The sequence below is a fragment of the Taudactylus pleione genome, unplaced genomic scaffold (assembly GCF_031769625.1).
Source record: "Taudactylus pleione unplaced genomic scaffold, aTauple2 ptg000235l, whole genome shotgun sequence".
In the NCBI taxonomy this organism is placed as follows: Eukaryota; Metazoa; Chordata; class Amphibia; order Anura; family Myobatrachidae; genus Taudactylus; species Taudactylus pleione.
Window position 1 is genome coordinate 2,367,668 of NW_028284637.1, and position 288,358 is coordinate 2,656,025.

Sequence of the window (288,358 nt, forward strand, 5' to 3'; positions counted from 1 at the left end):
CATCTAATGAGTACCCACCCAACCCCTTCCATGGTTTCTCCATGTGTAGATTTGCTCCAACTGAGGCTTTATGGGGAGGGTATTCATGAATGCTTGGAGAGATATAAAATTGTGAAAGATAAAGTACCCAACCAATTGACTCCTAACTGTAATTTTTCAAACACAGCCTGTACAGTGACAGTTAGGAGCTGATTGGTTGTAACTTTATCTCTCATAATTTTCTCTATCTCCAAGCTTTTATGAATATATTCGTTGCAAAAGCATTTTTCACATGTAGCACCAGCTTTATATTTACACTGTGAATAAAACTTGGTTTCCCAGTTTGAGCTGGTCACACTACAATAACAAAAGAACACCTGCAACAACAAGAGACCACCAAGGTAAGGATTGCCATCGACCAATACGCGGGATGCCACAATCACAGAACTGCCTGTCAAACCACCGCCCCATTAAGACACCACACCCACACTGATAGCTCACAAGACTGTAGACCAAAGCTCCAGCAGGGAGGACGTGCTGGTCAGGACCCCCTGAAAGGGTCCACTTATTCTCCCACCAAAGCTAGTCCACTAACTTTACCTCGCCCCCTACCCACACCCTCACACGCTCCCATACCACCACCCCAAATCCACCTCCCAGACCATGCCGGAGCAGCACTGTGTCTACTCAATAAACGGTTTGGCCCCCTTATACCCAGTGTCCTGTCCTTATTTAATTTACCACAACACACATATCTAAACACCACATCACACACGCATAGGCAGAGCGCACCTGACCCTATACCTATTTACTTTGACGCACAGGATTTGGTACTCCTGTTTTTTAGGTGCAGCACTCCACATCCCCTCCCCATTATCCCCCCACTACCATACACCCCCCCACCCTCTCCCCCCCCCCCCACCATCCCTGGATTAGCGCAGTTCACATTCATATCCTCTCATGGTCACACTACAAGGCTATGCTATGTGTGGCTACATTCACCATCATCATCTGTGAAAATTGTTACTGGACTATAACTAGAAAATAATATGGATAAAGTGGGGTTTGGGAAATGTCTTTATTTCAATAAAGTCTATGTAAGCATAAGTGTTTGTTGAATGACACTCATAGGCAAGCTCTAACAAGCACTCTATTGCTGAACAAGCAGCAGCTCAGGGGTGGTGTGAAAAGTCTCAGTGGTTGCTGATGATGAATGGGGAAGACAGGATCAGATTACAACACGGGTTTCACGGTTATAATGTAGGCAACTTGTCTGGTGCTCTACACTTCCTGTTTTATTTATTGCACAGTTTTCCCATTCATTTCAATGGGGTGTCCAACACATATCCAGAATGATTACTTCTACATTACATTGTGTTAAAAAAAGAAAAAAAAAAGAAAAGGTTAATTGAGATGTAACTTTAGGAACTCTCTGTGACACATTTGTTTAAATAAAGCTCCATGGCGCGTTGCATGAATGTCAGTATGAAGTGCTGGTTTTTAAATTAGCACTTACTTTACTCATAAATATCCATAATTAACCAAGCAATTTAAAAGATGTTTATAACAGAACCGAAATTCATGATGTCTCTATGAAGAACGCTGTCACAGTAAGTAGCTCCTAGTACAGTGGTTCCCAAACTGGGTGACATGGCACCCTGGGGTGCACGGGTGCCTTGGGTTGGTGGTCCAGTACATATAAATTTATTTTTAGTCAGTGTTATTGGCTGCTGCCAATCAAAAAAAGTGGAGCCCTGTCAACCGCCACGTGACTGAACCTAAGGGTGACATATAAGCACAATTTACATCATTTAAGTTTTGCTGAATTTCTCAATAAGAAACTTTTGCCCCAGGAGTGCCGTGGAAAAAATGCTGATACTCCTAGAGCAGGGGTCAGGGAACTTTTTTACCTTTTACCCCCAAAATATATTTAGATACGCCGACGTTACCCCCTTGATTTGAAAGGAAGGAAATCCTATAGTAGTGCCCCCATAGTTATGCCCCTGTAGCAGTGCCCCCATAGTTATGTCCCTGTAGCAGTGCCCTTATAGTTATGCCCCTGTAGCAGGGCCCCCATATAATGTCCCTGTAGCAGTGCCCTTATAGTTATGCCCCTGTACAGTGCCCCCGCAGTTATGCCCCTGTAGCAGTGCCCCTGTAGCAGTGCCCCCATAGTTATGCCCCTGTAGAAGTGCCCCCATAGTTATGCCCCTGTAGCAGTGCCCCCATAGTTATGCCCCTGTTGCAGTGCCCCCATAGTTATGCCCCTGTAGTGCCGCTTGTACGGAAAAAAACCCCCACCTTAATCCCCGCTCCTGCATTTGCCGCCATCCTGTCCGCCCGGCTGCTCCTCGGAACTATGGGAAAGACGTCATGACAACTCTCCCATAGTGCGCATGGAGAGAGCCGGAAGCTGCAGTTCAGAAGAGAACTCCAGCCTCCGGCTAGCGTGGTGCTGCAGGGAAGGAGCCGGGTGACCGCTGGTAATAACATCTCAGCGGGCGTCCGGGTTAGATCCTCCCTGCGGCGCCGGGATGGAGGTCACTGGCGCTGGGTGCAGCGGCGTACCCGGTTCACGTGCACTTCCAGCCCTGCATCCATTGCCCCCAGGAATTTCAGTTTTACCCCATGTGGGGTAATTTACCCCTATTCCCCGACCACTGCTCTAGAGCGCCGTGATTCTAAAAAGTTTGGGAACCACTGTCCTAGTACATTAGCAGCAATCACACAGGTGTTGTGACAAGTTTGCGAAATAGAGTAGCTAGGCTAAGCCAAACTCACACCAAATTCTGGTCACGAGTCTATCAGCAATATGATTTTATTATTGAATCACTAAGTCTAAAGTAGGCTGGAAGCACATAACATAAGGAAAACATTCTGCATTCGCTGGTGACTCAATACAACACATTTAGATAAACCGTGGATCTGCATAGAACGCGGACACCGTGTGGACGCCGTTCACGTGCATATTCGTTGCATTGCCCAACTCGTTAAAGCACTGTGTACAGCCCTAATATGTCTTTTAAAAGCAAACAAAATTGATAGATGAGCAAGAAAAAGTTATACGCTCCGGATATCACAGAGAGGACATCCCCAAGCAAAAGTGTCCTGAAACTTTGTGTGTGAATAAAGGAAGTGTCCAAGTTAAGGGAATCCATCTTTAACGAGCGGGAAGGATTGCAAGGAAGAGATTCAAACACAGGACTTCTTTGATTTAGAAGATGTGATTCTTACTGAATGCACAAGATTGTCATCTGGTAATAAATATACTGAATAGGTTTGCTAGAGGATGCAGTCAAGTTACCCGTCACTGAAAGCCCGACATCGGACTAAAGATAGGGGACAAAATCCCAACGCCTATCATTAGCCCCACGATGAAATCCCGACGCCCGGCATACCGAACAAAAGTAAGCTGGATATCTTAGGTTGTAGCCGTGGGGAAAAGGGGGGGGGAAGGGGTTAGGTATAGGAACCCCCGGGAGGACTTAGGGTTAGGCACAACCCTCAGGAGGGTTAGGCTAGGGAAAGGGGGGGTTAGGCACCACTAGGGAGAGATTAGGGTTAGGCACCTCCCCTTGAGGGTTAGGGTGCGGGAAGGTGGGTTAGGCACTGGGGGGGGAGGATAGGGTTAGGCACAACTAAGGGAGGATTATGGTAGTGAGAGGAGAGGGTTAGGGTACTTACCAGCCCCAGTCGGGATTTTGATCTGTCGTGCTTCCACTGTCGGTATTTGATCCGGCAGCTATTCCCCCCCTGGGATTACATACCGATTCCGTCTCCTAGTTACCAAATTCAAAAGCAATGCATTTTATTTAACTTTAATTCAAAGTAGAAAAAATAAAATGGTGAAATAAGTCTGACCGATCAATTATGCATGCAGATTGTTCCTATACAATTATTATTATCCTTTATTTATATGGTGCCACAAAGGGTCAGCAGCGCCTTACAAAGTACATAAACAAACAGTATGGACAAAACAAGAAATAAGTGACCTACGATACAGAACATTGCAGGACATGGACATCAGCAGTCAAAATACCCAAATAAGCAGGAGGGCAGCAGAACAAAAGGGTTAGGTTTCGCTGTAGGCAGTGGGGAGGAAATTATGGTATATGTGAGGGAAGAAAAAGCACCTAAGGCAGAGGTTCCCAAATTCGGTCCTCAAGGAACCCTAAAGGTCCACTTTTTAAAGATATCCATGATTGAGCACTGAAGTACTAAGTCACCTGTGCCAAAGCATGGTTATCCTTAAAACCTGGACCGTTAGGGGGCCTTGAGGGCAGACTCTGACCTAAGGCAAAAGGGCCCTGCTCGTTAGAGCTTACAGTCTTAAAGGGCCTCATGTACAACGTAGTCTATGTGTACCCAAGTACTGCATTATATTAAGTCACCAGTGATGTCTGTAGAGTGCCCCATGACCTATATACCCATCATCCTCCAATATTCAGAAGATTTTAATTTTTACCACAGCCGAAGGGAATAAGCTAACGGTGCCACTTTCTTTTTCGGGAATATTGCCGTAAATAAAAATTAATTAAAAGAAGCTATAGTTAACTATACAATATTAAAAAAAATGAACAATAGATTATTTTAAGCAATCAACATTTACTGTAATAATGGTATGTCAGCGTTCTTCTTTCTTACACCAGAATTAATATTGCCGTCAGCTGTGCGGGTGATGGTCTGCAGAAAATGCAGTGGTGAAACACCTGTTATAAACTTCAAAGAGCTACTCTCATGGCCAGGCCAGCGCTTTCTGCACAGCATGATAAATTGTGAGAGTTCCCTTTGAAGTTTGAAGCAGACAGAGCATTGTATTGTCAAAGGCAACTAGGAGTCCGTGCAGAATTCAAGGAGCTGACAGCAAACATTGTGAAGAAGAAATCTAACCTGTCATCTGAACGTTTTACATATTTGTTAAATAAGAAGAAAATAAAACCATTAATATAGTGTGAAACTATTGCTGTAAAGCTATAGTAGCTTTGTAAATAGCGACAGGTTGCATTCTAGACTCAGACGTCAGTAGGGGTCACCAGCCCCTTGTCCCCTTGTTATAAGACAAATCCCTTACTTCTACTGGATCTAAGATGAGGATAAACTTGGCGCGCGGTCATATTTAAAATTATATATTTACACTGAAATACTGTAATGTAGGATAGCCTACATAACAAACTAAAATTCACAGAGAAGGGCTCCCACCAATATGGATGTCAGGTTTGTGTTGATAATAGGGATAGACATCTCCTACATTTGACCTGATAAACTCTGGTAGAGACTACACACTTTGGCCCAAATTCAATTAGCCGTAGGTTAATGCAGATTTAGTTAGCAGCTTCTAAGTTGGTGAAAAGTAGGGAAAAATGTATATCTTAAAAGATAAAAATGTCAGGACACAGTGAAAAAAACCTCTGATACACCCTTCCCAATGAATAATCATGCACTTGGTGGTATTTAATTTGGTTAATAACAACATGCCATTTATTATATTGTACATATATTTTTGGGATGTTTTATAAATGGAAAATTAGTTTTTGAACTTTCTCTGACCAAACGCGTTTCGTCACAAGTGGACTTCAAGTGGAGTCCACTTGCGATGAAACACGTTTGGGCAGAGCTAATGGAGAAGTGGACGTGATGGTGTCAGTGTCCAGAACGAGGCTTGGAACGCAATAGGACGCCTGGGGCTCCGGTGGCTGCTGTGGACCGGGTTCTGTGTTCCCAAGCACTTGTTTTGGCATTCATTTCAAGTTTTTTTACTCCTTAAATAAAACTTTAGAATTTTAATGTACTACACTATGGTGCGCCTCCGTGTCTTCTTTTTTGAAAAACCAGATTCGGCCTTTGAGGAAAGGTGATGAAGAGGAGCAGCACTGGATTGCTGAATGTTTCTGGGCAGAATAGTTTTAACATACTGGACTGGTGCGCAAAAATAGGAATTAATATGTTTTTTATTCACTACAGGTTGTTCACAAACTTTGTTTAAGGTACAAAATTATTACAAATATTGTATAAAATTACCTTCAGGCTGTGTGTATAAGGTACATATGAAAAATTTATTTCATGTATGTACACAAACTTTCTTTGAGCCACAAAATTATTGAAAATATTGTATAGAATTACCTGCAGGCTGTGTGTATAAGGTGTATATAACACGTAAGTGTATTCTGTGTTTAGATTTGGGTCCCATTCCCAAGATCTCACATTATGGTATGGAAATATTCCAAAATATGGAATATTCCGATATCCAAAATACTCCTGGTCCCAAGCATTTTGGATATGGAAGATGGGAGAGGGAGAGATGTATACAGTATATATACAATTACAGATTAAAAAAAACCTCTTGATTATTTACATTTGCTGTACACCTGGAAAAATCTTGCAAACACAATACAATGTATATTAATAGCTGACTTTATTTGCAGTCTTATAAAATAGATTTAAACAAACAGAGCGGTTATATTCCATTTACAGTACATAGACTTTAAGTTTTACATACTTTTTAAATTTTTTACTACAGTACTTTGTGTTTCCTTTTTTGGCAGAAAACGTCAATGGACAAGAGTTGAACTATTGACCAGCAGTACTAGCAAATATTTGTCATATAAGATTGTGGATTTTCTTGTAATCCCATCTAAAATATACTGTAAATTTAAATATACTTGATATAAGGTTCCATTAAGCTTCTGATTTTTTTTTTTTTTACTTAAAACTATTGTGTATATTTCCTTATTTTTATTTCCTAATCAAATATATGTGCATACAATAAATATGTTTTCCATGACTCCCAAGTCAATTGATTTTTAGGTTGGCACTCCCCTTAATTGCAGGGGAATAAAGTATTCAAAGATACCAATAATGCAAAAGAACAGGCACTGCCCATTATAAATTAAATGGAGATTGGGTAAAAGAAATGAAATTCACCTTAAAAAAAATATCTTGCAATAGATTAAATGTTTCTTGTGCACAAATATCTACACAACAGCAATAGGTATGAAAGGAGGTCAACGAAAACACACTATTACTCAAAAAACAATTCTGGAATTTAAAGGGAAAATATAATTAGGTATATAGCATCCAAAATGTAAAACAGGCACTATTACTTTAGAAGCAAAAATAACAAATTATTCAGGGAAAAGGAGATGTACAGTTCACACTAAGTCCAATTACTACATATAGATTTATGTCTAATGTAAGTGTATTATTATAATGACGCCATCACAGTGGCACAATAGAAGACTACAGGTTACACAGCTGCATGCTGTTCAGCTTATACAGTGTTTATTGTGCAATGACAAGAGACTGTGGACAAGGGAGTTTCAGACGGTTGTTGAACACAGCAAAACATTTCCATGAGTGAGTTATCTGTGTGGAAGAAGCTGGAAAAAGCAGAAGAGTCTTGTTCAACTGAGGGAACTCTCCAGCCTGCACACACCACCTTCAATGGCTACAGACTGTCCGGCCACTGCACCAGGAGGAAGCCTAGAAATGTGTGTCTAAAAGAAGCAAAGGAAGAAACTAGTGTCATTAGTCATACAATAATACAAACTAGTCACTAGAGCAAAGAGAGACTTTCGTATTCTGCAGTGAAAGGAGAGTTTAATTCTTAGGGGTCTATTTACTAAGCAGTGATAAGAGACAGGGTGAAAAGTGATAAGAAAGTGATAAGGTGCCAGCCAATCAGCTCCCAACTGTCATCTCACAGGCTGTGTTTGAAAAATGACAGTTGGGAGCTGATTGGCTGGCATCTTGTCACTTTTCACTCTGTCTCCTATCACTGCTTAGTAAATAGAATCCCTTATTGTAATAACGGTACAGTTAATTTATCCTTGCCGGATAGTAGGTGGCGATGACTAACATCCAGTATAGGTTATCGTCCGTAAAATCTGATTTAAATAAGACGAAGCGTGAAAGTACCTTTTCTGGTGAAAACTGCTTTATGAATTAAACCCCAGTGTTCTCCCCAGGCTGTTTTTTGCGGGTGCACCACACAGCAAGAAACGCCTACCACCCGGCACTTTGGGAGCCTGCAAGTGGGGACAGTATCCGGGAGCTGTATCAAAAGGACCATATCCTACAGACTTTGTAGCTTTTTCATAATCAGACGACTGGGCCTCTAATAAGAAGAGGAGAATTAATATATAAAATGTTATTTCAAGTTTAAATGATTATAAAGTCAGGGTTTAAAACATTTAATTATTGCTATTATTAAGGCCCCCACCCGGCTACTTCTTGATGCCACCAGGCTGGAAAAGTTTTCTGGGGAGAACACTGAACCCCTTAGCAAAGTAAATCTGATTATATTGTGTATGCTTAAAACTGAAGTTTGTGGAACCACCCCAATAATACTCGTTACCAACAACATAATGGCTTCACTCAAGCTGGGTATACACTTAGCAATGTTTACCCAGCCAGACATAGCCGGCAAAGGGACCCAGCGGGGGAGCCGGCATCGGCAAGTGCATACACACTTGCCAATGCGGGCAGCGCCAGAGCAACGGCGGGGGCCATGCTGCATTTGGCAGCATGGCCCTCGCTAACGACATCAGGATGTCGCTGACGTGCGCAAATATCTACACATCGTCAGCGACATAGCGGGTGCACACTAGACAATGTGCCCAATATGACGTTTCAAACCGTCGGATCTGACGACATATTGTCTAGTGTGTACCCAGCATCACTGAACTTCCATATCACATAAAAAAGCGGATAAAAAAAGAAACAGTGTTCAATTGCCTTCTAGTATCTTGAACGGAGCTTGCAACATATTTATAAATAATGCAACGCTTTTGATCTCTACAAAAGGTGCACTAGTAACATCAACAAAGACTTGGGGCCCGATTCTGAGCAGCACGTAGCGCAAAGGCAATGCCGGACAGCCGATACGAACGATATGCGAATGAAAAGCTAATGTGACTATATACACACATACGGCCATATGCATGTGTCATCGCACCTCTCTAGTCTTCCGTTCCAGAGAGCAGCTGTCATCATTATCATCAGCAATACACCTACCCCAGGCTAGGCGCAGGAAATGGCTTTTGCGTTCACAAGGCGTAGGCAAGCCTTATGTCACTCTGAATAAATGCCCATTTCACACCACGACCCGCGGAACGGTTCTCTGGTGCGTGTTCACATTATTGCCACCCAGTTTCCACACAGAAGTTCCCATTTAGTGGGCGCAGAGAGGTAAGCTGAGACGCGTACAACTGAATCACACGTACGTTCATAAAGATTGAAATAGCGCCTGGGACACATGCACAGTATGAATAAGACCACCAGATGCGCCCGCATTTGGTCTTGCGTGCAATGCAGAATCAAGTCCTTGTATAGTAGGTACAGAATTCCTTTACTCAGGAAATAAGAATCTTACAGCACAGGCTGCTCTATTTCTATAAAGGGGTGCAAGGTTTTTAACCCCCCCCCCCCAAGAAATCAATGAATAAAGCAAATCCATTTCTGCTGTACCACTTTTAATAAATAACCCCTATTGGGTTTTAAATCAAAGCAAGCATTCACGGGTTCACCCTGGAGATTGCTACTGGCAACTACAGTTCAAAAGACACAGTTATAGGAGTGCGATTAAAAAATTTCAAGGAAGGTCAAAAACGTTTCTTTAGAAGTGGACAGAGAGGAGCAGCTGTTTCTGTCATCAGACTGGAGATTACAGGAATACACCAGGAATATGATAACTGTGTAGGCCAGATGTCAGCAGATGCAACTGTGAAATCGACAAGCTTTCTGAGCGTAGGGATTGAAACTCCAGTGGAAATATATGAGACATCTCTCTCTCTCTGTCACACAAAGACTGAAACATCTTAGCAGGGCAACATCTTAAGGTTAAGCAGGACGCTGCCTCATAAATCAGTAATGTCATTGCTACTGATGAATAGGCCACATTCTTATGCATGAGACCTTGTGCCTCATTAATGTCACAGTCTGCTAGGGAATCTATAGGCTGCATTCTCTTTCCTCGCTGTGTGTATGTAGGCGGTGGTTACAATTTAATGACCAGATCACAAAAGAAAAAAAAAAAGAAAACTTTTTTTTTTCTTTTCAAGATAGCCGAGTGACATTTTGCTTAAGGGTTTGGTACAAAAGATCAATAATGTTAAAGGTCAAGGGGTCGAAACCAGATGGTCGACATACAATAGCTCGACAGGTACGAAAGGTTCACTGACAAAAGATCGACTGGACAAAATGTCAACAAAAAAATGGTCAACTTTTTTTTGTGTGTATTTTAACTCTAATCCTAACCCTCCACCTGGTGCCCAAGCCTAACCCTCCCCTCCGGCAGCCTAAAGCCTCTCTCAAGTGCCTAACCCTATTGAAAAAACATAGAAAACGTGCCTTGACTATTTTTGTATCGACTATTTGAACCTGTCGACCTCCTGCACTTTTTGTACAGATTGACCTACTGCATGTTGACCCACTGACTGCTGACCTTTAAATTGTCGATCTTCTATCCATATACCCTTGCTTACATACTGTTCCATTATCGGGACTGTAGGGAGTGCCATCCTCTGCATTTGTTCTGCCTCTTATGTGTACATGTGGTCGAAATGTGTTCATCTCTGCAATGTCTATATGTGTGTGCCGCCATTTTTAGATCACTCGCAGCACAAATTCACACAAGATACGCTCCGCAAATGGGCGCTCCATCGAACTGTGCATCAGCCCCAATTTGCCCAGTGCACTGGACAGCTTTCATAGACAGCATCAAGAAAATGTTCACACTGAGAATGGGAGATTATGGCAATCCTTACATTTCTGCACTGTATGCAATGTACTTTAGAGTCATTCGAACAAAGAAGGTCTAATTCAAATCTGTGTTTTTACCCATCAGGGTATAATCAACAAACATCTAGTGCTCATGTGGCATCAAAGTGGTCTTAAGGCAGCAATAGAAACCAGTGCACATTGTTTTAGAAGATACTTTTTCACGTGCTCAAAATTATTACAGTACTGTTCAGCTTTAGGCCACAGATGAAAAATGTGGTTGTTAAGGATTTCCAAAGAAACCACACACGCCAAAGACACGGCTACGCTGTGACAGGGAACAAGGCTGCATTATTACAAGTCTGCATCACTAAGTGCTCTGTAGATGGGATTACTGGCTTTAATTGCATGTGGTATACCTCCATCCTCTTTACGTTTTATGAAAATGTATAAAATAATTATAAGGGTTGCAATTTAGATTAAAAAAAAAAAAAAAAGCTTAATATGTAAGATTACAGTTCTATAATACTTGTTTTGGTGTACTGCCAATCCCAAAAACGTATAATCAGAAATTGCACCACTGGGCCTCTCTGCCGTGATTCTCCACATCTGCATCTGTACTGTAATGTCATCCAATAACGGCAAACACAGATAACATTAAATATTAAGTAATCTAACTATATTTCAGCAATTATAATCAGCAATATAAATCAGTAATGTGTCCAGCACACTATCTGTTGACTTTTGTTATCTTTCCAAAGCAGCTATTTATTTAGCAGATCACCAACATACTCCGTAGCGCTCTATTATTTGGAACAGGGATAATAAAACAAGAGTGGGGATCAACAGACAGGCAACGCGTTTCGCAAGTTTACAATCAATAGGGAATTAAGCGTTTCACATATGAAGTTAAGTGACGCATAATGCAATATCAGAGAAGCCAAATAAAAAAATGGAACAGTGCTTATAGGGGTTATTTGATCTATTCTGGAGTTAGAGGTTTTTAATATAAAGGAAAGAGAAGTGTAAGGAGTTGGGTAAACATTCACAATATTGACATGAGACAGTCAACAATGCCGTAATGTTCACATTGGGATGTAGCTACGATCCTGGCACTAGGGTTGCTGAAGCTCAGAATACCGGCGCTGGAATCCCGACAGCATTCGGAATCCCAGTACCAGAATCCCAACCGCTGGCATTCCAATGGTAAGTATTAGGGTTAGGCACAAGGGGGAGGGTTAGGCTGCGAGGACAGGGGGGGAGGGTTACGGTGCGGGGACAGGGGGAGTTAGGGTTAGGCTGCAGGGGAGTGGAGTTAGGGTCAGGCTGCATGGAAAGGGGGGTCTGGCTGTGTGAAAGGTGGGTTAGGAGGACGGTTTAAGTATACTTACCCTCAGGCGTCGGGATTCTGACCACTAGCATCCAATACCCAACCCATTCACATTGACCATGTCGACACTGATGAAATGTTGACAATATGTTTCGGGTGTCCAGCAGTGACTAACCTTGTTTGGCGGGTCCAGTGGTGTCTTACGGATATGGCGGTCAGCTGGCGGTGAATTCTGGCCGATCCTGCAGAGGTTCTGCAGCCTTACTCTAACCCTCCCCTCCAGCCACCTAACCCTAGCTATCGGCATTCTGAGAATGTCGGCAAGTCACACATCAACATTGTGAACATGTTGACAGCCTGCAGATGTCAACATGTTCCATGTCAAAATCATAACTATTGACATTGTGAATTTTCGGGATAATAACTGCATCCCAAATGTACAGATGTGTCCACATACATCTAGACTCCTTGCGCATTAAAAAGCCCTTCTAGTCGCGCCATACCGTGTCGTGACTCAGAAGTGCAGATCGACTGCATCTGCATGCGAAATGTTACACTGTCACAACCAAAATATAGGCATGCAGCATATTATTTTATTCAGCAGAAGCTGCTTGTACGTTCTATTAACATTTTGCGAATAAGACGCATTTTAAAGGAAACACTTACACGAAAAGAAGCTCTGTGCTGCAGAGTGGCACAACGCTCAAGCGTTATATGTAGCGCACGGAGGATAGATGTATGAGGACACATCTGTAAGTGCGTGTAAACTGCATAGCGGGGTGCTAAAATAAACTAGTTAAGGAGATGTTTCAGGAATTTGGTAAGCCCAGAGGTTCCCAAATGTGGTGCTCAAGGCACCCCAACAGTTCAGGTTTTTGAGATTTCCATGGTTGAGCACAGGTGGGTAAATCAAATAAAAAAAATAAACTGTTGAGGTGCCTTGAGAACCCCATAATGTTAGGGACGCTGGTATAGAGGAGCCTTGACGTTGGCCCAGCGCTTATTCATATATTTGCAAATGTATGTAACCAATACCTCTGAATTTCTATTATTATGTAGGATTCAAGTATTTTTGTTGATTTTGCTGCAGTGTGCTGGAGGGAAAATCCCTTTTTTTTTCTGTAGTTAGATGTAAGTTTTGCAAATGTATATTTGGGACAGTGGGAGAATACATATATATTAAATGATAATACTTTTAGGGGAAATATAAAATTTAAACAACATATTAAGATCACCCAGAGTTATACAATTACAAGCCTTTTTCCTTGCTTGTTACAATATGCGACTAAAACGCGTTAACCCATAGATTCCGGGTATAAGTACCTGGAATCATGCGTTACAGCGATCGCGGTGGTTGCAATAAGGGCAGAAAGCACAACTTAACGCAGATTTCTGTTCGAGCTTCAGGAGGAGGTGAATAGAAAGCTGCCCGCAATGGAATAGCCCCAGGCACTGCATCATGGCTACATACGTGGAAAACATTAAAAAAGTTGATAACCGCTATCTACATTTCGATAATTGTCATGAAAAAGGAGTATTCACACTTTACCCAGTTTACTAGGATTAGAAAAAATGCTCCAATACAATTAAAAGTTTGCAAAAAGTAACTGCTCAAATTTAAATCGAAATACACAGATAAACTGATTAATGAAAATGAGATGTAAAATAAAAGCTTGGAATGTGGATCACTGAAAAAAAAAATTGTATACATAAACCCCCCAAAAATATTAATAATGAGAATTAACTTTATAACTTTATGAGCCCTTAACTAAAACATATACTGTAATAGTCGTAAAAAAAAAAACAAAAAAAAAACAAAAAAAGTTTTGAATAAGCATTGGGAGGTTCTTAAGGTTTTTTTTTTTTTTTTTTAGAAAAAAGAGGAACACAGTAGTCACCCAGTAATTTGACTATTTGTAAAAAAAAATTAAATGTTCCCTGTATACACTGTCAAATATGTTAGTACTGTAAAAGAAAAACAGGCTTCAAATCTTTTTAATTATGACAATTCTAAACAAACTGTCAGTCTATATTCGTAATACATGTTATTGAATTTAAAATGTACAAAAAAGCATGTAGGGAAAAACAAAAGCTTCAAATATTAGAGCACACTAGGAATATCAAACAGAAAATCTAAAAACAGTGGGCCTGATTCAGACCTGGTCGCTTAGCTGCGCTCGCGTGCTGCCAAAAGCTGCCGGGTATGCAAATCCCACGATCGCACTGTCTGGCTTAAGGATGCCCTCTATATCTTAGAGGGCGACGGCAGTGAGTGTACACAAGAGTATAAAGCCGGCCACCTTTCTCTCGTAGCACACGTCATCTCCAAGAAGTGTGTGATTAATCGGTAACATCGAGACCCATCAGAGTTGCACGCAGCACTTGAGGTAGTCCCTACCCCACCGCAAGCACTGCGATCAGTTCAGGCAAAAAAACAACCAAGTGACGTGTTCACTGATGCTACTTTGCTAATTATACACACCCATTAAACTCTGTTTTGACGCTCAGACACGCCTGCGTTCGCACATCCACTCCTCTGTTCACAAGCACCTTCCTCTGTCACCACCCTCAAACGGCGCTGTCACCCAAAGTAGCGTCCAGTCTGTGTACTATGAGCGCACGATTCCCAGCCGCAGTGACTGGTTCACGCAAGCGTACTGTGATGCATGCGCAGATGTGTGATAATTGCCCCTAGCGAACGAGTGCAGCTTAGCGACCGGGTCTGAATCAGGCCCAGTGTCCCAAGACACATTGCAAAATGTTAGAATTCTTCAATTAAAGTGATATAACCCATGATATTAGATGAGAGCAAAGGTGATAGACTAGGAAACTGGCCAGTAGAGAAACTTTTTGGATATATACTATAAATATGTGCATTTTATTTGGACTCCAAAAAAAATTGGACAATTACTGTACAGACATCAATGTTTTATTCATTGTCTGATTATGTTCTAATCCTTTATTAAGGAAAACCACTTTGTATGTACTATACTAAACTCTCCCTCTTTCTTCCATTTCAGATACCTGTGCCCCATGAAGAGGAGCTATTTAAGGAGAGCAGCAAATGTAAAATTTGGACTGATGCAGTTAATGGATGACTAAAGCAAACTTCTTGGATCAGACAAGTAGAAAAGCTATTTAATTTGCACAAGAGAGGATCTTTCATTTTCTATTTTTAAAAATATTTAGGGTTCAGTTCAGATCCAACTAAATGTACAAGTTGCGTCGCCCATAAGGGTTTCTTTTTGCCAAGTATTTGTAATTCTACATGGACAGAAGAGGAAACATCCCATTGGAATAAGTGTTTAGTAAAATGGGTAAACAAGGACTGTGTGGGGGAGTGATCATTGATGAAAAAAAAATGTTCTACGGTGTACGACTCCTGTCTATTATTTAAATTTTTTTCCAGATGAACTGTAGGTGCCAGCAAGCCCATGATGCCCGAACACGCTAGCACTTGTGGGCCACTACTTCACCTATAAAAACAATATTAATTCTAATATTAACCATTACCCCAGTTCCCACCAAAACCACCAGGGGTCCCTAGTGCTACTGGCACTAAGGATGGTTGGACCCAAGAGAGGGGCTCTCATGGCTGTTTTTTTTTGTCTTCACTCTCTTGGGGAATCCAGCCCTGGTGCTAACTGGTCTAGAACTAGTGGAATGATGGTGCCGGGACCCCCACACAACTGTCTATGGTTAAACTAGCCCTAGCTGGACAAGCCTAGTGCTGGTAATGGAAAAATTGCCAGGGCCCCACTTTTAATTTGTCCCCAGTTTTCCAGTACCAGCCTATGCACAAGTGCTGGTTAACCACAGAGGTGGGGGAACCCTATGCATATTCTTTTTTCTTTTAATTATTTATAAGAAAATTTAAACAGATGGAGCACGCCCAGCACATTGAGTCTGCTGCATTACCAGCTACCTAGCTGCCTTCTGGACCGTCTATTAGTAGCCGGTTATTCTGGTGCAATTTCTGCTAGTTTACAACTCGCAGGCTATTGCATCGGGCAACTTGTATGTATCAAATTACAAACATCCGGAGGACATGTGTGTCGCGCTAAAAATGGTGCTGTCAAGATTCTGGCAAGTTACGCTGTACTCACATTCTATTATAGCCATGTCCAAAAGTTTTGAGAATGACACAAGTATTGGTTTTCACAAAGTTTGCTGCTTCAGCGTTTTTAGACCTTTTTGTCAGATGTTACTATGGTATACTGAAGTAAAATTACAAGCATTTCATAAGTGTCAAAGGCTTTTATTGACAATTACATTAGGTATTTGCAGTGTTGACCCTTCAAACCTCTGCAATTCGCCCTGGCATGCTGTCAATCAAATTGTGGGCCACATACTGACTGATGGCCGCCCATTCTTGCCTAATCAATGCTTGGAGTTTGTCAGAATTTGTGGGTTTTTGATTTGTCCACCCGCCTCTTGAGGATTGACCACAAGTTCTCAATGGGATTAAGGTCTGGGGAGTTTCCTGGCCATGGACCCAAAATGTCATTGTTTTGTTCACCAAACCACTTAGTTATCATTTTTGCCTTATGCCAAGGTGCTCCATCATGCCGGAAAAGGCATTGTTCGACACCAAACAGTTCTTGGATGGTTGGGAGAAGTTGCTCTTGGAGGATGTTTTGGTGCCATCCTCTATTCATGGCTGTGTTCTTAGGCAAAATTGTGAGTGAGCCCACTCCCTTAGCTGAGAAGCACACATGAATGGTCTCAGGATGCTTTACTTTTAGTAACATCTGACAAAAAGGTCGAAAAACACTGAAGCAGCAAACTTTGTGAAAACCAATACTTGTGTCATTCTCAAAACTTTTGGCCATGGCTGTACATACAGTGACTACAATCTCCCCAAAACTTGCCTGAAAATCGGACCCTATTACATTCCCCCCCATATATAGTTGATCTGTGACTGATATGGAATAGTGAAATAAATTAATTAGATGCATTTATATTTTTTTGAAAGCAATTTAAAATGTATTTATAAAATCAGATACACCTAGATTTTCCTTCATCATACTGACATTATTACTACTGGTAAAGTTATAAAAAAAAGTACTTTGTACAATTGATGCAAACTGTTATCTTTTGTCTACTGGTTTTAATCTTTCCAGTAGCAAGAGTAAAATATCAGATAGTATATCTTGTAATGTATATACCTAGTAGGATAACCAAATGCAGAGAAGTCAGGAGAACAATTGAAATCGGTCTGTATAACCTTTGCACAGTGTTACTCGAATTTCAGCATTTACATAAATTATTATTATCTATTGGAAAGCCACACATTCAAGAATTGCAAAACTATTTTTGTGATCTATATGGTAAAATGTGCAGTGTCGGACTGAGCTAAGAAAAGCCCACAGGGGGAATACAATGGTAGGGCCCACCTGAAGGGTGGCAGCACAAAGCGGAAGAGTAGAAGCCAGCCACCAAAAGGAAAGAAGAATAAAAGGGGCCTGGGTACAATTTTAAAAAATGTGGGCCACCTCTTTGGCCCCCTACCATTCACTTTGAAATAAATGGGCCACCACTGCCATTACACACAGGAGGTTAAAATATTCCATCACAAATACAACAAACCTAAATGCATAAAATAACATTAAAAAGAAAAAAAATAGACAGGAGGGAGGAGAGATGGGGATGAGAAAGAGTGAGATTGGCAAAAGAGAGAAAAATGAGGACAAGAGAGAGCGATGAGGATTAGAGAGATGAGAAGAGAGAGCAACACATGAGGACAAGAGAGAGAAAGAGAAACATGAGAGCGATAGAAATGAAGACGAGAGCGAGAAAGAGAAATGAGGCTGAGAGTGAAATGAGGAGAGAGGTGGACGAGAGAGATGAGGAGGAGAGAGAGATGAGGAGAGAGAGAGAGATGAGGAGAGAGAGAGAGATGAGGAGAGACAGAAAAATGAGGAGGAAAGACAGAAAGAGATTAGGAGAGACAGAAAGAGAGATGAGGAGAGACAGAAAGGGATGAGGAGGAGAGACAGAGAGAGATGAGGAGAGAGAGAGAGAGAAAGAGATGAGGAGGAGAGACAGAAAGAGATGAGGAGAGACAGAAAGAGAGAGATGAGGAGGAGAGACAGAAAGAGAGAGATGAGGAGAGACAGAAAGAGAGAGATGAGGATAGAAATAGAGATGAGGAGGAGATAGAAAGAGATGAGGAGAGAGAAAGAGAGATGAGGAGGAGAGACAGAAAGAGAGAGATGAGGAGGAGAGACAGAAAGAGAGAGATGAGGAGGAGAGACAGAAAGAGAGAGATGAGGAGGAGAGACAGAAAGAGAGAGATGAGGAGGAGAGACAGAAAGAGAGATGAGGAGAGACAGAAAGAGAGAGATGAGGATGAGAGACAAAAAGAGATGAGAGACAGAAAGAGAGAGATGAGGACGAGAGACAGAAAGAGAGAGATGAGGACGAGAGACAGAAAGAGAGAAATGGGGACGAGAGACAGAAAGAGAGAAATGGGGACGAGAGACAGAAAGAGAGAAATGGGGACGAGACACAGAAAGAGAGACATGAGGACGAGAGACAAAGAGAGAAATGAGGACGAGAGACAGGGGGCAGGATGCACTAACATAGTGTGGTACATCCCGCCAGACATCGCATTCGTACTGCTCGCATATGCACTAACATATGCGATCAGTACCGCAAAGGACAGCTCTTCCGATAAGAGCTGTCCTTTGTGATCAATGATGCGCCCTGGACTTCTGGTACCCTCCGCATCGGAGCCCCGGTGCCCACCCAATAGTGCATATGGAAAATGCGGTAAAACCCAGGAAACAGAGTTTTTATTGTAATTTCATTTAGTGCATCCCGTCCCCTGAGAGATGAGGACGAGAGAGAGGAGTGAGGTCGAAAGAGAGAGGGGTGGCGACAAGAGAGAGGGGTGGCAACGAGAGAGAGGGGAGGTAATGAGAGAGAGAGGGGAGGTAATGAGAGAGAGAGGGGTGGCGACGAAAGAGAGATGGCGACGAGAGAGGGGTGGCGACAAGAGAGGGAAAGTAAAGAGGGAGAGAGGGATGGCGACAAAAGAGAGATGTCGACAAGAGAGAGAGAGAGGTCTATTCATGTAGCAGTAAAAAGCCCTTCATCAGTGATAACAGGGCTTTTTCACTGCTTTCTCCCTATTCATAGAAGGGATTACCGTGGAGAAATCTCAGATTTCCCCAGTGGTGCCCCTGATTAGTATACACATCGCTTCCCCATACACTAGTAGGGATAGAGCAATTCATAGAAGCACAGAGAGCTCAGCTTTCCGTTTCTCTTCTAAAATATTTTCTCAAACTTAGGAAGGCGGTGACAGCCTCCTGAGGGAAGAAGACCAGGAAGGCAGCTGTCTCCCCGCCCCCTTCCCTAACACTGGCCAATCAGCAGTGGCCAGGGAGAAAACTTCCCCTTCTCCCTGTGTGTTACCACGACTGTGGACATTCCCGGAGACTAGAGTATAATAGTGAAGTGACCTGGCATATGCTGGGTCACCTCACTTTGCTTAACTGGTCTCCCTGCTGCTTTCACTGATGGCTCGCTCTGCCCCAGCTCCACCGCCCTGCTGTTTTGTATATAGCTGAAGAGACACGGCATACGCCGGGTGCCTCCAGACTGCTGCCGCTACAGCCGACCACTCTGCCTCCACCCAGCCGCAGCACTGTTCTTTGTGTCGCTTAAAGAAGTGACCGGGCATATGGGTATACCGCCCGCTGCCTACGACTCCGTCAGCCTGCTCTTTCCCCCTTGTTCCTGTTCTGCAACTGTGCTGCCGACGCAAGTGCACTAGAGATCCTGGATTCTATATTGCGGTCTCCAAGGCCCGTAGCTGAAGACTGGTTCGCCGGTGCCCTGGATTTTGCATCGCTTCGCCGGAAAGGTAGTATATATGAATTGCTGCTAAACTCAGCTATATATCACATCGAACCAAATAGTAGCCATTCATACCGCAAAACCTACATGAATAGACCCCAGAAAAAGCTGGGGACAAGAAAGAGGAAAGGACGTGGGAGAGAGTCAGCCAGGTTAACTACTAGTACAGCTCACTCCAGTAGTCTCCCGCACTGTCCCTGAGGACAAGAGAGAGAGGTGAGGACAAGAGAGAGAGGTGAGGACAAGAGAGAGAAGTGAGGACAAGAGAGGTGAGGACAAGAGAGAGAGGTGAGGACAAGAGAGAGAGGTAAGGACAAGAGAGGTGATGACAAGAGAGAGAGGTGAGGACAAGAGAGAGAGGTGAGGACAAGTGAGGACAAGAGAGAGAGGTGAGGACAAGTGAGGACAAGAGAGAGAGGTGAGGACAAGTGAGGACAAGAGAGAGAGGTGAGGACAAGAGAGGACAAGAGAGAGAGGTGAGGACAAGAGAGAGAGAGGGAGAGTCAGTCAGGGCAACTACTATTACAGCTCACCCCAGTAGTGTCCAGCACTTTCCCTGAAAACAAGAGAAAGAGACAGAAGTGAGGACAAGCGAGAGAGGGTCTGATTCACTACGGATCGCAATACTGGGTACGCACGCAGTTCAACTGCGATAGCAAGCCAATCCACTGCGATCACAATGCAAACTCAGCAATACATAAGGACGCTCACTCTACCATACGCACAATAATACTTAGCAGAATAGCGAAACCATCGGTACAATCGAGTACCAAATCGAGTACCATCGCAGCCTCATGCACAGTTGCACAAGCCCTGATCTTACTCAGAAATTGCTAACAGCCACGTACGCTATGGGACCACACACTGCGTATGGCATTGCAGTGGTTAATTTATGCATGCCACTGAAACGGCACTGGCACGTCTGCATTTCCCCGCCCCCCCCCCGCCCCCCCCTGCGAACGGCACTTCCTGTCAGTCACTCTGCGATGGGTCTCCGTAACCTCTGCTAGTGACTAGTTTGCGCACTGCGATGTATACGCAGTACGCAACAATCGCCCGATTGTGAGCGTATTTGCAACTCCGATCCAAGCTGAATCAGGCCCAGAGAGAGGTGCGGACAAGAGAGAGAGAGATAGAGAAAGAAGGAGAAAAGAGAGGTGGGGACAAGAAAGAGGGAGTAAGTGGTGAAAGCAAGAGAGAGAGAGAGAGAAAGGCGATGACAAGAGAGAGGTGAGGACAAGAGAGAGGGAGAGGTGAGGACAAGAGAGAGGGAGAGGTGATGGCAGAGTCAGCCAGGGTAACTACTAGTACTAATCCCGCACTGCCCCTGTGCTGTTCCTTGTGGTACAGAATGACAATGAGCTGCAGGGGGTGGGATGGGGGATATGGTAACAGCCGCAGATACAGTATACTATAAACTCCTGTACTCACCCCTGCAGGGGTGCTGGCACACAGATTTCCATTCCCCAGCTGATAGTGGGCTCTTCCAGTCTGCTCCTGTCTCCCTGTAGTGGCAGTGCTGATGCTGCTGCTCTCTCAATTTAGAAATCTCCTGGGCTGGTCACTCAGTTCGAGCCCGCCCCCCCCTCTCTGTGCCAAGCACAGCAGCCAACGGAAATAGTCACAGAGGCAGAAGTGCACAGTGGCCCCTCCCCCCGACACTGAAGGCTCCGCTCCCTTCAACCGAGTGCTGCAGAGTTTGTGAGAGTCCCAGGGTTAAAAATAAAAACAACATATTACCATTGGGGGCCCCTGCCTTGCATCTTTGTGTGAAAAGTATAACCTTGTGGACACTGACAACGCTATAGGCTCCACCCTCCCGTGGTACGGGGAGGGGCTTAGAGTCCCTGGGGCCCACCGGGGAATGCCCCGACTGCCCGGCAGGCCAGTACGAGCCTCAAAATGTGGATGTGTTATGGGTTACATTGGAAAACGAAATTTGAGTTAATAATTGGAATGCTTGAACACAAGAGAAATTGGAAGAATGTTTTTTTTGGTTTTTTTTTAAGTTTAATGAGGAATTATGCTCAAATACATAATAAAGCTGTTCAACGTGCTGTTAGGTTTTAAGGACTAGGTAATTATTACTAAATAGAGAACTGTATAGGGTTCCTTATGGTCTGAATGAGAAATTACAGGTTTTTTTTTTATAGGTAACCATTTACAATTATTTATGTATTACTAGATTTTTATTATTTTATATGTGTTTTTATGGGTAATGTATTTATTGACATCAAAATATGTATATGGATTTTGTGATTATATTACATAACATTGTTTGTGTTGGAATCATGTTGAACTTTGTGAGAATACTAATAAATTTTATTGAATATTAATATGTATTTTATGAAGATGTGTTTTGTCTACAAATTATGTCATTGATTATGTTCAATAGATTAATTGACATAAAATTTTAACACAAATATGAGGTAACCATTTTATGATTCAACAAATTTCAACATTTTAATGTTATATTAGATGAAATCATAAAAAGTAAATGCCACTTGCATATATTACTAACATTGTCATGACAATATTCTCTTTTGATTATATGACACTTTACTTATACTATGTACAAATAGGTAATGCGTTTTGAAGTTGTGTCTATTCATAGCACATAGGATTGATTTTAATAGTAAAATATAATTCCAATACACTTATGCATGCAGGGAGGTTTCCGAGTACCCAGAAACCCCCCCGACCAACACAATATTTTTTTTCAGAGCCGGAGACAGCCTGGTCTCCGTCTCTCCACCATCTGTGGCCACCCATGATCGGAGCTGCCCGGCCTCTGCCTGTTCAGCTGTCAGCGCTTCTGCGCCAGGTGCTTTCATACCACCCGACGAGGAAACACTGGCAGCTAAACCAGCCGCGATCACACCCAGCTCTCCCAGTGGGAGCTGAGGGAGGATCATCACGGCCACCCAGCAGCAGCAGCCCGGCAATTAGGGTGTGTGTAAGTATGCTATGTGTATGTATGCTGTGTGTGTTTGTAAGTACAGTATGTTGTGTGTGTATGTACTGTATGTATGTATGTGTGCTGCGTGTGTCTCACACACACACAGGGGGCGTGACTGCGTAACTGCACCATTGTAGCCCTGCCCCCGCTACACAGTGACGAAATTACCGGCATTGTGAAGCGTGGGGCGGGGCCACAATGGCGCGATTCAGCATGGGGGGTAGACAGCTAACCTGGAGACTTGCTCACTTTTCCGGGCGGCTGGGAGGCTCTTGGCCGTTCCAGGAAAGTAGGTAGTATGAGGTGGACGTAGTGTTTATGTCGCACGCAAATGGACGTAATCAACACTGCGCACGAGTCCCGTTTGTCTCCTCACACAGGCGCAGCACAGATTTAGCCGTCGGTACTGGGAATTATAGTGGGCGTTCCTGGGAGGCGAGTGGATGGTAACAAGGGGGTGGCAAAACCGACACACAGAGACGCACAGTCACTCACACAGGAGGCCATACTCAGCCGTAGGGCTAGTGCAAGTTTAGATGGTGAGACTGATACTGCTACGACGGTGTACCTAAAGATGCACCGTCGGATGCAATCTCTTAAGTGGGCGTCTCAGTCCTTGCACCATCGGATGCATGCTGGTACACAGGGGGTGGAATTTGTAGCTTTATTAGCATAAAGACGAGACACGACTGCATCAAAAGATGCGATAGAGTCTGCCTTCATCTCTGAATCAGGCCCATTATCATCAGTTGACAAACCAATCCACTGATTTTAGGACCAAATACAGTAGAGATGAGACACAGACAGGCCTTTTCTATGTTTGGGTGTACATCGACTTCTGCGGTGTAAATATATGCATCTCTGTCTGTGCATGTCTGCCCAAATGAGTCCAGTACCAGATTTCTGTGGATCCTACACTTACAACCCCTTATACTTGGAGAGGCGGAACGGACAAGTATTAGTAAGAGTAGCAAGTCTCCAGGAGATGCAACCTAATGAGACTTGGAACCATCCCCAAACACTGATGCTGATGATGACACCTGCAACTTTTAAAGGGTTACATATAACCTTCATCTCAGAAGTAAATTAAAACAATACACAAAAACAAAGAATTACACATCTATCGATTAAAAGTTAAATACGTTTTACAAGCGCAATATGGTTTAGGCACTCAGCCATGGGCAGTGACTACTGCTTGAGTACTTTTTCCCGAATTTAATGCCTTAATTCACTAATAGTGTGCTAGGTACTTAGGATTAAAATAATTGCTATAAAGTAGAATCTAATTAGTACAGATGTGTCCTCACTCGTCTTTGCTGCGGTCTCGGCGAACAGCCCCTCCTGGTGCGCCAGGTCCCGTGAGACTTTGCTAGCGCCGGGCGTCTTTTTTCCCAAAAATGTATCTAAGTCGCAATGCGATACGACTAGGACGCACACAGATATACAAGTGTCACATATCAAAGTAATCGGCAGTGTCTAACTGGTGCATCCTAGTCGCATTGCTTTGCGACTTAGGTCCGTATTCAATTAGAAGTGAAAAGTCAAGACCTGCGAAAAAGTATCGCCGATTGTGATTTTTCGCCAGGTGGGAACTGATCTCCATATTCAATTCCAACCGCTTTTCGCGTACGCGGAAAGTCAATGCAATGTAATAGGCGAAGAAGATTCGCCTCTTAATAGGTGGTGAAAACAAGTGCAAAATCGCTATTTTGGGGTGCAAAGGTGGGGAAACCACTCTGCACCCTTGGGACAGCCCCCCAAAGGTTAACTGCATCACCGAAACCCTAAAAAAAAATGAGGAACACCCCAAACAAAAAAAGCACTTTGAAAATGGGGCGAAAAAGTGCAAAGTGCGGGTACAAACATAAAAAGTAGCTAAATAGACTTTTGGGGGGTCTGCAAGTATGGGTGAGGTGTCTTTTTTATTGCAGGTGCTTGCTGATGGTGCGTTTTTTACGTTTCTTATAACTTCACTTTAGCGTAGTGCTCGAAGTGAGCCGGTATACAACGGTATGGTATACCGGCACTTCAAGCACTGCCACTGAACATTTTTTTTTGGCAAATTCCATGAGCGGCTGAGCTGAGTGCAGATAGATTGGCCTCCGTCCGCTACCCTGACACTGTCTATGGGCCAGGCGGCAGCAGCATAGTTCCCTCCCTCCTCCCAGAGCAGCTAGGGGCCGGTCACCTCCTCCTCCCTGCCTTCACGCACCTGCAGCAGCCAGAGTGACTGGAGAGGCTCCGTGGTCCCTCTCTGACAGACAGTCCGACATGAGTGAAAGTGCAACAAGAATAGCTGGTGTAGCGGGCAGGCACTGGGGCACCTGTTGAGACAGTTTTCTTTTTTGCTTGCCCCAGTGACAGCACAGCCTGGTGTGCATGCTGATCTCCCCCTCCCTCCAAAGCTCTGCGAATTCCTCACACTGACTGGGGCTGGGTGGACACTTGAGACTTGGAGAAAAAAACTCCAGACATACGGTAGAGCTTCATGAATGAAAGGGGCGGGGCTTCACGGGTGGAAGGGGGCGGTGCTTCATGTAGGAAATGGGGCGGATTCTTGAACAGGAGGGGAGAGAATAAAAACTTCCTCACATAGAGTAAAGTTGAGCAGCACACTGACTGCAGTGCAGCAGTGCTGTGACTGTCCCGATGATTTGCTAAAGGTGCCTACACACATGGCGATATTTTACCCGATCTGGCCGATTCCGACACATCAGAACGACAGATAGTGTAAAAAATATGCCCAAATTGTGAGTCCCCACTCACGATGCGATGCGCATCCCCGCAGGTCGCACAACGCATCTTCAGATCTGCCCTGCTGTAGAGCAGATCTGACAATCTGAAGTCACGATGCACTGGATAGTTTAGGAGGCACGATAGATCGTGTGTCAAATTGGCAGCTTTGTCAGACCAAATCGTGCCCCCGACTGCCGGGGAGCTCCCGGGGAGAGTTCATGGGGAAATCGTACACATCGTGGGATTGTGAGCACATTGCTGTGTGTGTAGGCACCTTAAGCGTAAAATGGATGGTCGCTATTCTACTTGTCAACATTATGTTCATGTTGACATAACGACCAATGAGAAAAGGACATATAACGCAAGTGCGGAGGGCTAAGCTTTGAGTTGGCACCTTGACCCATGTAGTCAATTCATTATTGTTACAAGTGTATCAAATTGCGGCTGCTTATTAAGATTTGTCATTTTAATTTAAAATATAAAACACTTAAAAAATAACAAAAACACACAATCACACCACACTCACAAAGAAAAAACATACAGTATATTTAAAAGATAAACAGACAATAAGGAAAACACACCTCATATAGACAATATACAGAACAAGAAACAAGGGTGCTTAAAAAAAAACAAAAAACACTCACCATAATCAGCAATCACTTTATATCTTTTGCCTACTACCCGCCACTTAGCCCCAATGTTGAGCCAGCAATATGGTATCTGCTTAATGCTGCCGGCTAGCTGACTACCCGGATCTATTTTTTTTTTTGTTAAACTGGCCGACATTTTATTTTTGTATGGTGAACACATCATCGTAATCAAGCCCCTAAAGGGATTTATTTTATGCATAGGCAGAATTACACAGAGAGCAGGTAAGACTGCTGAAACTGAAAGTTACTAGTCACCTGCACTGTTTTGAAAAAGTTTTTCATTGAAAATTTTTGATCAAAATACAATTCATATACAGTGCGCCCTCATTATATTGCCATTTATAACATCCTCGCCTTGTAAGGCAGCCCCTGCTTAACACCAAATATAAGTCCAATCTGTGTTAAACAGAACACGTCGAAAAATACCATAATTATCAAACCACTTTGTTATAAAAATAAAAAAACAGCACACACAGGAGCAATGGGATTTCCACACAGGGGCCCATCTCATGTCTGAACACTTACAGCACAAGAGAAAAAGCCCTGCATACTTCAGCACCTTTGTGTATACAAATGCCTGCGGCTGGCTTTCCTAATGCTTTGATAGTGGATTTGATTTGCATTGCCCTAATAATCATATAATAGATAAAATAGGATTTTTCTCTAAGACATGAAATGGAATTAAATAAATGCAGAAAAGTGAAAACACAGACATTTTCCCTGATGAATAACATTAGTGCCACATAGACTAACCGCTGGAAAAAAAAACGAACTGGAGCTTTGTCTTATTTTGAAAAAACACAACAGTAAATCTGGTTAAATCAGATATAGAGGCCAACTATCTGCAATATTCTAAAGTGTGAAATTCATCGCCTACGGCATCTGTTCGTAATCCCTTTCCAGCATTAAAAAGATATGCAGCGCTTTGAATGCGGAGCAAGCATATAATATGGCCAAGATCAACTGCAATTTTTTTTACTAGTCTATGAACTAAAGTCCCCTATCGGGGGCGATGTAATAATAATAATAATGTACATAGCCAATGGCAATTGCCCGCTATCACATCGCAACATTACAGAGCAGAATAACAGTGAGGTATAGCATTGGAAATTGTATATATAGGTGTTTAAAGTGCTTTGGTTTGTTATCACTGAAAATGTTTAAGGCATATTTGATTAGGGCCGAAGCATTTTACTGTAATCAGCCTTCACCTCCTGCAGGTATATATGTATTACGCTGTTTTGAAGTGGGAAGGGATAAAACAACCTGTAGTCAATGAGATCACCAGGGTGCTCACAGTAGCAAGGTTCGGGTCCATATATGAACAAGAGCAAGTGGAGTGCGAGGAGACCTTGTGGTAGGGTCTCAGATCTGGCAAGCCCGAGTGGACTTCCTGCTCTAATAGAGGAGGAAGTCCACTACTGATATCACGAGTGATGTCAGTAGGGCCGCCGACAAACGACAGGCATCCATTTGTACAGCCACACCCCCCCCCCCGCCTACAAAACGGTGCGAGCTGTCAATCAACATCGACAGCCGCCCCGTTTTGATGTGAGCCCCGGAGCGAGTTATTTGTCACTCGCTACGGGGCTTGCGCTTGCGCACTGGGCCACCTTCGACCCGCTTGCGAGTGGGTCTGAATCAGGCCCTATATATTATACAAACAATTTTATGTTTTTTTTCTTTATTCATATGGCCGTGTTGGGAGTTCCGGTGACATGGATGAGGTGCATTTAAGGGCTTTGCCACGTGGGACAGTCTGAGGTGCATATTATTATTAGTAGTATTACTAGTGTATCAGGCACGGCAATGTTTGCTTCAGAAAAGCTTCTACCATTGCTGTTTATTACTGTGTGGGTAGATAACTGGTCCTAAGATGTTAACAAACAGCTTTGGTTCAATATGTTACAATGGCTCAGTATTATAGGTCTAATATGTTTTGGGCAATTGATGACACAACGGCATGTACCTTGCTGTCTGAGTCTTATGCCCGAGATTGAAATGTTAATAACACATTTACAGAAACTTGTTGTTTAGTACAGGTTGAGTCTCCGATATCCAAAATGCTTGGGACCAGGGGTATTTTGGATAACGGAATATTCCGTATTTTGGAATATTTGCATATCATAATGAAATATCTTGGGACTGGGACCCGAATATACATACAGAATGCATTTATGTGTTATATACACCTTATACGCACAGCCTGCAGGTAACTTTATACGATATTTTCAATAATTTTGTGGCTCAAACAAAGTTTGTGTACATACATGAAATTCATTTATGTTTCATATACACCTTATACACAGAGCCTGAAGGTAATTTTATACAATATTTTTAATAATTTGTGCCTTAGACAAAGTTTGTGTACATTGAACCATCAAAAATCAAAGGTTTTATTATCTAAATCATGCCAAAAAAATTCCGTATTTCAGAATATTCCGTATTTCGGAATATTTGGATATGGGAGACTCAACCTGTATAGAGCAGTTCTATTCAACATACTATTACATTATGGAAAAATTTACAGTTCCAATATTCTGTTGCTTGTATTAACGTTTAGTAATTTAATAAAGCAAAATATTGCTTTACAATACTGTTTATTCCAATTATTTCTCTCTGTTAGATATCACAGAAAACCATACATTCCAATAAGACCCAGAAACGGTGAGGTAGGACCCCACATTTTTAAAGTGATGGGTCCCTGGGACCAGGGGCGGATTGGAATGGAAAACCAGCCCGGGAAATTTCTGGAAGCAGCCCTAATGGGGTGTGGTCTGTTGAGGGGGCGGGCCTGTTAAGGGGCGTGGGATACTCCCTCTCCCCAGCAGCAAGCGTTTTTTTCAAAACTGAAACTGCAAATGTTTGTTTTCCTGAAATATGGTATATTTATGGGTTTCCCCATGTATGGTGCGTCAGTGGAGTAAACTGTACAAAAACTTTACCTGTAGCTGTTTTGATCTACATATATATATGTATATATTAGGGATGTGCAGGCTCGGATAGGTTCGAGTTTGCACGTGGAGTTCGGATTTTTCCCTCCAAAAAAACGGAACTCAGAAAGAGGCAAAACGTCATCTTACATGGACGAACATCATCATTCCTGGACAAAAGTCCAGGAATGATGATGTTCATCCATGCAAGATGACGTTTTGCCTCTTTCTGAGTTCCGTTTTTTTGGAGGGAAAAATCCGAACTCCACGTGCAAACTCGAACCTATCCGAGCCTGCACATCCCTAGTATATATATATATATATATATATATATATAAAACATAAAAGCAGGGTCTGGCACTCCCTGTAACACAGTAACTTGACCGGGTGCCCTCACAGAAAATATGGTAGTCTTACATGAGTGCGGCACTCCTGGTACAGACAGAGGCTTCAAAGCAGCGTGACAGTCAACGTTTCTTAGCATTTATTACAGCTTTTTCATCAGGGCTACTGAACATCTGGATGAAAAAGCTGTAATAAATGCTTTGAAACGTTGATTGTCACGCTGCTCTGAAGCCTCTGTCTGTACCAGGAGTGCCGCACTCATGTAAGACTATATATATATATATATATATATATATATATAATTAATCCAAAGAGAGGTCCGGCACTCTTAATAGCAGAAAACAACATGTCACATATATATATATATATAAATATATATATATATATATATATACACACACGCACAGAGAGAAGCAGAGAAACACACACATGCATATACACATACATACATACACACGCACACATATATTCATTCATATATATATATATATATACACATATATACGCATACTCATTCACACATTATATATATATATTTATATATATATATATATATATATACATATATATATTAGGGGTGAGCGGGTTCGGATTTCTGAAATCCAAAACCCCCGAGCCCCCCCGATCCGAGGCCGATCCGAGTCAGGCTCGACTTTTCCCGCCTGACTCGGATCTGAAATTGAGACAAAATGTCATCATCCCGCCTTCCGGGTCTCGCGGGTTTTGGATTCTATATAAGGTACCCGCGTCGGCGCCTCACTCGGCTGTGGACAGTGAAGAGGGAGGGTGGGAGTTAGGGCTGGCTGGGCTGTGTAGTGTAGTGTTGTGCTGTTGTTGTCCATAGGGGCTGTGTCCACTCCTCCAAAGTCCATTGGGGCTGGCTGTGTTGTGCTGCTGTTGTCCATAGGGGCTGTGTCCACTCCTCCAAAGTCCATAGGGGCTGGCTGTGTTGTGCTGTGCTGCTGTTGTCCATAGGGGCTGTGTCCACTCCTCCAAAGTCCATAGGGGCTGGCTGGACTGTGTTGTGCAGTCAGTTGTCCATAGGGGCTGTGTCCACTACAAAGTCCTGTGCAGTGTCCCAGTCCTAAAGGGGTGCTGTAGTGTTGTCCAGGGGGTGCTCTGTCCATCAGGGGTGCTCCCCCCAAGTGCAAAAAAATATAAATATTTTTTTTGTGTTTGTGAATTGTGTGCGCAGTAGCCGCACGTGCATCAACAAAGTAGCACCAAGCGTGCGCCTGTGTCATAGGTAAAGGGCCGGCTGGCTTGACCGTTAAAAGGTGCTGTAGCCCCCAAAGCGCACTCCAAAAAAAATAAAAAAATATATTTTTTTGTGTTTGTGAATTGTGTGCGCAGTAGCAGCACGTGCATCAACAAAGTAGTGCCAAGCGTGCGCCTGTGTCATAAGTAAAGGGTGCTGTAAGCCCCAAAGGGCACTCCAAACCAAATAAAAAAATATTTTCTGTGTTTGTGAATTGTGTGCACTGTGGCTGCACGTGCATCAACAAAGGAGCAGTGCCAAGCGTGCGCCTGTGTCCCATAAGTAAAGGGCCGGCTGGCTCATTTCTTAAAGGGTGGTGTAACCCACAAAGTGCACTAGTGTCCAACAGAAATAAAAAATTATTTTCTGTGTTTGTGTGCGCATTAGCCGCACATATATATCAATATAACATAAATGGAGGACCAAACTTTCTCCGATAAAAATAAAATAGGGAAAGATCAAGAAACACTTCCTCCTAGTGCTGTTGCTGCTGCTGGGAGTTGTTCATCATCCCAGAGAGGAAGTAGGAACACCACTACTTTTACTAAACAATTGACCCTCCAACAGTCCCTAGCGAGGAGGATGAAGTACGACAGCAGTCATCCTGAAGCAAAACGTATAACTGAGGCCTTGACTGCTATGTTGGTGTTAGACGTGCGTCCGGTATCCGCCATTAGTGCAGTGGGATTTAGACAATTGATGGAGGTAGTGTGTCCCCGGTTCCAAATCCTGTCTAGATTCCACCTGCATCCTCAAAGCAGCAGCGACAAGCGTGCGCCTGTCTGTTAAAGGGTGGTGTAACCCTCAAAGTGCGCTCCATAAACAATAAAAAAAAAATTCTTTTTTTTTCTGTCTTTGTGAATTGTGTGGGCTGTAGCCGCACCTGCATCCTCAAAGCAGCAGCGACAAGCGTGCGTCTGTCTGTTAAAGGGTGGTGTAACCCTCAAAGTGCGCTCCACGAACAATAAAAAATTCTTTTTTTTCTGTCTTTGTGAATTGTGTGGGCTGTAGCCGCACCTGCATCCTCAAAGCAGCAGCGACAAGCGTGCGTCTGTCTGTTAAAGGATTACATCGGTGACAGTATCCAAGTAGGCATGTCAGACAGTCCGTACATGTACTGGCAGGAAAAAGAGGCAATTTGGAGGCCCCTGTACAAACTGGCTCTATTTTACCTGAGTTGTCCCCCTCCAGTGTGTACTCCGAAAGAGTGTTTAGTGCAGCCGGGAACCTCGTCAGCAAAAGGCGTAGGAGGTTGCTTCCAGAAAATGTGGAGAAGATGATGTTCATAAAAATGAATTATCAACTCTTCCAGGGAGACCAGCCTCCAGAACGTACAGAGGGACCTGTGGTGGTGGATTCCAGCGGGGACGAGTTAATAGTCTGTGAGGATGATGATGTACACAACACTGAAGAGGGTGAGGAATCGGTGGATGAGGAGGATGAGGACGACATCTTGCCTCCGTAGAGCCAGTTTGTGCAGGGACAGATTGATTGCCAGCTTGTTTTGTGGGGGCCCAAACGAACCAATCATTTCAGCCAGTCGTGTGGCAGACCCTGGCGCAGAAATGATTGGTTTGTTAAAGTGTGCATGTCCTGTTTATACATAAAGGGTGGGTGGGAGGGCCCAAGGACAATTCCATCTTGCACCTCTTTTTTTTCTTTGCATTATATACTGTTTGGGGCCTAGTTTTTCAAACTGCCATCCTGTCTGCCACTGCAGTGTCACTCCTAGATGGGTCACGAGTTTGTGCCGCCCACTTGTGTCGCTTAGCATAGCCTTTTGGACATAAAAACATTATTGTGAGGTGTGAGGTGTTCAGAATAGACTGGAAATGAGTGGAAATTAAGGTTATTGAGGTTAATAATAGCATAGGAGCAGAAAAACCAACACATTCTGTGATTTTAGCTGTTTTTATTCTTTTTAAAAAAAAATACAGATCCAAAACACAAAACCCAGAACCCAAAACACGGAAGGGTGGTTTTGGCAAAACCAATCCAGATCCAAAACACGAAGAGCGATCCACTTCCATAACCAAAACACGAAAAGTGGCCAGTGCACACCCCTAATATATATATATATATAGATATATATATATATATATATATATATGCATAAGCACACACACACAAATATATATGTATATTATATGTAGCAAACTGGCGGCACTGAGAGACTTGTATAAAGATTAAAATACTGCCTTTATTATCCTACGTTTTGGGGGTCAGCCCGTCGTCAGGGAACGGCGACAGGCTGACCCCTGAACCGTAGGACAATAAAGGCAGTATTTTAATCTTTATACAAGTCTCTCAGTACCGCCAGTTTGCAAAATGTTATTGGGTTACCGACCCATGGAAGGCATGTGTGTGTATGTGTATGTTATATAGCTACCTGCCGAAGTGGGGCCTGAGTGACTCCAATCATTTTATGATATATATATATATATATATATATATACACATATATATGTATATATGTGCTATATATTTTATATGTATCATCATCATGTCATGGCTGTCACTGTCATGCACATTTTAGCTTACAATATAGGATAATCTTATATTGTAAGCTAAAATGTGCATGACAGTGGCAGCCATGACATGATGATGATAATACATATAAAATATATAGCACACAGAAATATAATTTACATATTACTTCCCCCCGACCCTGCAATATTTAACTGTAAGGTGGTCCAATTCATAAAGAGCAATCAGCAATACATACTTTGTAGTGCCGCAGTTTCTGAGCCAGCCGCGGCCACTCGAGTCTTGCAGGCTGCAGCTGCCCTTATCGGCTCCTACACTTGTGACCACTGGAGGCGGAGCCCTGAGCTGCCTGTCACTCATGAGCTCCGCAATGGCCGATGGGAGGAGCTCCCGTGGCCATTTTACATTCTTCTGATTCTTCTCCTGGATGAGGTTCTGCGCATGCGCACAGAAGCTCATTACCGTTGCCTGCTCCGATCGCTGCAGCGGCCCTCACAGAGCCGCCTGTCAGTGTTAAGCGGCCCAGCGGAGGGGAGAGGGGACCGGCCAAGCGGGAAATCTCCCGCTTGCCCGGCGGCCCAATCCGCCCCTGCCTGGGACCCACATTTTTTGTCTCAGCGCGATCACTAAATATAAAGTGACCAGATTGGTGCTGTCAAACAAAGCCGCTGTTAAAAGGAGGGTGTCACTGTCCAATAACTACCATAAACAACAAGAAAAGATGGAATAGCGCGAATATGGTTCAAGTAAGGTGCAATTTCAATAAATGGCAGAGGAGTTACTAACAATGATAAAAAAAAGAATATTTCACTATATAGTAATGATATTAATAGTAAATCGATGTAAATATGGCTTGGTTAAATAATGTATACTTTCAATACTACACAGACAATTAAATTACATGTCCAAGTTGAAGTAGCTTACTTAACGCGTTTCGTCGTACGGCTAGGTCATTTTGCTACAGACAACTGGACGGACTGTTTTATACCTATTTACTATTAATATCATTACTATATATATATATATATATATATATATATATATATCTTATTATTATTAGTAACTCATCTGTCATTTATTGAATTTGCACCTTACCTAAACCATATTAACACTGTTCAACTCTTTTCTTGTTGCTTTGGGAAAGTGCCCCACTTTATCCCAGTGCTTGTTTTGCCTTTATCGCCACATAACACGACTCATATACTAACGTCAATCTATTCATTTTTAAATGCCCTATAATTCACAAAGATATTTTATTCATATAGGTTAGCAGACCGCAATTAAGAGAAGATACAGTAATTCTTTACAAACCTTGGCTTTTCCATCCTGAGCAGACATATAACCAACACACATGCTCTCTGTAGTATGACTCCACAAGAACTCCACTATAAACGAAAAACAATAATAATGAGTACATGCAAGGGTCCAAAAAAAAACACAAATATAATACAAAATAACAATATAAAAACAGACAAAAAAGCATTTGAATATACATATGTATGTTCACTTATAGGGCGCCCAAACGTCATATGATGTGAGATGCCCGGAGCGACTAAAACGCTCTGAGGCGTAGTGTACTGTATTTTTCTTAAAATGTTGCTTAGTCACATAGCAGCTGCTCGGAGTGTACTAGAGGCCACATGAATTGGTTTTACACGGACCTTGGCGTGAGAAAAACTCGTGGCTGCTCTCATCTGAGCCCTTTTTACAAGGATTCATACACAGATGTACAAAGGTCATACACCACATTGATCAGTGTACTCTAGCAATGTAGTTATGTCGCTTCTATGGGTTTTCATTATGTGAATAAGAGGCGCATTTTGATCAAAAAAAGATGGTCGGTTCAGCCAGGTCACATGGGACCTGTTAGAATGAGAGGGGCTATTTGGCATGACAGAAGCAACAATAATAAAGGACACATCTGTAATGCAAATGTAGGTGAAAGTACTTTTTGTTATACCTAGCAGTGCTTGTTTGTCATCTGCGGAGTCCAACTTTGAGGAACACCTGCACGATCTTAGAACAATTACCCCACCAAGAATGCTGTCTTCATCAGCCAGGAAAGGTGAACCTGAAATGTATTAGTTTGGTTAAATGTTATACTAAAAAAGGAAAAATAAATGTAAGAAAGCAAGAAAACTACAATAAATAGTTTGGTACCCATAAACCACAGTCCACACTGAATTATTATAAAGAGTAAACACACTATTGGAGGGTCATCTGGTGAGTCCCAAGTCTAAGTGGTCCCTTTCAGATCATTACACAAATACAGTCAGGTGCATAAATATTGGCACTTTGACAGAATTTTCATATTTTGGCCTCTATTCACCACCACAATGGCTTTGAAATGAAACAAACAAGATGTGCTTTAACTGCAGACTTTCAGATTTAATTTGAGGGTAATTACATCCAAATCAGGTGAACGATGTAGGATTTACAACGGTTTCTATATGTGCCTCCCACTTTTTAAGGGGCCAAAAGTAGTGGGACAAACTAAACAATCCTAAATCAAACTTTCACTTTTTAATACTTTGTTGCAAATCCTTTGCAGGCAATTACAGCCTGAAGTCTGGAACGCATAGACATCACCAGACGCTGGGTTTCATCCCTGGTGATGCTCTGCCAGGCCTCTACTGCAAATGTCTTCAGTTCCTGTTTGTTCTTGGTTGCTATAGTCCATCTTTAAAAATCTACTAAGGAGGGTATACTTTCACAATCGTGTATCGATGTAAGGCAACAAAAAGTTTCAGTGATTGATTTTAAGTCTTATAAGTTACAAAAAGTCTCTGTAAGACTGATGGGTTCATTTGCCATTTCAGGTAAAGTATCCTATATCAAAACTTATTTAGCCACTGAGGGCCTGATTCAGCAAGGAACGCACGGATGCAGATGCACGCGGCACCTGCAAGAATATGCTAATGAATGCATACGCACGGCAATTGCAGCAGAATAAGCAGATGCCCAGCACTACATAATACCACCCACTTCCCTTTACTTGCCCTCTATACCTGGCAAGACAGCGGAAACATCGGGAACCATCGGACCCATATGCAAAATAGTGGTAGACCTGACTCTCCCGCAGACATAGCGAGACTTCCTGTGTGCAACTAGACCTCAGGCTGCCTCCGCCGCCACAAGGGCTTAATTATGCACGCCCCTGAAACGCCATCCAAACGCACAGGCATGCCTGCGTTTGCCCTGCCACTCCCCCGTCACCACCCACAAACGACACTTCCTGTCAATCACTTGTTCTTGGGGCTGCGGACTCCATGCGTACTCATACTCCATCGCACTGCCTGGTTCGCACACACGCACTGCCCGGTTCGCACATGCGCAGAGCAAAAACATCGACCGACTGCGTGCGTCTGCATCCGAGCGTTCCTTGCTGAATCAGGCCCTAAGTTGTAAGATATTTATTTTGCTAATTGTGACTGGGAGGTACTGATAATACAATAGATGAGAAATTTATATGATAATATAAATTACAATTAAATACCAAAAATTTAATAGCAAAAATTTTCTCTCTGACCCAAGCAAGCCAAATGTACAACACAGTGGTTAAGTCAGAAATAATTTTCAGAACCATTATTATGTGAATAACAAAATATGTACTATAAAATTACCAAACACTAAGCATACATACATAATATAAACACCTGTCTTGTCTAAAAAGAACAGGAATCGTTTGCAGTCTAGGTAAATTGATAAACTACAGTAAATAATCACTGCAATATAATATAGTGTCTTTACAAATGTAATGTATATCTTAGTAAAGGCTAAAAAGTTTGTCAGACATACTCTCTGTTGCAACTGCAAATAATATATGTGAAGAAGCAGATAATCCAATATTATTGTGTATCAGTGATGTGCGGTGGGGTCAATGGCTGGGAATGCACACATGGATATGGGTCTGAGTGTTGGGAGCCTGTGTCAACCTCTACTCACTGCAACTCTCCCCTCAGAACACTAAGCTTCAGTGCCCATTGAGTCTCCTACCTGAGTCACTGTGTCTTCTCTTGCTGCTGATGACTGCGTTCTGATCTCTAAACACTGCAGTGCACTTCCTGGTCACATGACACATCCAAGGTGCTCAAGGCACGCCCCCCCACCATACTCAGAGGCATGCCTCTATTAGCTCTCTTTCTGTGCAGCTTACTACCCGTGGTGTGGCCCCGCCCCCGGCTCTGCAAGCAGTGTCTGACTATACATAAATGAGGTTGAGCTATTGCTGCCTCATCTCTCACCTCCCTGCTGTCCCAGGGAGCTCCACAAAGCTGGTGAGTGTTAACTAGAAAAATTATTACAATAAATTATATATATTTTCTTTGCATTATTCTAATAATTTTTTTTATCAATTCTCAGGATGTGATTGTTGTGAATCAGTCTCACTAAGTATATATAGCCTGATTTTTCATACTCACAAAACTGAACAAGGCATAATTGCACATCTCTGTGAATCTGAAGTCAGTTGCTTCTTTACTTGCAGCAAAACAGTGTTTGCACTTAGCATAAAGCTCACTGTGGGTGTATCATGGACATGTAGACGAAACTGAGGACTATTCAGATGTAAGTGTACGTAAACATCTGCCAATTCTGGGATAGGGCTGTTTTATAAATCCACGCTGAAAATGACGACGGCTACTGTCACAAGCAGATGTTTAGGGGAGGTACAGCTGTGTTGATGCTGCAGACTCTGGATACGTGATGAAATCCGTGGCCATTTCCAAACCGCTCAGAATCAGGGCCTTAATGTCCAAATTGACCCTAGTGCCCTCTTGCAAACTTCCAGTGCAAACAACCAATTGAAATAAATAACCGACACTCAGGGCCTTAACTATCACAAGCTTTGGGCCAAATTCAATTCAGTGCGATGATGAATAGCAGTGGGAGGTAGCTCTCGCAGCTATTCAATACAAGACGCTATTTGCCTGGTCGGGAATTGGTTAAGTCAGAGAATGCCGGTTCTCGCGACTTAACCTGGGTGCTTAGGCTCGGCAACCGGCATTCCCTGACTAAAGTGCCAGGCGTGAGAATGTTAGCGCCCAGCTAAGCTGGCAAACAGCTGTGCGTCCAGCACTTTTGGCGGATTTCTCCTCGCATCCCTAGGGGGGTGCGAGTAGAAATCCTTTAGCCGCCCAAACAGCGAGGTGTATTCATCATCGCACTGAATTGAATTCGGCCCAATGTATTAAAACACAAGACCAACATTTAAAATGTCACGGCGTATATATAAACGCACACACACTTTTACAGTTCATTATTTATTTGTTATAAAGTTAATGTTAACTATAAAACAATAGTGATCACAGATGGTGATGAAATGTGAAGTGAAAAGTGACCGGGTATTACAAGAGGAGGGATGAATGATACTGTTACACAGAAGGGATCATATAACTAAATCACAAGGTTACTCGTTAGGGCAATTTCAGTCTAGAAAAGAAAGCAATGGCCAAGAGAAACCAGATTGCAGATGGTTTAAAAGGGCAAACTTTGGAATTAAAACAAAGAGCGCGAGCAAGAAAAACAGATGTTCAATTAGCGAGACGCAAATTCCAAAACAGCAGAAGTATATTATTGTTAAGAATTACTCGAGTAGAAGAAAGGACTAGAGAATAGCAGCAGGTTAAAATATATGAGGGAGCAACAAAGAAAAAAGAGCTGAAAAAAAAAAGATTTCATCTCAATGTAGTCTAAAGTTTAATTTTGGCCTTTGACGAACCACAGTCTTGCGATGGTAAATAGTTACCAAAAATGTCGGAGCTTTCAGAGTTTCCAACTCTGCAATCAATGCAGCATTGGCGGAGTTAGTTAAATTGTATTATTTTCATAACCTCCGCCAGCTGTGTATCAAGTAAAATGAAAAAAATAAATAAAGAGGAAAGTTTACAGAACAATAGAAAACTCTCTTTGCCAAAAATGAAAGAAGATGATTAGACTCGCAGCAATTTAGTAAACAAAATTCCCAGAAATACAGACTAGCGCATAGAACGTCCAGGGGCTCACAGTTCATGTGAAATAAGAGCAGAGGGGAAATGATGAATGGGACTGTTGCATGAAGTGGATAGTATTAATCCGTGCACAAAGACATTACTATTCTCAATGTGTTGAATTGTACAGCAGGTGATTACATTGACAAATATATTCAGGGCATTGTTCCTTGCAAAGCTGGTCGTAGCGTGAAACAAGATCAAAGAAGTTATGTTGTGAATTTAAGTCATGCTTGCAAAAAAAAAAAAAAGAGGTAAAATGTGACAGTGCCATTCCCCTCCTTCGCACAAAATGATGTACTTGCCAAGATAAGAAGAAAAAGAGGGCTGAAAATGAGCAGGGGAGCTGGAGGTCAGAGGATTGAGATGTAGAGAATGAACATCTCGGGAACAGCAAGGGGTGAGGGCAGAAGAAATTGGAGAGGAGCAAGGATTAGAACAGAACATTATACATCCCAAGATTTCAGCTATTAGAAGTCTTTCAAACACAGTTTAGCAAACAACAGCAGAGATGTAACAGTTGACCTGTCATTTGCCACATAAATTCACAATAGTGTTTAAAAAAAACAAAAAAAAACCTGATAATGGAGGATACAATTTGACTGTTAAAGCAACAATAAATGTTTTTTTGTTAAGCAATGTTTTTCCGTTTTGGACAAGCCTACATCTTTTTGTACTGCTGAACACTCACATAGGAAACAGGGCCACCCCAGCTCCTGAAACTGCATCACACAGCAGCTTGCAGAACCCGAAGACTAAATTTCTGTAGTCATCTTCAACTGAGCATAATAGAATATATTGAAGCGGACTGGACAATTGAAGTCATCCTGTGCTGTGAAATCTAATACAGAAGGAGCGATCACATGGGAGAAACATGCCAATTACTACATTGGGAAAATGGTTAGAAAGGATGGGGGGGGGGGGGGGGCTTTAAAGACTATGAGGTCAATCCAAATAAATGCATAGGGTGTGAGTTGCCGTTGCAACGGTGTTAAAACTCCGGCAACGGACCGGCACCTCACACCCTTCTCGGCCAGGTCTGAACCTAAATTCACGTAATTTTGCTTGGAGCCCTATTCGGCGAGCACTTTTAAGCAAAACCGGGTTGCCGTAAAGTGCGGCCATAGCGGCTAATTGGATTGAGCCCTATGGTCCTTATTTATCAACAAGTTTTATAATTCACAACGAGTGATAAAACTCGCTGTGTATGATAATGGTGCTCCAGCCAATCACCTCCCAACTGTCATTTTTCAAACAGATGACAGTTGGGAGTTGATTGGCTGGAGCACCATTATCATACACAACAAGTTTGAACACTCATTGTGAATGATAAAACTTGTTGATAAATAAGGCCCTATTTCATCTACAGTAATACAACCCTCTGCCAGCCTTCCACTGGGATTGTAGAAAGATGGTTGCTTCTATACCACAGCTCCTAAATTCCATGGACATTTTTTGTTGTTGTTTTGGGTGGAATCCTTCTATATTTACCCAAGTCAATAAATTGTGTTTGACATGGAGTTCCACAGAAATGTGTTATGGTCCTGCACACAAGTTAAATAAATGACTAAACAAAGCTGCAGTTTTGATTTCCCATTAAAGATTAAACACCTTCTGCTACAACATAACACACAAACACACACACACACAGTGGAATCTGTACAGGACAAGACAGGTGCACTCTAATGTATTACATGTGGTTACATCATTGAGGTCCTCCCCTCAGTGAGAAGACAAGCATTATTATATTTCAATACTGTTACAAAATTGTAACTTTAAAGAAAATAGAATGCTTTGAAATTATGCAAATATTCTATACATTATCCTTTGCACACAAATATCCTTTTTTTCTCTGATCAAACCATTTTGTTGCACTGCGCACTATATGAAGTTTACATTTCATAAGCATTTAATTTTCCCTATAATCAACACTATTAGAACAAGGGAAACTATTTCACTTTTAACCAAAGCCAAGTTTTAATCATAATATAGACAGGAAACCAAAATACATACAAACCATGCCATCAAAAGTTGTGTAACTCCAGAGAGACCAATGGCTTAAGGACACAGAGACAAGGCCAGCATGGGCCAGAGGCTAGACAGGCTATGTAATGAACGGGGCTTGTAAATGACATTTCTCAGAAGCATGCTTTCTTACAGAAATCACCTTCTTCGAAAAATCTAAAAATAAAACACAGTTCAGGGCCAAATGAAAATTTTTCATGTTTGTCCAAAACTTGGTGAAGTCTTATTATTACACAAACTCTGGGGCAGATGTTTGGATTAATTGGATTAATGTATGCTTCGTATGTAACGGCATGTATGGCTGCAGCATTTCTCAGTCAGCTCCCTCATCGATGGACCTCCCTACTCCACAGAGACTCTCAAACTTTAAAATCTTTTAATACTCCCTGAACATCCACATCTACAGTTGAACCTATCTGTGAACATCCACCAGGTCTACAGCGGAACATATCTGTGTACATCCACCAGGTCTACAGCGGAACCTATCTGTGAACATCCACCACGTCTACAGTGGAACCCATCTGTGCACATCCACCACGTCTACAGTGGAACCTATCTGTGCACATCCACCACGTCTACAGTGGAACCTATCGTGAAAATCCACCATGTCTTCAGTGGAACCTATCTGTGAACATCCACCAGGTCTACAGCGGAACATATCTGTGTACATCCACCAGGTCTACAGCGGAACATATCTGTGTACATCCACCAGGTCTACAGCGGAACCTATCTGTGAACATCCACCACGTCTACAGTGGAACCCATATGTGCACATGCACCACGTCTACAGTGGAACCTATCTGTGCACATCCACCACGTCTACAGTGGAACCTATCTGTGAAAATCCACCATGTCTTCAGTGGAACTTATCTGTGAACATCCATGTCTTGAAACATCTGCAGCAAATGAAGCGCTGGTTCAGGATAATTGCATTGCTCGTTGCGTGCGCAAGTTTTTAGCGCGAATGGCAAATATGTAGTTGGACACATCTGTATACCTGTATGTGGGGATAGCAGTGTGTGTGTGTGTATATAAGTGGATCAGTGTGAATTTGTTATGTAAGGCGATCGGAATGTACTGTATGTGCGTGCATGGGAATGCATGCTTGCGTATATGGAACAAAATACATTCTTAATACATACTGCAACCCTAAAACAGAATATTGACTCTCAAAATATAATATAACAGTTGCTGTTGCCATTATACATACACTGTAAACACACCTGCTAGTCTGATAAACACACCGGACTAACAAACCACCAACAATTCTATGCTACTTCTTCATGAAACATCTGCAGCAAAAGAAGCGGTCTACATTTTCTCATGACACAGGGAAAACCTGTGTGTAGATCACTTATTTCTACATACAGATTGCATGTAATCACCCACCACAAATCTGAAGATAATTGCCCATACACAAATCATTACCGGCATTAATAAGTTATCTTTAGGTGACAAACTGGTCCATTAATACTCTCCAAGAAATACAGAATTATATACAAAAACGTCATTATATTGTAGCAACTGCTTACTGTAGCTTCCATGTCTTATTACATCCCCTCTCACAGTCCACACATAACCTCACATATTGTCTTTCTTTCACATACTCCTGACATTTTGCCGACATTCCTGTGTGACTGGATCATGCAGCCCACCAAGAAACTCTGCATTCTGGCCGGACCAAATTGCAATATATAGCACCTATCCTTGTGTATCAATGCCTATTTCCCTATAGATTGTAAGCTTGCAAGCAGGGCCCTCTTACCTCTATGTCTGTCTGTTATTACCCTGTTTTGTTCGATCAATGTTTCCAATTGTAAAGCGCAACGGAATATGCTGCGCTATATAAGAAACTGTTAATAAATAAATAATAAATACTGTAAGTTTACAAATGCATTTTTAAAAAAAAAAAACAATAGTGGCAATTGCTGTGTCACTTTTACTAGTTTTCTTCTATTGTTCTGTAGTCTTAATTATATGTTTTATATACTCTTAAAGATTCCTAATACTTTAGTAATTCAATGACTTTAGCTGGTCGCACATATGTCAGCATGGGGTCATAACCACAGAAAAACAGCTTTCCTCTACTTTTAGGATCTACCTCCCAGCTCCACATTTCAAGTGTTATATCAAAGTATTGCGGATTCAAGGGTTCTTAAACTTTTTTTGGCCAGGACCCCAATGATCCCTGTGAATAATTTCAGTACCACTAAGGAATACTAATGCACTACAGTGCATCCGGAAAGTATTCACAGCGCTTCACATTTTCCACATTTTGTTATGTTACAGCCTTATTCCAAATTGGAATAAATTCAGTTTTGTCCTCAAAATTCTACACACAATACCCCATAATGACATGGTGTAAAAAGTTTTTTGAAATTTTTGCAAATTTAATTAAAAAACCCCCAAAACATAAGGTGCATACACACACAACGATTTTTTTGAACGATTAACGAAATCATTTATCATTCAATCATTGAAAAAATTGTGCGCGTTCACGTTTGTAGTTCAGTCAGACTGACCAACTCAACGATTTTCAGTAAGGGAATATGCAAAAATCGTTTGTAGTTCAAAAAAATCGTTCATTACATTTAGTAAATGAACGAATTTAGTAAACAATTTTCATTCATTTTTCCCTTGAAAAAATTAACGAAAATAGTTTACTAAAATCATTCATTTACTAAATCGTGTGTGTATGCAGCTTAAGAAATCACATGTACATAAGTATTCACAACCTTTGCTCAATACTTTGTTGATGCACCTTTGGCAGCTATTACAGCCTCAAGTCTTTTTGAATATGATGCCACAAGCTTGGGCAGTTTCACCCATTCCTCATTGCAGCACCTCTCAAGCTCCATCAGGTTGGATGGGAAGAGTCGGTGCACAGCCAATTTCAGATCTCTCCAGAGATGTTCAATTGGATTCAAGTCTGGGCCACTCAAGGACATTCACAGAGTTGTCCTGAAACCAATCCTTTGATATCTTGGCTGTGTGCTTAGGGTCGTTGTCCTGCTGAAAGATAAACCGTCGCCCCAGACTGAGGTCAAGAGGGCTCTGGAGCAGGTTTTCATCCAGGATGTCTCTGTATGTTGCTGCATTCTTTTCCTCAATCCTGAATAGTCACCCAGTTCCTGCCGCTGAAAAACATCCCTACAGCATGATGCTGCCACCATCATGCTTCACTGTAGGGATGGTATTGGCCTGGTTACGAGCGGTGCCTGATTTCCTCTAAACATAACACCTGACATTCACGCCAGAGAGTTCAATCTTTGTCTCATCAGAACAGAGAATTTTGTTTCTCATGATCTGAGAGTCCTTCAGGTGCATTTTGGCAAACTCCAGGCAGGCTGCCATGTGCTTTTTACTAAGGAGTGGCTTCCGTCTGGCCACTCTACCATACAGGCCTGATTGGTGGATTGCTGCAGAGATGGTTGTCCTTCTGGAAGGTTCTCCTCTCTCCACAGAGGAATGCTGTAGCTCTGACAGAGTGACCATCAGGTTCTTGGTAACCTCCCTGACTAGAGCCCTTCTCCCACGATCACTCAGTTTAGACGCCCGTCCAACTCTATGAAGAGTGCTGGTGGTTCCGAACTTCTTCCATTTACGGATGATGGAGGCCACTGTGCTCATTGGGACGTACAAAACAGCAGATATTTTTCTCTACCCTTCCCCAGATTTGTGCCTCGAGACAATCCTGTCTCGGAGATCTACAGACAATTCCTTGGACTTCATGCTTGGTTTGTGCTCTGACATGCACTGTCAAGTGTGGGACCTTATATAGGACAGGTGTATGCCTTTCAAAATCATGTCCAATCAACTGAATTTACCACAGGTGGACTCCAATTAAGCTGTAGGAACATCTCAAGGATGATCAGTGGAAAAATGAGCTAAAAAAGAAACCGGTGTTTATAGCTATAAAGCCAACAGATATATACAAAAAATACACAAAAAAAATATGACACCAATAACTTTCCGTTATGTCAGTGGTTCCAAAACACAATCCAAGAATTAAGGATATACATGTTTGTGTACAGATGGTTTAATCAAAATGCACGAGGTACTAATTTAAGTCACCTGTGCACAAACATAGATATCCTTAAAATCTGGACTGTTAGTGTTCCTTGAGGATAGCACTTGAGAACCTCTGCAACATACTATTGAAGTGAAATTATAAATCTTCATTAGTGTTGATCTGGGGCATTAATAACATTTTAAATTCCGGATGAAGCTAAATCAATTTAAACTAACGCCACTGGATGTATAATACATGGCAATCATGACGGGTTTGTAGCCCCTATAGGTGCGGTGGTGTTGTCATCCAGTGTCATGAGGAATTACATGTGCACATTTCTTTATGGTTTTCATTAAACATCTATTCTTTTTGCAGGCTATGGTTTCATTCCCGTCCCTGCTGACCCTTGAGATGTGTATTAGACTGCTTCCCCCCCCTTCCTCTCGAGAAGCAAACACCGACCGCTTCTTCTATCATACTATATTCATATTATATTTTGAACAAATATACCCTGGACACTTGGAAATGTCTTCATACATAAAATCTAAACATGCACATATACTATAGTATAAAATATATTTTAGCCTCCAAACATAAAGATTGTTGTAGAAAAAAAAAATAAAAAACATATGACCTAACAATGCAGTCCAGAATCTTGCGGTGAGAAGATTTATCAACATTTTATAAACAATATTTTATCTGCTCATTATCTGTCCAAGTTTTTCTGAATGCATTCAAAAGACAAATATTTATGGCAACTCTGTAATCCATAAACGTTGGCTACGTATTAAAAGAACCCATCAGTAACACATCCCCATTTGTAATATTTTGAATTTTGGATAATGCTTGTGTATACACAACCTCTTTTTATTTGCCGTTATTTCAATGTTCGATTAACCACTCAACAGATCGCCGTCCAGGGCATTAACATTTAACAAATGTGTTTTCACAAATCTAATTATGCCACGTTTTTTTATTTTTAGTACTGAAACACTGGTTGGCTGTACATTGATTAAAAAAAACAACTACATCTGACATTGGTTTGTCCATCACCTGCAGATTAGAAAGTTCCAAGTGCCTAAGCCAGCCATTGCCTTTTTGGAAGAATTCCCAAACCTTTTATAGAGCTTGAGAGATGCGCTCGAAATAGGATGGAAGGAATGGACTGAAATAGCCAAAATCAGTCGCCTCCAAGTACACAACAAGATGGTATTTTGTGGGAGAATTTGATATTGCCCAGCCTATTCCTCATTGCTCTGGAGTAAAACCAAAAGTGATTTTTAACTAGATCTTCTTGTGTGCTTCTAAATTAATAACAAGTGCTGTACATCCCACTGCACGGCGAGGAAGACTCTCCAAGTGCTTTATAGTTTGTGCAAAGAAAATAGAAATAATAGGGCGCTGTCAGGAGTGGTTTGACCAAGCAGCTGCTCAAAAGGAGATAGCAAGTCTCCTAGATAGAACAATAAAAAACAACAATTAAAGCAGCGCTCCAATTAAAATTCTCAATATATATTTAATAAAACAAAATTCCATTAAAATGTATTAGACTCTCAAACAATATAAATACATGGATGAAAAGCACAAACAATATTTAATAACAGTCATGCATGTCAAAAATAAAAGCTCTTGAAATAGAAAAGATCACCTGTAAAAGGCACAATGAATTATGCACCAAGCAGAGTTCAATGATGATTGCGGTTTCTGTATAAGAGTTTTAGTAACATTACCAGCTCGTTGTGGTCTCCAGTGTGGATTTGTAAATGGTGTTGGTCTGATAGCTATCAAGGACCCGTTTGACCAGAGTATGTTCTGTAGTGCTGGGGCCAGTGGTTTAAAAACTTGAGTCCCACATGGATATGAGAATCTCTCCACCAATGACTGTGGGTGTAGTTCCCAATAGATACTCCTTGGTTAGCTGATTAAGCTCTCTAGGTCCCAGACTGGTAAAAAGAGGATTCTAAAACAAGGACCAATGACCGTCTCCACACTCTAGCAGTGCCAACCACAATGGTAAAAACTCCACAATACTGCAAAAGGTAAGGTGCTAGTGCCTGAGTCAGGGTTTGTAACTGTAAATTTCCTATACCGGTTTAATTTCCTATATAACTATTTTAGCCAAATTCAAAATTAAAAGTTAGGTTGAGCGCAGTAACCACTTTGCTAGGTCAGTGGCGTAACTATAAATTTTGCTCCCCCATGCCAAAAATGTTTCAGGCGCCCCCCCCACCAAAGATCAAACACACCCGAAGACGACAGTGACGTGCCTTACACATTATGACACACTAAGTAATGCAACTTATAACACAATGTGCCACACCGGAATGCCCCTTACAGCACATTATGCCACACAGCAATGCCCATTACACATGCCACACAATAATGCCACGTATAACACATAATGACATACAGTAATGCCCTTATAGCAAATTTATGCCACGCTGTAATGCCCCTATTTCACATTATGCCACACTGTAATGCCACATACAACACATTATGCCACACAGTAATGCCACATACAACACATTATGCCACACAGTAATGCCACATATAACACATTATGCCACACAGTAATGCCCCTTACACATTATCCCACAGTAATGCCCCTAATAGCAAATTGTGCACACAATAATGCCAAATACACATTATGTCAAACAGTAATGCCCATTACATCCCACCCTGACAGATCTACTTCACCAACCCTCCGCTCTGCTCCTGCCAGTCTGTCACCTCAGCTCAAGACAGGTTGCACAGTTTTTATGTCCGTGTAGAACCAGATTATTGGGAACATAGTTTATAACCTGTAAACTGTGTGTATCAAGTTAGTGCCCCTTATACAGTGCCCCCTGTAGTTGTGCCCCAAAATGCAATGCCCCCTATACTAGTGCCCCTCATGCATTGCCCCCTGTAATAGTGCCCCTTATGCAATGCTCCCTGTAGTAGTGCCCATTATGCAGGGCCCCCTTTAGTAGTGCCCCATATGCAATGCCCCCTGTAGTAGTGCCCCTTATGCAATGCCCCCTGTAGTAGTGCCCATTATGCAGGGCCCCCTGTAATTGTGCCCATTAAAGTAGTGCCCCCTGTAATGTGCCCATATGCAGTGCCCCCTGTAGTTGTGCCCCTTCAAGTAGTGCCCCCTGTAGTTGTGCCCCTTCTAATAGTGCCCCCTGTAGTTGTGCCCCTTTTAGTAGTGTCCCCTGTAGTTGTGCCCCTCCTAATAGTGCCCCCTGTAGATGAGCCCCTTTTAGTGGTTCCCTCTGTAGTTGTGCCCCTTTTAGTAGTGCCCTCTGTAGTTGTGCCCCTTTTAGTAGTGGCCCCTGTAGTTGTGCCCCTCCTAGTAGTGCCCCCTGTAGTTCTGCCCCTTTTAGTAGTGCCCTCTGTAGTTGTGCCCCTTTTAGTAGTGTCTGCTGTAGTTGAGCCCCTCAAGTGATGCCCCCTGTAGTTGTGGCCTCCCCAAACCTCACCCCGTACTTACCTGACTCCGCGCGCTGTCATCCGGGCTGTCTTTCCTGCTGCCACGCTGACTGGATCTAAATAGATCCAGCAGACGCGGCTGCGCAGGTTCCCCAGGTCGCGGGTGACGTCATGACGTCAACCGCGCACTGCATTACTGGGAACGCTGGCCTCTGAAGTGATCGGAGGCTTCCTTAGCCTCCAAGCCACCGCGGGGGCTGCGGGGGCAGTAGTTACGCCACTGTGCTAGGTATATTTCCTTATGCAAACAGAGGGTTGTCACCACATACTAAAAATTTAATCTGGGAATCAAAACTAGAAAAATAACATGGCATATTGGATAATGCTCTCCCTTCTATTAAATTATAAGGATATTATAAGTCACCAAAGAGTTCTGGGTATATATCAAAAGGTGAGAATGTAAAGTATGGAGAGTATTATATCTTATAATGTCCAAGCTTGTACAGTGAATTCCAAAGTGATATCAGAATTTAATCTTTCCAGTATACCGAATTTAATCTTTACAGTGGGGAGTTTGACTGGGGCGGTACACCTGTCAAACCGTAACGCAGGTGTCCTAAGGCGAACTCAGGGAGGCCAGAAACCTCCCGTGGAGCAGAAGGGATTTTTTTCCCTTCTGCTCCACGGGAGGTTTCTGTCCTCCCAGAGCTACATTTACAAGAGCTTATAAATAACATATCATCTGTGTAATGTACCCCTTTTATCTTCAATATTTTAAGTTGTAAAAAGTTCCTGAAATGTGTTCATAACCACATATATAATTATATCTCTCTTTCACTATATAAAAGCAAAAACAAGGGGATTACTCACCAGAGTTCAAATGTAGCTATTTATTCAAAAGTAGAATGTCATATACAGCAATATATAATATGTACATATATACTGTACATACACACACACACGCACATAGAGATATGTACACATCAGGTTTTCTTACAGAGAGAGAGAGAGGGATAAAAGAGAGAAGAAATAAATTATATGGCTTGTGTGCAATCAGAACTGGCATGTTTCAGGCTACTCCTCAGTTCTCATTATCCTGTTCAGTAGCAATAGATCAGTTGTTCTCAAACTCAGTCCTAAGGGACTCCACAAAGGTCACGTTTTCCAGGTCACCCAGCAGGGGCACAGGTGTACTGATTACTCACTGACACATTTTAAAAGATTCACAGGTGGAGATAATTATTTCACTTGTGATTCTCTGAGGAGACCTGGAAAACATGCACTGTTGGGGGTCCTGAGGACCGAGTTTCAGAACCTGTGCTCTAGATCATCTGTCAACTGCATTTAACAAAATGTCCCTTAATAATCCAACTGATTCCAGTTGGACTATCGTCAGGCAACTGGGTAGTTTTAAGGAAACACAAGCTGAGGTATCTGACCAATGGCCCAATAATGCTGCCAACATGATAGCAAGTAGCCAGTTGTAAATATAAAGGTCCTTTAACGTTTCCTTTCTAAATTCCTGGGACACAGCCAGTCAGGTATTGTGGAAAACCCTATGTTACCCTGATACACACTGTCAATGGGATGCACTAGTCTGTGCACGATGGTAATGCCGATACTGACGTTTGCGGGAATCTATGATCTGCAAACTGTATTTGTTCTAGGGAATAGGACTGCCACCTAGCAACAGCAGGTGGGTATAGGCAGCAAGCCTCCCGATGGTCCACTGCCGGCAGGGAAAGTTAAACTTTTGAATCACTTACCTGCTGACCACACAGCAAAGCTGAGCAAGCTCAACTGCTTTGCTGATCAGTTTCTTGGAAGCTTACTGGGGGCAATCGTGATCCCTTAACAAATAAAGAGATAGAAGGATAAAACTGTTGTATTAGCACTATCCAATATACCAGACTGGATAATGGAAAATAAGAGGTATCCAAAGATTGCAGAAATTAAAATGTATTGACGAAGAGGACATGGTCGCCGTAATGCATTATATACATACTGTTAATAAAAGAAACTGGGAAGATGCGGTAAAAACATAGAAGGAATAACTCAGAGTCTTGAATGTAAAGAAACTGAGAAGTGTAACAGCAGAAATGTGTAACCAAACTTCATTCTGTATCATGGTAGGACTTTGAAGAATGGATATGAGATACGAGTCGATTTTGGAGAGCCTAAAGCAGGGGCGGGCAATAAGCATCCGTCCAGCTGCTCTGGGACTACACATTCCAGCATGCCCTGTCTCAGATTTTCTATCAGGGTGCGCTGGGATGTGTAGTTCAACAACAACTGGAGGGCCATATATTGTCCACCACTCGTCTAAAGGAAAGTTCCATAGCAAAGACAATCAACAACAATAGCAACAGGGTGGGTAGGAATGGGAGCTGTTGCTAGGTGGCAATTCTATTCCCTAGAACAAATAAAGTTTGCAGATCACAGATTCCTGCAAACTACAGTTTGTTCGTGGGGAGGCTTGCCCCCCTAGCAACAACAGATTAGAATTACACCATCCAATGGAGGAAGATCAGAATGGTGTAACTCTAAGGGGTCTATTTACTAAGCAGTGGAGACAGAATGAAAAGTGATAAGAAAGTGATAAGGTGCCAGCCAATCAGCTCCCAACTGTCATCTCACAGGCTGTGTTTGAAAAATGACAGTTGGGAGCTGATTGGCTGGCACCTTATCACTTTTCACTCTGTCTCCTAACACTGCTTAGTAAATAGACACCTAACACTTTTATAATATATTCTGACCTCTACCTGCAAATACACCACACATAAGAGACATATTCCCCCCTCTTTCGCATGAGATACGCTATTTCATTACAATACATAGGAAGCGGGTACAGTTAGTTTGTAATCACCACTATTTCTTTCTTCACAAATTTCTATATCTGTCTGATTTTATTGCTGGTTTTTAATACACCTATGACATTAAAAGCTATGTTTTAATACTCTGCGTTTAGTAAATATTCACCACATATGACAATTTTTTTCCCCTTTTGTATTTTTGTGTATTTACAATTCTGAATAGTAGCACCCCCGCCGCCTACGTGATAATTCAAGAAGAAGCACTGTGACATAAATGTTCAATAAATGGGGGTACAATATTGATTTATATACCTCTTCTATACTTAACCTCTGAAACTGGTAAAACTTTTTTTTTGGAATCATCTCTGCTGACGTTCGTACTTCACAATGGAATTATCAACTATAGAAATATTTATGTGGCCATTAAGAATCAAGTGAAACCCTTAAACCAGGGGTCTTCAAACTTGGCCCTCCAGATGCTGTGGAACTACACATCCCAGCATGCACTGCACATAGTTTTAGCATGCTGTTATATCAAAAAGGTGGCAGTGCATGCTGGGATGTGTAGTTCCACAGCAGCTGGAGGGCCAAGTTTGAAGACCCCTGCCTTAAACCATGAGTCGGCTATATCAATTAAAGTGAGTTGTACCCCGCGATCTGCAAAAGCTACAGTCAATATGGAGGCGAGCTTCTGAGAATTAGAAAGCAAGCTTACTAAAGCATCTAAGGCAGCTAGGTATGACAAGAACTGAGCAATATCCCAAGTTTTGGAATATCTAGGACGAAATGGTCTAGACAGAATGTTCCTTAGCAAGGTAGGTAAATTCTATAATCTGTGAAGCCTGGATTCATGAGATTGAGTGCTAAGACGTAGTATGATGTGTTGGTGGCTGAAGCCATTTCCAATTAAAATTTGCGGGTCTAGTTGGAGAATAGAGGTCTTGTTAGAACCAGAGATGTAAGAACACCAAGAAATAAACTCCTTAATCATTGCAGTGAACCCAGCCTTCAGCCTTGATCTCAACAAAGAGCCAAGAGCTGTAGATATAGCTAGGGGTAAGTCCGTCAGCAGCCTAGCAACGCTGCCATCCACATGAAGAAGATTCTATAGAACGTCTGGGGTGCCTATGAAGCAATCTGTGAGATACACCAGTGGAACTTTAGGACCTATTTTAAGGTGTGTAATGAGGGGAAACCATAAGTTTGGACGGCCAGAGTGATTAGAGGAACCTGATCTATCCTGATTTTGTGCAATACTCTTAGGGGAAATGCATAAGGAAAGGGAATGCCCATCCATGAGAAAGTCAGTGTGTCCATCTTCCAAGCACCCACCATCCAGACTGAAAACAAATAGAGGAGACTGGAGGTTCAGCGGAGAAGCAAAGAGATCCTGCACTGGGACACCAAGAGCTAAGACCATTTTCTAAAAGCCGCTTTTAAAGACACTCTGGGCCTGATTCAGCTGCAGATGCACTAGCTATCGTAGCTGCTAACATGGTAGCAGCTGCGATAGCACTAATATGGTAATGCATCAGGAAGCTTCATGCCTCCTTCCATGCATTACTGATCTGAGTTTTAGAATGTACCATAGGATCATCAGTGATCCCATCGGCCGACAAAGTGACCCGTGGGGGTCAAGCAAGCCGGATGCCTCAGATGCTAAAAAGAGGCCAGGAAATCTCCGTCAGCTCCATCACTCCTCCACAATAGCGACGACACGCCTTTGTTTTGGGAAACGGAGGCTGTTGCCTCCCCCTCCTCGCCCCGAAACGGCAGCACACTGTCAATCACTGCCAGTCTGTTGGCGAACTGTGAGCGAAATCGCAGATCTGTACTGCACATGCGCACTACGGGTCTGGTGCATGTGCAGATTCCCGGACATTGGGAATTTGAACACTTCCCTGCGTACTCTGCTGAATCAGGCTCTCTGTTCAAAGTTAGACTCCATTTGGACAGCAAATCATTTTTCTCTCCAGGGGCATGGATGGCTGAAAGAAAAATGTCCCCCTGCATGGCCCAATGTCATATTTCTAATGCCTACTTGCACTGTGAAAAGGCGTGGATGCCACCCATCCTGTTTTTATAGGACACTGTCATGGTATTGTCCAGACAGAGAAGAACTAGAGCACTGTGAATTGATGGGGGAACCAAGGACTGAAGAACCAGTTCCGCTGCCTTCAGTTCTAAGAGGTTGATGTGCAGGAGGAATTCTGCCGGAGACCATTCTCCCCTGATTGTGGTGTCTTGAGAAACAGATTCATAACCCCGAAGGGAAGTGTCTAACATAATGGAGAGGAATGGGGGAGGTAGAATGTCTTGCTGACGAAGGCGAGATATGGCAACCTTCATTACTCTGGTAAAGGAATATGGGGCATTCACTTAGCCAAACACCACCACCGTCCAATGATACAACTGCTCTCTTCACCTACACCCTTTTAGAAAAAAGTTCAGAGCCTTTACATTTAACACTGGACAAACAGAGCACTCCTGTTTTAAGATCAGGAAACTATGGCTTGTCCAGCCCTTTTTTGGCAGGGTCTGCGAATTCTATTTTGCTTCTGATGAGGAAAACAGATTAAAACCAGATTTAGGCACAAACGGAATAGTTTACAACAATCATGCGTTTGAGGTAATCTGGGTCCATTTGTGAAAAGCAATGTGACAAGAGTTATATGGGGAGGAGTACTCACTTGCAAGCCTTCCTCTGCCTGGACTGGATGAAGAGGCGGAGGGATTTGTCCCGTGTTCTGCGGTCTTGCACGCGAAGCCACCTCTTTGAGTTCTGCTGTTGCTGCGGAAGTTTTGGGACGCCAAACCCTCCCCCCACCGGCTCGACATGCCTGGAGAAAGAGCTTCTTCCTGACATTGACTTTTTAGGTTTGAGGTCTGCAAAGGACTTTCTAGCTTTATAACGGGAACGACCTCATTAATAAACTAAGGGCCAAATAAATTTTCATCTGAAATATTTGGAATATCAATAGCTTTAGGGGCAAGACATGAGAGACCGGCCCTAAAGAAACCCTGCCTAAGTTAGTAATGTAGTTAAAAGGCTGCCCTATAATAAGGGTTGCTCTATTGACTGCCTTGAGCAAAGGAAATTTAGAAGCTACCAGGGACTCAATGGATGAGATGGACTCGTCTTCTCTTTCAGCCTCGTCCAGGACAGATAATAAAGGACCAGATGCGTCTGCAATTTTATAGTGGATCTTATGTAAGGTCTTATCAATAGTGTCAGGAGTGACCTTATCTCACAGTAAGGCATTCAGTGAAGCATCTATATCTGGAAACCTGCATAGCTGTGGAGAACGAAAAGAAAGCTGAGTGATTTAAACACCTCAGACTATTCTGACAAGGCCCAGCATGTGGGGTACAGCTGAGCTGGCGGTCTTTACCTGCTAGGGCTACTCTAGCCATGAGAATATCGCTCCATTGTCTCCTTTTGGAAGCTGAACAGACTACCTTTGCAGATTTCCAGTCTACTACCTGTGGACGTCTGGTCAGGAGAAGTCTACCTCATGTTGGATGGACGTTGTAATATATGCTTGGAGGTCCCTTTATAATGGGAACAGGCCTCTAAAAATGGCAGTTACTAGCTCAAGAGTTCTGCCTTCAACGGGCAGGAAAGTTTGGTCTGCTTCAGGCCATAAAAGTCTGTTTGCTTCAGCCAATACCAAAACAAATTGGTGGTCTGCCTGAACAGGCTTCCCTGTGAGAGACAGCATGACTGTGATGGGATTTTTGCCATCAAAATTTAGCGTCAAATTTAATTTCACCAGAAGAATTCTCAAAACTTGACCTCCCTAGCTGAGACACTGTGTCAAAATTATCCGAGTCATGTTCCACCTCATAATCTGAGGTTAAATAAAAAAAATTCTGCCTTTGAGCTGCAGAAATTTAGAGGATTTTTAATAATTAACTCCTCTGAGGAAGAAAGAGAGGATACCCGGGTTTTTTAGGGTCCATTGTCACCCCAGCAGGAGAGGCACACAGAGAGTCAGTCACAGCAACTGACACAGCGCCCTTCACCTCCTGTGCTGAAGATAAATCTGATCAGCAAAGCAGTTTGGCGCGAGTGTGACTGCCATATACACTCACGCACATGCGCAGCTACGCTGTTTTGTGGACAGGGAAGGGATTAAAAATTTTCACTTTGCCTGCCGGTAGTGGTTCATTGGGAGGCTTTCTGCATATAGCCACCTGCTGTTGCTAGGTGGCAAAAATCCTGAAGAACAAAATAATGTTTCTGAAGACAGCCTAGGATTAATATTAGTGTTTGTAGTCACAGGAGCTTATATATCTGCTCCCAGTGCATGGTTGTGTAAATTGTGAATGCAGATTAAATGACATAAAGCTAGAGGTTTACTGATCACTTATAGGAACACAGGCCCTGATTCAGAGCCGGACGCTCTGACAAGAGTGCTCGCTCTGAATCAGGGCCGGTCTTTTTATTTTTTAGAACGGCCTCCTGGCCGCTCGCATAGCTGTGGGTGACCACCCACAGCTATAGCGAGCGGCCAGGAAGATGGTCGCGATGGTCAAGACCATCGCGACCATCGGGCTTGCAACGAGACCCTTGTGGTAGGGTCTCGTTGCTGCAAGCCCCAGAGAGCTTTCGGCTCTCCCACTGACATCACTTGTGATGTCAGTGGGGCCGGCCCCAGATGGTAGGCGTTCTCATGGGAACGCATCCGTCTGGGCAGCCACCCCCCCAGCCCGCCCACCAAAGGGGGTGTGCTGTCACTCAACATCGACAGCACGCCCCCTTTGGTGCGAGACCTGGAACGTCAGCTTGCCCGTCGCCATCCGGGTCTCGCGCATGTGCACGACGGAGCCGGCTCTGTCGTGCGCATGCGCTCTGGGCCAACGACCCGGGTGCGAGCGCTCAGCGCTTGCGACCGGGTCTGAGTCAGGTCCACTGTCTATAGTCAGTGGAGGAGACCCTAATTTTTATAAGTTGTGTTTGGTCTGTCCAGTGGTCCATAATATGCCACGCGTCACACACCACAAGTGGATGACCACAGGTGGCCCATCAGTACACATGCTTGTGTTGTTCAGGACCGATTATAGCCAGAAAATAACTTTCCCTCAGATGAGAAGCATGCTGACAACAGCAGGTACCAAATATTACATCTAATTTAAAGAAAAGGAATGTACACCATATGCCTCATCTATTATTGTGTCAGCATAATGTGAGTAAAACTGTAACATATTTATGGTGGTATTTCATACTGAAAATATTCAGAAATCCATGTGCTCTTTTTCTACACAACTGCACAAGACGTGGAACCCGTACAAAAGCCATGATGCCGGTTTAATTAACTGTCTAAATACACTTATGTAAATCTTAGTTTGGATTGTAAATAGTGGGGTCTGCTCACTGTCAGTGAGAACTGTCCAATTCAATTTTGATTTCTTTCGCAAACTAAGTACATTTGTTTTATCCGGCTTATTCTTCAGGGGGGGAACTAGGGTAACTGGAAACCACTTCACCAGTCAAGATTTATGCATGACACATCAAATGCTTGTTTTGCTATTTTTGTATAGATAAAATTACCCTTTATGCACAGGACACTATCCAGATCTAAGCTATAAACAAATTTCTTAGCGAGCCGGAAGAATTTCTTTTTATCTGGCAGGCATATGTGAAAAAAAATAAATAAATAAAAAAAAAATTTAAATTAGCTCTTCGGTAATATTCACAAACCCTTCACTTCATAAGTCACATTTATTTATTTGCTTGATAGAAAGACTGGGTAAAGTCTTTGGGCTTACAAACGCACCTACTATGAAATTCTGCTTTAATAAAACCTCTGTGATATAGTTTACATAATGAAACCATTGTAAAACACAGCACATGGGGGTTTTTTTGTGTGTATATTAGAAGCAGTTCAAAGAAATATGTAAAAAGTGAATGTACATAAAATAATGTTCTCTATCACTATTGTTACAACTTTCAAAATAATTTACAATATGTGAAAAGGTGGTCCGTGGTTGTTGAGGGGGTTACAGCTTGGGTCTCCACCTTGGAACTCCTGCTGGTGTTACCTGTACTAAAGTGTCAGCCAGCTCAATACTGGAATGTCCAATCAGAAACCAGATGTCATTTGCCACTACATCCAAAGCACTGGTGCAAATCTCTAGCAAAAGGTTTCCAGTGCGTAAATGAGGTCCCAGTACTATTACTGGAGGTGACAGCTGGGGCAGGACTATGCAGGAGAGGGTTGATGTGGTTTTCCCAAAGTTGCAAATCAATCTTAATTTTTAAGCAAGTAGTGTTTTATTATATGATGTGTGATTACCTTGTGTCAATCATATTAGATAAGCAGGTGTGCAGCACCAAACCATTGATGCCCGTATTCAATTTGCTTCGCACCCACGATACTTTTCCGCCTGCCGGACTTTTCGCCTACATCGTGTGTTTTGCATGCAGAAAAGTATTGGGCGTGCTCCCGCTATTCGCCGTAATCAATTAGAAAGGATGCGAAAACGCGTCCCAGCGAAACTCAAACAGGCAAAAAGTGTTGTCAGAGATGGGAAAATCAACCTAACACAAAAGATACACTAACATTGGGGATCAGTATAGATGTCCCCGATTAGCCCCCCGAAGACTTTCAATTGCCTCTACATAGCGTCTTTGCACAAGTGGTGAAGAATGGCATTAAGCAGGTTTTTTTGGAGAAAATAAGTTGTCCTGTCAAATTTGGGGTACTTGAAAATGGTTACAAGCATGGTTTAAAATCGCTAAAGTGAAGTTTTAAGTGACGTTAAAAACGCACCTTCAGCATGCACGTAGTTATACTTTGGGGGGCTGTCCCAAGGGTGCAGAGTGGTTTCCGCACCTTTGCACCCCAAAACCGCAATTCTGCGCTTTTTTCCGCCTATTCCTAGGCAAAACTTTTTCGCCTATTACATTGCATTGACTTTCCACGTGCGCGAAAAGTCTTTGCAATTGAATACGGCGACACTTTTCCGCCTGGCGAAATGACGTCATCGGCGATACTTTTTCGCAGATTCCAACTTTTCGCCGCCAATCGAATCTGAACTAAGCAGTGCATGTACCACTAAAGCATACATTTCATATGTTCATAGATGTTTTTAAGAAGGAAATCTTACCAATAAATTTGTTTTGCATAGACTCTAACAAAGCTTGATGTGCATCTTCTGCCTGCAATGCAAGAGAGCATTCCCTGGCCAGTATGGTCCTCACAAGGTGCTCTCCACAGCCTACAAATACAGAAAGACAGAAAGAGACAAATAAAACACACGTATTGCTGGTTGTGGTTTCCTGTATTGTGTGTACACATATCATTTGATTTGCTTTTGCACTTCATACAATGACACATGAGCAAACCAGCCATGACAATACATTCTCCCCACAAATATGTGCTTATTTATAGACCATACACACGGAATACTGCTGGGCTGGCACTTTATCAGCTGGAAGCTCCGTACGCAGTTTTTCCAGGACAAATTGATAACTGAGCACTATACTAAAGCAGTGACAAATACATAGATTTGTTTTTTTCAATATTTTTGGGAAAATTTCTATTTGAGTCACTTTTTTGTTTTCTAATTGCCCTGCAATGCGTCTACCAAGCAGAATGCCTTGGTGTGTACTGTTCCATAAGGAATAATGTGTCCTACAGTATAAATAATACCAAGACACAGCAAAGCCTTATTAGAATGAAACAGCCATAAAAGAGTGCAAACTAATTAGATACTTTTTGACAGTTATTAAAAAAATCATCATCAGTGTGCCCCAAAACCCCAAATATAAAACCCCCAAAAAGTGAGTATCCTTCAACTTTTGAGTCCTAATATACAAAGGTGATATATGCCGATATAAGTAAAAACACCACAAAACATCTCTCTGTTGGGGCAGAAAAACATTGAAGGCGCAAATGGCACGCAATGCACATACCTTTTAATGATAATCACAATCCCTATTCAGGATATGTGGTCATCACAAACCATTTGCGGACATGCTATATTAATAAAGTAAGTACACATTAGAACTGCAGCTATCTGTATTCCAAGTGTAAAACAGTCAAAGATCTCACAGAAAGTAACTAACGTCTCATACTATAGTTTTCCACTAGGTTTTTTCTTTAGGAAACATGGAAACAATTAAGGTAAGAGCTGCCAAATACAGGAGCTGAATGGAAAGATAGAATCTGCAGTTTTATTACACACAATACAAGTGATGGTATACTTGAACAAAATGCATATCATCTAAATATGGGACACATCACTGAGCGCTACCTAAAGCTCAAAACAAAGCTCATCATCTTCCCTCCAGGCAGAGTCGCCAGCTCCTCTCATATCTCCCTCACCGTCAATCACGGGCTCCCAAATTGGTTGCCCTGGTGTCCACCCTGCCCTCCACATTATTCTTTACATGCAGCCTCTCCCAGTCCAGTGCTATCAAATCTCTTATCCAATCTCTCATCCTCCTCTTACCTGGTATCACTCTCGCTAATCTATCTACACTGGAATCCATTTTGAATGCTTCTCAACAACGTGATGCAGTCAATATGTCGACAACACAATATCGACAGTTATGACGTCGACATGAAAATGGCGACAGGCAACGTGTCGGCATTCTCAGAAGGTTGACATGAGAATCGTTGACATTGTCAGTATGTTGGTATTAGGGTAATGCTGTGGGTGGGTAAGTTAAGGTTAGACACTAGAGGGAGGGTCAGTAATTAACCCATCCTGAATCCCGTCTGTGCTTAGCAGGTGTAGCCAGACCAGCATTGAATTTCTCACCCACGGGGAGATGTACACTGGGTACACACTGAGACGATGTCGGCATAATATGTCGTTTCCAGCCAAATTGGAACGACATATCGGCCGCATCGCTCAAAGTGTACTGCCAATAGGCACGCTCCCGCAGCCGCTGACGACATCGTCCGGTCGGCCATGCTGCACGTCCGACATATCGCAAGGGGCCCCGTTGCAGGTAATGAAGGACGGAACGAGGTATTGTTCCGTCATTCATTACCTGCATTCACATCGTTCTGATGTGTACCCGTGATCCGATATGTCGGCCCATCGGTCCAACATATCGGCTGGGTACACATCTTTGAGTGTGTACCCAGCTTAAGCCTTGAAAAGTGATAAAGTACCAACCAATCAGCTCAGTACTGTCACTTTACAGGCTGTGTTTGGAAAATGACAGTTAGGAGCTGATTGGTTGGTAATTTATCACTCTCCACTTTATCACTTTTCAAGGCTTAGCACATCTCGCCCTCAATTATTTGTTCTAAGTCTGTGATAAGCCAGACAAACACAAACGTTTTCTTGTTCCCTCTAACCATTGTTGGTAGGGGCAAAAGATTATCGTATTGCGGGAGTGTAGTGAATGATCAGATATTTAACAGTCGCGGGGGAGAAAAGAAGCAAAAACAAAGCTGATAAAATGGCTTCAGCTATTCATCACTGCTCGATGATCATTAACATGTTATGTTTAATAAATCTGATTATGCAAAGATCAGTGTATGCACATGATATATATACCTGAATATTATGATCACTGCAAGTATTGCCATTATGGATATACTGTCTCGTTAAGGAAAACCATTATTTAGATTGGTTATTTACAAAAAAGAGCTGTTTCTATTGTACCATTTATAGGTTTTAGAATGACTTGTAAATAATGAAGTCATACACGTATTCCATCACACAGGGAACGCCAAGAGTGTCCACACCCCCTCCTCCCAAAAAACGTATTGTATACGTTCCAGGCGAATTAAACATCTGTCATTTGGTGTCCAAATGGCTAAGACTACTGAAAGAATCATTTTACTAATATCCATATCCTTCAAAAAAGTAGTAATTCTACATGAACAACGACATTATTAATATCACAAATGGACAAACATATACCAGATGTTACAGCCACAGAGATTACTGATGGGTAGTATAAAAAAAATATTCAAAGACGGCAAAAAGGTATTGGGTAGTGATTGTTCCCATTGGGGAGGTTGGTTTATTGACGCAAACCCAGCAAAAAAAAAAAAAGAACCCAACTTTTCAATGGCGTTCCCCCAAAGCGCTGTGTTCTCTTCTGTACTTGCGTAAACATATCCTTCAGGTGAATGAATGAAATCGCTAACCAATGCCTGTGAGTTGCCCTTGAACTATTTTTTTGTTAATTAATTCTCTGGGATGTTTTTTGGGGGAAGAACCTGTTCTTGGCTAGCATTAGGCACACAGAGTTAGCAGTGGGTATGTTGTGTTTTTTTAAATGGCTTTTCTACCTGTTGGGAAGTGTCAGAACAGTGGCTCAGAAAAAAATAAATAAATCACCAATGTGACGCTGCCGCTCTATAGAGTACTGAAGAGACAGCTGCCTGCCGCTCTCACATTTTTAGAACTCTCACACTTATTGAAGCGTCAATGGCAAAATCTGACTCCAGCAGCTGCTTTGTCAAATTCTCTAGATAAGTCATGTGCAACACAGTAGTTTAAATGCCTGAATACATTTTCACTTTAAATTTGTGGTATTAAAAATTGTATAAATATCATCAAAAGAAGAAAATAAAAGCCAGGACTACAGCTCATTATCGCCAGATGTATCACTGGTTTTATCGATTTAGAAGGATAAGTACCACACTTTGATTCAGGTGTCATAATATCCGGGTTTACTCATTTATTTATAAGTCACAAACTATGTAATTATGATGAGCCTTAGAGACGGTCAATAGGCATAATATTCACATTGTCTGTATGCACATTGATAATGAATGAGACCTTATTGGTGGCTAAATTTACTGCCCTTTTCCCTTCTGCTACCTATGCAGGGATATTGGGGTCTACAGGAGGGACCGCTGAGATTTGGTATTTCTGCTGTTTGGCTGGCTGTGCTCATATTAAATAAAGGACAGATATTACTGTACATCACGTAGGGTCTGCTTCACCTAAATGTGGATTGCCACAAACCTGTGCTATGCTGCTTTCCATATTTACATAATTATTTTCATTCTCAATTGTCCACGTCTGCAAGTGATTTTGGTGTTGTTGATTGATTTATATATTTATTACTAAAACATTTTTTTAGATACAGTACAACCATATGTCAAATAATTTTTTAGATATAATTTTTTTCCATTTCGAAACAAGTTTTTCTGCACCCCTGGTGCTTTTTTTCTTCTTTGTGTGTTGATCTAGGATAGGAATCATCTTTTTAGGGCGCAGCATTTTAAACACTATTAGTATTTATTTTATGTGCCAGCTACTGGTTCTTCAGAGCTTTAGATCTTATTCTATCTGACCAACTGTGATGGGTTCTTCATGACTGATTATATTAAATATAATTAAAAAAATTAAAAGAAAACTCCAAACTTTCCTATTTAGATAAGTCACGTCTGAAGTACTGTACTCAAATCTGGAAATCAAGGTTGGATATTAAAGCAGAGAGAATAATACTTCAAATACAGGCTACAAAGATGTAGCACAAATGGACAAGATCTGTCTTTTTGGTGTTAGGTAAGAAATACCCCTTTTCCACTGCCGCAATAACCAGGGTTATTGCCGGGTCAACCCGGATCGCGGCTCAGTGGAAAAGGGTCCATGAAAAATAACCCGGGTCCAGTGACACAGGAATTCAACTCTGGTAGCTAGATAGCTACCAGAGAGTCGAAATCCCATGTCACTGAGTCCAACCCGAGTAATGAGGCAGAGTAAATAGTGCGACCCAAATCACGATGACCCGTGTCATCCCTCAAATTACCTGATCGGCTGTCTTCAGTATCGCTTGGCGATGACATCTCCAAGCGTCCACTTTAATGGTGGAAGACCAGGGTCCGATGTGAAGGCTGGACCAGGGAATAACCCAGGGCCAGCCGCCAGTGTAAAACCCAGTTACGACCCATGCTCAATGTCTCGGGTCGGACCTGGGTTTTTGGTGGAAAAGGGGTATATATATTTACAAACACAAGTGTCCCAAACACAAACTCAACATTGCGTTCCAGTCTCCATACTAACCCTGTTGCTGTATAACTGTCTCAATATTGAAAAAACCTAAGTGGAGCTTATAAAAATAGTTTGTACTAAAATTCCTCTGTGCTTCCTAAAGACAATTACACAATTAAATTAATTATTCAGAGGGCCGAACTAAGCCAGTAATATAAAGCTGTTTCTGAAAGTAGGAGGAACGGGAGCAATTACTGGTTTCCTTTAAAAATATATTTATCTATATATATATTTTTTTTTAATCTATGTACTTACATTTTTTGTTCCATAAAAAATACAAGTATATGATTGTAAAAAGTATTTCTTTCTTTCTTTCTTTTTTTGCCTATTTGACTCCCGGGAGTTTTAAGATTTCATGCATATAAAACTTCTAACAGTTGGAAAAGAAGTGTGGGTCTGAAAATGTATAATGTATTACTTATGCCTGAAAAACCACAAATCACCAGGTATGAGGGGCAACAAAAAAGGGTTTGATTCTTACTACAATGTAATTTAAATCATTAAACCAGACAGTCTGATCTGTAACTATTGCTCTAAGTCAATGACCTGTTTACTTAAAGCTCCTCTACATGCGGCCTCCCATTCTTGTAATGTCAGAAACAGTTAAAGCCACATTACAAGAATTTAAAGCATAACATTCCAACCACCAGTACTGTATATTAGTGGAGCCCAGCAGAACCACAACAAAAGATTCAAAAAGCAGCATGCTATGGGGTGTAGCCCATTTATTCATTTGGAAGCAGACAATGGAATGGAATTGCCAACACAATGCATGGTGACCAGCCAAACACTGGGACATAAAGCCCTACCATAGACATGGATAACCTTCACAACTGATGGGCCTAAACTGGCCGAAGAGAATATAACTTACAGTGTAGGGCCTACTAGCAGCATGTCAGGGAGAAATTATTGTAGCTCTCCCTCTTTTGAAGGACTCTGCTTTTAACTCAGGAAATTAGAAACAGGAGTGCCAGAGGGCATACACATCCAAGGCTGTACACTGGAACACACACGTTTTCAATTACCGAACATGAAAGGAACTTCTGATGAACGAAAAAAAAAAAAAAATGAAATCCAGTCTTCTTTCTGGGAGCCATATGCCGAGGCGCTTGGAAACCTGACATCAGCTCCAAGCTGGTTCTTTCTTACTCCTGAGTCAGGTTATGCTACAGAAGTTGGCCCCACATCCCTACGCAGTTTTCACTACTGATCGAGGGCTTAAGATATTACAGAAGAATCCAGCTTAGTCAGCAACTTTGAGCTAAGGCAATGGTGGTTAGGGAATCTTGCAATATTGGGCCTGAAAATATAGACTAGGCCAAACTGCATCAGATTTGCTTTGTTCAATCTATTCTCAGAACGGAAATTGTAGGCAGCAAACCGGTTTTAATTTTGTTTCAGTACACACAGAATTGGCAGTCGTTTTTTTTGTGTTTTTTTTTTTTAATTGGATGAAACCTCATTGCTGCCTGGATAATCTTAAACCGCGTACACACTAGACGATAAATTGAACGATAATGTTATCGTTCATCGCATTCATTATTTTCCAGTGTGTATGCAAGTTATAATTAACGATGCGCGCTCCCACGGATCATTAACGGTGTCTTTCATCGCCCGTGCTTGCAGGGCTGGGATACTGTCAGGTTCTGCAAGGTCGGGGATGAGGGAGGGTGCCAACATTGAACGATATCGTTCAGTGTGTATGCTCAAAGTCGTTAATGACATTGAGGACAGAAGCGCAGGGGAAACACTTAAAAATATCGCTCATGGAGCATATCGTTAAGTGTGTATGAGCCTTTACAGTAAGTTGTGTTACAGCAGTGTTTCCCAAACTGGGTGCAGTGGCACTCCGGGGTGCCACAGGGCAGTTGCAGGGGTGCCACGGGCTGGTGGTCCACTTCCAAATCAAGCGTTTTATAGTCAATGTAATTGGCAGTCTCCAGCACTACCTTTGCTGATCATAAAATATGTGAAAAAACAATAGCGCAACCCTGTCCACCACCACATAACGGAACCTATGACAGGTAAATTAACTTAATATAATTATTTTTGCTAATTATCTCAGTAAGAAACTTTTGACTTAGATGTTCCCTGAAAAAAAAATGCTGAGACTCTAGGGTGCCATGACTGTAGAAAGTTTGGGAACCACTGTATTACAGTATTCTTCTCATTTGGGCAACGTTCCACAGCACACTTCCAGTAAATTCAGGCTCTTGGAGGTTATGCAAATTAAACTCAAATTCCACAATATAAATAGGAATAAATGTAGTTTGTTTTGTTCATCTAACTTGAGATGTAGTTTGTTTTGTTAATTTAACTTGAGTCATAAGCTTGAGTTTGCAGTGATCCTTAAATGTGTTACAATCTATCAATTTAGTGTTGTTGATTGCATTTGAAACACTTCACCAAACATACAATCTTCCCTGATATCTGAAGTTCATTGAGTAAAGTTTGTTCCTCGATGACAATATATATATATATATATATATATATATATATATATATATACACACAGTGCCTTGCAAAAGTATTACACCTCCCTCCCCTTTGCATTCTTCATGTTTTATTGCCTCACAACCTGGAATTAAAATGGATTGTTTGAAGGTGTGCATCATTTCATTTACAGAACATGCCTACAACTGTGATGTTGTGTTTTTTTTATATTGTGAATCAAACAACATTTAGGACAACATAACAGAAAAGTTCAGTGTGCATAACTATTCACCCCCCCCTAAAGTCAGTACTTTGTCGAGCCACCTTTTGCGGTAGTTACAGCTGCAAGTCGCTTTGGATAAGTCTCTATGAGCTTGCCACATCTTGCCCCTGGGATTTTTGAACATTCCTCAAGGCAAAACTGCTCCAGCTCCTTCATGTTGGATGGTTTCCACTTGTGAACAGCAATCTTCAAGTCTGACGACAGATTCTCAATTGGATTGAGATCTGGGCTTTGACTAGGCCATTCCAACACATTTAAATGTTTCTCCTTAAACCACTCGAGTGTTTCTTTAGCAGTATGCTTCGAGTCATTGTCCTGCTGGAAGGTGAACCTCCATCCCAGTCTCAAATCACAGGCGGACTGAAACAGGTTTTGCTCAAGAATATCCCTGTATTTAGCACCATCCATCTTCCCCTTGACTCAAATCAGTTTCCCAGTCCCTGCTGCTGAAAAACATCCCCACCGCATGATGCTGCCACCACCATGTTTCACTGTGGGGATGGTGTGCTTGGGGTGATGGGATGTGTTGGGTTTGCGCCAGACATAGCGTTTTCCTTGGTGGCCAAAAAAGTTAAATTTTAGTCTCATCTGACCAGAGCACCTTCCTCTATACATTTGGGGAGTCGCCCACATGCCTTTTGGCAAACTCAAATCGTGTCTTCTTATTTTTATCACTAAGTAATGGCTTTTTTCTGGCCACTCACCCATAAAGCCCAGCTCTATGGAGTGTATGGCTTATTGTGGTCACATGCACAGATACACCAGTATCTACTGTGGAACTCTGCAGCTCCTTCAGGGTTACCTTTGGTCTCTGTGCTATCCCTCTGATTAATGCCCTCCTTGCCCGGTCCGTCAGTTTTGGTGAGCGGCCCTCTCAGGTTTGTTGTGGTACCATATTCTTTCCATTTGATGATGATGGATTTGATGGTACTCCATCATTAAAGATTTGGATATTTTTTTTATAACCCAACCCAGAATTGTACTTCTCAACAATTTTGTCCCTGACTTGTTTGGAGAGCTCCTTGGTCTTCATGGTGTGATGCCTCTTGCTTAGTAGTGTTGCAGCCTCTGGGGCCTTTCAGAAAAGGTGTGTTTATACTGACAGATCATGTGACACTTAGATTTCACTCAGGTGGACTTCATTTCACTAATTATGTGACTTCTGAAGGTAATTGGTGGCAACAGAACTTTTGAGCGGCTTCATAGCAAAGGGGGTGATTACATATGCACATGCCAATTTTACTTATAAAGATTCCTTTTTATATATATATTTTTCTCATTTCACTTCACCAAATTAGACTATGTTGTTCAGATCCACCACATAATATTCAGACGAAAAAAATAAATAAATGTACAGGTTGTAATGTAACAAAAAAGGTAAAAAGCCAAGGGGGGTGAACACTTTTGCAAGGCTATATATATATATATATATATATATATATATAAACTATCAATGGTTTAAAGTCAGCACTTTATATGTGGGTTTAGCAAAGCCAGAGGACCAAGCACTTCTACCAACATGCCGCAATGAGGAACATTTCAGTGCATTATACAGCCAAGTAAATATGAAAAATTGTTACGCCAAAGTGTTATAATCTATACAACCTTATCTGACCTGAACTTAATGCAACGACTATTCTAATGGCCAAAATTCAATAAAGAAAGCATTCTGGCAATCTGTATACAATACACATATCAATCTAGTGATCAATATATAATACAGAGAGCATTATAGGAATATCTACACAGGACAGAGGGCCTGATTCACTCTGGATCGCTATTCTGCTCATACGCACGCAACGCAGTTGCTAATATCTGTGGTGATATTTAAATGTTTGCATTCGCATTGCGACCACTTCCCTTACTCGCATCCGTATACTTGGCCAACATAGAGACACAGTCGTGAACATCGAGGAACATTGGATAGTTAATGAAGCCCAGACCTTACTCAGGTATTACTTACTTCAGCACACGCTATGAGGGCTCAGGTATCGCAGTCACTACAATATACAGTACACAGAACAGCATAATAGACAACATACAGTACAAAGAACAGGAAAATAGACAATATACAGAACACTTATGCTACCATGAGGAGAACTGCTAAACAATTAAATCAGGTTGGGACTGCCTGGAGGAATATTTCAATGTCATGTAGTATATTTTAGGTATGGTGCATTACATTTATGAAAAAAATACAACCTGAAAATGCCAAGCTTGATAGACTCTAATCTAATAATAGACAGAAAGAAGTTTCAGGAGAAATGCTTGAAATACTCCATTTTCAACCAGTACTGACAAGATTCTTTGTAGACCACTTTTATTTCTCCAAATGAAGCTACGAAAAACGTAATGTCATGCACTTAAAATTAAATAATTGTGTAAAAACTAAAGCTGAGAAAGATCCTAAAATTAACCACATGTAGTAATAAATTAATTATGGCAGAGGGGACAACACTTTCCTAATGCTTCCAGGGATCCTCCCACTGTTCAAAAAACATATTATGGTAAGCTAATTGTCTTCTGACAAAATTAACCCTAATGTCCGTCACGGGCGGGCTGGACAGGGGGGCAGGTAATTGGTAATATACAGTCTTAGTATTGTTTAGGTTTTTGATGGTTGTTTCGGAACTTCTCACTAGTCCCATTTGGAATTAGCAGCTTATATATTATTCATAATTTTCTCATTCAATATATCAATTAAATAATTCATTATCCTTACATTTTTATTAGTGCCTAGGGATCTTCTGTGTGTTATGTTTTAGCTGCTGACCACTGCAATAATATGAGATATGGTAAGAACTTACCCTTGTTATCTCTATTTCTACGAAGTCCATTGGGTAACACAGGATACCTTGGGGTAACGGCGATGGCGGCAGACATCGAGCACCTCAGAGTTAATTTTTCAGCCTCCCAGGATGCACTGGGGTCCCTCTCCTATACCCCGGCCCCGAGCCAGGGCAAATCAGTTACGTAACAAGCCATAGGCCGGAGGAGGAGAAGAAAGAGAGAGAAGAAAGTCTGGAACACACAAGAATCACATTCTCACCAGAAGGAGACGGAAAAACCGGTGACCAGAACAAAGCCCATCTGCAGTACAGGTGCGACAGGGCGGGAGTCCTGTGGAACCCTATGGACTTCGTAGAAATAGAGAGAATAAGGGTAAGTTCTTACCATATCTCATATTTTCTACATCAGGGTCCATAGGGTATCCACAAGCTACCTTGGAGATGTTCTGAAGCAGCATCCTTTAAGGGTGGGGATGCTCCTGTGCTGAAAGGAGAATCCGCCGCCTGAAGGAAGCATCCTGAGAGGCGAAGGTATCAAATGCATAATACCTCACAAAGGTATGGACAGAAGACCACGTGGCTGCCTTGCAGAGCTTAACAGCAGAGGTACCACAACGAGCTGCCCACGAAGGACCCACAGAACGAGTAGAATGAGCTTCAACAGAGGATGGTACAGGAAGGCCCTCACGAATGTAAGCCTCAGGAATCGCCATGCGAATTCACCCTGCCAAAGTCTGCTCAGTGGCAGGCCAACCCTTCTTACGGAAACCATAGAAGACAAAGAGTCCGACTTCTGAAATGAATTGGTACGGTCATCGTAAATTCTTAGAGAACGTAACACATCCAAGGAGGCCTCACCAGCTAAGAGGTCTGGGGAATTAAAGGCCGGTACTATAATTTCCTCATTAATGTGGAAACTAGATACCACCTTAGGTAGGAAACCAGGGTGAGTGTGAAGCACTGCCCTATCCCTATAAAAAATCAGAAAGGGAGGGCGACATGAGAGAGCCCCCAAATCTGACACCCTTCTGGCCAAAGCAATGGCCAGAAGAAACACAGTCTGAGCTGTAAGCCATTTTAAATCCACGGAGTCCAGTGGTTCAAACGCGATGCTAGGAGAGCCCTCAGGACCACAGCGAAATCCCAAGGAGTCACTGGTGGTACAAAGGGAGGCTAAATACGAAGTACACCTTGCATAAAGGTGCCGACGTCAGGAAGGGTAGCAATCCTACGCTGAAACCACACTGATAGGACAGAAACCTGCCCCTTCAGGGAAGCAAGGCAAAGACCGTGATCTAAGACAGTCTGTAGGAAAGCCAAAACCCTGGATATCCTAAACACCTGAGGATCATAGCCTCTAGGTCGACACCAAAGAAAGTTTGCCACACTCTGTGCTAAATTCTTGCAGAAGCAGGCTTCCGAGCTCTGAGCATGGTGTTAACTACAGAGCCGGAAAAAAACCCTGGTCCTTAAAAGGGCTGTCAACCACGCCATCAAAGACAGACGACCCAGGTCCGGGTAATGGCAAGGACCTTGAGACAATAGGTCCGGAAGTTGAGGCAACAGCATCGGAGTGACTATGGAGAGACTCCGAAGATCTGAGCACCAGTGACCGCTGGGCCACGCTGGAGCTATCAACAGAAGCGTGCCTCCTTCTTGCTTGAACTTCTGACGTACTCGAGGAAGAAGGGAGAACGGAGGGAAGAGGTACACAAACTGGAAGGTCCACCGGACCGACAGAGGGTCTACCAGACAGCTGGGAGATTGTCTTCCGCCCAAGCCAGAATGTGGGACACCTGTGTCAGGGCCGCCTGACTTCTGGTTCCTCCTTGGCGGTTTATGTAAGCCACTGTGGTGGCGTAGTCTGACTGGACCTGCACGGGTTTTCCGTGAAGAACTAGTCTAGCTTGCTGAAGAGGTCTGAATACCACTCGAAGTACCATAATGTCGATTGAAAGAGCAGATTCTACTGATGGGGGAAGTGTGGACCTGTCACAGCCCCCCAACCTCGGAGACTGGCGTCCATCATCAGGAGGACCTAGTCTGAGATCCAAAAGGGGCGTCACTTGTTGAGGTGGGACGTCTGTAGCCACCAGGCCAGAGACCTCTGGAGAAAGCACCATTGTCAGTGTCTTTATCCGATGGGGCAACCCATTCGAACTGGAGAAGATCAACTTCCGCAGAGGTCTGTAGTGAAAACTGGTCATACTCTACCATGGTGAACTTCGACACCATGGGCCCCAGTAACCTCATTGCCGACTGAAGGGACACTCGGCGACTCTGAAGACAAATATGAATCTTTGCCTGTAAAGCAGAGAACATTTCCTCTATCACAAAGATTCTTCGTTGTCTGTGAGGAACCACTTCCAGTTTATCAGCCAGCCGTGAGTATGCAACACAGATATTGTCCGTTGCAGATGGCCCTGAAGTACCCCCATAGACCCTGCTAATAGCAGAAGGTCGTCCAGATAGTGTAACAGGCGGACCCCCTGCCTCCGATGGGCTGCCATAACTGCTATGACCTTGGTAAACACCACAGGTGCTGTGGAAAGGTCAAAGGGCAGTACCTGAAACTGGAAATGTTGATTGACCACTGCGAACCTGAAGGACCGCTGGTGAGCTAAAGCAACTGGGACATGCAGGTAGGCATCCTGAATGTCCAAGGACACCATAAAATCCCCAGGCTCCATAGCCAATATGATGGAACGCAGGGTCTCCATTCTGAACCAAGGGTCCCTCAAAGACTTGTTGCGGGACTTGAGGTTAAGAATAGGCCGGTATGTCATTGGGTGTCATAACCAGAAAGGGGTCGGGTGTAAAACCCTGTTCCTCTTAGAGGCAACGAAACAGGCACTATAACCCCCGCTTGAAGCAAAGAGTGCCCTACTTTCTGGAATTCCAGGGCCTTGTCTTGAACTGACTGAAGGTCTGTGGTGAAAAACTGGCTGGGAGGCCTTCTGCAAAAGAAGAGGGCGTACCCGTGAGAGACCACTTCTCCTACCCAAGTGTCTGTAGTAGTCTGATACCAGCATTGTGTGAACTGAAGAAGTCGGCCTCCCATCCTGGGGTCCCCCAGGGGGAGGCCCATCCCGTTAGGACTGTTCTCTGGACTTACCCTGGGCCCAACAGGGCCAAAAGGACAAAGTCCCAGACCCTGAAGGAACTTGGGGCCTGATTCAGACCCGAATGCGAGCGCTGAGCGCTCGCAAGCGGTTCGATGTTGACCAAGTGCGCATGCGCACGTGGAAGTGGCTCCGTCGTGCGCATGCGCGAGACATGCATAGCGACGGGCAAGCCATCGCTATGGGTCTCGCTAAAATGGGGGCGTGTCGATGTTGAGTGACAGCACGCCCCCTTTGGTGGGCGTGCTGGGGGCGTTGCTGCCCAGATGGAGGCGTTCCCATGACATTCCAAATTATGTCATTGGGAGTGCTTTTGGCTCTGATAGAGCCAAAAGCACTCCAGGGCATGCGGCAGACGAGACCCTACCACAAGGGTCTCATTTCAAGCCCGATGGTCCTGATGGTCTTGACTATAGCGACCATCTTTTTGGCCACTCGCTGTAGCTGTGGGTGGTCACCCACAGCTATGCGAGCGGCCAGGAGGCCGCTCTAAAAAAAGAGAGGGAGGGCACTGATTCAGAGCGAGCGCTCTGTCAGAGCGTCCAGCTCTGAATCAGGCCCTTGGGCCGATGGCAGACACGCGGATTTAGCTGCTGCCAAAGTGCTCACAGTTTTTTCCCAGATCAGGTCCACAGAGGACCTCACCATTAAAGGGTAAGCATTCCAATCCTTTTTTGGAGTCTGCATCAGCTCTCCATGAGCGCCACCACAGGGAGCGGTGCGCCGCCACTGCTGCTGAGGAAATTCTAGAAGTGAGGAGACCTATAGCCAAGGCCGCTTCATTAACATATATGGATCCAAGGCATCTGCCCCTTGTTCCATTCTCTGGCTACCCAGCTTAGTCATAGCTGGTCTGGAAGCCCCCCCGTAAGGCAGTATATGGACTTCCAACAAAGTACCACTTTGCGAGACGTAGCATTCGAGAGAGAACATAGGCAAGGTTGCAGTACTCACTAGGCATGTAATGAACTACAGGAATGGATAACCTGCAGCTAACATTCCTGTGATATCAATGACGAAGTGAATTCTCCAGAATACACTTTACACATAAAAGTTTCACGCCCGCGAAACCTCGCATTTGCGAAAAGGTCTCGCTTTGGCGAAAAAGTATCGCTTTGGCGAATCCCAGACCGCCTACCTGGCATGGCGTACACGCGAAACTTCATGGCCGAAGCGAGTAGGCGAAAAGGCACAATATGTGGATTTCGCCTAAAGCGACCCATATTGCACCCATGTTGGCTTAAGGGAAATCCCTGCAACATTGACTGGAGGTAGTAGTCAGTCTCTGTACAAAGGTAGAGAGAGAGACACTACTGTGAAAACACTGCGTGAACTACCAGAGAGGGAGAATTAGCTGTTTCTCCCCACATACCTGCCTTGTAACTAACAGGTAGAGTGGAGCAGCAGGGTGTACGTCATACCTGCAGGCAGAACCGCATGGTAATAGCACACAGCATGCACTGGGTATAATGCGACCACATAGCATATACATACATATATAAACATTATAGTAGTAAAGCAAAATACTAGTCCTGTCAAGCCGCAGGAACTTACTGCATAAATATGGCAGAGTGCAATACCAATTCTCACAAATACATATACTATATAAATGTGAGAAACCCTCAGTGTTCACAACACCCTCCGCTAACAGTACTGAGCATGTGGTACGTTTTAGCTGAGGAGAATAATCACGTTCACTCTCCGACAGGATGAGCGTAAACGATGTGTATGTGACGCACCACACAGAAAAACACATTTCATTTTAACTGTGAGGCAATAAGCACCCTGCAGCATCGCACCGCAAGGGAGAGAAAAACAGGGATACTAAAATGGTTTAGCATATAGTCACATACAATGCAGAAATAAATCACCTGCACTACAAGCACTATGATCAACTACGCAGATACAGAGCCTGGTAGGAAACAGTGCTGCATACACTGACCTCAGCGGAGGAGAGGTATGCGGGGACCCTGGACCGTGATGCCCCCTATATCAAAATTCAGCAGCGTTCGCCACTTGTATAAAATGGCCGCCAAGGAGCTGACAGGAGACAGGTCCGGGGGAGAAACGCTGCCACAGCCCGCCAGACCGCTGTGGAAAGGCACTGTGCAGCGGGGGAAGCGCCGCCTGTGAGACAGGGAAAGCACACACCCCTGGCATGCTATTAACCCCTGGGACACTGGAGCATTTTCCATACTGCTGCAGCCCGCTGTCCCTGGTGGTCTAGTGGAAGCGGAGGATCAGTACCTTGCTCCACGCGCAGCCTGTCCCCAGGGAGCCCCCTGCCTAGGGACAAATAAGACTGTGAATCGGCGGTAACCCAACGCGGGTTCCCGCCGCTTACCTGAATCCCCGTGAATCCGGCCACAGTCTGGAATACCGGGGACCCCGCTAGCCGAGACCCTGGTACCCGCCAGCATCCCCGGATCAGTACCGGCGTTCTGGCTCGGGGGGTGAAGGAGCGGCAGCATAGACCTCTAATTAGCCTGTCCATGCTGCCCGCTCATATCATCGCAGCAAAAGCTGCTGGAAGAAACTTCATGGGCTGTCCAAGCCGGGCACCTACAAAACTGATTTGCCTTGGCTCAGGGCGGGGTATAGGAGAGGGACCCCAGTGCATCCAGGGAGGCTGAAAAATGAACTCTGAGGTGTTCGATGTCTGTCGCCATCGCCTATACCCCAAGGTATTCTGTGGATACCCTATGGACCCTGAAGTAGAAAAAAGGGTTTCATCTACTCTACTTCCACAATAGTCAAATCACATTTACAGACGTTACAATAGAAAGCTGACAAACACACACTTAACCATGCATCCAATACCAGAGACATTAGTGTTTAATAGAATTGAGCTTCGTAAAAAGGCTGCTGCTGCATGTAAACTGTAGACTCTTTGCAGTTCAGAATGTGGTGAGTTACTAAGAAGTACAAAGATAGGAACATAGTATTAAAGGTAGAGTTAGGCCCCCCTCTACCTACCGGTATGTAGTTATTATCCCGGTTGTCTGGGTGCCGGTGGTGGAATCCCGACACCAGTTAAATTCCCGCACCGGCATACCGGCCATCGCCATCCAGACAGTGAGAATTGGGGTTAGGGGGAGGGTTAGGTACTAGGAGGTGAGTTAAGTTTAGGCTGCGGGAGGGGAGAGTTAGGGTTAAGGGAAGGAGAGTATTACTTACCTCCTTCTGTCGGGATTCTAGCCCTGTCGGGATGTCGGCATCAGGATTCTGACTATCCCGAGTGCTGGCATTCCATAACCAAACCTCATCTACCCCCTCAGCATAAGCCTATATCATGGTTGTCTACTCCCCTGCAATGCCTGGGAAACTCCTGAATTTTGGGAAGTTTTACCAGTCGAGTGGAACATCCACCCTAGTCCTGGCACCTTACCTAGGGAAGTGGGTGAAAACAGGGCTCGATAACAGGATCTGCGGTGAATACCCACCACTATGGCTACACTTCTGCTCTGCAGAAATGGGGTGACCATGATTATTTAAATTGCATCTACATACCTCCGGGACTGGCCTCTGGATTTAGCCTCCGGGGGAAAGTAAAACACAAATACAAACACAACAATTCCTGTTTGATAATACTCATAAAACACTGAATGAGCATTTTAACACATACTATAAACAACTATAAAGTCTGCTGTTATAAAAAACTGCTCAAATTGGGGGAAATGTACTAAGCGTTGGAGAGATTTAAAGTATCAACCAATCAACTCCTGACACTTTACAGCCTCTGGTTGAAAAATGACATTTAGGAGCTGATTGGTTGGTACTTTATCTCTCTTGAAGGCTTAGAACATCCACCATAATATGTCTAAGTTTTAGGTATCCATTATTTAGGCGAACTTAACAAAGTAAACTTTAGCAACTCTATTCATACTTGAAATTATATCTGTCTCACAAGTTTTAAGTAATAATTTTAGGAGTGTTACATAGTTATATTTTTCAAATAGACACAAATAGACACAGCTCACAAACAGTGCGTCAGTGCTGCTCTTCAAATCCTGCTCAAGTGTTAAAGGTTTTCTTGAGTTTAACATACAGATTTCTTGCCATAGATGTTGATAATGCAAATAACATGATCATATAATATAACTAAAATACAAACAAACAGCCTAATGGGATCATTTATTGAAAAGCGGTGCATAGAAAGTGTTGTAACCCATAGCAAACAATAAGATCCAATAATGTTCCTAAATACTGTACAGTTTAAAGCAGCAATATCATTTTATTTACTTTGTATTTTTGTCTACAGGCTATAAGTATAAGATTGTTAATGACCCTTTCCTAGGTTTGTTTCTTCAGGTTGCCCCTAATGATAGCTCTGTACAGTTTGCATAATGCCATGTGATTACTATAGTAACCACAGTTACATGACATGATGTAGTGAACAGAGAGGCACTGCAAGGCCTTTTAATCTCCCCCCTATGCCATCACTTGACATGCCGAGAACCTTTGAGTTTGTGATTGTAATTGGCAGTTCTACTACTCTACATACCAGTGAGATTTTGAAAAGGAGATAATGATTTGTGGCGGGACAGCTAAGAAACATGATTTATCAGATACATGCTAAATATTTAGTTATCTAGCTATTTATAGGGAAAAAAGGTCAGATTGCAACTTCAACAAAATTAACGGAAATTGCAGAGTGATTTTTTATGGGCTATAGCAGCTTTGCTATAGTACCTCATTTTATAACTGTCCTCCGGCATGTCAGTTGCAAAACTGAGCACACCACTAAATTAAAAAGCAATTCATTCAAACATAATTCATCACTGGAATAATGCCGATTTCTCAGTAAAACACCCCAAAACAAGCTCAGGGGTACAATTTCAGGCCCTCCCCAAAAGAGTAAAACCCAAGAACCATAAGGTCCCTTAGTGGGCAAGTGTCTTCAGACTTCAGACCCCCCTTCTCCACAAGTCTTGAGGATCCATTTTTCTTGGGATGTACAGAAGCTTCCCAGTGCAGTAACAAAACATGAAGAGAAAAATAAAGAATGCAGTGGTGTACAGCCAAAGCCATCCCATAAGATATTATACTGTTTTTAAAAATAAAATACTTTAAAAAAAAAAAAAAAAAAAAAACCAGACTGGAAGCAATGATTGTTTCTTATAAAGTGAGCATACCTCACTGCAACTAATAAAAAAAATGTATTGATAGACTGCCAGCAACAGAGCAGAGGAAGCCGCTGAGGAAGGGGGCGCCTGTGGACCTCGCCGTAAAGGTAAGCAATGCTGAATACTTTTAGCATATTCAAAATATACTGCTGCCATTAAGGTACGTTTATAAATGGGGTCCTATACAGTATTTGTGTACTTTATACAGTTAAAATTTGTATTATTTAGCAATTTGTTTGTTTTGTATGACCAGACTTTCTCTACTCTCCTGGAATGTGGGGAGACTGCTGAATTTTCCAGGGCCGGTGCTAGACTTCTGGGCACCATAGTTTTTGTGTGTATGTGTGTGCGCGGGGGGGGGGGGGGGGCTTACTACTGGGGGCACTTCAGGGGGTATTACAGGAGCCTTATTACTGGGGGCGTCATATGGGGTCACTACAGCGCCGGTCGTAGCGGGTCTCTTTCCAAAGGGGGCGAGCTGTCGATGTTGATTGACAGCTCGCCCCGTTTGGAAGGCGGGCCGGGGGGGTGGCAGCCCAAACGGAGGCTTTCCCATGGGAACGCCTACCGTTTGGGGGAGGCCCCACTGACATTACTAGTGATGTCAGTGGAGAGCTTCCGGCTCTGACAGAGCCAGAAGCTCTCCGGGGCTTACGACAAGTGAGACCCTACCCTAGGGTGTCGTCATAAGCCCCGATGGTGTGGTGTAAACCCACAGCCTAACGACCGAAACAGAGGCGGGCGGTCAGGATGCAAGCGGCCGCCCAGTTTCTGAGCGCCTCTGAATGAGTGTGTGTGTGTGTGTGTATATTATATATATATATGGTGTTTTTTGGCCTGGTAAGTGTGGCCAGAATCCTCCACTTCTGCCCTCACTCGCGTCACTTCCAGGTACAGCTACTGAAGGGGTTTTATACTCTTCCTTCCAGTGCCTGCTGCCGTCTGTCCCTGTCGCCCGCTCCTCGGAACTATGGGAGTGACGTCATGACGTCACTCCCATAGTGCACTGCAGGACCCGGGAGTGAGCTCCGTTCTCCGGCTGCCGCTGGCGCCAGGAGGGAGAGAGGAGAGAAGGAACCGGGCGCCTGCTGGTAACACAATCTCAGCAGGAACCCGGCAAATGGAGGTGCAGGGGGTGCGATCGCTGGGCTGATGGGCCCCATAGCAACCAGGGCGGACTCAGAAGCGCCCTCTAGTGGTCGGCGCCCGTAGGTAGCTGCCTAAGCTTGCCAAATCTCGCTTCTCCGTGCTTGGCCTTGGGGGGGAATTATGCTTCATGGAAAACATCCCCATATGCACAAGGATGTGAGTCTCATCATATTGCAATGGTGGACTGGGACGGAGTATGCAAATCGCCTCATCATGGCCCTGCTGTGCGGTGATATGAAGAAGAGAGCAGCTCCATAATGCAGGCAAGTATTCTCTAAAATATGGCAGCATCCAGTAAGCAAGCACTTATTTGAGACAATGGTGAAATTCAGACATCCAAATGAAGGGACATCCGATCAGCTATACTGTATATAATACAAAATAAAAATCACGTTTGCGTATTTTGAAGATGGCTTTCCTCGGGGCTATTTTTCTGTAAAAATAGGTTTAGGAACTGTGGGTGGAGGTACTGGAGGTGAAGCTACCGAAAAAAGAATTATATATATAATATTTTAAAGGAACCCGCACTCACATCCTTAATGTAGTCAGTTGTATTGAGGTGCTCCACTAAGGAAATTGTTCCAGATCATATCCAGGGTATGGCCAGAATCAGCCAAATGAGGGCACAAAGGTAAGGTCCAAATTTTAGTATTTATTAGATCTGCTGTCCTGTATTGTGGTCTTGATATCTTATGGAAAAAAACATTTTGGCCCAGGACATTACATCATAGTTATTGAGAGGTTCAGGAACTGAGTTCCTGCTGAAAAATAGCACTGGCTTTACTTATCTATTCTTCTTGTTGATTATGAACACTTGTATTTGTACAATTACATGAAAGAGCAATTTATTGGTAAATGTGCAACTGATCATTTTTAATACAATTTATGGACAAAAATAATATTGCTTCACACGCACATTTGGTGCAACAGAGTTGACCTTTTGAGTTTAATTGTATGGCAGTTGTAAACCTGCTATAATATAATCGCACAATTACAATAAACACAACTTTAGTCATATTCAATACCAATGCATTGGTTAAAAAAATTAAAAAGGCCACCTAATCTGATTAAATTATTCATAGATTTTGTCACCTAAAGTTTATTGCATTGTATCTATTATTAGGCACATAGTACATACGCAACTACAATGTATAAATAGAACACTAAACAATTAAAACAACACACCACAGGACAATGCAAGTAAATAAAATTGTACATTTTAACACAAGCGTGTACAGTATGCAGCCTGATTATAACTCAAGACACCGTGCAAATCCTACCACATATGTAATGAAGCAGCATTAATTACAGAACAAAACAATGAAAGTGCTGTCGTTTTATGAATCAGAATTTACAGATTTAAACATTTCAAACAATAAACTAAAATGTAACTTCAAAGGGCAGATTATATGTTTAAATTTAAGCAATTTGCAGTTAAGAAGCTGATGTTACCCCCATAAAAATAAATTATTCCAGTAAGGACTTGCAAGTAGCACCTAAGAGTTTGGGAATATACTATGACAATATTTGTGTTTCGCTGAAACAACATGATCATTTATGAGCTATGGAGACAGACAGTCCCATTCCCAGATTTATTCACTTCGTGTTTATGCTTGGTCTACACCGCTTCATAAAATACACACTTCAACAGCTCCAGGGCTCGGACACAGGGAAATAAAGCAGTTTCGTTGTCGCAGAATAAAATAAGAATATTTTTTTTTAAGATTTTCATTCTAGATTGACTCATTTCATTCATTTAAAATAAAAAATAATATGTATTGGTAAAATAAGAGATATGGTAAGAACTTACTTTTGTTATCTCTATTTCTACGAAGTCCATAGGGTTCCACAGGATACCTTGGGGTATAGGTGATGACGTCAGGCATCAAACACCACATAGTTAATTTTCAGCTTCCCAGGATGCACTGGGGTCCCTCTCCTATACCCCGCCCCCGAGTCAAGGCAAATCAGTTTCGTAACATGCCATAGGCTGGAGGAGGAGAACAAAGAGAGAGAAGAAAGTCTGGAACACACAAGAATCACATTCTCACCAGAAGGAGACGGAAAAACCGGTGACCAGGTCAAAGTCCATCTGCAGTATAGGTGCGACAGGGCGGGAGTCCTGTGGAACCCTATGGACTTCGTAGAAATAGCGATAACAAAGGTAAGTTCTTACAATCTCTTATTTTCTACCTCAGGGTCCATAGGGTATCCACAGGATACCTTGGGGGTGTCCCAAAGCAGTATCCTTTAAGGGTGGGGACGCTCCTTTGCTGTAAGGAGAATCCGCTGCCCGAAGGAAGCATCCTGAGAGGCGAAGGTATCAAATCCACAATACCTCACAAAGGTATGGACAGAAGACCACGTGGCTGCCTTGCACAGCTGAACTGCAGATTCACCACGGCGAGCTGCCCATGAAGGACCCACAGGCCGAGTAGAGTGAGCTTTAAGAGAGGATGGTACAGACAGGCCCTCATGAATGTAAGCCTCAGAAATTGCCATGCCAATCCATCCTGCTAAAGTTTGCTTAGTGGAAGGCCAACCCGTCTTATAGAAACCATAGAGGACAAACAGAGAGTCCGATTTCCTAAATGAACTGGTACGGTCAACATAAATCCTTAAGGCCCGTACCACATCCAAGGAGGCCTCACCAGCAGATAGGTGTGGGGAATTGAAGGCCGGTACTATAATTCCTCATTGATGTGGAAACTAGATACCACCTTAGGTAGGAACCTAGGACGAGTGCGCAACACTGCCCTATCCCTATGAAAAATTAGAAATGGGGGGCGACATGAGAGAGCCCCCAAATCTGACACTCTTATGGCCGAAGCAATGACCAGAAGAAACACAGTCTAAGCTGTGAGCCATTTTAGATCCAATGAGCCCAATAGTTCAAATGGCGGTCCTTGGAGAGCCCTAAGGACCACAGCCAAGTCCCAAGGAGGCACAGGTGGAACAAAGGTAGGCTGTATGCGAAGTACGCCTTGCATAAAGGTGTTGACATCAGGAAGTGTAGCAATCCTAAGCTGAAATCACACTGAGAGGGCAGAAACCTGCACCTTCAGTGAAGCAAGGCGAAGACCGTGATCTAAGCCCACCTGTAGGAAAGCCAAAATCCTGGATATCCTAAAAACCTGAGGATCATATCCTCTAAGTCGACACCATTCAAAGAAAGTATGCCAAACTCGGTGGTAAATTCTTGCAGAAGATGGCTTCCGAGCTCTGAGCATGGTGGTAACAACAGAGCTGAAAAAACCCCTGGACCTCAAGAGGGCAGTCTCAACAGCCACACCGTCAAAGACAGACGGCCCAGGTCCGGTTGATGGCAAGGACCTTGAGACAACAGGTCCGGACATAGAGGCAACAGCACTGGAGTATCTATGGATAGGCTCCTGAGATCTGAGTACCAGTGCCGTCTGGGCCACGATGGAGCTATCAGCAGGAGCGTGCCGCCTTCTTGCTTAAATCTGCGAATCACTTGAGGAAGAAGGAAGAACGGAGGGAAGAGGTACGCAAACTGGAAGGTCCACCTGACCGACAGGGCATCTACTAGAAGCGCCTTTGCGTCTCTTGTTCTTGACCCGTACACAGGCAGCTTGTTGTTGTGTCGGGAGGCTATGGGATCTATCTCTGGAAGGCCCCACTTATTGAGATAGGCCCCACTTATTCACCAGTAGCTGTACCGCATGTCGCGGTCCGCTGTCCCTGGTGGTCTAGTGGAAGGCGCAGGATCAGTACCTGGCCCCACGCGCAGCCGGTCCCCAGGGCGCCCCCTGCCTGGGGATCCAAAGGACTGTGTTACCGACAGGTGCCCGCCGCGGGACCCCGCCGCTTACCTGCCCCCTTGAATCCGGCCACAGTCCTGGTAATCCAGGGTTACCGCTAGCTGTGACCCCAGATACCTACCAGCATCCCCGGATCAGTACCGGCGTTCTGGTCCGGGCGGGGTGTAGGAGCGACAGCATGATGTCAGTACTGTCTGTCCATGCTGTACAGCTCATCTTGTGCAGCCACAGCTACTCTTTGAAGAAACTTCAGGGGCCATATTACTGCCCCCCTCTGTGAACGTGATCCGACTCCCGGCTGGACACCCACGAAACTGATATGCGTTGGCTCGGGGGGCGGGGTATAGGAGAGGGATCCCGGTGCATCCTGGGAGGCTGAAAATTGCCTGACATCATCACCTATACCCTAAGTTATCCTGTGGATACCCTATGGACCCTGAAGTAGAAAATAGATTTAGCTAAGCTCTAGAACAGCCACCTCATTTGCTTAAATACATTGGAGGGAGCCATTTTGTAGACTCAATCAATATGGAGCCCATCAATTTAACAGGAACTAATGCCATCACTGAAGCAAAAAGTGGTGATTATTGCTTCAGTCCAAAAGTATTCCTTTGCTGTTAAATGCTGACTGAGGATTCTTTAGATGTTATCGGCTTTACATTTATTGCTTAAAAATATTAATCAAAAGCAAATTTTATATGTAACTCACAAGTATAGGCCTTTCTCCAGAGAAATCAGCTGTTTCATCGGAGTTAAGATTTCTCGCTATCTAATGGGTTACTGCCGGCAGTAGGTACACGGACCCGAAAAAACAGCCTCTGTATCACATTTCGTACAGTGAGGACGCAGTTGAATGGATCACGCAGACTCCTGATGTTCGGGAATCTGCGCATGTGTTGCACCCGTACTGCTCATGTGCGGTCTCCCATTCAGATCGGCAACAGACTGTCAGTGAATGGCAGTCTGCTGCCTTTTCTAGGTGGGGAGGGGGTGGCGACAGCCTTCGTTTCCCAAAACAGAGGGAAGACGAGGCCAGGATCTCCGTCAGCTGACAGAGATTTCCTGACCTTTTGTTGTGCATCTGCGGCAGCCGGCTTTGCTTGACCCAATAGGTCACTTAGGCTGGCGGAGGATCACGCAGATAATACAATGCTGCATTGAACAACACAACTCGGATCAGTAATGCACGCAGGAGGCGTGACCCCTCTTGCTGCTTTACCATATTAGAGCCATCGCAGCTGCTACCATGTTAACAGCTGCGATAGCTAGTGCGTCCTCTGTTGAATTAGGCCCAGTATTACATATTGGACAAGTGTCCTATGATAATAAAGCAATCCAAAAACGTGAATGTACAGTATAATTGTAATCAAAAAGCATACGCAGCGCCTGATAAAGAGGTGCACGCCATTGCAGCCGCGACCACGTCATTCGCCGCAGCACGACTGAATCTTTATGCTAATGACACGGTTGAAGGACTTCGTACAGAGACGCCCATCTGCTGCGCATTAAGACGCAACATCAGACACACCATCAAACCCTGCCCCAGCCCTATGGATGCATAAGACGCCTTCGCTGAACGCGATACACCCATGTCTGTCTAGCCACCACTCTGTTACCACCCTCAAGCGCCCATTGAAATTGCCTCTCTTTGTGTCCAAAGGGTCGCATGAGCAGTGCCGCTCAGACACATGCACAGACTGAAAGCATCTGCGGCTGGCATGCGGCACTGACACAGAGCCCACCTCTGAGTCAGCCCCACAATGTCAGTGACACACAATAAGCCTGATTCTTAGTCAGATGCTGCAGCGTTCCGTGTCTGCGTCATTTTGCCCGTATTGCTTCTGCAACTTTGTGCAAATACCGATACAAGCCCTGCCCTGGTGTACACCCATGTGCAAGGACTCAGGCACCCATTATGAGCCTCTTTAGAGGCTGAAATACAGCTTGGTATGCCTTCAGACACAACCATCAGTCGCAACATTGAAACCTGCACCAGCTCCATGCTAGGTGCAAATTGCCCCTCAGAGGGGTGAGGGGGTAATATATGTCGAGGGTCATAATGTTGTCATTCCTCATGTCAACATGAGAATGTCAATGTTGACCATGTAGAGTGTGATGAAATATCGTTAGAATGACAACAGGTCAAGGATTCAAGTCAGTGACTGGGTACGGGCAGAGAGCTCAATAAAATATGACAACATACAGTAGGTAACTTATAAGCTTCCTGCATAGACAAACCTGCTCCGAAACGGAAAGACGGGCAAAACCAAACACTTTTCACGGTTCGTTCTTCATTAATGGAAAAATTCTCCACAACGTAGAAATGATACGGAAGTTTTTTTTTGTTTGTTTTTTTAATTTAAAGTCATAATTCCTGAATATAAAATCAATGACATGCCACTGACTAGTACACAGAGTACTTAGCATATGGTCTCCAAGATCCAGCCATCACATGTTGGCAAACTTAGTAATCATGAACGGTTATTAAGCAGTAGGCAAATTCCTCATGGGACTTTTTCATTAACCTTCTTTTACATCTCTTAATTATATATCCCTTCTCTTTCAATTTGAAGCTAGAGGTTTAATTTAAAAGACAGTACCCACATCCTCTAAAGATCACTTCCACATTAAAAAGAAAAGAACTGTAACAGAGAGAAATCCAATTTAGTACCACAAACCAATATACTTATCCCTGAGCAAGCAGATGGTTAAGCCACACAATCATCGTTCTGGCTTTAACATTTCATTGCCGTTTTTACGTACTTGATAAATAGAACAAAATTGAAAAAAAAATAAAATAACAGTAAATAAATGATCTGACCTGGATCTGGGCTTTAAATGTCTCAGGTTACTGCACAATTTCTCTTTCAATTTAATCCAATCCTGTATTTTATTAACTGTATTTCTATTGGATTTTCAATATCAATGACATAAGCAAAGAGATAACGACAGAATAAAATTATATAAACAAGACTTTAATAATATAAGAAGCAAGACCAACTAACATACAGGATAAACAGTAAAGTATATTTGCCTACTCTCCTAGACTATCCGCCAGACTCCCAAATGTTGTGGAGCTCTCCCGGATTCTCGGGAGTGTAGACCATCCTCCCAGGTCTTCAGTTAAGTGATATATATTGTGGGGGGCGGTACAGGGCGACAGTGAGCCTTGTGCTGTTCCTGCCCCCTAAACCCATAACCCTTAGTTACAGCCCTGGGCAGTGCCCACTGGGGAGAAAAGCAGCTACATGTTGATCAGTTATGTAGTGCCACACCCCTCACCTATCCAGAGGGACGGATTAAAAAGTTGCCAAATGTACAATAAAGCACTGCAAATACAGCTGAAAAGGCTCAATGCAGATAGCAGCACAAAATATAACAGCAATTTCAGATATCTGATAATAGATGTATAGATGTGTCCGCATTCCCTGATGAGTTTTTGGTGCGAGTTACTTGGCACGACTTAAGAGGCTCCGCCTTGAGTAGCGTATTCTATACTTTAAGTACTTTTTCTGAAATTTTGCATCTTATTCGCATTATAGCCACATACAAAGTCGCTCACAGTGTATTATGCACCCTAGATTAGTACTTTGCCACGAAGGCAAAAAGTCGCAGATTAAGCATAACAATACATGGTGGAGGTATGGCACAGACGCTCGTATCAGAACTCTGTCTTTTGCCTGTTGTACCCAGATGAGCAACTCCGTTATACACTGAAGTATATGAAATGCCAGAACCGTCTGTCAGTGTACACATGCAGTGCACTTTTGTCGCATAAGCTGTACAACCAAGACGCATATTTTTGGAAGAAGTCTCTGGTGATCTTCTGGCAATCATTAGTTACTGATGATCACACGTACAGATGTGTCCTGTCCTCATACACCTAGCCTAAATACGCCATGTGGTGCCAGACGCCTAGCGCCTAGACTTTTCGCCTATATCACGTATTTTAGCTGCAGAAACTTATCGTGCGCGCCCCCGCTATTTACCGTATTCAATTCCACAACACGCGAAAACGCAACCCGGCGAAGGCAAAAAGTTCTGTCAGAATTGGGGGAAATCAGCCTAAAAAAAACCCTAAAATATGCACTAACTTTGGGGTACAATGTACATTCCCCCAAATAGCCCTAATGAAGCTATTTGGGGTACTTAAGGTGTGTAAGTAGTCCTGACAAATTTAGGGTGCTTGAAAATTAGTGCAAGCATGGTTTAAAGTCGCTAAAGTAAACTTTAAAAAAAACACAAAAAACGCACCTGAAGCAAGCACCTACAATCAAAAAAACACCTCACCCCTACTTGCAGACCCCCCTAAAGTCTATATCGCTAGTTTTTTAAGTTTGTACCCCCACTTTGCATTTTTTCGCCCCCTTTTTCTAAGTCATTTTTACTAGTGTTCCTCTATTTTTTTATTTTTTGTTTTTACGCAGTTATCCTTTGGGGGGCTGTCCCAAGGGTGCAGAGTGGTTTTCCAACATTTGCACCCGAAAATAGTGATTTTCCAACTTTTTTTCTCCACCTATTTATATAGGTGAATTTTTTTCGCTTATTACATTGCATTGCGTTTTCGCGTGTGCGAAAAGAGTTTGCAATTGAATACGGAGAAAAGTTTCCACCTGGCGAAAAGTCACAATTGGCGATACTTTTTCGCGGCTAATTGAATACGGGCCCAAGGTTGGTACTTTCAGCCATATTCAATTAGAGGCGAAGTTTTCCCCTGTCCGACTGTTCGCTTTATTCGCCTGTTTCAGAGGCGAATTTATTCCGTGCTCGTCCCCGCTTTTCTCCTATTTCAATTGCAAAACAGGCGAAAACGGAAATAGGCGAATGCGGAACAGGTGGAAAGTACTGAAAGAATTGGGGAAATCAGTCTGTACCCCAGAAAAAGATGCACTAACATAGGGAATCAATATAGATGTGTACTAATAGCCCTAATAAAACTATTTTGCGTACTTAAGTTGTGTAAATTACTTGCTATTAGCGTCTCTGTAAAAGTGGTGAAGAATGGCATAAAGCTGTAGTTTTTGGTGAAAATAAGTAGTCCTGTCAAATTTGGGGTGCTTGAAAATGGGTGCTAGCATGTTTTTATGTCTCTAAAGTGAACTTTTAAAAAACGTGAAAAATCCACCTGCTGCATGCACCTGCAATCCCAAAAACACCTGACCCATACTTGTGGACCCCCAAGAAGTCTTTTTCGCTACTTTTAATGTTTATCCCCCCACTTTTTAAATTTTCACCCCAAAAATGACATGTCTTTTTTGGGGTGTTCTTAGGTGTTAGTTTCTATTTTTTTGAGTATTTGTCCTTTTGGGGGCTGTCCCAAGGGGTCTGAGTTGTTTCCCCACGTTTGCACCCCAAAATAAAGATTTTGCATTTCTTTTCACCAGCTATTGATTGGAGAATCATTTTTGGAGAAATGTTTCCACTTAGGCGAAATTGTCCTGGAATTGAATTTGGCGAATTTTTTTTAGGCTAATTTTTCACAGAAAAACAGGCGAATATGGCTTTTCGCCTCTAATTGAATTCCCCTCTTAATCTCCGTCCACTTTATCTTTCTCCAAGGCTTAGCACATTGACCCCTGTGTAGCTACTAGTGTACTATATACTGTATTTAGTATTTGTATTTTTGTCAACAAGGAATTAGTATAAAGTAGCAGATTAAGATCACAATCAAAATATGGATCATGAATAGCAAATCGGTGAAATTTAACATGGAGAATTTAATCGATCCTCCGACGGATTGCAGAACATCGATGGCCGCTGGTCGGAAATACCAGCTGTCCGGTCACAGATTAGGCCCATTATCATTCGGTCATTTGACCCAACTACCGAAGAACCACATGTGTGGCCAAAGAGGATACAAAACAAGTCCTTTCTTTCATCGTGCAATGTCAGCAAATAAGTGTGTGACGAACTTTATCACCCACCACAAAGCCACATTTTCTCAAAGGAAGTAATAGAAATAAACAATAAAACAATATGAAAGGATAACAATCTTGGAAAGAGCCAAAGCAGCTGTCCCATTTGCAAATATATTATTCAGTGTAAAGTGACAAGGGTATAAATAGAAAGAGCATTGATACAAGAATAACACTGAGTGAAAAAAATGCCTATGTGGCACACACATGTTCTGGTTTACTCATTCAGCTGGAGAAGTAGCAGTAAGTTATCATGGAATGGAAGCAATAAATACCTGAAGTACTCACAGCTGTAGAATAAGGGTTGTGAATTCCAGTGTTCTCAGCCCAGCAGCCACATCCATACAGAGCAGCCTGTAAACAAGACACATTGAGCTGAGACATTATCAAGTGTAAATGGAGCTTTCCGTTGACACGTTTGTAACGATAGGTACTTTATGACAGAAAAGTATCACAAAATAGCAAACGCTACGAAGCATAATCTCATTGAGACCATAGTCAAGAAAAATTATCACTTTTTTCTTTATATATCTATAACTTCAGGTTGATAACCAAAGCATCTCGTAAGGGTCAAAAAATAGAGTTGAATTATATTACTGTGGTTATAAAAGGTTAATTGGCTTATGTAACATTTTACAATGGACAGACACCATCGGTTTAAAGAACAGCAGTTGCTCATACACAGTGCAGGCGGCCATTTTGAGGGCAGAGGGCAGGCGGCCATTTTGTAGGCTGAACCAACACCCATTAGGATGCAGCCTCAATTTATAATCACAGTATGTCTTAAATAAGCTAATGCATTTTAATTCACTTTCATAAATGTCCTAACATTTATTTATTAACATTTACTTCTATAGCGGGAGCATATGCTGTTGCGCTTTACTATTGGGGACAAAACAGGAGTAAAACAAGACTGGGCAATAATAGACAAACATTTCCATTGATTATTATTAGAATTAACAGTCAAAAACATCACTACATCAAAAAGCAATAGATGGAGTCCAAAAGTAATAAAGGAAGCCCTCATTATAGAATCAGTGTCCAATAGGGAAAAACTTCTATCTCAAGACACATAAAGAAATCAATCAGTATGCACACAGTGTAATAGGAAGTCACTCTTTCTGCCAGTATGTTATGTTAGCAACTTCAATCTGTTATTTGTTTCATGGCCACCCACCTTACACAACCCTCCTACAAATCGTGGAATGAAGTGTATTTCCAACCATGGGAATTTGGTATATATTGAATGACAAATAACATTACATTTGGAAGAATGTTCTCTTTCACAGGAAAATAAGATCACTTTCTGGAACAATGTAGGGCAAGAGAACACTGTTAAATGGAGAGTAACTACAGCTTAAGTACTAAATATAATATATATATATATATGCACACATCCATAGTATGACACGGACTGGTGGGCCAAGACAGTAGCAACCTCTAGATCTCCCACAGTACCCTAATAAATGTAATTGCAGTTTAAACCCACATAGAAGAACAATCTGAGCACAATATTAGAAACCGCTCAACATAGCGGGGAATTTTTTTAAATAGAAGTAATTAAAACCTTAGACTCAACATTTTAAAGTGAAATTCCTCCTCCAGAGTAAAAGTACTAGAGTTACTGAAGGGGAATCAAAGAGATTACTATCTAAAGCTAGGTACACACTACACGATATATATCGTCCCGACGCTGACCGGAATAATACATTATAAGGACCGTGCAGTGTGTACACCCGATTGGTCATTCACGAGGGTCGTTCATGGCATCGACCCATCTGATGTTCTGCACGGCAGATGGGTGGATGCAATGAACGGTGCGGTGCTGTTACATGTACCATTTAACAACACATCACTCCGTCATACACCAGATTGTGCAGTGTGTACAGCTCGCGCGATGCTACGATGTGTGGCTATTAAATATCGAGACTGTACTTGTAAAAAATAAACCATACTGTGTGAATTATAAGGGAGTGGGGGAACATAGTACTTGGATTATCTCAAAACGGTTTTGCAAATGTCACCCCTCTCGCACAGATAGTTTGCCGTCACACAGCTTTCAAAGAAGTTGTGTTTTCCTGTGTGTCGTAAAAATGCTTAGTCAAAAGTAGAGCAACGTGTTAATTTAAAATTGTAATTTAATTTGAACAAAACCCCCAATGAATCTTTCTGCAAGGCTTACGGGGCAGATTGTATGTGTATGCATGATTGGGGCAGATTGTGTGTGTATGTATGTGTGTTTGAGTAGCACTAAAGATTTAGTGATGGTCATGAGGATGTCGAAGTTGATGAACATCCTGGAAGGCCTTGCACATCAAAAACAAATGAAAATGTGGAGAGAAATTGAGAAAACTGTTAGAATTGACCATCGACTCAGCATCCGAATGACAGAAGAAATAGTAAACATCGACAATGAAACTGTTAGGCAAGTTCTGCATCAAGATCTTAACATGACAAAAGTTTGTGCTAAGCAAGCATAGAGATAAAGGGAAAACATTCCTAACAATTATTGTAAGGCGCCACAAGGGTCCTGTATCCCCGTACAAATGGGAAAGAACAAAGAACAAGTAGCATGTGGCAAGATTATAGAGAATATAAAATTAAGCATGTGGCTGAAATAAAGATTATTTCGTCATAAAATTAAATAAAAATAAACCAGTAAGATAATTATATTTTATTACAGTGAAAAGTAGAATCCTTTTATATTTTAACAACAAAAGTGTTTTGCTTTTTTTTTGTTTAAAAAAAGCACATTTTATTATTAGCCATGGGGAAGAGAAAATCATATCAAATTCAGGAGCTAATCCAGGAAAGATCGACTTTTACTCAACAGAAATCAGTACTAAATGTTACTGAGCTTTAATTACGTAAGACAAGTATATAGTATTTCCTCCCTGTTTATCCCATCTGTGTCACACCTGTTTGTCTGCGCCTCCCCTGTAGAATGTTAAGCGCTTACGAGCAGGGCCCTCTCCCCTCTTGTGCTTCTCCTTACCCCCCACCAGGGCACCTAACACTTAGTTGCATATCTAGGTGTTATGGTCACTAATGTAGGAATGTATACTATCCATGTCCTTGTCCTATTTTGTACTGTAAGTCACTTGTCAAATTATTTGTTTATGTACTTTGTAAGGCGCTGCGGAACACTTGTGGCGCCATATAAATAAAGGATAATAATAGTAAGTCATTTGTACTGATGCCCGTACCGATTCCTATTGTATTGAAGGTGGTTGACATAGCATTGATAATGTATAATTATTGTTAGCTATATCTTTTATGCTGCTTTATGCACCACAATGCTATGTCAACTACCTTCAAGTGGTCTTACATAATTAAAGATCAACAACTTGATAACTCAGATTTATAAACAGGGCAATTGCTATCATATATTCTAATATGATAGCGATGGGATGTAGTCGGCATCCTGATTGCACACAATGTCTGAAGTCAAAATCCCAGCGCCGGAATCCTGATGGCTGTGATCCCAATTGTAAGTATTAGGCTTAGGGGCTTAAGGGTTAGGCGGCGGAGGGGGGGGTTTAGTGTTAGGCTGCGGGAGGGGAGGGCTACGGGATACTTACCTGCAACTTGCAGAAAATTGGAGTCCCCTGATGGCAGGCTGCAAGCTTAAATGTTTTGATCAAAATATGAACTAAGTCCCAATGTGAGAGGGGTGGGCAGGGTCAGGCTGCAGGGGGAGATGGGGTGTTAGGGTTAAGCTATGGGAGGGGAGGATTAGGTTCAGGCTTCAGGGGTTTGGGGAAGGATACTTACCTGCAACTTGTAGAAAATTGGGGTCCCCTGACTGCGGGCTGCAAGCTTAATTGTTTTGATCAAAATATGAACTGTCCCCATGCTATATATATATATATATATATATATATATATATATATATATATATATATATATATATATATATATATATATATATATATATATAAACATGCACATGCATTATCAGTGGGTTCTTGACCTGAGCCATACAATGTTCTTCTGAAGGGTTTTCTAACAAACTGCATTTTATGAACATAACCCCATCTCCACTAGAGGGAGCCTCCTATGCACACAGAGAGAGACAAATACAGCAACAGCGCTGGCAGTTTCTCTGTGGGTTTTCTTGCAAGCATTATTTCAATTTAAATATGTATTTTATAATTGGAAATGTGTTTTTTTCCTTCACTTGCTACAAAACCATGGAGTTTTCTGTAACTTTTAGTTTAATAAGCAGCATGAACCCATGCTATCCTTATAAATAAGTCACTAAATCTAAAAAACAAGATGATTTACTCTGGAGAGAGATAAACCAATCAGTTTCTAACTTTCAAAGGCTGTGCTAGATAAAGGACAGATTTATTTTGCATTTATTTTTTATGTTGTATTTTGCAAATGTACAGTAGTTTTATTTCACAATTCTTTATAGGATCATTAAGCCTAAGTAGTTTCATTCTCCACTTAGCATGAGGGACAACTCCTTAAATCAGTAGCAAACATGGGGCATGGAGAGAGGATGATTTAGTAAAAGAAAAAACACAAGAAGTCCAGAACAGAGGGTACAATCCGTTCTTCCTCAGCATCTGAAAACTGGGATGTCAAACCACACCAAATCAGTTGCAAAGACCAATCCCTGGCTCCAAACCAGCCCGCAGTAACAAAAAAGGCCAGGTTACCCTGAATTAACACCTATACCCAATGAAGACTTTTTAGTGCTCTTCAGGGTTTCTTTCTGGAATCGGATGCACATTGTGTGGCTTCAATTATCTACAGTAGGTGGCGGAGGCCTGTCACTGCAGCACATACAGTCAGGTGCATAAATATTGGGACATTGACAGAATTTTCATATTTTGGCCTCTATTCACCACCACAATGGCATTGAAATGAAACAAACAAGATGTGCTTTAACTGCAGACTTTCAGATTTAATTTGAGGGTAATTACATCCAAATCAGGGGAACGGTGTAGGAATTACAACGGTTTCTATATGTGCCTCCCACTTTTTAAGGGGCCAAAAGTAATGGGACAAACTAAACAATCCTAAATGTAACTTTCACTTTTTAATACTTTGCAGGCAATTACAGCCTGAAGTCTGGAATGCATAGACATCACCAGACGCTGGGTTTCATCCCTGGTGATGCTCTGCCAGGTCTCTACTGCAATTGTCTTCAGTTCCTGTTTGTTCTTGGGGCATTTTCCCTTCAGTTTTGTCTTCATCAAGTGAAATGCATGCTCAATCGGATTCAGGTCAGGGGATTGACTTGGCCATTGCATAACATTCCACTTTTTAGCCTTAAAAAACTCTTTGGTTGCTTTTGCAGTATGCTTCTGGTCATTGTCCATCTGCACTGTGAAGCACCGTCCAATGAGTTCTGAAGCATTTGACTGAATATGAGCAAATAATATTGCCTGAAACACTTCAGAATTAATTCTGCTGCTTTTGTCAGCAGTCACATCATCAATAAATACAAGGGAACCAGTTCCATTGGCAGCCATACATGCCCACGCCATGACACTACCACCACCATGCTTCACTGATGAGGTGGTATGTTTTGGATCATGAGCAGTTCCTTTCCTTCTCCATACTCTTCTCTTCCCATCACTCTGGTACAAGTTGATCTTTATCTCATCTGTCCATAGGATGTTGTTCTAGAACTGTAATGGCTTTTTTAGATGTTGTTTGGCAAACTCTAATCTGGTCTTCCTGTTTTTGTGGCTCACCAATGGTTTACATCTTGTAGTGAACCCTCTATATTCACTCTTGTGAAGTCTTCTCTTGATCGTTGACTTTGGCACATATACACCTACCTCCTGGAGAGTGTTCTTGATTTGGCCAACTGTTGTGAAGGGGTTTTTCTTCACCAGGGAAATAATTCTTCTGTCATCCACCACAGTTGTTTTCCGTGGTCTTCTGGGTCTTTTGGTTTTGTTGAGCTCTCCGGTGCATTCTTTCTTTTTAAGAATGTTCCAAACAGTTGATTTGGCCACACCTAATGTTTTTGCTATCTCTCTGATGGGTTTGTTTTGATTTTTCAGCATAATGATGGCTTGCTTCACTGATAGTGACAGCTCTTTGGATCTCATATTGAGAGTCGACAGCAACTGATTCCAAATGCAAATGTCACACCTAGAATCAACTCCAGACCTTTTACCTGCTTAATTGATAATGAAAATATGAGATATGGTAAGAACTTACCCTTGTTATCTCTATTTCTACGAAGTCCATAGGGTTCCACAGGATACCTTGGGGTATAGGTGTGACGTCAGTCGCAGGGCACCAAAGAGTTAAGCTTTCAGCCTCCCAGGATGCAATAGGTCCCCCTCCTATACCCCGCCCCCGGGCCAAGGCACCTCAGTTAGTTACCAAGCCATAGGCCGGAGGAGGAGAAGGAAGAGAGAGAACAAAGATCTGGACACATACAAGAATCACATTCTCACCAGAGGGAGACGGAAAACCGGTGACCAGAGCAAAGCCCATCTGCAGCACAGGTGCGACAGGGCGGGAGTCCTGTGGAACCCTATGGACTTTGTAGAAATAGAGATAACAAGGGTAAGTTCTTACCATATCTCATATTTTCTACTTCAGGGTCCATAGGGTATCCACAGGATACCTTGGGGATGTCCCAAAGCAGTATCCTTTAAGGGTGGGGACGCTCCTGTGCAGAAAGGAGAATCCGCCGCCCGAAGGAAGCATCCTGAGAGGCGAAGGTGTCAAACTTGTAATACCTCACGAAGGTATGGACAGAAGACCACGTAGCAGCCTTGCAGATCTGAACTGCCGAGGCACCACGTCGAGCTGCCCACGAAGGACCCACAGACCTAGTGGAATGAGCCTTCAGAGAAGGAGGGACCGGTAGGCCTTCATGAAGATAAGCTTCAGAAATAGCCATACGGATCCAGGCTGCCAAAGTTTGCTTTGAAGCAGGCCAACCCTTTTTACAGAAGCCATAGAGGACAACAAAGCGTCCGACTTCCTAAACGAAGAAGTGCGGTCAACATAAGTCCTTAAGGCCCGCACAACATCCAAAGAGGCCTCACCCACGGAAAGACCCGGTGAGTTAAAGGCCGGAACAACTATTTCCTCGTTAACATGAAACTGGGAAACAACTTTGGGAAGAAACTCGGGCCAAGTGCGGAGCACTGCCCTGTTCCCATGAAAAACCAAGAAAGGGGGTCTACAAGAAAGAGCCCCTAACTCAGAAACACGTCTGGCCGAAGCAACGGCCAGAAGGAAAACAGTCTTAGCTGTTAGCCATTTAATATCCACTGAGCCCAGTGGTTCAAACGGCGTTCCTTGGAGAGCCCTCAGGACCACAGCCAAATCCCAAGGCGCCACAGGTGGAACAAAGGGCGGCTGAATACGGAGAACACCTTGCATAAAGGTGCGCACATCTGGGATTGTAGCAATCCTACGGTGAAACCAGACAGATAGGGCCGAAACCTGTACCTTCAAAGAAGCAAGGCGAAGCTCATGATCTAGTCCCGCTTGCAGGAAGGCGAGAATCCGAGACAGACGAAACTCCCGCGGTGCATAACCTCTCGGTCGACACCACTGGAAGAACGTATGCCACACGCGATGGTATATCCTCGCGGAAGACGGTTTCCGAGCTCGTAACATGGTACGCACCACAGAGCTGGAAAACCCCCGGGACCTCAGCATGGCCGTCTCAACAGCCACGCCGCCAAAGACAGCCGAGTCAGGTCCGGGTGAAGACAAGGACCCTGAGACAGAAGGTCCGGTCGTAGCGGCAACCGCAGAGGACTGTCCACGGACAGACCCTGAAGGTCTGAGAACCAGTGCCGTCTGGGCCACGCGGGAGCCAGGCGTCTCTGCGGCTGGTATCTTTTGCCAGGTTGTTTCCACGCCTCCTCTAAATGGTCCACCAACTGACCCGAAAGAGGAAAGACTGTGGCATCGCCCTTCACATCTTTGAAAAAGGCATACTTAGATTTAGCCGCTGGGGGAACTTCGTCCTCAATCACCAAGGCTGTGCGGACCGCCCGAATAAGTCCAGGAATATATACTTTGGACTTAGCATCAGCGTCCTTAGTATGGAGAGGTTCCTGATCGTAAGGATCCAGAATCTCCCCATCATCAGACGTCCCTTCGTCATCCTCATAAGGAGCGGACAGAGACGCCACCGGCCTTTTATGAGGCCGCATCACAGACTCCCCTTGCAACACATCCGACAAGTGCTGTACAGAACTCGTCAGGGAGTTAACCCACGCTGGCTCCTGAGAACCCGGGAGCGGGGTAATAGGGAGACTGTGGGGTACCACCGATTGTCGTGGGAACCCCTGCATGGGTGACGACACCACAGACTGCTAGGGCAAACCCATCGGAGTAAACGCCGGCTGCGGAGCTAACTGGCCCACTAAAGCTGTTAACGCCTGAGCGAAACAAGCCCAGGGCGGCTCCTGTACCGGTGCTGTAACCGTAATAGGCCGCGCCATGGACAAACACTGCCGGCAAAGGCCCTCCGCGCTACCCTCCCCCTCCGCTAACGGTACTTTGCACGTGGTACACTGTAGCCGGAGGGGAAAATCACTTTCAGACATGATGGCACCACGTATGTGACCTCTCTCACCAATTAAGTATTAAATAGGCGAGAGACCACCCTGCAGCACCGCACCGCAAGGGCTTTAGCAGAAAGAACAGGGACAGTAATTAAGCTGACAGTTTAGAGAAGAAAAGTTACAGGCAGCGCTAGCACAGTCACATACAATGCAGAGAAATAACAATTCCTGCACTAACAGCGCTGATCACTCAACTACACAGACACAGGGCCTGGTAGGACACTACGCTGCATACACAGACCTGAGCCACAGCGGAGGAGAGGTATGCGTGGGGACCCAGACCACGATGCTTCCTTCCAGACTTCCAGCAGCGTTCACCATGCGTTGCAGAGAAGATGGCCACCGAGGAGCAGAGAGAAGCTGGCCTGGGGGAGGAGCGCTGACACAGGACCAGTCAGCACAGTGCAGAGAGGGCTGTGTGCAGCGGGGGAGGCGCCGGCTGTGAGACAGGGAAGGCGCGCTCCCCTGGCATGCATTTAACCCCTGGGACGCCGCAGCGCTACCGCTCTGCTGCGGTCCGCTGTCCCAGGGGGTAGTGGAAGCGCAGGTTGGTCGCCTGGCTCCACGCTGCAGCCAATCCCCAGGGAGCCCCCTGCCTGGGGACTTAGGACCATGTGATCAGCGGGGACCCACCGCGGGACCCCGCTGCTTACCTCTGTCCCCCTTGAATCCGGCCATGGTCCGGAGCATCTGGGGTCACCGCTAGCTGTGACCCCAGACGCCCACCAGCATCCCCGGATCAGTACCGGCGTTCTGGTACCGGCGGGGTGTAGGGAAGACAGCATGGACGTCAGGACTGACTGTCCATGCTGTTCATCCAGATGTGCAGCCACAGCTGCATGAAGAAAAAGCTTCAGGGGCTCTTCTAGCCCCCACTCCAACAGGTGCACCCGACTCCGGCCGGGCACCAAACTAAACTGAGGTGCCTTGGCCCGGGGGCGGGGTATAGGAGGGGGACCTAGTGCATCCTGTGAGGCTGAAAGCTTAACTCTTTGGTGCCCTGCGACTGACGTCACACCTATACCCCAGGGTATCCTGTGGATACCCTATGTACCCTGAAGCAGAAATAGCGAGGGAATAGCGCACACCTGTCCATGAAATAGCTTTTGAGTTGATAGTCCCATTACTTTTGGCACCTTAAAAAGTGGGAGGCACATATAGAAACCCTCAAATTAAATCTGAAAGTCTGCAGTTAAAGCACATCTTGTTTGTTTCATTTCAAAGCCATTGTGGTGGTGAATAGAGGCCAAAATATGAAAATTCTGTCAAAGTGCCAATATTTATGCACCTGAATGTACCTTGTGTCATTTCTGATAAGTTTCCTCTGTCTAGCTTCATTAAAATATACAAAAATTGTTATCAACTATTTTTGGAGTAATCAGGAATTAGATCATACCTGACATTATAACTTACAGAAGTCGATTCAATTAGCCACGAGCGGCAGAATGTGCTGTAGTAACGGCATGTAAAAACCAACACTGGCATATCAATTCTACCCGATCTCAACCCTAAACTTGCAGATGTTTGCAAGCAGCCCTACGTGGCTATTGTGAGTGCCTCATATGCGCGTACTTACTGGTTGGGCGAGCCGCCTCATTGCTAATTAAATTGGCCTCATGAGCCTGTATTTAATTTTCCATGATGTTCATCTGCACACATTTTGGTAGAATACAGTACCCCAAAATGTTGGTGGCTACAGAGGGCGGACGTTTCACTTGCACTTTCCGGCCATCAGCGCTAAATGAATCAGATCATGAAATGGTTTTATCTACACAAACGGGGAAAATATATCAAAATAAATAAAAGGATTAACTATTTCGACTTGTGTATAACAGTTTTTCAAAAGTTTTAATTTAAGTAGATGTCATTTGTTTCTATATAGGGCAGCACAGACGGTGTAATGGTTAGCGTTACTGCCTCACAGCACTGAGGTCATGGGTTCAATTCCCACTATGGCCCTAACTGTGTGAAGTTTGTATACTCTTCCTGTGCTTGCGTGGGTTTCCTCCGGGTACTCCGGTTTCCTCCCACACTCCAAAAATATACTGGTAGGTTAATTGGCTCCCCACAAAATTGACCATAGTGTGTATGTTTGTAACCATGTTGTAGGGAATATAGATTGTAAGCTCCACTGGGGCAGGGACATGTGAATGGCCAAATATTCTCTGTAAAGCGCTGCGGAATGTGTGTGCGCTATATAAATAACTGGTAATAAATAAATTTGTTTCAGGAACATTATAATAAAAATAATGCTACTTTCAAGGTCTGCAAAATGGGAAGAGTAACTGTTCTCTATAGTATGGTGACAACATTTTGGCCAGGGGACGATTACCATTCTTGGGGGATATGTATCAAGCCTTGGAGAGAGTTTATAAAGTAACAACCAATCAGCGTCTACGGGGTAATTTTACTAAAGTGAGAGTTTTTAGAAGTGGAGATGTTTCCCATAGCAACCAATCACATTCTAGCTATTATCTTCCAGAAGGTGCTAGTTAAATGTTAAGTAGAATCTGATTGGTTGCTATGGGCAACATCTCCACTTCTAAAAACTCTCACTTTAGAAAATATACGCCTGTCAGTTTACAGACTGTGTTCGAAAAATTACAGGAGCTGATTGTACAGGTTGGTACTTTATCTCTCTCCAAGCTTTGATACATCTCCCCCCCCTTACGTCTTCAGTAGAGGTGACCAGCCTTCCTCATGCAACATTTTAATTGAGGTTGGAATCTATCCATGATATTTAATTAGCTTGATTAAAGGGGAGATGTATCAAACCTTGGAGAGAGATAACATGGAGAAGTTGACCAATGCAACCAATCAACACCTGTCATTTACCTAGCACAGTCTATGAAAGGACAATTAGAAGCTGGTAGGTTGTTATGGGCAACTACTCCATTTTATCTCTCTCAAAGGTTTGATACATCTCCCCATAAATTATCAACCTATATGTAATACAGGAAATAAACTACATAAGATGTGGCTGCAGCAGGGTTAAATTGATTTGTAAAAAAAAAAAATGGTCATAAACTGAACACTGAATGATCTCCAGGACTACCCCTATGAATATCCTAATAATGTAAAGCAGAGAAGAAGCTGTTTAAGGTTGATGTAGACACAACAACACAGCAGAGAAATGGTGAAGGAGTGAGCTCCACAAATCAGAAGTGTGCACAAGGAAGAGAGGTACGGAGTGAATCCTGGGGCCCTGAAGGGCAGCCGCTGCCTTCACACATACAGAAGGACAGATGCCAAGCACCCACGGTGTCTGCAAAAACCTAACAAGTGCGTACAGTACATGTGTTTCCAGCAGAGCCAAGAAACTGATGTTCCTCAGCACTGGATAAACTCCAACCCATGTACCCTGGTATAAAATGCTGTATAATTGATCTGCTTTTATAACTAGATAAAAATGAAAAATAATACAGTTATAAAATGTCTTTAACATCAAAATGTTAACCGAATCTATTAATATTGCAATCATGGTGATTGTTTGGGAAGCTGAGGACCACAAAAGCGGCGAGGGGGAAAGGGAGTTACTGACCAAAAGGCATTAAGATAATAATAACACTCACAGTCACCAGGTGGTAAAGCTGTACACTTGTGTTAAATCTGTAATGTTATTGTACAATATCATTTGTGGACTGTGTTAGGGCAGGGATTAAATATACCATATTTCATATTGTTCGTGTACATCAAAGGAAGGACATGGCAATTTTCTTTAAAAATGAGAAGCTGGATGCCCCCTCGAAAACCCAGTGTTTGTCCCTGTGATAGTTCTCGCTGTACTATATCTCACAACTTCCGCAGACCTTCTCTGGGCCCTTGTGTGGGCCACAAGTTACGGAGACTGGCCCTTTCAAGTAAACAGCAGAACCACAAGCTCCTATGATGTTCTTGAAGTAAAAAAATAATCCTTGCCCCCTGCCAGCCATAAAATATATGCATTTCAGTAGTCACAGACTTTTTGATTATCTAGGCCCTTATTTAATCGCCTGAGAATTTCAAGTTGGTTTTGCCTTCTAAATTATTGCTGCTTGAAAAATAATGGCTAACTCGATGGAAATTGCACTTGTGCCTGCAACTCGCAGTCGAATAAATAACAGTTCTTATCTGATGACTCTAGGGCAGGGATTCCCAAACACGGTCCTCAAGGCACACTAACAGTCCATGTTTTAAGGATAGCCTACTTGAGCACAGGTGACTTAATTAGTACCTCAGTTATTTTGATTTAACCACCTGTGCTGAAACATGGATATCACTAAAACCAGGACTGTTCGTGTGCCTTGAGGACCGAGGATGGGCATCGAATATAGGATCTAATGGTTCCTGCAGTGATAAAAAGTTGCTTAAGTATGAAATGCGGTTACATAGCTCACAAATGCCAAAGAAAAGTGGTTCTTTTAGTAAATCAATTAACTTCCGTTGAAAAAAATAATAATAATGGGCAATACAAAAACTTTTATACCTGGCCAACTCTTCCAGGATGTTTCATGGCTAATCCTCCACTAGAGACAGCAGCAGCCACATTCCCATCTTGGTCAACGACTATTGCTCCAACAGTATCCAGAGTTCCTGAGTCATTCTCCTGTGGAGTAATAACAGCAATTGCTTGAAAGAATATTAACAAGTCACTGAGGCAGCCCTTTAATGTAAACCGATTCTACTATAAATACTGGAAAGGAAATGTAAGCATTTCATTTCAGTTGAGAAGGTCACGAGACACACGTAATAGTTTTTGCATTGTTTATATTGGCATAAAATAAATAGAACACAGTTTATTAGATACACTCTGTATTATTGTAACCTCAAGAACCCTCGTGTTGTCACAGTTACTTAATACCATTTTTCTTTTACTTTTAACATAATGCAGTAAGGTCACGTTTCGTACGCCGCCAACAATATCACTGCAGCGCAAATGAATGATGACATTATTAGACACGATAAACACTCACAGAGAGACAACAGGATACAGAAACAGAGTATTAATAAACTGTAAACATATTAGCTACAACGCGCAATTTCAAAAGTTATTAAGTAACACGTCTCTTGGATGTTCTGTGCACCAAACTTGTCTATCATAGCAGTTTATACTACCCTTGAATAACTGAAATGCCCACTTAATGGAGAGGATTCCAAAAATGGTGTACAGGAAAGTTCCTAGCAACCCGATGTCATTTTTGGCATGTAGAATACAAAATTAAAGAACACATTGTATTAATTTTTTGGAGCTTCACCACCTTTAACCTTGGTATCAGATAATATAAATGTCTAGCCTAAGGGCTAAATTTACTAAAGGTAGTTTTTAATCGATTTAAAGCAATCAACATTAATGTTGCATTTTAGCGGTTAAATCGTACATTTACTAACACTTAAAACTCAAAAAATCATGTTAGTGAACGTGTGATTTTGCCCTGGAAACACAACACCGATGTTGATCAATTTAGATCGATTAAAACCGACCTTTAGTAAATTAACCCCTAAGTATTTATAATGAATTATGTATATGAACATGTTCTATGATACCTCTTGCATTCTCATGTTAATTGCTGCCATGTTGTAAAAGAAGTTTAGGGGGAGGAGCTCGGAAACAGGGCAGGAGAGGCAGTACATAGATGCTCAATGCTACATAAGTCCAAGCATTTGAGGTGGATTTAAAAAAGGTACTCCAGCAGGTTACTGCTAATTTAAAAGGACCATCTCTACATAGAGATCTTAACAGTTTGACTCATTATCAGTAGTATGTAGGCACTCAAACAGAAGAAAGATTTAAATGAACGGTACAAACTGGACACATGATATGAGCAATACAAACGAATGCATACAACGAGGAGTAAAGTACGTATGTCCATAACATATTAGTCCATAAAGACAAGTTGAGAAAATACAAAGATAAGGGGTAAACTAAAACATAGGGAAGGGTGTGGGAGTTATTGTATTGTGCTGCATTACTGCTGCATCACATCACCTGATAATACAAAAATAAAGATGTAATGAGAGAAAAAAACATAAGTAAAACAAACATTGAAGTTAAATCAGGCTTTGGTACAACTATCCGCAGCTAGTTGTATTAGCAGCACAAAACATAAATGTAAATCCTGGCCTGTCAAGCTATAACTAAACAAAATGATTCTCAGAGTGGAAGGACCTAATATCCCTCTCATAAAACAGAAATCTTTAGTACAGCACTTACATTCAGTAATCAGAGTGTCTCTCAAAAGGCCTCTGACCTCTTCCCCAGGCAGTGCGAGACTGACAACAGAGACTGACACAGCCTTTATCAGCATCTAACAGGTGGTTTGGCAATCAAGGATACTAATTGGCTTCTGTCTACCAGGCACTCCCAGTCTCAGAAAGTTTAAATAAAATCCAGTGTTTTACTGTGCAACGTTTCGGGGTCAGCCCCCCGTCATCAGGACACACACGTACCTATATGGCTCTAATTTTCAGAGAGTGCCGGTAATTTGTACCATATATATATTTCCCTTTGACAACTTTTCAGCGTTCTACATAGAAAATGTTTTAAGCTCAAATTTGTCTTTTAAAGCCTGAAAATGCAGTAAAGATCCTCTTGGATCAAAAATGGCCTCAACAGCCATCAGACCCTGTTACTTCCACGACAGGTACATGGTATTGTCCTGAAAGAAGGGTTTAAACAAAACATTTAGAGCTTGTTAGATTCCTGGTGAACTTATTTCGCTAGCCAGGAGGGATATTTATCTCTAAACATAATTCCAGAGATGATGTAAGGAACCTGGAGCAATGTGATAGGGGAAAATGGGGTCATCAGGGCCTCTCTCAATACAAAAGTATATAGATCGAGCAAGCAACCAATCCAAAATATATTGAAAGAAGACTGCATGGGAGAAGGCTAATTATGTCAGGGATTGCCAGACCAGCCTCTCGTTGCTGTAACTGTACTTTAGCCAAAGCGATACGGTTTTATTTGCCGTTTCCCCATAAAACCTTTACAAATAACTTATAACATCAGGAATTTTTAACTGTAGATGATTTTGGATTGTGCGTGATAATTTGGGGAAAATTATGCTTTTCAGCACAGCTGTCAGGCCCATAAGAAAGGAAAGAAATCTCCAACAGCTTCTCAAGTTTAGCTATCAGAGGCATAAAATTAGCAGTGTATAATTTACAAAGATCTGTGGGGATATAGATCACTAAGGGGTCTATGTACTAAGCAGTGATAAGTGACAGAGTGAAAAGTCATAAGTCTGTGATAAGGTGCCAGCCAATCAGCTTCCAACTGTCATCTCACAGGCTGTGTTTGAAAAATTACAGTTGTGAGCTGATTGGCTGGCACCTTATCACAGACTTATCAATCAGCTCCCAACTGTCATTTTTCAAACACAGCCTGTGAGATGACAGTTGGGAGCTGATTGGCTGGCACTTATCACAGACTTATCACTTTTCACTCTGTCACTTATCACTGCTTAGTACATAGGGCCTGATTCAGAGCCGGACGCAATTAGCGCTCGCTCGTTCAGAAAAAGGGGGTGGCTATTCAAATGAACCGTTCGCTCTTTGCGGTCTGTTGCCGCCTCCATGTCTGAACGAGCGAACAAAACATGCGGACGTTTATTTGAAAAATACGCCCCCTGGCCGCTCGCATCATACGTCATGTCCGCTATTTATTAGATTAATCGAGTACATCGAACAGCGTATGAACTGCTCGCTATTCTTGTGGTTGGTTTTTCCTACCACTATATTGCGAGCAGTTCTGACTATAAAACAACCAAGTGACGTGGTCAATGACGCTGCTGTATTAATTATGCACACCCATAAAACGCCCATTTTGACCTTTAAGCACGCCTGCGTTCTGATCTCCACTCCCCGTTTTCAAGCACCTTCCCCTGTTACCACCCACATACGCCTCATTCTGTCACTCAAAATAGCAGGCATTCGCTATATAGCGAACTAACGATTTTCGGCCACACTGACTGGTTCGCGCATGCGTATTAAAAACCGTACGCATGTGCAGATGGGCGAACATCGCTCAGAACGAGCATACTGCCGCTTACGAGCGGCTCTGAATCAGGCCCATAGACCCCTAAATATTTTAGGCGAAGCATATTTATTAGGAATTGGGAGAAGGTAGACGATATCGGAGCACTCAATCAAGACTGTGATAAGGGAAGCAGTTCGGATTTTTCTATATTCACTTTAAAACCAACAAAGGATTCAAAGGAAGATATAATGTTCCTTGCTACTAGGAACCAGGATTTGCTATAAATAGTAACATGTCGCCAGCGAATAAGGCTAAGTTTGAGTCAAATCCGCCAACTTGAATTTCATGGAATGAAGAAGATCTGTGGAATGTTATAGCCAAAAGTTCCAAAGTTATAGTAGAAAGCAGGGGGACCATAGGCATCACTGTCTAGTGCCCTTATTTTGAATAATAGAGATAAAGTCTGGAGATTTATTTAGAGTTTTTTCAAAAATGTACAAAAATTGGGCTTTTTGAGCAAATCAAAATATTGATTTTAAAAATTTTCCATTTTTATTGAAACATACCGCTTTTTTATAGATCATATGAAAGCCCATAAAAAGAGGTTTAAACTGAGACCCTGCCCATCTTTCCAGCTCAATTAGGTGAGATACAAGTGCAATTAAAAAAACTGTTAATAGCAAATTTTTCGGTTTTAAAAGGCATATAACTTTAAAACCAGTGAACATATCAACCTAAGATTTGGGGGTTTTCTTTACACCCATAGCAAGATTTATTATACCAAATTTAATTGAAATTAGAGAATGTAAGGCAGAATTTTTTTCAGAAATTGTGTTGCTTTGATGTAGAATGAAATACCGATGGAGATGTCGGCCATCAATACACTGACAGCGACATCCCGATGGTTCGATTTCCGACAGGGGAGCGGTGAGTAATGTGCTATTTTTACCCCCTAATCCTCCTTTTTGTGCCCTTATACTAACCCTCCCTACCCCGCACCCTAACCCTCCCGGTAAGTGCCTAAACCTAACCCTCCCCCCTTAGTGCAAATTCCTAACCCTCCCCCATTAGTACATAACCCTAACCTCTCCCCGATGGTGTCTGAACCTAACCCCCCCCTGTTTGGAGCCTAACCCTAACCTCCCACCTCCCGCAGCCTAACCCTAAGTCCACCTGGGTTGCATAAACCTAACCCCCCCCCCCCCCCCATGGCTGATACTTACCTTGCCCTGGTCTTCTTGAGATCGGGATGCCGGCTGCCGAAATTCCGACGTCGGCATCCCCAGTCATGTCAGGATTACAGTGTCGGCATCCCAATCATAGGGATATTAACTACAGCCCCATAAAAAGACCACAAGATTGGAGTGTACCATACAAAAAACATGGTCACACAGCCAACTCCTCCAGGATGTTCCATGGCTAAACTTCCACTGGGGGATCTGACTTCTCCCAGCTTCAAATCAATAAACGCCTTCTGTAGCTCCAACTCTGGAGACCACCGTACTACCATTCATACTTCTCACACTCACTGCTGTTTCAATGACATTAACTCCCTTTGTAATACGTCTGTCCTTTTCCAAATAGTTTTCATGTATCCACTTAAATTGCCTACTTTGTATGTCCTAAACTCCGCACTGCTGACCTCTGTGCATTTAACAAATCAACAACATTAATAACAATAGCAAAATCAATTTACTGCTTCCAAATTATACCACCGTTGTGTAATTATGGTTCTGCAGAACGGGATGTAGTTATGAGATCGGCGGCTCTCAATCCCGACAGTGTCATCCCGGCAAGGGATTTAACATAGGTGTCGAAATACTGATGCCTATGTTAATCCCGACGCCGGAACGCCAAATGATGCTAGACCAATCATCCTCCTGCCGGGTAAGTATGCACTTAGCCCTGGGATGGGGGGGTTAGGTTTAGGGGCCCCCGGGGGGACTTAGGTTTAGGCACCCCCTGGGGAAGGTTAGGGTTAGGCTAGGGAAAGGGGGGTTAGAGTTAGGCACTAGGGGGGAGGTTAAGGTTAGGCACTAGCCCCCCGGGAAACTTAAGTTTAGGGTACAAGGAGGGGGGTTAGGTTTAGGCACCCCTGGGGGGAGGTTAGGGTTAGGCACTAGGGGGGAGGTTAGGGTTAGGCACCCCTAAGGGAGGGTTAGGGCTAGAGGGGGGAGAGGGGAGGGTTAGTATACTTACGAGCACTCTCTCACTGTCGGGATTAGAACCGGCGGCTATGAAGCCGTCAGTATTTCAATCCCATTCCCTGCAGAACATAAGATTGCAATTGTACTGTGAAATAATATAAAAAAAAATAACCTGAAGTTCATTTGTCTTTATTTTGTGGCTTATTATGACAGATACGTTTATTTTTTCACACTTTTCTATATATTATTATTATTATTGGAGGTTCAAACTTCAGAAGTTATACTGGGACTAATGCAATTATGTTTCAGTGGTCCTGTGAGGTTTTATATACATCCCCCTGTGTTTGTGTAATATGACTGGCTCTACAGCCATGGCCAAAAGTTTTGAGAATGATACAAGTATTGGTTTTCACGAAGTTTGCTGCTTCAGTGTTTTTAGACCTTTTTGTCAGATGTTACTATGGTATACTGAAGTAAAATTACAAGCATTTCATAAGTGTCAAATGCTTTTATTGACAATTACATTAAGTTTATTCAAAGAGTCAATATTTTTGTGTTGACCCTTCTTAGTTATCACTTTTGCCTTATGGCAAGGTGCTCCATCATGCTGGAAAAGGCATTGTTCGTCACCAAACATCCTCCAAGAGCAACTTCTCCCAACCATCCAAGAACAGTTTGGTGACGAACAATACCTTTTCCAGCATGATGGAGCACCTTGCCATAAGTGGCTCGGGGAAAAAAACAATTACATTTTGGGTACATGGCCAGGAAACTCCCCAGACCTTAATCCCTTTGAGAATTTGTGGTCAATTCTCAAGAGGCGGGTGGACAAACAAAAACCCACATATTCTGACAAACTCCAAGTTGATTAACAGCATGCCAGGGCGAAATGCAGAGGTCTTGAAAAAGAAGGATCAACACTGCAAATATTGACTCTTTGCATAAACGTAATATTATTGTCAATAAAAGCCTCTGACACTTATGAAATGCTTGTAATTTTACTTCAGTATACCATAGTAACATCTGACAAAAAGTCTAAAAATACTGAAGAAGCAAAGCTTGTGAAAACCAATACTTGTGTAATTCTAAAAACTTTTGGCCATGGCTGTATGTAAATAAATTATAATGTTCGTTAGAAACAGGCTGTGCTGTGGTTTTGCCAAGGTCCAATGCCCATTACATCAGTGCAGAGAAAGGATGAAATGGAATTAGCTTTTAATAGACTGCATTTATTAATATCATGTAAATTAGTCACTGTGTGTGTTCCTTCGTCCTCTTCAAAACCTGACAGAAAGTTGTTGTTACACCTCAGACTAAAAATTAACTTTCAAGGATATTGGCAAACCATCTAACTAGCTGGCACATCATGTCCAAATAGCATAATGGTTTCATTTGGCTTTTTGTTACTAACATTATACTACAGATACAGATGTCCCTTGGACTCCATATATGAACAGGATTGATTTAGGACTTGTGTTCCATTAACATGAGAACCACATAACAATTTCCCTGCTTGTACTCCTGGAAACAACTTGTGCTACTATTGTTTACTATTATTATCTGGAAAAATAATGTATTTGAAGTACGCGTTACAAATCAAATTATACTATACAGTGACGTACCTGTCAGCCAAGTGTGCACTTACACATGCCTAAACCAGCTACAATGGTCTTTTACTGTGTGGAAACGGTGTAACAGCAGCAGCAGGGCTTCTCACTGAAGCCCTGCACAGAAAGGTGGCAAGGGGAAGAAATTGAGGAAGATTTGGAAGTATAAACAAAAAAATAGATTAAAATTTATCTGCACTGCAAATAAAAATCACATTCTAAAATTACACTTTAACAAATACAACGTTGACAAACGCTTACTCCTAGAATTATGTTTTAAACTGGACAAATACTGTACTGTCAGTTTGCAGTAAATGGTAATGGTAAATAATAACTATAATAGGAATAATAGTAATGTATTACCATCCCACATATTTTCCCTGATGCGAGCTCACACTGTGCAAGTCGACCCATGCATTCGGCTAACTCGCACAATACACTTCTGCACAATCTGCCATTCACACAGTACATCTCTCTCACAGCATGGCAGCCTGCTGCAGAGGAGTAAGAGCCTGGTCATATTTAAATTAAGTATTACAAATCTCAAGTTACTTTACCATTCAGCTCAGACATACAAAATATTTGCTACATATTAATATCAAATAGAGGCTTCACTTGCACTTTAAACAGGACGAGTATTAAAAAAAAAATAGGTTTTCAATTTGTACTAATAAAACAAATGTCAAAATGTAAAATAAAAAAATAACAAAAAAATAAATTAAACTTGACATCGAGAACTTTAAGGGATAGATTCCATTAGACTCGTCCCACAAGTCCGTGCAAGTAAATGCGACTATACGCAGAACTTACCAGAGCTCCAGACTCACTGATTTATGTTTGCAGCCCTGTGGGGCTCCTTACAAAAATCTGCGAGTCTGGGGCGAGATCGGGCCATGAATGGTGACAGATAAGGGTCCTACGACAGATGTTTCCACGTGGTTGCAACGCCAACTCATCAACCCATGCGGCTGATTGAATCGACCCCTAAGTGATTTCATCTTAACTGTGGCACCCGCTAGCAGCGTCTTACGGTGGTGCATTTCCATCTCAGCGCTTACTTACATGCACCGCCAAGACTGACACCAGCCCTATGGTAGGTGCAGTTTATCCTATGATCTCCTGTGTGAGAGGCTGTGCGTTATTGGAAGCAGCCGAGCACTGCGTCACACCTGAATCTGCTTAGCCACCCCCCTGCTGCCTCCCAGGAACTCCTGCTGAATTCCCCAGCCCGTCGTCCAAATCTGTTCTACGTCTGAGCGCTAACAATAGGAAATCCTGCGCTGTGCAACTGGAACGCATGCCTAGACTTAAAACAGCGGTCAACTGCGTGCAGCATCGACACTGCAGATGAGAATCAATCCCATTATTCAGTGTCAACCTGATATCCTATACAAGTCTACAAAGAGGTCAGTCTCACACTGTCAGCTGTGTTCTGTCCCTCGTAACAATGCATCATGGTCAAAGAGACCACGATGGACATATTTAGTTAATAGTACCTCTCTATAAACTCCTTGTAAATTATACTGCCGAGTAAATAACAGTCTTTGACATATATTAATGGGCAACCATGACTTCACTTGGTCTTTAAAGAGGACCTGTCATGTTTCACATTTTATGTAGTTCTTTCTGTAACATGTGCAACCTAAAAAGTACAGAATGCACCGATGCTCCCTCCGCCTGGGAGAGGAAGCATCAGGAAACATTTTATTTATGATCCACACACAGAACCTAGGCTCTATGTTAAATGTCCTTTAGCTGAAACATAAAAGGTTTGCTTGAAATTTTCATTAAAATTCCTTTTAAAGACTAATATGCTCAAATTGTGTATGTACAAAGACCCGGTGTAAGACTTTTCAGATAAAGTTCCTCCTAACTGTGGAAAAAAAGTGATGTCGACAGGAAAAGGCTTTGACATCACTAAGTTATTACAGTGATTATCAATTACCTACAGGTAGCCAGGAGCAAGTTCACTCCTGACATGCCCTACAGCCTGTTATTGGTATAGAGTGTTGCTGCTGGTAGTATTTACAGTAGATGGAGAAAAAGAAGACAGATGACATCTTTAAACGTTTAGTCAATGTGGCATGCAATCATTTCTCCTAGCAACTCAACCTCTGTGGTTGTAAACATTAAAGTGCATCCAGGATTTATATGGATTCGTAGCCTACTTTATTAGAAAGGTCTTTTAATAACACAAAAATATGGAAACTGTTTCTGGTAAAATGTGCTCGTGAAAAATACGAGATTTTTTTTTTTTTGTGTGGAGCAGAAATTGCTCTGAGAAGGTTACGGAAAGATCCCAGAATGAATGAATGTGCTTAATGATATAGCTTTATAACTACAATCATAATAAATACCAAGTAAATCTACAATGTACATTACATTATGAAATTTAAAAAAATAATTATACGGTCTCACAACCCTCACTTAGCCCTGTCCCACATAGAAATGGGGCACAGATTATTGTAGTTAACAGCTAAATGCTAAGTAAAGAATCAGGATATTTTAAGGGGGTATATTTATTATATTTATTTATGATAGCTAGAAGCTCTTGGTATATTTACTAAAGTGCAGGTTTTTTAGAATTGGAGATGTTGCCCATAGCATCCAATCACATTCTACTTAACATTTATCTAGCACCTTCTAGAAGATAGTAGCTAGAATCTGATTGGTTGCTATGGGCAACATCTCCACGTCTAGAAACCCACCCTTTAGTAAATATACCAAGAGCTTCTAACTATCATAATTTGGGGGGGCAATTCAATGTCTATTATTCCTGATTTGTTTTGGTCTATTCATATACTTTAAGTCAGTGTTTTTCGGTGTTACTGTACAACTAAACCAGAAAAAAAACAAAAACCTTTATATAATTTGGTGTCCATCTTATTTTGTATTTTAAAAATTGGAAAGGGAAGTGGTCAAAAAAGGATATGAATACCAGAGAAAAAAATTTCATGGTCGCAGGTAAAATATAGGGTATCGGAGGGCAGGGAGAGAGACCTAAGAGACATATCCTCAAGGAGAGTGTTCAAGTACAGACAATAGTGTGCCAGGGCACAGAACAAGGGTACGCATGCGAACTAGCAGTGGCGTCAGAGCTTTAGGGCTCACAATCTGTTTGGGGAAGCCTCAGAGTTTTCCAGGATCCTCAGGCCATGACACCATCGAGAATGGCAGTTATGATGGAACAGAAAGCAAATGCACTCACTGAGGAACAACTTCTGCCTTCTATGTTAGAGTGGAGCAGAAACAGTAGGAGCGGAACTTGCTAAGGTGCTGGTGGACCGCAAGGAAGGTTCAAGAATGCTGTAGGAAGACCCTGGCTGGCAATCAGATTACAGGTTTATGCATCTTTTACAAAAAAACCACACACAATGGAATTTTTTTTATGTTAAAACAGATAAACTAGAATACTTTCTTATGCCAAATCCTTTATTAATTTAGCTCTAAATAAAGATATTTTAGTTGGGAAAAATATAGAAAATATATATTTTTTTAATTATTTTTTTTTTTTTAAATATCAAAAAAAACTACAATCTCTACCCCTCACTGCAATTAACTGCTAATCTGCAGAATATCCTATTGACAGCTACTTATTCTGACTTTGTGATCAATGAGTCAAGTGGTGGTGGTCCCAGTTGGTTGCAGCAGGGGTATTTTTGCAGTATCATTTTAGTTTCAAGCGACTTTTTGACCACTTATAAGCACTGGATAACCAATACGGTTTATCTGTTGCATACTAAATCCAGCTAAAATGACTCCACTGTTTGTTTTTTTTACAGACACCCAAAAAGAAGCAGCTAGGCTCGGATAACAGCAGGGTGAACGGTGCCTGATTTTAAACAGAATGCCCCTCATATAAAAATGTGGTCAGCATACAGATTTTGTGACCTGTCTAAAATATGCAAAACGGTATCGAAACCAATCAGCAGAATAAATGTCCAAAGCACTTTCCCACCACTGAAAACAGTTTATCTTCCCGAGTCCAAGCTTACAATATTATAAATGTGCAGTATATGGGCACGGGTGCATCAGGAACCAAAAGTCCTTGCTTCATTTTCTGCCAAGGGTCCTATTAAGTAAGAAACCATGGATCCAACTGAAATTTCGGGAAGAGAACCATGATAATTATAATGTAAGCATTCAAAGTCATATCTATGGAATGTAGCCTACTTTCACTGTGTATTACAATCAGCGAAAACCTCTGCTACGTATTTACAGATGAGTACTTTCATTTTTCCTAAACAAACGCATGCCAGATTAGAGGAAAACAATATGATGTCAATGGAAAGGAAATATTTAATGCAGAAACAACAACACAGCTGCTTTCAGTAAGGATTACTCACTTGAATTAAGCCCCACATAGATCATTGACGATACTTTGTACACAAGTGACAGGGAGATAACGGACATGATAGCGATGCATACACAGGGCATTTTTTTAAATTAGGTACGATTTTTGGGGCTGGATTTAAAGATGCAAATTCTTTTCTTTAGGCAAGACTCGGCATGTTGGGATGGGAAATATTTACATACTTTACAACCTAAAGCACCGGGTTAGCATGTATAAGGGAAATAATCACACTTTTATATCCTGCCCCCAAAATATTAAGAAATTGCGCCTTATTAAATAAACCTTAGAGATTCAGCAAGGAACTGTATGAAAGCAATACATCCTGGGGAGATTTGTGGTGCAGGCACAAAAATAAGATGATACTTGTATTCACCTTTTTGCCAGATTTGTAGAAACGGGTCAAAATTAAAATCCAGGGCACAAACTAGCTCATTTCTGGTGTTAGTTTTTGAGACATTTAACATTGAGAATTCACAAAATGACACCTTGCCAAGTTGTCAGACAATAAAAATGACAATGTAATGGTTAGCATTACTACCTCACAGCACTGAGGTCTTGAGTTCGATTCCCACCATGGGCCTAACTGTGTTGAGTTTGTATACTTTCCCCAGGCATATTTGGGCTTCCTCTGGGTACTCCCGTTTCCTCCGACTATCCAAAAATTGACTGGTAGGTTAATTGGCTATTGACAAAAAATTATCCATAGTGTGTGTGTATGTACTTGTGGAAGGGAATATAGGGTCTGATTCAGAGCCGGACGCTATTTGCGCTCGCTCGTTCAGAAAAAGGGGGTGGCTATTTAAATTAACCGTTCGCTCTTCGCGGTCTGTTGACGCCTCTATGTCTGAACGAGCGAACAAAACATGCAGACTTTTTTTGTACAAAACGCCCCCTGGCCGCTCGCATCATACGCCATGTCCGCTATTTATTAGATTAATCGAGTACATCGAACAGCTTATGAACTGCTCGCTATTCTTGTGGTTGGTTTTTCCTACAGCAATCTTGCGAGCAGTTCTGGCTAAAAGACACCCAACTGACGTGGTCGATGACACTGCTTTATTAATTATGCACACCCATAAAACGCCCGTTTTGACCGTTAGGCACGCCTGCGTTCGGATCTCCACTCCCCGTTTTCAAGCACCTTCCCCTTTTACCACCCACAAACGCCTCATCCTGTCACTCAAAATAGCAGGCATTCGCTATATTGCGAGCACACGATTTCTGACCGCACTGACTGGTTCGCGCATGCGTACTAATACCCATACGCATGCGCAGATGTGCGAACATCGCTCGGAACGAACGAGCGGCCGCTTACGAGCGGCTCTGAATGAGACCCATAGATCGCAAGCTCCACTAGAGCTAGGACTGATGTGAATGGTCAAATATTCTCTATGTAGCTCTTGAACATGTGTGCACTATATAAATAAGTGGTAATAAATAAATATTTACATTTATATATTTTTCACTTTTTTCCGCATTATTTATCTTTTTTTGCTCCGTATTTTTTGTTTTAAGTGGGGAGAGTACGTTAAGTTGCCCCAAAGACTGATACAAATAGCCTCTATTTTTATTAATAATGGATCCCAATGGATATAATAGTAATTACAGAAGCAGTAAGAGAATTATCGGGTTCATGCCATTGATCTATTAAGTAATACCTTGAATGGCATAGCCATTGCATCTGTCCTAGGCAAGTACCTTGGCCTGGATATTGGGAGACCACACTTACTAATGATAGCAATGGTATGTCCATTCTAAACAGGAAAGCATTTCAGAGCCTTTGGCATTGTACAAATAACATTCACACTTCAACACAGTTTGTCCCAAAACAGAACACTAGTTTGCCCCATTGTTTTTTGGACTCTAGGCTATGCACTATTAAGAATCCCACTTATCTCATGATGTTTAGCAACAACTGTCTGCTCTGTGGCAGGGTTGGATAAGACATTCATAAATAAAGGACACAGGCACTATGAACACAATTTAAATGCCAGTAAATAATGTCAGGCCCACTTCATCAGGTGAAAATATGTAGCCATCTCTTACTAACTAATAAAAGATCAGAGGTGGTATTCAGTGTGCACGCATGGACGACACTAGTCGTTCACCACGTACGTCTAAGAGGAAGAAAAATCAATATTCAGGTAATTTCTTGGAAATGCCATAATATAAAATAGATCTGTAGTCAGATCTCTAGACATGGAAATTTAACTTAAAACAGAGTGCACCAGCTGTAGTAAATTGAAAGATCTTTATACAGCCATCGCCAAAAGTTTATGAGAATGACACAAGTATTGGTTGTCACAAAGTTTGCTGATTCGATGATTTTAGACCTTTTTGTCAGATGTTACTATGGCATACTGAAGTAAAATTACAAGCATTTCATAAGTGTCAAAGGCTTTTATTGACAATTACATTAAGTTTATGCAAAGAGTCAATATTTGCAGTGTTGATCCTTCTTTTTCAAGACCACTGCAATTCGCCCTGGCATGCTGTTAATCAACTTCTGGGCAACATACTGACTGATGGCTGCCCATTCTTGCCTAATCAATGCCTCAAACAATCTGAAAGGGGGATTTATCAAAGAAAATAACTTTACCCCGGTCCTCAGCAGTCCAATCCCTGTACCTTTTGCAGAATATCAGTCTGTCCCTGATGTTTTTCCTGCAGAGAAGTGGATTCTTTGCTGTCCTTCTTGACACCAGGCAACCCTCCAAAAGTCTTCGCCTCACTGTGCGTGAAGATCCACTCACACCTGCCTGCTGCCATTCCTGAGCAAGCTCTGCACTGGTGGTACCCCGATCCCGCAGCTGAATCAACTTGGGCGCCCTGAAGCCTTCTTCACAACTATTGAACCTCTCTCCTTGAAGTTCTTGATGATCCGATAAATGGTTGATTTAGGTGCAATCTTACAAACAGCAATATCCTTGCCTGTGAAGCCCATTTTGTGCAAAGCGATGATGACTTTCCTTGCAGGTAACCATGGTTAACAGAGGAAGAACAATTATTTCAAGCTCCACCCTCCTTTTAAAGCTTCCAGTCTGTTATTCTAACTCAATCAGCATGACAGAGTGATCTCCAGCCTTGTCCTCATCAACACTCACCTGTGTTAACGAGAGAATCACTGACATATTGTCAGCTGGTCCTTTTGTGGCAGAGCTGAAATGCAGTGGAGATGTTTTTGGGATGAAGTTCATTGTCATGGCAAAGAGTGACTTTGCAATTAATTGCAATTCATCTGATCACTCTTCATGACATTCTGGAGTATATGCAAATTGCCATCATAAAAACTGAAGCAGCAGACTTTGTGAAAACCAATACTTGTGTCATTCTCAAAACTTTTGGCCACGGCTGTATATTTAATGTGAATGTGTGAAGAAAATAATGCGCATACGTCCAAAATTAATGCAAGAACTTTTACAGCTGCTTGCACAAATATTTGATAAAATGTGTTGCTTTAACTAATAACGGAGATTAGAACAATTCACAACCCTTTGGAGGGCTAGAGAGTTGCCCTTGTTAATCCAATAATGAATGATACAGTAAACATTGTAAAATCATATAAACAATAAAAAAAAAATCTACATTTTGATAAATGAAAATCTAATGCCCAATATGATTAAAAGCTAAAAGGGTGAGCGCTTAAAAAAAATGCATCTAAAAGCCCTCATTTAAACCAGTAGAAGTTATTCTTTTGAACTTGGTAAATCCAGAAACTTTTGCTTTTAAAGAGCTTTTTTCTGTATGTCTCCAGCCACTCCCACCAAACATGCTCTATTGTCTAAGGAATGAAGGATCCAATTTATGTTTCATCATTAAATGCCTAGAGACCGTATGTGTCTGCATTTTATTTTAGATATTGTTAATATGCTCAAGAATTCTAATCTTAAATGGGTGTTTCATTTAAAAATTATATTGCACTGTACAATTACAATTTAATAAATTACTGATGTTGTTACATAATTCATTAAGTGTTTAATTTGGAATGTAGTGAACTGGTCTTACTACTGTTAGACAAATACAGACTTCCCACAAATGTGCTAATAACAATATTCTTTTGATAGTAATTTCTAGATTCGACATAGCTATTTAACGGTTGGTCACATGTATTTATCTCACTACAGTTGCTTTTAATTCAACAAAATTGTGAGCAATCTATAAATCTTTGTCCAGACTTTTGAAAAAGTAAATAGCTATTTGTATTTATGGATGTAATAAAATTATTGGATATTACTTTCTTATTATTTTGTTCTTAAACAAAATCTAAAATTATATCTAGTATGATCAATAAAATCATATATTCCATAACATTAACAAAATCTTCCTTAGTCCCTTTATACATGATTAAAATTTTTAATGTACCTCTTATATAGTACAATATTATCAATGTAAAACCTGTTATTATAAATAACATCTCTCATATACCAACAAAAATATGTGCAAAATAGGGCAAATTAGTGTAGCCCCATTTGCAAATAAAATGTAACTATGTTAATAAAACAAGATCACAAATAAAATTTTAACCCAAAGTAAGACGCAAATTTAAAAATGTCTCTACATGCTACAATAGCTATTTCAAGAACATAATAATATAAAGAGTGGCCCATCAGTAATTATTAAAAAAATCATGTAAATCCTTCTTAAATAACAGCAATGCAAAAACTAAATGAGAGCTCAAGAACACTTCCAGTATTTTACAATGTATAAATTATGGTCCATAACATAGAAGAATATGTCCAAATATTCAGGATTCAAAAATGGACATATTGGGCCACTCCCATTACAATTCATCCAATCACCTTCTCCTCAAATGGGTAGACCGCACCCCTCATCAACAGTAAACTGGCCCTATCCAACAAAACCAGGAGTGTTCTATAGTATGTTTAAAAAAGTGATGACAAGGTCATTCTGCAGTTGGTTCAGTTTTAACATAAAACGAATGAGAAAATCCTAATGTGGTGTTTTAAATACATCCATGTGGTTTTGTGTGGGGATGACACATCCAGTTAAGCTATTAACTTTTACAAGAACACTCCGCTTTCCTCAGTTATGTATCACTGGACCACAGACAGCAGACACATTTTCCTTATGATAAAAGTAGTGGCTTGTGACTCATGCCAATCAGTTCTTTGCAATTGCAGACACTGCTAATAGAATACATACTAACACAATTCTTACCTCCTGTAAATGGCCTTTTTGTCATCTAACAAATCTGACAGTTCCAACTATCTGACCATTTAAATTCTAGTACCCCAATATATTTCAACCTGCAGTCATAATAAATTCCTAAGAAATAAAGAAGCAAATGGGCCATGTTTAAAGTAATATTAACAACCCCCCTTAAATGCCCCTTATACCCCTTTCACACCGGAGCTAAAACCCAGGTTATTGCAGGGTTAACCCGGGTAGCTTCTTGGTGTAAAATGGGATAGGGTTGGATCGCCGGGTCGAGTGACCCGGCAATCCAACCCAGGTAACTAGCAGGGATTAACACAGGAGTAACCCGTGAAAACCTGCATTGTGAACGGCAATCTCCGGGTCACGATGACCTGGAGAGCGCCGCATGCCGGCTGATTGGTCCGGCTTCAGTGGCGCTTGGAGATGACGTCATCTCCAAGCGTTCACTTCAACGCCGGAAAAGCCGGGTCTATGCAGACCCGACTCCGGTGTGAACGGCGCTGACTCCGGAATATCCTTAGTTGGCGCCGGCTAAATTTCAGGTCTGATCAGGATTGGAACCCTGGGCCTGATTCAGACCCGATCGCAAGCGCACAACTCTCGCAAGCGGGTTGATGGTCCCCCACTGCGCATGCTGGCTCCAGTGTGCGCGAGACCCGGCCAGCGACGGGCGCTCCATCGCTACGGGTCTCACACCAAAACAGGGCGGCTGTCGATTATGATTGACAGCTCGCCCCATTTTGGAGGTGGGCAGGGGGGGGGGTGGCTACACAAACGGAGGCGTTGATGTCAGTGGTGAGCTTACGGCTCTATTTAGAGCCGGAAGCTCACTGGGGCTTGCGGGAATGAGACCCTACCACAAGGGTCTCGTCGCAAGCTGCGATGGTCGCGACCATCATCTGGCCACTCGCAAAAGCTGTGGGTGGTCAACTACAGCTATGCGAGGGACCAGGAGGCCGAAACAAAAAAAAACGCCCTGATTCAGAGCGAGTGCTCTGAAAGAGCGTCCGGCTCTGAATCAGGCCCCCTGTTCCCACTCCGGGTCAGACTCGGAATTTAGGTGTAAAAGGGGTATAAGACTCCCCCCCCAAAATGCCAACAGACATCCATTCGTGTCACTTAAAAACCCATTAGATCCCGAAGTTACCTTCAGACCTCCCCACATGCCACTTGAATGTCACTAAGATCCCCCCACTGTGAGGTTCTGGTTTTGTTGTGGACCCGGGATGGTGATAGGAGAGGACACAGAAGCAGATTTAAATGAAAATGCTGAACTTTTAATGAGTGGTTTAGTAGACATGAATATGGCAAAAGTAAAAGTCCAGGCAAAGCACTTAAGTGCACTTGGGAACTGTAGTGAAGCAAATGGGAGAATGTCCAGATAGTGACAGGCAGGAACAGTCCAGTATGCAGGTATGGTGAGCTGAAATGATATGCAGGCAGAGGGGATGTGATCCAGCAGAGTGTAAGAGGAGGCAGGGTGACAGCAGACTCAGGTACTCAGGCAGGAGGAAGGTAAATGGAGGGTGCAGGGAAGTCCAGCGGTTTGGAGCAGGCAAGGTAAGCAGGCTAGGTAGCGTTTCCAAGGAGGCAGGTAACGAGCACAGGAACTCTCTCTCAGCTGTCGCTGAGAAACACGTTGCACTGGCAATGAAGGAAGGATCTGGACCTCCCTAAATACCAAGTGCTGCACCGTGACTGGCCGGAGAGAGCACATGACCCACCAGGATTGGACAACTGAATCACATGACCGGAGGCAAGATGGCGGCGCCCATGCCAGGCGAAACGGAAACACCGCCAGGCCTCACCAGCCCAGAGTGACAATGTGCCCACAGAGAACCACGCGCAACCAATGCCCCTCGCCAAACACCAGCGCCAGACACCCCCCGCCACAGCGACCTCACAGGTATTACCCGTCGACCACCATGCCGAGAAACCTTGGTCGTGACACCCACATGCCGTCAGAACACTTTGTATGCTTTTTATAACCCTCAGATCTGCCACATGTCCTCACAACTGTTCATGTGTCCCTTTATAATGCCCCTCAAAATCATGTCATGGCAATTTACACAAAATCAAATCTATTCAGGCCACAAGCACTTACAGTTACTGCAGCTATAACAGGGACTTTTTTTCCTTCCACATTTAATATTTATTCCACATCCAAAGAAATAACAGGTCTGTATCTGCACACTACTACATCATCCTCCTGCTTTTTCTCAGCTTGGCATCGCAGACAGGCTTACATTATCTGCACCTTGCAGATTGCGCACTTCATGTCCCAACACCACATCATTCCATTTCTTCAGTTCAAAGCAAACATGGGATGTTTGACTTGGGCAGTACACCTATCAAACCCGTAACGCAGAAGTCCCAAGGTGAGCCCAGGGAGGACAGAAACCTCAGTTGAGCAGAAGGGATACCTGGCCTGGTGAGCTCTGTCCACTAATCGGCCATAGTACTGATAGAATTCGCACTGGATCCTCTCCAGAACCTACTGATCTTCCTTTGCTGATTTGATGGCCAGGGCCGCCATCCTATGTTGGTGAATTAGAATCGCAACTGAGGACAGAGCTGCCTATTGGCTGGGGCACTCCCTCTGGCACCCAATCTTCCCGTCACATTTTCCAGGTAAAAGAAGCAAAAATATGAGATATGGTAAGAACTTACCCTTGTTATCTCTATTTCTACGAAGTCCATAGGGTTCCACAGGATACCTTGGGGTATAGGTGATGACGTCAGGCACGGACACCACAGAACACCACAGAGTTAAATTTTCAGCCTCCCAGGATGCACCAGGGTCCCTCTCCTATACCCCACCCCCAAGCCAAGGCAATTCTGTTTCGTAACATGCCATAGGCCGGAGGAGGAGAACAAAGAGAGAGAAGAAAGTCTGGAACACACAAGAATCACATTCTCACCAGAAGGAGACGGAGAAACCGGTGACCAGATCAAAGCCCATCTGCAGTACAGGTGTGACAGGGCGGGAGTCCTGTGGAACCCTATGGACTTCGTAGAAATAGGGATAACAAGGGTAAGTTCTTACCATATCTCATATTTTCTACTTCAGGGTCCATAGGGTATCCACAGGATACCTTGGGGATGTCCCAAAGCAGTATCCATTAAGGGTGGGGACGCTCCTGTGCTGTAAGGAGAATCCGCTGCCCGAAGGAAGCATCCTGAGAGACGAAGGCATCAAAAGCATAATACCTTACAAAAATATGGACAGATGACCACGTGGCTGCCAATCACCGCTGAACCGCTGAGGCGCCACGTCGAGCTGCCCACGAAGGACCCACAGACCTAGTGGAAGAGCTTTAATAGAGGATGGAACAGGAAGACCTGTGAATCCATCCTGCCAAAGTTAGCGTAGTGGCAGGCCAACCCTTTTTATGGAAACCAGAAAGGACAAAACCGAGAGTCTGATTTCCTAAATGGACTGGTACGGTCAACTTAAATTTTTAGAACCCGTACCACATCTAAAGAGGCCTCACCAGCAGACAGGACTGGGGAAGTAAAGGCCGGTACTATAATTTCCTCATTGATGTGGAAACTAGACACCACCGTAGGTAAAAAACCAGGGCAAGTGCGAAGCACTGCCCTGCTCCTAGGAAAGATGAGAAAAAGGGAGGTCTACATGACAGAGCCCCCCATTCTGAGATCCTACTGGCCAAATCAATGGCCAGAAGGACTACAGTCCTAGCCGTAAGCCATTTCAAATCCACTGAGCCCAGTGGATCAAATGGCGGTCCTCAGAGAGCCCTAAGGACCACAGTCAATTCCCAAGGAGCCACAGGTGGAACAATGGGATGCTGAATATAAAGCACACCCTGCACAAAGGTGCGGACATCAGGAAGAGAAACCATACTAACAGGGCAGAAACCTGCACCTTCAGGTAAGCAAGGAGAAGACCGTTATCTAAGCCCACCTGTAGGAAAGCCAACACTCTGGATATCCGGAATACTCGAGGAGCATAGCCTCTAGGGCGACACAACTGAAAGAAAGTATGCCATACCTGATGGTAAATTCTTGCAGATAAAAGCTTCCGAGCTCTTAGCATGGACAGAACCCCTGTTAACTATAGAGCTGGAAAAACTCCTAGACCTTAAGAGGGCAGTCTCCACCGCCACACCGTCAAGGACAGACAACCCAGGTCTGGGTATCAGCCAGGATCCTGAGACAACAGGTCCGGGCACAGAGGCAACAGCTTCAGAGTGTTAACTGAGAGGCTCCGAAGATCTGAGTAATAGTGCCATCTGGCCCACGCTGGAGCTATCAGCAGGAGCGTGCCTCCTTCTTGCTATTACTGGAGGAAGAAGGGATAACGGCGGGACGAGGTACACAACTTGGAAGGTCCACTGGACCTACATACGTCCACCAGAAGAGTCTCATCTCTGAAAGGCTCCACTTGTTCACCAGAAAATTGAACACCTCCTGAAGAAGAGGACATTTCCCTGAATGCACGTCTTGACGGCTGAGAAAGCCTGCTTTCCATCTGAGGATTCCTGAATGAACACTGCCGATGACGGCAGGGATATAGCCTTCCACCCAAGCCAGAATTCGGGACACCACTGTTAGTGTCGCCTGACTTCGGGAACCTCCTAGGTGGTTTACATAAGCCATCATGATGGCGTTGTCAGACTGTACCTGCACGGTATTTCCATGGAGGTCCTGTCCTGCATGCTGGAGAACCTTGAATACTGCTCAGAGTTCTCGGATGTTTATGGGAAGCGCAAAAACTACTGGTGTCCACCTGCCCTGGAACAAGTGTGGACCCGTCACTGCTTCCCAGCCACGGATACTGGCGTCCGTCGTCAGAAGGACCCTGTCCGCAATCTCAAAGGGGGTGCCCCTTGTTTAGGTGAACTTTCCGCAGCCACCAGGCCAGAGAGAGACAAACCTCCGGTGAAAGCACTATTGACTTTATCCTGTGGGGCAACCCATCCCATCCGGAGAGGATCAATTTTTTTCCAGAGGTTTAGAGTGAAACTGGGTACTCTCCACCATGTCGAACAGCGACACCCTGGAACCCAGGAACCACATTGCCGAGTGAATAGACACTCGGCGACTCTGCAGGCAACTGCGTACCTTTGCCTGTAATGCTTGTAATGCAGAGGTCTTTTCCTCAATCACAAAGATCCTCAGATGTTGGGATATGGAGCATCCTCTGTGAAAAATCAGAGAGGACCATTTCCAGTTTATCAGTCAGTCCTAATGTAGCAACACAGATACTGTCTGTTGCAGATGGCACTGAAGTATCTCTGGAGACCCTGGTAACAACAGGAGGTCGCCTGGATAGGGTAGCAAGCGGACCCACTGCATCCGCAGGTGGGCTGCCACAACTCTGGTAAACCGTGAGGCGCCGGCCAGACCAAGGGACAATGCCAGAAACTGGAAATGCTTATCGACCACTGCAAACCTGAGGAAAACACTGGTGTGCTAAGAAAAGAGGGATATTCAGGTAGTCACCCTGAATATATCCAACGACACCACAAAATTCCCAGGCTCCATTGAATGATGGAATGCAGGGTCCCCCTCCTGAACCGAGGAACCCTTAAGAATTTGTTGAAGGATTCGAAGTTGAGTATGTCCTGGTAAGACCATCTGGGTTTCTGTACCAGAAAGAGGATGGAGTAATACCTCGTTCCCCTTTGGGGCAACGGAATAGGTACTATAACTCCTGCCTGGAGCATAGAGTGTAACACCCTCAAAAATTACAGGGCCTTGTCTTGAATTGACAGAAGGCCTGTAACGAAAAACCGTCTGGGAGGCTTTTACCGGGAGGAGAGGACATACCTTCAAGAAAATACTTCTCTTACCCCAGTGTCCGTGGTGGTCAGACACCAGCACTGGGCGAACTGGAGAAGCCGGCCTCCAACTCTGGGGTCCCCCGAGAGGAGGCCCGTCCCGTGAGGCTGAAGGCTTATAGTCCAACTTGGGAGTAGGACGTCTTGTACTCCAAGCCTGTTCTTATGGCTGAGCAGATTTCCTGGCTACTGACTGTCTTGGAAAGCTGTATTTTAGACTTACCCTGGCCTCACAGGGCCGAAAAGACGAAGCCCCAGACCCCGATGGGACTGTAGCCGATGGCAGACACGCAGACGTAGCTGCTGCCTGCGGGGCCACAATTGCGTCCAGATGAGGGCCAAACAGGACCTGTCCCGTAAAAGGCAAAGCATTCCAAATAGAATCTGCGTCCGCTTTCCAAGAGCGCAACCACAGGGAGCGGCGAGCCACTACTGCTGCCGAGGAGATTCTGGAAAGGAGTAGGCTATATGTAAGACTGTCTCATTATGAATGTGGCTAAGTCTCTGAGAATTTGCCACTATCCACCTGCTCTGCTGGAGAGTCAGTGTGCAGAGATCCAGTTACCTACCCAGCGCTCCATGGCTCTGGCCCCCCAGCACATGGTCATAGCCGGCCTGGAAGCCCCTCCAGCAAGGGAATAATTGGATTTTAGATATATTTGCACCTTGCAATCTGGAACCTCCTTCAAGGAGGACCTGGAGGGCATGGGCAACGTAGCACTCCTCACTAGGCGTGTAACATGAGAATCTACCCGTAAAGGTAACTCCCATTCGGAAATGTAATTATCCGCAAAGGGGTATGCAAAAGGTCAACCGTTTTTGAGGCTGGAACCGCTTACCCGGATTTTCCACGCCTCCTCTAAATGATCCACTTGACCAGATAGAGGAATTACAGTGGCAACACCCTTATCCTTAAAGAAGGCATATTTGGATTTAGCCACGGGGGACATGTAATAACCAAAGCCGCACGGACTGCCCGTATAAGGCCAGGTATATAGACTTTAAACCCAGACTGCGCCTCCTTTGCACTAAGGGGCTCGTGTCTGAAAAAGTCAATAATGTCACCGTCATCAGACATCATGTCCTTATTATCCTTAGCCGTCTGAGACCCGAAAGGCCGTTTAGAAGGCCGAAATGGTGACTCCCCCTGTAAAACGTCCATCAGGTGCTATACCATTTGGACAATAAATTCACCCACACAGGCTCCTGCGAGACCTGGGGGGGGCGAAAAACAGGATACACTGGGGTACCATCAACTGCCCAGGGACCCCTGCATGTGATGAGACCACCACTCGCTGCAATAACCCCAATGGGGAAACGCAGGGGGCGTTGTCCACAAGGGCTGTAAGCATCTTAGCCAGCCGAAGGCGGTCCCTTTTTGTGCAGGCACAGTGACAGAAATGGGGCATGATATATAATACAACATGCCCTCCATAAACCCTCAGCGTCTACATATCCCTCCGCTAACTGCACATTATATCAGTACATTATAGCTGGAAGAGGATATCCTCGTTCACTTTCCGACATGAGGAGTGTGAACGGAGCGTATGTGACCTCCCACACAGAAAAAACACGTTTACTGTGAGGTAATAAACACCCTGCAACACCGCACCGCAAGGGCTGTAGCAGAAGAAGAAAAGGGATAGGAAAATGGCTGACAGTCAGAAATGAAAGTACAGGCAAACAGCGCTAGCATTTAAGTCACATACAATGCAAAGATAACATCCTGCATTACAAGCACTGCGATCAACTACACAGACCAGAGCCTGGTAGGAAACAGTGCTGCATACACTGACCTTAATTGAAGGAGAGGTATGCGGGGGACCCGGACCGCAATGGCACCTGTATCAGCTTCCAGCAGCGTTGGCCATCCCCAGCACATGTTGAGAGAAAATGGCCACCGAGGAGCAGAGAGGAGGCGGGCCCAGGGGAGGAGAGCTGACACAGCCCGCTCTGACCTCTGTGGAATGGCACTGTGCAGCGGGGGAGACGCCGGCTGTGAGACAGGGAAGGCGTTCTCCCCTAGCCTGCTATTAACCCCTGGGACGCCGCGCTGTACCGCACATGCTGCGGTCCGCTGTCCCTGGTGGTCTAGTGGAAGGCGCAGGATCAGTACCTGGCCCCACGCGCAGCCGGTCCCGAGGGAGCCTCCAGCCTGGGGACCAAAAAGGACTGTGTTACCGGCGGGTGCCCACCGCGGGACCCCGCCGCTTACCTTGTCCCCCGTACATCCGGCCACAGTCCAGGTAGCCGGGGTCACCGCTAGCTGTGACCCCAGCTACCTACCAGCATCCCCGGATCGGTACCGGCATTCTGGTACTGGCGGGGTATAGGAGCGACAGCATGGACGTCAATACTGACTGTCCATGCTGAAAGGCTCATCTTGTGCAGCCACAGCTGCACTCTGAAGAAATCTTCTGGAGCTATTACAGCCCCCTCTGTGAATGTGATCCGACCTCTGGCCGGACACCCACAAAACTGAATTGCCTTGGCTTGGGGGTGGCGTATAGGAGAGGGACCCTCGTGCATCCTGGGAGGCTGAAAATTTAACTCTGTGGTGTCCGTGCCTGACGTCATCACCTACACTTTCCTCTTGATATTACTACATATGGGTCTAAGTGTTCATTCTAGCATCCTGCACCTGTCACAACTCGTGCAGTTCCTCTCTCCTGCCTGGGGTGTGTCTCTCTGCTCTGGCGCTTCTAGCACACTCAGCTGATGCAAAAAGCTACTGAGTGTGCTAGAAGCACCAGCGCAAAAAGCGATAGGTGCAGGGTGCTAGAATGAATACTAAGTCTCCTAATGCCTATGCCTACGATGAGTTCCGCTAGCTCCTATTGTTTAAGCTCTCTCTCTAGACCAGTGGTGTCAAACTTGAGGCCCTCAAGCTCAGTGGAACAACACATCAAAACATTCTCTGCCACATGTTTTGCTATTAAAGCATGCTAAAACCGTGGAAGGGCATGCTAGGTTATGTAGTCCCACAGCAGCTGGATGGCCATGAGTTTGACACCCCTGCTCTAGACTGTAAAGCTATCCTAGATCAGGGTCTTTTCAAACCTCTATCAAGTCTCCACCCCCCAATTGCCAACTTCATATAAATTTGTCCTGTTTTCTGTTATATATATTTGTATTTCTATAAATTCACATTCTAATTGTCAGTCAGTGTTGCACTTTGTTTCACCTTACAAATAATGAGGATAGTGATTCTTGGCTCATTACTACATGAGAGGAAAAACAAAGCTGAAACAAGTGAAAATGTCACCAAATATCGTCCAAAAACTCCCATCTCTGTAAATCATAAGTGCAATGATTACCTTTGGTAAACATCTATGCTCTCTCAAATCTGAAAATCATCTGCTCTTCACATGCGATTGCATTTTTGCAGCCTCAAGCATTTAGTTTTTTCTTTTCATTGAACAAACAACACAGTTTGATTTAGGACAGACCCGAATTGCATTCCTATAAAGTGAGCGGCAGACACCTCCAGCTTAAAAAACGATTATTAAACTCCTACATCTCAAAATCCATCTAACAACTAAATAGCCGAATATCTCTGTTGCATCATATGTTTTGCGCTGTACTTAACTAGATGCTGTAAAACAAAATTACACAACATGCTAGCAAATAAAACCAACGGAATGGAAATAAACTGTGGCAGTAAAACGTTACGGCTTCTAGATTAATTTACCAAGTCTGTTTAAAAGGACAATACTTGCAAAATAAAATTCGAATTTCCTAAGTCTAATACAGGTTGAGTCTCCCATATCCAAATATTCCGAAATACAGAATTATTTTGGCTTGACTGAGATAATGAAACCTTTTGATTTTTGATGGTTCAATGTACACAAACTTTGTCTAAAGCACAAATTATTAAAAATCTTGCATAAAATTACCTTCAGACTGTGTGTATAAGGTGTATATGAAACATTAATGCATTTCATGTATGTATACAAACTTTGCTTGAGCCACAAAATTATTGAAAATATTGTATAAAGTTACCTGCAGGCTGTGGTATAAGGTGTATATAACACATAAATGCATTCTGTGTGTATATTTGGGTCCCATCCCCAAGACATTTCATTATGGTATGCAAATATTCCAAACTACGGAATATTCCGTTATCCAAAATACCCCTGGTCCCAAGCATTTTGGATGTGGGAGACCCTGTACTGAAAAGCAATTTGGGAAGTAAATATTTACACACTGTAAAAATAAATGCATTGAAATGTAATTACTTTCCCTGACGATCTTGGTTTTAAAAAAAATAAAATAATTATTACAGTATGATCTGGTTACCTTTGCTTTCAAACCAAGTGGTTAAATGTGAAAAGAATAAAGTACAGGTTGAGTCTCCCATATCCAAAATGCTTGGGACCAGGGGTATTTTGGATATAGGAATATTCTGTATTTTGGAATTCACTGTAGCATGTTTGCAATTTCTAAATTGTAGTAAAATAGTGCACTCAAATTCAATGAACAGAATTGATCCAGGAAGGGTGATACAGTAATAAAATAGCGTGATCTGACTGCAGAATAGAGACCATCCTTTTTTTTCTAAATATCTAGAGTACTCCATGTCCAGACAGTTAGAATTGGACAATTGTGCGTCCAAATTGGAAAGATCCAGTCGCTCGGGTCAAAGAAGATCTACTAGGACACCATTGGTGTGGTCAAATGGTGACGGTGCATACAGTCTTAATCTGGTCACTGCCCAATTATATATTACAAGTTACAATCCATATCTGACATATACAAATAAAAAGTAGTTTGGAATAGGAGACTTTGTGGGCTTACACATTCATTAATTTGCCTACCGTCTGAAGCCGGCCCCACTGACATCACTAGTGATGTCAGTGGGAGTGATTATGGCTCTGATAGAGCCAAAATCACTCCAGGGCTTGCGGCAGCGAGACCCTACCGCAGGGTCTCCGTCGCAAGCCCGATGGTCGCGATGGTCTTGACCATCGCGACCATCATCATGGACGCTCGCTTAAGCTGTGGGTGGTAACCCACAGCTATGCGAGCGTCCATGAGGACGCTCCTAAAACAGGTAGGAGGGCCCTGATTCAGAGCCCTCTGTTTTGTATTTGTTATAGGGTCGCAGTTAAGTTTTTGGTAAGTAGTGTTATCAGAAAGGAGACATTCTACATCTAGATGTGTTTATGAAGCCCTTCACCTTTGTCAGCTGGGTTTTATGATATTACTTTTGTCTTATTTAAGGTCTTTCATAGCCAGTTTCTCTCCTTTTGATTTATTCATCTTGATTTTTGCTTTTTTTTGGGTAAGTTGTCGGTCTTTTTCCACTTGTTTTTGGAAGGTCTCAAGTAAGTGTTTTTTAATAAAATAAAAAGTACTTTGTGGTTTCATATTGGTGTGTTTATAGTAAGTGTTGATGTTTTGCGTGCTGTTGGTAACTGGTTTCTTCATGTACTATTTCTTTAGGCAGATTTTTCTGACAATTTTATTAAGGTCTATATACATGTTGATGTTGTTGGGATGGAACTGGAGCAAATTTTAAACCTTTACTGGGGAGGTTGACATGGTCTTTTGTCAAGAGTCTTGCTGCTCAGATTAAAGATTCCTATCTTCACTTCTGATTGTGTAGTTACGGGTTTCTTTTAGATCCGCTGCTCCCTTATTCTTTGATGTTTTTTGTGGTCTTTGTTTCTTGGTGTGTCCCGTTTTTACCATGTGGATGGGGTGGGGAATTTTGCTAGTCCCTCCAGGAATTCTAAAAAAATCCTCCTAAGATTGGGTGGATTCTGTCCTTCTTTTACTGGGAATGTTTTGGGTGTCATTACGGTGGTGGCCTATTTTTTTTTGTTCCATTTTGATACTTTTTTGCATAAGCTGCTGTGTAGTGTCTCTTGTTTGACAGCCTATTTTCCTTGTTCATAAGACTGCTTCTTTGTTTATTGTCGTTTGTCACTGTCTGAGGAAGCGATTGAGCCATGCAAGATTCCAAATAAGTGAGACTCATTCTTATTTATTATTTTTCTTATTTTTTATTAATTGATTCGCATTTGTAAAATTTATTATCTGACTTTTTAGTGCCAACAGCCCAGTTTAATATATTTTATTTTGTTTTAATAAATTAGTAATTGTCTGTTTTCGGAACTGACGAGTTCCACGATACATGTCTTATATACTGTGTAATTTAAAATAAAAAGACATTTCTTTCACACCTAGATCGCGTAAAGTGATTAAAGAAGGAGGTTGCCCAATGGACAGGCAAAGTACTAGTCATACAGGGTACTTTTTATCCACATTAAGGTGTTTAAGCAAAGTCACATGTACAGATGTGTCCTTAAACGTCTTTGCTGCAGTCAAGCATCTCATGGCACGCCAGGTCCCGTGAGACTCTGCTAGCCCCAGGAGTGTTTTTTTGCACCTTTTTTGCCAAAAATTAGTCTAAGTTGCAATGTGCTGATTAATTTGTAATGCAACACTTTTATATCTGTGTGCGACTGAGCTTTTGAATCTGTATACAAAGTGCTACAATGTTTTTCATTCCGAGTTCTATGGTGTTTATATACAGATTTAGGTCACATATCAAATTAATCAGCATTTTCTGCAAAATTAGACGCCCACCACCACACCAGGCAAGTCGGGCCATGTGGCGTATTGACACTAGATATATGAGGACACATCTGTACACTAAAGTCAGCACTGGAGATTTTCTTGTATTGTATATCCGTCTCTGGAAGCCATTTGGGAAGCTTCTGTTTAACTCCTCGGCTGTGGTCTTTAGATGCTGTGGCGCCAGCCATTTCTGCTTTGACCCTACATATGTCATATATTATTGCATTATCATTGTACTATACTGTATGGCATTTTTTTCTACGATTAGCTGCAATGTTAGTCTTAAGGATAGGCAGAAACTTTCACTGGTCTTCATTTTCTTGTTTTCTGCAAATATTAGCAAATGTTTAGAAAGAGCTTGCAGATTACAAGTAGCAAACTGGCCACCCTGCGGTTATGCTATGCATCGCAGTTTGGAGAACGGCTGATAACATGGCCCACCACTGCAGCCATCACCAAGGCATGAGATAAAGGGGTCTTTGCAATGAATTCAGCAAAGCTATTTAAGGACACCTGTATTTCCCATTACTATTCACACAGATTATAGGAAAATTTGCCCCAACTAGAAGCACAGTGGGTGTGACCCTCATGAAACCTCACCTACTGCGTCTCCCTCGTCTCTGCGCATCAGAGTTTGTAGAGAGAGTTTTGCATAAACAGGGTCCCACTTTGTGTCAGGCCTTAGAAGAATATGGCCTATCCAATCAGCTGGGACTCGATACACACTGACACCATGCATTAGGTCTGGGCTGCCTGGACAAGCAGCAGTCAGTGACAATCGGACACACAGAGAGACAATTCTGTGCTCACTTTGAAAGTTTTCCAGGCTCAGAGGCCTAAGGACAACAGTGGTCAGTTAATTCACCGTGGGTGTGTTACATGGAAACTACAGGCGAGGGACCTCTTACTATCATGTAGCTGTTGGGAATGTGGTGGTATGTATAAATATAAGACCGGAGTGCTCCTTTAATAAGAAAACAATGTTCTTCATTTGACTATTTTTCTGCCAGATGTGTCTGTAAGACATCATAGTGCTTCTTGCCAATAACATCGGAAGTAAGATCTGCTATTGATATTTACCACAAATTTAACAAGCAAAATGGAAAAATGTAGTCTCTAAACAGCATGTTGCCATCTTGACTGACACAAACAAGCTGGAAGCAGATTTTTCAATATCTACCTTTCAAACGATTTGGAAGACATACAGCAAAGTCACTTTTAGTATGAGCGCAGAGGAAACAAGGAACAATCCCCATACCGAGCAAACTGTGAGTCTTCAAAACAGATTAGATCATTAAAACCAGAATCCAAGCTGTGGTCTAATTACAGAAGGATAAGTCTAAGCAAACTGGATAGAAGAAAATGCACACTGTTTTAACCAATAAATTGCTATGATGTGACTACAGAATTTCATCAGTAAGTAAAACAAGGCATATAAATTACAAGATAACTTACCTAAAACTAAAGGTACCTAAAACTAAAAGGTAAATTAGGGTGGAGTGTAATTGGTTAATATAAAAAATGATATCATATCTAAACTTAATGTACCACTCACCAACAGATTTAAAGAGATATATATATATATATATATATATATATATACACACACACATACATATGTACATACACATATTGTATATATATTTGTGACTATGTAACAATAAAAGTTCCGAAACGTTATACTGATATACATTTATTTACACGGAGTACCGCCATTACGTATTGTTTTGTGGATCCTTTGCTAAGGACCCTTATCGGAGGATACCGGAGTCGTGTTTTGTTGTTTATTTGGAGTGCCGTCCTTTCTGGAATCATATATTAAGCTCTTATTCAATTTTTATGGTCTATTGATTAATTAAATTACTAATCAAGTCAATGCAAGCTGGGTCTATAAATAAGTACAGTAGCAATCATGCGGTGTACCCTAACATATTAAAATAGCCCCTAATACTGCATTTAAAATATTTTTCTGGTTAAAGATGTTGCTAAATTTATGTACACGTTAATTATATGGGCACCACTGTAACATGCACCACTGCTACACATCCATGCAGATGGGCACAGGTGAGTGGGTACTAGTGAATGGCACTGGCCCAGTTGGGACTGTTGTGATGCCATAGAAGTGACTTAGCACTTAACAAACTAATCCGTTGTGGCTAAATAGTCGTACTCCTGCCTTGGTGGTGCATTTACAATGTATTGGACCCACTTTCGCCTCTGTAAGGGCACAGACTCGTAGAACTACACAGAGGGATGACGGAATTCCTGCCCTAGTGCTGGGTAAGAACACATTAGTGAGGGTTCTGGGCAACGGGATGCGGCACATTATTAGGCCGGGCAGTAGGTTGTACGGGGCTGCGATGTATTGGGGCAGGGGAGAGTGACGGGTGGTGCAGCTCGGGCCCGTCACAGTACAGGGTGGTGTCAGGCTGGAGGGCAGAGATCCCTCCCCCTGTATAAAAGCATGAGCGCGCTGTTCGGACGGGAACAGTCGCCTGAACAGATTCAAGAGAGTAGACCTGCGTCCACTCTCTGTATGTGTAGGAGCTGAAAAAGAGATCTGTGGGGACAGCATCTGTGGAGCCTGCAAGTGGGGACACTATCTGAGAGCTGTATAAAAAATACATTCTGTGGTGCCAGCACTAAATAACATGATGGTGATTTCACTAGAGGGACCAGATCAAACAGACTTTAATTATGAAAAATTAAGAGTTATGGTAGACTTACCTTTGTGAAATCTATTTCTTCGAAGTCCACAGGGATACCGGGCACCAAACAGTTAAGCTTTAGCTCCCAGCAAGCACTGGTCCCTCTCCACATATACCCCCACCCCTAGCCACAGGCAGACAGTTTCGTAAACAAGCCCAAGGCAGGAGCAGGAAAGAAGAGAAGGAAGAACATTACTCTCAAGAAACACTCTCCCAAAAGATGAAGGAATCAGTGATCAAGAGAAAAAAATACCCAATGAAGCCAGGTGTGTCAGAGTAGGCGCCCTGTGGATCCTATGTACTTCGAAGAGTTAACAAATGTAAGTCGACCATAACTCTTAATTTCTTCTTCAGGATCCACATGGATACCATGGGGATGTCCCATAGCAGTTTACCTAAGGGTGGGGATGCTCCTGAGCAGAAAGGAGAATCCGACACCCAAAGGAAGCATCCTCAGAGGCAAAGATATCAAAGGCGTAGAACCCGAGAAACGTATGGACGGAAGACCACGTGGCCGCCTTGCACAATTGTTCAGCAAAAGCGCTACATCGAACCACCCACGAGGCTCCAACAGACCGAGTAGAATGAGCTGTAACCCTGCTTGGAAGAGGAAGATCAGATAGCGTGTAGGTCTCATGCGGAATCATTGAGACAGAGTCTGTTTGTTAGCTGGCCAGCCTCGCTTGTGAAAGCCATACAACACAAAAAAAGAGAATCTGATATCCTCAAGGAATTTGTACGATCGACCCACATAGATCCGAAGAGCATGAACCACATCCAAGGAAGCTTCACCTGCAGAAAGATCTGAGGAGTGGAAGGCCGGAACTACAATCTCTTCATTCAAATGGAACCGGGATACCCACCCAGCCCTGGTATGGAGGACTGCTCTGTCCGGATGAAAGATCAAAAATGGTGAGCGACAGGAGAGAGCTGCTAAATCAGATACCGTGCATGCAGAGGAGATAGCAATGAGAGAGAGCATCTTTGCTGTCAGCCACTAGAAGTCTACTGAGTCCAGAGGTTCAAACGGAGGAGCCTGTAGAGCCCAGAGAACCAAGGACAAATCCAACTGAGCCACCGGAGGGACAAAAGGATGTTGAAAGCGGAGAACATCCTGCAAAAATGTTCTATTAGGCAGGGGAGCAATCCTTCCCTGGAACCAGATTGACAGAGCAGAAACCTGAACTCTAAGGGAGGCCAGGCTGAGACCAAGGTCTAACCCAGCCTAGAGAAAGGCAAGCACCCGGGAGACCCTAAAAACTGTAGGGTCATAGCCCCTGGAGGAGCACCATTGAAAGTACGAGTGCCAAACTCTGTAATAGATGCGGGCTGAGGCTTACACGCCCTGAACATCGTCTGGACCACAGAGTGAGAGAAACCCTTGGCACTTAAGAAGAAAGTCTCAAAAGCCACACCGTCAAAGACAGTTGAAGTAGGTGCGGGTGCAGGCAAGGGCCCTGTGTCAACAGGGCCTGCCAAAGAGAAAGTGGAAATGGAGTGTCTATGGAGAGTCTCTGTAGGTCAGTGAACCAATGTCGCCTGGGCCAGACTGGGGCTATTCGTAGCACCGTGCCGCCTTCTTGCTTGAACTTCCGAAGTATCCTTGGGAGGAGAGAGATTGGAGGAAAGAGGTATGTGAGATTGAAGTCCCACCTCACTTGCAGGCATCCACGAAGGCGGCTAAAGGGTCTCTGGTCCTGGACCCATACATGGGGATATTGATGTGAGGTCATGAGGTCCTCATCTATCAGGCCCCATTTGTCCACCAAGAGTTGAAAGACTTCAGGGTGGAGAGCCCACTCTCTGGTGTGTATGTCCTGATGGCTTTGGAAGTCAGCTTCCCAGTTGAGGACTCCGGGAATGAACACTGCCGAGATTGCCGGGAGAGGACATTCGGCTCAGGCCAGAATGTTTGCCACTTCTCGCATGGCTGCCTGACTTTGCGTGGCCTCCCTGATGGTTGAAGTACGCTACCACAATTGCATTGTCGAACTGGATCTGGACCGACCTGCCCTGGAGAAGGTCTTGCGCCAGAGTGAGTGCTCTGTACACTGCTCGAAGCTCCAGAATGTTTATGGGCAGACGACTTTCCTGAGTTGTCCACCGTCCCTGAAAGATATGATGACCGATTACCGTGCCCATCCGCGAAGGCTGGCATCTGTCGTGAGAAGTTCCCAGTCTGGAGTCCAGAAGAGACAAACCTTGTCCACATAGGAAAGCCGAACATCCATAGAGAGGAGGATCATCTCGGACCGGATCAGATGATACTGTCCATTCCACCGGGAGAGAATCAGTTGTTGAAGGGGCCTGAAGTGGAACTGGGTGTGTTCCACCATATCGAAGTTGGATACCATGGACCACCAGGACCTGCATTGCTGAGTGAATGGATACCCTCCGATTGTGGAGCAAGCTACGCACACGCAAGTGTAGTGTCAAAATCTCGTCTGCTGGGAGACAGATCCTCTGCATTCGAGAATTTAGGAGTGCCCCCAGATTTATCATCCGCTGTGTCGGTGATAGGGAGGACTTTTTCCAATTGATGATCCAGCCGTGTGTTGGCAGACAGTCAACGGTCAACTGTAGATGGCATTGTAACACAACCGGTGAGTGTGCCAAGATTAAGAGGTCATCTAGGTATGGCAGGATTCTGACTCCCTGGCGTCTGAGGTGTGCCGCCATCACGCCATTATTTTGGTTAAGACCCGAGGGGCCATTGACAGACCAAAGGGCAGTGCCCGAAACTCGTAATGTTGCTTCAGAACAGCAAACCGTAGGAACCGCAGGTGGATTGGAGTAATAGGTATATGCAGGTATGCATCCTGAATGTCCAGAGAAACTATGAAATCCCCAGGCTGCAATGCCAGGACAATAGATCGTAGAGCTTCCATGTGGAACTTGGGTACTCTGATAAACTTGTTGAGAGGTTTGAGATTTAGAATAGGCCGATGAGACCCATTCAGCTTCTGAATCAAAAAGAGAGTGGAATGAAAAAAACAGTTCCTCTCTGAGCCTAAGGAACCGGTATTATCACACCTGAACTCAGCAGGGAGTGAATGGCCTCCAGGAGAAAGGACTGTCTGACAGAGAGGAGTGTGAACAGCTATTTTTTTACCCTTTATCCATGAGCTGAAACCATTTAATTGAGAGGATTTGTATTTTTTTATGACACTGTTTAGATATTTCATGTATTTTTGTGCATGTATCTGACTTTTTATACTGTTTATAGAGGGCAGCGTTCTCACGGTCACTCTTTTTGCTGGACTATTGTAAATACTGTTTTTTGAAATGAAATGCCCATCATACAAACTTGGGAGAGGACACTCATGGAAAAGAAACCTTGATGTGTATAGAACCATCTGTGAACACAGTGAGTGAGGTATGCTGATCTATACATCTGAAAGATACCTATATATGCCACACCCCTTCATACAGGCTGTAAGTGGGGTACCCTCCCCTGTATATACCTACAACATATAGAAACTATCCATATAAGGGATCCACAATCACGTTTGGCGATTTTTCCACATCTAAAAGAAACCTAAATAAGAGGAGTATCATTCCTCAGAGTGTGAGTTTGGGTACACTAATCATCGTCTAAATAGAACCCTGAAGTGAAATCAAGAGGGGAAAATTACACTACATATATCCATTTATCAGAGACTGGTTTACACATTGTATGTTTTATTCTTATGTTTTTATGTAACACGACTACAAGGACAACTGAATCCACCGAAAGAGAATAGACGGACATCCACCGAAAGAGAATAGACAGACAAGTTCCACATGAAGGTTCACTATAAAATGGACATATGTTTTTTCTACATCTAAATCACGTGTAACTAATGTTATACGGATCCAACGCCTTGAATATGAGCCATTTCCAATTGTTCTATTGTATAGTGAGTTTAAATGCTAGTGACATTTTATAGGCTTTGGTACTCATTCAGGCAGCTTCTTTTTGCACCATTACGGTAGAGAATATCATTGTTTACTGTTTAGCACACTATAAGTGTATAGCTAATAATGCAATGAGATACCCTTCACAAATACAAGTAAAAAATACCCCTACCCACCTGGTAGTTGAGGGTTTCAGAAAGAGCAGCAATGATAGATATAACTGATAGCCAGAAAGTTTAAGACAGTATATTAAAACAGCAGAGCTAGCACAAGTCACATACAATGCATAAATATATACTTCTATTGGGCACTAAATCAACTACACAAGCCTCCAAGGGCTGTTAGGATTTGTGCACTGTATAACCTGGCCCCAGGGAGAGGTAATACAGAGAGACTGGACTACACTCCTGAGACCTGTAGCTTCAGAAAAGCATTGATTAATGGATACTGAGAGTCGCATATAGGAGGAGGGTGAGTAGGAGGAGCAGCCCAGATGCGGGAAAACTCTTGTGAGGGATCGCCCTCTTGGCTGGGGGAGGGGCTGCCGGGAGAGAGCCTACCTCCCCACTGCTGCATCAACCGCCTGGTGCTGCAGTACTCTACCTGGTCCCCGACGTCAGCTTTTAACTGCCCCGGTGGTCTAGTGGGGGAGCAGACAAGCCAGTCTCCCTACTACAGCGTCTTCCGGCGGGTCTCCACCGCCGGAAGGATTGCACAGCACGCAATTCCCTGCAAGCGGGAATCGCCTTACCTGTTCTTCTCTGTATGCCTGGCTGCAGCCCTGGGTCCCCAGTGGAGCAGCTAGCAAAGCCCCGCTGACGCCCGCCAAAATCACCAGACCACTTAAAGGTGTTGCGGAGGTAGTTGGGGCAGCGGCAGAGGCGCCCATTAGGACGCCTTGCTGCTTGCTTGCTCAGATGAACAGAAAAAATAAAACAACTAATAAAATTACAAGCTTGGGACTGCTAAAGCAGGGGACTGGGACATGGGGCGGGGTATATGTGGAGGAGATCCAGTGCATCCTGGGAGCTAAAGCTTAACTGTTTGGTGCCCGGATCACTAAAACCACACACACCCCATGGTATCCCTATGGATCCCCTATGGCCCCTGAAGAAGAAAGCTGCAGACGATGGGGCCTCTAAGAAGAAGAGGAGAATTAATATACAGTGCATCCGGAAAGTATTCACAACGCTTCACTTTTTCCACATTTTGTTGTTACAGCCTTATTCCAAAATGGAATAACTACATTTTTGTCCTCAAAATTCTACACACAATACCCCATAATGACAACGTGTAAAGTTTTTTTGAGATTTTTGCAAAGTTAATTAAAAAAAAAAAAACGAAGAAATCACATGTACATAAGTATTCACAACCTTTGCTCAATACTCTGTTGATGCATCTTTGGCAGCAATTACAGCCTCAAGTCTTTTTGAATATGATGCCACAAGCTTGGCACACCTATCTTTGGGCAGTTTCACCCATTCCTCTTTGCAGCACCTCTCAAGCTCCATCAGGTTGGATGGGAAGTGTCGGTGCACAGCCATTTTCAGATCTCTCCAGAGATGTTCAATTGGATTCAAGTCTGGACTTTGGCTGGGCCACTCAAGGACATTCACAGAGTTGTCCTGAAGTCACTCCTTTGATATCTTGGCTGTGTGCTTAGGGTCGTTGTCCTGCTATAAGATGAACCGTTGCCCCAGTCTGAGGTCAAGAGCGCTCTGGAGCAGGTTTTCATCCAGGATGTCTCTGTACATTGCTGCTTTCATCTTTCCCTCTATCCTGACTAGTCTCCCAGTTCCTGCCGCTGAAAAACTTCCACACAGCAAGTTGCTGCCACCACCATGCTTCACTGTAGTGATGGTATTGGCCTGGTGATGAGCAGTGCCTGGTTTCCTCCAAACATAGCGCCTAGCATTCACGCCAGAGAGTTCAATCTTTGTCTCATCAGACCAGAGAATTTTGTTTCTCATGGTCTGAGAGTCCTTCAGGAGCATTTTGGCAAACTCCAGGCAGGCTGCCATGTGCTTTTTACTAAGGAGTGGCTTCCGTCTGGCCACTCTAATATACAGGCCTGATTGGTGAATTGCTGCAGAGATGGTTGTCCTTCTGGAAGATTCTCCTCTCTCCACAGAGGAATGCTGTAGCTCTGACAGTTTAGACGGCCGGCCAACTCTACGAAGAGTCCTGGTGGTTCTGAACTTCTTCCATTTACAGATGATGGAGGCTATTGGGCTCATTGGAACCTTCAAAGCCGCAGATATTTTTCTGTACCCTTCCCCAGATTTGTGCCTCAAGACAATCCTGTCTTGGAGGTCTACAGACAATTCCTTTTACTTCATGCTTGGTTTGTGCTCTGACATGCACTGTCAAGTGTGGGACCTTATATAGACAGGTGTATGCCTTTCAAAATCATGTCCAATCAACTGAATTTACCACAGGTGGACTCCAATTAAGCTGTAGGAACATTTCAAGGATGATCAGTGGAAACAAGATGCACCTGAGCTCAATTTTGAGCTTCATGGCAAAGGCCGTGAATACTTATGTACATGTGACTTATTAGTGGGTTTTGTTTTGTTTTTTTTACATTTTCAAAAATCTCAAAAAAACTTTTTACATGTCATTATGGGGTATTGTGTGTAGAATTTTGAGGACAAAAATGTATTTATTCCATTTTAGAATAAGGCATTAACATAACAAATGTGGAAAAAGTGGAGCGTTGTGAATACTTAACGATTGCACTGTATAACGTAGCGTTCCCGCTAGGCTGTTTTTGCCCTCCTTCTGGAGGGCAAAAAGCGCCCTGCCCTCCAGGAGGAGGGCAAAAAGCGCCCTGCCCTCACAGCCTGCGGGTGCCCTGTTCACCCGCAGGTCGCAGTGTCCCGCAGGTGGGGAAATGTGCGGTGACCCGGTCACCGCCGGTAAATAGACGCTGGGCGCATGCGCCCGGCATCTATTCTCCCTGTCAGCAGCGCTTGGGGGCTGCCCGGCGTGTCCTTAAGTTCCAGGCACGCCCCCAAGAGTGACGAACAGGTGACGTGTCTTATAGACATCCCCCCTTTTCGGGGGCACGCGCGTAAGTGCCTTCTCTAGCTCCGGCGCCCTGCCTGCTGCCGGAGCTAGAGTGAACACTATAACATGTTATTTCAAGTTTAAAACATTATAAGGTCAAGGTTTAAAACATTTTATTATTGCGAAAGCCCCCACCCGGCTACTTCTTGATGAAAACGGCTGGAATAAATTTCTGGGGAGAACACTGTATTATCTCAGCACAAACCATTTTTTGTATTGCAAATTACAATGCTAAAGAAAATATCACATTTTATACTGTGGCTAACTGCAAAGAAAAAAAAAAAGTCTAAAAGAGAGGAGATATCAACATATGTACACAGCTTAATGTAAATACTAACCTTTTCACTTGATTGTCTTCTTTTTTTAAATTGTATAAAATCTGTTTCCACCTTTTCTGCCAGCTCAAGTTTTCTTTTGTTGCGCTTAAAAGCGGCTAGACTTAGTTCTGTAGAAATAAATATATATTTATATAATTCTCGTTAAATTGTTGTGTTTAAAAAAAATATATATATATATAAAAAAAAAAAAAATTTTTCTACCACACAAACATAAATGCCTCATTGATGTGAAAGCATTTTAATTTGTTTTCCTTCTCCACAAAAATTCTGTTTTTATTTCCATTCATTAATCAATAAAATTTCGAGGAGCACATTGACTGTTCTTTATTATCATAATAAAAAAAGATTAATGGATCCTGGTCTAGTCAATAAGGGCTTAAACCAGAGCTCGACAAATCCCAGGGGCCATGTCACCATGGCTACCAGATTTTGCAGTGAGGGAGGAAGCAGATCCTCATCATCTCTGCCTATAGTATTGCGGTGTTCATATCATGTTGCTTGCGGTGACTGCTGTGCCTGTGTCCGTCCTGGCCTGCGCTGACGACTCCTCTCCATCCTGGCCTGCTCTGATCCCTGCTGTCTGTCCCTGTCTACGCTGATCCTCCTGTACGTCCTGGCTGTCTACTGTCTCTTCTCTCCGGCTGCATAGAGCTCTCCGGTAGTAGGGTCTGTGTGTGGCCAGGGATTGCGGGCGGTGGTCTGGTTCCTACAATTTCATCCTGGCTCCTAGACTTTAGAAAAATTTATCAAACCCTGGCTTAAACACCAGAGCGGTTTCTCTCTATTAATCATTGTACATGAGAAGGAACGCATGTTATTGAAATAGCCCCTGATATTGCATTTAAACATTACTGTCATCTTTAAAGTTATCATGCCGACACGGTCAAAATGCTTTAAATAGAAGTGTCGGTATAATGGTGCCAGTATTGTGTTTTCGACTTATCAATTGTTGACAAAATGACTTGAAATCAATGAGAATAGATCTGTGAAGCATTGGATAGTTATTTATATTATTGTTTATTTCTATAGCGCCAGTTTACCATTATTCAACTTGCTTTGTTATCATGTACCAGTTTTGAAAATCTAACATCCTGAGTGAAAATCCAATTACGCTGTAAAGTTATTAACATACACTTCGTTGTCGAGAAAAATCATCTATATAAATTGTTCATCTCCTTATTTGAGAGCTAAAACCCTTAGGCATTACTTAAAACTCCAGTAGCTGCGGGGGTGTACATACTGTAAATGCCTGTGACACTGCTATAAATCACAGGCCCAATGTAGTGCAAACTGGCACTCTGTCATTAATACACAAGAATTTTTGTAGCTGCCCATAAAATGGCTGACCATGCAAAAATGTAAAAAAAGGTAATCTTCTATACTTAGAAGATGCAGTCCAACACCCTACCCATGTGTAGGCCAGTAGCTGACAAATGGCTGTGGCAGGTTTTCCAGGCTGTGAAAAATTAACTCTGTTTACACCTAAACCCACATTCCCTTGAATATGCATTCCGACAGATTCTGAGGTGGGCAGAGGAATCTATTTATTATGGGGTACAGATCCCTAGGGCCCTAACTAAAACATATTAGAGATGTGCAGGTTTGTTTTACTGAAATATGAACACACCGGAACTTAGGGGTTCTGTGTCGAATATAGCCGCAGTTCGGAATCAATTTAGGGTCCAGAGTAGGACAGAGTCCAGAGTCGGGTCTTCTCGCAATTCGAAATTGAATTTAAAAACTGGATCTTGCGTGTTTTGGATTGCATTAAAGTCCCATCCTCGTGATTTCAGAAGCTGCGAGGTGGCCAAAATTGACTGGAAATGAGTGGAAATTAATGTTATTGATGTTAATAATACTAAAGGAACAAAATGGGTCCAAATGAAAAGATTTAAAAAAAAAATTTTTTTCATTTTTAAAAAACCCAAAACCAAAGCCAAATCCGAACCAAAACACTTGAGGGTGGTTTTGCCAAATCCATGATGATTATTTAAAGACAAAACACAGGGATCTGCGCACTTCTCTAAAATTGATCCCTCTTACTTGGATGGCGGTTAAGGCCAATAAGTGCTGTGCATGGACCTCAACTATAATTGGCAGGTTCATTATTAGTAAAATTAAATTACTTCACCTACATTTTCCGTATTTTGCCGGTATGAGAGGGAAATTTAATATCTGCTAATCTGGTACCTGGACATCATTCATTTCAGCATACATAATGAGATTAATCCACCCCTTCTACAGAGGTTAGGAAAAAAAAGAAGACACACCTGGAGAGAATATAGGACCACACCTCTCACCTTCTTGCCTCTTCCGGTTCTCCCCAAGATGTAAAATATCTGAGCCCAATATAATAGTAATAGCTGAATATAGGAAGGGTAGCTTACTGCCACTGAGGAGCCAAATAAACTAGATAATAATCTTGTTTCCTCTTCCTTCTCCATGGTAACATATGCAATGAGGTGATGCCAAAATTTAATTTCGCTTAGGGAGGGACCCTTATTGCCTTCAACTGAAGAATATTTTATTTTATATACAATACTGTGCAAAAATTTTAGGCAGGTGTGGAAAAAATGCTGCAAAGTAAAAATGCTTTAAAAAATAGAAGTGTTAATAGTTTATTTTTATCAATTACCAAAATGCAAAATGAATGAACAGAAGAGAAATCTAAATAAAATCAATATTTGGTGTGACCACCTTTGCCTTCAAAACGGCATCAATTCTTCTAGGTACACTTGAACAAAGTCAGGGATTTCGTAGGATTATAGTCAGGTGTATGATTAACCACTCATACACCAAACAGGTGATAATGATCATCATTTTCATATGTAGATTGAAACACAGTCATTAACTGAAACAGAAACAGCTGTGTAGGAGGTTTAAAACTGGGTGAGGAACAACCAAATTCTGCTACAAAAGGTGAGGTTGTGGAAGACCATTTCATGTCACAGGTCATACACCATGGCAAGACTGAGCACAGCAACAAGACACAAGGTAGTTATACTGCATCTGCAAGGTCTTTCCCAGTCAATGATTTCAAAGCAGACTGGGGTTTCAAGATGTGATGTTGAATAAGCACAAAGAAACAGGCAAAGTTGAGGACCGTAGACATAGTGGTCGGCCAATGAAACAATGCATCAGATGAAAGACACATCATGCTTACTTCCTTTCGAAATCGGAAGATGTCCAACAGTGCCATCAGTTCAGAACTGGCAGACACCAGTGGGACCCAGGTACACCCATCTATTGTTAGGAGAAGTCTGGACAGAAGTGGTCTTCATCAAAGAATTGTGGCCAAAAAGCCATACTTTCAACGTGGAAAGGCCAAGCGACTCAACTATGCACGAAAACATAGGAACTGGGGTGCAGAAAAATTGCAGATTTTGCTCAGGACTGATGAGTCAACATTTGAATATTTAGCTGTAACAGAAGGTAGTTTGTTTGCGAAGAGCTAGAGAGCAGTACAATATATGAGTATCTGCAGGCATCAGTGAAGCATGGTGGAGGTTCCTTGCAAGTTTGGGGCTGCATTTAAGCAAATGGAGTTGGGGATATGGTCAAGATTAATGGTGTCCACAATGCTGAAAAATACAGGCAGGTACTTATCCATCAAGCAATACCATCAGGGAGGCATCCGATTGACTCCAAATTATTCTGCAACAGGACAACGACCCCAAACATACAGCCAATGTAATTAAAAGCTATCTTCAGCATAAAGAAGAACAAGGAGTCCTGTACGTGATGATATGGCCCCCACAAAGCCCGATCTCAACATCACCAAGTCTGTCTGTGATTACATAAAGAGACAGAAGGATTTGAGCAAGCCTCCCTGCCAGTTCCTTCAAAAACTGTGTGCAAGTGTACCTAGAAGAATTGAAGCTGTTTTGAAAGCAAAGGTTGGTCACACCAAATATTGATTTGATTTAGATTTCTCTTCTGTTCATTCACTTCGCATTTTGTTAATTGATAAAAATAAACTATTAACACTTCTATTTTTGAAAGCATTCTTACTTTGCAGCATTTTTTCCACACCTGCCTAAAATTTCTGCACAGTACTGGATATAATTGTACTTTTCTTCTAAACTGTGCAGTCACCGAAGTTAAATATTGATACAGTAAGTCGTTATTAATAAGGGTATAGAAGACCGTACTGCAGCTTTGCAAATTTCTTTGCTCTCTGCACATGATGCAGACATACTTCAAGTAGAATGTGCCATGGTACTTTGTGGAATAACCACATTCTTGTTTGTATGCAAATCCTGAAAGCAGAATTTTAGCCATTTTGCAAAAGATGCTTTGGAGGCAGCTGGATCTTTATTCTTGGCATTTATTAAAATATTTACTATAGTTTTCTATAAAAAAAAAAATTCGAATTAACGCATCTCAATAGCTATAACCAAATCTAAACAATGGCATTTCCTTTCCCGATTCTGCAGTTTAGGAAATAATGGGGGAAGAAATATATCCTGGTTAATATATAATAGAGAAATCACTTTATGCTGATATGTAGGGTTAGTTCTAAGAACTACAGTGTTTACGTTCATGACTAGTAGCTCTTCTACCGGGATGTTGTCGGCATCAGACCCTCGTTGCTGATGTAATAGCAATCAGAAACCTAACTTTCATTGTGAGCTACTTCAAGGAGATGTCTTTCAAAGTCTTATACTTAGTCTTTAAGTGTAAATTCAAGTGTCAAAGCCACAAACATTGGTGAAAGAAAGTTTTTGTTATCTTTGTTGCTTAAATATATCTCATCACATACTCATATGCAGTTAGTGTTTTAGGCAGCAGTGTTCCTAGAGTTGAAATGTAACCCTTCAGAGCACTTACTTTATCAAGGCTATCTTGAAGGAAGCCCATTAAGTTATTATGGATTGCTTGGCACTGTGTTTAATTCAGTGCACTACCTCCTAAACGAGTCTCAAATCCTATAGTACAAGTTGGTTGTGGTGTGTTTTCTTGCTCTTAGTTCCTGAAAAACCATAAGATTTTTAAAGTATCCATTCAACAGCCAGGCCTTCAGACTCCAAAATCTTGGGTTTGGATGGCATATCTGAGCTTGATGGATTAGGTCTAGTTGAGGTGCAAGGAACCATTGCTTTTGCACTGCTAGTTGCAAAACCTGAGAGAACCATGGCCAAAAAGGCACTTTTATATTGTCTTTTTTTAATTTTCTTTAGACCCCAATCTTTTTACAATGAAGACCATCTGATTGTTCAAAGCAAATCTCAAGAAATCTGCTGTGAATATTACTTGTGACAGCTATATGGGCAACAAATATTCCTGCAAAATTGCTTTATGACCATAGTAGTAAAGGACACACTTCTCTTATCATTCAGTGACTATTTGTGCCACATTGAAGCTTGATATAGGACAAACCTGTCTGGTTGGAGTAAATTAAGACTTGATGACCCACATTTATTTCCAGAAAATGTAAATAAGGCCTGATACCTTGCTTTAACTTCCTTATGTTTGAGGGGAAGGTTGCCATTGACCTTATGGTAAAGGATGTTCACACAGCAAAAAAACACCCGCACAGATTCAATAATTATCTATGGTCCTTCCCTATTATCTACATACATAGAATAAAATATATAAGCAACGAGAGGTGCTCCCAGGAATAAAATAGCATAAGTCAAAAAGAAAGAGAAAGTATTCCTATATGGGGCACACACGGACCTAATAGTAATAGTATTTATCACACCCACAATATGGGATCCAAAATAGCTAAAAAATAACTTTTATTGATTCATTAAAATTTGTACAGCGAAATATGAACAAATAAACACACACACAATACACAAAGTGAATTTAAAACAAATTCAGACGCTATCAAGATTTATTCTCTTAGTAATTATAGTGTCATTACCACACCTTATCAGCAAAGGTTAACACTTTGCCACTTATATAATAATATCTTCCTTAAGAGGGTCCTCTTATCAGGATAATAAAATCAGCGGTAATGTCTCCTGTGATTTTAATGCTTGTGCAATTATATTGCCATGAAAGTCATTATTGGAAAACAGAGTGCGATTCTAAATATTTAGTGTCAAATCGTTGATCATAATAATCAGGAGTTCCTTTATTATATTGTGAAACTGATGTGTGGAAACATATAGAAAAAACCTCTGTTAATCCCCCAACAATAGATTCTCACTGTTAAATTATACCCAGTACGAATGCGCAGCTAGTAAATAAACGAAGCAAGTCTGGGTATTTATTCAGAGTAACCCCTTAACCACACTAGAGACCCCTCTTATGGTAATATGTGGGTTAATTTTCACTTTTAACGTTATATTTGTCTCTATTACATTGTTGCCTTAGTATAATGACTTTATGAGCAACTCTGATACAATATCATTACGCCTTAATTGGCAATGTTGAAATAAAATACAAAAATACGAATGCGTAGCTAGTAAATTATTAAAGTAAATACCCAGATCTTCTTTGCTAATTTACTAGCTACGCAAGGGGTTACTCTGAATAAATACCCAGATTCGCTTAGTTTATTTACTAGCTGCGCATTCGTACTGGGTATAATTTAACAGTGAGAATCTATTGTTGGGGGATTAACAGAGGTTATTTCTATATGTTTCCACACATCAGTTTCACAATATAATAAAGGAACTCCTGATTATTATGATCAACGATTGACACTAAATATTTAGAATCGCACTCTGTTTTCCAATAATGACTTTCATGGCAATATAATTGCACAAGCATTAAAATCACAGGAGACATTACCGCTGATTTTATTATCCTGATAAGAGGACCCTCTTAAGGAAGATATTATTATATAAGTGGCAAAGTATTAACCTTTGCTGATAAGGTGTGGTAATGACACTATAATTACTAAGAGAATAAATCTTGATAGCGTCTGAATTTGTTTTAAATTCACTTTGTGTATTGTGTGTGTGTTTATTTGTTCATATTTCGCTGTACAAATTTTAATGGATCAATAAAAGTTGTTTTTTAGATATTTTGGATCCCATATTGTGGGTGTGATAAATACTATTACTATTAGGTCCGTGTGTGCCCCATATAGGAATACTTTCTCTTTCTTTTTGGTAAAGGATGTTCGCAAGGGGCACCATGTCCAATGCTTACTTACAACCGCATTGTACTCTTCATTTGCAAACGTTCTACCTCTTGTCAAATTTGTTTGCTGTCCATCACTGTAGGTCTTTCCTCACATTTTTTGTTAGAGGAGTTAGTTGACATTTATCATCTGCGAGAACCTATGCCATATCTTCAGATAGCATTGGTTTCTGGAGCCTCACTCCTTCTTATGCCTCCGGTCCTGCAGCAATGTACATGCGAGAACTCAAGTCACACATGTGCACTTGGAAGACCCGACAGTGATAAAAACCACGGCTACTCCAGTATTAGGGATCGTGGGGACAGCTGATTTTCGGATCAGCTCTCCCCACATTGGAGCAATGCTGAATTAGTCCAGTAGTTAAGTATCCACTGCAGCAACTCTAGGGCCAATACTGAATAGGCACTTTAATCTCAAAATACTCCAACTGTTATATCTGTACTTGGCTGGTCGAGTCTAGACTGAACCATTGGAATGGTTGCTGACTTGTTCACCTATTGTGTCAGCCTGGGCGTTGGCCTAGTCAACTGTGAATGGTTTGCCAGCAGTTTTAATCAGGTGCTGGCTCTTGGGCCTTTGTGGATAGTTCTGTTCTGTGTCTCCCACATAATTCCATGTCATGCCTGGTCCCTGGTTCTAGCTGTTTGCAAGTTACCTAAGAAGGATTGCTGGTTTCTTCACCTGCTAAGTATCCTGGATACATTCTATTACATATTATTGCTAGCAGATATACACCTGGTTAATATACTACTCTGGATAGTCCATGTGTTTTGAAATGTCTTATCCTGCAGTTTGCTGTATATCTAAAGAAATTACTGAGTTTTGCAATTACTCTCATGTTTATTGAATTATCATTCTGGAATTATGACTATTGCTTGAGAATGTATATATTACTAATGTAGTGAAAATATAACTGCATACCCTTTTGTTAGCTACTTAAATAGCTAAATTGAATCCTTCTTTGTTACTAGTTTGCAATGAAGTTAACTGCAGGAGAGTATTCTGGTTATCACTCTTCAGGAGTGCTATTTGTATTATTACATAAATTAGCTTTAGACAAACTTCTCTGTCTAGTGTGGTACGCTAAGTACTAAGGGCATGAGTTTATCCTGGATGGGAGACCTCCTGAGAATCTAGTTGTTTCCTATATGAGTTTTTAGAGTGTCACATTCCTGTGTCTACTTTTTGATACCTGTGCTTCTCGCACTGTTATTACTGTAAGTGCGAAGTCCAGGCGGCAGCGGAGTACCTACGAACAAGTGTGTGTTCCGGGAAAGGGGGTTGTTATTGGTGAAGGACAATTTATTTAGGTTTTGACAGTGTAGGAGTGCATCAGGTATCATAACAGTCACGCATTTTCTCATAGATCTACCTTTGACCTGCGACTCACTTTGTCTCTGAAAACCACCTCTCCCTTCCACCTACAAAAATTCTCCTATGCTGTTACCAATTATATTTTTTATTGCACTGAATCATATTCTCCTCAGCCTGTGTATCGTTAAATTCTCTCTGAAAATCCTCTATAACAGCTTACTCAACACACATCTCTTAATTTAATTTGTTTTTCTATTTATACTAATCCACTCTCAAAACTGTCCCAATCCCCCCTTTGAGCCACAACCACTCATGCTTGTATGCATGAATTCTATGGCTTCCCCAAGTAAACCACCAAATTCACCTAGAAGGACTAAGTGAAGTAATATATACAAATTATTCTTTCTTGCACACTTTTTATTGGTCTCGTAAAAAATTTTTTTTAGAATACACTACGCATTTCGCCATCTTAATTTGAAGCAAAAAAAACGATCCTCATTTAACTTTGTTAATACAATGAAGAATGGTGGTGGCAAAAACATCACCTTTGAGTAAGCTACAGTAGAACTAATTTAGTTCATCTACTACTTTGAAGGTGAAGTGCTCTTATTGGGAGTATACTGATTTAATAATAAACATTGATTCATTTCACCACAATATAAGATTATGTTGTAGTGTTCATTCTTGATCAGGTAGAACACCGATCAAGAATGAGGGCACATTTACGTGCGATGAAGGCTTCACGGTGGGAGGGGCATGGCCTCACAACATGCCCCCCTTTCCACCATTCTACGGGCATGCCCAGCACTCACAGAGATGCTAGGCTGCCCTCAAGTTCACCCCGCACTGTGAATAGATGCCATCTATTCACCCTCTGCTGAATGTTTAACTTCCAACTCCTTCCCCCCCTCAGAGGACACTGCGGCCCACACAGTGGGAGTGGCGTTTACCGGGAGAGGCACCGCAGCACAGTGGGATGCGTCAGGCTGTGATCAGCCAGCGTCAGGCTGTGATCAGATGGGCACCTCCTTAAGGGAAGACTGCATTTTAGTTTTAAAAATGCCTAGGGCACAGCGCCCCGTGAAACCACCTAGCGGGAACGCTAATGTCGGATGATAATCATGTTAGGTTTCCTAATTGAATTCCATGCATAGAATGTTCTCCAGAAATATTTAACAATTATATTCTGCAACAGGAAATTAACAGAGACAAAACAAAACTTGAGGAGACCACAGATGAAAGCAAACGTTACAAATATCACTCTGGTTGGCAGTCATTTATCTAGATTGTGCTAAACAATGCAAAGAACAGCCTGATCTCAGATAATCATTTTCAACTGTCTAAATATAAACACACAACGCATGAAGTCGTCTTTTGTCATGTGTTCTCATTTAAAAAGGACAAAGGACAAATATATATATATATACATATATATATATATGTGTGTGTGTGTGTGTGTGTGTGTGTGATACAAAAAGTTACAGAATTTTATTAACAATTAGATTACAAAACAGTTTCAATCAATGTAAGTATACATACACAAAATCAACTATTAAAAGCCAATTAAAACTGCCACACATATAATTGATACATAGTAAGGGGGATAAACGAACTGCCCTGCCGTCCTTAAATGTGCAAAAATGGGTATATTTCGCCATTTTAATAAAAAATATTTGTATACAAGACAAATAACAGCAACACTTTGATCATTCGTATGTAAAAATATTTTGTTGAGCAATTACGATTACAGCGGAATAAATGGAAATAGACTAGCAAAACTGGCTTTATCGTTGACTTTTTTAAATCATGGATTTTTATTGAATGCATATGTAAGAGGCCTGGCAAGCTGTTTTGCTAAAGAATGAATGGGGATGCTATACAGATTGTACATATCATCGAGTAAACATTTTTGTATGAAACAGCATTCATGGCCCATGTAAACCTCCACTTTTCACATACAATTTATCTACGTTACACTGTACAAATAAAATTCGGTAACAATCTGTTACTCCATTCGTTAGGTTACACAATATAATGAGAACTGAGCAAGGATTGTGTTTCTCATTTGTGCTCACTCGTTCGTAGATTTACCAATGCTTCTAAACAGAAGTGGAGGTTTTTCCCAAAGCAGCAATCAGATTATAGCTATCATTTCTCTATTGCATTTTAGAAAATGAGAGACAGAATCTCATCGTTGCCATGGGCGACAACTCAACTTGTCTGTTTTAGAAGCTTTAGTAAATCTACCTCTTAGACTTGTCATCTATGATACAAGTAATAAAGCATCCATTTCTTGATCTTTATTTGCTTCATACTACGGGGAGAATTCAATTATCAGCGGTGTTCACCACGCGAGTAAAGTTCCAGGTTTAACGCCCGAAGTGATAAAATTTGATTGCATTTTCCTCAAACGGCATACCATAGATTCCATGACAAATGCAGGAATCTATGGCTTCCCTCACGTTAAGTCCCAGAGGGTGCATTTAATGCAGATTTTCCTTGCATCTCCTGAGGCTGCGAGAAAATATCCGTCTTAAGTGCACGCTCTGTGGCTTAATGCGCAGGGATGCGGGACCTGACAGGCCTGGGATGACAATTAGTCGTGGGGTTAATTGAATTTGCCCCTATATCTCTCTCTAATAGGTTTTATACCTCTCCCCTTTAGACATAAAAAGTATCTGTAACTGGTAGAGGCCATGGACATGGAACTTATTTTGAAATTAACTTGATTTTTAAACAACAAAAATTAATCTGTGGGAAGTAATTAAAATAAACATGCATCACAAATATATGACTTGGACAAAAAAAAATATTCAGGTGACTGAATTTAGAACAGGTTGGAGCTCTAGGCAGCATATGAAGGCTTGCCAGCTCTATAGCTTAATTACCTTAACATATTCAAGATCAAACTCCAAACACTGTTTATTGACACAATAGCAGCCCCCATAGATAACTATGGGGGCTGCTTTGCAGTCTGAAATGAAGGGAGAACAGCAGAGCTATCTGCAGCGGTCCATCCTTCTTAATTCAAGGAGATGCTTAATAGTTATGGGTACCACCAAAAACAGGTGTTTCAGGGGATATTCCGCAAATATACTTCCCTTTTGGGGAAGAATTGATACTCCCCCATATTCAACGATCCTACCTTATACTCCGCCATAGGGTCGAGGTCAAGGCAAGAACTTTAGTCAGTAGAATACCAGTAAAGGTTAGAGGGGGGGAAAGTACACTAGGAAAGGAGAGGGGGAAGACGCGGACAGGGAGAAACCATGCAGAAAACACATTGGTATGACTAATGACATTTAAAAGAATATGCAAGTTAAGGCAGCACAGATGGTGTAATGGGTAGCGTTACTGCCTCACAGCACTGAGGTCATGGGTTCGATTCCCACTACATCCCTAACTGTGTGGAGTTTGTATATTCACCCTGTGCTTGCTCCGGTTTCCTCCGGGTGCTCCGGTTTCCTCCCACACTACAAAAATATACTGGTATATACTGGCTCCCCACAAAATAAATTGACCATAGTGTGTACATGTGGTAGGGAATATAGATTGTAAGCACCACTGGGGCAGGGATAGATGTGAATGGTAATATATTCTCTGTGAAGCGCTGCGGAATATGTGTGCGCTATACAAATAACTAGTAATAATAATAATAATACCAATAGAGAACAGCATCAGCATTTTGGTGCTCAGTGATAGAACTTTCCAGGCATAAAGAAAGATCCCCAGCATTTAAACCCATAAAGTGCTACAAAACAGCAGTTTCTTTTGGACTTGCTTCATTAACAAAGACTGATAAGAAAAAAAAAATGTAAATGAATGAATACAGTATAGTATCAAAACAGAGAGGCATCTAGACAACCTGGAAGACAATCGAGACCCAATGCGCCAGTCACAGCAATATGGTCCTGAGCTTAGGTCTGCCTGTGCTCAAAGCTACAAAACTTTCTGCACATCTTCCATGTTTGGACATATACTTATCGGGTGAGTGACTATTTGTCCTCGTATTACGGTGCAGTGTTTTAGATCATTTGTTGTGCACAAACATTTTTACAAGCGACACCGTTTGGAACATCTCTATCTGCTCCCTGTATTAATCCAGGGATTGACCATATATGAGCAGTGGGAATATTGTGGATCCCGATAATTAACGGCACCTTTCTTCTTTTATGGAGATTACAACAATATCTTTTGGTGATTGATTCACTAAATAATACAAATCCATTAGGAATAATAAGCAACTATTCTAGCCAGACGCGGCTATCTGGTCAAAAGATCTCAAAGAACAGAGGACTTCATTATATTACTTCCCACAGTTACAATAACAAAACAAAAAATTATTGAGAGGTTTACTGTGGACCATTTTGAAAAAGGATTCTAGCAACTAGCTGATACAAAGCAATAATATGTCAATGTTGAATTATATCTTGTATTTTTTGATTCTCAGATTTATACAGTATATATGTTTTATAATGAGCATCATGAGATAACGTATGTATTATTTTACTTTTCTATATATATTAAATATTCTCTAAGCAATTAATGAACGTCGCTGTTTCTCAATAATTAAGAAGTGCAATTATTGCTTTCTTTTTCCCTTTGAAAAACTGCTTTGTCTAGTCTTGGCTCCCATCTGGAGCAACGAAGTAGATTCTGGTGTTGAAGACATCTGGAGTGGAACCTTGCCATCAGGACGGCCTCAAAAGAAGCCACCATCTTCCAAAAAGTCCCATCCTTGCCAGGATTGGTACACACCATGCATGCATCAACGATCTCACCAGAGAATGCAAACCTGTGACTTTTCATTCTGGAAGGAAAATTCTGACAAGTTGTGTCCAACAGCATCCCTATAAAGACCAGACACTGGGACGGCAACAGCTTGGACTGGGAAATTTATGATCCAGTTGTGCTATTCCAAAGTTTCTATTACAATCTGCAAAAATAAAGTTTAAGATGCACACTGGGCTGTGCCTTGATCAATAGGTCTAAGTAAGGGAGAATGGTAATGCTGTCTCCGTAGCCAAGCCACCATTGCTGCTATATTGTGGGTAAATACCCTTGGACGTAGCAATCGCAAAGCGTAGAATTTCAAACTGGTAATACAGTGGATACACTGCAAACCAGAGAAGCTTTTGATACCCTGCCCAGATTGGTACAGGTAAATTAGTGTATTAGATGTCGCTAGGAATTCCCCAACCATTATTGAAGCAATGACGGAAAGCAAAGATTCCATCTTGAACGTGTCTACACGTATATGACGGTTAAACCTTTTGGGATTGAGCACTGGACCAAAAAGCTGTCCAGTTTTGGTACCAGAAAAAGGTTGGAGTAGAACTCTAAGCCATGAAAAATGGGAAGGGGAAAAGAGGGGAAGTGTGTACACCGCACCGACTCAGGGTAGACCTGTAGTCAATATAATGAAACAATATACTTAGCTATGACCACTTCTAGTACTAAATAAGGTGTTACATTCATACTTGTAGTTTAGAGTGGTGGTGCTACTCAGAGTTAAATGTAGAGATATGAAAAGAGGGGGTACCAGTTCAACAGAAACTTCAACCTAGGAACTCTATAGGAGTGCACTCTAACAGCTGGAATAAAAGTAAAACACTTATAACTTCTGAAAAACAACTGAATAAAAAGGACTTACACAGATATCAAGATAACCAATAGAGAAGTGTGAGGAGTGTGAATAAGGAGAATCTTGGTTATAATAACCCAGATAGAGTAGGCGAAATATAGGAGAAAAAAAAACATAAATAGACAATACAACATGAAACATGTATAACAATCGTAAAAAAACACCAGGTCAAGAATGATAATGGGTTGTATTCAGGAAAATATGTAGTAACAGCTTAGTATAATGATGTTCCTCTATTGTCATACAAGGACAGAAAAGTAATGGGTATCAGACCCAATATCAGGCTCTGCTGCTCCTTTCACTCTAAAAACTGGAGGAAATGGAGTGAGAGATCTGCTGATCTGGTAACCTCTAAGAGTAGTAGTCAGCAGTGGAACTTGTCATCAACCCCAATTACTACTGTTGGTTGTCATCCTAATAGGTATAGGTTAAAAAAAATAGTGAATTATAAAGTTGGTATAAGGGTCACTGGGAGGGTATAAGATTAGGTGCTGAAAATAAATGGGGGACCAAAAGAAAAAGGTCAATCGCCCCTAACAGAGAACATCATATAATAAATGTGTCTTAATCAAGATGGGTCTCTATTCCCTAGTGGGAAAATATGATGCTCTAGCAACCTAATTTGATAGAAATAGGATTACAAAAATAAATGAAACAGAAGGGACTAAAGATTCTGCTGCCAGGCTCTGCTGTTCAGTCTCATACACAATTGCAGAGGAGAGGAGTGAGAGATCTGCTGGTGCAGTAGTCCCGAGAAAATGCAGATATAAAGAGGTTCCCGTCATCAACCCCAATTTCTGCTGTTGGTTGTCATACCATGGGGCCTTGGACAGCCAATGAGAGAATCCTCAGGTTGGTATGAGAGCCACTTAGAAAAAGAAGATCTATGAAAAGTTGACACATAGATTAGTGTCAGCTCTTACAATTAAAACATGGTTTGTATCAGAATAATTGAAGGTATACAGTAAATAATATAATTGACATTCAAAACAACACAGATAAAACTGAAAATATATCACTGTGACAACAGATATTCTGAACAATGGATACCGAATTAATACCTCAGAATACAGGTGAGCTCAGCAAGAAATGTGACAAATATTCACTAACAATATCCAGGATAGAGGGTTAAATTGTACTGTAAGTCAGATGATACCTATATGGATTTATGCACCTACCGGTGTCAATGACATAGGTAAGACAAAATTTCATAATGATCTGTAACAATCAAATAGTTAAACAGTTATACCGTAGCATAGAGAGACCATATGATATTAGCAGCAATTGGCAATTAATCCCATATTACATCCTGGAGTTTTAAATCCCGGCTGTGAAAGGGTAAATCCTAGTTGTCACAGCATGCTCTGTCCTGCACAACAGGTGTGTAATCTAAGGTACCGCTTGGAAGCATGGCACATGTGAATACAAGACCTGGTGTTGGGGTGTCCCGTACTGCGCAGTCATGGGGCACCCGGGATCCGAACCGACGCGCGTTTTCGCCTTGTGGGCTTGATCACGGGGATACAGCTCAATAAATCTCCTGGCGTGCACAGTCTATGTACACTTGTGCACCCAAACAGGAGGATCGAGCGGGAAGACAGGCACTTGCTTCAGCCTATCACAGTAGGAGGTGAAGGTGGATGGGGGAAGAGGGTAATCCCCACACGTGTAGTCATAATAGACTAGGAGAGAAAGAGCCAGCCAGCTGATAAGAATAAATCGCTGTAAACAGGTTACAGCTGGTTGGAATGTGTCCGTAGTAGATATTAAACAGATGTAATATACGCGTATAGTAATAGTAAAATAGTTTACAAATGTGTCAAATTAGGAAGGAAACAGGGAAGAGACATCGAGACCTAAATAACAAGGAGCATAATGGGAGGTCTTAACAGGTTCAAATAGTATCATATTCATCTGTGTATGGAACAATGACTTATCCTATTGGTATAAAATATTAGGAAAAAATAATAATAAACAGGTAGGAAATTAGGAAAAATTAAATTAATTAGAAGGTGTATTGTGCAGCGTGCCCCATGAGGACGGGATAAATATAAGGTATTTAGAATAGTATGAAATACTCATCATAAATCGATAGGAAAAGAAATAAAATAACATCGCATGGGGCAGTATTCCTGTGAATAAATTGTGGTTAATTGTGATGCGTCCATATTACATATTGAACCAAGAGTGATGTGTATAAAGATAAATAATAATAATTGGGGAAATGCGTTAAAACCTAAAAAATAATAATAATGGATATCATACAGGGTCTGAATAAATGCAAGCAAAAATCCTTAATTACTTAAAATCAAAATTTATCTGTATGTGGTACCTTGATTTGTTCAATGGGCTGGAAACACTTAGAAAATAGAAATAAAATAAAAGTTGTGGTGTGCAGCGTGCCCCAACAAAAGGGATATTAATAATAATGATAATATGAAATACTCTATGTTATAAGATCTGGGGAATAAGTAGATCTTTAAGCATGGGTTAGTAAAGGGTGAGTATCTAGTGAATCTCAAGATTAATAAAATACTGTATACGGTACATCTTCTTGTAAGGTCTAAATGATGTATAATGTGCTCAACATGTGACGAATGTGATTGGTGGGATAATGTGTAAGATAATGAGTGGGGTTGGTGGGATATGGTCAACTGGACAATGAAAAGATATGAGAATATATTCAACGTAGTCATATGGTGTCAAGTCAAGAAGGGACTGTAGCTATTGAGTGTCCCCAGCCTAAAAATCCATTACGTCTATTTTCTTAGGAGATTGTTACCTAAATCTCCACCTCTAATGCCCATACTTATCCTTTCGAGGCCAAAGGCTTTCAAATTTTGTGGGTTCCCATTATGTTTCAGTAGAAAGTGCCTTCCAACTGAGGAAAATCTTTCTCATTTTGGTAAGATCGGAGCGGGCATTCTTGATATTGCCCACGTGTTCAAGTATACGGAGTTTAAATGCCCTAGTTGTCATGCCAACATATTTTTGACCACAATCACACTGAGGGCCTGATTCAGAGCCAGACGCTCTGACCAGAGCGCTCGCTCTGAATCAGGGCCCTCCTACCTAAAAATGGAGCAGCCTCTTGGACGCTCGCATAGCTGTGGGTTACCACCCACAGCATATGCGAGCGTCCATGATGATGGTCGCGATGGTCAAGACCATCGGGCTTGCGACGAGACCCTGCGGTAGGGTCTCGTAGCCGCAAGCCCCGGAGTGATTTTGGCTCTATCAGAGCCAAAATCACTCCCACTGACATCACTAGTGATGTCAGTGGGGCCGGCTCCAGACTGGGCAGCCACCGCCTCCGTCTGGGCAGCCACGCCCCCGGCACGCTCACCAAAGGGGGCGTGCTGTCAGTCACCATCGACAGCACGCCCCCTTTGGTGCGAGACCCCGAGCGACAGCTTGGCTGTCGCTATGAGGGTCTCGCGCATGCGCACGACGGAGCTCCATCGACCCGCTTGCGAGCATCCTGCGCGCGCAAGCGGGTCTGAATTAGGCCCTGAAGGCAGTATACTACTCCGATAGCTTTTCAGTTTAAAAAACTCCTAATTTTTATAGTGTTGTTGTGTCTGTCCTTCACCACATTGGTTTTGAGGATATATTCACAGGCCTTGCAGTTCCCACATGGGTAAGTACCTGTGAGTTTGAAAATTCTTTTGGGGTTTAGTTAAAAATGGCTATGAACCAAATTATCCTTGAGGCTTTTCGCCCTTCTCCAACTCATTGAAACTTGTGAAACTACAGTCAGATCCAATACTGGATCTGACTGTAGTATCGACCAATGAGTTTGGATAATTTTCTTCAACTCTTTCCATTCCCTACAATAGTTGGCTACAAATCTAATTTCATCTGTATCCTTAGATTTTTCTCTTCACCTGAGGGAAGACCAATTTGTCTCTTGCGGTTCTCAGGGCCAAGTATTTGGATTTCTTAATCAGACGGTTGCTATAGCCCCTCTTAAGCAGTCTGGTGGTTAATTTGCGGCTTCGTACTGCAAACGTATGGTCATCTGTGCAGTTGCGTCTAAGACTAAGAAACTCCCCGTTAGGTAGATTTAAAGTGGTGGGTGGAAAATGGCAACTTGATTTGTGTAAAAGACTATTCGTTGCTGTCTTTTTCCTGTGTAAATCAGTTACAATGTCACCATTGTCGCTCCTGATAATTTTTAGGTCAAGGAATGTAATACATTTAGAGCTGATTTCCCAGGTCAATTTAAGATTGAGAGAGTTGGTATTTAGAATCATCATAAATTCCAAGAATTTATCACTACTACCATTCCAGATGATTAGTATGTCATCTATGTAGTGCAGCCATTGTTCAAAGTGCTGCGTATACATATCGTTTTCTTCCGCGAATACCACTTCTCTCTCCCACCAACATAAATATAGGTTGGCGTTTATGGGAGCACAGGTCGAACCCATAGCTTTGCCCCTGGTTTACAGATAAAATCTATTTGGAAGGTAAAGTAGTTCCTATGCAGTATAAAATTGAGAAGGTCAATCAGAAATTCAGAGAAGTCATCCTTATCCCTCATTTCCAGAAAGTATCTGGCTGCTCATAATCCATCAGTGTGGTTGATGGACGTATAGAGGGATTCTACATCAACCGAGATAAGTGGATGATGGTCATTGATCCTGATGCCATGTAGTTTCTGAAGGACATCAGTCGTGTCTCTAAGATATGATGGTAAAGTCAGGACGAATTCCCTAAGGTGAGTATCCACAAATCGACTGGCTTGTTGTGTCAGGCTACCAATGCCTGCCACAATAGGTCTACCCGGCAGGTTCATAGGATCCTTGTGGACTTTCGGAAGTACATAGAATGTAGGTACTTTAGGGTTTTTTACTTGAAGAAATTCCAGCTCATGTATATTGATAATACCTCTCTTGAAGCCATCGTTAATGAGTCTATTGTATATCTATTGGTAAACATCTGTAGGGTTGAACATGATTAATGAGTAATTGATAACATGATTCATCATGTAGTTGTCCCATTACCTCCTTTATATACAGTTCCTTCGGCCATAGGACTATATTGCCCCCTTTGTCGGATGGTTTTATGATGATATGATTCCATCCTTTGATCTCTTCAAGGGCCTCTTTTTCTTGTTAGAACTCTAAGCCGCCTTGACACTGAATGCCAGAATTGCAAGCAACTGCCTCTTGCAGAGCCACTGTTCTGACCGAGGCTTTTGGCAGAGGAGTATTAAAAAAATCTGTGTGGTCGAGGACCCACAAGATCTAATATGTATCCTTGGGAACCTATGACCCAAAGATCCAAGGTTAATTTGAACCAGGTGTCCTGGAACTGAAGCAAGTCCATAATGCCAGAGGTCCAGTACCGGTCTGCAGAACATCACGCTGAAGACTTATCTCCTGGCTTGGTTCATGAACGTATAGTTACCATTGCCATGTGACCCCTGACATATCCCCTTCTATAGGCCCCTGACTGTCCCCTGCAGGACTGACCAAGAGACTTTCCAGGGAAAAAAGGGCCTAATCCTAGGATAAGAAGATAATTAAATTCAGTTGCAATATAAAGATAAATTGGATCCTAAATGATCTCCTTTACAATAATTGCTGCTCCTATATGACTAGTTCTGAATTATCTAAATATATCAAATATTCAAACAGATATACAAACTGATCTATAGGGATACTAGTAGCCACCTAAAGAGCGCAATAATGGTTACATATAAGTATAATATATATCAAGCATTTATTAAAATGTATAACATGCAGCATACTGCATGTTATGTGTATTAACAATCATGTGTATTAACAACCACATACATATATATATATATACATACATTCAGGTCCATAAATATTGGGACATTGAAAGAATTTTCAGATTTTGTCCTCTATTCACCACCACAACGGCTTTGAAATGAAACAAACAAGATGTGATTTAACTGCAGACTTTCAGATTTAATTTGAGGGTAATTACATCCAAATCAGGTGAACGGTGTAGGAATTACAACGGCTTCTATATGTGCCTCCCACTTTTTAATGGGCCAAAAGTAATGGGACTATCAACTCAAAAGCTATTTCATGGACAGGTGTGGGCTATTCCCTCATTATTTCATTATCAATTAAGCAGGTAAAAAGGTAAAAAATAAAAGCGTATTCAGAGGACATCGTGCACAGACAACAAAAATAAACGGCGTTGTAAAGAAAATAGAGCTCATCTCTGAGTGCATACCAAGATGCTTAGTTCAAGATCTGCTACCGACTACAGGACCTAAAACATACCGTAGTATTTTACGTCCCAGGGAAGAGGCTCCAGTGTACATGTGTTGTGCATTTCTATCTATTGAGCTGGCAGGCATTCCAAGCACTTAAACACAGATTTCATGCCTATATTTTGAGTGAAGCTAGACAGTCTGTGGTATAGACACACTTAATATCTGGCCCCCTCCAACCTAGACACTGATTACATAAAAGCTATGGCCACCCTTTTTGGATTTTAAGTCAAGTATACCGAAAATGTTAAAAAAAATTGCCAATAGAAAAACATTCATAGAACAGTAGTACTACTGTACATTCACTGTACTAAAGAATACAAAATACTTAAGAAAAGGTGGACAATATACTGTTTACCATCCACTTTCCAAACAAGCAGATCAAATGAAAAACTGACTCACTAAGGAGGAAATGTATCAAGCTTGGCAGAGATGGAGTGGACAAGTTGCCCAAAGTAACCAATCAAATTTCGTCAGTTATCCAACACAGTGAATTGGCAGTTAAAAGCTAATTGGTTGCTATGGGCAACTACGCCACTTTATCTTAGTCAAGCATGATAAATCCCGCCCTAAGTGCATTGCAAAGTAGGCCTTAAAAAGGTACCATCTAAAGAGCCCGAGCGATGAAATGAAGGTGGCGTCACATTTTGCACTGTGCTTAGTGTGCATTCTTCTTTAAGACTATTCTTTAAAAAGTTGGCTTGGCGTTATGGGTGCAAATTGACATCCTTGCCCAGGCCTGTGGATGGTGAGGCAGCTCCTGTTGTCATGGTCTCTTGTACACGCATGCGCAGAGTGGAGACATGGACCTTGAGACATGACCTCTTTGCCTATAAAGGGGGATCTCACTTGGCATTAAGGGCCCAATTCAGACCCGCTCGCTAGGTTGCATTCGCAGTAGCCTGCCGATGTTTGCAATGTACAAATTAGACCATGCAATCGGGAAGCTTTCACACGGTGCACATAGCCGCCTCACTAGATTGAGTGACAGGACGAGCCGTTTGAGGGTGGTGACAAGGGATCGTCGATGGAAACGGGGGTGTGGTGGTGCGAACGCAGGCGTGTCTGAGCGTCTTAACGCCGCTTCAGAGGCGTGCATAATTAAGACGCAGCGTCATAATACACGTGACATGGCTGAATTACACACTGCAGCACTCGCAGTGCTTGCGGTAGGTATGGTCAGCTGCGTCTGGGTCCGATGTTATTCGATGTTACCGATTGCTGCATACACTTCCTGGAGATGACGCGTATTACGAAGGGAAAGTGGGCGCCTTATGACAGGCTGGTGGGCGTCTATATACACACTGCGATCGCACGCCAAAACATAGTGGGCGAGCAAATGTCTTGCCGTACGATCGCTGTATTTGCATACTTTGGCAGCTGACGGCTGCGTGCAAACGCATCTAGCGAGCGGGTCTGAATCGGGCCCTAAGTGCTAAATGGTTGACTTCCATTCCTGGAGATACTGTGAACCTTACTGCCACTCTCATGATTCCTGTTACTGACCAACCACGAGAGCCACTACTCAGCCTCCTGACAGGTGTAGGGGCTTTTCTCTTTTAATTGTGTATTTGATCACTGTAGGATTTTAATTAACAAAATAATGCTTTATCTAATATGGAACTGGAAAAATAAAGAAAAAGTACAGTGCAACATACATATAATATACCATACTCACTTGTAGCCATGATGTCTTGAGGGCATGTCGGTATACCATGGTCTACAGCCCATTTAAAAGCACCATCTCCAACTAAAAAGCTGCAAAAGAAACAAAAACAGTTGAGGACTCTCGTTATTTGTATGGAACAGAGGTTTGGTAGACAGTTTAATTTATCAACTCACTGTAGATCAACAATAAGAAAAAAAATGTAGTGTTATTACCGAGCTGCAGGAGCAATTACTGCTACTTTTCCTACTGTGATTGCAAAGGTCTGCTGTACATTCAAAGGGGTCAATCCATTAAGCGGCGAAGGGGACAAGTTACGGATGCAACAGCATAGAAACGCCAGCAAAGGCACCGCAACTCGCCCCCCTCGCAGCCTCATACATGTTTGTACGCAGCCTTACGGGGCTGTGAACAAAAATCTGTGGGTGCAGAAGTGTGGCATACAGCTGCACGGGAACTCGCACCCAATTTGGATTAAGCCCTCAAGCAGTTTTAACAGTGTGCTAGGTTGCACATATATCGGCCTTATACGGCAGAGCCGACATCGCAAGCACTTATGATATTGAGTCTTGTGGTCTATCTTTTAAATGTTTTACATATGAAATTTATCACACAATCATGAGTCTTCAACTTTAAAACACAGACTGTAATCGCAACAAACAAGTAAAGCCTGAAAATTATTTACTCTATTACAATCAAATCTATATAATAAGCGAGAAAGCGTGTCTGTCTAGCTTTCTGTCCTTTATGCACGGCCAGAGTTTTGGACCTAGCTCCAACAAATTTGGCAAGGTGGTGTAGTTTGACCAGGATTAGGTTTTTGCCTAGGTCTGAACTTGTTCAGGGCCACACACTGTCACACAATCCCTAAAAATAAGGACACTCTTAAATGACACAGGTTCCAGGGCTGGCTTCAGTGGAAATTGGCAGTATGCCAAAAACCTGTGAGAATGCAACAAAAGTATCCTTTTCACCTCTGACGCTTGCAAGTTCATATTAAATTCAGAGCCTCTGTTTTGCATACAAGGGCGTAACCGGGGGTGTAGAGAGCCACCTCGGGTCCGGAAAAGGGGGTGTGGCCTAATTGTGTCTGCATGGTCACGCCCACTTAGGAAACAAGCCCAAGTCCGGGTAATTAGTATCGACCCTTCCCTTGGCGCCACTGGGCGTAACTAGAACTTTGTTGGCCACATGGCAAGATCTTGAAAAGGCCTCCAGATGTAAAAGAAACACATACATGTGCCCACACAGACCCCATTCAGATTATGCCACACAGAGCCAATTCAGGTGATGCCATACAGTAGTACCCCTTATACACATTATGCCATGCAATAGTCGTGCCCCATATACATTATGCCACACTGTAATGTCCCTTACACTACACAGTAGTGCCCTTCACAGATTATGCCACATAGTAGTAGTTTCCCATATAACACATTATTCCACATAATAGTAGTACCCCTTACACATTATAACCCCCCCAGCAACTCACCTCTCTTTGTCCTTCCAGCAGCCTCTAGCCTCCCCGTTTGCCATCAGCACCAGCATGTGCGGATTTGGGTCCGGGCCGCCAGTTAATTACAGCTGGCGCGCCGGCAGCCAGCGGCGGACATGGACACATCAGGAGCCGCCACTGTTGATTGGCTGCTAGTCCATGAAGCTCCGATTGCCTCACGACCAGCGGCGCTGTCGCTCCATGACAACCTGCCAGTTCGCCAGCTCTATTCAGCTGGCGGGCTGGAACCAAATCAATATTGCTGACACCCGGGACACCCTCGACGGCCCTCACTGGACCGGCCCAACTTGTGTGCACGACTGGGTTCAGGGGAATCGAGCGGCGGGCCACAGAGCCAGCTCGGGCACCATAGCAGCCGCACCCCTTGCACTCACGGTAGTTACGCCACTGTTTGCATGCATGTTAGCAAACAGTGGGGTCGTTTCAGGATCAATGGAATGGGGTTATAGGTGAGGACAATGTAAACAAATAAAGGCTACAGATGTACTTCAGGGTCCAGTCTTCAACCGGGGCAAGGCCAGGTATCCCAGCTAGACACGTAGAATAAGAGAACAGAATATTTCAGAGAACATGTTTTTTGTTTTTCTAATGTATTAAAGTTCGTCTGTGACCTACACAATGAAAGAATACATTTTTTAATTCGAACCAATATTCAGCCTACCAAATCACTAAAACTGGTGACATCACTAGACCTTAACCAATTATTAGGCTGATTTCTCATCATATTTGATTTAATAAACAAAATGGCTGCCTGCACTGTGGGTACATCTACATTTTGCAAATCCTTGACGACTTATTCCAGTAATTTAGCAAATACACCAAACGCAGACCTTGACTTTTTTATTTCAATTTGATTAACACAATGGGCCATATTCAATTAGGCTGCGAAAACACGATATCGGCGATACTTTATCGCCGATGACGTCATTTTTGCTGTTTTCACTTTTTCCCATATTCAATTTAAAAGACTTTTCGCATGTGCGAAAAGCCTTTGTCAAAAACCGGGGATAACTTTTCACCATAGAATAGGTGGCGATAAAAATTGCAGAATTAGGGTTTTGGGGTGCAGACTTAAAAACAAAGTACCCTGCAATTCTTCACCACTTTTTTAAAGGCACATTAAAGCACCTGTAGAGACCATTAAAAACCCTAAATACCTTTAGCAGGGCTTTTCGGGGGTACCCATAGTGATCCCCCATGTTAGTGCATCTTTTGGGTGGTGACAGGCTGATCTCCCCAAAAGTGACAGGACTTTTCGCTACCTATCTTTCCGCCGGGTCCCGTTTTTGCCGATTCCAAATTGAATACGGGGATACGCGGACACACACCCGATACTTTATCCCCAACAAAAGCTCAGATGACGGCGAAAAGTCCGGCAAATGACTTTTCGCCTTTAATTTAATATGGCCCAATGTGGGATAAAGCCAAAGAGGGCACAACATGAATGAACGCATAACGTGATCAGCTCACCCACCAGGGCTGCACATTATCCCATCCATTTCAGATAAATGATGCAAAAAGAGCAGAGGTAACCCACCCCCTTTAACTGCAAATGAAACCTTACAATTTTTTTAACACATTTTGTAAATTACATTTTTGACAGTTATGCAAAAAAAAATTAGTAAAAAAAAAAAAAAAAAACAATAAAAATAACACTCCTTTAAAATTTGTTCAATAAATCTGTTTTCGCTCTATGTGGCAAATGTGCAATGATCAGTCAGAACCTTGCATGCCAATACTACACAGAATACAGGGGTGCAAAAAATAAAAAAGAAACCAAGCACAGTTTTCCTCCCACAACAGCTGCATACTAAACGAGGTTCCGACATATCTCATGGCTAATTAAATCTGCCCCTATGTGAAGTATTGATCAGTTATGCAGTAAAGGTAATATACACTATTTTCACAAAATCTTGGCGGTTTCCAAACACAGACTAAACTATTTCTTGAACTAGCATGGCAAGGCTTTATTCAAAAAGAAGTATTCTCATACTAAATCATTATATCATAAATCAACAACAAAGTTAAGCTGAAGGGCTCCTCTTATCAAGGCATCTGTGGGCTATTTATAGAGTACAGTACTGTGGCCCTAATTTGGTCATGAAATTACAGACATTACTGAAGAATGTTTAATCTCAATCAGCCCTCTACAGTATGCTACAGACCTATTATCAAGGCATGCTTGGTAATTGTGTTGTCTAATTAAGAGGTTTTTCATACTGTAATTTGGAATCGCACCAAAGATATACGAAGGCATTTTTTAACTTCCCCAACTTTTCATTACACTGCCCTTAGCAAAGGAATGTGTATGCAATTGTTTATCAGTGCTCCTCGCAGTGACAATGTAGGAGACGCTAGGGGGTAGATATATACCATCAAATTTTCAAAGCCGCCGATGATCGGCAGCTCTGACCGATGGATTTCAAAGGGCAATAATAATGCTAAACCACGCTGATTTAGCATTAATTACTATTACCCTTTGAAATCCCCCGATCATAGGTGGTTTTCGGTCACGAAAAATCTAACCCTTGTTGATCATTACCAAAAAAAAAAAAAAAAAATCGTCAGTTATGTACTTTTGGAATTTTGTGGATGATCATGTTCCATACCAAGGTGACAAATCCATTCAACCAAAAACATGATTCGTCTGGTCTGTTCAACCTATTAGACTGCAGCAGTTTTAATATAAATAAAAATAAATGTACCTTACATTCAAATGGTACGATATACAGATGGTGTATAAACAGTTCTGTTTCTAACCTTTTAGCAATTCAAAAAATTTAACTTAATACTGCCCTGGAGTCTTATGGACCAAAAACAACGAGCAGATATCTAAGTTTAAGCCCAATAATTATTTCAAATCCATTGCGTGTCTTATGTTTCAGTTTTGTAAAAACATGTATTTAGTTATGTTTGAAATGATTTACTATTTAATGCTATTTTGCACAGCCAAGTTTTTACAGTACTATAGTTTTCTCTAGAAGATTCTAACATCCCGCAACTATGTTTACTGGCATAGACATGCTTAGCATTTTACTGCAAAAAGTTGGAAGTTCTCTTTTCAGTCATGATATATTATACGTAAAGTATGCGGATTCCGGACATGGCTCAGTGACTGTTGACAGCACTGGTTTGTCATACTGATGGCACGGCAAACCTGGGTTGGCACGTTTTACCTCCTGGCGTAAAAGTGAGGCGATGAAGTATGAAACCCGTACTGCCGAAAATATGGACATAAAACATGCTGACATACAGTTTCTGTTTTTCAATTATTAATGGGGTACAGAAATTTCTGCCGTATAATTTCTGAAGTACTAGGGTAGGATACAATTGATTGCAGAAGCTCCTAGGACACATTCTGGTGGTCTTCCATGCGTTAACTGCAGAAGGCCTATGGCAGTGCGAGCCAAATCTGCCTACCATAAAGGGCAGATACATGCACCATGAGTGCTGCCGATGATAGTGAAGGAACAAAATATATAGGCCCTGAATTATCAAAGAGTGATATTCTTGATACTCGATACTCAAAGGGTCCAAAAGCCCTGTGCGAATGGACGACTGGACAATCGTTATCTTTCACCCCTTTGGCACTGCTAGGACTGGTTGCAATATACTTTTCATTGTTGTTGCCGTCCACTTGTGGAATCCTCCATACCATCTGGGACATAGAGGCTACTGACGTCCACTTCTAGCTTCAGCATCTGTGGCCCAGGCTGACCCCCGCAGGTGGATATACGGGCGGCGTGCAACCGCAGCCACTGCACCACTCTTTACAGCACGGGAGATATTCAGGACTGCCTATTCCAGCACAGCACATACTGAGTACTGACTACTAACATTAGGGGAGAGTGGTGACTATACAAACTTTCACGTTTCCATCTGCATTTTATTTGTGACAGGAGCGATATCTTATGAATATATGGACTTTTAAAAGCACAGGGTCATTCATAGATTAGACTTGGAGATCTCCATGGAGTTATTGCGATCATTATTGTTGTTTAATTGAATTTATGTATTTTTATATGCCGCATTTGTTGGTACATATGTATGTGTTACATGTTCAAATATAAATGTTTGCTATATGGCTAGTCATATTCTAGTCTGAATAAATATACATTGCATGTAGAATATATCAATAAATAAATAAATATATATATATATATATATATATATATATATCTTTTTTTTTTTAGTGAACATCAGACCCCCTGATTATTCTATTTTATAATTATAGATTAATGGTGTCTTATCAGCTTTCTTTGTACACATTTTTTTATATGTGTAAGAGTAAATATAGAAAAGGGGGTACAATATTATTTACAAACTATTAAAAAACGAAAAAAATACTCTAATTTAAATCACATTCTGGATGATATCACATCTATTTTCACATATATTTGGTCAACAGCCACATTCTCTTTCTGGTTCTTTTAGATTTATGATTTAATGGACCTACATACCCTTTCTTGCGCACATTAACACATAAAACTTTATAGTCTTTAGAACCTTGAAAAATGTTTTACTATGTTATGAAAAAAAAATATGGAAAATGTTAAAAATAATAAAAATAGAAAAGTCTGTTTCTGAGCAATAGGTCTGTAAGGCAATGATGTAGCTGATTACAAAATTAGGTTGATGTATCCAAAGAAGAATTCAAGTTCTTTTAGAGAACCTAGAACATTTGATCACCTAGTTAGTACAGTTAATAACTAGACTATATAGGGGGAGATGTACTAAGCCTTCAAGAGAGATAAAGCAGAGAGAAATAATGTACCAACCAATCAGCTCCTGTTACTTAAAGGCAGTATTTGAAAAATAACAGGAGCTGATTGGTTGGTACTTTATCTCTCTCCACATTGTCTCCAAGGCTTAATACATAGACCCCCATAGTGAGATAATGGCATCAGATAAAAATGATGAAAGGAAGGGGAGTGGGAATCCCTGTTTCTTAGAGTCTGTTATAGAGGGGAAAGAATACCCACAAGTGATGATAGGAGAAAGACTGTCAAAATGTTAAGGTCTTATACTTGTTACAAGAGAATTCCAATAGCTGGAAGCAGACAAGTGTCAGACACTATAAGAATAGAAATTCCAATTAGGCGGCCATTGATGCTGAACACTGGATGCGTGGTAGGACTCTTGAGCAGAGATTGGCGCACACAGTGCAGTTTGTGAAAGACCCAGAGGCATGGTTAAATATAATGCTAATTTCAATGCATGGTGAATCATTCCTGCTGCAGAACAGCAGGTAGGCAAGGAGCATTCCAGGAACACAAAATAAGCACCAACGCTGGAGGTCTTCCACTTACTATTACAAGTCCCCCGGCCTCCATTCCTAGACTACTTTTATTGTTTGAAGACTTTCCGAAAATACCAGGCTAAAAATAAATTCAGAGAAATATGAGGCACTGAGTGTAAGGCTCCCTTACTAGTTTCCAGAGCTGAAAGCCACGTCGAGGCGCAAGGCACTAAATTATACAGGCATGGAACTTTCCCCAACATATTTTTCACTTATTCAATTACTCCAATTTAATTAAGAAGCTTTTAAAAGACTTTGAGACCAAGTCTAGGTATTAAATTAACATTGATAGTATTGCTGCGATCAAGAACTTCTTTCTTTCTTGCTTTATTACTTTCAGGTGCTTCCAATATGGGTATGCAAAATGCCCACGGATAGATTACAGGCTGCTGCCCAAGAAAGCTACCTCACTTCACCCTCAATATGGCAAGCAGCCTTCGTAACCCATATTTCCTAATTATTAAAAGGCGGTACAACCAGCACAAATGAGACCATGGCATGCACTCCCAGGAACGATCAGATGGGACTACTGCAACCTGTAATTCTCACTAGCCTGTTTTGTCTTCCCACCGTCAATGCGTCTCTATTGTCCTTTCTTTCAGTCAACAGGATTACTAAGAATTTGTGGAACTCATTGAAGATTACATATAGATTTATTGGATTACTCTGTCCTCCTTTATGCAGGCTGTGACAGGTTATGGGGAACGGGTCAATGCTTCCATGGTGAATACAAATAGCTACTGCAAGTTTCATGTCATTCTCGGAACAATAGCATAAACTGGGGGCTGGTAATGAATGGTTACACTGTAACCAAATTATTCTTTTGTGCTGTTGTGGAAATTAACAATTATGACAAGATCCTTTCCATGAAGCCTTTTACAGACAGATGAATATAGCAGGATGGTTATTAATGAGGCTCTATTTGTATATGCTGATTACATCGATTTAACTCCCACAGTTTAATTGTTGGCCCAGGTATCAGGTCTACAACAAACCCACTATACTCCTAACTGGCCATATAGATCAGTACTATACTCCTCCTACAGTCTTTATGTTTCGAGTCATATAATGTATGGCGGAAATGCCCAGTGGCAGCAATCACTGCGCCCAAGTTTTTCACTTGGCATCTACAGTGCTGAAATGCTTTATAAAAGTAGGCCCCTGGGTGGCTTTATCCTGTGGTTCAAAGCTAATAAACTAAGTCACATCACTCACATGACGCCTGCTGCCACTAATTGGCTCTATGTTTCTTTCCAAACGTTATCTTAGTTAGAATGTTATTTTATTATATACTTCCGAAGTTACAATGAATACAGAGGTTACTTCAATGACATTTTCATGAAGTTTTAGAAGCCTTCTATGCAATGACTTCAACCAAACTGAGTTAGGATGATAAGCGGAATAGCTGGTAGACCCTAAAAATTAACATCACTGGGTCAACTGTGTCAAATGCCGTGCGAATGATGTTAATATTTTCATTTCTCTTTTTTCTTAGGAGCTATTTTAGCGGTTTCAGTAATTATAAATAAAATATAAATGTGTGGTCTTCTTACATTGGGGATTGTGTCCCAAACTCAATGTACCCCAACAGTCCAGGTTTTAATGATATATATGCTTGAGAACAGAAGTTAAATCAAAATGACGGAGGTACTTTTTAAGTCACCTGAGCTCAAGCACGGGTATCCTTAGACACTGGACTGTTACAATGCCTTGGACCTCTGATGTAATCACCATTTAGTCATGATACGCAAAACCCGATATGCTACGCAAGGAATGCCGATCTGGACTGACTAAACTTGATAGACTACTACTTATATATCAGTCTGTATACAATCCTGGGATTCTGTTTTTAATCATCTGCCTTAGGGAGGACTTACATTTACTGCCACTTAACTACACAGGGAAATGTGTAGTTTGTGGAGGACTCTCCTGTTCTGTGGGATACGTTCTCTGGCTCGGACAAAACCGCCTCCAAAAGACCTCGCACAATGAAGTAATATTATTTTGGACTAAATCTTTGCAGTATATATAAGGTATCTATTTATTCCAAGTAAACCTATATAGCAGTTTAATGTATTTCTATATGGTTGCAATTGTCCAATATTGTTTGCATTAACAGTGGCTAATTACTATTTTTACTATATTAGTCTCTCCACAGCACTGCTTCATTTTTCCGTTTCCTGGTACTGCATTGCTGTAAACCACACAGACAGCGGCTGAGAGAAACTAGACTTACGGTATTCATACATTTAGGGCTGGTGAGTCTATCAAAAGATTCCCGAAAACGGGACTGGAACCAGGCCAGTCAGTGACATAGGAGTAGTTTTGTGATTGCCATGCACAGAAAAATGTGTGTAGGGTATATGTATAGTGATGCACTAAGCACTAGCGCCCTACGGGGAACACCATACGGTTACTGAGGATGCTGTGCTTTGACCCAGATCCTGTGAATTATACAGAAACTGGAATTTCTGCCTCTCGTTCTTTTTTGCGTGCAAAATGAAGGGCACGGGCTATTCCCATCTTTCCTATATTACTGTATCTGTAGTGCTCTAACATACCACCAAATCAGGATGCTGGGTGCAACAGTAGCAAATACGGTTTTAATGCCAACATTCAGAATGTCAACATGTCAAATGCCGAGACTGCTTGTGAGGTCGGCATGTCGACCACGCAGTTTCCCACAGGGAGGGATTAACTAACCCTAACTGCAGCCTAACCCTAGCTGCAAAAATCGGCCGTCAACCATGGTGCCATAGTCGACACTGTGGATGTCAACATGTTCAATGTCGACCTCCCTGTCGACATTCTGAACATATGCCCAAATTATGTCAACAGTCATCCTATAAGGCTTTTCACAGGTAATAACATCACTAACTATATTGGCCATTTAAAAAGAAACTAATATAAGGAAAGTCTACATTTAGTTTATGTAATTTAGGAGATGTTGAATGACTTATAAAATATATAACATAAGAATAGAAACGTTTCATCTGTAACCACACGATTCATCATGTAAAAAGCTGGAGCTCGATTCAACAAAGGTAGGAACACACAAGCGTACTTTGTTCTTTCTGTCTTAGAAAACTGACTTTTGGTTCCATTGTAGAAATATTAAATATCAAGCGGTCTTTAAAAAAAAAAAAAAAGGCAAAAGAACTTTGTTTTCACTGGCCGGATCATTGCTTTTAATCACATTTAACAATAGACAACGCGGATAGTTTTTATATATATATATATATATATATATATATATATATATATATATATATATATGAGAGGTTAATGAAATACCCTTTACTAACCCAACACACGGCTCTCTCTGAAGATTCTGCTGATTGCTAACAAATTCTTTGCTCGTGTTTTCTCTCTGGCAGTGGCCTGGATTTGGGCAGCAGATCAGAAGCACTGAAATGATATCATGCGCCTTCCAATACTCTGTCTTTTGATTACACTCTTGATCAAAGTGAACGGTATTGTAACACTAAATTATTTGGTAAGGTAGCGCTGGTAACAGACAAAAGATATATGAAAGAAAGAGAAACCTGACATAACAGTTGAAGTTAAGACGAAACTTACATTTCCAGAAAGAAATGCAGTCTCCACGCAAGAGAATTAATTGCCTAATATCAGTGTCAGTGCATGCGATCCCTAAACACCAAAGACATCTGTTTGAAGAAATCCCAGTTCACCACTACAAAAGGAAAAACACAATCACATGCCAAATGCGGCTACGCAGCACACGGGATCTTTGCTAAAATAGTATCATTTGTTTTCAAGTTGAGTTTCCAAACTCTGGTTCCCTAAAGCAGAACAGACAAATTAAATTACTAATGTCAAAAATATCCCCGTAAATAGCAAGAAACTAGGGAATTAATATTTCTCACATCAAACAGCGGACAAGATGTTCCCGGAAAGAAGTGAGAGTCGCTCGCACATCCGCCTCTTGGAGAAACGGCGACAGAGACATGAAAGCGTTGCATGTCAAAGAATAATTATATAGGATGATGAAGCCCTCTAACAAACATAATATAAAGCTCATCTCACCATGACACTGAAATACCGGCGGATCCTTCCCGGCAATTACCAATTGTTACTGAAAAGTACTCAAAATAGCTCGGACAATAATGATCTTAAAGGAGGTGATGAAAATGGTAAAAACAAAGCTCCCTACAGTATTAAAGGGATGTAGTTACCATACAGGCAGTCGGGATGCCGGAGCCGGAATCCTAACAATAGTCGGAATCCCGGCCAACGGTAATGTTAAGTATTAGGGTTAGTGGGAGGGTTAGGATTAGGCTGTGGGGAGAGGGTTAGGCTGGGGGAAAGGTGGGTTAGGGGGGGTGTTAGGGGTTAGGCTGCGGGAAAGATGGGTTAGGTGGAGGGTTAGTGGTGAGAACATTTCACTAGTTGGGTAGGGATTCTGACTGTCAGGGTGCAGCTGTCGGTATTCTGACCACGAGCATCCCGACCGCCCGGATCCCGCACCCAACCCCTATTGAACTGTAAATAAAATGCATGCTGTAGTGCCAGTATATTATGTCTAAGTAGCAGATACTTAAATATAAAAAAAAGATTGTAATATTGGTTACACAATACGAATATGTTGTTCAGCCGATGAACAACATATCGGATAGTGCATTGCGGGTGTGTACAGACGATATGACTGAACAACGTTGTTCACAGACATATTGCAACGGCCCTGCAACACTGCCGATGCACACCTGGCTGTGTGTACAGGTGACCAACCGACCGCCCGTACACTTGCTGCAGGCACCTCTGACACTGACATTTCAACTGCCAGCTGGGTAAATTTAAATGTCCACCCAGTTGCGATGTCAGCTCCAGCACAACGAGTGGCAGATTGGTAAGTGTGTATTGGCTTGCCAATCGGCCGCTTGGTCTGCATATCCCTGGGTCGGCGGACAAGTCGCCCAGGTGTGTACCCAACCTTACACTTGCTCATAGCCCACGATGTGAAGCAGGAACAGCTTGGAAACGTTGGTATCGGCGGCACATCACAGGCTCAACATTAACATAGAAACATAGAATTTGACGGCAGATAAGAACCACTTGGCCCATCTAGTCGGAATCGGTATGAATTACCGCTGTACCCCTGGCCGGCGGTTCAAATCCCAACAGTGCCTGGCCCACAGAGGAAGAAATCCCGATCGTCCCTAGGTAAGTATTCACTAACCTAATCTACCCCCTAACCCTAAACCTCCTTTAGGGTGCCTAACCCTAACCTTCCCCCCTATGCCTAACCCTAATCCCCCCTCTATGTGCCTAAACCTAACCGCCCCTTCCCCGCTGCCTAAACCCAAGTCCCCCAGGGGGTGCCTAACCCTAACCTCCCCACGGGGGTGCCTAACCCTAACCCTCCCTCCCCCTACCCTAACCCTAACCTCCCGGGGGGGTGCCTAACCCTGTCCCCCCCGGGAGCCCTAAACCTAACCTAGATTCAGACGCCTGTCATTCGTCCCTAGTCGGGATAACAATGTCTGGAAGCCGGCGGTCGGCATTCCGTCCGCCGGCTTCCTGAACCATCTAGTCTGCCCCCTTGGGTGTGTCTCACACACCCAATGGGGGTGCACAGTAAGAGGAGCAATGTTGCTCTGCCGTAATAATCCATGATGTGTGCAGCTGCTACAGATAATTGAAACGCCCCCGTAGGCTCTCATGGTTGTAAAGCAGCTGTTGAATACAGCATTCCTGTTCCAAATTACAGACTGGTAAATGGAGTTTCAAACAGCAGACTGCAGCGGTCTTGTAATGGAGTTCGGCACTGGCATAGTAGCAGCTGCAGTATTCACTTTGAAAGGGGAAAACCATTACATTGTTCCATTATGACAGGGGTTCCCAAACTTGGGGCCTGATTCAGACCCGTTCGCTATTTGCGGTCGTTCGTTCAAAAACAAGGGGGGGCTATTCAAATGATCCGTTCGCAAATTGCAGTCTGTTCACACCTCTAAGTCTGAACGAGCGAGCAAAATATACGCTCGTTTATTTGTTAAAAACGCCCCCTGGCCGCTCGCACCAAACGTCATGTCCGCTATTTATTAGATTAATCGAGTACATCGACCAGCGTATGAACTGCTCGCTATTCTTGTGGTTGGTTTTTTCAACCAGTATTTTGCGAGCAGTTCTGAGTTAAAAAAAACCAAGTGACGTGGTCAATGACGCTGCTGGATTAATTATGCACTCCCTTAAAACGCCCGTTTTGACCTTTAAGCACGCCTGCGTTCGGATCTCCACTCCCCATTTTCAAGCACCTTCCCCTGTTACCACCCACATACGCCTCATTCTGTCACTCAAAATAGCAGGCATTCGCTATATTGCGAGCACATGAATTTCGGCCGCACTGACTGGTTCGCGCATGCGTATAACGATCCGTACGCATGCGCAGATGTGCGAACATCGCTCGGAACGAGCGTACTGCCGCTAGCGAGTGGCTCTGAATGAGGGCCTTGGTCCTCAAGGCAGTTGAGGTTTTAAGGATATCCATGCTTGTGTACAGATGGCATAATCAAGCTGACTGGTCGTACTAATGAAGTCACTGTGCTTAAACGTGGACTGTTAAAATGCCTTGAGGACCGAGATTGGGAACCAATGCATTATGGGAATCACTGAACACACTATTGCAAGTTTTGCGGGCAATTTTCTCTTAGATTGTGCATTATTTCATGAATTTTCACACTGCATATACAAGTGGCAGTAACATTTGTTGGTAATGTTTTAGAAAAATCGTCAGTAATTATTTTTTATTTGGCAGTATAAAGTAATTTCACAGGTTGACAAAAGATAGGTGCCCCAGCAACCTGTTGGGTTCTGCAGCACTGCCATTGTCTAAGACTTCTGTCTGTACTCCAGCCAAAGCCTCGGGAACAGACACTTAGCAGAACCCCATCCAGACAATAGGCCCTGGATCAAAGAGGTGGCCCTTCAGCATTGGTCTGGTCAAAGGCTGCTTTGTGTAAGGTCATTATCACTCAAATATGTAGTTCCACAGAAATAGAGCCATATAATTACCAAGGCGGGATTCTGCCAGCTGATAGTTTTCCTTTTTGTCCTTCGAACAGCAACTTGTTTGCTGCCAATACGGGATTTTTTATTCCTTAAAGAAAAAAAAATAAATGAAAATAAAAAATCACCGACATGATGAATATCACAAACATATTACAGTTATTGTTAGACTGAAAAGCTACAAATAGAAATATAATTTTCGCCAATGTAATAGTGAATCGGGTAAATAAGGTCACGTGGAGCACTTTACAGATCATAGAATATACAGGAAAGCAGGTTTATTTGTTTATTTGTTTTGTTCCACGGATCCATCACCCTTTCTGTAAAAACGCTGCTCTGCTCTTCAACTTTTGCGTGAGACGTTTTGTTATAGAGCCATGCACCATTTCAGTAGCCTTTCACTGAATACTTCTATATTTATTAATGGTAGACAGGGCCAATCAAACAACCCTACTCAGAACGCTAGGTCTTGTGCGACTTGGCTTGCGCTGAGCGTCTTTTTTACTGGAATGTGCGCTCAAATGTGATTCTTATGGTGCATACACATGGTCAGATGAAAAGAACAATATAAACGATATAGTTTATCGTGTCCTTTTTTTTTAGCCCCCTCCAACGACCATCGATGCGCGGGCACGGATGGTCGATATCAACCATCGCCCGTGCATGCAGGCCAATCTGGTCGATTTCAACCAGGTTAGCCTGTTTACTATAGGGACCCGCGATCAACGATATCGAACATCCAGCACATGCAGGACGATCAGACAACGATATCTGATCATCCTGTGTGTACGGGCCATAAGTCACAGCACGATGCAACAAAAAACATTTAACGAGACTGCACTGATAAATTTGACACATATGTGACACGTGTATTTCTGTGTGCAACTGAGACTTAATATGTATATGAAGTGCTACAATGCAGCGCCCATGGCTTTTTCTCACGCCAAGTTCCATTGCACAGATTTAGGGGTACATTTACTAAAGTGCAGGTTTTTAGAAGTGGAGTTGTTGACCGTAGCAACCAGATTCTAGCTATTATTTTCTAGAAGGTGATAGATAAATGATAAGTAGAATCTGATGGGTTGCTATGGGCAACAACTCAACGTCAAAAAACCTGCACTTTAGTAAATATACCCCCTAGACTCAGTCACACACAGATATATAAATGACGCTGTTGCCGGAGGCCGACCACACGTGGCTAAAATTGCCATCCCGGAACTGATGGGATTGGGGTTAATCCTCATTGCACGGCACCATCTTTAAAGGGACAATGTAGGTGCAGGACGCCATGTACTGTAGATTTATGGGTGATATTGCATGTTATCATTCAATGCGCAGTTGTGGAATGTACTTTTATATGTACAGCCTATGCACTTATAGAAATGTAAAATGTATTGACATTTGGAGACAAACTGCTCTTTAGACATCCTCATCTAGTGATTGATATGGTAATTGCCCTAAGCCTGGCAATGGAGGGTTGGGTGTTGACTGAAGAAGCCTTTCCTTTGAAATGCAGGCTAGGGAGACACCTGTGTGTCTGTGTACAATACCCAGTAAGTTTGGGGAAAACAATTTGTGTTTAAGAAGTTCTTATTGGATTAAACTGCCCAAGATGAACTGGAGGTGGAAAGACCGGGAAAGCCAAACTGGTTTTATGCATTGTTCCTCGTATTGGAAAGAATTAATGCAATTTATCAGTGCCTGTGATATGTTATATTTACCGTTTGAGAGACAGCTAAATCAGTTTGTATTTAGGAAGCAAGTGCTTTTAGGTGGTAGATTAGAAAGGAGGAAATTGGGTGACTCCTTTGAAATGTAAGATGTGGTTAAATATATTTAGTGAGAAAGCATGATTGGTTAGGAGGAACACAGGGCGGATTTACCACCCTGTGATATTGGTGTAAGAATGATATCAAAAGAGGGAATGTGAGCCCTGTATGTGTACATCCTTATATATCCTTTGAGGAGGAGAACTGCTGTTAAGATGTCTGTATGCTGTAACCCCTTAAAGCTGAGGGAAGGTCTTTTTCAAGACTATGAGCAATATTGCATCTGAATCCTGCGACCAACAGAATTGCGCCAAACGCTAGTCCATTCTCCTACTGTTCTGGGTTGAGCCGAGCGTCTCCGAAGCTCAAGCCCTCTGCCAGCTACCATGCAGAGCCTGGTCCATTGCGAGGGATCAGGCGGGAACAGCCGACACCAAACAGGAGGTGTGGCCGCAACTAGTCGACGCATATACAGGAGCCTGAGTGTACCATAAGAAGTGGTTCCAAACACCAATGGTAGACATTGGTGGTGGCAGCATCGTTACGCCTACGGCGCAGTGGGTGGAGTCAGTGACAGGCGGTAACTGACGGTAAGCGGGAGTCCCTGATACCCCAAGGTCCAGTGGGGATCGAAACCCTAATCTGTGATCGGGAGTCGGGTTGAGGCCATCCGGTCACAGACGCATACCAAATTGAACAGTGCAGTCTGGTGAAGAGGGTTTTTTGCATCGTGTTGTGACCAAGAATCACATTTGAACGAAAAAGATGTGAAGACGACGTTACACCGCTCGGCGCAGCTCACTCAGGCCACGGGTCTCGCAATGCATAGCGCATTGAGGCTAGGTGCATGAGGACACATCTGTAATCTAATGATTTTTTCCCACAACTTGTCTACACTCCTTGTTACCTATACTCTGGTGTTGTTGACATCACCATTCTTTCTGTGTTCTTGATTTTGTCTCCCATATGCTTTATTTTACATTGTTTCATTTAAGATTCCTAACTTGCATTTATTTGACCCCTTCCGGACTATCGACAGTGTTACATATCTTTGTATCATCTGCAAAAATAACATAACTTCCTTTGCAGACCATAAGTATAAACAATATTTCAATAACGGAAACGTTAAACGAAACAAGAACCAGAACTGATCCATGATGTACCCCACTGGTTACAAGTCTGAACTTAAACAATTTACTAAAAACTTTACCCAGGTTACTACTTTTCAGTCAAACAAAACAATATAATACCTGTAGTTATGGAGCAATAAAGTTTCTCTGTAGCATTAGAAGTGTACATTTACACAATTTCTACCCTTTTATATAATACATAGGTCTCTTCTATCAATGTTTTGTAACTTTTCAGTTTACTGACAGCATTTTCTCTATTAAAGAAATATCAGCCCTTTAATACTCAAACTTGTATTCTGCTTCCAGCTTCTGTGAAACTGAATGTTGCTTATACTGTATAATAGAGGTGGAATGGAGACGAGACATGAAATAGGTAAAGCTTAGAATGACCATCGACACAAAACAAATACAAGTTCGCAAACACAAGGCAAAAAAATGCAACACAAAAAAAGTAGAGACGGCAACTAAACTATACTGTGTAATAATAATAAGTAATACCAATTTATGCAATGCTGAAAAATAATGAAATTGCTAATGGACATGATTTAAAAACTTAATTCACTTAAGGTGCCCAAATATGGTGCGATATAGCAGTCGATGCGACGGATTGGTACGATATCGCTGTTATATCATACCATGTGTGGGCACATCGGCCAGTGCGCGCTCCCTTGGGGTCGTACATCGCACCTCCAGATTAGAAGCAGGAATTCGAGCGCCCATTTGGTCACTTTTGGTAAGCAGAACTGGCGCTGCAGGATGAACGCCACGGGACTGGAGCGCGGACGGAAGTGGGCCGCCTCTCTCCCGCAGCGCATCGCATGTTCGCTGGGCACCCGGTGCTAAATCATTCGTAGACGACCTGATTCTGGGTCAGGGTTTAGTGCGTAGCAGAGCAGCTCCCTCGCTGCGATCTATTGAAAGTCATCCCTCGAGCCAAGCTTTTGCCCTTCTGCTCCACGGGAGGTTTCTGTCCTCCCTGAGCTCTGATGAAATCTCCAAGCAGCAATGAAATGCCTCTGATGAAAATGCCTCTGATGAAAATGCCTCTGATAAAATCTCCAAGCAGCAATGAAACACATGAAAGAGCTACAAAATATTGGCATAGCCAGGGGAACCATTGATGAGCGGTGGAAATATGGTCGGCATATGAACAGCTCATTTTTTTCGGATTCTATTTCTGTTAGTGCCAAGGACTGGAATGGAGAGATGACTGGATCGGATTGGAGAATTTACAGTCTGAAATGAAAAACGCTGTTTTCCTCTGGAAAGAAAAATGAGTTTGGAATTGGATTGCGACTACACTTTGCAACGCGAGTTTGCCGTAAAAATGGCTCGTACAAGCCAACTGGCACCTACTGTAATCGTATTGACCCCATTATCCTTAGAAAAAACTATTTTTATTTGCACCCCCCCGAGAGTGTGCAATGGTAGGGAAAATCTTTATTCTAAGGTAAAAATGTCGGGACACAGGGACTGATTCAGACCCGCTCGCAAGCGGGTCGATGGTGCCGAATTGCGCATGCGCACGACGGAGGGAGCTCCATCGTGCGCATGCGCGAGACCCGAATAACGACGGCCAAGCCGTCGTTATGGGTCTCGCACCAAAGGGGGCGTGCTGTCAATGTTGATTGACAGCACGCCCCCTTTGGTGGGCGTGTCAGGGGAGTGGCTGCCAGATGGAGGCGTTCCCAAGGGAACGCCTACCGTCTGAGTCCGGCCCCACTGACATCAGTAGTGATGTCAGTGGGAGTGATTTTGGCTCTGATAGAGCCAAAATCACTCCAAGGCTTGCGGTCACCGAGACCCTACCGCAGGGTCTCGTCGCAAGCCCGATGGTCAAAACCATCATCATGGACGCTCGCTATAGCTGTGGGTGGTAACCCACAGCTATGCGAGCATCCATGAGGCCACTCCAAGTTGAGGGAGGAGGGCCCTGATTCAGAGCAAGCGCTCTGGTCAGAGTGTCCGGCTCTGAATCAGGCCCATAGTACAGAACCCCTTGGACAGCCGCCCTATAAACACAATTAGCTTAATTGGCCCAATAATTACATGTCATTTTTCGCGTTTAAAAGAAAATGGGCACAAATACCACCAAACCAACATTTCCATTAGTTTATGCACCCCAAATGCAATTACAGTATTCTTTAAATTATAAGTAATTGCTTCTTACCGTTATTTAAAAAAATGTTTCAAAGTGGCCTCAAATTAACAAAAAAATACCTTTTTTCCTACTTTTTTGTATTTATCATTTAATTAATTTGAGATTGAACAAAAAAAGCTTGTTTTTCATAATTTTTCAAATGTTTAAAAAAATGCACAAATCAGCAAATTAAGACCATTTGAAAACCTCCAGCACTTTTCATTTGCCCACTTACAGCCTTTTGTATGATTCTGCAAAAAAAAATTGTCACTTTTTGGGGTCGCATGCAAAAGAAAATGTGCACACTCTCCCCACGAGTAACACGAGTTGAAATTTCTAATTGGATTGAGCAATTCTCAGGAACAAGAATGCATGCGAAGTCTGAGTTTCATGAAACGCGGACTTGCAAACTCGCTCCTGATTGGATTGACCCCAATGTCTTTTGATCTTCATATAATAATGCCTCATACCGCTCAAGGATCCCACTGCTCCAAAGCTTAAAGATTTCCCATCCATTATGCTGGCGTCGCATTCTATTTCTCCCAGTAGATTCAAGTTTGATCCCATTCCTGCATTTGTAAAAGGAGAGTCCTACCCATAAAAGAATAAAGAAGAATTGTCATTAATATCAAGCATTACAAAACAGGAGGCTTCTAAATAATTTTTATGCTCATTTCCTTTAAAATAAATAGTTCATAATAGTGGTATAAAAGGTGTCACACAGAAGAAGGGGTGAAAACTACTTACGTAGCTGGGGAGGGAGATGTATATCTATGGGGGCCAGATCCTCACTTCCAGGACTCCTTGATCTTTATGCTGAAGATAGTTCTTAATGACATTGGCTGTATGTTTGGGGTCGTTGTCCTGCTACAGAATACATTTGGAGCCAAACAGACGTCTCCCTGATGGTAGTCCTGGAGGTGATGATATGGCCCTCACAGAGCCCTGATCTAAACATCGAGTCTGTCTGGGATTACATGAAGAAACAGAAGGATTTGAGCAAGCCTACACCCACAGAAGATCTGTGGTTAGTTCTCCAAGGTGTTTGGAACAACCATCCTGCCGAGTTCCTTCAAAAGCTGTGTGCAAGTGTCACCAGGAGAATTGAAGAATTTATGCTGTTTTGAAGGCAAAGGGTGGTCACACTAAATATTGATTTGATTTAGATTTCTCTTCTGTTCATTCACTTTGCATTTTGTTAAATGATAAAAAAAACTATTAACACTTCTATTTTTGAAAAAATTCTTACTTTGCAGCATATTTTCCATACCTACCTATAGATACACACACACATATATATATATATATATATAACACACACATAGTACACAGGTGAGGGAGGGTGGCTAGTGTATAACACATTCCACTCCCTCAATTCTGTAGCAATACATTTCTCTCCCTCGCCCATGAAGAAATATAATCCCTCCCTCACACCTGTAGTAACACACCACCCTCATTCGCCCCTGTAGTAACTTATTCCCCTCCCTCACCTTTGGATTAACACATTCCCCTCCCTCATCTCTGTAGTAACACATTACCCCCACTCACTCCTGCAGTTACAAATTCCCTTCCCTCGCCCGTGTTGTAACACATTCCCTTCCTCAACCGGTAGTAACACATTTGGCACCCCCCTCCTTCATCTGTGTCTAACACTTTCCCCTCCCTCACCAGTATATTAATACATTCCCCTCTCTCGCCTGTATAGTAACACATTCCCCTCTCACCTCTGTAGCAACACATTCTCTTCCCTCACTATTCAAATAGAGTCACACCAACTGCCAGTGATGTTTGGCAGCACTTGGGGTGACAGTTGGTGTTTGAATTCTGAAATGTGCTGCAGCTACGATGAGTCAGGTAGGCAGGACATTGCACAGGGGGAGGAAACATTTTAGCCCTTTTCACCCCGAAACATTTTAGAAAAATCCCTTCTTAGTGGGCACCTACATCATGTTTGGAATATACTCCCGGAATTTCATGTTTCTAGGTCCAGGGGTTTGGGCTGGGCGTTTATGAGTCAGTCAGTGCATATGATTTTATGTATACTGTAAAATATAGATATACCTCCAACTCCACCAGAGCTGCAGTGACTGCGTCTGTTGCAAGGTCACCGGCCTGTAGCTTTTCAATTGCCTGTGTATGAAGAGTAATTGTTACATTTTTGCATGACAAGTCAGTGAGAAGACACAATGTAGGAGAGGCATTTTACTCTCTACTAGTAACAATTAGTGTAACATAGGCCTCATTAAATCACAGTCCTTTTTACAAGCTAGAAATCTGGGTTGCAGATAAGTATAGTTTCATAGAATAATTAAATATAAGGATAAAAGGCATCACCACCACCAACCCCCACCTTCCAATAAATTTGTGCCTATAATATTTGATTATATGTTTATTTCACTTTATCTAATTTCTATCTTGCCTACATGAGAATTTAAATTGCGAGTGAGTTTAAGAAGGAACAAAGGAACTATCACAGCAACGCAGAGACAACATGCAACAACCAAACTCAACCACAAAAAAACACACTCATGTTCCCGGAATTCAAAGATCCCATTCGGGAAACTGAGCCCTGCAATTGTGAGATTAATGGATGTCTGGCATGTTAATATCTAGATTTTCAGGCGGTGATGGACATTTTAGCGATCAGAGAATTGGTAAGCATGTGGGTGTAACGTGCCATTGAATGACGGTCAAACTGCTCACACTTGCACAGGAAACACCGCCTTAACAAAAGAATAGCTAGCCTACTTAAAGCAGTTACTCATTAGAAAATCCTTCCCCTACTCCACATAAATATCCGCCTGCAGGTCTCCTGTGCCATATCTGTCTCCTCATTTGCCAAGCTTACATTTTAGCTGGCTCCCGAAACAAGGGAGAAATTCAGACGCTGCCCCGCTCAAGCTCACGCCAGCTGTGATCATTTCCCCATAAATTACATTTTCTACCATGTGCTTTAGGTATTCAGCACAAGTCAAAGGATGCTTTTTTTTCCAAGCCAAGTCAGGCGGTACAGGCAAATGAAAGCACAGGTTATGTAATATAGATGCTTTTGTGAGAAAGTATCCTGCAAGAAAGTGGCTCTCTTGATCTGGCTGGTTGTACTGAAAGACTCCTGCCTCGCAGAGATGGAACCACATAGCTCTCCCTGGCATCTGCACTCAATTTGAATTACAAAAAAGTACTGAAAATAGATGCACTCTTTTCATGCACGACAACCTTATTTCCTTTGCAGCCATGTAAAAATGCCAAAACACAGACTAAAACAATGTTAGTATTTACGTATAGGTAAAACAGAAACAAAAATACGCTTAACTGCCACAAATGGGAACCATTTGGACCACCTAGGCTGGTGTACTCTTTAGCTTTTCTCGGAAACTCTTAAAAGGAGTTGTCCACTGTTGGATATCCTCCCACTTTACTCCTACTTTAGGACCCCCATGGAGCAAATAGGATAGAGGAAATACAGACGGTGTAATGGTTAGCGTTACTGCCTCACAGCTCTGAGGTCATGGGTTTGATTCCCACTACGGCTCTAACTGTGCAGAGTTTGTATATTCTCCCTGAGCTTGCGTGGGTTTCCTCCAGGTACTCCGGTTTCCTCCCACACTCCAAAAATATACTGGTAGGTTAATTGGCTCCCCACAAAAAAAATAAATTGACCATAGTGTGTATGTGCGTGGGCATGTCATAGGGAATATAGATTGTGAGCTCCACTGGGACAGGGACCCATGTGAATGGTAAGATATTCTCTGTAAAGCGCTGCAGAATATGTGTGCGCTATATAAATAACTGGTAATAATAATAATTATAACATGACATGCATTTCCCCCTCCCATCAAACCTTCACCTGAAGCTGGGAGCTAAAATCACACTCTCCCAGCACTATTGCAGATCAGTCGATCTGCAGATATATCTTTCCAGTGTGTACCCAGCTTAAAAAGAAAACCAATTAACTGATATCTTAATATATACACATACTGTATATCAGAGAACTGCAATGTCCTTGTATCCAATTTTTACAACCTGTCATTTAAAGAAGAGTGGAACAGAATAATGCAATCATACCTTTTTACATGCCCGTTTACAGACATGTTTATATTCCTTTGCTTTTGATTCAGAATGATATCCAGCACCTAAACATTAGCAAAACATACAGATTAACACATTTCCTGTAGGTAGATTACTGCAATGCTGTTCTCTATTGTGGCCTTCAGTTGTTTAGAAAGGACGAGAATAGGAGGCTTTATTAACCTTCTAAGGATGAGACCCAAAATCAGTTTGTGGAGCAGCTTAACAACCCAAGATGTTACATATATGTTTAATTACTTTACTGTCCTCTACATAGTAATTATGCTGTTGTTAAAGATATATATGATTCTAGTAGATTTGAATTAAGCTGCCCATCCACTAGACGATATTTATGTGAGCGATTGAACGATAACGTTATCGTTCATAAATGACTTGCAAATCGTTTGTAAAAATGTCTTAAACGACCAGCGATGCACATGCCTGCTGATCGTTTATAGACATCTATCATCATGCAAACATGCTGGACAAACTGACGATATCGTCAGGTTTGCAGATGATTGATGTGCCTACACTGATCGACTGATCGTTCAGTGCAGGCTCATCACAGACTGACAAACGACTGCACGATTACAATGTCGTAATCGTGCAGTTGTTTTCAGCTCCTCTAGTGGATGGGCACCTTTACAAGGAAAATGCAGAGTTCAGTAAAGTAAAAATATTTACATGTCTTATTAACACTTGGCCATCTACTAGCATATGTATTATGTGTCTTCAAGCCTTGGTGTAACTATTCATGTTGTGTTGATGACAGCATCAGCATGTGTCTCATTTATAGACATTTATTTGTATAGCACCAGTACAGCAGCACAAAATGGCCATGAAGCTATTTTTTATTGGATAAAGGGGCAACTAGCGTATTTAGGACTATGACAGACTGTATTAGGCATAAAGTTGTTATTCTGGGCATGAGATTATCCGGAATCTGCACATGTGCAGAACAGGCCCCTGTATACCCTCGCATTTACAGGAGGGGGTGCGGGGCCGGGGGGGGCCTGCGATCCTGGAAATGGCGGCAAGTCATCCTCATTTTCCAGGAGTGGTAGGGCCAGGATCTGCATCCATGGACACAGATTCCTGGCCTCGCATGCCAGCCAGCCTGTGTAAGCTGAGGTTTACTCAGTCGGCTGGCGCCGTCAAACATCGCGACCGATTTTTGCGTTGGTGATCCCAGGCTGCGACCTCGGTCACAGCGCTGGGATCACAGATGCAGCAGGAGGTGTCACACACCTCCTGCTGCACTTGCATTTTAGCAAGAACGGAATTGCATATCAGCTTGTGCGCTGCTTTGCAATTCCGTCCTCTGCTGAATCAGGCCCAGTGTAAAAGACTGATTAGCACGACAAACAGAACTGTAAGCAAAAAATTGCTGGAACGAATGCACCGAACACAAAAGTGCACCTCTGTGCAATGACCCAAACGGAGATTCCCCTTTGAGCACTATATCACGATGTTCGCAATCAGTGGGTAGAGATCAGCTGGGGGGGACTGATGATCAGTGCCCCGAGACCAGGTCTGCATGAGGGCAAGTGTCATTGGGGGCACATCTATAACCATAGTGGTGGTGGGGGAGGGGGGGTTTAAGGCCCCAAAAAGATTTATTTACTGGGGAAGTGCGAGAATCTTTTGCCACAAAGAGGTTTCTGGGGAATGCATCACCGGAGACCATTAGACACTAAGAGCCGTATTCAATATGAGCCGCGATACTTTTTCGCGACCCGGACTTTCCGCCTGTTTTGTAGGCGGAAAAGTATCGCAGCCGTCCCGGCTTTACCCCGTATTCAATATGGAAGTACACAAAAACGGGACCCGGCGAAACTTAAACAAGCGGAAAGTACTGTCAGTTTTGGGGAAATCAGCCTGACACCCTCCAAATGATGCCCTGACATGGGGGTTGCTGAAGGGATTTGGTGATTTTAAACGGGCTCAGTAGCTGCTAAATAGCGTTTTTCTATGCGTGGTGCAGAATAGTATTTTGGAGGTTTTTTTCCAGAAAATAAGTTATCCCAGCAAATTTGGGGTACTTGAAAATGGGGGTGAGCATATTTAAAAGTTGCTAAAGTGAAGTTGAAAAAATCATGAAAAATCCACCTTCCGCAAGCACCTGCAATCAAAAAAACACTTGGGCCCCCGTCCAGAGTCAAGTTCGCTAGTTTTTAAGTTTGTACCCCAACATTTTTTTTTCACTCCCTTTTTCAAAGTCATTTTTTGGGATGTCCTTAAGTGTTTGTTTTTTTACATTTTTGACACAGATTACCTTTGGGGGACTGTCTGAAAGCTGCACGGGTGTAACGTTGCACCCCCAAAACCCCAATTCTGCACTTTTTTCCGCCTCCCATTCATAGGCAAAACTTTTCCGCCTATTACATTGCATTGACTTTCCGCCTAGGCTGAATACGGGGTAAAAGTCAAAACTAAAACAGTTACATACTTTATTAAATGCTTGTTCTTGGATCAACTATTTCTGAGGATATTTTGTTTGTAAAATCAGTTAAGTGGCTAAAATGAAAGTTGCCCACAATGAGCCCTCCAGCCAAGCAATAGAACATGTAACGCGGTCACTCTCTTACCTGCATGCACCAGCACAAAGCCAACCCGTTTCTCCTTTTGCATTTTACTGGGGTCCACTTCTTTGGTTGATTCGGTCTCTTTTCTACTGGAAACCTGAGATGATTTAGAAGGCAACATTTCTGAAGAATTTACTGCCTTCTCCATAGTGCTTCCCCCAGGTTATCATTGCTGTCATGGGAAAGAGCATCCCGACAACCAAAAATGAAAAGACCACCTTAAAAAAAAACATTTTTTTAAAAATTAAAAATAAGTAAACGGGTATGTAATATTTTCAGATAAACAAGAAAAGCAGAAAGTTGATGAACAATGTTGAAAAAAGTTTCTATATAATTTTATGAATTGTTGCTATGTACTAACAGGGCCCCTAGAAGAAACCACCCCCTTGCTGATAGCACTAGGGCTCCTCCCACACCCAGATAGCAGTGGTTGTAGAGCAATAAATGGTTTATTATAATAAATATAATTTTTACTGGAACACTACAGGTTTTAATGGCTGCCAGGGCATACTAGTGACTAGTGTCAGCATGCCTTGGTGTCCAGTGCCTACTGGCACATACAGTGTAACCCCTCTATGCTTTCCCTCTTTTACCAGATACAAGAGAGGGCCCTCTCCGAGCTTGGCAAAACAACATAAAGAACAAGAAGGAATTGTCCTATGAGGTACCCGGCAAGATATTCAGGATTTCCAGGGGGTACTGGTTTTTCTTCAGGTGGGATTAGACAAAAGGTCTCCACCTGGCTACTTTGAGAATGCATTTTTCTCATCAGTCTGGTTCCAGAAGAAGATTGCTTCAATACCAGATGTTGGAATTTTTTTCCAAGGAGTTTTGCGAGTTCAGCCTTCTTTTTGTTCCACCGGTAGCACCGTGGGATCTGTCTTTGGTTCTTCAGGGGCTACAGGCTCCCCCAGTTGAACCTTTGGACTCTGTGGATTTGAAGTGGTTAACAGCAAAGATACTTTTTCTTCTTGCTATTTCTCCTGCTCGCAGAGTCTCTGATTTGGCAGCGCTATCTAGTCGCTCGCCATTTTTGATTTTTCACCAGGATAAGGCTGTTCTTCGTACAAAGGGAGAGTTACCTTCCTAAGGTAGTATTCCATTTTCATGTGAATGAAGAAATTGTTGTCCCAGCCTTTCAGGCTCCAGACCTTTCTATAGGTGAAGCCTCCCTGGATGTAGTTCATGCTCTCTGTATCTATGTGGAGTGTACAAACTCTGTTAGAAAATCAATTGCTCTTTTTGTATTATATGTTTTTCACAAACGAGGATGGCCAGCTAACAAGCAGACCCTGGCTTGATGGTTACGTATGACTATCTCTCAGGTGTACACACAGGCTGATCTCCCTGTCCCAAACACGGTGACAGCACATTCTACTCAGTCTGTAGGGCCACCGTGGGCATTTACTCGTGGTGGCTCTACTGAGCAATTGTGCAAGGCAGCCACGAGGTGTTCTGTCAACACCTTTCTTAGGTTTTATGCCCTCTGATACTTTTGCCTCTCAGGATGCTTCCTTTGGGCGACAAGTTCTCTTTTCTGCTCAGGAGCATCCCCCACCCTAGGGAAACTACTTTGGGACATCCCCTTGGTATCCCTGTGGATCTCTATGGACGCCGAAGAAGAAAATTAGAGTTATTGTGGACTTACCTAGATAACTCCTTTTCTTCGAGGTCCATAGGGTCCACAGGGCACCCACACTGATGCACCTGGCTTCATTGGGTTTTCTTTCGGTCACAGATTCCCTCATCTTATGCAAGGTTGTTTTTGGTATACGATTGTTCTTCCTTCTCCTCCCTTGAGGCTTGTTAACTAAACTGAAGTCCTATGGCTAGGGCCGGGGTATATATAGAGGAGTACCCGGGGCATTCTGGGAGCAGAAGCTTTAACTGTTTGGTGACTGGTCTTCCAACCATAATATCCCCATGGTATCCCTGTGGACCTCGAAGAAAAGGAGTTATCTAGGTAAGCCCACCATAACTCTAATTATCTATTATGCATCTAAGAGTAAATTAGAACAGACATTTTAATTAAACAAAATAACACAAAATGACATGGTTAAATCGGAAAGTCTGTGGCGCGCTAAACAGGGTTATTTGGTGCGATTTGAGGATAGGTGTATGTGGACACAGCTGTACATCTCTTGCAATCTTCCAGAAAGTGTGATGTCAAATACAATGAGGAACAAAATTCCAATCCTGGAACACCACTTGGGTAGGAATCATATAAAATAAATTTAAAAGTGTAAGAAAGCAGAAAGGCAGGAGTCGCACTAGTTACCAGTATAAAAAAAGAGATGTGCGGGTTCGGTTTTACTCGGATATGTTCGGATCTCAAAAACGGAATTTTATTGGCTATCGACTATCACGTGTTTTGGATAGCCAATAAAATAAATCTGAACTTGCGATAAATTTTGGCGAAAAGAACCGAGTACAACCGAACCCGCACATCTCTAGTATAAAGCGTAAAATTAGGTATTATAGTGTAAGAAAATCCCACAGTCCCCCTAAAATACTGTGGAAAATTGTAATATCAATCAAATAACAAATTCCTGGAGGTGCAACATCCCTAATTTGCAAATTACTGAGCAAAAAAATTACTGAACAATAAAAGTGTTACATGTCCACATACCTGTAAAACAAGAAAGAAACCTTAACTGTAAGAAGACTGTTTAAAAAGCAACTAATGTCCACTAAATTTACCGAACCGAGTTATTGCAGGTAAGGATGGTCATATTAATTATTTATATTGCATTGTATTAGCAAATAAAGACACAGTACAAACAAACATGCTCAGTTTGCACACCACTGTACTGTCCATTCTCCACATTAAGTACTGTATCAAGGAATCGAAACATAGGAAACCGGCTAAGAGATTTCAGCAAGTAAAGTAAGTTAATATATACAGTAGGATGTGTTATAAAATTATACTCACATTTTACTTGTCATCTGACAGCCCCAATTTAGAACTAAAGTGTGTCATGGTGCCAACTGAGAGGTGGAATCCTGAAAAAGTAAAAGAATACACAAAGCTACTTATGAAATTCAATAGCTAGACATAACAAAACCCCTTACAATAATATGGTATGTTTACAATAATATGGTATGTATGAAGATTAGAGTCCTACGTTATTTCAACGCAATGGACACCAATGATTGTATCAATTATTATTACCAATTACGTTCATATGCAGCACCATACACAGCAGGCTGAGAAACCAGGAGCACAGATGCAGTCTTCCCAAAGACGACAATGTAAGGTGGGTGGGTTCACAGTTTTGGCCAAATATTGGTTAAGAACCTCATTTAAACTCCTTTTTAATTGTAGAGTTTCTTATAATTGTTACCTTAACGCATGCGCAGTTTACCGATAATCGCTCAACTCCATAAATATCTGCATTGCGTACAAAACTGAATCAGGCCCATAATGTGTGAGTATTAGGGATGTTAGGGACCCATCTGATGTGGTTCACCAGATGTGGTGGATGGGCTTAAATATTTGGCCAAGAACCTCATTTATACTCCATGTTAATTGTACAGTTTACCATAATTGTTTTGACTATCAGTGTTCTTAGTGCTTATAGTGCAGGGCTCGACAAATCCCGGGGGCCAGGTCGCCATGGCTACCAGATTTTGCTGCCTGGCTACCAGATTTTGCAGTGAGGCAGGAAGCAGATCCTTGTCAGCTCTGGTGGAGTTTCATGCCTATAGTATTGCGGTGTTCATATCATGCACAGGAGTGTATGTGCTGAGTGTCGCCTGCGGTGACTGCTGTGCCTGTCCTGGCCTGCACTAATGACTCCTCTCCATCCTGGCCTGCTCTGATCCCTGCTGTCTGTCCCAGTCCACGCTGATCCACCTGTACGTCCCGGCTGTCTACTGTCTCCTATCTCAGGCTGCATAGATCTCTCCGGCAGTAGGGTCTATGGGTAGCCAGGGATTTCGGAGCAGCTTCAGAGGGATAGTGGTGTGACCACGAGGGGAGGGGGGTTTTGTTGTACTTTCTGGCACCATTGTTTTATGTGAAATGTGGTCCGTTATTACTGGAGGGTGGAGCAGGTGAGCTGTGCAGAGGCGGCCTCCATTTTACTGTATCCATTCAACTGTGACCATTCTGTGGACTAGTATAAGTGTATATAACACACAGAGCTGTGCTCCTTACTCACTCCTGTAATTTTTTTGTGGGGGGATGGTGGTCTGGTTCCTACACTTTCATCCTGGCTCCTAGACTTTAGAAAAATTTGTCAAGCCCTGTTGTAGTGTGCACCTGCATGGTAGAACCTCCTATGTTTAAAATTAGCTGTAGTGTGGTCTAAAGCTGGGTATACACTACACGAAGTATGCCCAGCGCGACATCGCCAGCGACGGGACATTGCATGCGGCAAGTGCATACACACTTGCCGATGCCGGGTCCGACGCGGGCGAGCTACGAATCATGCTGCATTCTGCAGCATTATTATTATTATTATCATCATTTATTTATATGGCGCCACAAATGTTCCGCAGCGCCTTACAGAGTACATAAATAAGTTGTAGACAAGCGACTTACAGAACAATACACTACAGGACATGGATAATATATATTGCTACATTAGCGACCATAACACCCAAATAAGAACAGAGCATAAGCAACCAAGTGTTAGGTGCCCTAGTGGTGAGTAAGAAGTAGATGAAACTAAAGTAGGGAGAAGCACAAGAGGGTAGAGGGCCCTGCTCGTAAGAGCTTACATTCTGGTATCGTTATCGACATTCCCCGTCGGCCCTGCAGCAGGGTTGACGGGTGATGTTGCTAGCAGCCCGCGGGGGTGCGCATATTATGGGTACACACTATAGACGTTGTACCCGATATATCGCTCTGATCAGACGACATACCATCTAGTGTAGGGGAAGTGTGTACCCATTTGAAGTCCCCTCCCCTTGTCTCATGAGACATACCTGACTCCACCCCACCATCCCCTCCCCCTCCCTCAGTATAATGCCTGACTTCACCCCCTCCCTCAATGTCATGTCTCACCCTGCCCACAATAACATGTCTGGCTCAGCTCTCTCCCTCTTCTCCAATAAAATGTCCAACCAAGCTCCTTTCTTTTCAACATACTAAATAACTAAAGGCAGAATATGCTTTGTGAGGAAAACAAAACAATACTAGTGTAAGTAATCTACAGACAGGGCCATAACACTCAATCATCGTGGGGGAGCCAAACAATGCTGAACCATCTGCTTCGGAGGACCCCATTCTGATCTTCAGATCATGCTCTCCGGAATTGAGAGCCCAAACAACAGCAGCTCTTCAGCTGAACTAACATTCCTTTATTCTTTTGGAGATATCCACTTTGTCTTTGCATGAGTACCAGGCCATTACCCTCTTAATTCATTCATTGCTCCCCTTTCAATATTTACATACTACACCACATGTGATTGTTCTCTTTTGAAGATCGCAATAAATATCTATTCAGCATTGGAAGACCCCAAAAAACTCAGGTAAGCTCCCAGATGCGATTTGCATAATCATGGTACCGGCCCCATGATGTAATGCATCGAATTGTGGAAACACACAAGCCACTGCCACATGCAATTTCACTAAGAAAGTGGGCAGGATTCAGGAGCGTTTCCTAAGGTGGAAGTCCCAGTAATTTGAGAGGCTAGACAAGCATGGGCAAAAATCGACTGCTGAAGTATATAAAACAATTCACAGGTAATCCAGATAAAAAATGTTGTTTGTTTTTGGAACTATGAGCTATAGACTGAAACAAAAAACACAAACAAGTTTTTGTCCACATCCAGAATGATATAATTGGACGGTAAAGTCTGTATCCCGGCGACCGCGATGCCAGCACTGATATTACCGGCGCGGGAATTCCGACGCCTATCACAATCTCAGCGCCGACATTCTGACCACCGGGATACCGAAGGTAAGTAGCGGGGTGGGGGGGGGGTTAGGGTGCGGGGTTAAGGTTAGGCACTAAGGGGGGATGGTTAGGTTTAGAGTGCGGGGAGGGGGAAGTTAAGTTAAGGCACTAGGGGGGAGGTTAAGTTTAGGCACAAAAGAGGGAGGGTTAGTATACCGTGTTGGTATGCTAGTGTCGGGATTCTGACAGCCGGGATCCCATAACCGATTCCAACTGCACCCACTACTCACACACCTCTCCTTTATATATCACTTTTGGAGCTGCGCTCATACATTAGCAGCACTGTTCTTTACATGTATTTTTGAACATTTAACAACTTTAATCCACACTGTCTCTATATCTCACACCCTACACTCCAGTTTACATCTCAATTATTACCTTGTCCACAGCATGAACACCCTTACTTCACACAACCCCCATATTCTATGTCCACATAATCCTCTACTTTATCCATCCCTCTCTTCCCCCTCCTGTCTCCTCCACTTGCTGTTACCCCTTTTTTTCTCTCATCAGTCTGCTTCCAACCCTCTGCTTCTTTCCCCCACTTTTACTGTCCCTCCACTCTCAACTACCTCCCTCCATGGCCTTGTTACCCCACCACTAAGCCCCATTCCCTCCTGGTTCTGTCTGTCACCTCCAGGGCTGCCAAGAGAAATTCTGGGCCCAGGTACTGCAACATCATGTGGGACCACATCATGTATGGCTGCACCCATTTGTGAGTGGGTCTAGTATGTGAGATGCACCCACTCACAGGAGCATGGCATAGCACCCAGCAGCTGGGACTAAAGTAGTCACTACTGTTTTAGGATGGCAGGACAGTCCCATAATAGCTGCATTTTTTGTCAGGCTGTATATAGATGCTAAAATGTAACACACAACAATTAAAGTGCTACTACTTTATTTTGTACATCTCTCATTTAAATAACACAAACAATCTATTTTCTGTCATAGAGATAGATGTATGAAGGACTTAATTTTTACATAACATCAGGTCATCTTATACACACACATTCCGCAGCACATATCCTAACCCACTGCTCCTTCCTCACTATCTACCCCTCTGTGTCGCCCCTGTCTGTCTGCCCTTCCCCTTTAGAATGTAAGCTCTCACGAGCAGGGCCCTCATCCTTCATGTGCTTCTCCTCCCCCTACTTATAGTATAATTTACTCCTAACTCCCCACAACGGCACCTAACACCTTGTTGCTCATGTCCTGCTGCTTGTGTTTTGCAGCTGAGTTTATAACCTTGTCCTGCATTGTTTTGTATTACTATTAACTGTTTTTCTTGTGTGCTCATTTATGTACTGTGTAAGGCGCTGCGGAACCTTTGTGGCGCCATATAAATAAAGAATAATAATAATACTAATAATAATAATAATAACTGGACAAGTGAAGCTTTTGAAAAAAAGAACACCAACCAATAAACCCCATGGTGGATTATATTATGCTTTGGGTAATGGGGCAGGCAGTGCACACAGACTATACTATCTGTGTGGAAAGAAAAATTAATTCAACTAAGTAACGACAAATCTTAGAAGCCAATGTCACTGGAGAAATGTAAAGTTGGGCATCCACTATACAATTTTCTGTCAGATATCTGTTTAATCTGGCTGGTTGGAATGAAAATCTGTTAATGTATAGGAGCAAATGACAGTCGTCCATTTGCTCACAAACACTGGAAAACAGACAGAAATGGTCGTTCAGACAAATTGGTTAAAACAAACAAATTTAACCAATTTGAATAATTTTTTTGTCCTTTTTTCAGTGTTTAAAACCATATGATCGACTGTCATTTGCTCCCATACATTACCAGGTTTTCATTCCAACCAGCCAGATTGGACAGATATCTGACAGAAAATTGTATAGTGGATGCCCAGCTTAAGACTAGCTATTTCAACATGACAACGATCCAACATACCTCAAAATCAACAATGAAAAATTTACAGGAATGAAAGATTAAAGACTTGGAACGGCCTGCACAGTCCCCAGACAGTACTATTACTGACAATCTGTTGGGAGATTTCAAACATGAAATGCATACAGGGAGGTCTAAAAATAAATTTCTGACCCGGAAGAGTTCTGCAGGTAAAAGTGGGAAATAAACTCTAAAGGGGCCTATCCATTAGGCAACCTGGAAAACTGTACGACTAGCGTTCAGTCCTTCAGGTCACCTAGGTCCTGAACGTCATTCAGTGCAGGAGACCGACCTCCTATCTGTGAACATGTGGAACCTGATGATCGTCGTCAGCTTGACGAGCATGTTCCACAGATAGTCAGTGTCTGCAAGGACCCAGCGTGCACGCGCATCGCTGGTCCTTGCCGGCTATCCATTACACAACTTTCTGAATGTTCCGACCAAAAACTCTTGGTTTTGGTCAGATCGTTCAAAAACTCATCTAAATGATAGGCTCCTTAAGGGAAAAATTTACTAAAGTGAGAGTTTTTAGAATGTTGCCCATAGCAACCAATCAGGTTCTACTTAACATTTAACTAGTACCTTCTAGATAACAGCTAGAATCTGATTGGTTGCTATGGGCAACATCTCCACTTCTAAAAAATCTCACTTTAGTAAATTTACCCCTAAAGGTACAAAAAGATAGACCCATAGCTGGCGATAAGAAATTCCACCAAAACGTTATTAAGTACACATTCCCTATTCAAAGATTTATTTTATTTTCAGCTTGTTAAATTTAAGTATGTATCCCACAGAGGTTGTGCGAACATCGTTCCGCTGAAACATTCAGCGGGGGGAATTAAGTTCTCTACAACATCCATCAGCGCACATCGGCACTTATTACGGTAAGGAACCTTCTTCAGTTACCTTCGCATCTCTATGAGGGCAAGTGGAAAAATCAGACGTGCCATCTGACCAGGTGTGACCAATCTTTTGGAGCAGCTGTGTTTGCTAGATGTTGGTTTCATAACTCTACACCTTAAGGCCCCCATACATCAGCAATTGATTGCAGCAATTGTGCAATTTGCAATCGTTAGTATATAAAAATCTTTCCCTTTTTCAATCAATTGAAGATTGCAGAATTGCCACAATGAATTGAAAAAGGGAAAGATTTTTATACACAATCGATTGCAAATTGCACGATTGCTGCAGTCAATTGCTGATGTATGGGGGCCTTTACTCCCATGCAGAATAGACTTGTTCCACTACAGCTGGAGAGCAAAACACTGCCAGCCTGCAGTGTGGTTAAGTCTAAAGTGAAGTGGGCTACAGGACCTCTGCCGTCACCACCACGTGACTCGCGACAACAGGGGGAGGAGCAACGGTCAGAACAGGGGGCCACAGGTTGGCTTCGCTCGCCACAGGTTATTCTCCCACTCTAAGCCCACGTGGATAGTAACACTGGTAGCTGACCGGCCCTGCCGTCACGGTTATATGGATGGGACGTCAGAAAATTTGGATCTAACATCAACCCCTGCGGCGCTCAAACAGTATGGCTCATGCAGCACGCCACGACAATCTGCAACTCTGCAGCATTTGCACGTAAACCACCACGCTGGGAGTTGTAGTTCCACAACAGCAGACAAGCCCCAGGTGATCATAGCCAGACTGTAGGAGTTATGCTGCCCTGGGTAACAAATGCACTTTAGAATGAAAAGTGAATGGCACACACATGCACAAGCATTGGAGACAAGTGTATATATTGCATACAACTCAGCAGAGTGCGTAGGCTGATTTGGCACTGGAGGGTACACTCAATCTGCATCTCAACAAATGTGCAACTACAACTCCCAGTGTAATGCCACCTGAGAAGTGATGCCACGGCATGCTGGGAGTTGTAGTTTTAGCACAGCAGACAAGTCAGTAAGCTGTGCACTGTATCTGTCTGCAGGGAGCACCAGGCCATGTTAATAAGAAGAGGCGCCGGTGCGGGTTCCAGCCAGCGGAGGGATGGGGTGATGCTTATTGCACACACTCACTTGTTGTAACGTAACCGGTGCTGAAATCTCTGGCCCCGGCTGCAGCGGCAGGCCCCTTCTCCCAGCAGCACCGCACCGGAGCCGGGCAGCTCCCTGCGCATGCGTGCTGCTGATTGGTGCGCCGCCGGCCATGTGACCGTGTGCAGTGACCCGAGTGCAGGTAGACTGTCACTATCCTGTCCCTGCAGTCCACGCTGTCTGACCATCCACTGTGGCACTGACTTCAGCTGCTGTGAAATTACACGTCTCAGCATGTAGTAGCAGGACATGCTGGGATGTGCAGTTCTCTGTGATGTGGTATCGCAATTGTGATTACGCACGCAGTTGGGCGATTGTTCCGCATGCGTATGCATTGCAATGCGCGTGTGTGTGAACCAGCCACTGCAATCACAGTGACTACGCAGACACATCGCAGAGTGATTGTCAATAAGTGCCGTTTGGGGGATGTAACAGGGGTGGTCGGCGAAATGCAGGCGTGCCAGTGTGTTTGAACGTTGGGCGTGCATAAATTATCAACTGCAATGCCATACGTAGCTTGTGTACTCGTTTGCAATTTCAGAGTAAGATCAGACCTTGTGAAAGTGTGTGTGAGGCTGCGATGGTACTCGATGGTTTCACAATCTTGCTAAACATGGATGTGTGTAAGGTACAGTGGGCGTCCTTATGTAGTGCTGCGACGGCATTGCGATCACGGCGGATTAGCATCCTATCGCAGTGAGACTGCATGCGTAATCGCTATTGCAATCGCAGTTGGAATGAATCAGGCCCTATGTTATCCCATATAAGCTCTTAAGCTGGGTACACACTGGAGCAAAGTCGTCCGTTTTGGTCAAGTCGGAAGGACATATCGTGCAGTGTGTATACGCGCTCCTGTGGTCGCATGCAACGTCGGCAGATTTGATGTGCTGCACATCAAACCTGATGATATGCAGTGTAATGAAGGACGGAATGAGTGATCGTTCCGTCGCTCATTACATCGTTCTGATGTGTGCCCACGATACGATATATGTCGGACCGTTAGGCTAACATATCGTCTGGGTACACATCGCACTGTGTACCCATATTTATAACAGAAGTTGTTTCTGTGTGACTCTGTTTTTAGAATATATTGCTATAATAGTCTACTCAGCAGGAGTGGCCAATTGGAGGTTCCGCGACGACGTCTCTGATCAATGCTACTACAGCTGAAGGGCATAGGGGTCTATTTACTAAGCAGTGTTAGGAGAAGTGATAAGGTGCCAGCCAATCAGCTCCCAACTGTCATTTTTCAAACACAGCCTGTGAGATGGCAGTTAGGAGCTGATTGGCTGGTACCTTTTCACTTCTCCTTAGTAAATAGACAACTGAGTTTTTATGATTTTTTTTTTTCACTTTTAAAAAATGGAAAAATCAGCCATTTGAAACCTACTACGAGCGCCAAATATTTTGCTTTTGGCCAGTAATTTAGATCTATAATGTTATCCAATTTCTCTGCGCATTTATTTCCCAATTTTTCAATATAATTAATGCGGCTATTAAAAGCAAAGTTTTGCTTTTCAATTAGATGGCGCGTGCATCGGGAGCATTCATAGCAATGGCAAACGCAGGATTTCTAGAGGGGGGGTTTCCAAATGCTTGATATTAGAGAGAGTGTGGCCAGTCCATGAAGAGGGTAAAATTAGAACTTAACCAGCTTTAATATGCATCATACAAAGTGTATTGTGTGTCATAATTCAAGCATATACAGGACCAGCGATCACAGTAAGCCATTATATGTGGCAGTAGGGCCTTCCTGCCTAAGCTGAATGTTTTTATTTAAGATGTTGGCACCATTCCAGAGTATTAGAGCAAGTCTGGGGGAGCAGCAGAATAACCTAGCACTGCCCTGGACATATATGTACATATTGGGCTCTATAGCAGCACATCCCTAACAGTGAATGTTTTCCAGATCTCCTAGTTGATGCACAGGTTATTTCTTACTAGCGGATACATGTTAAAAGATCCACAGGTAGTGATAATAATTTAATTTGTGATACTGAGATTAACATGCAGCACTTGTAAAATTCTATTACTATTTCTATTGTGGGCATGGTGTGGGATGGGGAGGGGGGTTTCCAGGCAGATGGAAACCCCCCCTGCATTTGCCTATGCATAGCCACATTAATTGGAAGTTGGTACTACAGTATTTACTAGAAATGAGCTGTCCGGATTACCTTGAATCTGAACCGCTCCAAACTTCTTAATCTGAGTCCTGGCTCAGGGTTTTCCGTCAGGCTGAGATGACAGATCGAGGCTGAACGTCATACTCCCGGCATCGGGCTCTTGCAGGTTTTGGATTCCATATGAGCAGCTGTGGCCGGGACTCTGCGCCAGTCACGCTTCTGAATGCGGCGCTCTGCTTTGCGTTGTCCAAGTGGGGCTGTGTCCATCTCTAAGTGGCTATGCTGCTGTATGTCCATCTCTAAGGGGCTGTGCTGCTGGGTCTCTGCTGTCACTATGTCCCTCTAAAGCTGGCCACACATCTAAAGATTATCTGTCCAACCAGCCAACTAGTTGATTGGTTGGAATGAAAATCTGGTAACGTATGGGAGTAAATGATGATCAGTAATTTGCTCCCAAATGCCAGAAAACAGATGAAAATGGACGTCAGACAAGCTTGTTAAATGTTTGATCTAAACAATTTGTTCAAACAACAGTTTTTGTCCTTTTCCCGGCGTTTGGGAGCAAATTGCTGATTGTCATTTGCTTTCATACTTTACCAGATTTTCATTCCAACCAATCAACTAGTTGGCTGGTTGGACAGATAATCTTTACATGTGTGGCCAGCTAAAGTGTCCAGCCCCCTTAGTCTAATTCAATCACAGTGGTTCTGCACTGACTCCGCAGGCCCCACCCACTGCATTCACAGTGTCACTCCATATTTGTCAGCAAAAAAACTTTAAAATAATAAAAAAGCAAAGAAAAATATTTGTAGTGTTCTGTGCACTGCACCCCAGTACGCTGTATTACCCCAGAGCATGTGCGTAAAAGCGGTCTGACTCCATACAGCTGTAAGCAGAGCCGGATTTAGACCTCATAGGGCCCTAGGCAAGATACCGTTTTGTGCCCACCTCCCTCAAACAATCCATAGCACTATATTTTCATTCCCGATTCATGTCCCTGTACGGTTCCCTGAAGAAAAGGTCCACCGTGGCCTTCAAACATCGGCTATGTATGTATAATACACTTGATTTTTGCTAGCGTTCGCTAAGCTTTCTCAATTTGCCCCCCCCCCGATTCCCCCCTCTATTGCTCTCACTGCCAGTACATTCCATATCACACTGACTCACTGCCCTCTCACAGCAATCTCTCAGCACACTGACCTCCATCCCAGCTCACTTATTACACCCCCATAGCGCACCGAGCCCCTCACAGCGCACACACCTAGTTACTGCCCACCTTACAGCACCACATACTGCCCCTTCACAGCTCCACATACTGACCCCTTCAGTGCCTGTTTCACAGCACAGAACCCCTCTCTTTCCTTACATCACAGAACCCCTCTCTACCTACATCACAGAACCCCTCTCTACCTACATCACAGAACCCCTCTCTACTTACAGCACAGAACCCCTCTCTTTCCTTACATCACAGAACCCCTCTCTCCTTACAGCACAGAACCACTCTCTCCTCACAGCACAGACCACCCTCCCCTCATAGCATAGACTCCCCTCACAGCACAGACCCCCCTCCGCTCACAGCACAGACCCCCTTCCTCTCACAGCACAGACCGCTCTCCCCTCACAGAATAGACCCCTCAGCACAGACCCTTCTCCCCTCGTAGCACAGACCCTCCCCTCACAGCACAGATCCCCCTCACAGCACAGACCCGCCTCCTATCACAGCACAGACCCCCTTCCTCTCACAGTACAGACCGCTCTCCCCTCACAGCACAGACCACTCTCCCCTCACAGCACAGACCCGCCTCCTATCACAGCACAGACCCCCTTCCTCTCACAGCACAGACCACTCTCCCCTCACAGCATAGACCCCTCAGTACAGACCCTTCTCCCCTCATAGCACAGACCCTTCTCCCCTCACAGCATACACTCCTTTCCCCTCACAGCACAGTCCCCCCTCCCATCTCTTCACAGCACCTTTCTCCCCTTACATCTGCTGGCATTAGCAGCACATAGATAGGCAGCATGAGTAGAGGGATGCAGGTGAGAAAGGATAGTAGCTCCCAGATACACACTGAAAATACATTTTGTAGAGGAGGAACTGCAGGTTATTGGCATCATTCTCAGGGGTGGATTGGGATGGAAAACCAGCCCGGGACATTAATTGGGGAGAGTCTGCGGGATACTCCCTCCTCATAGGGCCTGATTCTGAGTCGGAGGCAGTTTTTTGCTTCTTTTGCTGCAGTTGCGTCTGACTTTATGCTTACGCAGTGGCAAAACTGGCATATCAGGGAACTGGTTCTAAACATTCATAAGCGTCCTACCATCAGAGATGTATGCGAACCATCAGGTTTGCGACATCTTTGGATGACCCCCAAGTACTTTGCTATTCTCTAGATACCTCCTAACTTTCCAACCCACAGTACAGAGGTGACAGGGACAGGACAGTGGGGACAAGATCAGGACAGAGGTGACAAGGAAATTACAGTGGGGACAGGGCAGTAAAGAGGTGAAAGGCAGCAGTGACAGGACAAAGGTTGCAGTGACAGAAAGAGGTGACAGGACAAAGGTTGCAGTGACAGAAAGAGGTGACAGTCACAGGACAGAACAGAGGTGACAGGGCCAGGACAAAGGAGCAGTACAGAGGTGACAGTTCCAGTACAGCATTGACAGGGACTGGATAGAGGTGACAGGGACAAGACAGTGGAGCAGTACAAAGGTGACAGGGCCAGGACAGAAGGGACATGGAAAGACGGGGACAGGAGATAGGGGTGACAGGGCCACGACAGAAGGGAAAGAGAAAAGACGGGATGACAGGGTCGGGACAGGAGAGAGGGGGGACAGGACAGAGGACATACCACTGCCGTCGTGGGTCACATGGTTGTGACATCAGAAGTTCTTCAGCCCAGCTTGTGCACTTCAATATCTTTGACATCGCCTAGCCTCTGGGGATCTTCCTGTGTGCCACCCCCTTCTCCCTCCTCTTAATCTGACCCAGCAATCACCATGGTAAATAGATAATCACATACAATAGTAATAGAGTACTGGATACAGTACTCTGTTATTGTTGTATGTGATTCCTGCACAGAGGGCGTGTCTTAGCCTTTGAGACTCCCCCAGAAGGCGCACACATTTCCGTGACAGCCCAGCAGCACTGTGCAGCAGCCACGCTCACCATACTCAGGGTCTCCCTGATGCTCCTCTTCCATGGCTCCTCTCTGGCAGTCTCTGCACGGCACACGGTGCGTGACGTCATGCACGCACGCTGTGCCTATATACCGAAAATAACTTTACTGCAGCGGGTGGCTAATGGATGTCACAAAGGGCTCCCCTGAACACCGAACGATCGTGGCACCCGGCCCCGCAATAGTGTAAGCCCAATGTACGCATACCCTGCCCTGGCCTGTAACTCTGCCTCCTTTCTCCTCCTCCCCTGTGCTGCTGCTACTATACTGCCTGCTGCTTGTGTGTGCTGTGCGACACACAGCAGGGCTAAATTCTCTCCAGGGCCAGATTTTAGGGGGGCTCGGACCCTAGGCGGCCGCTTAGGTTGCTTAGCGGTAAACCCGCCCCTGGCTGTGAGGTGGTCAAAGTTGACTGGAAATTAATTAATATTATTGAGGTTTATAACACTCTAAGAACAAAAACAGGCCCAAATTATGTTATTTTAGCTTTTTTTGTAAATCTTTGAAACAAAATGCATCCAAAACCAGTCACGGCAGTTTGGCAAATCCAAAACTGGATGACGAATCAGATCCAAATCCAACAAAAGTGGTCCAGTGCACATCACAATTTTTTACCCGGGCCTGTTCGAGGGGCTCGGCGGGCTCCTACTCCTGCAGGCCAAACCCCCGCCCCCCCACCGCCAGTACTTTACTTCAGGCAGAGAGAGAGAGGACCGACTGCTACTGCACAGCCTCTCTCCCCAGCACACACACCCGCTGCTGTCACGCTGCGTAGTGGGCTAGGGAGAGAGGCTGCTGTAGCAGCAGTCAGTCCTCTCTCTCCCTTCGTTCTGTGCTAAAGGATAGTGATTGCACCGCCACCCCGGACACCAGCGCCCCCCTGTGCAGCGCACGCAGTCACTTCGCGGCTGCAAATATGTACCTGGGTCAGGCAGAGCTGTCGGCAGCCCTGATGATAGTCGCGTTAATTTCAGCTGCAAAAATCTTGTGGCTAATTGGATAGGCCCCTACATTATGTGTGCTTTACACTGTGCAACTTCTAAAGTTTTTGCATGATAAGATAAAGTAAAGATACTTCTCACCCGGATAATAACAATTATCAGCATACTTCCCAACTGTCCCGATTTAAGGGCTATGCCCCTCTGTTTACATTTATGCCCATCTAAACTATGCCGTGATCAGGCAGGAAGGTTGGGAGTTATGTCCCGTTCGCTTACCCATGACCTCGCCCCCAGCTATATGCAAGGAAGTGGCGGCAAGCGAGCATTTGTCCAGTTGGAATAGGTAATGGTGCGCTGTAGATGTAATATTATGAAAGACCTATAATTTATTACCAAACAAAACTCAGACTCAGCAGCGGATCACAGAAGCTAGCAGGAGGCCTCTATTTACACAAGTAGCCTCCTGCATTACCATATTTACACACAGCCGCAGCATTACCATATTTACACACAGCTGCAGCATTACCATATTTACACACAGCCGCAGCTTTACACACAGCAGCAGCATTACCATATTTACACACAGCCGCAGCTTTACACACAGCTGCAGCATTACCATATTTACACACAGCTGCAGCAATACCATATTTACACACAGCCGCAGCATTACAATATTTACGCACAGCCGCAGCATTACCATATTTACGCACAGCCACAGCATTACCATATTTACACACAGCCACAGCATTACCATATTTACGCACAGCCACAGCATTACCATATTTACGCACAGCTGCAGCATTACCATATTTACGTACAGCCGCAGCATTACCATATTTACACACAGCCGCAGAATTACCATATTTACGCACAGCCGCAGCATTACCATATTTACGTACAACCGCAGCATTACCATATTTACGCACAGCCGCAGCATTACCATATTTACACACAGCCGCAGCTTTACACACAGCCGCAGCATTACCATATTTACACACAGCCGCAGCTTTACACACAGCCGCAGCATTACCATATTTACATATTTACAGCTGCTGCGTATACTGCGTCCAGCTCTGATTCAGGCTCATTGTACATTGCTTTGCTGTATTTTGTTTCAAGCTACCCTTATGTTTTAATTTTGTCATAGAAGAAAACCAATAAACAATTTAGTGCATTTATTTATATCTGACCTAGATAGACAGATTGGGAGCATCTGCTCTGGGTGAGTTAATTTTGGAAAGATCACAGTCTTGATGACTGCATTCCTGTCCAAGAACGATAAATGTAATACCGGGTACACACTAGTCGACATTGTAAACAAATTAAGTCGTCCAGTGTGTACGGATAATGTCACTGATGATGCGCGCTCTCGTTACATGTAGGTCCGACGGGCGATATCGACAGCGGGGGCCATACTGCCAAATGCACCGTGGCCCCCGCCGTCGTTTCATCGCTGCAGGCATCGGCAAGTGTGTATGCCGCCGGGTCCCATTGCAAGCGAGGTTGGTACACACTAGACATCATCTAGTGTGTACCCGGCTTTAGTGCTTCCATCTCACAGAAGTTTTGTAGTTCAGTCTGTATAAAGCTTGCAGTGAGGACATGATATATAGCCTCAAAACAGAGCCATAGCTACGCATTTTGGTGCCCTTTGCCAGAAAGAACATTGGAGGCCCCCCCCCTATATTTTAAACAGGGATAGTGCGCTGCGAAGGCGTGCGCCAAAAATATAGGGGGCGTGGCCTCACCGGGATGGGATGTGACCACACAAAAGTACCAATTTGCATTACACCACGCAGTAGTGTCTGTTATTCACATTACATCACAAAGCAGTACCCCAAACCCGCCTCACAGTAGTATCCCTTATACATGTTATGCCACACAGTAGTAACCCTTATACACATGCCATATATGGGCCCCTTATACACATTATGCTACACAGTAGTGCCTTTTATACATGTTATACCACCCAATCACAGCCCACACTGCCCCCCCTCACAGCTCACTGCCTCCATTTATAGCTATCACTGCCCCCAATCACAGCCCACACTACCCCTGTCACACTGCCTCCACTCTCACTGCTCACAGGCCCCACTTACAGCTATCACTGCCCCCAATCACAGCCCACACTGCCCCCACTCTCACTGCTCACAGGCCCCACTTATAGCTATCACTGCTCCCAATCACAGCCCACACTGTCCCTGTCACACTGCCCCCACTCTCACTGCTCACAGGCCCCACATATAGCTATAAGTGCCCCCAATCACAGCCCACACTGCCCCTGTCACACTGAGCCCACTCTCACTGCTTACAGGCCCCACTTATAGCTATCAGTGCGCCCAATCACAACCCACACTGCCCCTGTCACACTGCCCCCACTCTCACTGCTCACAGGCCCCACTTATAGCTATCACTGGCCCTCATTCAGAGCCGCTCGTTAGCGGCAGTACGCTCGTTCCGAGCGATGTTTGCACATCTGCGCATGCGTACGGTTTTTAGTACGCATGCGCAAACCAGTCAGTGCGGCCCGAAAATCGTTGGTACGCAATATAGCGAGGGTCTGCTATTTTGAGTGACAGAATGAGGCGTATGTGGGTGGTAACAGGGGAAGGAGCTTGAAAATGGGGAGTGGAGATCCGAACGCAGGCGTGCTTAAAGGTCAAAACGGGCGTTTTATGGGTGTGTATATTTAAAACAGCAGCGTCATTGACCACGTCACTGGGTTATTTTATAGCCAGAACTGCTCGCAAATTTGTGGTAGCAAACACCAACCACAAGAATAGCGAGCAGTTCATACGCTGGTCGATGTACTCGATTAATCTAATAAATAGCGGACATGACGTATGGTGCGAGCGGCCAGGGGGCGTTTTTAACAAATAAACGAGCGTATGTTTTGCTCGCTCGTTCAGACTTAGAGGTGTGAACAGACTGCAATGTGCGTACGGATCATTTGAATAGCCACCCCTTGTTTTCAAACGAACGACCACAAATAGCGAACGGCTCTGAATCAGGCCCACTATTCCCAATCACAGCCCACACTGCCCCTGTCACACTGCCCCCACTCTCACTGCTCACAGGCCCCACTTATAGCTATCACTGCCCCCAATCACAACCCACACTGCACCTGTCACACTGCCCCCACTCTCACTGCTCACAGGCCCCACTTATAGCTATCACTGCCCCCAATCACAGCCCACACTGCCCCTGTCACACTGAGCCCACTCTCACTGCTTACAGGCCCCCCTTATAGCTATCACTGCTCCCAATCACAGCCCACACTGTTCCGTCACATATCCCAATGCCCCAACTCTCACTGCCCCCCTTATAGCTATCAGTGCCTCAAATCACAGCCCACACTGGTCCCACTTACAGCTATCACTACCCTCAATCACAGCCCATACTGTTCCCCCCTCCCAGCTTACTGCCCCCACTCATAGCTATCTCTGTACCCAATCACATCCCGCTCACACTGCACACCTCAAAGCTTACTGTCCTCCTTACACTGCCCCCTCTCATAGTTCAATGCCCCCCACTCACCACTCACACTGTCCAGTCTAGCAACTCACACTGCACACCCCCATCACCTGCCCCCATACAGATCACACCGCTCAAACCCCCTCTCCCCTCTTACCCACGCCCTGCTCCCCCTATATCTCTAACACACTAACCTGCAAACTTTGTTGCTGTCTCCTCCTGCTGGCACCCTCCTTGTGCCGGATAGCTGGCCCCCACAGTCCACCACACACCTGGTTGGGCTGACCGTAGCACTGGCTGGTAACTAAACACTGCGGGACAGTTAACGCCCCTGGCGATCCTCCTCCTGGTCTGGTCAGCTTGCTCTAAGTTGCTAATGGCTCCTCTCCATCCTCACATGGCTCGCCCCCTTCTTCCTCACAGCCAGCCCAGCCCTGCATGTGTTTGGCTGTGACTACACATGCGGCAGGGACGGCAACTGCTGAACGTGGTGAGTGGGCCCAGCTGAGGCACCGGCGGCACCACCCTCCCTGCGGCCCTCCCCTCTTTCCCTCAACTAGTGCAGCCAGTATCAGAGGCACTGGGAACATTGTGGTGGGAGACCGGTTCCTCCCACAGGGCACCGGCCGCACCTCCTAGTTACGGCCCTGCCTCAAATATTTATATTTTTGATGAATCAAACTAAATTGGTATAATGTCTGGTGTGAGTGAGAGGCATTCTCTATCCTGGTGACTGTGAGGACTCTGAATTGTTGATATTTTTTTTGTAACCCAGAAAGGAACCAAACCTGTTTTAGGGGCCTATGTATTAATAATCACGGAACTGCTGTGATTATTAGGTTCCATATCACGGGTGATATTTACATTTTTAATAAAAATATCCCCGTTATGTACCAAGGGGAATTCGCAGGGACAGTGGTTGCAGTAACTGCTGTCCCTGCGAGTAGGACCGTAGAGAGCTGGACCAGGCCCCAATACTATTGGAGGAGTGGCCTAATCGCAGGAGGCGTGGTCACTTCTCCTTAGAAAAAATAAAAACCGGTGCTGTGCACTGATAAGGGACCAGCACACAGCAGGTGTGCTGGGCTGCTGACAGGTAAGAGGGAGGGAAAGCGGCATTGGACACAGGGCCTGATTCAGACCCGCTCGTGAGTGCTGAGCGCTCGCAAGCGGGTCGATGTTGGCCCAGTGCGCATGTGCACGACGGAGCCGGCTCCGTCGTGCACATGCGCGAGACCCGGATAGCGACAGGCAAACCGTCGCTCCGGGTCTCATACCAAAGGGGGCGTGCTGTCGATGTTGAGTGGGCGTGCCGGAGGCGTGGCTGCCCAGACGGATGCGTTCCCATGGAAACGCCTACCGTCTGGGGCCAGCCCCACTGACATCACAAGTGATGTCAGTGGGAGTGCTTTCGGCTCTGTTTGAGGGCAGCACAGACGGTGTAATGGTAGCATTACTGCCTCACAGCACTGAGGTCGTTGGTTCGATACCCACTACGGCCCTAACTGTGTGGAGTTTGTATATTCTCCCTGTGCTTGCGTGGGTTTCCTCCGGGTACTCCGGTTTCCTCCCACACTCCAAAAATATACTGGTAGGTTAATTGGCTCCTAACAAAATTACCCCTAGTGTGTATGTGTGTGTGCATGTGATAGGGAATATAGATTGTAAGCTCCACTGGGGCAGGGACTGATGTGAATGGCCAAATATTCTCTGTAAAAGCGCTGCGGAATATGTGTGCGCTATATAAATAACTGGTAATAAATAAATAAATAAATAGTCCCCATTGATAATAATGGAGACTGTGATCTGCAGTGTTTATTAGCATTCTGCCAGAGATTTTGGCGAAATCTCTCCCCCGCACTTGTCAGGGTATTTTTCACAAAAAATTCCATGAGAGTGTGACTGCGCATGTAGCGTCTGCTCATCCACTACCCCCCCTGGTGCTCGTCCACCTCTCCCTGCGATTCCCCCACTATCCCCACCTCTCTCCCACTAAGCTGACACTTACCTGCACGGTGATCAGAAATTCGGTGAGCTCCTCTGTGACTTTGATCAGCTGGTCTCCGGGCTCCTGTTTTGTGACCCCAGCATCTAACTTGTGCTGTAAACTGAGATGCCGGGATCACAGAGCAGGATCCCAACGATCAGCTGACGGGAGTCACAGAGGAGCTGACCAAAATTCCGATCACTGGTCCCCTGGGTGCAGAGAAGTGTTTTGTTTTTATTTTTCTTTACATTTTTTTTCTTTTTTTTTTTTTTTAAACTATAATCAGCTTGTGTTCTATTTAGACACACAACGCAATTATCACAAGGCTTCCCCTGTTTCTTTTTAACAATTCAAATTTAGTAACTCTGAGCAGATTGCATCTCCCATTACAATCATGGGAAATGCAATCTACTTACAAAAACGATGTCATAATTAGAGCTTGGAGGAGAAATTTTGAGAAATTTTCACAATATTTTAGTAAAAAATAATATTGATAAATATGCCTGCTAGTCTTGTCACTGTCTGTACTGCAGATGCCATAGATAATAATTTAAAAAGTGGGATAAATTCATCCAGGAAACTTAATGAGCTTTTTAAAGTGATACAAAGTAAACATATTGATTTTTTTAATTAGTTTTTTTATACTGCTATAATGTTCAGGTTAATATGTATGACTTGATAAAATGTCTTAGCATATATATTCTCATTTATAACAGTCAAAGCTTACATTTTATTTTAGAATGCTGCGAGGAATGCTAGATTACGATGTCTACTGCAGATATTTGCTTCGCCTTATGTCACAACAGTAATCCAGAAAGTCTTAAGATCACAGGAATAGAACATATTATTAAAACCAATAGAGGAGGTGATCGGTTTAAACAATTATGCAAAAGGGAGGTATACTAGATTCATGAATTCAATTGCCTATATCCAGATGGTCTAAATGAAACACTAGATCTAAATGAAGTGCTATGACATAATGTGTTAAGTTATTAGTACATGAAGATCATATAAGTCATTGGTGTGACTAATGGTGCCCAATGATCTTAAGATTCACATGTAAACTATAGAGTACTGATTTGATCTATCCCCCTTGAGATTCTTTTTGTTCTTTCCTGTCATTCTTATAGTCACGACCAGGGTTTCTCTGCATGGTGGTCTACGGGTAATACCTGTGAGGTCACTGTGGCGGGGGGTGTCTGGCGGTGGCGCTGGTGCTTGGCGAGGGGCATTGGCTGCGCGTGGTTCTGTGCGGGCACATTGTCACTCTGCCTGGTGAGGCCTGGCGGTGCTTCCGCTCGGCATGGGCACCGCCATCTTGCCTCCGGCCATGTGATTTAGTTGTCCAAACCTGGTGGGTCATGTGCTCTCTCCAGCCAGTCATGGCGTGGCACTTGGTATTTAAGAAGGTCCAGAGCCTTCCTTCTTTGCCAGTGCAACGTGTTTCTCAGCAGCAGTTGAGAGAGAGTTCCTGAGCTCATTACCTGCCTCCTTGGAAACGCTACCTAGCCTGTTACCCTGCCTGCTCCAAATGCTGGACTTCCCCTGCACCCTCCATTTACCTTTCCCCTGCCTGAGTACCTGAGTCTGCTGTCACCCTGCACCTTGCCTCCACTTACACTCTGCTGGACTCACTTCAGCCTGCAAATTCACTTCAGTCTCACCATACCTGCATACTGGACTGTTCCTGCCTGTCACTATCTGGACATTCTCCCATTTGCTTCACTACAGTTCTCAAGTGCACTTCAGTGCTATACCTGGACTATTTATTTTGCCATATTTATGTCTACTAAGTCACTCATTAAAAGTTCCACATTTTCATTTAAATCTGCTTCTGTGTCCTCTCCTGTCACCACCCCGGGTCCACAACAAAACCAGAACCTCACACTTATGTTTTATTATCATTCTGTTGTTCAGCAAAAATGCCTTCATGCCATATCTTTGTATCTTGTGCTTCCCCTTTGTTGTCCTCCTCCCAACTTTTTTTATTTTTCGCTTTTCTCTGGGAGGTTGTTTCTTGAATTGATCTTTTTATCAATCACGATATTACTTTATATTGTAAGGTAAATCTTTATATACACTTAGGGCCTCATTCAGAGTCGGTCGGAGGATGCAAGCGGTCGCTCAGAAACTGGGCGGCCACTTGCATCCTGACCGCCCGCCTCTGTTGCGGTCATTAGGCTGTGGGTTAACACCCACAGCTCTAACGACCGCTCCGGTGATGGTTGCGATGGTCAGAGACCATCGCGACCACCGGGGCTTACGACGAGACCCTAGGGTAGGGTCTCCCTTGTCGTAATCCCCGGAGAGCTTCTTGCTCTGTCTGAGCCGGAAGCTCTCCACTGACATCACTAGTGATGTCAGTGGGGCCTCCCCCAAACGGCAGGCGTTCCCATAGGAACGCCTCCGTTTGGGCTGCCACCCCCCGGCCCGCCTTCCAAACGGGGCGAGCTGTCAATCAACATCGACAGCTCGCCCCCTTTGGATCGAGACCCACTACGACCAGCGCTGTCGGTCGTAGCGGGTCTCACGCATGCGCACGACGGCGCCGTCGTGCACATGCTCTGTGGGGGGCCATTGACCCGGTCCGAGCGCATCAGCGCTAACGACCGGGTCTGAATGATCCCCTTAGTCTTGGTTTTTGATGGTAGAGGTCATTATCAGATTTTATTTACACACTCTAAGCATGATATTTATTTATTCTTTACATTGGAACCTTCATTATTAGTTTTTATGTGGTTTCATATATTCATAAATATTTGGTTACTATGATGTGCTGACCACTGAAATTTTAGATACATTATGCACTCGTTAGAGATGTCTATTGGGTTTCTAGAGAGCTGCACATAGATATTGAATAAGCTGCTTATAAATATATACAATATTCTCGTATCCAGTTAATAGACAAGCAGCAGACGTGTTAGAGATGTTTAGTAGGTTCTGAGAGAATCGTGTATAGATATATAGACACATGCTAGTCTATACCAATTTCGTATTTAGTCAGTTATAAAAACAAGTTTTTATTTAGTTCTAATAGTTGTATATCATTGTCACTTTTAGTTATTATTACTATATATATTTTTGATTTCATCCTGTCCAGTAAGCCATCCTTCCTAGAGAAAGAATATCATAAATATTATAAAATGTTGGTTATATTGATTAGATTATTTTTCTTATATGTATACATTTGAAATATGAAAGACTTTTTTATTTTATATTTTCTCATATGAAGGGAAAGATTTTATAATTTTTTATTTCATTTTTCATGTTTCAAGCAGTTTTTATTATTTTTTATTTCTCATTATACATATTTTTCTGTATTATCTGTCAATGCACCAGTTAAATATAAGTATACAAACTATGCTAGAATTAGATCCATTGAATTTGCACTGTTTAGCATTGGATTATTAATATAAATTTTTTTCTAAAATAAGTCTCTAATATTTGATTAGGTGATTTTTTACACATAGTTTTTTGCTGTGACATGTATTTGCTATTTGTGTATGTTCTCTATTTATAAAGATTCTAGCAGTTGTTTAAAACTGTTTTATACTTGTACATGTGCCCATATTTAAAATGTATATGTCTGCTTTGTGGTATATTCCAAACTCAGCGCAGTTAATTGATCCAAAGTAGGGGTGTGCACCGGCCACTTTTCGTGTTTTGGATCTGGATCTTTCTTCGTGTTTTGGATCTGGATTGGTTTTGCCAAAACCACCCTTCCGTGTTTTGGGTTCTGGGTTTTGTGTTTTGGATCTGTATTTTTTTTAAAAAAAGCATAAAAACAGCTAAAATCACAGAATTTGTAGGTTTTTCTGCTCCTATGCTATTATTAACCTCAATAACCTTAATTTCCACTCATTTCCAGTCTAATCTGAACAACTCACACCTCACAATAGTGTTTTTATGTCCAAAAGGTTGCACCGAGGTAGCTGGATGACTATGCTAAGCGACACGAGTGGGCGGCACAAACACGTGACCCATCTAGGCGTGAAACTGCAGTGGCAGACAGGATGGCAGTTTGAAAAACTAGGCCCCAAACTGTACATAATGCAAAGAAAAAAAAGAGGTGCAAGATGGAATTGTCCTTGGGCCCTCCCACCCACCCTTATGTTGTATAAACAGGACATGCACACTTTAACAAACCAATCATTTCAGCGCCAGGGTCTGCCACACAACTGTGGCTGAAATGATTGGTTTGTTTGGGCCCCCACAAAACAAGCTGGCAATTAATCTGTCCCTGCACAAACTGGCTCTACGGAGGCAAGATGTCATCCTCATCCACCGATTCCTCACCCTCTTCAGTGTGTACATCCTCATCCTCACAGAGTATTAATTCGTCCCCACTGGAATCCACAACCACAGGTCCCTCTGTACGTTCTGGAGGCTGGTCTCCCTGGAAGAGTTGATAATTCATTTTATGAACATCATCTTCTCCACATTTTGTGGAAGCAACCTCCTACGCCTTTCGCTGACAAGGTTTCCGGCTGTACTAAACACTCTTTCGGAGTACACACTGGAGGGGGGGCAACTCAGGTAAAATAGAGCCAGTTTGTACAGGGACCTCCAAATTGCTTCTTTTTCCTGCCAGTACAGGTACGGACTGTCTGAAATGCCTACTTGGATGCTGTCACCGATGTAATCCTTTAACAGACAGACGCACGCTTGTCGCTGCTGCTTTGTGGATGCAAGTGCGGCTACAGCCCACACAATTCACAAAGACAGAAAAAAGAAGAAGAATATTTTTATTGTTTGTGTAGCACACTTTGAGGGTGTCACCACCCTTTAACAGACAGACGCACGCTTGTCGCTGCTGCTTTAAGGATGCAGGTGCGGCTACAGCCCACACATTTCACAAAGACCGAAAAAAAAGAACAATATTTTAATTGTTTGTGTAGCACACTTTGAGGGTGTCACCACCCTTTAACAGACAGACGCATGCTTGTCGCTGCTGCTTTGAGGACAGTATCATATGCAGTGACAGTAGACTTGTCAGAAATTGTTGGCACGTCCTTCAGTCCGGACCAGATGTCCAAACCAGCCCTTGACTTATGACACAGGCGCACGCTTGGCGCTGCTACTATGTTGATGCACGAGTGGCTACATCGCACACAAGTCACAAACACATTAAAAAAATAGTTTTTTATTTTTTGGAGCACTTTGAGGGTTACACCACCCTTTAACAGACAGACGCACGCTTGTCGCTGCTGCTTTGAGGATGCAAGTGCGTCTACAGCCCACACAATTCACAAAGACAGAAAAAAAAAGAACAATATTTTAATTGTTTGTGTAGCACACTTTGAGGGTGTCACCACCCTTTAACAGACAGACGCACGCTTGTCGCTGCTGCTTTAAGGATGCAGGTGCGGCTACAGCCCACACATTTCACAAAGACCGAAAAAAAAAGAACAATATTTTTATTGTTTGTGTAGCACACTTTGAGGGTGTCGCCACCCTTTAACAGACAGACGCACGCTTGTCGCTGCTGCTTTGAGGATGCAGGTGGAATTTAGACGGGATTTGGAACCGGGGACACATTACCTCCATCAATTGTCTAAATCCCACTGCACTAATGGCGGATACCGGACGCACGTCTAACACCAACATAGCAGTCAAGGCCTCAGTTATACGTTTTGCTTCAGGATGACTGCTGTCGTACTTCATCCTCATCGCTAGGGACTGTTGGAGGGTCAATTGTTTAGTAAAAGTAGTGATGTTCCTACTTCCTCTCTGGGATGATGAACAACTCCCAGCAGCAGCAATAGCACTAGGAGGAAGTGGTTCTTGATCTTTCCCTATTTTATTTTTATCGGAGAAAGTTTGGTCCTCCATTTATGTTATATTGATATATACGTGCGGCTAAAGCGCACACAAACACAGAAAATATTTTTTTATTTTTGCTGGAGAGTAGTGCACTTTGTGGGTTACACCGCCCTTTAAGAAATGAGCCAGCCGGCTCTTTACTTATGGGACACAGGCGCACGCTTGGCGCTGCTCCTTTGTTGATGCACGTGCAGCCACAGTGCACACAAGTCACAAACAGAAAATATTTTTTTTTTTGGTTTGGAGTGTACTTTGGGGGTTACAGCACCCTTTAACGGTCAAGCCAGCCGGCCCTTTACTTATGACACAGGCGCACGCTTGGCACTACTTTGTTGATGCACATGCGGCTACTGCGCACACAATTCACAAACAGAAAATTATTTTTTTTTTGGTTTGGACTGGAGTGTACTTTGGGGGTTACAGCACCCTTTAACGGTCAAGCCAGCCGGCCCTTTACTTATGACACAGGCGCACGCTTGCCACTACTTTGTTGATGCACGTGCGGCTACTGCGCACACAATTCACAAACACAGAAAATATTTTTTTTTTTGGTTTGGACTGGAGTGTACTTTGGGGGTTACAGCACCCTTTAACGGTCAAGCCAGCCGGCCCTTTACTTATGACACAGGCGCACGCTTGGCACTACTTTGTTGATGCACGTGCGGCTACTGCGCACACAATTCACAAACACAGAAAATATATATTTTTTTGGTTTGGACTGGAGTGTACTTTGGGGGTTACAGCACCCTTTAATGGTCAAGCCAGCCGGCCCTTTACTTATGACACAGGCGCACGCTTGGCACTACTTTGTTGATGCACGTGCGGCTACTGCGCACACAATTCACAAACACAGAAAATTATATATTTTTTTGGTTTGGACTGGAGTGTACTTTGGGGGTTACAGCACCCTTTAACGGTCAAGCCAGCTCGCTTTACTTATGACACAGGCGCACGCTTGGCACTACTTTGTTGATGCACGTGCAGCTACTGCGCACACAATTCACAAACACAGAAAATTATTTTTTTTCTGGTTTGGACTGGAGTGTACTTTGGGGGTTACAGCACCCTTTAACGGTCAAGCCAGCCGGCCCTTTACTTATGACACAGGCGCACGCTTGGCACTACTTTGTTGATGCACGTGCGGCTACTGCGCACACAATTCACGAACACAGAAAATATTTTTTTTTTTGGTTTGGACTGGAGTGTACTTTGGGGGTTACAGCACCCTTTAGCGGTCAAGCCAGCCGGCCCTTTACTTATGACACAGGCGCACGCTTGGCACTACTTTGTTGATGCACGTGCGGCTACTGCGCACACAATTCACAAAGACCAAAAAAAAAAGAACAATATTTTTATTGTTTGTGTAGCACACTTTGAGGGTGTCACCACCCTTTAACAGACAGACGCACGCTTGTCGCTGCTGCTTTGAGGATGCAGGTGGAATCTAGACGGGATTTGGAACCGGGGACACACTACCTCCATCAATTGTCTAAATCCCACTGCACTAATGGCGGATACCGGACGCACGTCTAACACCAACATAGCAGTCAAGGCCTCAGTTATACGTTTTGCTTCAGGATGACTGCTGTCGTACTTCATCCTCATCGCTAGGGACTGTTGGAGGGTCAATTGTTTAGTAAAAGTAGTGATGTTCCTACTTCCTCTCTGGGATGATGAACAACTCCCAGCAGCAGCAATAGCACTAGGAGGAAGTGGTTCTTGATCTTTCCCTATTTTATTTTTATCGGAGAAAGTTTGGTCCTCCATTTATGTTATATTGATATATACGTGCGGCTAAAGCGCACACAAACACAGAAAATATTTTTTTATTTTTGCTGGAGAGTAGTGCACTTTGTGGGTTACACCACCCTTTAAGAAATGAGCCAGCCGGCTCTTTACTTATGGGACAGGCGCACGCTTGGCGCTGCTCCTTTGTTGATGCACGTGCAGCCACAGTGCACACAAGTCACAAACACAGAAAATATTTTTTTTTTTGGTTTGGAGTGTACTTTGGGGGTTACAGCACCCTTTAACGGTCAAGCCAGCCGGCCCTTTACTTATGACACAGGCGCACGCTTGCCACTACTTTGTTGATGCACGTGCGGCTACTGCGCACACAATTCACAAACACAGAAAATAATTTTTTTTTTGGTTTGGACTGGAGTGTACTTTGGGGGTTACAGCACCCTTTAACGGTCAAGCCAGCCGGCCCTTTACTTATGACACAGACGCACGCTTGGCACTACCTTGTTGATGCACGTGCGGCTACTGCGCACACAATTCACAAACAGAAAATTATTTTTTTTTTGGTTTGGACTGGAGTGTACTTTGGGGGTTACAGCACCCTTTAACGGTCAAGCCAGCCGGCCCTTTACTTATGACACAGGCGCACGCTTGCCACTACTTTGTTGATGCACGTGCGGCTACTGCGCACACAATTCACAAACACAGAAAATAATTTTTTTTTTTGTTTGGACTGGAGTGTACTTTGGGGGTTACAGCACCCTTTAACGGTCAAGCCAGCCGGCCCTTTACTTATGACACAGGCGCACGCTTGGCACTACTTTGTTGATGCACGTGCGGCTACTGCGAACACAATTCACAAACACAGAAAATAATTTTTTTTTTGGTTTGGACTGGAGTGTACTTTGGGGGTTACAGCACCCTTTAATGGTCAAGCCAGCCGGCCCTTTACTTATGACACAGGCGCACGTTTGGCACTGCTTTGTTGATGCACGTGCGGCTACTGCGCACACAATTCACAAACACAGAAAATATATTTTTTTTTGGTTTGGACTGGAGTGTACTTTGGGGGTTACAGCACTCTTTAACGGTCAAGCCAGCCGGCCCTTTATTTATGACACAGGCGCACGCTTGGCACTACTTTGTTGATGCACGTGCGGCTACTGCGCACACAATTCACAAACACAGAAAATATATATTTTTTTGGTTTGGACTGGAGTGTACTTTGGGGGTTACCGCACCCTTTAACGGTCAAGCCAGCCGGCCCTTTACTTATGACACAGGCGCACGCTTGGCACTATTTTGTTGATGCACGTGCGGCTACTGCGCACACAATTCACAAATACAGAAAATAATTTTTTTTCTGGTTTGGACTGGAGTGTACTTTGGGGGTTACAGCACCCTTTAACGGTCAAGCCAGCCGGCCCTTTACTTATGACACAGGCACACGCTTGGCACTACTTTGTTGATGCACGTGCGGCTGCTGCGCACACAATTCACAAACACAGAAAATATTTTTTTTTGGGTTTGGACTGGAGTGTACTTTGGGGGTTACAGCACCCTTTAACGGTCAAGCCAGCCGGCTCTTTACTTATGACACAGGCGCACGCTTGGCACTACTTTGTTGATGCACGTGCGGCTACTGCGCACACAATTCACAAACACAGAAAATAATTTTTTTTCTGGTTTGGACTGGAGTGTACTTTGGGGGTTACAGCACCCTTTAACGGTCAAGCCAGCCGGCCCTTTACTTATGACACAGGCGCACGCTTGGCACTACTTTGTTGATGCCCGTGCGGCTACTGCGCACACAATTCATAAACACAGAAAATAATTTTTTTTTTGGTTTGGACTGGAGTGTACTTTGGGGGTTACAGCACCCTTTAACAGTCAAGCCAGCCGGCCCTTTACTTATGACACAGGCGCACGCTTGGCACTACTTTGTTGATGCCCGTGCGGCTACTGCGCACAACAAACACAGAAAATAATTTTTTTTTGGTTTGGGCTGGAGTGTACTTTGGGGGTTACAGCACCCTTTAACGGTCAAGCCAGCCGGCCCTTTACTTATGACACAGGCGCACGCTTGGCACTACTTTGTTGATGCACATGCGGCTACTGCGCACACAATTCACAAACACACAAAAAATATTTTTTTAGCACTTGGAGGGAGCACCCCTGATGGACAGAGCACCCCCTGGACAACACTACAGCACCCCTTTAGGACTGGGACACTGCACAGGACTTTGGAGTGGACACAGCCCCTATGGAGAACTGACTGCACAACACAGTCCAGCCAGCCCCTATGGACTTTAAAGTAGTGGACAACAACAGCACAGCGCAGCACAGCACAACACTACTCTGCACTACACTATACTACACAGCCCAGCCAGCCCTAACTCCCACCCTCCCTCTTCACTGTCCACAGCCGAGTGAGAAAATGGCGCCGACGCGGGTACCTTATATAGGTTCCAAAACCCGTGAGACTCGGAAGGCGGGATGATGACGTTTTGCCTCGATTTCAGATCCGAGTCAGGCGGGAAAAGTCGAGCCTGACTCGGATCTGCCTCGGATCGGGAGGGCTCGGGGGGGTTCGGATTTCAGAAATCCGAACCCGCTCACCCCTAATCCAAAGCCATACAGGTGTTTTTTATTGCTATCATTTGTCTATGTATTTAAGGAGGATTTACCTCCAGGCTGCCATATCCCTCTGAAGAAATCCCAAAAGGGAATAAACGCCTTAGAGCTTTTTTGAGCTTATCCACATTACGCACACTACCCCTCGGTATTTGAAGCTAACCGGGGCTTTTGCGCTTCTCACACTCCCCGACTAAAGGACGGAGTACAAAGATCGGGAGCTCCGCTACTGACACCAGACCTTCAGACAGTGCTTTGGCACTGTAAAGTCTCTCTGCAGAAAAGGGACGGAGATCGAGTGTTCCGTCACCCGCATCGGATCCACCCAGTCATCACACTCCCCGCTACAAGACGGAGACCGGGAGCGGAGACTCTGGCTACATTCCAGCTAAACACTCTTCTGCAGTGTCAGAGTTCAGCCGGGGATCGGCCGTCCCTTACCGTCCCGCCGGCTTCCTCTGACTTCCCGGGCAGTCGGGCGGCTCGTGCGGCGACGTGGGAGGTGCTGAGCATTCTCCCTGATGCTGTGTCCCGGGCGGCCTGGTGCACGGGGATCAGAGTCCCTGTCATGGGCGCCGCCATGACACTTCCTGCTCTGACTGCTTTTCCTCCCCTGACAGTCTGGCCGGTCAGCTGACGCTGTGGACCAATCAGTGGGCTTCCAGGGGTATATTTCCGGCTCCTGTGTATCAGGTAGTTGCCTGAACAACCATTGTCGCTGCTAGTGTTACTAGTGGTCTCTCGTTCCAGGTTCCCTTGCTTCCAGTGATCTATTCCTGTGTACAGCTATATCGTCCATCTCACCAGTGCTTTACCACCTCAGCCTGTGTGCAGCTATATCATTCATCTCATCAGTGCTTTACCATCTCAGCCTGTGAGCAGCTGTATCATTCATCTCATCAGTGCTTTACCATCTCAGCCTGTGTACAGCTATATCATTCATCTCACCAGTGCTTTACCACCTCAGCCTGTGTGCAGCTATATCATTCATCTCACCAGTGCTTTACCACCTCAGCCTCTGTGCAGCTATATTGTCAGTGCATTATCACCTCACCTGTGTGCAGTATACTATCCATTTCACCAGTGCTTTACCATCACAGCCTGTGTAGTTATACGTATCCACCTCTCCAGTGTCATAATCTCTGGCTGGCTCCAGTACCACTACCCACCTCGTTACTGGACTCTGTGGTCTCTACCTACGTGTTACAGTATTGCACCGTGGTGCACTCTTTCTGACCGGCAACCCGGTAGAGTGTGTCCGCAGTGCACACTTCCCTGTACCTCAAGTACAGTGTCCCTATTTGCCCCTTACTGGCACAGACCCTTTGGGCCACGAGTGTTCATTTCTCCTTTTTCCCGCAGGCTTTGGTCACCTAGTCAAAGATCCGCGACCTGCTTACGAGGTGCAGCTCAAGCCCATATCCCGATTGGTGGGGTCACTGGTGAACACCATCTCGTGGGTTAGATTCCGCACCTTTGACTAGGTCTCGCCAACGACCAAGACCCGTGGATGCGGAGGTCGTACATTCAGGCCCCTCGCCTCCGTTTCCTCCCGCAGCCTCTGGCCTCAGCTTCCAGAAAACCGCCTCCCAGCGTGACAGTTTGTTCAGGCCCAATGGAAGCTATGGGATCTCCAGGAGCTAACGGCTCGCATGGATAACCAAGAGGCGGCACAGCAACAAGTGGCCCAGTACCTACAGGAATTATCTGGTCAGCTCCTGTCTATTCAGAACACTCTGGCTACTATGTCTCATGCTCCACCTTCTGTCGCTCCTACGGTTTCTCCGGTATTACCTTCGGGGGTCATTCCTCAAAAATCCCGTTTGCACTTGGCTACTCCCGAGAGGTTAGATGGTACGCCTCAACGATGTCATGGTTTCATAAACCAGTGTGAGATCCAGTTCGAATGCCTACCCCAGAATTTCCCTACCTCCCGGTCTAAGGTGGCCCATGTAATTTCGTTACTAAATGGGGCAGCTCTGGATTGGGTCTCCCCCTTGTGGGAATGAGCAGATCCACTCGTATCTAGATATGAAGAGTTCGTGGCAGCTTTCAAAAGGATCTTCGATGAACCCGGGAGATCCGTCTCTGCTTCTTCAGATTTGCTTCGCGTTCGTCAGGGTACCCGGTCCGTCGGGCAATATGTGGTACAATTTCAAACCCTGGCGTCCGAACTAAAATGGAACGAGGAAGCACTGAAGGCAGCCTTCCTACATGGCTTATCTGAGAGGATGAAGGATGAATTGGCATCTAGGGATTTAACTCCCGCCTTCTCGGATGTTATATCCCTCTGTATAAAGATTGACCTTCACCATAGAGAGCGGTGGGGAAATAGGGGGCATGGAGATCGTCCTCGGGATCGCCCATCCTTGGGAGGTATTGCCCCTCCTTCCTTCCTTAGCAGTGAGGAGCCGATGTAAATTAACAGATCCCGGTTAAGTACCGCTGAACGGAACCGGCATTTTCAAAATAAATTGTGCTTATATTGTGCTGCTCCGGAGCACATATTAAGGAACTGTCCTGTATTGGCGGGAAACGCGAAACCCTAATTGATGTTGGGAGCATGCAATTGGGGGTTATTTCTGACTCCTCCCTAATAAATGACAGTTTATTGCCTGTGTCGCTTTCCTACCGGTCCAGGACAAGGATGGTTAAAGCCCTTGTGGATTCTGGGGCTGCCGGCAGTTTCATTTCTAAGTCACTGGTTCAGACCCTAGGCATTCCGGTGGTTCCATTGCCAAACAGGTTACTGCTGTCAGGTGTAGATGGCAAAACCTTGTTAGGAAGATCTATTTCCTCTAAAACCCTGCCAGTGTTCCTCCAGATTGGATGTCTGCACCAGGAGACAATTTAATTTTTTGTTCTTCTCGACTCAGCCTATGAACTAGTTTTAGGCCTCCCCTGGCTACAAAAGCACAACCCTACGTTTGAGTGGTCCAGTATGCAGATTTTATCGTGGGGTCCAAGTTGTTTCCATGGATGTCTCGTCCAAGTACTCCCTGTCCGCACTATTACGGTGTCATCCAGTGGAAATATAAGCTTCCCCCCGTCTGACAAGCCCAAGTGTTCTTCTGTTCCCAGTCTACCAGCAGCTTATCAAGATTTTGCCGATGTATTCTGCGAACAGGCTGCGGATAAACTTCCACCTCATCATTCCTGGGACTGTGGTATTGAGCTCCTGCCAGGGAAGAACCCTCCTCGGGGTCGAACCTACCCATTATCAGTTCCTGAAACAGCCGCTATGGCGGCATATATAAAAGAAAATCTAGCTAAGAGGTTTATCCGGCCCTCCACTTCTCCAGCACGGGCAGGGGGTTTTTTTGTTAGCAAGAAAGACGGCGGGCTTCGGCCTTGTATTGACTACCGTGGTTTTAACCAGATTACTGTAAAGAATCGATATCCTCTGCCTCTGATTCCGGAGCTTTTTGATAAAGTTTGCGGGGCCTCTTTGTTCACCAAACTTGATCTGCGGGGTGCGTATAATTTAATTCGGATTAAAGCTGGAGATGAGTGGAAGACCGCTTTTAACACCAGAGACGGCCACTTCGAATATCTCGTAATGCCCTTCGGACTCTGCAACGCCCCAGCGATATTTCAAGGTTATGTGAACGAGATTTTCCGGGATGTTCTCTACAGTTTTGTTATAGTCTATTTGGATGATATTCTAATTTTTTCCAAGAATTTGCAGGATCATCGCCTGAATGTCCGCGAAGTCTTGTCCCGCCTCCGGAAGCATCACCTTTATGGAAAAATATCCAAGTGGCTTTTTGAACAAACCGCGGTACCCTTCCTAGTGCACATAATTTCTGGAAAGACCCTCCGGATGGATCCGGAGAAGTTAAAAGCCATTTCTGACTGGCCGTTACCCAAATCCTTGAAGGCTACTCAACGCTTCTTGGGTTTTTCAAATTATTACCGGCGGTTTATACCAAATTTCTCTACACTGGTGTCACCTATCACAAATCTCACAAAGAAGGGGGCCAATCCCATTCGCTGGCCAGATACTGCCATCCAAGCCTTCCAAAAATTAAAAGAAGCCTTCTCCACTGCACCTATCCTGTGCCAACCCCAATTGGACAAACCATTCACAGTTGAGGTAGATGCTTCATCAGTAGGGGTAGGGGCAGTACTGTCTCAAATCTCAAGTGATGGAAAGTACCATCCCTGTGGGTATTTTTCTCGTAAGTTTTCCATTGCCAAAAAGAACTACGGAATTGGTGACCAGGAACTACTAGCTATGCGGTTAGCTTTAATGGAATGGCGGCATTTGTTGGAAGGAGCCAACTTTCCAGTTACCGTGATCACGGATCATAAAAACATAATCTACCTCCAAACGGCTCACCGTCTAAATGCTAGACAGGCCCGTTGGTCCTTGTTCTTTTCAAGATTTAATTTAAAACTTCAATTTCATCCTGGCAGTCTAAACAGAAAAGCTGACGCCCTCTCACGGTCTTTCTTGTCCAGCACTCAGGATGTCGAAGCTGAATAATTGAGTAAGACAAGTTCAGTTTAAAATTCAATCGCAGCGACGCCATCTTGCGACTGGCCGCAAGACTCCATTTTAGAAATGCGATCATAAGACGCCATTTTGCGAATGGCCGCCTAAGCGCCATTTTAGATAAACTCACATTTTAGTACATGTGGCGATAATACCATTAGCATCATGCGAAGGCATCTGTGACCATTATCATATGAAGCAAGTGGCCAGGTGACAACTGGCTTGGGTAGATAAGTTTCCTGCATAGTGTTTGTTCACTACGGGTGGTCTGGCTAGAATAAATAAGCAAGCTTCCTGCAATGACACAGGAAAGGTGGGAGGGCCTGCTGACAGGAGATGTAGAACTATCTGGCCCAGCATGCTAAAATGTTAGAGACAAGGCACTTATCCTCACACACACATTAAATATGTCTTTATATCAAACCCCGAATACTCACACATTTCATATTCACACATAAGGTTCCATAAGCATCAAAATGTATGATTCAAGTTGGTTAAGTTAGCTTAAATGCTAAGAAATAAAGGTTTTTGATAACTAAGGTATTATACATGATAAGCAAGGTGTGTTTGGTCTCGTTCTGATGCATACGCTTTTTACAGCATCCCGGTGTTATCGGTGGAGAGATCGCATCATGCAAACTCAAGTTACGGATCGCAGAACTTACAAGCAACATAATGTTTAGCTGATGAAATGTTACAGGAGGCGTTAGCAGAAAGACTCCGGCTGTTAGAGGCAGGGAAAGTCTATTTGAAACAACCTGTTAAATGTGCCATAACATATGCTTCTCCTCTGGGAACCAATGATATCAGCAGGAAATTTCCCCTTTGTCCTGCTTTAGTCTGGGGGGAATAAATACATGTGCCCATATACTGGTTTAGGAGTCCATGCTGAAGGTTGTATGTACTAGGGGTCTCTAGTCTGAGGTCTATCTCTGGGTCCGGAGGCGCAGCGTATGTATACTGTACTTGGGTCTGTATTATTTCCTTTTTACGCCTAAATTATGTATGTATAGATTGCGTGTAACTGACTGTACTTTTACCTGAATAATACTTGTGCGTTGGAACCACAGATTCCACTCCTGTCTTTATTTGCGGTCATACTGCGTACGCAATTAGCGTTGTGTTTAGAGGTTTATAGAAAGGTTTTCAGAAGGTATAGGCAGGGGTATATAGAGGTTCATTTCTAATATTGTTAGTTGGGGGCTCGTGAAGAAGTCACTTACCTGCTCACACGGCACATACGGTCATCGATATTTCAGCAAAGGGTGGAGTGGTCACATGCAGGGTTTGCCTGCAACCGCTTTGTGCTGAAAGCGCTATCCGTCTCCGTGTGAATTAAGGAAGCTGACTAGAATCCAGGGACAAGAGAGGAAAAAGTTTGTTTTCCTCTGTTGATAGAACCTTGTGTTTAGAGGGGTGCCGCAGTATTGCGTACGCGGCTAAAACGCATTTTTGCGTACGCAGTTAAAAAAGTCATTATACGGTTGTGTGGTAGTCGCATAATTGTGTATGCGGCCGTTCGCACAATAGCGTATATGCACTTCCGGTTCTGCTGCCACGTGTTTGAACAAAGCCATTGAGTTATACATTTTTTTTTCTATTACCAATATCTGGGTTAAACGTGTATTTTTCTGCGCAGGAAAAAGTGTGTAACAGTGAGTGTATTGTTGGTAGGGGTAATTTATTCCCTAAAGTTAAGGGTATCATATGATCCTTAAGGGCTAGGTGCAAGGGTTAGCCTAGTCGCTCGGTAAGCAGCAAACCGTTCTAAACACAGTAGCAGGTGTACATGTTGTCTTTGTTGTATAGAGGTGCGTGAGAGTGGCCGACATATAAACTCTCATAGGTCTGGAAGTTACCTTACTAAAGCTTATCCGGGTCTGGAAGTGGCCTGCTTCAAATCTTATCCAGGTGTGGAAGTTGCCTTACTAAATCTTATCCAGGTGTGTGGGCGCCACCGACTTAAATCGTCCACAGGTAAGTGAAAGTGTCTTGATTGTCTTTCACCGGTTTCAATTTTTATTGAAAAGCGTAGGAGTTGTCTCAGAATGGGAGCCATGCAAACAGTAGAGACGTTAAGCAATGATGTGCTGCTAATGGAGGCGCCGATCGGATCGGCCCGTCGTATCATGCATACCAAGTATGGTACTTATGCAATAAGGTATTGTGATATATGGTTTAACATGACGAGGAAGAGTGTTAGACCGTTTCCCAGAATTGGTAGTTTTGACAAAAATGTGTTAGATAATGTCCAGGATCACATCAGTATGGTGCGATCCCGAGAGAAAAAGATTAAGTATTTTGAATGTTTAAAACTATGGCAGCATGAAGGGGATGCTTGGCTTAAAAATGTGCAAACGACGCAAACTAGCGTTGCGAACGCATTGCCAGAAAATACATCCACGAGGCTGAATTGCAATACGGGCGAGCCGCAAATTGGCGAGCACGTGCGGCAAAGTAGCGTCGTGGAGAGTATTGTCAGCAGTTCACGCTCACCTCCCCCACCTTATGTGGACGGAGGTGCAAGTACAGTTACCAAAAATACCAACAAAAATGTAACAAGTAATTTGTACCCCCTCTTAAGTAACCATAAAGAAAATGTTTATGACGTAGATGATGAGCCTATTGTAATGTCTGCCATTTCCCATGCTGTGCAAATGATAGATGCTGCATCACCACAATCACGGGTGGTGCCGCCATCTCCATCGGTAACAGCAAGGGAAGTGTTAATACATTCTGCACCCATTGAGGAAGTTAATACCATACGTAGCAGCAGCAGATTAAACCCCCAGCCAGGTAATCAGGTCAGAGGTAGCAACGCTGCCGGTCTGCATCCCATTCGGACAATAACTGTTCCGAATGGAAATGCGGATGCAAACGGTGTAGTGCCCACTAGGGAAGTAGTAATGCATTGTCCATGGACAAGGGCAGAACTAAATTACATCATAAATGATTTCCCTGATCCAAAAAAGGAATTAGCCAAATCTCAAAGATTTTTGAGAAATTTGGGTAGTTCTCATGAGCCCACTAATAAAGATTGGCGTGTAGTGTTAAGGGCCTGTCTACCACGCAATACCGACGTGACAAAATTTATCACGGATTGTGTATTGGATGGCGACGTTCCCTTAACAGACCAAGTAAACCAATTGTGACTCAATTGGGCATATATTTTCCGGTAGTAGTTAACTGGAACAAAATCTTCACAATCAAACAAAAGGAGAGTGAAACTGCAGAAGACTATTGCGATCGGGCTCTGCAGGCTATCACCCAGTACACTGGGATAGAAGATATTAAAGATAGCATTCACCACAGGGGAATGATAGTCACGATATTGATGGACGGTTTAAAAAAGAATTTAAAAACTCAGGTTCAGACCTCACAGCCTGGCTGGAGGGGACTTACAATAGATAACCTCATAGAGTCTGCCATAGAACATGACAAAAACATCTCAAAAAAGAGGGAGACCCAGAGCGAAAAATTAATGGCTGTCAGTATACAAGCTCTGGAGGGAATGACGGTAACACCACAGCCAACAGACATGATTGCACTTGCACACACACTCATGTCAGAACAAGTTGCTCTCACTAACCCCACTCAACAACAACACAACTCTATCCCACTAACCCAATGCAACCACAGGTCCCAGGATATCCACCTACTTCTTATCCCCCACAATACCCTTACCCTCCCTATCCTTACCCATATCCACCACCTTTACCCTCTGCTCAAACTCCACAACAACACATGCTTTCACCTGAATCACGGACATGTTTTAATTGCAAACAAACAGGACACTTAAGTAGAAACTGCACAGTAAAAAGAGTATGGACCCCACACCAAGGGAAACCTGGATATCCCCTTAAGGGATATGCACAGAGATCAGCAAATATTCAGCAAGCACCAGCTCCAATTGTAGCCGTAAATGCTTTATTGGAGAATGGTAGCCAATGCTAGGGGTCAGGTCATACCTGTAGTCTACAGATAGTCAGGTTAATGGGAAGTACTAGGGAAGAACCGGTCTTGATGGCTGATGTAGCTGGTACTGAATATCCTTTTCTTGTAGACACAGGGGCGACCAAGTCAGTGATGAAATCTCCCGTTAATTTACAGGTGACCAACGAGACAATACCAACAATGGGTGTGACAGGTAGAGTGGAACGTTATAATTTAACAAAGTCCGTAGAGGTTAGTATTGGGCCATTGCATACCAGACATTCTTTTCTCCTGGCTGCCGCTGCTCCTACTAACCTGCTGGGCAGAGACTTGTGATGTAAAATGGGATGTGTCATATATTGCACCCCTGATGGTGTATATTTAGATATCCCAGAGAGAATGGTATACGAGGTGCGGGATATGTTAGACACTCCTCAAAGGATAATGTATCACTCTACCGTTTTAAAAGAAAATCCATCACAAGTAGATGAAATGTTGTCCCAAATTCCAGATTCCCTTTGGACAAACGATGGACAGGACACTGGTTTAATGGCAAACGTAAGCCCGGTAATGGTAAACTTAAAAAGCGGTAGGCAAGCTCCAAAAATTCCCCAGTACCCACTAAAACAGGAAGTAGAACTAGGGGTGTTCCCAATAATCGAGCGATTATTGCAACAGGGAATTTTAGTTCGTACAGCTAGTGTAGCCAACAGTCCCATCTTTCCAGTAAAGAAGAGTGGTGGGAGGGGTTATAGGCTGGTGCAAGACCTTAGAGGTGTTAATAAGGTAGTAGAGAGCCAATTCCCTGTAGTGCCGAATCCAGCTGTCATCCTGATGCAGATCCCACCAAATGCAACCCATTTCACTGTCATTGACCTCTGTTCTGCTTTCTTCTCTGTGCCTCTCCACCCTGACTGTCAGTACCTATTCGCATTCACATACAGAGGTGTGCAATATACATGGACACGATTGCCCCAAGGTTTCATAGACAGCCCCAGTATTTTCTCCCAGGCATTGCATGACTGTTTACAAGCTTTTCAACCTGCCAATGGATCAGTTCTAATTCAATATGTGGATGATTTATTGCTATGTTCTGACTCTTTTATGTCATGTGTGAATGATACTAAACTTTTGTTACTTCATCTCTCGCATACAGGACACAAAGTGGCTAAGGACAAGTTACAGCCGTGCCAGCCCAGAGTAAAATATTTGGGACACTGCCTAACCCAGGGGTTACGACATCTCACAAATGATAGAATCCAGGCCATACAAAACATGACACTGCCGCAGAATCAACAGCAAATTCGTACCTTCTAGGGAATGTGTGGATATTGCCGAATGTGGATCCCAGGTTTTTCTATTTTGGCCTTGCCTTTACAGGAACTAGTCTCTTCCTCAAAGCCCGATCGCATCACACACACTGAGGAATCAGAACAGGCTTTTCTTAATCTTAAGGATAGCCTGACAAAAGCTCCTGCATTGGGAATACCCGATTATGAAAAACCTTTTGATTTATATTGTACGGAAGCCGATGGTTGTGCTGCAGGTGTCCTTACACAAAAACATGGTGATGCCAGTAGGCCCGTAGCATACTACAGTGCCCAATTGGACATGGTAGCAAGATCACTCCCCACCTGTTTGAGAAGTGTAGCAGCTACCGCTTTATTGGTGAGTAAAAGTGAGGACGTAGTATTGGGCCATGATATGATTGTCTACACTCCCCATGCTGTATCTGCTCTGTTGAACTCAGCTCAAACCAGACACGTCTCCTTCTGCTAGGTTCACCAAATGGGAACTAGCCCTAATCGCTCCTGCAAATATTACTGTTAAACGTTGCAGTACGCTGAATCCAGCAACATACCTACCATATGTACAACATGATGTACAAAGGGTGGAAGGAGAGGAGTTGCTGGCGGGAAGTGAGTTCAGCAGACATGATGACACTCACGATTGTATGACATATCTGAATCAGACCTTTACTGCTAGACCTGACATACATGACACACCTTTAGAGAATGTGGATGTGACTTTCTATATGGATGGGAGTTGTCATAGACAAACAGATACAGGTGAATTATGTACAGGTTATGCTGTTGTAAATGACACAGACATCATGGAAGCTAAACCTCTCGGTCCTCCTCACTCAGCCCAGGTGGCAGAGTTAGTAGCACTGACTAGAGCATGTGAACTGGCAGCAGGCAAATCTGCTAACATTTACACTGACTTAAGGTACGCGTTCGGGGTGGTGCACGATTTTGGGGCTCTATGGGGTCTGAGAAATTTTATGACAGCAGCAGGCACACCAGTTGCACACTCCCGACACATAAAACATCTCTTAGAAGCAATCCAACTGCCCAAGGCAGTGGAAGTAATTAAATGCAAAGCCCACACATGTGAGGATGACCCGGTGTCACTGGGCAACAACAGAGCTGATGAAGCTGCAAAATGGGCAGCAGGGTTAAAAATGTCTTCCCCAATTGAAACAATTATGTCATTCCAAACCATTGATATGCTGAAATTAATTGAGATGCAAAATTTGTGTTCAATTCAGGAAAAATCCATATGGAAGTCCAAGGGGTGTGGGCAAGAGTCCTCTGGGCTCTGGAGGGACGGACATGGTAAGCCAGTAGCCCCCAAGGCATATTACCCCAGCCTGGCTGAGGCAGCACACGGTCTGACTCACCTGGGCAAACAGGGTATGTGCAAGTTGGTGAGGGCATACTGGTGCGCACCAGGTTTTTCTTCACAAGCAGAGAAGATAGCAATGTCCTGTCTGACCTGCTTGAGAAAGAACATAGGGAAAGTGATCCCTACCGAACCGTCCCACATTCCTCCGACTGATGGACCTTTCCAGGTGATACAAATTGATTTCATACAATTACCACCCTGCAGGAACCTTAAGTATGTACTAGTGTGCACAGACGTATTTTCTAACTGGGTTGAGGCCTACCCAGCGGCCACTAATACTGCTGCGTTTACTGCCAAGAAAATAGTTCAGGAATTTGTATGCAGGTACGGTATCCCTAGAATCATTGAGAATGATAGGGGTACCCATTTCACAGGTGATGTTTTTCAAAATATGTGTAAGCTGATGGGTATTAATAGCCGACTTCACACCCCCTACCAACCGCAGGCCAGTGCCAAGGTAGAGAGGATGAACGGAACTATTAAAAATAAGCTAAGTAAAATCATGGCAGAGACTGGACTAGGATGGCCAGAAGCGTTACCTTTGGTCCTACATAGCATAAGGACCACTGCTAGGTTTCCTCTGAATCTGTCCCCATTTGAAATACTATTCGGCAGACAACCTCATTTGATTATAAGTCCCCAGGAAGACTTGAAGGGTAACAACGAGGTAACTGTAAAGTATCTTATATCAATGAGTAGGCAGTTAAAGCAACAGCAGCAGAAATTTAAATTGTTGTCTAATGATATGCCTGAAACTAACTGTCATGATGTTGATCCAGGAGAATATGTAATGATCAGAAATTTCTTGCATTCAGGTTGTTTGACTGATCAGTGGGAAGGTCCACACCAGGTGCTGCTGACGAGTACTACATCTTTGAAGGTGGCCGAGAGAGATACCTGGGTCCATTCCACTCACTGCAAAAAGGTCAATCAACCGGTGGAGAAACAAGGCTGATAGTGTGGACCTGTCGCTCGTGAACTTGTTCCCGGAGGATTGAAAAGGTCGTAGTGAGATACCTGAACCGAGAGAAATTTTGCAGGACTTGTTGTTAAAATGGACAGGCCTGCTGTGTTCATTCTCATATTCTCTTTTAGAGTGTTCACCATCCTGGTCAGTTCGGGAATATCCAGTGTCTGTGATGGGGGACCAATTGAAGAAACAAGAGCTGATGGCAGTGCTGATGGAGTGGAGAAAGGAGGAGTGCAATGCCAATCAGGGGAGTGTCTGACCAATCTTAGTACTGTTATTGTTAAGAGAGCTGTCATTACGGATACTCGGGGAAGGTGTGGAGGTTTATCGTCTGAAGATTCCTGAATTTGTGAGTTTTGTGGGTCCCTAGTTGATGAGAACTGTATCCAACGGTGCCAACCTAAATATAACCCGTACTGGGGAGGGTATCCTTTAGAGGATTATCACAGCATGGTAAGCAAAGTGTTAAATCAAACTGATTGCTGGGTGTGTTCACATGTGCCACAGGGACAGCATAATGTAGGGTTGGTGCCATTTCCGCTGAATATCACGGAAATTTTAGATTTACAAAAAGGGAAAACTTTGGATGGAAAATTCCTCTCATCCAAACCACCTCATTTCAAACTCTATCAATTCCAAGTAGATAGATCACTTTTATGTTTGAACATAACCAACCCCAATAAACCCGGAGGTTGGGAAGTGACGGGGAATAATCAGATGATGACCTTCTCACAAAGAGCTGATAACGAGTCCATAAACTATGATCTGTTATGCTCAATTAAATCAAGTGGAAAACATTTTAGGTACCGGTATACATTGAGTTCCACCAAAGAAATGATTGGTAAAGTACCAGATGGTTATTGTGCTAAAATAATACAACCAGAAACTTGCATATACCAGATGGAAGAGCCTGAGATAGGATTGTTTGCAAGGGAAATGTGTTTAATGATAATGATGCATACCATTCCTTATGTTCTCCCTGATAATGTATATTTTATATGTGGAAGAAAAGTGTATAAATGGCTCTCCCCGAGTTCCGAAGGTTTGTGTTATCTGGGAAGAGTAGTCCCAGAAGTTATGACCCTCACACATGTTGAAATGTTGGGAATACATAAAAACACACTGTCACCATATCTTCACATGCAATATGAACACAGAGGCAAGAGAAATATGATACCTGGTGATATGCATAAAGCCGCTCAGTTAATCAGTGAGACAACTGGCTTCCAAGTTTTAGTCGCCCTGGATCCCACCAGAATTGCTAGGGGTACATTAAATTTTAGATATATCCAGGAACTTGCTAAATTAATAGATATTATCACCGAGATGTACGATGACACATTCAGGTACACGGGGAGAGAATTGCAAGCGTACAAGAAAGAACTAGTGCAACACAGGCTAGTGTTGTATTATTTAACCGCTGTTACTGGAGGGTATTGCGTAACGTTAGCCACCCAATTTGGAGTAAAATGTTGCACTTATGTCACCAATGATACCAGCGACCCTAAGGAGGTGATAGACCAGAAGATGGATGAGATTCTGCAGCTAAAGTGGGAATTTCGTAAGAACCATAACGCATCAGTGGCTGAAGCAGGGGAAAAGATAGAAGGATGGGTGTCATGGCTGAACCCAGTTAAATGGTTCTCGGGTCTAGGGGAATGGGTCCAGGAAGTGATCGCCAGCATAGGCAAATTCTTGATCCTTATATTGATTGTCATCATAATAATTGGCATATGCGTCCGGTGTGTTCCTATTGTGTTGAAGTGTGGAAAATGTAAAAATAGAGTAAAACGAAAGAATGAAATTATGATGGTGGTCAGAAATGATATGTATACCGAGGTAGATACAGAACTGCATTAAAACCCTGAGCTAGGAAGTACCATCATTTAAATGTATAATATTTAGACATGCATAGAAGATATTATTGAAATGTTATTTATAGAACACCTCAGATAATGTAAAGTCTCAAATTCCCCTTCAAGACTGCTGTTATAAGACTGGTGCATTCCCACACCTGTCACATGATCTCCCAAGATCCGCAGTGTGCGTATAATAGTAGTTTTATGTCCCCACCCAGAGACACATTACTGATGGATTAAGGAACACCTTGTGCCATCCCAGAATAACACTAAATAATATATAAATGTAAGCCTAAAATAAATTTATATAACAGATTGTGATAGCATGTTGTTTGCTATCAAAGGGTGGACTGTCGAAGCTGAATAATTGAGTAAGACAAGTTCAGTTTAAAATTAAATCGCAGCGACGCCATCTTTCGACTGGCCGCAAGACTCCATTTTAGAAATGCGATCGCAAGACGCCATTTTGCGAATGGCCGCCTAAGCGCCATTTTAGATAAACTCACATTTTAGTACATGTGGCGATAATACCATTAGCATCATGCGAAGGCATCTGTGACCATTATCATATGAAGCAAGTGGCCAGGTGACAACTGGCTTGGGTAGATAAGTTTCCTGCATAGTGTTTGTTCACTACGGGTGGTCTGGCTAGAATAAATAAGCAAGCTTCCTGCAATGACACAGGAAAGGTGGGAGGGCCTGCTGACAGGAGATGTAGAACTATCTGGCCCAGCATGCTAAAATGTTAGAGACAAGGCACTTATCCTCACACACACATTAAATATGTCTTTATATCAAACCCCGAATACTCACACATTTCATATTCACACATAAGGTTCCATAAGCATCAAAATGCATGATTCAAGTTGGTTAAGTTAGTTTAAATGCTAAGAAATAAAGGTTTTTGATAACTAAGGTATTATACATGATAAGCAAGGTGTGTTTGGTCTCGTTCTGATGCATACGCTTTTTACAGCATCCCGGTGTTATCGGTGGAGAGATCGCATCATGCAAACTCAAGTTACGGATCGCAGAACTTACAAGCAACAAAATGTTTAGCTGATGAAATGTGACAGGAGGCGTTACCAGAAAGACTCCGGCTGTTAGAGGCAGGGAAAGTCTATTTGAAATAACCTGTTAAATGTGCCGTAACATATGCTTCTCCTCTGGGAACCAATGATATCAGCAGGAAATTTCCCCTTTGTCCTGCTTTAGTCTGGGGGGAATAAATACATGTGCCCATATACTGGTTTAGGAGTCCATGCTGAAGGTTGTATGTACTAGGGGTCTCTAGTCTGAGGTCTATCTCTGGGTCCAGAGGTGCAGCGTATGTATACTGTACTTGGGTCTGTATTATTTCCTTTTTACGCCTAAATTATGTATGTATAGATTGTGTGTAATTGACTGTACTTTTACCTGAATAATACTTGTGCGTTGGAACCACAGATTCCACTCCTGTCTTTATTTGCGGTCATACTGCGTACGCAATTAGCATTGTGTTTAGAGGTTTATAGGAAGGTTTTCAGAAGGTATAGGCAGGGGTATATAGAGGTTCATTTCTAATATTGTTAAGGAAGAGGATCATCAACGTTCCCGACCAATTTTAGTTCTTGTAGTCTTCGCCTCTACTCAGATTTTGACTCCTCCCCCAGGGAAAATTTGCGTGACCCCAGAACTACAGGGAAAATTACTAACTTGGGCTCATAGCTCTCTGTTTGCTGGGCCATTCTGGCATCCTCAAGACTTACAAGTTTCTTCAGCATTCCTATTGGTGGCCCACAATGAAAGGTCGAGAATTTATTCTTTCATGTGTAAAATGCGCTCAGCATAAGACTCCTCGCAAGAAGGCAGCAGGTCTCCTGCGACCCCTGTCCATTCCTAATACGCCTTGGACCCATATATCCATGGATTTCATCTCTGAACTACCATGCTCCCAAGGATACAATACCATATGGGTAGTCGTGGATCGCTTTTCTAAGATGGCACACTTTATTCCATTAATGGGTCTCCCTTCTGCTCCGCAGTTGGCAAGAGTCTTTATTAAGGAAATATTTAGGTTGCATGGACTTCCTAAAGAGATCATTTCCGACCGCGGAGTTCAATTCGTAGCTAAATTTTGGAGAGCCTTATGTAGCACTTGTGGAACCAAGTTTAAATTTTCTTCAGCCTACCATCCACAAACTAATGGGCAAACCGAAAGAGTTAACCAAGAGCTGGAGACTTTCATAAGACTCTTCGTTTCCTCCTCACAAGATAACTGGCTGGATCTATTACCTTGGGCAGAATTTTCACATAACTTCAAATATCACACTTCCTCCAAAGCCACTCCTTTTTTATGGTGTTTGGGAGACATCCTCGAGTCCCAGATTTTCAAAATTTGCCTACTGTAGAGGTTCCTGCAGTTTCTAAATTGGTGGAGTCCTTCGCGACCATTGGAAGAGGGTTCATTCTTCTCTGAAGCAGTCGTCTAAGAACTACAAAAAATTTGCGGATATACGACGTGTCGCTGTCCCACTGCTGAGAGTTGGAGGTAAAGTCTGGGTATCCTCCAGGAACATCCGTTTGAGAGTACCTAGTAGGAAGCTAGCTCCGCGCTTCATTGGTCCTTACCGTGTTTGCAAGGTCATCAACCCGGTTGCGTATAAGTTGGAACTCCCTCCTCAACTAAGAATATCTAATACCTTTCATATTTCTTTACTGCGTCCTCTAGTGCTGAATCGTTTTCAAACTTCTGCTCCCAAGTTACCCCAAGTGCAAACTTCTCAAGGTACAGAGTTCGAGGTAGGGAGGATTTTGGACACTCGATTCACCCAATCTAACAAACTCCAATATCTCATTGACTGGAAAGGGTACGGTCCGGAAGAAAGGGCATGGATCAGGGCCACAGACGTTCACGCGCCTCAAATGGTTCGAGCCTTCCATACTAGATTTCCTGGTAAACCTGGCGGGTGTCCAGTGTCCACCCTGAAAGGGGGGGGTACTGTCAGAGTTCAGCCGGGGATCGGCCGTCCCGCCGGCTTCCTCTGACTTCCCGGGCAGTCGGGCGGCTCGTGCGGCGACGTGGGAGGTGTTGAGCATTCTCCCTGATGCTGTGTCCCGGGTGGCCTGGTGCACGGGGATCGGAGTCCCTGTCATGGGCGCCGCCATGACACTTCCTGCTCTGACTGCTTTTCCTCCCCTGACCGTCTGGCCGGTCAGCTGACGCTGTGGACCAATCAGTGAGCTTCCAGGGGTATATTTCCGGGACCTGTGTATCAGGTAGTTGCCTGAACAACCATTGTCTTTGCTAGAGTTACTAGTGGTCTCTCGTTCCAGGTTCCCTTGCTTCCAGTGATCTATTCCTGTGTACAGCTATATCGTCCATCTCACCAGTGCTTTACCACCTCAGCCTGTGTGCAGCTACATCATTCATCTCATCAGTGCTTTACCATCTCAGCCTGTGTGCAGCTATTCCATTCATCTCATCAGTGCTTTACCATCTCAGCCTGTGAGCAGCTGTATCATTCATCTCATCAGTGCTTTACCATCTCAGCCTGTGTACAGCTATATCATTCATCTCACCAGTGCTTTACCACCTCAGCCTGTGTGCAGCTATATCATTCATCTCACCAGTGCTTTACCACCTCAGCCTGTGTGCAGCTATATTGTCAGTGCGTTATCACCTCGCCTGTGTGCAGTATACCTCTATTCCACCAGTGCGTTACCACCGCCTCCTGTGTGCAGTATACTATCCATTTCACCAGTGCTTTACCATCACAGCCTGTGTAGTTTTACGTATCCACCTCTCCAGCGTCATAATCTCTGGCTGGCTCCAGTACCACTACCCACCTCGTTACTGGACTCTGTGGTCTCTACCTACGTGTTACAGTATTGCACCGTGGTGCACTCTTTCTGACCGGCATCCCGGTAGAGTGTGTCCGCAGTGCACACTTCCTTGTACCTCAAGTACAGTGTCCCTACGTGCCCCTTACTGGCACAGACCCTTTGGGCCACGAGTGTTCGTTCCTTCTTTTTCCCGCAGGCTTTGGTCACCTAGTCAAAGGACCGCGACCTGCTTACGAAGTGCAGCTCAAGCCCATATCCCGACTGGTGGGGTCACTGGCGAACACCATCTCGTGGGTTAGATTCCTCACCTTTGACTAGGTCTCGCCAACGACCAAGACCTGTGGATGCGGAGGTCGTACATTCAGGCCCCTCGCCTCCATTTCCTCCTGCAGCCTCTGGCCTCAGCTTCCAGAAAACTGCCTTCCAGCGTGACATGCAGGAGACAGCTACTTAGAAACAAGAGACGCTTACGGCTCTCCATTCCGGTGGTTCCCTCCGTGGGAAGGAGGAGGTAAAAGATTTGTCTTTCTTCTTTTTTACACCGACAGCCATGCTATATTGTCCTTCTGAAATTTATCTGGAACATTGGGGTAGATGTATTATAGGGACACTTAACGTGTCACTATAACTCTTCCCGCTTCGCCTCTTTACCGAGGCGAAGCAGGAAGCACTACTGATGAGATGTATAAACATCTCATCGGCCGGAGAGGGGGAGCGTTAACTCCCCCCTCCGGCGCTACCCGCTGTGTCTCTGTCCCGCCGGCTCCACTGAGCATGCGCGGGATCTCGCAAGTATCGCGAGATCCCCGCATGGAGCCCTGGAGGCGGCAGCCGCCGCAGCAGGGACAGCGCTGTCCCTGCTGTGGGGATAGGCTAGCGCCAGGCTGTAGCTGTCGATAACGACAGCTACAGCCGGCCAAACGGTCATGCGTTATGACCGTTCGTACATGGCCCTGCCGTTAGCAGCGCCGATAATGACAGGGGCGCCCCTGTCATTTACCGCCCAGACCCCCGATCATACATCGGGGAGAAGCGGTATCAGCGCACATAACGTGCGCTGATACCGCTTCAGGGCTTCATACATCTCCCTCATTGTGTCTAAACGGAGCTACCTATATTTGAATTTCAACAAATATCTTCAAGTTATACTGTGGATTCGTATATCCATACTCTATATATACCCAAACTTTTTTTGGATTAAAAATCCTAGTGCAATTGTCCAACGGAACTTTCAAAAATCAAAGGATTTTCCTTATTAATTTCTTTCTATTGTGGATATTTCATTTTTTACATATATTCTATGAGTATTTACATATTATCTGTACATTTTATGATGATCATGCTCATGTAATGTTGTATATTTATATGCTTTTTAGGAACACAAGGGTCAGAATACTATGTAATGCTAACTAAATATTGCTTATTTATATTTTTGGGCACATTTTAAATCATTTATACATCTATACCTCTACAGAGCTATCTATATATTTTTTAAATTATTGTTTTCCTTTGGCTTGCTACCACGTCAGACAGCTGCGTGAGGTAAATTAACCCTATTGACTCAGTTCAGCGCCAGTGGCTATTACTCTTTAATTATTATTTCCTTCATTCGCTTTTTTAGCAGTCATGTCCAGTGGGTGCATGCAAACCTACAAGTATCGACAGCAGCACCGTTGCCCGGTTCCGTCCACGCCCCCTCAGTGCATGACCTCCGGGTGGCTGCTATGGCTGCTGTCCGCCGTATTGAGCGTCCAGAGGATGCTGCAGGCAATGCTGTAGCTGCGATTCAGGGTGCCCTTCCAAGCACCCTGACAGCCAGATACGGGGACCATGGGTGAGTGCTGGTGCCGCCCATGGCGCTCTGTGTGGTGGCACCGGTCGCCCATAGCTAGTTACGGCCCTGATTGACAGTCTATGCTGACTTTTTCCTACGGCTATAAAATGAATCACTCTATGTCAGGCATGTCAAACTCAAAATACCAACCGGGCCGAATATTCAAGGTCTACGAGTGTGTGGTCCGCAACAAAAAAAAAAAAAGTCTTATATGCAATTTTGAAAGGTTTATTTATAAAAACCAATGCAATGCCCCCTGTAGTAGTGCCCCTTATGCAATTCTACCCTGTATTATAGTCCCTTTTGCAATGCCCCCTGAATTTGTGCCCCTTATGCAGTGCCCTAGCAGTGCCCCAGAAATGCTCCTTATGTTGTGCCCCTTATGCAGAGCCCCCAGTAATGCCCCTTATGTTGTGCCCCCAGTAATGCCCCTTTATGCAGAGCCCCCAGTAATTCCCTTAGTAGTGCCCCCAGTAATGCCTCTTATGCAGAGTCCCCAGTAATGCCCCTTTATGCAGACCCCCCAGTAATGCCCTTAGTAGTGCCCCCAGTAATGCCTCTTATGCAGAGTCCCCAGTAATGCCCCTTAAGTTGTGCCCCCAGTAATGCCTCTTTAAGCAGAGCCCCCAGTAATGCCCTTATTAGTACCCCTTTATGCAGAGCCCCCAGTAGCGCCCCTTATGCAGAACCCCCAGTAGTGCCCCTTTATGCAGAGCCCCCAGTAATGCCCTTAGTAGTGCCCCTTATGCAAAGTCCCAGTAATTCCCCTTTATGCAGAGCCCCAGTAATGCCCCTTAATGCAGATCCCCCAGTAATGCCCCTTCTTGTGTGCCCCCAGTAATGCCCCTAGTAATGCCCCTTATGCTGTGCCCCCTCCCAGTATAGAACAGACCCCACTTACCTCTATCTTACTTACCTCTCTTCACGCTGGCCGCTGCACACCGCTCCAGCGTAGATGCCTGCCGCTCACTGCATCTAACTAGATCCAGCAGAGCAGGCCCCTCACATAGCGGGGCCTGCATCTCTGGGAACGCTGACCTGCTTCAGAGACCAGCGTTCCAGCACAAATATTATGTGGCCCAGTCACTCCTGTCGCGATTGGAGCTGAGCTCCGATCGCTGCAGGGGTGACTGGGCCGCATAATATATGTATTTGGGCCCTGCTCTACGTTATTCAGTTTGAGTTTGTACTTTATAACATATTTTATAGTGTGTGTTTAATGTCAGTTTTTATACTTTATGGCATATTTTATAGTGTGTTTAATTATAGTTATTTATTTCCTTTATGAATCATTTTATACTGTTTGTTTGTTAAAGAACATTGACTTCATGGAATAAAATGTTAAGAAATTAACTTTTGTTTTTATGAGTCTTAAAATAAAAAATAAAAATAAAAAAACAGCACAAATATATAGTAAAAAGGAACAAATCAGATGGGTTAAAAGAAGAATAACTCTTAAACCTTTCTGACATTTGTTACCAAATTCCTCTCCCACACAAAACACATTGAGTCCCTGTGTACTGTATAAATCCTGGTAATCTTATCTTCAACCTGATATTTTTGTAAGTATTTTATAATCTAAGTTTAAGAGAAAGATTGACTTGTAAGCCAGTATTCCAGATCTCTCTCTGGTTCAGGTAATATATATATATATATATATATATATATATATATAATGACAAAATTGATGTATGGTAGGAGTAAATGTGCGTATCCACTAGCAGATAGTGGAACGACAGTACGATTACAACATTGTAATCGTACAGTCGTTCCTCTTCCCCTGCAGTGCTTACACTGAACGATATGTTGTTCAGTGTAGGCACCCTTCCCCATCCCTGAACATGGTCAATCTGTCGTTATTGGCAGTATGACCGGCATGTTCAGGCGATGATTGATGTCGGAAACAACCAGCGGGAGCGCGCATTGCTGGTCATTTCTGACATTTTCATGCCCAATTTGTGCACGATTAATGAGCAATTGAACAATAACGATATCGTTCAATCGCTCATTTTAATCGGCAAGTGGATACCCGCCTTAACCTTTCTTCATTGTCAAATTAAACTCTTGCCTACATTCACTAAATTATTCTTGCAAAAATATTGTTAAATTCCCAGAGTTTCTAAAGTTTTGATGACATTTATAAACTCTTCTGTCATTATAGGTCCTAAGAGAGGCTCAGCTTGTTTCCACTGTAAAAGTTATAGAATTCTTTCCCCCAAAATTTATATTAATCAGTCATAGTGTAGCTGATTTTAAGGCCCTTGGATACAGTGACCTGTAAATGGTATTGACAAAAATCTATAGTCTGCCTCACTTGAACATTTTCTTTCTCCTTCTCCTCCCTATCATGCCCAAAAGTGAGTGTCTCATTTTTCACTACAACTCTTACTACAGCCCTCCAACCAATTCCCAACCCTGGCACTCCAAAATAAACATGCTGTTTGCAAAAATGTTCCCATACAGCTGAAAGCTAGTGGCAGAACATATTGCACTACAAATTTATCCTGGCCTTCTATTTTAATGTCATTATATATGAGGTATTTTTTAACTAGGTCATAAAAAAAAGGCTGATGTGGTGGCCTTTTGATTCAGGAGGGTAATATTTTGCGGGTGGTTTAAGTCCTGATTTTGACTGCTCATGATAATTGGTTAGAATAGCAGTCTCCTTCTTGGCAAAGTGTCTCTTCAGGGTTCACCTCTTCACAAATTTGTTTAAGTCTATAAACATTTCAAATTTATTAGGTTTCTGCAAAGGGGCAAATGTGAAGCCTTTGCTTAGTAATGACATGTCTGGTTAGTATAGGGGATGTTAGGATAGATTAAATATACCCTTCTCAGTAGGGTTTGGGGCCACTGCAGATTCCTTCTTTTTATGTTTCTTTCTCCGTCCCCGTTTTCCTCGTTTTCTCCCATTCCCCTTTTTAAAGGTGAAGCCACTCTTGCATTTTCCCTGATTCCCACTCTCCGATTTATATCCCTGTATGGTCTTATTGGAGTTGGGGATAAAAAATCACTTTAACTTTCTGAGTTAAATCTATTAAGAACTGATTAACGATTCCAAAAAGTAACCGTATCCTTCTTGGGAGATATATAGTTTGCGGATTGTATTTTGGATTCTGTTTTATTACTGTCCATGTTTTTTGGATAGACCTTAACTTTTTGTTATTTTGGCTGTGGTCCCTATTTTGTGGAACAAATCTTGACCACTTTTTTACTTTGTTGTTGGTATAGTCCTGTTTATCTCAGAATTTTTTTTTCCCTTATTTCTAATCACTTCCTCCTCTATCCTTTCTAGTTTTTTATTGAGTACATTCTCATTAACCTTAAATTTCTTACTATCCCTATGTATGTCGATAGCGGTTTCCTTGCTTTTGCGATATTCTTCTATAGTTAGGAGATCTTTCTTTTTCTCTCTAACTAATACTCTCATAAGATTCATGGAGCATTCGTGCAATGTTAGATCCCATTCCTCCATAAATTTGATGTTATCAGTCCTGGAACACGTCCAATTAGGATCTAGAGGAGGGGACCTTATGAAACAATTGTCCTGCAGAGAAATGTATTGGATATTCAAGCTCAATACGATGTTCCCGCTAGGTCACAATGAAAGTTATGAGATTGCCCCCTTTCTGTAAGGACAAAGAAATGAATACAACCATGTTTTTCCCTTATACATAACAATGCTTTGAATGAAGGTTGTTTTTCTATGCATGTCACTGATTTTATTAACTAGGATGTGTAAATCATCATTTTTTATCTGTTTATAAGTAGTCATAATTGAATATAGTATTGTGAGGTCTCAGAATAAATAAGTTGGTTAATTTGTAGGTTATAACTAATGGATGTAGTCCAGTTTCCGGCCCGTGACTTCCGGTTTCCGGCCCGTGGCGCCGACACACTTCCGGTTGAGGCCAAATGGCCATTACAACATGAATAGATGAGGGTATAAAAGGACTCATGTAGGTACTGGTTATACTACCCCTGAGGAAACCATAAAGTGATGAAACGCATTGGATTGGCGTTACTTGAACCTCCTCCATCCAGAGCCTTGCTCATTTAATGCTGTTTGTTGGACCTCTGTGACAAGAACTCTACAAAACAAGCTAAGAACCTTATTTATGTACGTTGTTTCCAGTTGATTTGTGTGCAAAAATAAATATTTGTGTTTGACAAAACATATTGCACTATGGAAACTTTTTATGTTCTCTGAGGTCATATGCTGGTGTTAAGTGGAACAGAGGATATAGAAGTTTTACCCTGGGATATTGTCCAAATGGGAATTAAAGACTTCTACGGATATGCTTGACTATATTAAGATATCTGGTACACATATTTCAAATAAGTGTGGAGAAATAATACTTTTAATTACTACACTATTTGGCGCTCGTTCTGTCCATTATTCAAAATATATATATCTCAACCCCAGACTACAGCAACCCTAACAATCTCCTTCTCCCTCCTTCCAACTCTGTCCCCCTCTCCTGTCTCCTCTGGAAACCCAGTTCTGTCTATAATCAACTGGTCCCCATCCATGACAGCTCCAACACCTTGAATCTCCCAGCCATCACCAATTCATGGATTTACCCATCTGACACCACTTCTACTGCAGCTATCTCCTTTAGGGACCTCGCATTCTTTCACACTCCCTGGCCTGGAAGTTGCCATAGTCTTGGTTTTGGGGTACTTCTATTGTCTGGTCACTCCCACCAACGCTTACCTTCTAAACTCTCCATTTTATTCTTTCCATTCAATGCTCATGATATTCACCTCTTCCAACTTCCTCGAGTAGCTGCCTTTCTTCATCCCCCTTAGCTCAAAATTCCCTGATAACTTTGCTTCTTGGCTCCTAATCTTCAAATGGGCTCTCAAGACCCCTTTCTTCCTCAAAGCTTTCCAGCGCTCATCCTAACCCACTACTCCATGTTCCTTTCCTCACAATCCAGCCCATCTGTGTCACTCCTGTTTGTCTGCCCCCTCCCCCTTTAGAATGTAAGCTCTCATGAGCAGGGCCCTCTTCCCTCATGTGCTTTTCCTTACTTATACTTTAATTTACAACAGCACCTTACACTTGGTTGCTGACACCATGCTGCTTATTTAAGTTATGCAGCAATGTTTATAAATCATGTATTTGTCCCGCATTGTTTGTACTGTTAACTGTATTTCTTGTGTGCTCATTTGTTTATGTACTTTGTAAGGTGCTGTAGAACCCTTGTGGCGCCGCATAAATAAAGGATGAAGTCTGCAATATATATATATATATATATTAGAATTGCAGTATCAGCATAGAGGACAATAGTGAGCCATGGATTCTGTGGGGCTGAAGGGAAGAAAAAGGAGGTGTAGTCACACCTAAGGGCTGCCGAGTGGAGTCAGTGCAAGGAGGACTGAGGCAGACCAGTCAGACTGTAGAGACAGTCCAAATGGGACTGTGGCAGCCAAAGAGTCCAGTGTGCCTGGATGCCAGGAGACTGTATCTAGAAAAGGTGAGGTAGGGAGGACTACAAATCTCTGAGACTGTTTTGTGAAGTTGTTGCAGCCAAGCCAGGCCAGTGGGCCTTGCAGGTCTGGACACGGCCTCCTGGCCTTCACAGCTCCGAGGTAGGGAGGACCACAAAAGACTAAGACCAGTAGCGGGCTGGGCCAGGGGGGCAGGGTGCCATGTGCCCCTGGGCCGCTCTATTGCTTAGCATCGTGGGCCGCCTCCTCAGGAAGCAAAGAGGCTCTGGTGGCCGCGGTAAGGGGGAAACAATAGATCCCACGGTGGCTTGGGGGCTGCAGAATCCATGCGGACTAGCTGTCCGCATGGAGTCTGCTGAAAACGTCCCTCCAAATATGGCCACCGCCTAGGAGGAGACAGATGCTAGAGGTCCTACTTGACCTCTAGCGTCTGTCAGGGAGCGCATAGCAATATACGAAGGTGCACGGATGACGTCACCCGCGACATGAAGAGCCTGCCGGGCGCTCCTGCTGGATCATGTTACATCCAGTCAGCACGGCAGCAGGAGCGACAGACAGTCCGGACGACAGCCGCAAGAAGTAAGATAAGTACTGGGATCAGGTAGTGGACAACTACAGGGGCATTATTTTAAGGGGCACAACTACAGGAGGCACAGCATATGGGCTCGACTACAGGGTGCACTGCATATGGGCACAACTAGAGGGCACTGCATATGGGCACAACTGCAGGGGGCACCTCATATGGGATCAACTACAGAGAGCATGGCATATGGGCATAACTACAGGGGCACTGCATATATGCTCAACTGCAGGTGGCATTGCATATGGGCACAACTACAGGGGGCACTGTATATGAGCTCAACTAAAGGGGGCACTGCATATGCGCACTACTACAGAGGGCCCTGCATAAAGGGCACTACTACAGATGGCATTACATAAGTGGCACTACAACAGGGGGCATTGCACAAGGGGCACTACAACAGGTGGCATTGCAAAAGGAGCACTGCTACAGGGGGCATTGCATAAGGGGCACTGCTACAGGGGCATTGCGTAAGGGGCACTACAACAGGGGGCATTGCATAAGGGGTACTGCTACAGGGGGTATTGAATAAGGGGCACGGCTACAGGGGGCATGGCATAAGAGATGCTGCTACAGGGGGCTTTGCATAAGGGGAACTGCTACAGGGGGCATTGCATAAGGGGCATTGCTTCAGGGAGGCATTTCGACAGGGGACCTGAAAAATGGGCACTGCTACATGGAGAATTGCGTAAGGGGCATTGAATAAGGGGCATTACTGTGTGGCATTGTTATAATGAACATAGGGCCTGATTCAGACCCGCTCGTAAGCGGGTCGATGTTGTCACCCACCCAGGAGGCCGCTCTAAAAAAGAGAGGGAGGGCACTGATTCAGAGCGAGCGCTCTGAAAGAGCGTCCGGCTCTGAATCAGGCCCATAATGTGTAAGGGGCATTACTGTGTGGCATGTGTTGTAAGGGGAATTACGATGTGGCATAATGTGTTATAGGGGCATTATTGTGTGGCATAATTTGATATCAGGGCATTACTGTGTGTCATTATGTGTTATACGTGGCATTATTATGTGGCATAATGTGTTGTAAGGGGCATTACGGTGTGGCATAATGTGTTATAGGGGCATTAAGGTCTGGCATAATTTGTTTTATAAGGGCAGTACTTAGTGTGTCATAATGTGTAAGGGACATTACTGTATCATGAAACCACACACCTTAGACGTCGTCTTTGGGTGTGTTTTTTTTATGGGAGGGGGGGCGTCTGAAACTTTTTAACAGGGGGGAGCAAAATTTATAGTTACGCCACTATGTTGAAAGCTGCATCTTCTCCTGTGAAACCCCTGGCAACGAGCATGAGCCCCCTGATAACAAGCATGAGACCCCTGGCAACGAACATGAGATTTTTTTTATTTCCACAATACTGTAATTGGCATAATGTTAAACCACCTTTGTACAGGCTACTGGTCATGGTCCAGTGCTGTGAGCTTGCACCCCAGTCTTAAGTTTACCAGCCAGCCCCTGACTAAGACTGTGTTACGTTTGCAGACTAGCTGCCCATTATCCCAAACAACTCTTTCCATAACTGCCCATTATAGTTAGGGTTCAAGCAGAGAGGTAGTGCCCTGAATGGGGGATAGACTTTTGTTATTTTTGTACTGCATGCTGACACCAGTAAAGCTCCAATTGTTTCATTTAACATTGAAAGCTGGTGTAGACAATGCACCACTGACCCCTCTACCAAGCTAAATTACCCCAGATCGTTATATACTGTGTGTATATGTATATACTGCACTATATACACATCTATGCCCCAGGGACATGGTGCTGATAATGCTTATGGTAGCTGCAATACAAATCTCTCATCCATGATCCTCCTGTCCTTGCCAGGACATGCCAGTGGTTTGGTTGGACTCCAGCCAGCTGCAAGGCAGCATCAGGGGGGTTGTGGTGACACTGGTGAGATGCAGGGGGTAGGAGTGAAAATCAGGGGGTTGTGGTGAGATGCAATATAGAATGCTGTGGTGAAATGCAGGGGCAGGAGTAAGAAGCAGGAGGCTGCTGTGAGAAGCAGAGGGTTGTGGTGAGATGCAGTGGACTGTGGTGACATGGCGTAGGTTGTTATGAGATGCAGGGGGCTGTAGCAAGATGCAATCTGCTGCTGCTGACTGCTAGAGCAGGCTGCAGCGCTGTGGATTGGATCAGTAATAAAGATCTGGTCTGTGGCTGGGGACCCTCTCAGAGAGTCCCGAGGGTACTTGCCACCAGTGCCCCCCGTTAATCCGGCCCTGCCCCTAATGCCTGCTTGCATGCAACCTGTTAGAAGTCACAGGAGGTGCCACACTGTTCAGGACACTGTGGCCAGAGGTAAATCATCAAGTTCTACACACTGTGCAGCTCTTTGTGCAGCATTGCATGTCATTTTGTGCAGTATATCCTCTTACCATGGTTACTGTGAGCTTCTGCCATGGCCATCGCCATTTTGGAACTCTCATTGTGTGCAGCTGATTGTGTGAATAATAGGAGTGAGCCAGGTGATTCAATCAAGCACTTTATAGCCTGGTCTCATTTACTCCTAGATGCTGGTTATAGCCTGACCTACCATCAGGCCAGACTACCGATCTGGCACTTCTGGCAAATGCCAGAAAGGCCGATTCTGGCGTCAAAGCCCGGTAGAGCAGCTCCGCCTCCCGGCGCTCTGCTTGGCTTGGGATACTAAAAGACGGGGCCGTGGCATGAGGCCACGCCTCGTTACTCGCAGCACGCCCCTTTTCTCTCTCTACATCTCTTCTCTTCAACTCATACTCTCTTTTGGCCTCCTCACTAATAACTCACAATTTTACCTCCCTATATTCTGACCTCTCCTGCTTTTATATCCAAGATTTCTAACTGCCTCTCTGCCATCTCCACCCTGATGTCCCAGAGTTCCTCCCCCCCCCCCACACTCGGGAACCACTACCCGTCCCTGTCTCCCTCACAGTTTACAATATCTTACTGTCTCCTGTTATGGCCCCCATAGGCAAAACTAGACAATTGTAACATAATAAACTTTGTGTAATGCTATCAAATGTGCTAATGAACCAATAGTATGTTTTCATAAAAATAAATATGATTATTAATTACCCTAAAATCGTTCCAGCAATTTTTCTTAAAAGGGAGTTCCACTTTCATGAATCCTTCAAACAACGATGCTTTCTTTTCCTCTCCCAAAAACATCAAGATTTTCCTCCAATTTTCAAACAAAAACTTTTATACAAGCATATAAAATCATGGACGTCTTCTATGACTGAATCACTGATATACTCATCAACCCAGATGCTTAGAGCATAGAACAAGCAGGTATCCCCTCACAGTCCAAAGTCTTTTCGGGTGCCACACCGCTTCTACTAGACATTTGGTAATGGGTGGTCCCAGTTCCAACCCCTAACCAGAACTTATGTTACTTTCAGTGGTGGAAGTAGAAAGAATTTTTTATATGTACAGTAGTATATGCGTGTGCCGAAGTAGTGCGCCCCATAAATAGGCGTGGTTATTGGAAATGAGGGGGTGTTTAAAAATAACACAGGTGAGAAATAAATAAAATATCACACTTTCTGAGTCTCTGGCGTCTGACCCCCTCTCCTCACTGTCACACAGTCTGACTCTGTAGCGTGGAGGCTGGGTGAGGCATCCTCCTGGGGGATTGGTGGACACTGCACAGCTCCTCCACTCGTCCTCTTCACAGCAGCACTGCCTGACGTGCATGCGTGTGACTGACTGCTGGATCCCATTGGTCTAACAGAGGGGGAGGTGGAGCTGGGGAGCAAAAGGTCCTCCCAGCCAGGTGCGGGCAATGCAGTGCAATTAATGCGTTCCTGACCATGTGGCTGTTAATTACATTAATAAATATGGCGGCGAACAAAGCTAATGGGTGGTCCGGTGCACCCCCGGACCACCCCTTAGTTTTGCTTATGATGGCCCCCATACATCAGCAATGGATTGCCCTAATTCTCCAATCCCCAGACGACGGTGTCAAGGCATCGGGATTTCCCTGATTTGCCGATCCCTACCAAACAATTATCAGGATCTGCAAAGTAGGGATTTTTACCATGAAGAATTTCCCCGATTCCCTGATGGATCACCGATAATCGAGTATATCAGATCAATGTTGGGGGTTCAGGGAATTGTGGCGCAGTTGTGTAGGCCTCTTTACCCAAGCCCACCGCCTTGACTACTCTCTCTGCTTCACCATGCCCCCATACACTCCTAACCAGTATACAGCGCCTCCTCCATCACATTGCCAAAATACAAAGGATGTTGCATAATCCCTGATTCACTCACATATTGTCTCCTGTCTACATTATTGCAAACTTCTGTCAGCTGGCCTTCCCCATTACCAGCTCTACACCCTAGACCCCATTGATTGCTATTTCTCTCTTGACACTACACCACTCTATTAAAGCCTCCACTGGCTCCCTATCTTCATCCTTACTAGCACATCAGGATAAGATAAAGTTGTCATCGTCTACACACAAAATTCTAAGCAGAATTAGCAAGGTTTTGGGAGGTATATACAACAGATTTGTAACAATTATGACATTGTCAGCTGCTCCAAGAACAAGTAAAGCCTAAGAATATAGTAATTTCTGCCAGCTTTATAGGCATGGAGCTTGTAATGTGTCTATGATATATCTTTCTTAGAAAAGGGACCTTTGATGTACATGGGAAATGCATTTACAGTATGCACAATATTCATAGTGAATGCTAGAATGGACCACCACTGTGGCTGGTCCCCTTTCTCTTTGAGTGAGTTACAGTTACCATTGAAGGCAGAGATTATCATCAAAGTCAATTACAAGTATTTGAAAGGGCAGAATTTGTCACAAAGTATTTACGTGCAAAGAGTAACACATGCTTGCCATGATAAAGACTTTATCTCCACTGTGCATTGTAAACCTGATAACCCTCTCTCAGAGCATACTGTAACTCTTGGCTGCTTTGAGTCATTAGTGGAATCCAATAACCCAACACAATAAGTAAAGGTATAGCATGTTAACACATCTCAAGAGACCAGTGAATCCCTAAATTATATATATATATATATATATATATATATATATATATCACACACATACACATATACATACATATAAATATATATATATACATACATATATACACATATACATACATACGTATGTATATGTGTATATATGTATATATATATATATATAATATGTATATATATATATATCTATATATATATATGTATATATATATATATATGTGTATGTGTGTATATATGTGTATATTTGTAAAGAATCAAGGTTGGCATGGGTTAAGTAATATCTATAACAAGGAAGGGTGGAATCTATCTCTTGTCCTGAGCTGTGAAAATACATTGATTCTGTTAATATGAATACAAAAAGATCTTCTGTGAATCCCTTATACCCCTTTTACACCGGAGCTAAAACCCGGGTTTTTGAAGGGGTAACCCGGGCAGCTCCCTGGTGTAAAAGGGGAGAGAGTTGGATCACCGGGTCGAGTGACCCGGCAATCCAACCCAGGTAACTAGCAGGGTTTAACACGGGCGTAGCCCGTGAAACCCTGCTGTGAGAACAGCGCACTCCGGGTCACGATGACCTGGAGTGCGCTGCTAGCCGGCCGATTGGTCCAGCTTCAGTGGCGCTTGGAGATGACGTCATCTCCAAGCGGCCACTTTCACTCCACAAAAGCCGGGTCTATGCAGACCCGACTGCGGTGTGAGCGGCGCTGACTCGGGAATATCCTGAGCCGGCGCCAGCAAAATTCTGGGTCTGAACTGGATAGGAACTTTGTTCCAACTCCGGGTCAGACCTGGAATTTAGGTGGAAAAGGGGTATAAGTAAAGGTATAGCATGTTAACACATCTCAAGAGACCAGTGAATCCCTAAATTATATATATATATATATATATATATATATATTACTTACACACATACACATTGTTATAGGATCATTGGTAAAGTGGTCTGTGGCAGGTACATTTGTCCCAGATTCCTGTCTTATGTGTTTTAAACCCCCAGGAGAAAGTCTGCAGTGTAGCAGGCTTGAGTCTCGGCTTTTTGAAAAGCCGGTTTGGAACCTGGGGGTTGTGGGTGAGAGGAGAGGGAGGGCTCCACCCACGGCCACTCCAGGTTTTGGTTCTCGCAGCCTGGTAACAGGCTTGTTAGGGTTTCCACCTGAGAGTGGCCAATATAAGCTTAGTGTGTTTAGGGCTGAGTGTCTCACCTGGGAGAGCAGGCAGGGAGTTTGCTCAGAGACACTTGGAAACCTAACTGTGAGTGTTGTGCTGTGCCTTTGTTGCTGGCGAGGGCATTAGGCCCTGCCAGGTTCTGGTAGTGAGGGAACTACCTGTGAAGTTAGTGCCCCGACAGGGCTAGGATTTATATTTATGTTTTCTTTATATTTCTGACATTGTACAATAAAGACTGGCGCTGACCAGCTTGTACTTGCATCCAGACTGGTGTGCTGCTTCCCTGCTGCTGTGTGTGTGTGTAAGGAAGGAGTCCTCTACCCAGGAGAGGGACCCCCTAACCTAACTGTGTCACAGTATGGTGGAGAATGCGGGCAACCACACACACTGAAGTTGCAGCAAGAGGAAAACTTTCCATTTAAAAATTAAAGGGACAGACACCCAATTTGTGAGTGCGGAAATAACACTGTGTCCTTGGAGTCCCATAGAGGAGGCGTCAGCCAATACTCAGAGGCAAGGTTCAGCTTCCAACCTACACCCCAGGACAAAATGGAGGACATTATTAAGGCCTTGCTCCAAGCTACAGCAGCTCAGCAGGAATCTACCAGGGCTCAGCAGGAAGCTACAGCAGCTCAGCAGGAGACTAACAGACTTCAACAGGTCTCCATTGAGGAAAACAGCCAGGCCATAAGACAACCTGTACAGCACCTGGTCGCCCGGCCCAGAGAGGTTACTACTGGTCCTCCCACCCCCACTCACTCCGTACGAGCCAGTCACTTCCTCCAAAAGATGACTTCGGGCGATGATGTGGAGGCCTATCTCACCGCGTTTGAAAGAACGGCCGAAAGGGAGAGTTGGCCCAAGGAGCAGTGGGCAAGTCTGGTGGCACCTTTTTTGTCTGGGGAGCCACAAAAGGCCTATTTCGACTTATGCCTGACTGATGCCAAGGACTATAAAAAACTAAAACAGGAGATCCTAACTTGCTTGGGAGTCACCACCTTTGTTCGTGCCCAACGGGTCCACCGCTGGGAGTACCATAGGGACAAGCCTCCACGTTCACAGATGCATGACCTCGTCCATCTATCCTCAAAATGGCTACAGCCCGAGACGCTGATGGGACCACAGATCGTGGAAAGGGTCGTGATGGAACGGTACCTGCGATCATTACCTGTGACTCTGCGCAAGTGGGTGAGCCATGCAGAACCTAAGTCCGCGGACCAGTTGGTCGAGCTGGTGGAGAGGTACGTGGTGGCTGAGGAGCTGATGAGTATGCCCCACCGAGCCCCGATGGCGCACCGGCGAACTCCCACAGACACTGGTAAGACTGTTCCAGGGGAGAAGGGTGCTGGGTGGTGGAATGTACCTAAGACTGAGGGTGTAGAACCTGGAGACAGGCCTGCCAGGCCAGGAAGGTTCTTGCCCCGTAAACGACTAGACATTAATATGACTCAGTGTTTCCGATGTGGTGGCTTCGGCCATATTGCCGCTAATTGTTCACTTACAACTGAACCTATGCATTGTGATACTGCTCATGTCTACCGCAGGGGGTCTTTCTTTGCACAGACAGCATGTACGGCTGACCGGCAGGCTGAGACTGATAAGCACATGTGTGTACTCACTGTAGATGGCAACCGAGTAGAGGCACTGTTAGACTCTGGTAGCTTGGTGACACTTATAAAAGCTGAGCTGGTGAACCCCTTGAGGCATACAGGGAAAACTGTTGGTGTGACCTGCATACATGGGGATACTCGATATTATGTTACGGCCGAGGTGAACATCGAGACACCATGTGGCTCTGCTATAGTTTCTGTGGGTTTTAGTGCATGGTCTGGTGTACGATGCAATATTGGGGAGAGACTTTGCTCACTTCTGGAAGTTGTGGGAAAGCCGTTTTGTTCCAGAGGTGAACAACCCCAATCCATTTGAGAAGGTTGTCGATGTAGTGGAGGAGGGAGTTTCTTCTGAGTCAGAGTTATTCCCTTTTTCTACTATGGTTGGCGAACTAGAGAATGCGGAACGTGACGGTGGCCCGCCAACTGATGTGCCTCCCATTGAGGTGGGAAGTGTTGTTGGGCCAGGTGATCGTCTGCCTGATTTAGAGGTCAGAAGAGAGGTCTTTGCCATGGAGCAGTTGAATGACCCTACTTTGGTTAAAGCCAGGGAGAATGTAAAAGTAGTTGATGGTAAACCCGTAGACCCTGATAGTCCTTTGTCCTATCCCCACATGGCAATGTGTCGGGATTTGTTATATCAGGTGACTAAGAAGGGGGAAGATATCGTGGAACAACTAATAGTTCCCAAAGCCTACAGAAGAACAGTGTTGGATCTGGCCCATGGTCATATAACGGCAGGCCATCTAGGGGTAGAGAAAACCACTGAGCGAATAATGCAGAGGTTTTTCTGGCCCGGGCTTCATAAAGAGGTGTCTGACTTTTGCGCATCCTGCCCTGAGTGTCAGTATCATGCTCCCAGGCCACATTTTAAGGGTCCACTAGTTCCATTGCCTATTATAGAGGTGCCGTTTGAAAGAATAGCGATGGATTTGGTGGGACCCTTAATGAAGTCTGCCAGGGGACACCAGTATATTCTGGTCATAATGGATTACGCTACCAGGTACCCGGAAGCAATCCCGTTGCGCAATACGTCAACCAAGACCATTGCCAGAGAGCTAGTTCATGTCTTTAGCAGGCTGGGTATACCCAAGGAGATACTAACTGACCAGGGTACACTGTTTATGTCAAAAGTCATGAAAGAGTTATGCCGCCTGTTCAAAATTGAACAGTTAAGAACTTCGGTTTATCACCCCCAAACCGATGGGCTGGTCGAGAGGTTTAACAAGACGTTAAAACACATGCTTAGGAAAGTGGTCGACAAGGATGGTAGGGATTGGGATTACTTATTGCCGTATTTATTGTTGGCCATAAGAGAGGTTCCCCAGTCCTCCACCGGGTTTTCACCCTTCGACTTGTTGTATGGGAGACACCCAAGAGGGTTACTAGACATTGCCAAAGAGACATGGGAGGGGTAGTCTAGTCCTTACAAAACGGTGATTGAGAATGTTTCTCAAATGCAGGAGAGAATTGCTGCGGTAGTGCCGATAGTGAGAGAGCACCTGGAACAGGCTCAACAGGCACAGCAGAGGGTATACAACCGCAATGCCCGGTTACGCAGCTTTGCTCCTGGGGACAGAGTGTTAGTGTTGGTTCCCACTGTGGAAAATAAACTTTTGGCTAAATGGCAAGGGCCCTTTGAAATCTTAGAAAGAGTGGTACAGGTCAATTACAAAGTTTACCAGCCGGGGAAAAGAAAGCCGGAACAGATATACCATATAAATCTATTAAAGCCCTGGAAAGATAGAACGGTACTGTCGGACGTCCGAGCCCCTCCAGTAAATCCAGGGCCCTTAGTTCCCGAAGTGACCGTGGCAAAAACCCTGTCGGCAATTCAACAACAAGAGGTCAAGGAGTTTCTGATCAGAAATAGGGTGCTGTTCTCTGACGTACCTGGGAAAACCTCGGTCATTAAACAAGACATAATCACTGACCCAGGGGTTAAAGTTAATCTAAAGCCCTATAGGTTACCAGAAGCACAAAGAGAATCGGTGTCGAAAGAAATTAAAAATATGCTAGAGTTAGGGGTTATTGAAGAATCACATAGTGAATGGTCAAGTCCCATTGTGTTGATTCCAAAGCCCGACAGGAGTGTGCGTTCTGCAATGACTTCCGAAAGTTGAACAGTGTTTCAAAATTCGATGCCTACCCGATGCCAAGAGTGGATGAACTGATTGAGAGACTAGGGACGGCAAGGTATTTAACCACTCTTGACCTAACCAAAGGGTATTGGCAAGTACCGTTAACCAAGAGCGCCAAACAAAAGACAGCTTTTTCAGCGCCAGAGGGCTTATTTCAGTACAAGATGTTGCCCTTCGGGCTACATGGGGCACCTGCTACCTTCCAAAGAATGATGGACAGGATTCTAAGGCCCCATAGACGGTATGCGGCTGCTTATCTGGATGACGTGGTCATTCATAGTCCTGATTGGCAGTCTCACTTACCCAGGGTACAAGCAGTGTTGGACTCCATCTATAAGGCAGGTTTGACAGCCAACCCAAAAAAGTGTTGTCTAGGCATGGAGGAAGTAAAATATCTGGGATACACCATTGGCAGAGGCCTGATAAAGCCTTAGCTCAATAAAGTTGATGCCATACAAAACTGGCCACGGCCTCTGAATAAGAAGCAGGTGAGAGCCTTCTTGGGAATTACGGGGTACTACAGGAGGTTTATACCCAACTTGCCACCATGGCAGTCCCACTGACTGACCTGACCAAAGGCAAACAAAAAGTCAGGGTAGAATGGAGTCCTGAGGCAGAGAAAGCTTTTCAGGAGTTGAAAGTAGCGTTGTGTTCCCAACCAGTCCTGATGACTCCTAATTTTGAAAGGGAATTCATAGTACAAACCGATGCATCAGAAGTAGTTATAGGAGCGGTCCTGTCCCAGAACAAGGAGGGTGAGGAACTCCCTATTTTCTATCTAAGTAGAAAGTTGAATGTACAGGAGAGAAACTATGCCACAGTGGAGAAGGAGGCGTTGGCCATAAAGTGGGCATTAGAGGCTCTCAGGTTCTACTTGGTTGGAAGAAAGTTCAAATTGATCACTGACCATGCCCCTTTGAAGTGGATGTCCGAAAATAAGGACAGTAATGCGAGAATTACGAGATGGTTCTTGGGGTTACAAACTTTTAAATTTTCAGTGGAACACAGGCCAGGAAGCCAGCTGGTCAATGCTGATGCGTTGTCACGCATTCATTGTTTGGGGGCTTCAGTTGTTCCGCCCCACAGGTCAAAACAAAGGGGGGGGGATATGTGATAGGATCAATGGTAAAGTGGTCTGTGGCAGGTACATTTGTCCCAGATTCCTGTCTTATGTGTTTTAAACCCCCAGGAGAAGTCTGCAGTGTAGCAGGCTTGAGTCTCGGCTTTTTGAAAAGCCGGTTTGGGACCTGGGGGTTGTGGGTGAGAGGAGAGGGAGGGCTCCACCCACGGCCACTCCAGGTTTTGGTTCTCGCAGCCTGGTAACAGGCTTGTTAGGGTTTCCACCTGAGAGTGGCCAATATAAGCTTAGTGTGTTTAGGGCTGAGTGTCTCACCTGGGAGAGCAGGCAGGGAGTTTGCTCAGAGACACTTGGAAACCTAACTGTGAGTGTTGTGCTGTGCCTTTGTTGCTGGCGAGGGCATTAGGCCCTGCCAGGTTCTGGTAGTGAGGGAACTACCTGTGAAGTTAGTGCCCCGACAGGGCTAGGATTTATATTTATGTTTTCTTTATATTTCTGACATTGTACAATAAAGACTGGCGCCGACCAGCTTGTACTTGCATCCAGACTGGTGTGCTGCTTCCCTGCTGCTGTGTGTGTGTGTGTAAGGAAGGAGTCCTCTACCCAGGAGAGGGACCCCCTAACCTAACTGTGTCACAACATATACTTACATATATATATATATACACATATACATACATATGTATGTATACGTGTATATATATATATATATATGTATGTATGTATATGTGTATATATATAGATATATATAGATATATATATGTGTGTGTGTATGTGTGTATATATGTGTATTTTTGTAAAGAATCAAGGTTGGCATGGGTTAAGTAATATCTATAACAAGGAAGGGTGGAATCTATCTCTTGTCCTGAGCTGTGAAAATACATTGACCCTGTTAATATGAATACAAAAAGATCTTCTGTGAATCCCTTAGATAGTTTATTAAGGGTTAACCTTGATTCTGTGACCAAGCTATGTAATGAAAATGTAGATGATATGAAGTATCCATTCTGATCTCTTCTTCTTTCTCTTTTTATCTTAGGATTTTAATATATATTAAGATTATTGCTAAAGTCTCTGTTCTGACTGTTAATGAATAAAACTGTTTATTAAGATATAGACCATTTAGGTTGAAATTTTATAAAGTTTGGCTATGTAATAGTCTGTGAAGTGTGCTAATTAATAAATTAATTAAAAGACATCTGAATGTGATATATGATTGTAATGATGTATTTAATGCTATCCTCTTTTATATTCTGTGTAATGTAATTTAAAAAAAAAATATGTTATGTATTTGTATAAGAGCTCATTATACTAGACTGGATCGATATAGAAAGCTTTTATTGTAAGCCAGATATGTGTATTAGATGTGAGCCAATTAATGCAGGGTTAATTAAGTATAATAGAAGACCAGTATAAATAAGTGCTGGTAGAGGTTGCAAACCACACCCCTTGATGATGTCTCTGATGAAACTAGTTGGGCGTGGCCAGGAACTGTGAGACTGTGGAACAGTCATCTGACTACTTCCAGAGGCAGTGCGCTGTGTGGCTGGTCGCTGAGTACGGAAGATGTCCGGCTAAGTTTACAGACCCACCAGATCACACGTGAAACTTCTAACTTTGATGTATGTGAGCAGATTTTATTAAATATTGTTTTTTTTACTATTCTCACGTTTGTGCATTCCCTCTGTGATTGCATTCTAGTCTATGTATACCTTCCTCAAGCATAAGGAGGACTGGGATTAAGCAGCAATACATCTTAAGAGAAAAGAAAGAAAAAGTCTGGATTTTACAGGACACCATTGCGCAGAGTGTGGACATTTGTACTGATTTATTTATATATATATATATATATATATATATATAAAACAGAGCAGACACAGGCAGCACTCCTTCACAAACAGCAACAATGGCAGATAGTCGCAGGTGCCCACCGTTACAGCCAGACAACCGTCAGGCAGCAAACCATACAAGCAGCGGGATGGCGGCACTCAATGCAAATAAATAGATTCTGCAGGCAACAACCTGCCTGCAGAATCTATTTATTTTCATTGAGTGCCGCCATCCCGCTGCATATATATATATATATATATATATATATATATATATATATATATTTACATTTCCAATTAAACAACTAACACTCTCTAATACCTCTTTTCCACCAAAAACCCAGGTCCGACCTGGGTTTTTGGACATGGTTCCAACCCTGGTCAGACCCAGGTCAGACCCATTTACACTGCACCTTTGATCAGGGTTACTCCCAGGTCAGCCCTGTTCACACTGAACTCAGGTCTGCCCTGCTAAACCTGTGAGGTCATAAAAAGTGGGAGGTGAATGCTCCACAACCACCAATCCGCTCATTTTAGGCATGATCCAGGTCAGATAACCGGGGTTGCACCGTTTACACTGCACCATTACCTGGGTCCATCCTGGGTCCAACCCTGGTAGCTACCTGGGTTGGATTGCAGGGTCACTTGACCCAGGTTATTTTTCAGGGACCCTTTTACACTGAGCTGCGACCCGGGTAGACCCAGCAAAAACCCAGGTTTTTGCTCTGGTGTAAAAGGGGTATAAGAGGCATATTCAATTGGGCGCAAGGTTTAGCGAGGTAAAAGAACCTTATGCCGTTCGCGCCCAATTTTGGATTACCGCAGGTATGCGCGCTCCCGATACCCGCATTATCCAATTTAAAAACAGTGGTCGCAGGGTTTTCAGCTCTAAAAACCCTGCGCCGCTTAAAAAAAAAAAAATTGTTCACTTACCTGCCCGGGGGTCTCCGGTGGTCTCCACGGCTCGTGGTGGCCTCCCCTCTGTCTTCTCACTGGAGAGGGGGCTGCTGGGAGTCCCGGGGGCTGCTGGGAGGGGCAAGGGCTGCTGGGAGATGTAGTTCTCCCAGCGCCAATTCCGTGGGGGCCACACACACTCATACACACACACATACACTTATACACATTTATAAACAGTAATAAACACACACACACACACACTGACATACTCACCCTGCTGCAGAAGACCCTGCTTCCGACGCTGTATGCAGAAGACAGCACTGCAAAAGGTAAGTAATTATGGACTAATTAAGCTAATTGGTAACTTTCAATTGCTTAATTATTCCTCAGGGGGGGTGCTGCTGGGGTGCCAGAGCAAGTCCCGGTGATTTTTCCTAAAAATACTGATTTTAGGAAAAATCACACTTGCTCTGGAGGTGTGAGAATAAAAACCTCCTGCTGCACAAAAAAAAGAAAATATCTGCAGCTATTTGAATAGCAAAAAACCCGCACCTGCTGGAAAAACTTTGCAGGCGCGGGTTTTTGCTATTCTCGCACCCAATTGAACATGCCCCAATGTGTGTACTCTCTTACATTTTTAGATTTTGGAAACATAAAATCAGAGCATTATTAGGACTCCGAGCTTGTTCTAGGTTTATGTTAGGATTTACGCTTGTTTAGGGATTTGCTTCAGATAAAACTTTGACTAACCTTAATATGCATTTACTGTTTTGGCCAGGCTATTTGTGAGTTGGATTGATTTTATAAACCTGTTGAGGTAATGTTGATTTAGAATTTTGTTTTGGTATGATTTAAACCAATTGATATTGGGATCTTATTGAACCAACTCATCTGAAAGAAGACACTGCTTTCATTAAAATATGATGTTTCTGTTATGGATTTAGCTGAGTACTAGATGAATCCAAAGAATCAGAGGTATTGAAGTTTTCAGCTTTATGTGTAAGAACAGGTAGCAGAAACATTAAGAACAGGAAGGGAGTATTGCAGCAAGGACAATATCATAGGCAGATAGACTAAGCACTCCTTACCATTTAAAATATTTGAATCAATCACATTGCTCCCTAATTTATTAGCAAACCCCCTGGCAAGAAACCCTAAATCCAAACATTGGCAAGAAAGGTTTCCTCAATTTCTCAACATGAAGGTTTCTTGCAGGGATCCATGACCTCTCTTTCCAGGACCAGCCCTGAGCATAGGCAACCTAGCCATTTGCCTGTGGTGACCTAGTCCAGTACCCACAGGGGGTGCCCTCTTGTCTAAGTCAAAGTGACTCTCTTTACCATAATATTTACCTGAATCCACTCAGTGAGTAGGGAGCGGACAGTTCAACCAGAGGGGAGGGGAGTGAGACCCTCCCCTCCATTCCAGTTCCTATTTCTCTACTGTTGCCTGCCACCACTAGGGAACATACAGAGACACCTGACTGCCTCTGGCCTCCAGCACAAAAAGCCGAGGAGTCGAAGAGGAGCCAGCCATCCTGACTCATTCTATCAGAATGAGAGAGGAGCAGGGAAAAGACCTCTGGCATTGTAATGTAAATACAGCGCAGGGAAGATCTGAGGGTGGAATTTTATAGGAATAGGAATAAAGACTGGTTGGGCAGCTAAGAGGGGGCATCTAGGGTTCTGAGGTTGCTTTAGGTCACAGTAGCCTACAGAGGGTGACGGGGGAGGTTAAAGGATAGGAATTGATCCTCGGAGAGAGGGGAGAGCAAATTGATTACCACTAGGCCACATATGGTAACGACAGTGTATGATTTATATTTTCTACTAGGTCAATGTCCAACAAATTTAATATAGCTCCACTATTAATGAAGGATTCATTGTCCAGAGAACTACCTCCAATGGAGCAGGTAGTAAATAGGAGTTTCATGAAGACGTTAATTGCATGTCTGTCAGGACTTTGACTATTTCAGTACATAAAGATAAACTACACTTGCCGAAGTTCCATTGTGGTCATTGGAGGATCTATCCTGATTGCTGGCATTTATCACATGCAGTGTGCAGAGAGTTAAAGTGATCATCTGTTTCTTAGGTGTCGTCAGGTTGTTGGATTCCTTGATTGCTTATTATTCCAAACCTGATTCTATTTGGGTCACATGTTCTGAACTTCCTATGGATCACAGACCTCTAGTATAAAGCCTGTTACTAACTATGTCTCATTGTCTGTGCAACGTTACTTTCAGGTCTTCCTTGGACTCCTGCTAGATCCCCGCTGTGCCTGGTGTATGCTGTGGACCTCGCTACATTCCTGCTCGTGTTCCGGTTCAAGTTCTGCTACAGGTTATCAGCTGCACTACAGAGCTCAGCATTGCCATTGTCTTTTCGTTGTTATCCTGCTCTATTACTGCTATTCCATTCTACGCTACACTATTGGATTTACTTGACTCATACGGACACTGGGTTTACTTCTTCTACAGTTGTCAACTGCACTGTTAAAGTCTATCATCATCAGAACCCCATCACATCACAGGGCTCAACCCTACTCCGGACGTTCATTCTGCCGCAGGGCTCAACCCTGCTCTGGACCTTCATTACGCTGCAGGGCTCAACCCTGCCCTGGACCTTCATCCTGCCGCAGGGCTCAACCCTGCTCCATACTTTCATTACGCCGCAGGGCTCAACCCTGCTCCGGACTTTCATTACGCCGCAGGGCTCAACCCTGCTCCGGATCTTCATCACATCGCAGGGCTCAACCCAGTTCCGGACCCTCATCACGTCTCAGGGCTCAACCCCGTTAAGGACCCTCATCACATCTCAGGGCTCAACCCCGTTCCGGACCCTCATCATGTCTCAGGGCTCAACCATGTTCCGGACCCTCATCACATCTCAGGGCTCAACCCTGTTTTGGATCTTCATTACGTCTCAGGGCTTAACCTCGTTCCGGATCTTGTTACATCTCAGGGCTCAACCCTGTTCCGGACCTCCGTCACGATACAGGGCTCAACCCTGTTATTGACCTCCATTCTATCCTGAGGCTCTAGCCTCGTGTCGGTCTCGGGGTTTCACCCCACACCAGTTCAGTGTGTACTTCGAACTTTGTTTCTTACAGGGGCATGTCATGAACTTTGTGTTGTTGAGATTTAATGTGGAACTTTGCCATACAGTTTTTGTTCTTGAATAAATTCTATTTACTTTTATTTTGTGCTAGTGATATTTCATGAAAAGGTCATTCCTAAAACCACCTCAGTTCATACTACCTAGTAAGCCTGACTCTTCCCAGGAGTCTCAAGTGTCTGTAGCAGTGACAGTTTGCACAGACCTAAAAATTAACCCGGATCTGGAACAGGCTACTGGGGTACAGGTGCTCCAGGGATTGACCGCCCGTCTGGAAGTACAGGAAAGTACACAAGTTCAAGTTTTGCAATGTTTACAGGATCTTTTTACACGTTTGGATAACTTTAAGATACCTGCTACGAATGCATCAGTGGTTTCTGCTTCTCATTTACGTCTAATGACTCCAACCTCTTATGACGGTAAGCCAAAAACCTGCAGAGGATTTCTCAACCAATGTGAGATTCATTTTGAGTTATTACCGCAAAGTTTTACCACCCCTTGTATTAAAGTGGCTTATATAATGTCATTATTGTCTGGTACTGCTCTCGAATGGGCCTCTCCTTTATGGGAGAGAAATGATGCTTTAATGTCTAATTACCAAGCTTTTGTTTCTACTTTTAAGAGGATATTTGACGAACCTGGAAGATCAGTGGCAGCGTCTGTGGACATTTTGAGATTGAAGCAGGGAACATCTCCAGTTGGTCAGTATGTGGTTCATTTTCAAACTATTGCGGCAGAACTTAAGTGGAATAATGAAGCATTAAGAGCAGCCTTTTGGAATGGTCTTTCTGAGAAACTTAAAGATGAGTTAGTGACTCGGGATCTTCTTGAGAATTTGGATGAGTTGATTTCATTGACTATTAAAATTGATTTGCAGATGCGAGAATGAGGGGTTCAGAGGAGTCGTACTGAGCATACTAAAATTCCTCTTCCCCAGTCTCGTTCCTGTCATGGTACAACTGATGAACCTATGCAAATTAATAAATCTAAGTTATCTGAAGTAGAGTAGCAATGTAGGAGGCGTTCTAATTTGTGTTTGTACTGTGCGTCCTCTGAACATTTTTTGGCTAAATGTCCAATAAGGCTGGGAAACGGTCGTCCCTAGTTGATGGAGGGGAAGTCAAACTAGGGGTTCTCTCAAAGAATTTCCCCAAAAAGGATTGTTTAATCTCTGTTAGTATTCCTGATTTTGGTTCTTCGTATCAAGTGTTTTCTGCCTTGGTAGATTCTGGAGCAGCTGGCAACTTTATTTCGTCTTCATTGGTTCAAGAGTTGCAGATTCCTGTTGTCAGATTATCCCGTTCTCTTTCCCTCTCTGCAGTGAATGGGACTAGAATTTCTAATGGATATGTTACACATCAAACAAAGTCTATGAAGCTGAATGTTGGAGCTTTGCATGAAGAAAGTTTACAGTTGTTGGTATTACCTACTTCTATGTATGATATAGTTCTTGGTTTACCATGGTTAACTCTTCATAACCCTCATATTGATTGGACTTGTTCTCAAATCCTTTCTTGGAGTTCTAATGCAAACTAAATTGTTTGATTCCTGTTGTACGATTGGCTGAAGTAAAAGTAGATGTTCCACCTTCTCTCCCACAGCCTTATCCTGAGTTTGCTGATGTCTTTTCTGAACAGGCAGCAGACGTACTTCCACTGCATCATCCCTGTGATTGTCCTATTGAACTTATTCCTGGTAAAGTGCCACCCAAAGGTCGAGTATACCTTCTCTCTGTCCCTGAAACTCCAGCCATGTTGGAGTATGTGCAAGACAACCTGCGGAAGGAGTTCATCAGGCCTTCCTCATCTCCCGCTGGAGCGGAATTCTTTTTTGTAAAGAAAAAAGATGGCGGACTTCATCCATGTATCGACGTTCAAGGTCTAAATGAGATCACAGTAAAAAATAAATATCCTTTGCCTCTTATTACAGAGCTGTTCAACAGAGTCAAGGGGTCTCGACTGTTTACTAAACTTGACTTAAGGGGAGCTTATAATTTGATCAGAATTAAAGAAGAAGATGAGTGGAAAACTGTGTTTAATATGCGAGATGGTGATTATGAGAACCTCGTTATGCCTTTTGGCTTATGTAATGCTCCTGCAGTGTTCCAGGAGTTTGTGAACTAAATTTTCCGAGATATACTTTATCAGTTTGTTATTGTTTATCTTGATGACATTTTAATTTTTTTCCAGGAATCTTTCTGATCATCGTATTCATGTCAAAGAGGTACTAAGTCATCTTTGAGCTAATAAGCTTTATGGTAAGATCTCTAAGTGTGTTTTTGAGGTCCCGGTTATACCCTTTTTGGGGTATATTATCTCTGGTTCCGAACTTCAGATGGACCCCGAGAAGCTGAAGGCTATACAAGATTGGGTTTTGCCCACTTCTTTAAAGTCTATTCAGAGATTTTTAGGCTTTGCCAATTATTATAGAAAGTTTATCAAAGCATTTTCAACGATTGTGGACCCAATTTCTACTATGACAAGAAAAGGGGCTAACCCCAAAGTGTGGTCTCCAGAGGCATTGAATGCCTTCCAGACTCTCAAAGATGCATTTTCTGCAGCTCTTATTTTAGTTCAACCTGATGTTGAGAAACCATTTATATTGGAAGTGGATGCGTCCACTTATGGAGTTGGTGCCATTTTGTCCCAAGTGGCCGCAGATGGGAGAACAGTGTCTTGTGGTTTCTTTTTGACGAAAGTTTTCCAGTGCTGAGAGTAACTATTCCATCGGGGACCAAGAATTATTAGCTATTAAATTAGCGTTAGAGGAATGGAGATATTTGCTAGAAGGTGCAAAGCATCCAACTATAATTTTTACAGATTATAAGAATTTGTTGTATTTGAAGACAGCTCATTGCTTGAACCCACGACAGGCTCGTTGGGCACTCTTTTTCTCCCGTTTTGATTTTATCCTCAGGTATCGTCCAGGTTCATTGAATAAAAAGGCAGTTGCACTTTCTCGCTCAATGTTGGAAGAGAAAGAACAAGATGAGAATCAAAGGTACCCTATAATAAACCCTCTGGCCTTTTCTTCAACTTCCATCTCTCCTGATCCTCCTCCTGGAAGGATATTTGTGGCACCTGAATTATGAGGTAAACTCCTTTCTTGGGCTCATAATTGTCGTTTCTCTGGACATCCAGGGGTTCATAAAATGTATTCATTCCTGCAACGATCATATTGGTGGTCCTCCATGAAAAAAAATATTCAAGAGTTTATACGTTCTTGTTCTAAATGTGTACAACATAAATCCTCCCGGCAGTCTCCTGTGGGTCCCCTACATCCACTACCCATCCCTACCCAACCATTGACCCATCTTTCCATGGATTTTATTATAGATCTTCCCGAATCCAGAGGGTGTACGGTTATTTGGGTAGTGGTGTATCGTTTTACAAAAATGGCACTTTTTTTTGTCCTTTGGTACGAATTCCATCAGCCCCCAAACTAGCACAAATTTTTATCAAGGAGATATTCCTGGCCTCCTTCTGAAATAGTGTCTGATCGTGGTGTGCAGTTTGTTGCTCATTTTTGGAGGGTGCTATGTTCGTCATTAAAAAATAAATTACAATTTTCTTCTGCATATCATCCTCAGTCAAACGGACAAACCGAAAGAGTGAACCAGGATTTGGAGACCTTCTTTAGAATGTATATTTCCTCTTCTCAAGACGACTGGTTGGATTTTTTGCCTTGGGCTGAGCTTGCCCATAATTTTCACTATTCGTCTGCTACAGGTGAAAGTCCCTTTTTCGCCAACTGTGGCCGGCATCCTCGAGTTCCTGAGCTTCAATCAGTTCCCACAGTGGAAGTTCCGGCAGCCAAAGCTACTCTCTAACTTTTTTCCGGAATTTGGAGACCGGTACATAAGTGTCTTAGGAAAGCCTATCATAATTATAAAATTTTGCTGATAGAAAATATTTGGCTGTTCCTAAGTATTCTGTCGGTGATCATGTCTGGTTGTCCACTAGAAAACTTCGACTTAAAGTACCCACTATGAAATTTGGCTCCCGGTATATTGGGCCTTTCCGTATTGTAAAAATTATCAATCCAGTGGCATGTAAGTTACAGCTACCTCCAACTATGCGTGTACCTAACTCCTTTCACTCACTTGCTTAGACCATTGATTCTTAATCGGTTTCATGACAGCTTGCCTAAAGTACCTCCTATAAAAACTTCTCGAGGAGTGGAGTTTGAGATTGATAAGATTCTGGATTCACGTAAGCATCAAAATCAGTTGCAATATCTGGTAGACTGGAAGGGCTACGGCCCGGAGGAGAGATCTTGGAGTAAAGACTCTGATGTCCATGCTCCTAAGTCGATACATAATTTTCATGCTAAATTTCCTTTTAAATCTGATGGGTGTTCGGAGACCACCAAAAAAGGGGGGGGGACTGTCAGGACTATTTCAGTACATAAAGATAAACTACACTTCAATTGTGGTCATTGGAGGATCTATCCTGGTTACTGGCGTTCATCGCATGCAGTGTGCAGAGAGTTAAAGTGATCATCAGTTTCTTAGGTATCGTCAGGTTGTTGGATTCCTTGATTGCTTATTACTCCAAACCTGATTCTATTTGGGTCACATGTTCTGAACTTCTTATGGATCAAAGACTTCTAGTATAAAGCCTGTTATTAACTATGCCTCATTGTCTGTGTAACGTTACTTTCAGGTCTTCCTTGGACTCCTGCCAGATCCCCGCTGTGCCTGGTGTATGCTGTGGACCTCGCTACATTCCTGCTCGTGTTCCGGTTCAAGTTCTGCTACAGGTTATCAGCTGCACTACAGAGCTCAGCATAGCCATTGTCTTTTCGTTGTTATCCTGCTCTATTACTGCTATTCCATTCTACGCTACACTATTGGATTTACTTGACTCATAAGGACATTGGGGTTATTTCTTCTACAGTTGTCAACTGCACCGTTACAGTCTATCCTCATCAGAACCCCATCACAGCGCAGGGCTCAACCCTGCTCCAGACTTTCATTCTTCTGCAGGGCTCAACCCTGCCCCGGACCTTCATCCTGCTGCAGGGCTCAACCCTGCTCCGGACCTTCATCCTGCTGCAGGGCTCAACCCTGCTCCGGACCTTCATTACACCGCAGGGCTCAACCCTGCTCCGGATCTTCATCACATCGCAGGGATCAACCCTGTACCAGATCTTCATCACATCGCAGGGATCAACCCTGTTCCGGACCGTCATCATGTCTCAGGGTTTCCACCCAGTCCCAGACCCTTATCACGTCTCAGGACTCAACCCTGTTCCGGACCCTCATCACGTCTCAGGGCTCAACCCCGTTTCGGATCTTCATTATGTCTCAGGGCTTAACCTCGTTCCGGATCTTGTTACATCTCAGGGCTCAACCGTGTTCCAGACCTCCGTCACGATACAGGGCTCAACCCTGTTATTGACCTCCATTCTATCCTGAGGCTCTAGCCTCGTGTCGGAGGGTGTTTTTTTTTTCTTTTTTGGAGTGGACTCCTGGCCAGTCGCATAGCTGTGGGTGACCACCCACAGCTATTGCGAATGGCCAGGATGATGGTCGCGATGGTCAAGACCATAGCAACCATCGGGTTTGCGATGAGACCCTTGTGGTAGGGTCTCATGGCCGCAAGCCCCAGAGAGCTTCCGGCTCTAATAGAGCCAGAAGCTCTCCCACTGATATCACTGGGAACGCCTCCGTTTGTGAAGCCACTCCTCCTGCCACGCCTACAAAACGGGGCGAGCTGTCGATCAACATCGACAGCCGCCTCTTTTGTAGTGAGCCACGGAGCGAGATAATTTCTCTCTCATTCCGGGGCTTGCGCACGAGCAGTGCGGCTGCTGCGCATGCGCAGAGCACACAATTGACCCACTCGTGAGTGCTCAAGCGCTTGCGAGCAAGTCTGAATCAGGCCCTTTGTTTCTTACAGGGGCATACCCCTGCACTTGTTAGTGCATGTCATGAACTTTGTGTTGTTGAGATTTAATGTGGAACTTTGCCATACAGTTTTTGTTCTTGAATAAATTCTATTCACTTTTATTTTGTGCTAGTGATATTTCATGAAAAGGTCATTCCTAAAACCACCTCAGTTCATACTACCTAGTAAGCCTGACTATTCCCAGGAGTCTCAAGTGTCTGTAGCTGTGACAATGTCTAAGTCGACCAACCTCATATCTCCTATGGTTGATAATTATTGGATAAATGTGGGCAGTATGGACTTTACTGTCACAATACAGAGATCTGGCAGTGCCTCCTAGACTTTTCAACAAATACCTAAACTGGCTATGATGAGTTGGATTATTCCATTTACTGTCAGCATACTGTAGCAATGCTGGAATTTGATACAGTATTTCTCAGCCACCCAATGACTTTGTTTGAATAGTGTCCTTTAGGGGAGGTTACTCTGTCAAGATCATCATAGAAAAAATCCAAAGTCCTAAATAAAGCATTCACAATAGAAATGCAGATGTCAACAGGACTGAGAGAAAATGCCCAGTTTTCCTGTAGTAATGATATGACTCGCACTCACTGTTAGTCAAAAAAGTGAGGCCTTAGCCTGAAATACAATTTTAAACTATCCCCGATGTTGGAAAATAACTTTTGACTTCCAGGAAACCGATCTGGAGATTGAGTTTAAGCACCAGAGTAGGTGCACGGGAGGCATCCTTCTGAGCAGGCAGACTAATGGACATCTTGAACAATCTGCAATAATGCAGGGAGTTGATTCAGCAGCACTTATCCTAGGGTAAGCTGTCAAGTCTCTATGGGGATTTGTTGTCCTCTGGCCACTGATAATATAATGGCTTGCACTGAGTACTAGATGTACCCCAAAAACCTGACATATTAATATCTTCACGAATAGCAAGCCATCTTTACCTTGATATACTTACCGGTACTCGGATACCCTCAGGATTACAGTCTCAGCTAGTAGCACAGTCTGTGGAGACAAGCAGTAGGTTCAAACAGAGGGTAAATGAGCATATCTCAGTAATGTAGCTAAGCTCAGGACAGGCAGCAGACAGATAATTTCCAGTAATGTAGCAGAGTTCATGACAGGTAGCAGATAACAGTTGCAAAGATGTAGCCAAGGGTCAGTATAAGTAGCAGGACCAGGCTGGGAGCAATGCACAGCGAGGGTTTCAAGGATACTAAGACCAACAGGGAGGCTAAGCAGCACTCCTTGCCATTTAAACTTCTAAGAACCAATTAAATTTCTCCTTAGTAGTGAAGCCCCATGTCAGGACTTCACAGTAGTTGTGATCATGTGACCCCTGGTACCAAGAAGTCTGCCAATTGCTAAGCAACTGGCAGACTGGACAAGGAGAGAGGCTGCCTGTATATCAGCCTCTACTACAGATCAGGACAGTTTTGCAGTATACAACTATGGTAACTGCTATTTTTGTATATTTATGCATTGTCTGTTGTTTATGGTCAGCACCGTGTGACTTTCAAACATTTCCTCCGTAGGGATGGATGATCCCTGTTTTAAATTACTTACCATGCAAAATAATTACATTGCAAAAATATTTTGTGGAAAAATCAATCCCATGCCTAAATACGTTACCGTAATGTTTTTTTGTATTACAAAGTTATTTGGAGCAGATTTCTAAGTTATTTGACAGAAAGAAAAAAATGAAAGCATTGCAGTATTTGTAAGAGTCACAACAAATAACAATGGAGCTAAACAATACAATGTAACTATATGTGTACGCAAGATTATCAAATTTACGTACATATTGTGACTAGCCTTTTTTTTTTATTGGAATGACACTTAAGAATTACCACATTGATTATATCCATTTATTGTGCACAGCTTGATACACTTACCAAACATGAATGAAACCTCTGAAGACCTGCCCAAGCTCTCTGTAACATTAATACAGTCTTGGTTTGCAGTGCTGGATAGAGAGATTTCCCAGAAGAAACTCAATGTGATTGTCTTGATTTATGAATTTGGACCTCGTTGCCCATAGATCTCTGGATCCATCTTTTTGATATCCGATACTTTCTTTTAAATTACAAAATCAGTTAATCTTCCATTCTACAAAAGTTACTTTGCCTTCAAGGATTAAGGTTTGTTTCTCAGTATAAAAGTTGCTTTTATTATACAGTGATTTGCTTATAATGAAAGCCATTTGTAAAAACAGACACATGATATTGTTTTCCGTTGAAAACACAATTACATCTACTATGAACTGCTTTTCTATAAAGCAATTATATTAATTTGTTTGTTTTAAAAATGTTACATTGTAGCAATGTTTCCAATGGCAAACTGTTTGTAAAGGTATGCGTTCGTCATCCTGGCGATCTGTATTCCGACGCTTACCTGATCTGCGCCAGAATACAGACGCCGGTCAAAATCGCGGTGCTGGCATCCCGACCACCGGGATACCGAAGGTAAGTAGCAGGATGGGGGGGAGGGCTAGGTTTAGGGGTTAGGGGTAGGCAGAAAGGGTGGAGTTAGGAAGGGGGGAGGGTTAGGTTTAGGATGCGGGGAGGGGGAGGATAGGTTCAGGGACCAGGGAGGGAGGGTTAGGGTAGGGAAAGGGGGAGGGTTAGCATAACGACCACCAAGTGTCTGTATTCTGACCGCCTGGATCCCGTCTGTCAGTATTACATACCAATTCCGTTTTGTAAACCATATTTGAAGTATTTTCATGTGATTTATTAGCAAGGTGATACAAATTTTTTTTCCTGACAACAGTATTTTGGCTTGTTAGCCACAGTTTAAAAGAAAAACAACCTATAATGCATATGTATGTAATATATAACTGACTGCCGCAGTGCCGCAAATGCAACCAATGATTCATTTTGTTTCTTTGTTTTAAAGTAGGTAACCAATTGCAAACAGATTGTTTATCCATGTAATTTAAAGGGTAAAGCAATGAAATGATTTAGAATAGCTTATGGTTTTGGGTACCATACTGGAATGTGTGAGTGTTTCTACCTACTTTCAGCGTTACATAGAGTTATTAAAGGAAGCAAATTATTAATTAAAAATGAAGTCATGGGTCACAAAGCAAATTCATAAATATAACTTGGTTATAAAAGCTCAATGATGGGAACCGCGGGATAAACTTTAGTTACCCTGCGGCTCTCCATTGAGTTCAATGGAGGGAGCCAATCATTGGCTGAGAGGCGGGGCCTGACCTCTCTCAGCCAATGAACGCCCAGATTTTCAAAGGAGGAAGCCGCGTCTGAGCTCTTCATTCGGGAAGGAATAATCATCCTTGTTAGGATGGCTATTGCTTAGTACGATGGTCGCGTTTATCGTTTTGTTATTTTAACAACACCTTGGATGCCTACTGGACAAGGGGATCACTCGAGGTAATATAGGTGAGTATGTGTGAGTGTGTATGTATGTATTAAACTTAAACTGTGTAAGGTGTGTTTCTTTCAACATTTCTTTACAGGTGAACTACAGGTCCCAGTGGGCCCTTAATGCCCCGCATGCTGGTACTTGTGGTACTCCAAGTATCAGCATGCGGGGAAGGCTTCTACTGTAAAGACAATGTTTTTATTCTTCTATTTTTACACTACACTAACACAATCAACCTACCACCCACCGCCCAGGGGTGGTGAGGATAGCCCCGGGCTATCAGCCTAGGCTAGGGGTGCCCTGCAGAGGGAGACCCCTTTATTGGAGGGGTCTCCAACTCCCCAGGGATCCCTGGCCTGGGTTGACTAGCGGTCAGGGCTGATGCTGTGGCTGGGGGGCCCAGTGATAGGGCTCCTCTGGCTGTGGCATCAGTCCCCCGTTAGAAAGGGTCCAGGGCTGGTTCTGTGAATTACAGGGAGACCCTACGCAAATTGTTCCCTGTAATTCCAGAACCAACCGTGGTTCCCACAGCCCAGTGCTGGTTGTACTGAGTACAGGGAGACCCTACGCAATTTTTCCCTGTACTTAGCAACCAAACCTGGGTTTGCAAAGTCCGGGGCTGGTTCTGTATTGGGGGGGAACCTCACGTCAAATTTTTAAAACTTTTAACTCTTTATTTACTTTTTACAGTCAGATACATGCAGGCATCTCACTGATGTCTGCATGTATCTGTGTGAGAACGAACTGCTCATGCTGAAAGTGATAGCATGAAGCAGTTCTATGCTGTCGGGGATTTGCAGTTCGGTTAGAAGTGTGATTTGCCGTTCGAGTTTTACATGAACATGTCAAATCGAACAACAAATCACTTTCTCAAATCGACCTAAATCGAATTCAATTTGCAAATCGAACACCAAATCAAATAAAAGTAAATCTGGCAAAATCACTGATTTTTTTTTCTACATTCGATTTGAGTCGCTTTGAGAAGAGCTAAATCACTCTTCAAATCGACCAGCAAATCGACCTTTGATAAATTTACCCTCATATCTGAATTTGGAGGCCTACTTTATGTTTAAGCCATTAAGAAATCAATCTCATCCCCTCCATATCCATCATTCAACTCCTCTCATACTATTTTTTTGCCTAAACCCGACAGAGATCCCCAGTTGGTGGCCTCATATCGACCTATTTCTTTGCTCAATGTCGACTTCAAAATTATGGCAAAAATTATGGCCAATAGACTACAATCTATTCTCCCTAACTTATTGACATCACACCAACTTGAATTCGTAAAAGGTAGACACTTGGTTAAGGGTATTCGGTCAGCGATAGCGGCCACTGTTGTTTCCTCCCAGGATGTATCCTCCTCCAATTTACTGCTCAGTCTTGATACACATAAAGCCTTTGATACCATCCTTTGACCACATTTATTTGAAATTTTGACAAGTAGAGCCTTTGGACAAGATTTCATTGGCTTGATACGCTATTTCTATAATTCCCCACAAACGAATTTTCTGATTAATGGTCTACTGGGAGGCGTGATGGGACTCCACAGAGGCACTCGGCAGGGATGTCCGATGTCCCCTCTTTTTAATTTGTCCTTGGACCCCTTACTTCAGCTAATTCAACAACATTCTAATATTAGAGTTATTAAGATAGGCACTAGTGAACTTAAGGTAACGGCGTTTGCAGATGATGTGCTCCTGTATTTGTCCCAACCCAATACTACTGTAACGTATCTATTATCTCTGCTTCAAGATTTTGGAGATATTTCTGGACTCTGGGTGAACTCAGAAAAATCTGTGGCCCTATACTTACGGCCTGGGTTTACCCGCCCATATTGGCACGCCAATGTACCCTTTGCATGGGCAAAGGGGCGTTTTACATATTTGGGAGTTCAAATAACTAAAAATCCCTCATCCCTCTATCACACCAATATATCTAAGGCCATTAAAAATTTGTTTGGGGTTCTGAATGGTTGGTGGCATCTCCGGCTCTCCTACTTGGGAAGGGCAAATTTGCTCAAAATGATAGCGATTCCACAATTAATTTATTTATTCCAATCCCTACCATTATTACTGTCTCAAGAAGACATTAAAAAGCTTAACACAGCATTTGTTAAGTTTATTTGGAATAATAAAATAAGTAGAATTGGTCTGATTCGGCTCCAATAATGCAAATCCAACGGAGGAATTAGTTTCCCAAATATTGTTCATTATAACCATTCCGCTCTAGTACGCCATTTACGAGATTGGCTGAATGGCACATAGGTTTACACCGAACTAGCTCTGGAAGAAAATGTTTTAACAAATTATAATTTACTCTCATTTTTACATCTTAATGACTGTGAAGTTACTTTAGATCAAAAAGCCAACCCTCTTTTATGGACCACACATAGGATGTGGCACATACTAAGGTACAAAAGGGGATTGAACGCTCATAAAACTTTGTATGTATCTCTATGCCAAAACCCAGAATTCCAAGATGGAAATGCCACCTTCCCTTTCTCAATGTGGGCAGCCCGGGGTATTCAATCTATATGATATCTGGTGGATTCTGATCTTAGAGGTCCTCTCACGTTCCATGGGGCCGTAGAAAAATTAGAATTTTTATCCTATTTTCCCTTTGCCTACTTCCAAGTACAGGACTATATAAGACAAGTCACAAACTATTTCTCAAAAAAAGATTGGGTCAACAATCTAAATGCATTATTATCTGTCTCTTTACCCACATGTAAAGCGATAACACACTACTATTTATTTTTGCGAGATAGCTTGGAATATGACACTCTTCAAACAGGTCTGCCCCTATGGACACGTCAATTCCCTCAACCCACGCCTGATATACTATTCAAGAATTTATATGAGTCTTGTTGACTTAATTCTGCCAGCTCATATCAAGAGTTATTTCTAAATGTCTACCACAGAACATATATTAGCCCACATCGTAGTTTCCTGATGGGATCTTCGACCTCACACACATGCCACCGCTGTGGGGAGGATAATGCAGATATTTTCCATTTTCTGTGGTCCTGCCCCCTAGTCAGAGTCTTTTGGCTAAGAGTTCGCAAATTTGCTATCGATAACTTAGTTAATTTTGTGCCATTTGACCCCCTATGGGCAATATTGGGTATATCCCCCAAAGATCAACGTATTACAAAAGGTTGCCGTAAATTGCTGTTGGCAGTTAGTGCTGCCGCCAAGAAAACCATCTTACAGATTTGGAATCAGCCAGGTACACCCCCTTTTTTATTATTTAAGGAGAAGTTATTTTATCTGTTCCAAATGGATTTGGTGGAAGCTTCTTTGTATAAAGAATCCAGGGTAGAAAGGTTCTTTGAAATTTGGGAGAGCTATATTTCCACACTTCCATTAGCTACTCAACAACTTCTCACTAATAGGGGTATTCAATATGGAGTGAAAACTCAGTTTCTGTGATGTTTTCGCTCGGATGACGTAATTTTTGCCGCTTTTACTTTTACACCATATTCAATTTGAAAACTTTTCGCCGGTGCGAAAAGTATATAGCATTCGACCCTGTGAAAAAGTATCACCAAGGAATGGGTGGTGAAAAAAAGTGCAGAATTTGGGTTTTGGGGTGCAACATTTCGGAAACCACCCTACAACCTTCAGACAGTCCCCCAAAAGTAAATTGTGTCAAAAAAATTAAAAAAAATACCTCAGAAGACCCCAAAAAAAGCACTTTCATTTTGGGAGCAAAAAAAAAAATTGGGGGTACAAAGTTAAAAACTAGTGAACTACAAACTAGGGGGGTCCCCAAGTATGCCCCAGGTGTTTTTTTCATTGCAGGTGTTTGCGGCAGGTGGATTTTTCAAGTTTTTTAAAACTTCACTTTAGCAACTTTTAAATATGCTCACCCCCATTTTCAAGTACCCAAAATTTGCTGGGATAAGTTATTTTCTGCAAAAAAACCTTCTAAACACTATTCTTCACCACCTTCCCAAATCCCCAAAATAGCAGCAATTGAGCCCGTTTAAAGACCCAAAAACCTTCAGCAGGGCTAATTGGAGGTATCCAGAGTGATCCCCCATGTCAGAGCATCTTTTTGGGGGTGTTAGGGTCATTTCCCCAAAAATCAGCGAAGTTTTCGCTGATTTCACATTCGCCGGGTGCCGTTTTTGACGATTTCATATTGAATACGGGTATAATCGGGGGCGCGCGCGATACTTTTTCGCCGGCAAAAGCTCCGATGTGCGGCGAAAACTTCAACATGCATAGACGGCGAAGTTTACGTTTCATATTGAATACCCCTCCAAATGTTTTTCCACTTCCTCGTGGTACCTTTTACGTTTACTTGACAATGATCCCCCAGTGACTCAGTGATGATTTCCCACACGATGCACCCTTCAACTATACTACCTATATTACTTATACTATTTATATTCATATTTTTAGTACAATGATATTTATGTACTGAATGTTCTATATTTTGACTTTTTGTCAAATCAAATTGAAAGTACATGTTGTTCTGTACACACAAACAATTTTTTTTTTGACCTTTTGTTGAATTTAATTGTTTATATATATATGTTTCTGATTCAATAAAAAAGAATTAAAAAAAAAAAAAGAAATCAATCTCAGGGTCAAAATGTGCAGCTTCAAAACACTATACAGCCAAGATATTGGGGAGGCAATATATTCCATGGATATGAAAACATTTGTTAGGAAAGCATTTTGTTTTAAAAGGTTAGCAACCTTTTAAACCTAAGTTATTTTCATGGGCATTATTCCCTTTCAAACAGAGGTTTTATTTTATGTAAATATGTTCTAGTCATTTTAGTTCCCCTTTCTGGGGTATTTGCCTTTATAAATATTATGGTGTATAATTTCACCTCCATAGCATTTTACACCCAAGAACTTTGAGAGGCATTTATGACTTGGTATAAAATTCTGGCACACTGTTACGGGCCCTCTTGCAGGAACACAATTCTGAAACATCAGCACATAAGCTAATTATGAATATAGTAGTATGTAACACAATATGGGAAAAATAGAACCATTCATACGCTTAATGCCAGGAATCGCGTGTGAGTTCTTGGACGACGGTGAGGAGAACAGATCTGATTAGAGACATAGGTCAATGTGTGCTTTATAGTGCTGCGTGTAAGTGCCTTGTGCCAAAAGTAGCTGTAACGAGAAAGAATCGCAATTTATTGATACATTGCAAGGATGACTTGAAATTTTTGTGGAGACGGTATTTGCTGTCATCGACTCACCTATTAAAACTTTACAATTACGCTTTAATATAACCTCGCCCAGTCACAGCTGTATTACACACATGGCAACGAATACGTATGTTTTGCAATCACAGCAATGTGTCTCCCTTTTTACCTTTTTGTAGTCCACACCTAACCTCACCTCCTTCATGTGACTCCAGGGCTGTATTTGTATAGTAACACACATACTGTATATCATGATAATAAGGGAGTTTTGGGCTGTACAGTGCACCCTTAAGAGTACAGTTCTGATGTAACACTCCAGCTGACCTTGGCCTTGTGCATGGCTCAAACTATACATGCCATTGCCAACTTTTAAAAAAACATGTCCAAGGTGTAAAACTAGGTGCAACTAAACCGAAGAGAGCAAGGAACACCCCTGGTCAACCAGCTCCTCCCATTAGCCAATGCAAACTTTTGCACCCTCACAGATGCTGTAATCTTGCCCTTCAAATGTACGCGCTTCTCAGAATATCAAGAGTTATAAATAGATTTTTACTTCATAAAATAAAGGCTTTTGCGCTGTGCTTTCACTTTTTTCTAGTTCCTAACTGACCCATTCGGTTTCCAGACTAGGAGCTCACTTAGGGTCTATGTACTAAGCAGTGTTAGGAGTCTGAGTGAAGAGTGATAAGGTGCCAGCCAATCAGCTCCTAACTGCCATCTCACAGGCTGTGTTTGAAAAATGACAGTTAGGAGCTGATTGGCTGGCTCCTTATCACTTTTCATTCTGTCTCCTAACACTGCTTAGTAAATAGACCCCTTAGGGAGGGTTTTCAGTAGCTAGGAAAACCCTTTTCTTTGGCCTTGGACTGATTTTCAAATTCCACCCTGGGATCAGCCAAGTTTTTGTACAAATACGCAGCTCGGTCAGAGATCAGTCGATTATCAGACTTCTGAGTAACCTTCGGTCACATAGATTGTCCTCAGGAACTGAGACGCTGGAGCCACTTTGACTGCCTACGGGATCGCAGTCACAGGCAGTCACGCACCGAAAATGTTTGCGACATGCCCGTGTTTGAGTCACCACTTACCCTTTGCAGCCCACATAGGTCCGTGCCAGTCAATCACTTTGTGAAAAAATCCTTACTGCGAGCTACATCATCAATGAAACCTGGCGCATGGGCAGTGCTATTCAGATGCACGACCACCAATAACATCGACATTGCATCCTTATCTGAATCAGGTTTTTAATACACTACAGCTAAGTATGAAAAAACTGGTACACACCTGAATAAGCAGACTATATGAATCATTTGTCAGGTGTCCCAAGACTCCATATTTATTGAGGTCGGCCACCAATCAGACCATTCACTTTGGATCACATGAGTATTATACATAAATTCATTTTTCACCTGTGATCTTTTGGTAGTGTACTTCAAAGAGGCGTGGAGCACACACTAAGTGGTTCATTACTTCCCCTTTCAATGGGGCTACAAGAATCCCGCTGCATAGAAAACAACGGGTTCACAAGACAGGTTTGGGACACTAATAATAATGTGTTATATCACACTTCCTTGAAACAAATGTGAGGCCCCATATGAGCATAGAAAATTCGCAACAGAGGCTTGGAACTGAGCTTAACAGACCAGCATGCAGTGAACGATGCAAGAAGAGGTAGGAGAGAGCAGGACTATCTGACAGCTGTCCTGATTTTGGTTAGACGGTTCCAATTATCAGTCAGGACTGTCCCTATTGCAATGAAAGTTGGGAGTCAAGTCCCGCTTCATCCTGCTCTGTTAGGGGAAGCTGCATGCACCTAACAGTATTGTACGCTGCAATCTCTGTTTATTTGAAGTGGATTGGAAGGGATTTGAGAGTGGACTAGCACTGGCTAAAATTATATGAGAAAGCGGTTCTGCCATGCTAAGTATGTCCAATTAAAATAAAGTTTTGTTCAGCCCAATAATTTCATAAAGGGAATTTTTATTCACTGGACATGTCACTATTCAGGCTGTCACTACACGGTGCACCAGCCAGGGTTGGATTGGCCCAGGTGGACCCCACTACCTGATAGCTCCGTCCCAGTGGCGAATTTCCCACTAGACACATGCCTAGGGGTGCCACCAGCTGGGGGTGGCACAGCAGACCACCCATCCCATGCATCAGACCTGCTGATTCTATTATTATGTTGCACCAGGGGAAGAAGGAAGGGGGGCTTGTGGGTGGCCATTTGCATGCAGGAGGTGCTGGAGAGGTTAATAATAGCTGCCTAATAGCTGCCTGCCAGAAGACTTCAGCTTCAGGACCAATTAGCAGAGTCGGCAGTGACACTATAATGATGTCTATGCAAAGCCTATTGCATTATTGCTGGATGGCTCTGCAGCTATGTTTAACTGCCATCACCAAGGAGGCTAAGCGCAGTTGTAAGGATGGGGTAGGGGGCAGGCAATAATATTGTGCCCAGGTGCGGCCTGTCCCCTAAATTCACCTCTGCACACCTTGGGAGGCTGGGCCCATAGTGTGTACTGCTTACCTGCATGTGTCGGCTAGTGGCACTGCAGAAGGTCACAGTTACCAGTGTTCGCTTGTGCACTCATTGTGGAGAGTTAGTGACTTTCTGCTGTTGTATCCAGATGTCAGTCACTCACAAGTTTACAGCTATAGAGGTGGTGCACCGACAGCTAAAATGTTGCAGACTAAAGAGCAAAAGGGTTGGTCCTTCATGCTGGTCTTGCATTATCTCGATCTTCCCATCATGTGACCACAGTAGTAGCAGTGTGACACACAGGGTCTGATTAAGAGGTGGACACTGCTGCCTCCGCTATTGCAGCTGCTATAATATGCGAGTGCTAGTATCAGCCTTCCCCCAGTGTAGTAGCCTGTGTCTGAATGTGCAAGGACTGGGATGCCCACTTTGTGTCTCCGCATGCAGTAATACCACCTTTGATTCTTTAGACGCCATCGGTGCACCATCATACGTTCCACCGGCACACTTGCACCAGCCCTATGGCAGGTGCAGTTTCTCCATCTGACTATGGCAGCAGTGCCCAAACCGCGGCACTCGAGCCACATGCGGCTCATTCTGCCTTCTGATGCGGCTCCCAGAGCTGGACAGACCTCAGCCAGCAGATTCCCTATCACATAGGGCTGCTCTGATGGACTTCTGCACCACCTCCGGGTGTTGTCTGCCACCAACCTCGTCTCACCACACACTGCTGCCGGCTCTTGTACTGAGCTGCCCCCCTGGTACCTCCTCCAGTTAGTAACTCTCTGGTGCTACCTTAGGGCCCTTCCGCTGGGTTCTGCTGCCTACTTTTACTGTGGTGCTGGCTCCAGTGCTGAGCCGCACCCCCAGCGCCGCTGCAGGGCTGTCCGTGGCTTGATAAGTTTGAACAGTCGGGGCCGGCTTTTTAACTCTGCCAATCTTGGTGCCGCTTCTTCACTGGACTTTCACTCTTCCAGACGATTCTCCACTGGACAAGGGCTGCAAGGGGCTGCTCATTAATGAGCAGTTCAACCTACAGCCAGGAGGAGGACGTGGTCGCAGACGCCAGAGCCTACCTACATGACACAAACAGTCTTGTCAGGGCTCAGCCGGGGATCGGCTCCCGCTTACCGCACCGCCGGCTTCCCCTGTCATCCTGGGTGGTCGGGCAGCTTGCGCGACGGCGGGGGAGAAGCTGAGTATTCTCTCCGCATGCAGTGGCTTCCTGGTGGGCTGGTGTCCGGCATCGCAAGTCCGGACATGGGCGCCGCCATGACAGTCGGCCCATGTGACTGTATCCTTCTCCCTGATAGGTCCGTGATCAGCTGATGCTGTGCACCTGTCTAAGGGTTCCCCTGGGTATAAAACTGTTCCACAGGTTCCAGGAAATTGCCTGAACAACGGTTGTCTCCTAGCGTGCTTTAGTGAGTTCCCGGTCCAGGTTCCTATTTTCCTTACAGCAGCAGTGTTACCATCTTTACCTGTGTGCCTTAAACGTCTCTGGTGAATACCCATGCAGCAGTGTTACCATCTTTACCTGTGTGCCTTAAACGTCTCTGGTGAATACCCGTGCAGCAGCGTTACCATCTTTACCTGTGTGCCTTAAACGTCTCTGGTGAATACCCGTGCAGCAGCGTTACCACCTTTACCTGTGTGCCGTAAACGTCTCTGGTGAATACCCGTGCAGCAGCGTTACCATCTTTACCTGTGTGCCTTTACGTCCCTGGTGAATACCCGTGCAGCAGCGTTATCATCTCCACCTGTGTGCCTTTACGTCTCCAGTGAACATCCGTGCTACAGCGTATACCACCTCTACCTGTGTGCCTTCTATCTCTGGTGAATTCTCAAGTAACCGTGAGTCGCTCCCCACTTGTAATCCTAATTATTGATCCTCGTGTCAAGGTGTATTACTGTACAGTGTTTTAAGGAATTGCTTTGTGCCTAAGCAGGCATAACCTCTCTGGGCCACGGGTGTAGTGTCTCTATCCCTGCAGGGCTTGGGTACCTGGTCAAAGGACCGCGACCTGCTCACGGGGGTGCAGCTAAGCCCAAATCCCAATTGGGGGGGTCACTGGCGAACACCATCCTGTGGGTTAGACTCCGCACCTTTGCCCAGGTCGCCAACACTCAAGACCTGTGGATGAGGAGAACTTATATCCAGGCTCCTCGTCTCCGCTTCCTTCCCCAACTTAGGCCCACCACGTCCTCTCCTCCAGTCTCAGACGTGACAAGTCTGCAGCGAGGTAAGAGCTGTGGGGGTCTTTTATTTGTTTTAGTTTTTTTTTATTTGTGACGTGGGGGAGTGGATGCTCGTGGAGTGGGAGGGAGGGTGGCAGGACTGGAATGGCAGGGGGGAGAGGTTACTGGAGTGACAAATGGGGGGCTGGAGTGACACATGAGTGTTGGGTTTGCCACAAGCGTACTGCAGTACTGATGTGGCCATGTAATATCCATAAATTAATATACACTTGAGGTTAAGCATGCAATGCCTTGTAAACTTGCATGGCACACATTATGCAATGCCAAGAATGGGCATTCCCCAAACATTTAGAAGAGTTCACTGTGGGCAGGGTTTGGTATATCAGGGAAAAGATTGTGCATAGGAATGGCATGTGAGGAGAAATCTGCTGTGCAGGGGAGACGTGAAGAAACATCTGGTGCTCTAGACTGTCATGTGAGGAAAAATCTGGTGCATAGGGGAGACGTGAGGGAAAATCTGGTGCTCCAGACTGTCATGCGAGGACAAATCTGATGCGCAAGGGAGACATATGATGAAAAATCTGGTGCGCAGGGGAGACGTGAGGAAAAATCTGGTGCACAGGGGAGACATGTCAGGAAAAATCTGGTGCGCAGGGGTGACATGAGGAAAATCTGGTGCGCAGGGGTGACATGAGGAAAATCTGGTGTGCAGTGGTGACATGGGAGGAAATATCTGTTGCGTAGGGGTGTTATGAGGAAAAACTGGTGCGCAAATCCAGCATGTGAGTAAAATATGGAATGCGGGAGTGGCAGGTGAGGAAAAATCTAGCGGGCAGGATTGGCATTTTAGCAAAAAAGTATGGTGGGCAGAAGTGGCATGTGAAGAAAACTCCTTCTGCCATTCAGGTGGCTGACCACACCACTTAAATACACCCCTTCAGTGGTGTCCACTGTCCTTTAGCGGCAATGTGTTCCTACACTGACTAGGGCCGAACTCAGATTGTGCAGTGACTGAAGCCCCTGACTTTTTCCTTAAAAAAGGATCTTGGCTCTTGGGGCTGTCGAGGCTGAGCAGGTATTTCCGTAAACTCAGCCCATTATTAAACATTCACAAAATTAGCAAACCATTTTAATCAAATGAGATGTATAATCGTGGTTCCAGATAGTACCCATCATTGTTTTATTTGGGTGACCTTTATGTCAGGGTGTATTCAGGGTTCACAGTTAACCCAGTACTGATATGCAATACTTTGAAACAATACAGAAAATTTGCCTTTGGGAAATTTAATTATCACCTCAATGTGTGATTAGTAACACCTCTGAAAATAACAGTAATAGCCTAGTGAAATATTCTTGATTACAGGATGTAAAGTCACCACTTCTTTGATTTTCCATAGACTATTGCATCTACCGAATCCCTCTTGCATGTGGACTTGGTATGTAGTCCAATTAGTGCAACTAAGAAAGGAAAATCAAAGAAAAGGAATTTACATAAAGCATTAATAAAAAGCACAATTTATTATATTTCAGCTATTACTCTTACTGCCTACAACTTTCCCATATGTTGGATAGGATAATTGATGATTGTGATGCCTGGAATTGCTCTAGGTAGAAGAACCTTTGCAGAAGGTTTTCATTTATGAAAGAACAATTAAACTCCAAGGTAAAACATTGTTCACTCTTACCCTGAATTCCCACTACAGTTTTGTTCAAATGCAAGGTGTAATCAAGTATTATTTCTATCAAATACTGTATATCTATAGATTCAGTTAAGTGCAAGTATCTGCAGGCAGGGCCTGACTGGTCATCTGGTACTTCTGGCAAATGCTAGAAGGGCCGATGGCCAGATGGGCCAGTCTGGCCATCCACAGGCCCACCCGAGCAGCACCTCCTCCCAGCATGCTGTTCGGCAGGTGTAGATTCAGAAACGTGCAGCAGCATCATGACTTCACGTCGGGGCCGCATAGTGTTTACAACACACCCTCTGTCCTGCCCAAACAGCACTGCCTCTGGGCACTCTGCTCAGTGGGCTGTGATTCAGAAGCCTGCCAGGCAGATTATAAAATGTGCCCACGAGGAGGCTAAGCCTGCGCGATATCGCGCTGATGAGGATGCCGGACACCATCTCCAGACAGACGCCATCATAGTGGACAGGGCAGCATCTCTGGTCAAGGGCAACAGATTTCCAAGTCTTGTTAGCGTTGTTGTGCATCAGTATAGTTAGGCTATGGTCTGGAAAATCAGCCTCAGGCGCTGAATGAAGCCACTAAACAACTATCCCCCTGCAGCTGTACAATATGGTAGCAAACCAAAAGAAAGAAACAAATGAACTAAATCAATGAACAGCGCTGAAGGAATAGAAAAATATATATTCTGGAGAAAAGCCCATCAGAGTAAAATAATTCACATTTATTATCTAGATCATAAGATTCTGACACAATAAAGCAAAATAAATACAGAAAAATACAATGAAAAAATAATGAATAATATAAATATATAAAAAAGACACTTTAAAAAAAACAATTCAAATGTCCACTGTAATTGAATATGTAAAAGAGAAAGACTGCAATCTGTTATGTTTAATCCATTGATGTCCCAATATAAAAAAATGGGATCACAACCTGTCAATCAAGATAGCGCTGAAAAAAATAAATAAATGAAGAGAACGTGGTGTAAAGAATTTTGATCCACTTGTGAATGAGCACCTTGATCTATTGTTCCTTATAAAAAGTAACAGTCAGCCCGCAAAGATACTTTGTTGTTTAAAAAAGGGATATCTATTTATCTATCCATCTATCTATCTATCTATATATATTCATATATATATATATATATATATATATATATACATATATATAACTTTTTTAAGACGAATATTCAGGTCCTCATTTTACATTGAGTGCAGTTTTTTTCTTGGAATTTTTTTTTTTAGGCATGGCATTGTGTATATAAAAGGTATGTATGGATAGGTTGGTAATGTATTACTGTCTATCTTCTTGGGTATTGCCTGCCTTTGTCCCAAGATTGAATGCTCTGTGGGGGTTCTTTCCTGCATACAGCATACCTAAGATCCAAATTATTCAGACAGGGTTTAACTTGGTGTTTTGTATTGCGTCATACATTTACCCACACTGTGTATTTGTAATGCAATGTGTATTGTCCTGACATGATGATTATCATATTCTTTTGCAGAGCAAAAATTGCTGTGTACCCCCACAAAACATAGGAGACTATATAAATGTGAGTTATCTGCCCATTAATACCATTTAAATTATTTTGTTATGCATAATTGCATATTTGTGAACCCACGTAGGTGGTTGTATAACAAATCTGTTTTATCTAGGATGTGTGCCACTCTATAGTATTGGAGACGTAGGCTAGTGCACGGCCATTTCTACAGTCTGCACTGTGTAACTGTCCCTGTCCCCACCTTGCCTTTGAGTGGTCTGGCTGAAGTTTGAACACTTACTGCTAATTCCTTATAAATTGGCGCATTTGTGCAAATCAAACTGCACATCATCACAAAGCAGCATTTATACTAATCTTTTACTCCCTCAGCAATGACCTTTAATTAATGCAGATTTTTTTCTACCTGGAATCTAACGCCATCCCTTTTTTCACCAGTTTCATTACACCTTGGGGGGAGCTTAATTTAAAAGTCATGCTAGCAAAGTGCTGCCAGAACACTGCATGTTGCTGTACCATAATTCATCTGTGGCATAATGTGTAAGGGGCATTATTGTGCAGTGTAAGGGGCATTACTGTGTGGTATAATGTATAAGGCACACTACTACTGTGTGGCATAATATGTATAAGGAGTACTACTGTGTGCCGTAATGTGAATGAGCATTGTGTGGTGTAACATGAATGGGCTCTGTGCGGCATGACGTGAATGAGCTCTGTGTGGTGTAACGTGAATAGGCTCTGTGTGGTGTAATGTGAATGAGCTCTGTGTGGTGTAACGTGAATGAGCTCTGTGTGGTGTACCGTGAATGAGCTCTGTGTGGTGTAACGTGAATAGGCTCTGTGTGGTGTAACATGAATGAGCTCTGTGTGGTGTAATGTGAATGAGCTCTGTGTGGTGTAACGCGAATGAGCTCTGTGTGTTGTAACGTGAATAGGCTCTGTGTGGTGTAATGTGAATGAGCTCTGTGTGGTGTAATGTGAATGAGCTCTGTGTGGTGTAACGTGAATAGGCTCTGTGTGGTGTAACGTGAATGAGCTCTGTGTGGTGTAACGTGAATAGGCTCTGTGTGGTGTAATGTGAATGAGCTCTGTGTGGTGTAATGTGAATGAGCTCTGTGTGGTGTAACGTGAATAGGCTCTGTGCGGTGTAACGTGAATGAGCTCTGTGTGGTGTAACGTGAATAGGCTCTGTGTGGTGTAATGTGAATGAGCTCTGTGTGGTGTAATGTAAATAGGCTCTGTGTGGTGTAACGTGAATGAGCTCTGTATGGTGTAACGTGAATAGGCTTTGTTTGGTGTAACGTGAATGAGCTATGTGTGGTGTAACGTTTATAGGCTATGTGTGGTGTAATGTGAATGAGCTCTGTGTGGTGTAACGTGAATAGGCTCTGTGTGGTGTAATGTGAATAGGCTCTGTGTGGTGTAATGTGAATGAGCTCTGTGTGGTGTAACGTGAATAGGCTCTGTGTGGTGTAACGTGAATGAGCTCTGTGTGGTGTAACGTGAATGAGCTCTGTGTGGTGTAACGTGAATAGGCTCTGTGTGGTATAATGTGAATCAGCTCTGTGTGGTGTAATGTGAATGAGCTCTGTGTGGTGTAAGTGAATAGGCTCTGTGTGGTGTAACGTGAATGAGCTCTGTGTGGTGTAACGTGAATAGGCTCTGTGTGGTGTATTGTGAATGAGCTCTGTGTGGTGTAACGTGAATAGGCTCTGTGTGGTGTATTGTGAATGGGCTCTGTGTGGCGTGATGTGAATGGGCTGTGTGGCGTAACGTGAATGAGCTCTGTGTGGCGTAACGTGAATGAGCTCTGTGTGGCGTAACGTGAATGAGCTCTGTGTGGTGTAACGTGAATGAGCTCTGTGTGGCATAACGTGAATCGGCTCTGTGTGGCGTAATGTGAATGGGCTCTGTGTGGCGTTGTCACTATGCAGCTGAACCCGGTGGTCACTTACCGGTTCCGGCGGCGTTGGGGTCCAGGCTGGCGAAGGACAGCGGGCAGGAGATCCCGGGCGTCCGCTGTCAGCTGCTCGCTCACCCCAGGGCTCTGTAACAGGTGGCAGCGGCTCCCATAGGGATGCGCGCGCCATTCTGTTTAAAACTTAAAGGGACAGGTGCGGAATTAGGGAAATTCTGATTGGTCTTCTATTGAACCGTGACCTATTTCAGGAAGTCCCTCTGAGCACTCTAGTGACAGAGTATAGGCTCCATTACCTTACGGCAGCGTTCCAGTGAATATCCTGTTACCTGATCTTGACCTTGGCTTGTTTGTGACTCCGATTTCATCTTACCCCTGGTACTGCATCTGTTAATCTGGTTCTGACCTTGGCTATCCTCCATGACCTGCATACGTCTGTGTCCTGGTACCGTCTTGTCCGTTTGGTTCTGACCCATCCTGTTGACTATGCTGAAAGTCTTCTCCGCTCCATCCAGAGTTCATCAGCTCCTGTATAGGGGAACCTATCCTGAGACTTGTGTGTCGGATGGAGCCAAGTTCATACCTTCTTGCGAGGGTCCCACATTATACTCCGCGCCTCAGAAATAGGTCATGTCAATCCCCAAATATGGGTTGCATCCATTATCCACCTGATAGTTTGTGACAGGCGTAACATGAATGGGCTCTACTGAATGATGTAACGTGAATAAGGGGAACTGCTGTGCAGTGCACTGTGACTAAGGGGCACTACTGTGTGACATCATTTGATTTGGGGGTACTTTTGTGTTGTCACGGCCCTTCCCAGCGAGACTAAACCTGTTATTTTCAGCGTGTGCCTCTGGCGCATGCTCTCCCTGCTTCAACTGTAGATGGCGGCACCAATCCTCTTTATCAACATAGGGCACCAAAATGTGTAGTTACGGCTCTGCTTTGGTGTGCTCAAATGTGTCCTCCTCTGTGTTCAGCACCCTTGCCCTAAAAATTCATACACTATCCATTCCTCTACAACTGCTAAGCTGGGGCTTGGTCAACTTGGAAAATGCCTTCCCTTTTCTTTGTGTGTGATCTACACCAATGAAGTGTCAGCTTTACCTAACAGAACCAACCAAATAATAAATGTCTGACTATGGCACATATTTGAATTCCCTGCCAGATGAGCTCTGTTGTGTGTATTTTAATACAGAGAATTATGTACACTTGTATGCTGTTCTAATATTAATTATATTTCTAAGAGCATAGACAAAGAAGTAGGAGGAGTCAGGAATAGTAAGGGGAGGAGTCTATGCCAGGAGTCAGATGCTGACACGATGTGGGCCTGTGTGCTTTAAATGCCAGGGCCTATTTTTAGTACCAATCCGGCCCTGCAACTAAGGGATTAGTGCAGAAGTCCATATATAAAGTAGCCGGCTCATTGCTCATGCTCAGAACGCAAAAACTCCAATGCTACTTCTTTCAACTGACAGCGAAAAGGCTTTTGACCGAGTAAATTGGGTTTTCATGGAGAAGGTATTGCGTAGATTGGGTTTCGGCGAGATCTTCTTACAGAAGATCCTAGCTTTATACCAAGCACCTTCGACACAGATTAGGGTAAATGGGATCTTATCAGACCCTGTTAGGATAACCAATGGTATTCGTCAGGGCTGCCCTCTCTCGCCATTGGTATTTGTACTGTGTATGGAGGCCTTGACGAGAGCCATCAGGAAAAATCAGAATATAAAGGGATTGAAGGTAGGCAATAGAACCTACCAGTTGGCATTGTTTGCTGACGACTTACTCACCATAGTAACCAACCCAGTGACTTCCTTACCTAGCTTAATGAAAGAATTTGAAAGTTTCGGTCAGCTCTCGAACTTTAAAATTAATTATGCTAAATTGTCGGTGATGAATGTGACATGCTCCAAAGAAACAGTTTCAGCTTTAACGTCCTCCTTCCCCTTCTCTTGGCATCCTTCCCATATCAAATATCTGGGCATTTTTATTCCAAAAAATCTCCAGACTACGGCCACATTGAATCATATCCAACTATTT

The 288,358-nt window shown here is 43.4% G+C and overlaps 1 protein-coding gene across 1 annotated transcript; it reads right to left on the reverse strand.

Annotated features, from left to right (window-relative positions):
• Window positions 1-6,372: 6,372 nt before the first annotated feature.
• Window positions 6,373-197,767, reverse strand: TASP1 (taspase 1). Its single transcript, XM_088479452.1, has 15 exons — window positions 197,655-197,767; window positions 190,748-190,818; window positions 187,819-188,033; window positions 185,228-185,295; window positions 183,224-183,292; window positions 181,633-181,753; window positions 176,130-176,214; window positions 162,298-162,377; window positions 140,307-140,413; window positions 101,125-101,244; window positions 88,367-88,445; window positions 58,624-58,734; window positions 35,220-35,330; window positions 34,571-34,644; window positions 6,373-7,472 (listed from the first exon to the last, which is right to left on the reverse strand). Exons 3-15 carry the CDS (start codon window positions 187,961-187,963, stop codon window positions 7,380-7,382), a joined length of 1,263 nt encoding a protein of 420 aa, XP_088335578.1. The 5' UTR covers window positions 187,964-188,033; window positions 190,748-190,818; window positions 197,655-197,767; the 3' UTR covers window positions 6,373-7,379.
• Window positions 197,768-288,358: the final 90,591 nt, after the last annotated feature.

What these genes read in the sequence shown, in the direction of transcription:
- TASP1 (XM_088479452.1), bottom strand. Translation starts at nt 187,963, where the DNA reads ATGGAGAAGGCAGTAAATTCTTCAGAAATGTTGCCTTCTAAATCATCT. An exon ending in GTAAACGGGCATGTAAAAAG is followed by an intron (nt 183,293 to 185,227) that starts GTATGATTGCAT and finishes CTTCATACACAG; the next exon opens with GCAATTGAAAAGCTACAGGC. An exon ending in AGCAGTGGGATCCTTGAGCG is followed by an intron (nt 176,215 to 181,632) that starts GTATGAGGCATT and finishes TTTTTCTTTAAG; the next exon opens with GAATAAAAAATCCCGTATTG.